Source organism: Borostomias antarcticus (genome assembly GCF_949987555.1).
Source record: "Borostomias antarcticus genome assembly, chromosome: 21".
Lineage (NCBI taxonomy): Eukaryota > Metazoa > Chordata > Actinopteri > Stomiiformes > Stomiidae > Borostomias > Borostomias antarcticus.
The window spans coordinates 4,337,266-4,598,958 of NC_140254.1; the positions used below are offsets into that span (position 1 = coordinate 4,337,266).

The 261,693-nt window shown below is 46.7% G+C and overlaps 22 protein-coding genes across 27 annotated transcripts; 7 read left to right on the forward strand and 15 right to left on the reverse strand.

Moving 5' to 3' along the window:
• Nucleotides 1-4,562: 4,562 nt before the first annotated feature.
• Nucleotides 4,563-19,662, reverse strand: sfpq (splicing factor proline/glutamine-rich). 2 transcript variants are annotated; one of them, XM_084455233.1, is made up of 12 exons: nt 18,795-19,662; nt 16,845-17,033; nt 16,439-16,740; nt 16,116-16,211; nt 15,378-15,574; nt 14,930-15,014; nt 14,721-14,835; nt 14,429-14,477; nt 14,066-14,166; nt 5,171-5,222; nt 4,864-4,934; nt 4,563-4,696 (listed from the first exon to the last, which is right to left on the reverse strand). In XM_084455233.1, the coding sequence occupies exons 1-10, from the start codon at nt 19,521-19,523 to the stop codon at nt 5,196-5,198; spliced, it is 1,890 nt and encodes a 629-aa protein (XP_084311359.1). In that variant the 5' UTR covers nt 19,524-19,662; the 3' UTR covers nt 4,563-4,696; nt 4,864-4,934; nt 5,171-5,195. The 2 variants fall into 2 exon arrangements, with proteins under 2 accessions (XP_084311359.1, XP_084311358.1); XM_084455232.1 differs by having other exon boundaries at nt 5,171-11,081.
• Nucleotides 19,663-42,150: 22,488 nt separating this feature from the next.
• lypla2 (lysophospholipase 2) lies at nt 42,151-52,660 on the reverse strand. Its single transcript, XM_084455147.1, has 10 exons — nt 52,639-52,660; nt 50,487-50,579; nt 49,437-49,468; nt 47,875-47,940; nt 47,605-47,652; nt 47,301-47,371; nt 45,834-45,907; nt 45,492-45,593; nt 44,877-45,053; nt 42,151-44,714 (listed from the first exon to the last, which is right to left on the reverse strand). Exons 2-10 carry the CDS (start codon nt 50,562-50,564, stop codon nt 44,664-44,666), a joined length of 699 nt encoding a protein of 232 aa, XP_084311273.1. The 5' UTR covers nt 50,565-50,579; nt 52,639-52,660; the 3' UTR covers nt 42,151-44,663.
• A 1,115-nt stretch (nt 52,661-53,775) lies between these two features.
• On the reverse strand, nt 53,776-56,901 carry pithd1 (PITH (C-terminal proteasome-interacting domain of thioredoxin-like) domain containing 1). Its single transcript, XM_084455624.1, has 6 exons — nt 56,596-56,901; nt 56,121-56,164; nt 55,928-56,005; nt 55,207-55,311; nt 54,907-55,015; nt 53,776-54,135 (listed from the first exon to the last, which is right to left on the reverse strand). The coding sequence occupies exons 1-6, from the start codon at nt 56,788-56,790 to the stop codon at nt 54,034-54,036; spliced, it is 633 nt and encodes a 210-aa protein (XP_084311750.1). The 5' UTR covers nt 56,791-56,901; the 3' UTR covers nt 53,776-54,033.
• A 1,405-nt stretch (nt 56,902-58,306) lies between these two features.
• Nucleotides 58,307-68,188, reverse strand: eloa (elongin A). Its single transcript, XM_084455074.1, has 12 exons — nt 68,083-68,188; nt 66,887-66,943; nt 66,004-66,116; nt 61,830-62,407; nt 61,235-61,557; nt 60,956-61,070; nt 60,575-60,727; nt 60,161-60,258; nt 59,758-59,938; nt 59,300-59,429; nt 58,551-58,702; nt 58,307-58,441 (listed from the first exon to the last, which is right to left on the reverse strand). The coding sequence occupies exons 1-12, from the start codon at nt 68,152-68,154 to the stop codon at nt 58,380-58,382; spliced, it is 2,034 nt and encodes a 677-aa protein (XP_084311200.1). The 5' UTR covers nt 68,155-68,188; the 3' UTR covers nt 58,307-58,379.
• A 4,953-nt stretch (nt 68,189-73,141) lies between these two features.
• On the forward strand, nt 73,142-76,358 carry klhl43 (kelch-like family member 43; the record flags this gene model as incomplete). Its single annotated transcript, XM_084455548.1, has 5 exons — nt 73,142-73,571; nt 73,979-74,325; nt 74,847-75,146; nt 75,273-75,448; nt 75,611-76,358. The coding sequence occupies 5 exons, from the start codon at nt 73,142-73,144 to the stop codon at nt 76,356-76,358; spliced, it is 2,001 nt and encodes a 666-aa protein (XP_084311674.1).
• Nucleotides 76,359-81,906: 5,548 nt separating this feature from the next.
• On the reverse strand, nt 81,907-84,917 carry rpl11 (ribosomal protein L11). Its single transcript, XM_084455746.1, has 6 exons — nt 84,886-84,917; nt 83,875-84,025; nt 83,467-83,573; nt 82,799-82,930; nt 82,271-82,381; nt 81,907-81,991 (listed from the first exon to the last, which is right to left on the reverse strand). The coding sequence occupies exons 1-6, from the start codon at nt 84,889-84,891 to the stop codon at nt 81,962-81,964; spliced, it is 537 nt and encodes a 178-aa protein (XP_084311872.1). The 5' UTR covers nt 84,892-84,917; the 3' UTR covers nt 81,907-81,961.
• Nucleotides 84,918-85,654: 737 nt separating this feature from the next.
• On the reverse strand, nt 85,655-90,425 carry LOC311323348 (cyclic GMP-AMP synthase; the record flags this gene model as incomplete). The annotated part of the gene is given in 12 exon segments (XM_084455549.1): nt 85,655-85,703; nt 85,823-86,011; nt 86,013-86,077; nt 86,081-86,248; nt 86,787-86,864; nt 87,098-87,270; nt 87,432-87,672; nt 88,066-88,138; nt 88,140-88,153; nt 88,275-88,448; nt 88,801-89,006; nt 90,365-90,425. Coding segments are annotated over 12 exon segments (1,491 nt in total).
• Nucleotides 90,267-94,891, reverse strand: LOC311323172 (elongation factor 1-alpha). Its single transcript, XM_084455344.1, has 8 exons — nt 94,827-94,891; nt 93,897-94,049; nt 93,073-93,252; nt 92,653-92,949; nt 92,096-92,246; nt 91,745-92,001; nt 91,187-91,421; nt 90,267-90,878 (listed from the first exon to the last, which is right to left on the reverse strand). The coding sequence occupies exons 2-8, from the start codon at nt 94,038-94,040 to the stop codon at nt 90,754-90,756; spliced, it is 1,389 nt and encodes a 462-aa protein (XP_084311470.1). The 5' UTR covers nt 94,041-94,049; nt 94,827-94,891; the 3' UTR covers nt 90,267-90,753.
• Nucleotides 94,892-95,145: 254 nt separating this feature from the next.
• LOC311323174 (elongation factor 1-alpha-like) lies at nt 95,146-98,908 on the reverse strand. Its single transcript, XM_084455346.1, has 8 exons — nt 98,806-98,908; nt 97,850-98,007; nt 97,320-97,499; nt 96,647-96,943; nt 96,383-96,533; nt 96,013-96,269; nt 95,675-95,909; nt 95,146-95,564 (listed from the first exon to the last, which is right to left on the reverse strand). The coding sequence occupies exons 2-8, from the start codon at nt 97,991-97,993 to the stop codon at nt 95,443-95,445; spliced, it is 1,386 nt and encodes a 461-aa protein (XP_084311472.1). The 5' UTR covers nt 97,994-98,007; nt 98,806-98,908; the 3' UTR covers nt 95,146-95,442.
• A 7,109-nt stretch (nt 98,909-106,017) lies between these two features.
• On the reverse strand, nt 106,018-114,346 carry LOC311323098 (sialin). The gene is made up of 12 exons (XM_084455246.1): nt 114,208-114,346; nt 113,001-113,089; nt 111,955-112,055; nt 111,329-111,540; nt 109,989-110,222; nt 109,644-109,818; nt 109,254-109,372; nt 108,853-109,014; nt 108,504-108,636; nt 107,737-107,884; nt 107,338-107,428; nt 106,018-107,059 (listed from the first exon to the last, which is right to left on the reverse strand). Exons 3-12 carry the CDS (start codon nt 112,040-112,042, stop codon nt 106,871-106,873), a joined length of 1,551 nt encoding a protein of 516 aa, XP_084311372.1. The 5' UTR covers nt 112,043-112,055; nt 113,001-113,089; nt 114,208-114,346; the 3' UTR covers nt 106,018-106,870.
• A 219-nt stretch (nt 114,347-114,565) lies between these two features.
• Nucleotides 114,566-118,618, forward strand: ppt1 (palmitoyl-protein thioesterase 1 (ceroid-lipofuscinosis, neuronal 1, infantile)). Its single transcript, XM_084454829.1, has 10 exons — nt 114,566-114,620; nt 114,971-115,099; nt 115,473-115,582; nt 115,799-115,926; nt 116,748-116,818; nt 116,958-117,060; nt 117,298-117,388; nt 117,628-117,726; nt 117,878-117,949; nt 118,117-118,618. The coding sequence occupies exons 2-10, from the start codon at nt 114,979-114,981 to the stop codon at nt 118,237-118,239; spliced, it is 918 nt and encodes a 305-aa protein (XP_084310955.1). The 5' UTR covers nt 114,566-114,620; nt 114,971-114,978; the 3' UTR covers nt 118,240-118,618.
• Nucleotides 118,619-119,804: 1,186 nt separating this feature from the next.
• On the reverse strand, nt 119,805-130,190 carry cap1 (CAP, adenylate cyclase-associated protein 1 (yeast)). The gene is made up of 13 exons (XM_084455434.1): nt 130,096-130,190; nt 125,570-125,674; nt 124,985-125,085; nt 124,714-124,791; nt 124,083-124,226; nt 123,468-123,553; nt 123,043-123,148; nt 122,417-122,594; nt 122,027-122,205; nt 121,588-121,711; nt 121,059-121,141; nt 120,467-120,610; nt 119,805-120,211 (listed from the first exon to the last, which is right to left on the reverse strand). Exons 2-13 carry the CDS (start codon nt 125,670-125,672, stop codon nt 120,128-120,130), a joined length of 1,410 nt encoding a protein of 469 aa, XP_084311560.1. The 5' UTR covers nt 125,673-125,674; nt 130,096-130,190; the 3' UTR covers nt 119,805-120,127.
• Nucleotides 130,191-131,673: 1,483 nt separating this feature from the next.
• Nucleotides 131,674-152,266, reverse strand: kiaa0319l (KIAA0319-like). 2 transcript variants are annotated; one of them, XM_084455431.1, is made up of 23 exons: nt 152,168-152,266; nt 151,314-151,505; nt 149,648-149,813; nt 149,361-149,492; nt 147,978-148,363; nt 146,044-146,284; nt 145,571-145,669; nt 145,303-145,400; nt 145,036-145,123; nt 144,583-144,675; nt 144,240-144,372; nt 143,276-143,504; nt 142,864-142,987; nt 138,696-138,828; nt 138,127-138,275; nt 137,178-137,329; nt 135,942-136,080; nt 135,609-135,768; nt 135,118-135,260; nt 134,268-134,390; nt 133,864-133,954; nt 133,672-133,760; nt 131,674-133,508 (listed from the first exon to the last, which is right to left on the reverse strand). In XM_084455431.1, the coding sequence occupies exons 4-23, from the start codon at nt 149,470-149,472 to the stop codon at nt 133,312-133,314; spliced, it is 2,979 nt and encodes a 992-aa protein (XP_084311557.1). In that variant the 5' UTR covers nt 149,473-149,492; nt 149,648-149,813; nt 151,314-151,505; nt 152,168-152,266; the 3' UTR covers nt 131,674-133,311. The 2 variants fall into 2 exon arrangements, with proteins under 2 accessions (XP_084311557.1, XP_084311556.1); XM_084455430.1 differs by having other exon boundaries at nt 151,016-151,505.
• A 384-nt stretch (nt 152,267-152,650) lies between these two features.
• ncdn (neurochondrin) lies at nt 152,651-157,648 on the forward strand. Its single transcript, XM_084455687.1, has 7 exons — nt 152,651-152,711; nt 152,987-153,293; nt 153,888-155,147; nt 155,317-155,561; nt 156,170-156,379; nt 156,756-156,898; nt 157,123-157,648. Coding segments are annotated over exons 1-7 (2,589 nt in total). The 5' UTR covers nt 152,651-152,709; the 3' UTR covers nt 157,545-157,648.
• A 1,963-nt stretch (nt 157,649-159,611) lies between these two features.
• On the forward strand, nt 159,612-167,898 carry tfap2e (transcription factor AP-2 epsilon; the record flags this gene model as incomplete). The annotated part of the gene is made up of 7 exons (XM_084455595.1): nt 159,612-159,638; nt 160,815-161,258; nt 163,599-163,653; nt 165,798-166,029; nt 166,908-167,026; nt 167,206-167,344; nt 167,637-167,898. The coding sequence occupies 7 exons, from the start codon at nt 159,612-159,614 to the stop codon at nt 167,896-167,898; spliced, it is 1,278 nt and encodes a 425-aa protein (XP_084311721.1).
• Nucleotides 167,899-170,010: 2,112 nt separating this feature from the next.
• On the reverse strand, nt 170,011-176,529 carry psmb2 (proteasome 20S subunit beta 2). Its single transcript, XM_084455675.1, has 6 exons — nt 176,359-176,529; nt 175,554-175,676; nt 175,359-175,429; nt 170,523-170,685; nt 170,311-170,360; nt 170,011-170,183 (listed from the first exon to the last, which is right to left on the reverse strand). The coding sequence occupies exons 1-6, from the start codon at nt 176,447-176,449 to the stop codon at nt 170,082-170,084; spliced, it is 600 nt and encodes a 199-aa protein (XP_084311801.1). The 5' UTR covers nt 176,450-176,529; the 3' UTR covers nt 170,011-170,081.
• Nucleotides 176,530-184,044: 7,515 nt separating this feature from the next.
• Nucleotides 184,045-185,214, reverse strand: c19h1orf216 (chromosome 19 C1orf216 homolog; the record flags this gene model as incomplete). The annotated part of the gene is made up of 2 exons (XM_084455550.1): nt 184,045-184,330; nt 184,385-185,214. 2 exons carry the CDS (start codon nt 185,212-185,214, stop codon nt 184,045-184,047), a joined length of 1,116 nt encoding a protein of 371 aa, XP_084311676.1.
• Nucleotides 185,215-188,870: 3,656 nt separating this feature from the next.
• clspn (claspin) lies at nt 188,871-199,848 on the reverse strand (the record flags this gene model as incomplete). Its single annotated transcript, XM_084455552.1, has 24 exons — nt 188,871-188,990; nt 191,010-191,159; nt 191,446-191,522; nt 191,672-191,822; nt 191,908-192,035; nt 193,149-193,270; nt 193,515-193,676; nt 193,819-193,940; nt 194,030-194,120; nt 194,230-194,290; nt 194,419-194,956; nt 195,216-195,403; nt 195,609-195,661; nt 195,956-196,119; nt 196,247-196,407; nt 196,725-196,904; nt 197,030-197,577; nt 197,723-197,825; nt 198,326-198,398; nt 198,499-198,564; nt 198,760-198,906; nt 199,107-199,208; nt 199,278-199,486; nt 199,824-199,848. 24 exons carry the CDS (start codon nt 199,846-199,848, stop codon nt 188,871-188,873), a joined length of 3,741 nt encoding a protein of 1,246 aa, XP_084311678.1.
• A 4,273-nt stretch (nt 199,849-204,121) lies between these two features.
• ago4 (argonaute RISC component 4) lies at nt 204,122-223,605 on the forward strand. Of its 4 annotated transcripts, none has more exons than XM_084454809.1 (19): nt 204,122-204,264; nt 209,034-209,208; nt 209,469-209,589; nt 210,172-210,353; nt 213,130-213,266; nt 213,551-213,703; nt 215,648-215,735; nt 215,981-216,128; nt 216,264-216,383; nt 216,839-217,000; nt 218,267-218,415; nt 219,192-219,376; nt 219,693-219,852; nt 220,279-220,471; nt 220,916-221,038; nt 221,236-221,370; nt 222,046-222,147; nt 222,578-222,777; nt 223,021-223,605. In XM_084454809.1, the coding sequence occupies exons 1-19, from the start codon at nt 204,246-204,248 to the stop codon at nt 223,127-223,129; spliced, it is 2,661 nt and encodes an 886-aa protein (XP_084310935.1). In that variant the 5' UTR covers nt 204,122-204,245; the 3' UTR covers nt 223,130-223,605. The 4 variants fall into 4 exon arrangements, with proteins under 4 accessions (XP_084310935.1, XP_084310936.1, XP_084310937.1 ...); XM_084454810.1 differs by having other exon boundaries at nt 218,282-218,415; XM_084454811.1 differs by having other exon boundaries at nt 213,551-213,685.
• Nucleotides 223,606-230,458: 6,853 nt separating this feature from the next.
• On the forward strand, nt 230,459-231,151 carry cldn35 (claudin 35; the record flags this gene model as incomplete). Its single annotated transcript, XM_084454803.1, has 1 exon — nt 230,459-231,151. One exon carries the CDS (start codon nt 230,459-230,461, stop codon nt 231,149-231,151), a length of 693 nt encoding a protein of 230 aa, XP_084310929.1.
• Nucleotides 231,152-231,689: 538 nt separating this feature from the next.
• airim (AFG2 interacting ribosome maturation factor) lies at nt 231,690-233,421 on the reverse strand. The gene is made up of 4 exons (XM_084455458.1): nt 232,976-233,421; nt 232,666-232,845; nt 231,985-232,103; nt 231,690-231,867 (listed from the first exon to the last, which is right to left on the reverse strand). The coding sequence occupies exons 1-4, from the start codon at nt 233,236-233,238 to the stop codon at nt 231,827-231,829; spliced, it is 603 nt and encodes a 200-aa protein (XP_084311584.1). The 5' UTR covers nt 233,239-233,421; the 3' UTR covers nt 231,690-231,826.
• A 396-nt stretch (nt 233,422-233,817) lies between these two features.
• Nucleotides 233,818-239,673, forward strand: cdca8 (cell division cycle associated 8; the record flags this gene model as incomplete). The annotated part of the gene is made up of 10 exons (XM_084455553.1): nt 233,818-233,908; nt 236,165-236,293; nt 236,752-236,792; nt 236,918-236,993; nt 237,095-237,165; nt 237,419-237,501; nt 238,288-238,383; nt 238,544-238,673; nt 238,869-238,955; nt 239,623-239,673. 10 exons carry the CDS (start codon nt 233,818-233,820, stop codon nt 239,671-239,673), a joined length of 855 nt encoding a protein of 284 aa, XP_084311679.1.
• Nucleotides 239,674-261,693: the final 22,020 nt, after the last annotated feature.

The following is a 261,693-nucleotide window of genomic DNA, read 5'->3' on the forward strand; positions in this document are numbered from 1 at the left end:
AACAGAGAGAAGGACAGATGGAGGGGGACAGAGACGGAGGAAAAGAGACATAGTTACACCTTCCTGATGTAGAGATCCCGTGCTCTTAGAACAAAACAACCGACCAAGTATCTCTTCTCATCACCTCAGCCATGACCAGCAATGGACACATAGTGAAAACACCTCACTGTCTCATCCACTTCATGTGAATCCTCTGGTTTTCTGGTTATTCAAAACCTTGTCATACTGGGGTGAGGCTGCAGGCCTATCTTGTCTGATAGACAGGGAGATAGGGTGCTGTGGAGAGGATGGTGTGGTGTGTTTCCACCCCAGCGGCGTGCTAGTGAAGCTGGTGCCTCTCTCAGGTTTCCCTCCCTCCCTGACTTGTCCTCCTCTAAGAAACACTAGTCTGACAAACTCAGTCTGAGTGAACTCAGCATTGAACCGCATGGACAACAAATCACCCAAACAGGAACGGATCGTCTTACACCACCTAAGATTCATGGCTCGGAGGAAGCTCTTCTGTAGTAAACAGGAAGGAAGAAGAGAACTCTGGTGAGGTTGGATGTCTAATCTGGGCACAATAGGTGTACTAACAGAGTGTAATTCCACACAAATAAGGAAATAATTAATAAATTATAAATAATAATTAATTTTTTAGAAATGAAAAAAAAAGTTACGGTTATGGTGATTTCAAACTGTGGTTATAAAATCTTTGAACCTGTCCACACCTTGACAAGGGAGGCCAGCAGGGCAGACCTTCAGTCATTTTGGTTTCTTGACAAAGAAATCCCCGCAACTGACAATAACTTCAACTTATACTTTCATCATATCTAGCCTTGCGCAATGTATTCCAAACTGCAGTTCTCAAATCAAATCAATCAATCAAAGCTTTATTTGTATAGCGCATTTCACACACAGAGGCAACACAATGCGCTTTACAGAGAACAAGGGAGGTGGGCGTACGACCCAGCCCTACATATTCCAGAGGGAAGCAAAAAAACAGTATCACCCGGGGGCCAGAAAAGTGAGCTGTAAAAATTCTTCCCTGACCCCTCTCAACAAGGCGATCGAGCAAGCTCCAGGAGTATGTTTGTCTAACAGCAATGTCAGTTCTGCTGTTGCTGGGTCCCCAAGCCCTGTATGTGGATCTGTATCAGCCTACCTGAGAGGAGCTGCGGTGGTCTGCCTGTGAGGGGCCTTGGCTACAGCCAGGGAGGGCAGTCTGAGAGGGTCCTTGAGTCGGGCCGGAGGCAGGGGGGGCGCGGAGCTGGACAGAAGGTAGGTACGGACCAAGGCCCGGCTCCTCTGCCTGGCCCTGTGGTGCCACAGCCCCCCGGAATCCAGGCTTAGGCCCCGAGGGGCTCTGGCAGCGGAGCTCATGCCTCTCCCTCCTCCACAATAGCAGGCTTCAGCGAGCGCACACACACTTGTAGTCGTCTCTCGTGGCGAGTGCACTGGCGCCACTGGGGACCAGCATGCTGCCAGGTGAGGTCATCAATGATACATGCACATTAAAGATGCATTGGAGAGGCTGGTCTCTCTGGTCGGCAGGGATACCACCCCCAACAGCGTACACACACACACACACACAGACTCTCTCTCTTTTCCCCTGGTCCTCAGGTCAGCTTACACAGGCTGCAGGGGGCAGGTGGGACATGGACAGTCAGGGGCAAGTGGATATGGGACCTCCAGGAAATCTGATAACACTGTGCAATAGCTACTACCTTTTAGGTATGTAACACATCTATTACAATTTAGTTGCAAAGCACTTGTCATGGAGATACCCGAATCTTTTCTTGCCTTGAGACTTTCCAGTTGTCATAAAACACAAAGGATTTCTTTAACATTTATTTCCACTCAAAATATTCTGAAGTTTAAATTATTTAATTCAGTAAAATGCCCGTATATGTTCCACATCCTGAACATGTCAATACCACACCCATCACCATTATGGCGCCAAGTTCCCTCATCAATTAATACGGTAAAATCATTTCTGGAATAAAAAGCCGCAGTACTCCTGTTTAACCGTCAGCTTTGCCAAACTGTAACCAAAGCCCTACAGAGGAGAGCGCCGGTCAGACTCAACAAAACCAGCCAACATTCTGGCCTCTGTCTCAGCTTGCATCCTCCCAGGCTCCGGTGCTGGAGCTTCCTCAGCATTGACAGCCAAGACACAGGATACAATTGTGATCTGACCTGGGGAAAACATGCCACTTTGGCCTCAATGGTAACTGGACAATCCTCCAGGCCACTTCAGAGGTGTAGAGGCAGCCTGAAGGGACAGCAGGCTGGGTTGTTAATTAAGGGCAGATGGAACTGTGGCTCTCTGGCTTGTTGATGGCTTTGAGACTAAGTAGTGTAGAAAGACTACTGATGACTTTTGTGGAATTTTCTGTGACAAAAGTATTGTTCAGGAGAGTCGAATGCCAACATTCTAAGTTTAACAAAGTTTATTACATATACATACAAACAATACAACAACCCGTCTGGAGAAGGGGACTGTCAAACTCAGTTGCTTCATGCACACAGCAGTCTGCAATCGGAGTAAGGGCGGCCTTGAACGGCAGTAAGTTTTATGCAGTCAGGAGCCTTGGCGTCTGAGTTGCTTCCATGGCCTCACCCCACCCCAGGCGGATTCCTGTCTTGTCGACAGAGAGAGTTGGTGGTGAGGAATGCGCCAGCGAAGACAATCAAGGGCGCTTTGTTCTACAAACATAAGATGCGCAATATTCTTTTATATGCAATGAATGAGAAAACCAGCTCTATCTGGCCAAAACAACACAGTCTGTAAAATTAGTTCAACTAAGATCTAATAATAGAGAATTTGTATTACAATGACAGACAAGGTTCCCACTCTTTACTAGAAATCATTTCCCAGGACACCCTTCATGCACCTGCAAAAAAGTGTTTTTTTTGGGGAGGGGCACAATTTATTCTTACCACTGTTGTATAATGCTGGCCATTCTTACAGTGTCCCAACCCTAACCCCAAACTGTCTCACATAGTCAGACCTAGTCTGACCCAACGGATGTAGGTTTTGGGGATAATCCTTGTTATTTGTTTATTACTGCCCGATTCATGTAGTCAGCCAATGCCAATCAGTGGCGATGGGAGACTCCCAGACTATGTGAAATAGGGATATCGGCAATCATATCGGTATCGTCATTTTTTTATATATCGGTATCGGTCCTGTATGTGCAAAACAGGGCCGATGTGAACAGCAGATAGAAAGAGGAATCACTGGAGCACACGAGGCATTTGAGGCCGTTTATTAGGTGCAGATAAAACGACTAACGTTTCGACAATTACATCTTCCTCAGAGTCATGGTGAGAACAAAGGCTGGGTGGTACTTCTAGGTTCTCGGATGATCACCTGGGCAGGTGAGTGAGTGGAGCAGTGCATACAAACAGCCAATGTCTCTATTCCACCAATGAAGTCGTTGATCTCAGGGAGGCCAGTCCACAAGGTATATGCACTCAAGTATACAAAACATATACAAAACACTAGAATAACGTAGGAGAGGGGGCATATCTATCAAAGGTCAGTGGACAAAGTCTATCAATACTGTCAATACAATAAATGCTATATCATGGACAGAGCAAAGGACAGAACATTACATGGGATCAGTGCAAATAGGTAGTGTACTTTAAGTCAAAAGCCTACAATGAGCAACACTAAAGTGTGAATGAGGTGCACTAATTGTACTAAATAGGCTAGGTAGGTAAGTAGGCTGAGTACAGCTGGATATAAGAAGCATGAGGGGCTGAGCTCCTAGTTGAGTCCAGAAGGCTCTTATGTATTGTGTGTGAATCCAGAAAGCTTCTCTGCACATGAGTTTTTTGGATATCGCCACCTCTCTGACACACAGACTTTCTATAACCCAGAACTTTAACGAAGCTGGGGATCCATGGTTGACTTGGATGTAATGATGGGAACAGCAGATTATTTCTGTCTAGCTGCTGTTAGATAGAAACAATGCGTTAAATCTATGATTTATCGGCTTTTTTGAATGTTTTGGAAATAGTGTTTCCATGTGTTTTTTAGTATGTATAACATTTGATTATAATATAAACTTTTTATACAGAACATGTTGACATTGGTAAATATGGCCATGACAGCAATGTTAATGTTATCGGTATCGGCCAAAATGTTCATAGTAAAATAAATTTACACTTTACTCAAAATACTCTTCCCTAAACTACGATTTCAATGTTCCTGAACATGGCTTATCCCTTTCAGATGACAATATTATCAGTCTTGGGGAGCTCTGATAGCAAGGCTCATTCTCAACTACAGGAAAATAGTCCAAATTGTTTTCCATGACTGGAAATTTGTCAACTCTTTCCCAGGTTTTCCAGGAAGGTGGAAACCCTGAGACCCCCATTAATAAATCTGACTCATTGCATATGTACAATTTGACATTTCTTACAGGCAAAAAATCTCAGTATACGTCTTGGTTAAAATTAACTATGGCAAGTCATATCTGATATTCATAAGTGAATGGTTAGGATAAAACTATTTTCTTCACATTATAGTGCACTTCAATTAACCGTTGAATTAAAATAAAACTGACAGAATGTCCAAATTTACAACTTTTATTGACGATGTAATTATCAAATATGGTGAAGAAAACTTTGCAAGTTTGAACCATTTCTTGTCCGCTGCTCGTCTGCTGGGCGCCTTCTTCAGAACCTCCCCGTCTCTCGTACAGCTCTGTACAAGGTGAGACAAATAAGAGAGAGGAGGAATTATAAAGGGACCCTTCCCTGTCCAACACATTAGTCTGTTGTGGTGTGTGTGTGTATGTATATATATATATATATATAAAATATTGAGTGAATTATCCCTTTAATACAGTTGTGCGGAGGTTTCAGACTCACTCAGCATCCTTCCGTCAGGACAGACCGCCACCATAGGGCCCTTGGGCTCAGGTTTATAGTCTTCAGTTAACCTACAATGAAAGAAATCATGTCACTGATCTACTTACAATCTAGACTTAGGATATTCATTGACAGGACTTTGATAAAATGGTCAACGTTACACGGCCAGTTGTACCACCTTAACTGAACTACAGACTACGTGGACACAGCACATTACAGACTATTACTACTACCGACGCCTTTCAGAAGATGGTCAAAACTGAGGGGGTGGTTGTGAGGGAGATGGAGGGGATGTTTGGCCACTTACCATGTGTCAGACTGGCAGCAGCTCCTCAGCCTCCCTCAATCATCTGAGGTCCCTGTGGCAAGAGAGATGCAATGAGCTTGGCGCTGGGAAAAGGACAGTCTTAAACCCCTAATAAGAGGATGTGTGTGCGGGCTAAACTGTGTGTGTAATGAGTGAGTAGGGAAGACAAATACTAATGTTTCATATCGTAATGGTATGGAGTATTGTAGTAGGAGCATGCATTGAATGTGTGACTGTCTGAAGGGTTAAGTGTGACACTAAAAAGAATTTGATGTGAAGAATCTAAGAGAATAAGAACAAAATAGCTGTGAACACAATCAACCTCTATGGGCGTAGATCAACTAACTTAGATAAATAAGCACTTGCTTTTCTGAGATTTCAGAGGGGACCAGACATGTGCGTAGTGACCATGACAGTCTGCCATTTGTAGAATGCGTCAGAAGAGGGAGAACATACAGAGCAAGGTAAGCTTGACTTGGTTGACAGAGGGATACTTCAGGAATGTTACTGCAAACCCCTAAAAGGGCCAGGAGCTGTATCTATTCGAAAGCCATGTCACCTTACACATCATGACCGAGTATTTGCCGCATTGATCAATCACTCTTGCAGAACAAGTTTAGGGAGGGAGGGAAGGAACGGCATTGGCCCTCCAGTGGGGGCCGTGGGGCCCGGAGGGTAGTTCTGGCATCACACTCTGATTCAGGGACATGGAGAAGCTGCTGGACCACTCAAGAGCGAGAGGTCTTTGGAGGGGTGAAATGGATCACAGTGCAGACGAGACACAGTCGTCAGCCCTAGGGCTGGGTTCATCGCTCATGGTTAAGTTTGCTTTAGTTCAACAGAGCAGCTGCTTGTTCACCTACTACACACTCAGGTTTACAGCTCCAACAGGCCACATAGAAGCCACTGAGGGAGGTGAGCACAGTCCTGATGGAACTGTGCGGAAACTTTACAAAACAAGTGGCTGGTCACTGGTATGGAGGACGTTATTGAAATGATACAGTACAACAGCAAAGGGAGAACTAAACAGGCTGCTGTTCAGACACACATATTTCTGTAGAACATAAATAGACTAAATGTGGTGGTTCCTTGTTGCATCATGTGCTGGTTGCCATATGGCTGTATAATGTAAGTGTTCTTCTTCACACACCTAACTAGGATGGGACAGACTTGAAACAAACACCTCACCCCTGTCCCCATAACACCCGTCTCACTTCCCTCGTCAAATCATGACCATTGCTAAATTCCCAATCTGCTTCAAAAACGCTTAGATGCAGACATATATCAAAAGACCAGACTTGACTCGCACCTGGATTCCAATTCCTACATATGGCAAATAGGCCTCGCTAATTGAATAAATGCGTAAATAGATGCTCGTTTCAGGCTGATAAATACAAAGAACCTGTCAGGTTTCAGGGTAGTGATAAGGTAATGAGACAAATCACATGGCCTAATATAAACAATTGCCAATCATGACATGTCCCGCTTGATATTGACTCTTGAGTTTGCCACCAGAAAGCCCTCTCTGTGATTAATAGTTTATAGTTGAATGCTCAGTGATGGTAAGTTTCTACCAATTGTCCAAGTTAAGTAGCAATCTCATACACAAGCCACCAGTAGTGCTAAAGGCACTGGTTTTCTGTGGAGAGAAAAAAGACAGACTGAACACTTGCATTATGAGGACTATAGTGTAACATCACAGTAGAGCATAAATTACACACACTTCCACAAAACTGAATCAAATACTCAACTCACTTCATTCAAATCTGATGATCACAGATGTCTTGTGTTGAAAACTGGAAGCCATGGATAGGCATATGCACATAACAATGAGCATTAGCCTACTTGTTGATTTGGCTGCAAGTCTCTAGGTTACAGGTAACTGCACTGACTCAACCAGAGCCATGAGTAGCCCCATTTAGACAGACTTCAAATATGTCCCTCTTCACAGTAGGTGCCTGCACACTGCCCCGACCAACATCAACGTTGGATTGGTGTGCCATGTTTGTTGGTGACTAAGTGAAGTAGCTGTTGGCTCTCCCAAAAGTAGCTAGATGACAATCAACAAATTTGGATAATATGCGATTCTGCAAGAGGCTAAATGAGTAGAAAAGGCAGTTTACAATCTAACTATTTACGCATTTACAAATGTATTCTTGTTCTTTATTTATTCTTTATTCTTAGTTGCCATATAACTATAATGTTAGCTTTTTTTTTTTCTTTTTTAAAATTGTACAGATATGTATTGGTCTAATGTAGACCTACAAACTATTTACATATTTGCTGTGGGGCTGCCATCTAGTCAGACTGGCTGCTTTAGTGCTGTGTGTGTGTGTGTAGGAGACAGCAGCCCTTGCTGTAGACCTACTCGGCTCGTGAGCTCGGTTGTAACGTGAATCGCAGAATGGGATGTTGGGTGCTTTTTTTTTTGCAGAGCTCCGTCAACACAATCATTCCCCAAATGACCAGAAAAACTTGCTAGATTTGTCACTAGTCGCTTTTGACTAATGAAGTCGACAAGGGGGTCTGGAAAATCGCCAGATGTAGCGACAAAACGGCAACACTGGGAGTTGGTTGGATGGATTGGGCAGCTGAATTTAAACTCCCAACAACTGCCAACTTTAGAATGTTGGGTGTTGGGTTGGCAGTGGTTGTGGCAGTGTGCAGGCACCTCTTCAATACAGGTTGAACTCAAACTTCTGATATAACGTTGCCAGAATTTTTAGAAATTAGAATGTTCGGTTGCATTAAGGCCTTAGGGAATGCTAATGCGCTCCTAATATGACCGTACACGCAGCACAATGTGATGAAGATTTACTTTTGTGGACAATGTCACCACCCCCCCCACCCCACATGCCAGTTTCACAATCCAGACCCTTTAAGGTCAATTTAAGACTAAGACTTTGCTGCCTGACCTGTAACTGAATGCCAAAATGATGTACTGGTAATACCAGTAGGTTATGTCTGCCATTGTACACCATCCTACATTATTTGAGCCAGAGACAGCCGTCCATATCTACAGTTCATTTCACAGAGACCAGCTGGAGTGAGCGATGGAAGGCGAAATGCCCCACACTGCACAAGCTAAACGGATGCTTTGCCACAAGTCTACAGACAGAAGGAGAAAGAGGACAAGAGTACTGCACTGTGAATCCATTCTTCAAGAGTGTGATGCCAGAAGCCCTGTAGAGTCACTTCCCACAAAAGGGGTAGGTGACACCGAGAGAGAGAGAGCAAGTTAATTGTGGGGATATTTTCAAAATTGTAAAACATGATGGGACACTTACCTTTTTTTCAGCTGATCTGTTAGCATACCTCTCGCTGCAAACAAGTCCAGGCTCTACTGTCCACTGACTTCTGCAGAACTACTCATCATCCTCAACGTAACCAAATGCCGGAGCCTCAACTGTGGAATGGGGCAGCCTGGGCTGTTGTTGCCTCTACTGCACAGCTACTGCACCCCCATGCACTCAAGACACACAACACAAAACAAGAGACACAAGCCATTCGCTCCGCACAACTTGATACACAGGTCTCTTGCTTCTGCCGAAGGATGGTGGGGGAGTTATATTGGGGGCAAGCTCTGCTGCTGGAGTTATAGCAGTTTCACAACGGTTCCGGAACACTTTCATGATCCATGTCCATGTTCCAAGCCAGGACCAGGACTGTTCTATGATCTAGTAATATATAGATTGTGATTTTTTTCCTACTTTGGGTGCACCATTTCACTGCCCCAGAGATTAACATTGACAGGAATAACCTCAAGGTGAAGAACTGTCACTTTCTTGGTTGTGTCTTACTGGCCTTTGATTCAATATTTTAACTGATAACCAATTTGCTATAAATTAATCTACAGTACCAAGTGATTTCAGTAAGGGTAGCCATTGGGCTTCCTTAGCTACCATTTGCTGTTCAAAGACCACAACAATTATTTAAAGGTGTGTGATAACTTAAAAGGCAAAAGGCAAAATACTGTTTCATCTACATTCCATACAGTAGCCTTTTAGTTGCCCATGTTTGACAAAGATGTGCTAACTAATTGGCCTGTCCAGTAATAGCTGGCTAAAACAGTATGCTTAGAAATACACAGGAACCAATGATAATGTACTGCCAGATCAAAGCCTAACCATTCATCTTACAAGGTAGATGACAGTGGAAGTCAAGGGTGTGTCACCCTGAAAAGCAGCCAATGAACAACATTCGATTGGGGGAAGGGTTTCTTCAGAGTCCAGTTATCCAACCATGTTGGTTTACCATTCACCAACATATATTTCACCCATAGGTCGTCCCATTACAATGCCCAACGGTGGTTTGAAATAACCATATTCATAACAGGACTAAACTGTTTTAGGTTTTAGTTCTCCCCTAGTACATTCTCCCCTGACATTCCTGCAATGATCTTTCAGATGGACACACCTGTTAAAAGAAATGTACAGAGAACCAACAGAGAAATAGCATTACAAGTGTTCAGGTTTACATGAGCTGGTATCAAGATACGATGAAATCTCCAGAGGACTAATGACGTCAATATTACTGTATTGGAGTTAGAGGGGAAATGATACTCTTCTTCAAATGAAAGGGATCACTGACCAAAATGTCAGTCACTGACCATCTCAAGTAGAGTGATTGCAAATGTATTCAAACGGCAGCATTGAAGTCAGTTTACTTGGGTGCAGTCCATGTCAGGATAGTGGAGGCTAGCTGGTTCTGGGCATCATCCATTATTGCATTTTACCCTTAGTGATCTCCTTCAGAGAAATCCTGTGATTGAGTCCTAACTAGTCAAATATACTAGGCTAAATGATTCAATTCAAATAATGACTGAAATGGGTCGTGATCTCGATGCCTAATTATGGGGTCGGTAAAGGAACGTTTAGCAGAAAACTCCCTCAAAGAATACGTATGAATGGGAATCCTATCGTCCAGAAGTGGCATTTTGCCAACAGAAAAAGTTAATATTTTCATGACCTGGCACACAGGCAAACGTAAAGTTCAGACCAAATTCTCTGTACAAATTCCCAAGTATGTAAGCCTACAAACTCAGGCGTTGGAGGTTTTCAGCCAAGCAGCAATATTCAATTTTGGTCTGGGAAATCACGACACCAAACCGTTTTTTTCCTGTCGTCAAAATGCCAACATCTGTTCCCCTTACACTACACCTGAAACTTTCATGGTTTGATCAATGTAGCTTGTATTGTGCAGTTTTGTTCCATAATTCACCTGGAGGACTATTGCCATTATCAATCGTTTTTACTCTGATAAATCCTGGTCATGCCAGATGAGTCTATACAACCCATTTGAGCAGTGTCAAAAATGGATCCTCTAGACTGCTAGAAAATGGAATGGCTGTTTGAGACAACCCTCCCAGAGTTAGTTTGGGACAGGAACTAATTGAGTCTTAAGAATAGATTTTTAAGAGGTTTTGGAGAGAACCAATTTATCTTTATTGTATTACATGTTTTACTTCAAATTTGAAATGGCACACAAAACAGCCATAGAAAGGTGAGAAAACGTTACAATTATCACCACTTACGACACGAGTCACAAAGCATGATACAACTGGAAAGGAAAGTATACATGGGTGAGATTACTAACTGGATCACAGAGGGTAACCAAATATTCTAATTTCACACTACTCCAAATACAAAATAAAGGAAAAAATATCTAAACGTTGCCATAAAATGAAAATTAGTCTTCAGACTAAATGCAAGAACACTTTCAACTGAAATACATCAATGATTCAAGATATTCAGAGAATCTCTACACAAAAGCGCTGCTATGAGATTGAACCTGAACAACTTTAAAAGCGGGGCTTCTTGGCCTGCCCGTCAAACTCCTCACGGACCCTGCCAAAGCCTTGGTTATTGGGCCCCATTCCCCTGGGGCCACCCTGGGGGAAACGCTCATTGCGCTGTAGGAATCAACAACCATACCAACAAGGAAGTTAGGATGGAGCAGGGCAGTGCAATGGCACGCAGTTCAAGTCCATATGCAGGGGAAAGGTGTAACGGGGACGGTAGGTAGAGATAGAGAGTTGGTGTTTGAGAGTGGCATATTTTTTTTTTTTTTTACAATATAACCAGCAGAAGACACATCCGACGGTAACGTTCGTTGAAATAGTTCCAATATGAAGGTCCACGGGTGCCACAGGTAACATACGGAGAAGGAAGAAAGGGTAATGTTGTCGTTAGTCAGTGCCTGTCGTAGACTGGTGTTGCATGCCAAACGCTCAACTATTCTAGCTACGCCACCAAAGGCCTTTTCATCTTAGCTGCCAATCGCTCACAAGTGCCTTGATATTTGGCATGTATTAAAGCCTTTTCTCCTATCTTATAGCACTTGCTTCTAGCACCTGGTTAAGGTGTGCTTTAAAACTTGACTCAGTGGTTTATGGCCAAACTATATGGGGTGGATAATTATTGAAGTGCACCAGTTCCTCTAAACTTTAACAGGGGAGTTGGTTCAACCTACTTCTTAGATACCCCTCTCACTTATGTTGCCTCTACAACTCAGTTACATGTACCACTCCCAAAAAGTAATTCAGTGGTTGGAGTATTTAAAAAGTAGAAAATAGCCACTGGAAAGATATTTAAGCCATTTAGCCTTAGTGTTACCCTACAGGTCCCAGAGTAGGTTAATTAAATGTACATATATCCTGGATATTCTATTAAAACCTTTGGCAGGTCTATAATGCAATTTGTATGCCCTAGCAATCCAATGTCATGACAAATATGTAGGTCTGTGCATATGAGATTTTTGAGCCACTGATGTCCCCATAGCCTTTGAACTTTGCTAGAAACCCTACAATGGGACATTTCAGTGCAATATGATGTTTGGCAATGTCATTTAACACGCACCGAGAGGCATTTTCTCACAGGGCATGGTGACTTGGTCCTGAATGTTCATTTTAACATGTGTTATTACACAAATTAACATGGTTAATTCATCATGTTTCTTTTTTGTGGACTACATGTGGCCTGGACTAGTAGTTAAAACAAATCTGCATTAACGGCCGTAAACAACCACACAACAGTGGTGGCACAAACCTGCACCACAGTTCTCAGTACCACAAATGCTGAGCTACAAAGATCCACCTACTGCTCTTCTGTAAACCCCAAATACACTGGTTGGCCAATCCTAACCACAGGCAGGGGTGAAAATTAACTTTTTGGCTCACGGTCAGTCATCTGCCAAGGGGACTGTAGATGAAAAAAATCTACCGGCCAAGTTTTTGTGTTTTTTTTTCTGATAGCCTTCCGAAATCTAGTCGCCAATTGGAAATTGTACCTGCATTTGGCCGGTGGCAGGTGTTAATTTTCAGCCCTGCCAAATCTGGCAAAAACAGAAGCTGGAGACGCATATCCAAATCTATCCTTATACTTGAAGATAAAGATCAAGAAAAAATGTCTAACTCTAAAAATATCAAAAGACAATCCATTTACTACAGATTTCTAAACTTTCACTAGTTATGAAGGTACAAAGTAAGTTAAAGCTGCAGTATGTAACTTCTGCGCTATGAGCCTGCTACGTGCTAGCAACGAGGGAAAATTGTGTCTGGTGTGACACACACACACACACACACACACACACACACACACACACACACACACACACACACACACACACACACACACACACACACACACACACACACACACACACACACACACACACACACACACACACACACACACACACACACACACACACACACACACACACACACACACACACACACACACACACACACACACACACAATAATTGCTGTAGCAGAGCCAAACAGCAGTCTACAAAGACGGTTTTCACAGAGGAGCTCAATCCCTTATCCATCTTGATTTATCATAGCAATATAAGTAAATGTTTCAAATCTTACAAAAATCTTACATACTGCAGCTTTAACAGGTCAGTTTATTCACTGCTTGCTTCTACAAGCCAGCAACATCTACCAGTGATTACTCAGGGGTCCACCTTTTGTCAGTCTGGCCTTGAATGAAATAGGGGACTTCTGCCTCAGAGAACAAGCAGGTATCCAGAAACCATTGAAAAGCCATGTCTGCCACCCTCAGTTCAAGATATTGCGTTCTGAATTTTGAAACAATTGTTTCGGAATACGTTTTTGGGGAGAAAAAATGGTTTAAAAAAAGTCAACCAGTACTAAACCACTGTCTGAATTGCATGGACCCAAAAACATGGCTGGGCCAACATTATGACAACTAGGTAGCCGATATATGCCACATAAGATCATTGCAGGATGTTCTCAAAAACTTCACACTGCCACCCCTAAAACATTCACATGTTCCACACATGCCACGTTTCCTTTCATGTTGGGTTTGTAGTTGATGTTCTGGCTTGGTATGGCAAAGTGGTATGACTACAAAATATCCCCCCCCTCCCCGTTTCCCCACAAAACAAAAAGAAAAATGCTGCCGGCTGACATCCCTTGCGGAGAAAACGTGCCTGTCTGGCTCACACAAGACAGGGCTTGCAATAGAGGTCCATTACACATAGTAGTTGCTGGTGTGTGTGAGAGCTGCTCAGGGATGGGAGCAATTCAGTGGGTTTAGTACCGGTTGGCCCTCTTCAGCTGAACATCAAACAAGGCTGTGGCTGGAAGAACTGAGGGGGCAGGCTGTTGGCTGGAAAACTCATTACTAAGAAGACTTCTGTCTTCCAACAAATCAGAGCACAGTGGAAAGCTACCCGCCGTCTGTCGCCATAGGGACAATACAGTGATGTCCTCAAAAGGGACACAGGTCGAAGACAGACCAGAGCAAAGCCTCCTTCCGACATCACTCTCCAGTCGCCACTTTCACAACCGGAGCTAACAGGGAACAACCCCCTCACAACATAGACTAGGCCTAACACGGTTCTTTTCTTATGTAGGATACATTACCATTTCACTGGGCATCATGGCTCCTCCAGCAGTGTTGCCCATGCCCTGGTGTCCCTCAAAGCCAGCGGGGAACTTCTGCTTGGGGCTTCCGAATGGCATGTCTAACAGAGACAACAGGACTACATGTCACATACATTTTTTTTTTTAAAGAAAAGAAATGTCAGCCACACCCTTATGGGGCTACGATGCCAAAGGATTCGTTGTCCGCATGAGGCAAGGTCTGAGAACTACAAAAAATCTAATTGAACCTAATGGGGGTTTTAAAAGTCTCAAAATTATAAACAAGTTGAACCAAGAAATGTCACCTCTAAACTGCCCAAAATGATTGTAAAAAGATGCAATGGTTGGAAATGGACCACTAACCTGGCATGCCCATGGCTCCACCGGCATTCATCCTCATGTCCCTCTCCCTCTGTGATAGAAAAACAGCCGTCGGACAACAAAATACATTTGACAAACCACTGAGCCAACCCGGGCTCTACAGAACTGGCCAGGAACAGGGCCAGGTAACAAGATCTTACAGAGCTGTGCTGGAAAGAATCAGCCAAATATGGGTGGGTGGGAGGGATGGTCAATTTCACTGTGATAAAAGCAGCAGGAATTCCTGAAGCAAAACGGGGAACTACAGCTGGGGAGAGCACTCCACTCCACTCACGTTGTCCATGAAGTTGCCCATCCTGTAGTTCTCCTCCCTCTGACGCCTCATCTGCTCCTCCATCTCCCTCTGGCGAAGCATCTCCTCCTCTCGCCGCCGACGCTCCTCCTCTTGTCTGCAACGCAAAACACAATGTCCACATCTGTTCTGATTCTATGAGCATGTGTAGCACGAACAGATACGGTTGGGGCATATTCCCTGAAACATACCTGAGCTGCATCTCTTTCCTCTTCTGCATCTCCTGGCTGTGCATTTCTTCCATGCGCCTGAGTTCCTCCTGTCGCCTCAGCAGATCTGTGTACAGAAGGAAAGAAGATCGACATGCTGTTCAGTGACTCAGACGAGTAACGTACGTGTGATGGTTGGGTTTACACATCGATAGCTTTTTGAGATAATAGTAGACCAATATGTGGTTTAATATCAAGTTCATTCAATGACAGATGTGAGAGCATGTTTGTGAGGGGCTGAAGCAGAGTGGCCTGCAACATACTAGAGTCATGTCCAGGGGGTGTACTTGCATCAAGCTGCCTCACACAAAGAACCAGGAGATAGGCTCCTGCCCTATGGGCCACTAGGCTACAAAACCACTGGAGGCAGAATAGAACCGACAGAATGGTGTTTAGGTGAGGGCTTAAAGTGATCCTCCTGAGTATGCACCTTGACGGAGCATGTTGGCCTGGTGCTCATGGAAAGCGTCCTCCATCTCTCCCTCCAGCTTCTCCCTGGCCTCTCTGATGTTCTTCTCCACCTGCTGCCTCTGCTGCTTCTCCATATCATCCAGAGACTTCCAGCGCTTCGAGTATTCAAACTCGAACGTGCCAGGACGGGCAAACCGAGGAGGATCCTCTCGTTCCCTATGGAGACAGAGAATATGTAAATAAATATGGTATGACCTGAGACAATACCGCATCTGCTTACGGAGACATTTGCCACAATACTTCAGACAATGAGGATTGAAGTACCTACAATTGCAGGATGCCCATAGCATGATACCAAATCAAAGGGCAATCAGCTAGTTGAGGTAGTAGTAAGCAATTGATACCCCATTCACCCAGGGAAAAGTGAGAATGGATTTTTAACAGCTGTGGTTTAGTGAAACCAGCCCCCTTCCTCTCTCCACCCTACATCACTCCTTCCCACCCCCCTCCAATCTCCCCCACTGCATATCACACCATCTGCTGAGTACCAGTGATTTCGGCTGGGTCATTAACATCACAAAAGCTCCTGGTACTAGCGAAGTACATCCCCCCTTCGTAACCCTATATGAAATGCAAAGATTGGGCAATAAAGAGAACAGATGTGAAATGGGGGTGGTGTGAAACCCAAGACCTTCTTAACAGCTTGCAAGTCATAGGATTGTAAGTCAGCCATAGAATCATTAAGAAAAATACTTACTTATTATATTTGGGGTTCTTCTGTGCCAGTTTCTCTGGTAGGCCATCCTCATCATCATACTGCTCAAGGGGCTCCACTACAATTGGCCGAGGTGCCCTGTACAAATCAGAGAAATTAGAATCTTGATTTGGATATAATGGGCTCAAAATTGTAAACGTTGTGGTCGCATTGCAAAGTTTTTAAGTTGGGAGCCAGTGCCAGTGCTTCCAAGTAAAAGTTATTTGAGCACCTTACGAACCTACATGGGTTTTAAAGAGGGTGTCAATCATCCCTCACTATGTGCACTGCCTATACAGATTGACAGCTTCAGTCAAAACCCTTACATGGTGAGCAAGAAAATCCCATCGCTGCATCGGTCCAAGGCCTTGCGTGCAGCGGGTTTGGAGGCAAACTCGACAATGCCCTTGCCAGTGGACCGTCCGCGGTCGTCCACGATGACCACCGCCCTCTCAACCACGCCGAACTGCGAGAACGCCTCTTCCAGGAGCTCGTTGGAAACGTAGGGGGACAGGTTCTTCACAGACAGAGCCGCAGGATGTGTGGCAAAGCGGACGCGGAGCTGTCTGCCTTTCATGGGGACATCGTCCAATTCTGCTTTTGCTATCTCTGCCAGTGCTCGGGATTCCTGCAATGTTAAAACAGATAGCGTTATCGTACACTGACCGGGAACTTTGCCAGTCCAAGAAGAGGGAAGTCTACACAAGCAAGCATGTGTTGTGGTGACCTTACCAATCGAATGAAGCCAAAGCCTTTGCTTTTGTTGATGAAAATCTCGCTGGGCTCTCCATATTTAGCAAACAGTTTCTTGAATTCATCATCTGAGATATCATTGGGCAGATTTCCAATGAAGAGACGACACCGTTGTGTGTAGGTCTTCTCACCAGGTTTCAACAGCAAGGATAATGTTGCTTTCAACTCCTGCAGGCAAAGGAACAACACTAAGATTCAATTCATGAGTTCTCCCGTTTCATGCATCAACTTACAATACTCAGGGTTCCCACTCCTCAGGGGTCCCACTCCAAGTCAAACGTAAAATTCCCTGAATTTCAATTACTAAAAAACTGCATTTCTGTGACCTATAATGAACGGACAAACTTGATGAGCAGGAAGGGAATAAATGTGCGGTTTTTTTGTGTGTTTTTTTTTTATCAAGTAACGTAACCACTCACGTATTACGGGAAACATGTGAAACAACCTAATCAGGGTCCAACAATAAGGATTGCCCGCCTGCCCGGGGCAAGTAAATCAAGCAACTCACTGCCGGCAACTTGCCCGACCGTGCAAGAAGTAAAATGATAGTAAGCGCAAGCAAACAAAGGAATATAATAGCTGAATCGCGTTGGGAAGTTGCGGAGCAATCTTTCTGTTGATGCTTTTGAAACTGCTGTACCTTAGCATTGAGGGACCAGCAGTTGACAATTTTGATGCTGAGCGGGTTGTACAAAGATGGCTGTCAGCAGGGGTGAAAATTAATTTTGGCTCACTGTTTGAATTTTGACTCACATTGAGTCACCTGCCAAGGGGACTGTACATAAAAAAATCTACCGGCTAAGTATTTTTTTTTTTTTTTTCCAGATAGCCTTCTGAAATCTGTCTGTCAGCAGGGCCGAGGGCACTTCAGGTGTAATGTTATGATTTGGAGCAAATGAAATGAACCATGCTGCTTAAGTCTACTTTAGTCTTTGTTATTTGATAACCGCTACCAACTAACAATTTGTATTGGGGCAAGTAAAACCGACTTCGGGCAAGCAGATTTCTGACCAACTAACCTTAACGTTGGACCCTGCTAATAAATTGAAACACTGCATGTAAAATATTAACATTTTGAATGGCAACTAAAATGTAGACGTGCTACAAAGAAAAATGCCTGATATTTAATGACTTCGCCTAAAAAATGATAAAATCCCCTGACTTTCCATGTCTGCAATACTTTAAAAGTCCATGATATTCCAGAAATTCAATGACCAGTGGGAACCCTGAATACTACATTTGAGAAAGCGACTGCGGTTCTATGATATTGAATTATCAGTGAATGACGAGAAGATGAAAACAATTCACATTAAAAGCAGACGAGTGCATTGTCGTCTAGCTAACAATAGCTAGAGCTAATGTGTTCACTACCATTCCCATCCCCCCAGGGCGGAAATACAATGTGGGGCAAGTAAACAATTTTGACCGACATTTCAAAAGTTACGTTAACAAAAACAATTGTTGCCGAGGTATATGACACGTCGTCTGCGTTTATTAATATAATAATATTCGTTGGCTCAACAATTAACTTCACAGATGGGTTGTAAGTCAGCCAGCTACAAATCTGCGCATTTATTGACCCAATGCTATGTGGCACAACACAAAATGGCGGCTGGGCCTCAGTTCGCGAGCCTAGCTAGCTAACGTGGAAGAAACACTGACCATGCTAGCTAGCTAGCAGAACGCGTAGCCAGCTAGTTTCATTGTTAATGAGCAAACGCTAGCTAAACGTTAGCCAAAGGCTATTGTGTTTATTTGGGTGGTAACATAAGCTACACGTGTCTAAAATGATTCATAACCATGTGTGAACAAGTGGCGTTACCTTATACCTACAGTGGCATTACCACCAACGTTGCTATCTAGCATTAAAAGCTGATGTAACGTTACTCAGGGGAATAATGATAGCTAACGTTGCTAACTGAACGTTACCGTGGGATAATGCCTCTCCTCGGCTGGCTCGTGCTTTCGTTTTTGCGGTTCCTGCTTCGGCCTATATGGTGATGGGGATGGTTTCTGGACGTTTCCAGGTCCTGTTTTTTGTTGGTTCTTGTTCATTTGGTTGGGCGGTGGCGATGACAATGTAGGCTTCGGCGGAGGCGATGACAGTATAGGCTTCGGCGGAGGCGAAGTTAATGCAGGTTTGGGCGGAGGCGTTGGTAGTGCAGGTTTCGGTGGAGGCGTTGGTAGTGCAGGTTTCGGTGGAGGCGTTGGTAGTGCAGGCTTCGGCGGAGGCGAAGTTAATGCAGGTTTCGGCGGAGGAGACTGGATCTTTGTTTGTGCCGCCGCTGCTGCAGCCTGCTGTGCCGCAGCGGCCTGTTGGGCCTGAGCCTGCTGGGCCGCAGCGGCCTGCTGTTGCTGGGCTGGTCCTTTCATGGTGAGCGCCGGGCCAGGTGTCGGAGGAGGCCGAATCAATTGCTGGGCTAAATTTGGAGGCTGCTGTGGCTTCTGGGGGGTTAGCTGTGGTACTTGGTTAGGTGGCTTTCCAAAGTTATTTCCGAGCTGTGGTCCCCTGTTTTGAAATGGGTGCTGGTTTTGATTTCTGAAGTTCGGATTGCCCATTCCACCTCCTCGCATTGGACTAGGTCCAACGCCATTGCCTCGGCCGCCTCTCTGAAATCCTCCACCGCCACGATTTCTATTAAATCTGTCCCTAGACATATCGTTTGAGTAGCGATACTACTTCAAATAAAATATTTTATAACTATTTTAAAAAATAAAATCACTGTTAGCTTGCTTTTGTTCAGAATGTTATGTTGTCCGTTGACAAGATGGCGATTGAGTCGGTGTAGCAGACACGACGTCCTCTATGTGATTTGAGGAGGAGGAGGCGGAGGAAGAGAGCTAGGTTTGTAGCCGCGTTCACATTGGTCAGTTTCAAGAATGCTACCGGATGAGGAGGAGAAATAGGAGGGCCTGTTTATTATACCCCATGGATGCCATGGAATCAACCAATTTGATTTCGTCAATGATGTTTTATTTAGAAGACTCTTTTGTTCATGTTATTTCAATTCAGTCCAAGCTTTATTGGCATGAAAGTTCTGAGAACATTTTGGTGAATCATCAAAGATATATAGGCTATATAAACTGTAACAATAACAACATTAATCTGCGGGAATGAGTTGTGATTTGTTGGCAGCAGGCTTTGTGGTCTGTCTCTCGCTACCTCATGTGTCTTTATTCCCCTTCCTATTGTGTGTATTCAGGGGTGTAGTGGTTGTTTCCACTCATTGATTAATAGGCCTACAGTTTATCAGAAATAGGTGAGTAAACTCTCAGACTCATCTTAAAGAGGTGGGTAGACTGAGATACACCCCGTATGTATTGTATTGAATTTAATGCCTGTATAGGTGTGTTTTTGAAGGGGTGCTGCTGTGTCTTATATGTGAGTGTGCATGTGTCCATGTGTGTCCGTTTGTAGCATGAGATTTAATACCATTGCAGACCAGCAGAGGGCAGTAGAGATTGCTCATAAACTTGCACCACTTAGCCTACTTCACCACCTGGGTGTGATTTTTTTGTTTGTGTGTGTGTGAGAGAGGAAGAGGTAGAGAGAAAGTCTGTGTCTGTTCATGTGCATACGTCATACGTGAGGTGCGCTTATGAGGGTATCGTGCACATGCCAGAAAAGGGGCAGGCGTCAACCCCATCGTTATCAGAGAGGTGCAGGCAGGGTGGCAACACAAGTTGAAAGACAGTCTGCCACCCATCACCACACCACCAGCCAATCAAATTGACATCCACAAGGTATTACACTCATCCAACTCCTTAATTACGCAGGCAATGATGGTGTGGTATCAACCAATATGTTTTTCTGTGAGACCTCTCTGCTAACTTGTCTGTCCATCCACTATTCTGGTATGATTGTTGGACCCTTTAAATAGACCAGCGAATGGAAACGGCAATTTTCTAAGATTACTCTATACAAAGGTAAGGTGTAATTTCACCAAATGACAGTGGTTATGAAAAGTAGGCCTACACATGTTGGCTTTTATTAGGAGTGTGTGGTATAGTATATCTCATACCAGAATGTATTGTATTCTATGTTAAATGTGAAATGTGAAAACACTTATATAGTTGTACCATTCATCATGCAAATTCTTGTCAGTAGGCCTAAAGGTTGTGTGTGTGTTTTATCACAAAAAGCCACCTATTTTTTCAAACCAGGTCAGTGAACCCATGCACAACAGGGATCAAGTAATCATGGCTGAATCAAGAGACCACGGTCAGTAATTATATTTCAGTTTTACAGTATATTGTATACTGTATATATTGTATATTGTAGATGCTATATGAATGAACATATTCATGAGTACAGGTCAACCAGCGTCTCTCTCTGCCAAACTAGATCTACAAATTCAACCACTATCTTTAAAAATGAGATGTATGCTAAAATGAATGTATTGTTTGTTTTGAATGATAAAAATGCGCACAATATCACACATTTGAGTAGTCCATGTTTCATCAACAGTGCAAGTTTAAATGACTTAATTTTGACTTTAAAAGCCTCATATAGATTTACTATGACTGTCGTGTAATTTGTCCCTTACACGGGGGGCTGGAAAGAGGCGTCGAGATTCGAGTTCCCAATTCTTTACTTTAATTAGAAACCAAACAGATTTCGAACTGGGAAAACACAAGAAACACAAGGAACAAAATTACAGTCACATCAGGGATCAATTGGGGGGAAACAATCAAGGGGGGAACACGAATAGCAACCAACGCACCAATTCCTCATTTCAAACGCCTCCCCCGAAATCCAGGTGAGAAAGACCTGAGGACCCTGCTCGGTGTGTTCCTGCCCCTAAGCCCCCTTCTCGGCAACAGCCAATCCCAGCGCTCTTAAACGACAGAGCTCCCCTGAACGCGCAGTAAACCGCACACCTCCCACTTGGTCCCCTGGTCTCCAGACCCAAGGGGACCACAAAACCCACCGCCATCATACGTCCGCGGGCCCGCCATCCTGTTCCTCCACGGGAATGAGCACCACGAGCCTCCGCACGTCCCTGCTGAGTACGACGGAGGGTCCCCGTCCTTCGGTAGTCCCCGCCCTCGGACGAGCGTGCCCGGACGCGGGGTAGCTGGGGCACACCTTCACCATGGCATCCCTGACGACCCCCTCCTTGTCGGGAGTCACTTCCAAGACCCGCCCGAGTCTAAACTGACCCCTCAGGGCATTCTGGTCGGCCAACCAGACCAGGTCTCCCACCGCCACATTTCGGGCTTTCCTGTGCCACTTGGGCCTGATGAACAGACTCGGCCCGGCCAGTTGGCTCCACCGCAACCAGAACCTGTTCACCTCGGCCTGCACCGCCCTCAATCTCACAAAGGGGTAGGTCGTGGGCTCGAACCCCCGCATGTCTCCTTCGGGCCCGGCCCTTCCCAGCAGCAAGGAGTTGGGAGTGATGACCTCCACTGCGTCATCCCGCATCTGGACCCTGGCGCCGATAGGCCTCTCATTTGCCAGGTTGGCCGCAAGGAAGAGCGCCGTCTGGAACTCCAGCCCTGTGAGGTTTCCATCCCCTCCGATGCTGCCCAGCGCCCGCTTAATCACCCGGACTGCCGCCTCAGCCGCGCCATTCCGATGGGGAGAGTCGGGCGGATGGAGCTCCCAGGCCCACTCGGTTCCGTGCTCAGCGGCTTCGGCCGTCACCCTGTCCTTATTGATCCCTCCCAGGAATCCGTAGATCTCCTTCAAGACCGGCCGGGCCCCTATGAAGTTCGTCCCCTGGTCCGACCAGATCTTCTTGGGGTGCCCACGGAGCGCGGTGAACCTCTGGTAGCAGCCCAGGAAACTCTCTGTGGACAGGCTCTCCACCATATCCGCGTGCATTGCTCGTGAGGCCATGCAAGCGAACACCACGCCCCACACTTTCATTCCAGACCTCCTCTTCACCACGTCCTTGACAGTGTACGGGCCAAAGAGGTCCACGGAGGTGAACGCGAAAGGAGCGGCTGGCTCGGTCCGTTCGAGGGGGAGACTACTCATGACCTGCTTGCACGCCTTCGCCCTGGTCTTTCGACAGGGGACGCAGGAGTCGGCAACTTTCCACGCAGCCCGCTGACCTTGCACCACCCAGGCCTTCCCTCTCATCCGCAGAAGGGTCCCGGCCGTGCCCTCGTGATTTGCTCTGTGAGCCTCGCGGGCCAACAGGGTGCTGACCCATGCTCCGTAGGGGACCAGCGGCACTCCTACTTCGCCCGCTCCCACGCCTCGGACCCTTCCATAGCACCTTAGCAGTCCAGTCCCGGCGTCCTTGGCCACCACCAGCCGACTCAGCGTGGATTCGGGGAAGACGACTCCTTTTTGGGCCGCCAGACACAACTCCTGGAACGCGGCTCTCAGCTCCCACGCGCTCAGCACGGGCGCCTCCTTAGGCTTCCTCTCGAGCTTGGCCTCCCACTTTTCTCTCTTTGCGGCTCCTCTGCGATCCAGCCACCTCCTCACGACCTGCCTGAGCCAACCGAGCGCCCCACACAGCCCACGCAGGGTGCTGAACTTCTCCGGCTTGATCAGTTCAACTATACTCGCGCCCCACAGCCCCTCCTCGCCCCTTTCTCCTGAGGCGGTCGTCTCTCTCTTTTCTTCGGGGGAGCTAAGGGCCTCACCCTCTCTTCCTGCCGCGGCCCCGGGACTTAGCGCCTTCCGCGCCTGGGCGCGAGTGAGGACCGCTGTGAAGGCCTTTCTCTGGAGCTTGCTCACGGCCTCCCTTGCTTCGGCCGCCACCTCCCCCGCGGATTTCATGGGCCACTCATCCACCGGCCCCTCCAAGAACTTGGGCCCCTTCTGCCAGACGGAGTGCTCCCCCAGGTCTTCCGGGGAGCACCCTCGGGTGACGAGGTCGGCGACGCTCAGTTCTCCAGGGATCCACCTCCAGTCAGCTACGGGCCCGGCCCTCTGGATCTCACCGACCCTGTTCGCGAAGAACGTCTGGTACCCGTAGCTCTCCCTCTGGATGGCTCCCAGGATGGTCTGGCTGTCCACGAAGTGGACCCATCTCTCGACCTCCAGCCGGCTCTGCTTCTCCGAGTACTTCTTCAGTCTGGAGGCGAAGACCGCTCCGCAGATTTCAGACTTGACCACGTCGCCTTTCTGGTCCAGGGGCGTCAGTTTGGCCTTTGCCTCGACTAGGCGCGTGACCACCCCGGTGGACGTCTCCCACCTCAGGTAGAGGACGGCTCCGAAAGCGTCGTCGCTCCCATCCGAAAACGTCACTCCCCACGGTTTCCCTTTCCATCCGGATGGGGTCAGGCCCCTCGGGAAACTGACGCGGCTCAGTCGCGCGTACTCCTCGAACAGCAGGATGGCCTCGCCCCGGAGATTCTGGGAGAGGGGGTTGTCCCACGAGCCCTGCCTGGCTTCCTTCCTTCCGGACTCCTGGAACGCCCTTCTCACCAGGATGGCTCCCTTTTCCTTGACGGGGGTCACCAGACCGAGAGGGTCGTAGAGTCCTGCGACTTGGCTCAGGAGCTCACGCCTCGACAAGGGGTCCGGCGTCCTTGCTTTGACCTCCGCCTCTGAGAGGTTGGCCTCCAGCCTCAGCTTCTGCTTCCTCCCGGAGAAGTTGATCGGGGCCCTCAGGAAGAGCTGGTCGCTGCTCACGTGGTACCCGAGGCCGAGGGCCTTGTTGTCTTCTTCTCCGAGCTGATTTGGCAGCACGAGGGTCTCGGCCGCCGGTTCAAGGCTCTTGCCACCCTACCCGTTCGGGACGCTCCCACGCCTCCCACTTTGACCGGAGCGGACCCATGGCTTGAGCGAGAAGCCTCCCGCACTGAGTATCTTCTCTACCCCTGCTGTGATCTTGTCAAGCTCCTCTAGATCGTTGTGGGACGTGAGAACGTCGTCCACGTAGCAGTCTTCCTCGATGACCCTCCTCTCCTTGGCCATGTCACGGAACTTCGGCAGGTTGGCCATCTCCCTCAAAGCCAGTTGCGCGATGCACCCCGCCGGCCTGTCGCCGATGTTCACTCGGGTGACGGTGAAAACTCGGATGTCCTCCTCCGGCGAGTCTCTCCAGAGGAAGCGGTGGAGGTGGACTTCTCGCTCCTTCAGCCACACCGAGTTGTACATCTTGCGGATGTCTCCCACGGCCGCGTGCACCCCGGTTCTGAACCTGAGCAGCACCGCTCGGATCGGGTTCAGGATGTCCGGCCCCTTCAATAGCAGGCTGTTCAGGCTCACTCCCCTGAACTCCTGGCTGCTATTCCAGACGAGGCGCACCGGCGTGGTGAGCGAGTGGGGGTTGAGCGCGACCAGATGACTCACGTACCAGACGGGCCCCTTCCAGGCGTCAATGGCGTCCTTCGTCAGCTCGACGGCTGCTCCTCTTTCCAGGAAGTCGCGGACCTGCTCCGTGTAGGCCGCTTTCCACCGCGCCTCCCTTGCGAGCCGCTTCTCGGTCCTTCGGAACGTCGCTTCCACTACCTTCCTGTTGTCCGGAAGCGAGACCGGATCTTCTACCCAGGGGTACGCCGCATCCCAGTGGGGGGAGTCGCTGTGTCCATCCGCCTCCACGTAGGATAGGCCCTTCTTGATCTCCTCCAGCTCTTTTTCCTCCACCAGCGACATCTCTTTACCGCCCGGCTGGCACGTCCCGCACCGGCACCCCCCGCACTTGGGCACGCAGGCGGCGCCGATACTGTCCCACCTCAACCACTCCAAGAACTCCACGCCGCTCGTGGCCGCGGTCCTGGCCGTTCTTTCAGGCTCCTCCTCTTCTAGGATCTCCTCAACCCTCTCAGCCGCCGTCCTCATCGAGCGCGCAAAGTGCATGTTGGACCGGTAGGCAGTCACCTCGACGTCCTCGAGCAGGCCAGGGTGCGTCCCCCCTACGACCTTCCCCAGCGGGCCGTCCCACAGGACCAAGTCACCCACTCTCTTCATCTGCCACGGGGCGAGCCGACCCTCCCGGAGGCTGATTAAGAGTTCGATCTTGTCCGGGCGGACCAACTCCTCCCTCTTGACCCCTGGGAAGAGTCTCTGGAGCCGCCCCGGGTCGACGGGTTGGTCCGCGCGGGCGATTGTTTCCAGGCCGTAGCAAGTCAACTCGTGGAGCGTCCAGGAGCGCTCTGGGGTCCGCACCCTGATCTTGAGTTGGTACTTCCTGGTCTTGACCCTCGCCTCCATCGGTCCGACCCCGTGCACGATCAGCGTGACTTTCTCTCCCCTCAGGCGGAGTCTGTTGGCGGCTTGGTGGGTGATGTAGTTGGTGTCGGACGCCAGATCCATCAGGGCCCCGACCGTCTGTCCCCCACCGATGGTGACTTTCATGATCATCATGAGCACCGGGTGCACTCCGGGGCCGCTTCCTCCCGAGAGATCCTCTCCTCCTACATCCGCACGCGCCTCCGCCCTGAGTGTGCGTGCTTCCCTCCACGCCTTCCTCATTGCAGCTACTGTCTCGGGTTCGGTTTGGGTAAGGGCCTTCTCCAGCTGCTCGGGCACCCCCCCTGCCCCCGGGGGACCGCCTCTTCCCTCCTTCTGCCTTCCCCGCTGCTCTCCGCCACCCTTCTCCTCTCCCTCATAAGGGCACAACAGGTGGTGGTGCTCCGGGAACTCGCCTTTCCGGCAGCGTATCCTCTTGCAGATGAACCTGTTGGAGCACCTCCCACTTTCGCCGTGAGAGTCCAGGCACCTCCGGCAGGCGTTGATCCTCTTCGCTGTTTTCTTCCTTTCGACCGGGCCGAGGCTCCTGAACTTCCCGCAGAACTATACCTTCCCCTCGTGATCCCTGCCTCCGCACACGCCGCATGCGTCTCCCTCCGGGCGTGCGCCCGTGGCCCTCGAGTACGCTCCCCGCTCTTCCGACTCGTCTCCATGACCCTCGTCCTCGCTCTCGCCGCTTGCCTCTTCCTCGGGGACCGCTCCCGTGGATCTCGTGAGCGCTTTCTTCTCCCACCTGTTCGTCCTCTCAGGTGCCTCCGACTTCCCCAGAAGCTCCAGCCCTTCGAGGATCGCCTCCTGCTCCTTCAGGAACCCCAGGAGGGCGTCGAAATGGCGTTCCGGAGTGACGCCGTTTGTGCCCTTAAGCCTGAAGGCAAGCCAGCTCTCCTGTAAGCGAGACGGTAGTTTGCTCTCTATGGTTCTGACTGCGAGCGGGTTCTTAATGGCGTCGGTGCTCCCGAGGTCTTTCAGGTCGACCAGAGCCTTCTCCACAGTTTGGATGAGGTCGATAGTTTTCCTGGGCTGACTCCATCTCGCCGCCGGGATTTTTTCCAGCTCCTCGATTATTTGAATCGCGATCGCGGCCTTGTCTCCGAACCGGTTCTCGAGGACCCTGAGCATTTCCTCGGCGGAGTTGTAACTTGAGAGCCTGAGTTCGTCAAGAACCTTCCGCTCCACGCTGCCCAGGAGCTGAAACTTTTTAACCTCAGGTGACCCGTACGGATCCCCTTGGCGCTGGAGGCTCTCCCAGTCTTTCCGCCACCGGTGGAAGTCTCTCCTGCACCCGCCGAACCTCGGCAGCTGCAGGGGTTGGAGGCGCACTCTCGGTGTGACTCTTTCATGCGCGTCTCCTCCTTCCGAGCCGACCGGCGCAGCGCCCCGCGTCTCCTCCCACGCCTTTCGCTGGGCCTCGGCCACCCTGACGCGCTCTACCTCGGCTGCCTCAGCCGTCATCAGCTGGAGTACGGCAGCCTTCTGTCTCGTTTCAGTGTTTCTCTCCTCCGCCTCAGCGGTCCTCCTTTCTGCCGCAGCGCTATCCTCGGCGGCCTTCAGTCTAGCTTCCGCAGCTTTCCTCTCGGCCGAGGCGGCCTCAGCGCTGTCCTTGGCGGCCCTTCTTCTGTCCTCCACGGCCTTCCTTTCGACCTCGGCGATCACGGCTTCGTTCCTGCCGAGCTCGCCTAGCTGTCTCGTCCAGAGGTCGGCCGCGTTGTCCTGGAGCTCCCGTATTTGCTGCGCCATGTCGCCTCTCTCGGCCCTCGGGATCCACTTTTCCCAGGCGGCTAGCAGACCTTCGGCCTTCGCGTTCAGAGCCTCCAGGGCCTCATTTTGCGCCCTGGCGGAGGCGAAGGTCGTCCACGACAGGTCCCCTTTCCCTGCGTCCGTGCAGGCCCTCTTCGCCGCCCTGACTGCGGAGGTGAGTGCGGGCCCCGCGTACACTGACCAGAGGTGGGACCAGACCACTTGGTTCACTTCATCGGTCCTGACCCGGCGCTTCCGTTCCGCCTCTTCTGCTTCGGTCCCGCTCTGCGCGCTGTCCGTGCTCTCCGCATAGTCCTCAATCACGGAGAAAACCCGCTCCCCCTCAGCGGAGAACGCCGTCCATGCACCCTTGATTTCCTCCTCCCCGGCCGCGGCGTCTACCTTCATGCGGGCGAGTTTAGCTTTTTTCTCAAATGCCTTGATCGCCGTCTCCAGCTCCTTCTTCTGCTCTCCTGCCATACTTGGCTTGTCTCGTCAGCTTGCTCTTGCTGGCTCGTGGCGCAGACGTTCTCTTCGTCTCGCAGGGACAGGGGCCTGGGATATGGGGCTTTTTTAGCTGTAGTTCCGCTAGTCTCTTTACTCTTTAGCTGCAGCTAGCACGCTAACACGCTAGGCTCACGTTAGCCTTAGCACCTAGCTTCGTTAGCCAGCTGGCTCCGGGCATGCTAACCGACTACACAGTGTTCAGGGTCCTAACGTTAGCACAAGCCTCCCCAGACATGCAGTGGGTTTATAGTATTTTCCTGCTTAACATTGTCCGAAACCTAACATCACAGTCCCTTCCCAAACGTGCGATGGGTTCATTTCCTTTCCTACTCAAACAGTTCTCCACAGCTGGGTCGAGTCCTCCTTTCTTTCACCTCGCCGGTCAGCAAGTCTGCCGCCGCACCGGATTGTTCGAAATTGTCATGTAATTTGTCCCTTACACGGGGGGCTGGAAAGAGGCGTCGAGATTCGAGTTCCCAATTCTTTACTTTAATTAGAAACCAAACAGATTTCGAACTGGGAAAACACAAGAAACACAAGGAACAAAATTACAGTCACATCAGGGATCAATTGGGGGGAAACAATCAAGGGGGGAACACGAATAGCAACCAACGCACCAATTCCTCATTTCAAACGCCTCCCCCGAAATCCAGGTGAGAAAGACCTGAGGACCCTGCTCGGTGTGTTCCTGCCCCTAAGCCCCCTTCTCGGCAACAGCCAATCCCAGCGCTCTTAAACGACAGAGCTCCCCTGAACGCGCAGTAAACCGCACAATGACTTTGATAACCAGACATTTCAGAGACATTTACTCTGCATGCTTTATAACAAGTGAAGGAATCATACATTAGCCTCATAACAAATTCACTCATTCTACATTCAACAAATTCTATGTACAATTTCTAGTTGGAGAATTCCTGGAGGAATTCAGGGAGCTGATCACAGCTAGGGTGAGGTCAGCTGGGTCCATAGCGGAGGCAGTGATCTCACAACAACTGATAGGAGAAGACAAAGTGCCTGCAGTCAGGGACGCCCTGACACCACATGGCCAGATGTCGGTGCTGTTTGATGCCATTGAGACAGCAACATCACGATCCAAAGTTGCCTTCCACCTGATACTGACACTGAAAGAGCCTGAACTCATGGCGGAGCTAGGTAAGGAAACTACTGCCATTGTACTGTACTGTACATTGTACTACTGTCTAAATTATTGTAACTATATTCTCAGAGTATCAGTGAAATCACTCAGATAAATATACATTATAACATGGTCGATTTTTAAGTTTAATGCTAAGACAAACAAAAATAAATTATCTAAAATCCTGCACATGCAAAATGTGCATCTAAAAACATGCCTTGTTGTCATCAAAGAGAATAAGCTGATACATTATTCCTCTCCACCACTAACAGAGCAGAGACAGAGGAATGGCAAGACAGCACAGACAGAATCGGATCAGACATATGAAGGGAACCAAAATAAATTAGAAGACAAGACAAGACCAAAAGTTGACACACAAACGAAAAAGGAAAATCTGCTAAATCGAAGCCAAGAAAAAATGCAAGCAATTGAGATTGAGAGACTTTGGGAGGGGACCAGAAGAGAGAGAAACGAAACTGACACAATGAAGGACAAGATTCAGCAACAGCAAGAGGAGATTGACTGGCTGGTGAAGGAGAAACCAGAGCAGAGCGCAGCAATGGAAGGGACAAGGACGGAGACAGAGATTATCCATGACAAGCTGGAAAAGAAGGAGGATATAAATCAAGAGAAAGACAGGATTCAACAAATGTCAACCGATATTCAGAGCAAGCGGGACATCCTGGACGGACAAACGCATATGATCATAAACCAGAAACACTTGTTACTGATCCAGAATGAGATGCTGAGAAAAGAGAAGGGGGAACTGGAGAATGTGCAGACTGAGATGCAGAGAGCTAAGGAGGAGATTGAACAGAGCAGAGCAGACACAAAGCAAGGGAGGGAGCAGGTGAACAAAATGAAAGCAGAGATTCTTCTTGAGAGGGATTCTGTTGAGAGGGACAAACAAGAGATACTGAGACAACAAAAGGAACTGGAACAGATCGAGCAAAAAATTAAAATGGACAAAAAGGAAATGGACCAACAAAGAGAGGAGATGGAGAGAGGAAAAGAGAGACTGGAACAGAGAGAAGCTGACCTTCAGAGTGAAACGGAAAAAATCGAGAGACAAATTGAGGAGACAAAGCAAGCAAATAACAGAATGGAAAATGTGAAAGCTGAGATTCAGAGAGCAAAAGAGACACTTGAAAAACAACAGGATGTCACTAGGAGACTGGAGGTAGAGATGGAGAATAGAAGATTTGAGGTTATAAAAAAGGGTCTGTATGAAGGGTCTGAAATACAGAGGAAGCAGGAGGAAGTCGAAAGGTTGAAGTTTGAAATACTGAAGACCTAGGAAACAGAGGAAAGAAGACAACGCGAGAGAGAGGAGGTGAGGAGGTTGAAAGATGAAGCAAGGCACGAGAAAGAAGAGATCAAACAAATGAGAGCTCAAATTCAGGTGGACAAAGACAACCTAGAGAGAAAGCAACAAGAGACAGAGAGAGAGAGAAAATGGTTGGAGAGGATGAATTATGAGATACTTAAAGCAAAAGAAGAGATGGAGCATAGCATAGAAATCCTAAAACGAGAGAAGGCCAAGGTGGCTCAAATAAAAGCAAACATGCAAAGACAGATGGATGATATAGAGAAACAGATTGCAGAGACGAAGCAAGAAAAAGAGAAAATTGACCAAATGAGAGCTGAGATACATAGAGAACAAAATGACCCCGAGAGCAGAAGAGAAAAGACCAGGAAAGAGATAACTGGAGCAAAGAGCAGAAACACAGAAGAGAGAGCAGCAGAAATACCAAACGAAAGAGAGATATTGAAGAATGTCTGGGATGACATGCAGAAAGCTGAAGAAGAGATAGTAAAGAGAAAAGTAATGCTTGGCCAAGAGAGAGAGGAATTAAAACCAAGGATGGATGAAACGATTAAAGAGAGACACATGCTTGAGCAAATTAAAACTGAGATTATTACAGAAAAAGCCACCCTGAAAACAACACTCCTGGGGGCCACTAGAGAGAGGGAGGACTTGGAGCTTCTGCGAAGCAGGATACTGAAGGAGAAACAAGAGACTGAGAAATGGGAGGATACAACTCTCAAGGAAGAGCTAGAACGGAAAACAGAAATCCAGAGAGAAAAGAAGGAGTCTGCAACTCAAATAATGGTGGAGAACACAGAGATACAATGCTATGAGGATATGAAGAGGCAGGATCGAGATCAAGTGGAACAGATGGAAATCCAAATAAAGGAGCAGATGAAAGCAGAGATTGAGAAAGAGAGGGAACCTTTGGAAAGGATAAGGAACCAGGTCAGGAGAGAGAGAGAGCCTTTTGAAAAGGTCAAGAATGAGTTGAACAGAGTAAAAAGAAAGTTGGAAAATATGTGGGATGAGGTAGAGAGTGAAGAACAGGAAGAGAGGACAAGACCGAAAATAGAAAACAAAGAGTTGAACAGGAGGATGGAGGAAATCAAGAAGGAGATAGGCCAGATAGAAACAATGAGATCTGACCTTCAGAAACAGAGAGAAGAGACCAATTGCAATATGGAGAGGGCCCAATGGGAGATGGACAAGCTGGAGCAAACAAAAGCTCAGATGCGGAGACAAAAAGAGGACATTGAAAGCAAGATGGCCAACACCAAGTCCAAGAGAGATGAGATAGAAAGAATTAAATCTGAGATACAGGTGCAGAAAGAGGATATAGAAAATAAAATGCAACAAACAAGAGCAGGGATGGATGAGATGAGATCTATGAGGGAAGACATTTTGAGACAAAAACAAGAGCTTGAAGACTTGACACAAAAGACAAAGAGAGATATGAGAGAGTTGGAAATCACCAAAAATGAGATGCAGTGGAACAAAAATGACCTGGAGCAGAGAATCAAAAAGACCACGAGGAAGAATGAGGAGATGGAGAGGATCAGGGCCAAGATTGAAAGATCTAAGTGGGACATGAAACAGACAAGGGAAGAGACTCAGAGAGAGAAACATGAAATTGAGAGTGCCAATTATGAAACAGAGAGGGCGAAGGAAGAGTTGGAGATGGAAGAGAGCTTTGGTGACACTTTGGTGAGACTAATCCAAAAGGTTGAGAAAACCAGAGAGATGGTGCGATGGACAAAAGTGGAGATGGAAAACATGACGAAAAAAAGCAACGAGACGGATGACAAGAACAGAGTGAACGCTGAAATTCAGAGATTAATTCTCGAGGTGGAACAAACCAGACAAGAATTGAGAAGGGTGAAAGAGGAAATTGTAGAGAACACGGCAGATTTAAAAGAGAAAAAGGGACGAATCAAACAGATGAAGTCAAATACTATGAAAAAAAGAAGGGACGCAGACCAGAGACTGGAGAAGAATATGCAAGCGAGAGATGAGTTAGAGACACTGAAGATCAAGATACAGAGACAAAAGGAAGAGCTTGAGCAGAAGACAGAAGAAGCAAAGAAAGAGAGACAGAAGTTGGAGCTGATGAGAGATGAGATACAGAGAGCCCAAAAGAAGATGGAGGAGGACAAATCAAGCCTGAAAAGAGATAAGGTATGCAGAGGATTTATTGTCTCTTACCTCATTTAATTAACTTAATTAATTAATTCTATATGTTTCTTTGTGTCTTTTGATGCTGTAACAATGCAATTTCCCCCTGGGGATACTACTACTGTCAGATGCCTGTGACTTTAGCGAAATACAGGGTAATCCGCTGCAGTGCCATTTTGTTGGTTTGAATTCCATCCATGGTTGCTTTGTGAGGTGCTAAAGGTGATAAAAGTGAGGTTGATTGATTGATTGATTGATTTTATTTATGGTAAATAGGTTTATAGGTACAGTAGACATTTACCCTATAGAATAGGGAGAGATGCACAGTCCAAGGTTATAGCTAAACAGCTAATTTCGACCCGCAGTCCCTGGGTACAAGGTGATAAAAATGTAAGTATCCGAACATTTAAAAACAACTAGAAAGTACATTTCCTGGAGAAAATGTGAGGTGGGCTAGCTGCTGCAGCTGTATGTAACAGCTACTGCTAGAACTACTACGGACCAGGCAATCTCCATGCAACCACCGGCGAAGACCGTGCGTCTCTAGCCCAATCAGGGGCTGAGTTGTGGGGTCTGTGGTGTGGACAGTGGCATGGTGGTGAGACTCCGCCCCCTCAGGTCAGAGCTGGTCGAGGACAGTGTACCCCTCTCCGGACCACCTACCCGCCCGCACCGGTGAAGACCATGTGTCTCTAGCCCAATCAGGGGCTGAGTTGTGGGGCCCGTGGCGTAGATAGTGGCGTGGTGGTGAGACTCCGCCCCCCCAGGTCAGAGCTGGTCGAGGACAGTGTACCCCTCTCCGGGCCACCTACCTGCCCGCACCGGTGAAGACCATGTGTCTCTAGCCCACTCAGGGGCTGAGTTGTGGGGCCCGTGGTGTAGATTGTGGCGTGGTGGTGAGACTCCGCCCCCTCAGGTCAGAGCTGGTCGAGGACAGTGTACCCCTATCTGGGCCACCTACCTGCTCGCACCGGTGAAGACCATGTGTCTCTAGCCCACTCAGGGGCTGAGTTGTGGGGCCGTGGCGTGGATAGTGGCGTGGGGGTGAGACTCCGCCCCCTCAGGTCAGAGCCAGTCAGGGACAGTGTACCCCTCTCCGGGCCACCTACCTGACTCATCCGGTGAAGATCGTGTGTCTCTTGCCCACTCAGGGGCTGAGTTGTGGGGCCCGTGGCGTGGATAGTGGCGTGCTGGTTAGGCCCCGCCCCCTTGGGTCACAGCTAGTCGGGGACAGTACAGTGACCTCTGGGCAATTTCCATGCATCCACCAATGAAGACTGTGTCTCTAACCCACTCGGGGGTTGAGTTGTGGGGCCCGTGGCGTAGATAGTGGCGTGGTGGTGAGACTCCGCCCCCTCAGGTCAGAGCTGGTCGAGGACAGTGTACCCCTCTCCGGGCCACCTATCCACCCGCACCGGTGAAGACCATGTGTCTCTAGCCCACTCAGGGGCTGAGTTGTGGGGCCGTGGCGTGGATAGTGGCGTGGGGGTGAGACTCCACCCCCTTGGGTCAGAGCCGGTCGTGGACAGTGTAGGCCATGCCAGGCTACCCACCTGCCTTCACCAGTGAAGACTGTGTGTCTCTAGCCACCTCAGAGGCTGTGTTGTGAGGTCCGTGGCGTGGATAGTGGCGTGATGACGAGACTCCGCCCCCTCCAGTCAGAGCAGGTCGGGAGCAGTGCACTGACATCCGGGCAATCTCCATGCACCCACAGTGAAGACCGTGTGTCTGTAGCTCACTCAGGGGCTGAGATGTGGGGACAGTGGAGTGGATAATGGCATTGTGACGAGACTCCGCCACCTCGGGTCAGAGCCGGTCTAGGACAGTGTACTGCTCCCCGGACCACCCACATGCACCCAACCGTGAAAACTGCGTCTTTAGCCAACTCAGGGGCTGAGATGTGGGGACGGTGGCGTGGATAGTGGCGTGGTGGCGAGACTCCGCCCCCTCAGGTCAGAGGTTGTGGGAGGCAGGTCAGTGATTGCCAGGCCATCCCCATTTACCCCTCATTGGAGACCATGTGTCTATAGCCCACTCCGGGGCGGAGCAGTAGCTGTGGAGGTGTTGTATGGAAGTTGAGGTTAGAAGCAGTAGCAGTGAAAAGCAGTAGGTGTTTGTTATAAGTACTGCTAGTACTACACTCAAAAATAAATTAGACCACTCATCATAACTCATAGTTTTATTCAGTTCAATAGCTGAAAGAGGAGAAAATATATTATATGAGTTTGCAGCCTGAAAATATTCTGAATATTTCTAAGAAAGATGGATGGATGGATGGATGGATGCAAGAAAGAAAGAAAGAAAGAGGGTTGATGGATGGATGGAAGAAAGAAAGAAAGAAAGAAAGAAAGAAAGAAACAAACAAACAAACAAACAAACAAACAAACAAACAAACAAATAAACAAAGAAAGAAAGAAACAAACAAACAAACAAACAAAGAAACAAAGAAACAAAGAAAGAAGGATGGATGGATGGATGAAAGAAAGAAAGACGGATGGATGAAAGAAAGAAAGAAAGAAAGAAAGAAAGAAAGAAAGAAAGAAAGAAAGAAAGAAAGAAAGATGGATGGATGGATGGATGGATGAAAGAAAGAAAGAAGGATGAAAGATGAAAGAAAGAAGGAAGGAAAGAAGGAAGGATGGAAGGATGGAAGGAAGGAAGGATGGAACGATGGAAGGATGGAAGGAAGGATGGAAGGAAGGAAGGAAGGAAAGAAAGAAAGAAAGAAAGAAAGAAGGAAGGAAGGATGAAAGAGAAGGAAGGAAGGATGGAAGGATGGAAGGAAGGATGGAAGTTAGGATGGAAAGGAAATGAATGAAGGATCGAAGGAAAGAAAGAAAGAAGGAAGGGAAGGAAGGATGGAAGGAAGGAAAGAAAGGAGGAAGGAAGGATGGAAGGAAGGAAAGAAAGGAGGAAGGAAGGATGGAAGGAAGGAAGGAAAGAAAGAAGGATGGAAGGAAGGAAGGATGGATGGAAGGAAGGAAGGAAGGAAGGAAAGAAAGAAAGAAAGAAGGAAGGAAGGATGGAAGGATGGAAGGAAGGAAGGAAAGAAGGAAGGGATGGAAGGAAAGAAGGATGGAAGGAAGGGATGGAAGGAAGGAAAGAAAGAACGAAGGAAGGGAAGGATGGAAGGAAGGAAAGCAAGGAAAGAAAGAAAGAAAGCAAGAAGGAAGGAAGGAAGGAAGGAATGGAAGGAAGGATGGAAGGATGGAAGGAAGGATGGAAGGATGGAAGGAAGGAAAGAAGGAAGGAAAGGAAGGATGGAAGGAAGGAAAGCAAGGAAAGAAAGAAAGAAAGCAAGAAGGAAGGAAGGAAGGAAAGAAGGAATGGAAGGAAGGATGGAAGGATGGAAGGAAGGATGGAAGGATGGAAGGAAGGAAAGAAGGAAGGAAAGGAAGGATGGAAGGAAGGAAAGGAAGGAAAGATGGAAGGAAGGAAGGAAAGGAAAGGAAGGAAGGAAGGAAGGATGGAAGGAAAGAAAGAAGGAAGGAAGGAAGGGAAGGGAAGGGAAGGGAAGGATGGAAGGAAGGAAGGAAGGAAGGAAGGAAGGAAGGAAGGAAGGAAGGAAGGAAGGAAGGAAGGAAGGAAGGATGGAAGGAAAGGAAAGGAAGGAAAGGAAGGAAGGAAGGAAGGATGGAAGGAAGGAAGGAAAGAAGGATGGAAGTAAGGGAAGGAAGGAAGGAAGGAAGGAAGGAAGGAAGGAAGGATGGAAGGAAGGAAGGATGGAAGGAAGGATGGAAGGAAGGAAAGGAAGGAAAGATGGAAGGAAGGAAGGAAAGGAAGGAAGGAAGGATGGAAGGAAAGAAAGAAGGAATGATGGAAGGATGGAAGGAAGGAAGGAAAGAAAGAAAGAAGGAAGGAAGGATGGAAGTAAGGGAAGGAAGGAAGGATGGAAGGAAGGAAAGGAAAGGAATGAAGGATCGAAGGAAAGGAAGAAAGAAGGAAGGGAAGGAAGGATGGATGGAAGGAAGGAAAGAAAGGAGGAAGGAAGGAAAGAAAGGAGGAAGGAAGGAAGGGAAGGAAGGAAGGAAGGAAGGATGGATGGAAGGAAGGAAGGGAAGGAAGGATGGATGGAAGGAAGGAAGGAAGGATGGAAGGAAGGAAGAAAAGAAGGAAGGAAGGAAGGAAGGAAGGAAGGATGGAAGGAAGGGAAGGATGGATGGATGGAAGGAAGGAAGGAAGGATGGAAGGAAGGAAGGAAAGAAGGAAGGATGGTAGGAAGGGAAGGAAGGAAGAAAGGAAGGAAGGAAGGAAGGAAGGAAGGAAGGAAGAAGGAAGGGAAGGAAGGATGGAAGGAAGGAAAGAAAGCAAGAAGGAAGGAAGGAAAGGAAGGATGGAAGGAAGGATGGAAGGATGGAAGGATGGAAGGAAGGAAGGAAGGAAGGAAGGAAGGAAGGAAGGATGGATGGATGGATGGATGGATGGAAGGAAGGAAGGAAGGAAAGAAAGGAGGAAGGAAGGAAAGAAAGGAGGAAGGAAGGAAGGGAAGGAAGGAAGGATGGATGGATGGATGGAAGGAAGGGAAGGAAGGAAGGATGGATGGAAGGATGGAAGGATGGAAGGAAGGAAGAAAAGAAGGAAGGAAGGAAGGAAGGAAGGAAGGAAGGAAGAAGGAAGGGAAGGAAGGGAAGGAAGGAAAGAAAGCAAGAAGGAAGGAAAGGAAGGATGGAAGGAAGGAAGGAAGGATGGAAGGATGGAAGGAAGGAAGGAAGGAAGGAAGGAAGGAAGGAAGGAAGGAAGGAAAGAAGGAAGGAAGGAAGGAAAGGAAGGAAGGATGGATGGATGGATGGATGGATGGAAGGAAGGAAGGAAGGAAGGAAGGAAGGAAGGAAGGAAGGAAGGAAGGAAGGAAGGAAGGAATATGAATGCTACCACAGTAGTCAATAAAGGGTGCCTGTACAGAGAGCCTGCACGTGTCCCCAAATTCAAATCCCAACTGACACTGAGCATCCTCTCATTCACTTCAATGGAAAGGCATGTTGGCTTCAGACAGCTCTCTCTTAAAAAGTATAAAGGTGCCAGCCTAGATTTTGACACCGTATGAATCCTGAGAAAATGCTGAACATTTAAGGCTATTATATGTCCGTGTAGCTAAAAAACTGTAGGCATGGCGACGAGTTAGAAAAAGGGTAAAAATGCAAAATTAGCAGCTCAAAAGGTAGAGTGTGGGCCCATACGTTTCAATGGAGAGCGCAGTTGCCAAACAAATCGTCATACAGCGAAAATTATAAGTCACACGGCTTAGATACTTACATTGTACGAATCAGCACAGTTGTGTGAAAGTTTTTATGTATAATACGTGTGTGAGCTTTCAAAACTGTAGGAGTGCCAGCAGTTTACAAAATGTGTAAATATTTTAAAAGCAACAGCTGCCACCACTCTAAAAACATAATGATACTGAACATTCCACCAGCAGTTTCAATGGCACAAAAATGACTATTAAAAGTTAAATGACTAAAAAACTATATAAAATATCAAAAATCAGAATACACCCGTTAAAGAGCTAAACATCGTGAACATTTTAAAGTTTGAATGAAGTTTCTAGCACAAAGTATGAAGAAGTTATAAAGGAGACAAAAAAGGGGGAGAATAATAAAGAAAGAAATAGTGGGAATATCACAAGTTGGGCTAGCTTTTGCAAGCTAGCCCACCTAATTATATTTTTTAGGGATTTCATTGAAGATATACGAGAGCTCAGATTGAATGATAGATTGAAACCTGATTGAAAGACAAGGAATTGGACAGCAAGAAGAAAGACCTTAAAGGAGTACTTCACCGCTGGGAACCTATAAGGTCAATTGAAAGTGGGTCACCTATGTAGTAGAAATGTGCAGTTGTTTGTGCAATTTGTGCCTTATGTCCAGAGAAAAGACAGAAAATGTATTTTTTACTCAAACGGAAGAAACCTACATCTACCACAATGCACTGCACTCGCTGCCTTCCGTGGCCACACCCAATGGGTGGCATGTCGAAGCAGTGTAAACAGGCTAGATGTGGACCCAGATGAGGAACCGGATGCCGCCTGTCTTCGCGCAACCTCAAGCAAAACGCATTTGCCTAAATGCTTTGATCACATTATTTTAAAATGAATAACTCCCAGCTATAGTCATCTGCAAGCAAACCAACCCCATGCATTTACTCCAAATGGTTCAAGAAGAGCTTTCAATTTACTTTGGCCAACATTATGCTAAAAACCCTGAAGTAGGCTACTTTAGGTTTCATTGATATATTGGTAGTATACGGACAGAAACATATTTGCTATTTTGTAGAAATAATTGGGCCTAATCCAGAAGTTCTGCGGCCCATTTCACCACACACCACAAATGCTCACTTGCTTAACTGTGGGGCATAAGGTCCTTACACATCGAGCGCCATTTACTTGCACGAGTAATTAGCAAATAATAGAATTAACTCCCATGAATGAAGACGTACACATCAAATGCAAAGTTTCGCGGGGCAAAAAAGCGGAAGAATTGTAATCAAAACAGTATCTATTTTTGCCTTTATTCGCCAGTGACAAAATCATTTTGACCAATGATATCGCTTATTGTATACAACATCATATTGAAACAACAGTGGTGGCAGTCGTGACAAAAGAAAGTATAATTATATATTATATATACATATATAGCCTATATTTCTGCATTTCTTCAACAACGTTGAAGCCTCAGTTGAAACCAAAGACCAGGGATGAGGAGGATGAATTGGCACTGTTGGATGGTTCAAACAGACCAACAGAGGAAAGAGATGGAAAAAAACATGAGGGAAAAAGGGAGACTGAGGGATGAGCTGGAGAACATCAGAGTGGAGATACGAATAGCCGAAGATGAGCTGAAACAGAAGAACAGAGAGACAGACAGGAGCGAAGTCCTGTGGAGCAGGAGGAACTAGTGCTGGTGGAAGCTGAGAGAGAGGGAGAGAGAGAGAGAGAGAGAGACACCCAGAAGATTCCTCAATCAAGAGAAGACACTAGGGAGGGCCAGACATGAGAAGCTCTCAAAGAGGGACCATCTGAAGAAAATCTGGCAGGAGGCTAAAATATATATACTATACTGAGACACCAAGCATAGTTTTTAATGTAAAAATCTAAATGTACTTGTTAATGGAACCAGGCCAGGCACAGCCTGGCTTATGTGTGTGGCTGGCTTGTTTCTGTTCAGGACTGGTAGGATGGAAGCTAGTTATGCCACTGAAATAGCTGAATTGAAATGACATAAAATAATGTCTGATAAATTAAGATAGGTCTTGTCGCCTGGACACATCAGTTCCAATGCTAATCCTGCACTATAAGAGCGAGATAGCCAGTTAGCTCATGAGCTCACAACAACTAGCAGCAGCTTCCATAACATTAATGGTAGCAGTCAGTGGCTAAAGCAGTTATACTGATGATTACTGTAACGTTAGCTATTTTGCTGCAATTGGTTCAACTTCTGTTTCTGGTCAAAGGTAAGGGATAAACCCAGATAACACAAGGCTAGCGGACCTACAGCGGGTCCCTGATGGACGAGTTGGCAGACCTCAGGCAGAACATAACACAAGGCTAGCGGACCTACAGCGGGTCCCCGATGGATGCTCCACCACCATTCCACCGGTAGTTAATTGTCTATATCCTAGGCCCATTGGCCGTGGGGTCCGTGGCATGGTGGCGAGACTCCGCCCCCTCGCGTTAGAGCGGTTTGGGTATAGTGCAGTTACTTCCGGTAAAGACTGTGTTTCTCTAGCCCTCTCAGGGGCTGATTTGTGGGGTCCGTGGTGTGGACAGTGGCATGGTGGCAAGACTCCGGCCCCTCGCATCATATTCGGTCGGGGGCTGTGGACCTCTCTCTGGGCTACCCACCTGCCCCCACCGGTGAGGACAAGTGTGTCTCTAGCCCTCTCAGGGGCTGATTTGTGGGGTACGTGGCGTAGACATTGGCGTGTTGGCAAGACTCCGCCCCCCGTCATATTGGGTCGGGGGCTGTGGACCCCCCTATAAACCCTTTATACACATTATTTGACCTTTCAATTATTTTCACTTACATAAACAGACAGTGAGTGTGTGGTCTCTGAAATAATAAAGAAATTTAATGTATAACTAACAGAAATACTTACACAAATAAACTAAATAGCCTAACTCAAATACTCATTGAATTGCTGAAACTGAACAAGGAACAGTCTATCTAAGCCTGTTGCTGCCCTCCTGTGGCCAAGACGGTAAATGCTCTTGTGGTAGCAACATAGAACTGCAGGTTCTGGAACCACTGTCTATCTAAGTGAAAATACCAACATGCACACTCGCACACTGTTGTGGTGCTGGGAGTAAATCCCCTTAAAAGTGTCAAATGAAGAATAACGTACTCCTGCACACACTTTTTCTTTGCTTTTTAATCAGTCAACGTTTCGGTTTTCTACCTTAATCAGGACAGATTTTTCTGTCTAAGCCTGTTGCTGCCCTCCTGTGTCCGAAAACGGTACATGCTCTTGTGGTAGCAACATAGAACTGCAGGTTCTGGGACCACTGCCTCTTGTGGTAGCAACATAGAACTGCAGGTCAACAAAGGCATAAAGGCACTGATGACTACTGGGCATTTTCTATTCTAGCTGCGCGGCTGGCCAGCCATGCACAAAAATGCAATGGAAAGGCACCCCTTTTATGGTGGATTCTGGTACTAGGGGGGACTGAAAGACTCACTCACTCACGACGTGACACCGGCCAACATAAAGTCCCCCCCCTTCGGCTGTCGCTGGGTGGGGGACAATGAGTGGAACTTAGTGTGAGGCAATCTGCCATGACAATATTTATACATTTCCATACAAATACTTTCTTAGCATCATCATATAATCATGTGATACAGAGTATTGACCTGGGACATTTCTGTCATCTCTTTGATTAGTTGAAGTACAGTGTGTACCAGTATTGGAAAGGACAAGAGGTGTAGTACTAACAGTAACAGTGAGTAGATACTGTACGTACAGTAGGTAGGCTAGATAACCAACACACTTGATTATTTTGACATAGGGAAGGTTTAGGAGGGGAAACAACAGCCTGGCGTTTCCCCCTTTATGATTTATGTTTCATTAACACAGCAACTGAACACAGCACGTATACGATATAATAGAGGAATCAAGGTTTCTGTAATCAATGTGAGAGTAGGATAAAATCATATTCCTGAAGATACATTTTGCACATGGTGCTATGTAAACAACAATTTAGGCAACTGAGATAGATTTTTATTTTTTATTTTAAATAAATGAAAAAGACTTAAACAAAAGTGGACTGTTATTTGCATCATTTATTTCATATACAGGTGTCTTGGAACATAAAACAAACAGGGACCAATAACCCCTCAACATTTTTAGCCTGTCAAATGAACACAAAGCTGATGAGATGACAAAGTGACAAAACACACTCAAGCAAAATGGAAGAGGACTGATCATAATGAAAAATGTAACAATCAATGATGAAAAATACAACTCAGGAGAACATGCGTGAGACTCTCCGACCTTCTCGCACAGCAGTGATGAAACAGCAGGACAGAAGAGAGGGATGGGAGGGAAGAAAGAAGAAATAAAAGAGAAACGGCTACTGAAACACAGGCCTACAAGATCATACCAATACAACAAAGAACAAAAAGTCAAGAAGCGTTGTAGTAACAGAAAAAAAGAATGAGACATTCATTAAATAGTGAACAACAATCAATACAGATTATTTTTCTCCTGTCCACCATTTAAAAATAGGTTTTATTAATACAGAACAGGTAATCATCATGAAGGTAAAACATTCACAAAGGGAAAATATGGAACACCTGATTTGAACACACACTCCTCCTATGCCCGAGGGTCTGAAGTTGTTCAAGATTAATTTTTAAAAATCACCCTTCAGTTAATAACAGGAACAGCTTTTTGTCAAAGCCTTCCCAGTGTATAGCCATGTTTAAGAGGTGAATTACAATAGTGCTTGGGTAAAGAGGTTAGCTCTGACCTTTCACCTTCTATTAGTGCCAGTAAGTCTGACCTTTCACCTTCTATTAGTGGGTGCCAGTAAGTCAGTTGTCAAGAGTGAACAGCTTGCTGCCTGACAGGAAATGTTCCCCATCACCATGAAATCTAGAGGTGATTTGTGAGTCAGGACATAGGGAATGACGTGGAGCTGACTGGTGAGATGTGAACAGGAGACTGTAGGGAAGAATAGTTCAATGAGTCAAGATCGTGTCAACTAGAACTGGTAGCATCTGGACTAGTCTCTCTCCAGACTCAAATATTACGTTGAATCGCTACGCTCCGCATACTAGGCTACATAATAGAGACTGTGCCACTTCGCCCCCCAAGCTGGTATTCTGAGGGCGTATCAACGGTTCAAAATTGAGTCTGACAGGTCGTAGCAGCAAATGAGAGACGCTAGCCCAGGTTAGATGGGCGGGGCATATCTATGGGTGGGAATGCCTGATCACGAAAGTCGTTATTGATTGGTGCTGCAGGGATTCCTGTGAAACCAATGAATTGCAAGGATTTGAGCACCAGATTTATCTATATATAGCATTGTCCCAGACCAATAGAGATCTGCAGTATGCAGTAACGTAGTTAGCGTAGCTTACGTGTATCAGTGAAAGAACTCTCACAGGTCTGGCATTGAGACTACATCTGGAGTGACACATCACTGACGCTGCAAGATACTCAAATTAATTAGCTGATGTACAAGTCAAGTCATTTTCTATAATATGCTACAATCTTTAGGCTATTAGCATTAGGGGTATAGAAGTCACAGAGAGGGGTTTTTCAATTATCAATTTCATAACACTAACACTAATTTCTACCGAAACAAAATAATATAGCTTTTCCCCCCCTAGAACACAAAAAACATAGATGCCTTAGTTCTATCTAATCCTTTGTCATATCTCAAATGTATCCTTCATTCATATTGACAATAGTAGCCCTCAGAATGTGATAAAGAACAGAACATGGTTGCAAACGTTATGATTCTTCTTTTTATTTCAATTGGGGATGTTTTTTTATTTATATAATGGCAGGTTATTTCAGCATGGCCAGAGGATTCCCGTGGATCACTAGGCAGCACCAGGACCACCAGAACCAGTCGCCGTGCATTCTGGGAGCGGAAGAGCATGCGGAGGTTTGGCGCGGGACAGCCTTGGCAGCACCAGTCACTCCTGACAGCACGTGACATAGGGGGACCTGACTGAGGACCAGGACCAAAACAGGGACCCCCATGCTGATAGACCTGCCCTCTACCTCAGCCCTTAACCTGGGTTAGCCTACAGCCGGAACACTGGGCTGGCATCTAAGTGGGGCGTTAGCATTAGCCCAGCAGCTAGCTCACTGGTTTCACTACCTGACTCACTCACTGACACACACAGGTGGTGGAGGGATGGTGTGCTGGGGGTGAGGAAACGATGGAATGGGGGTCTGTTGGGAATAACATCCAAAGGAGGAATGTATTGTGTGACAGTGATTCTCCTTCCAATGTAAGAATTGTAGACTATGTACACACTTCAGTGTGTTTGTTAACCATGTGCATTTGCGAACTGTGTCTTCAGTATGACGTTTGTTGTTTATTTCACTGAATGATGAATCAGTTGTGTAAGAGTAGGTCAGAAAGCATTATGGGAAAGTAAGTGTGTGTGTGTGTGTGTGTGTGTGTGTGTGTGTGTGTGTGTGTGTGTGTGTGTGTGTGTGTGTGTGTGTGGAGAAGGGTGCTCATGGCTGTTTCCTGTGGGAGAATAGCAGATCAGAGGTGAGAGGTCAGTGTCTAAGGGTCACAGTGGGGTTGAGGTGAGGTCAGATCCGGGGCAACTGCTTCCCAATGAATTCCTTTACAGCCTCCATCTCCTGCAAAACAAAATAAAGACATTTATACATGCCAAGCTTCGATGGACCGTAGTCATTGATAGTCATAGGAAACCATACAGCTCTCTCTCAAAGTCACTCACTATCTCTACTCTCTCTCTCACACACACACAAATACACGCGCACACACGCTCCCCTTCTTACCTGAGGGCAGGAGCTGTGGAGGAGTCCTGGGTAGGTTTTGAAGGTGATTTTCGTGGGGCTGACTATGGTCTTGAGCTTCTCTGCGGTCATGGACCCAAACTGCACCGGGATCATCTGGTCCATCTCCCCGTGGCACTGCAGGATGGGGATGTTCCTGTTGGCGCTGGAGCTTGCCGCCTGGGAGACCAAACAAGAGAGCCGATTTATAACTTCTTGCTACTTCCGGTAAAAAAAAAACAAAAAAAAACTAACATCTTAAGGCTGGACTCCTCTCTGACATTTAGATCTGTTTAAAGGCCAAATAGAGCCAAGAGCCAAATATCTAGTGTATAGCATGGCATCACCATACATGTAAATGCAGATGACAGCAACACACCCATGCACCCCACCAGGCCATTTATATCCATACTTAAAGCATGTACATATAGATGTGTAATTTGATTGGGCAATATGTAAATTGTATATGTGTAACTTGCCGGCAGCAACATTTCACTGTGATTTTACACTGTATGTTTACATGTGACTGAGTCATGACTCTGAGTCTGAGTCTGCCAACAGTTGTGATGGTTGAGCTTGCTGTGAAACGGCCCTTGCTGTGGGCGAGCAGAGCCGTACCTGAGGGAAGGTCTTGTGGAGCGGTAGCCAGCAGCTGAGGGCCACGACTCCAGCCAACTGCTGATGGCAGGTCAGAGCCGTGTACAAGGACAGGGCCCCACCCTGAGAGAGAGAGAACAGGGAAGGAGGGAAAGAGGGGGAGAGAGAGAATGAGGGAGGAGGGATAGAGGGGGAGAGAGAGAGATGTTAATGGTTGATTTGATGTGTAAATGAATAATTAAAGGAACTGTTTAACTAGCAATAAATGGCATAGGCATGCGGTATGAACTGGGAGAAGAGGTGTACAGAACCGCTGACAACCCATAGAGGAGATTGAATAGGAAACCAGTGTTTTATTCTCACCTGAGAGAAACCACCAAGCAGCACGCGGTTGGGAGGGATCCCGTTCTTCTCCTCGTGGTCAATGATGGCCTTGACTAGGGAGGAGGGGAAGAGAAACATGAGACTGAAGAATATAGGTAAAGGTCTACAGAGTCTTAAAGTCAATGTAAAGCTGTTTGTGTGTTTCTGTTCTCATGTGGACGGTCTAAATGTGCAGTGGTAGGGATGAAAGGAGACAGTTGTGCTGTGCTGGGGCCGGGCGTCAGGAGACCACGCTGGGACGTCACGGGGGGGGGGGGGGGGGGGGGGGGGGGGGCATCCTCCCCAGGGTGTCCGATGCTTTTCATAGAATGTCATAAAAGTACCACTGGCCAAACAATCAGTGGGATTGAGGCTTCAGATGGTGGGTGACAGGTCATGCACCTTGTGCCTGACAGGCTACGCATCTTGTGACAGTAGGGCCCCTCCGGGGAGCCAATCTGACTACACTAGACCTTAAGGGAGGCGTGGGGGTGGAGCAAGAGGATACTATTTAGTGTCTTGAGTTAACCTTGAGACCTTGATTTGGGATGCGGTAGACTGTGTGCCTGTGGTTGCCCAGCCCTGATTAGATCAAGCGGGGGAGCAGGGAAGAAGATTGAGGCCTCGTTTTCTGCCCACAGCTCCAGCCAGCCGAGAGACAGGGACTGTAACATGTGAGCTTAAGTCTGTCCAATAAATCATTTTTTGCCGCTTCCAATCCCGTGTTGGGTGATTTCATCAATGACTATCACAACAAGAAGGCTATTAACATCGTGGTCCCTATTAGATTTGCTGCAACTTTTATTAAGGCTTATACAAAAATTACACAACGCGGAGCAACAGAAGAAGAAGAACGCCAAAAGCCAACAAGACTGTAGACAGGGGCGGGGACAGTTAGAGAGCTGTGCATTAACTAACACTGACCATTAGGAAAGACTGGTCCCTATTTGCGCCACTGTTAAAGCCTGCGGTATACTTATTAGGCACATATATGCGACTAAAGATGCCATGCGTCTCCTGCATTCCTTTGGAGCGTTGGCTGCGGTCGGCTCTGCAGGTCCTCAGAAATGAACGCGCCGCAAAATACGCGCTTGTCTATGCGTACGCGTTGTTAAACAGTAAAGTATGCCGCGGGCTTTACTGTGATTGTAATAGTGGCTGTATTCCTTGATAAGTTACTGTATTCATATGGCTACTACTACTGGCTTAATTGATTACAGTGACTGTATGAATCTGACTGAATCTATGAATCTGAATGAATCTAAGAATCTGACTGAATCTATGAATCTGACTGAATCTATGAATCTAAGAATCTGACTGAATCTATGAATCTGACTGAATCTATGAATCTGAATGAATCTATGAATCTAAGAATCTGACTGAATCTATGAATCTGAATGAATCTATGAATCTGACTGAATCTATGAATCTGAATGAATCTATGAATCTGAATGAGTCTAAACTCACTGTTCTCTGCTGCCCTCTTGATTCCGGCCTCGTCCTCTGGAGAGTCCGGGCTCAGCCCCATCAAGTCAAACCTGCACACACAAGTTCAAATACAAGTTAAGACTATTATGTTAACAATACTAATATGAACCAAAATAATATGAATATAAAAATACACAATGCCATAATCAGACACTTTTGCACAGCACTCATGAGTGAAAATCAAGTTACAGACCACAGTCAGTCACTTCATCTTTTACTCTCTGTCACTGTTAGTCCCATTCAGAAGGGTGTAGAAAACATGCACAAAGGCAGACAGACTCACCACGAGGGCATTGTCATCTTCATATTAAGAGTGACTGGGATTCTGGGCCTATGGACAATCAGGGGTAAAAATACATTTGAATATGAGCACTGAATAAAGGGAGAACAGATATAGACAGAAAGACAAGGCTAATAAAGTGTGACTTCACCAGCACAGAGACAGAGACAGACAGTGAGAGCCTGACGGACAGACAGTGAGACAGAGACAGAGAGCGCCTGACGGACAGACAGTGAGACAGAAAGCGCCTGACGGACAGACCGACCGACTTACGCGTGGGGGCATATGTACTTCACATGTGGCAGTCGGATAGCTGTCATGGCATCTGCCCATCCGTACCTACAGAAGGAAGAGAGACAGAGAGAAAGGTTGAGAGGTAGATTAACAGAAAGCAAGAGAGAGAGAGACAGAGAGAGAAAAAGAGAGGCAGTCAAATATATATTCTGAGAGCAGGGAGTAAGGATGGCAATTGATATTTTATTGATACCATTGCCATTAACGATCCTACTTATCGGTCTGATTCTTTACCAGTTCCTGATCAATTTTCAGTGTGGAAAACGAGTAGGCCTACAGGTTTTCAACTGTTTTATTATCCCAGAGTCTGAACACTGTAGAAACAGAGTAGAAAAGAGGCATGCATGTCTGCCTAATAACATTGGACCTCATTGGTGAACATTTTAAGTGTCTTCTTAAATGTCTTCTTAGAACTTCGTAAGACCAACCCTAAGAAAGATCCCCGCTGGATTCATGAACGGGTGGAAATGTGTTCTTAACCCTCCAAAGTGTTCTCAGTTGTGCTCCCCTAAATGAGGAATGCCATTGCTTTAAGTTGAATGCACTTTCTCGTACACCTGAATTTGCATACATAAACGTTCCGCCACCTCCTTACTACAGGGTCGTGTGCACACAGAATCCCCAGACAGCGCAGAAAAAGTTGAGCGGTTCCCAGTTGACATGATTGATGTTCAAGTTCACGTGCAAATTCAACATTTTATTCGTCACATGCAACATACCAGTAAAATGAGCAGTGAGATGTTTCTCCGCTGGCTCTTACAACATGCACACTAAGCTAAGAAAAAAAAAATATATATATATATATATATGTATATATAGAAAAACAAGACGGTATATGGACTTTTAATACAAAATATGAAATGTAGTGCTTATTTATTTATTCACTGCCATTTGCAGTGTTTGTGTAGTGCTTTATTTATTTTATGACACCCCGATGCCTCAGAATCCTGACTATAAATGTGAAACGTAATTGGAAATTATAGAAATATTCTCGTATTTATTATTATTATTATTTCAAGCCTAGGATGTCTGTAGAATTGATGTGAACGCAACCACCTTGGATTTCTCAAATTCAGCCCTTGCGAACATTGCAATCTGGCCTACCTACGACTGCATTTCCGTGTTCTAAATTCCTTTTCTTAGATAAGAGCAAATCCCAGATAAGAAACATTCAAGAATGCCAGAATTGTCCCTGAAACTTTGTAAGTGGAGTTAAGAAGAAATTTCTTCTTAACTTTTTCTTCACTGCGTTCAGGAATGAGGACCATTGATTTTGAACATGTTAAAATGAATTACAAAGTTCCTTATCTTTTCCTTTTTAACAGAGTAGACACATGACATCGATGTTTAGCAATAACTGTCAGAAAAACATGCTGGCATTGATTAAAAAAAAAGAAGAACTGATAAGCTTGGAGGCATGCAATGTCGATTCTCGGCGTTAACAATTCCGATTCTCTAAAGATTCCGGTTCTCGATTCCCATCCCTAGCAGGGAGTACTAGATTTAGAAAGAAAAATCGGAATCCCACAGATGATGCTCACCCCGAATCACCCAAGCCATGGAGGAAGATCACCTGGGATGAGGATAGAAAGAGAAGTAGAAGTTAGTAGAAGTTATACACCAACTCATCATGCATTCAGGCATCCATCTCTGTATTCATCCACTAACTGTGAACCGAACAGAATACCAGTAAACATGTCAGTTTAATAGCTGCTGCATTCATACACCATGTTCAGTTTGTTTAACGCAGCAGCAGTGCTAATCATCACTGTTGCCAAGACAGCTCTTTCACTGACAATTAAAAACACACAAAAAAGAGTCGAGGGGCTTTGCTCATCTCTACAGACAGCTACACTTGCAGAGTTATTAGCTTGCCAACTCTGAACAGTTTGATACTGTGGTTGAGTGTGATGATTTTCAATTGATGGCTTTCAAGTGGAGCCCCAGTTGAGCAGTTGCATTTAGTGCCTGTGTGATTCAAACTCATCTCTAATCTGGTATATAACAGTATATTGCTGCTCAATGGCCTTGTAGTGATGCCATGCTACAGGTGGCTTCAGGATGCTGGCTTGAATCGGTAGTGTTGGCGGTAGAGCAGGGTGCACACTACGCTACTGGTTAGCCGTTCGAATTCCAAACTAAAACTGTACTCACTAACTCACATCAAGTGTAAGTATACTATATGCTAAAATAATCGGGGCCACAGCGCTCAGAACCGGTGCAGGACCAATATTTAGCCGGCTAAACACTGAAGAAGGCAGAGCCGAAACGCGTCTGTCAGGTCTGTCCACCATCATGAATTAAAAGAGCATAAACATAGTTTTGAGTGCGGACCCTTCTTTATTATTAAATATACTATATGCCCACTGACCATAGACAATTTAGATAGATGTGTCTGCTGAATGGCATGTATAGATTTAAGACAGGGCCCAAGCCTACTGTGATATTGTTTGGGGTGGTGTGTATCTCTCTCTCTCCCTCCTTCCATCTCCCTCCCTCCCCCTTTCTCCCTCTCCCCCTCCCTCCATCCCACTCTCTCTCCCCCTCCCTCCTTCTCTCCCTCCTTCTCTCCCTCCCTCCCTCCCTCTTACCGCAGCTGTCTCCTTCTCGGTCCCGGACACCGTCACAGCCTCAGTGAGCAGCGGTACAGACATGTTGTTGCCACACATACACTGGAAGGGGTGCTGCAGGGACAAAGAGGGGAGAGAGAGAGAGGCATATCAATGACACGGGACTGGCCGGCTATCAATACAACTTCTATTCAGCCTCTGCAGTAGGCCGTGCTTTTATCTCGGGGGGGGGGGACCACATTTTATGGTCACTGCTTTGAAGCAACAACAAAAAAGAGATAAGTGCAGAGAAGAGTGCGATGTCAGCGAGTCTAAGAACTCATAAACTAGGTTAAATGAAGAACTCAAACTACGTTAAATGAAGAACTCATAAACTAGGTTAAATTAAGAACTCAAACTAGGTTAAATGCGGTCTCTTAACTACAATTATCCCGGGCAAAAACACCAATAATCTTTCTAAGCAACGTGCTTTAGGGTTCAGTGCAGCGTAGTTTGTAATCTGATAAAATGGAGTGGTGGAAAGAAAGAGAGATTGGGGAGAAATTAAAAAGGAAACTGGCAGGGAGGTTAATGTATAAACCTTGTTAGTCATTATCATACACTGAACTCCACCTACATAATGACCTGACCAGCAGTGGTGAGTGAAAGAACAGGAGACAGAGAAAAAGCAAAATCAGGGGAATGACAGGTTCAATAGTGTGTGTGTGTTTGTGTGTGTGTGTGTGTGTGTGTGTGTGTGTGTGTGTGTGTGTGTGTGTGTGTGTGTGTGTGTGTGTGTGTGTGTGTGTGTGTGACCAGCAATGACTGCCATTCTCATGTATGGTCTTGGTCTACTGGCTACTTCAAAGCCTTGATTATGTAAAAGGTGATTGTATTTCCATATCCCTTTAAATACTTTGAATCTGAAACGAAATATATATTTCCGCCAAAGGCCAGTATCTTTGAATATGGCTCCCCATGGCTTTTGACGCTCCATCTCTATCTGCTGTACAGAAGTAGTAGAGGAGTAGAGTACCACAGCATCAATAAGAGAAACTGCAGCTAAGGCCTTTGCTCCAACATGCCTGCTTTAATCTAATTGTTGACTTCATGCCATTAAAAGCAAGCTGTAATTGTATTTTCAAAGGCATACAAACATCCTCATTCGCCATTCCCATATATCACACTCGGGGAGGCAACACAGACTGCGCTGCTCTCCTGCATTGATTTTCCCTGATCCCTTGCCAGCAATGGCAAATAGCTAAGCCGGAAAATGTACCGATTTCACGGTCACCTCTCGGCTAGCCTTCAGACAGACAGACAATGCCGCCGTCTATGAACGACCACGGCGTTGGTGTCCTCATCACGAGTTTTCATCTGACTCTCATTAAACAGGCGAGCACAAGCCTGCGTTAGTTGGTGTAAAAAGAATGTGCCGCACGCATTAACGCATGGCAGCACTTAGCGTTGATATGTATAGCTTCAATTGGAAGTCCCAATGGTTCCGGATTGAGAGTCAATACATTATTTCTAGTAGTGTAAAATCAGCCAAAACTACTAGCTATCTATTTTTTAGCTGCTGGTTTTGCCATCACGGATTACCAGTCAACAACAGTAAGCACACATTAGCAGGTCGCCGGATGTGTTTGGTTTAAACCCGCCTTTGTTCCAATGTAAATGATCACCTTGTTTGCACGCTAACTACTTAGTACTACTGTACTACCAAAAGGCTATTCGCTAACGTTAGCTAGCTAGCTAAAGAAGAAGGAAGGGGGTAAAGGAAACAATGGGGGAGCAGCTTAGCTAGCTCTGTGCGACCCACTGGTGGAATTCCAGACAAGCAAAGTCTTTAGCTAGATTGCTTCAAACGTGGATAGACTCTCGGTCCCTATCCTCGTAACCAGTCGGCTTAATCCCGTTTGGCAGGAAACCCGTGTTCACAATGAGTAGCTAGCTAGGCTAGCAAACCACACCGGATCTGGATTGTCTCAGTCAATGTACTGCAGCCCGCTCCCCTGACTAGTTAGCCAACTGGGCTTGGTTAGAGGGGCTGGATTCGAATGGGGTTTTCAGTAGCTACATCGTGTCCCCGTGTCCTTGAACCATGGCTGTAACCAAAGTCCGTATAGGTTGTTAGGAGCGGGTAAAACAATATTAAAATACCGCGGCCCGTTATATAAATGTATGCACTCACCGCTTGCTGTCCCAGATCACAACGGAACTTCCGCTACTGGCACGCAGAGGGGCGGGGCTTCACCAGTGGGAGCTCATCATCATCATCACACCCACACCCTTTCTCGCGCTTGCTTTTAGCTGGACAGTGCACCACTCACTCCCCACTGGTCATAAATTGTATTTTTTGAAACCATATTAGAACTAATAGTATTATTCATAAAAACCCTTTTCAGGTCAGAAAACCCTTAGAATTCCAAACAGAAACTTACAGAGCTGAAAAGGAACGTTTTTATACTATAACATTTTTTTCAAAGGCTTATTATATTTTTACAAATTGTTTATATAGTATATTTTTGTTTTTAGAGTCTATGTCTCTTATAAATATACAGGCCTCCCAATTCATCTTTAATCTTTTAATATGAACACCATCTCTTTTTTTGCCAGCTACTACAGCCTTCTTCACCTTACAGTACAAAAGCTTGCACATTCAATCGCTGCCACTAGGCTGCCGCAGACCGCAATGTGAGACTGCATTAATAATGCCATGAAATAATGAACAAAATAGCACTGGTAGTTGAGGGAGGTAATGAAAAACAAATCTTAGGTCAGCCCATCCTGAAAATAAATCTGGTTTACTGCTTATGTTGGATCAGAACAAGTGGAAAACCTTGGTGTGATTTCAGTCACGTTGGTTAGGACAAAGCAGATAGTAGCGTCATTTTAGAATACAGTATGCCTCATTCATGGCTCCGATGGAAGAAAGGCAGGGTGGGAGTTAACTCCCACTCTGCAGGGGACCTTGAAGAGTTTGAGGTTGGATCTCAATGTTTCCTTTCTTTCTCTCTCATCTTCTCACAGTGCAAGGGAGAAGAAGATCCACAGGGAGGAATCTTCTTATCCAATATGTTGAGAGGGTGGGTAGAAGAGAGGAGGCAAGGAGAGAGGATGCAAGGAATGAAGAAAAGTGCACTGCCTGTTAGATTTAACCCGAGTTTGCTAAGACAAACTGTCATATGACAACATACCACTAGGTGGCACAAAGAGTCCAGAGACTGCAGCAGTCTGCATCCACTTCTGTAGCTTTATCCCATACACTCTTGGTGTACGCAATGTGTTCATTTACCAAACAAAGACTTAACTGAGGTCTGTTACCCTTCAATCTTTATTGCCGTAAACAAAGAGCGGTTACAACTGAACACATCTGGAACAGAAGCGCTCTGTGATCCAGTGTCAATCGTATACTCGTGGCCATACCTGCACTACCATCGAGCAAGTCACTGGTTTCAAGACCTGTGCTCCACACCTGGTTAAATTCACACTTTTACCATTCACTTTTAACCCACGTTAGTCGGCCAGTCACTGTGAGTCTCGCACCTCTCCACCCATCTCTCCATCACTCTTATCCTTCCATCGTTCAGGAAATGAAATTCGTTTGTGGGATGATGGTTTCAACTTTGTGATCTGCAGGGTTTGCCGAGGCCTCGTAGTTACAGATGGTGACTTCATGTCTGAAAGCCTGTGAGGGAGGGAGAGAACAGAGAAGGAAAGAGAGAGAGAGAAATAAGAAGAGATCATTGCTGTTTCCCAGACTCAAATAAACCCCTCTTTCTAAACAACCCAAAACGTATGCTTTTCCTATCCCCCACCCTACCCCCGACCCCTGCCTCTACCTGCACCCAGGCACACTCACGCACACACAGACATACACCAGTCCTGGGCTCAGATCCCCTTCCCCTCACCCTCACCCGGGTCTGTATCCTTTTCCTACCCCCACCCCTGCCTCTATCTGGACCCAGGCACACTCACACAGACATACACCAGTGTTTGCCATGTCTCTCCCATTATGTTTTTAGCCCTTTTTGCTCTGAAAATGTTATTAATTGTAATTTATTAATGTATTTATTGCTCTATAAATGTTCTTAGCCATTGGACAAAACATACTCCAGGAGTTGCTCGATCGTCTTGTTGAGAGGGGTCAGGGAAGAATTTTTACAGCTCACTTTTCTGGCCCCTGGGTGTAACTGTTTTTTTGCTTCCCTCTGGAATATGTAGGGGTGGGACCTATGCCCACCTCCCTTGTTCTCTGTAAAGCGCAATGTGTTACCTCTGTGTATTAAATGCGCTATACAAATAAAGCTTTGATTGATTGATTGATTGAAATGCTTCATTGTATCAGTTAAGAAAATGCTGTGTTGTTCAGCATAGACATCTATAGTATAAGCAATAACCACAAGCAGAGGGTAATAGATAGTATACTTTTCTGGGTGGATCTCATCATGGTACTCACCACAGTGTATTCTCCTCTGAGCCCTATGTAGAAGACCTTCGTGGACTCTGAGCCAAAGTTCTTTGATATATGAATGGACAGGTGTTCCACGTTGGAGAAGCGGGCGATCCTGAAAACAATAGAAAGTAAACATTTTATTTGGAGAATCCCCCTGTAGATGGTTTATAGGTATGTGTGTGTGTGGTGTTCATGGCTGTTTCCAGTGGGAGAATGACAGTGTCAGAGCAGAGGTGAGAGGTCAGTGTCTAGGGGTCACACTGGAGTTGAGGTGAAGTTGTGTTTGTCGTCTGTTGTTCTTACTTAGTGGGGTACTCTAGCTCTGCTAGAGGGTCTCTGTTGAGGCGAAAGGCTTGCTCTGGCTCCCTGCCTGTGTCATCAAAACACATATTGGGGATGTTTTTGTACCTGTAAACAACAAAAATAAAAACAATACAATAAGCACCAAACAGACGGCCACGCCTACACCGCCTCTGAGGATGAGAGGATGAATGAACGTCATACAGCATCAATCACAACATCCTATTCATGTTCCGGTGTTACCATTTCAGTGCTACTGGGCTACTGGGCTGAGCAGTATTGGAGTGCTTTACACGGTCACGGCTCTTCTCTGTCCTGGCCCCACAGTGGTGGAACCAACTGCCCACTGACGTCCTGGCCCCACAGTGGTGGAACCAACTGCCCACTGACGTCAGGACAGCAGAGTCGCTGCCCATCTTTCGTCGCAGGCTCAAAACTCATCTCTTCAAGAAGTACTACCACGATCCTCCCTCTTAAGCACCTACTGTATTTTAGATTGCTATTCTTGCACTTTGCCTTCAGCAATAGATTATGCTCTTAGTCACTTGTTTTAGAAAGGAGATGCACTTGTGAGATCTGGCAAGTAGTAGTACATTGGCTTTTCCTACGTTAAATGCAATTATTGTAAGTCGCTTTCGATAAAAGCGTCAACTAAATGACTAATGTAAATGTAAAAAAAAATATATAATAAAATAGTCCAACATGATCACTACGAGCCACTCACAGTCTCATTTCTGCAGGGTGCGACTCATCATCTTCACCGGCGATGATGATCCCTTTCAGTTTGACGCTGCCAGTAAACCTGAAAAAAGGCATGATTAGTAGAAGCCGCTGAAACAGAAGGTGTATGGGATGCGTTAGGCTAAAAGTGCTCATGCGTAGCGAGCATACACGCAGGCAGATCATGTTCTTCTTACGGGATGTTGAACAAGAGCTCCTCGTCAGCATCACTCTCCACAAACTGAAGCAAGAAAGAGGGGACCAATTTCAATGTAATTCAACATCAATTTCAGAAGACTACACTTGTCACACTGATCACGATGAGCGTGAGCTAGGCGTCACCAAGCCTTGAGCATAACTGAGCCATTGCAGTACGTTAACAGTATTCACATTTCAGAACCAGCTTTACGCACTGAAGGGTGCATCCAGTTATTTAGATGTATACTGTAGCTACTGTGCAGCAGTAGGCCTACGGCGGCAGTGCTCTAAATTAACGATTGATACAGGGGTGTGTGTACAGGGCGTGTACAATTGATTAGCTGTGCTGCGCCAGACTGGGAGCTGTTACAGAAGAGTTACACAGCTAGTTTGAAGGTAGATTCTACGACACAGTGGACCACCTACAAGAGCAAGATCCAGCTGAATTCAACCGGAGATATACAGTCCGGCTACCTTTTCACGGTCTCTCCGCTGATCCCAGGGTTTGAAGACGAGCTTCCCGTCCCCGTCTCTGCTCTCGTTGAGGCACTGCAGTTTCTCGGTGTCAATGCGTTGATACAGTGCGTACTCCAGGCCCCTCTCCGCGGGCTCGTGTTCTCCTTCACAGCCACAACCGTGGCTATGCCCGCCGCCGCCGTGACCGGACATTGCAGGCACTAGAGAATGACTGCGCTTGTTAAAAGTTTTTAGATATCTAGTCAGAGAGGAGGCTGTAAAATCCTAGCCAAGATGCAGCAAAGTGAACTCGACTATTTTCACTTCAACATGTTGGAGAGAAGGAAGAGTAGAGTATTACGTGTTAGCCAGGGCCAATCAGAAATGACGTTCAGAGGCACGACATCGACGTGCGCTGCGATTGGCCTGTATCCGTGACTAGTGTAGCCTATCGCAGCCTCTGGCACAGACTAGCCAGACTAGCTAAAGATGAAGTTTGCAAAGTGTATAGGGGTTGTTCCTTTTAATTTTATAATGATTCAACAAACAAACCTTATTAAGGGCAAAAAGTCAATTTTATTAAAAATGTCCATATAACATTTATTAAAATCTATTAAAATTACTATTTTGATCCACTTCCATTTGGGTCCAGGAGGTTCAGGGGAATCCATGTCCCAGAGAGTTGAAAATAAATACATCATCCTAGTCAAGCTGCAGGGTCACTTTCTCGCACTCTCTCCATTTTTGTGTATCTTCCTTGTCCTGCACTCACTCTGTTACTAACTCATCACAGTGAACCAGATAAAAGTAGGGATGCACGTCGTTCAACACTGAACACAGTAGGAAAACATGTTTGTGGATGCGCTGGAATAAAAGAGCTAATATGCACGGAACGTGTACACAGCATTTAAGTCTTAGGATGCTTTATGTCCTCTTATGTGACAGGTAGCATAATAAAACTGTAGATTTATGTGCAAGAGTCCTACTGTATGTATGTATGTATGTATGTATGTATGTATGTATGTATGCATGTATGTATGTATGTATGCATGTATGTAGTGTATGATGCCCATTTTTACTCGTAACAGATGCCTATATTTGCCTCAATGAAATGTTTACTTGCTTGTTTTTGTGTATATGTTTCAAGTGTGTGTGTGTGCGCGCGCACACGTAATCAAAACTAAAATTATGGAAATATTGCATGTTTTTTTCCCATGTTCCTATCATCATCAGGTAGGGGTTGGTGGAACTCCCATAATTCAATGAATAAAAAAAAGAAGAAAAATATAAAAGAGCATAGCTCCTACACCGATCAGCCACGACCCACCTAATATTGTGTAGGTCCCCCTCGTGCCGCTCGTTCTGACCAGTCAAGGCACCAACTCCACCTCTGAAGGTGTCCTCTGGTATTTTGATTTCTGTATATATTTGTATCCAATGTATATTTGTATCTACTGTAAATGTATATCTGATTGTTAGTTTGTTGTCTTTGATGATGCAGCGATGGCAGTGCAAATTCCCCTCAGGGATCAATAAACTACACTACTACTACATTACACTATTGGTAGTTTATCACATTATTAGTTGCTACAGGGCTATAAAAGACTATGATATTTTGGGGCGAATTATTTCCATATGATTTTAAAAACATTTGACGGGTCAGAGCTTTTTTGAAGGCGTAAGGGGGACCCACCCACTATTAGGCAGGTGGCTTTAATGTTGTGGCTGATCGGTGTACAATCTCACTTTCTCTCCACTCACTCAATACAATACATTCAGTCTCTCTCTTTTTTTTTTCCTAACTATCGGCGGGAGAATCTGTTCTTGAAAGCTTTGATAGTTTTGGCCATCATAGGGGCAATTTCTGTAGGACAAAGAAAGATGCAACTAATTAACAGCAGAACATCATAAATATACCCAATCCAGAAATGAGTTCTAGATGACTCAACATGCACGCACACACGGATACTCACTTTTGACCTGTGGCTTATCTCTGGAGGCGTTTGGGCCCCCTCCACTGGACCCTGAGGAGCGGGAGGCCTGGGGGGGGCTGTAGTGGGAGGAGGAGGAGGAGGAGCCCCGGGTGTCAGCAGAGAGAGAGCTGTACGAGATAGCTGGCCTGATCCTGAAACACAGGGAGGTGCAGTCCCGTCAGAGTGTGTGTGTGTGTGTGTGTGTGTGTGTGTGTGTGTGTGTGGACAAACATAGTTTATCATCATAAATCATAGAGAGGTACATCTCAAAATAATAACATTATCATATTAGTGAATATTCTGATCTACGTTAACTTGTGGTATAGATGTGGTTGTATCTGTTGTCCAGTGACTACAGATGAAAACTAGCTTTCTTGGCTATCTCTGGTACTGTATACTATCTGAAGTTCGCATTAGTAATGTTGAGTAATCTGGGGGTTACAATTTACAATTTGTTCATTTAGCAGACAGTCATCCATAGCGATTTACAATGTTTTGAGCTATTGTTGTGATTAAGAACCTTAATCTGTCTAGGGCGCATGGTGGGCAATGATTGTCAAGTGGCCTGGTCTTCAACCAGCAACCTTTCGGTCAATGGTCAGATGCTCTAACCACTGGGCTACCTCCCGCCCCCGATAACAGTTGGCATTTGTTATGTTGGATAATCCAAGGTTGGCATTAGCAAGGCTAACATGCATTGTGTTCAATGTTTGGTGGTGGGATATTGTCCAGTATGGCCAGGTACTGACTTGATGGGGGCCGCGGCCGCAGTGGAGCTGGCGGTGGACGAGCTGCTGGTACCAAACTTCTCCTGTCGTCGTTTGACATCCCGCGGCGGTTTGGCAGCCGAGTTCACGAACGCCATCTTCACCTGTCGTCCTGGAGGAGAACACACATCCCATGATGTTATCGACTTGATTTCAGCTTCATAGGATCTCACCTGTGTCCTTCCTACTCCCACTCTCAGTTCTAGGATCATACTCGCAGCTGACTATACTCAGATATGGCGAGACCAGGGAACGAACCCCGGTCCCCGGCGGGCAGCTGCACCGAAACACTGCTCTGCGTTTCTTAAACTGTCAAATGATTATATATTTATGCAGGCCGTTTTAATAAGTCAAAACACAGGTGGGAAAAGTGCATAGACTACAAGATTGTGTGCGTTGCCTACTGTGTAACTTCACAAAATTATCAATTAAAATCACACCTTTGGGCTTGTTAGCGTGGGCGGAGCTAATGTTCTGTGTGAGCATGCGCAGACGTTCCTCGCGCTCTTCGTGGAGACGCAGGTACATCTCCCGCCACGACTCGTACTCCTGGGGCGACGCTCGCTTGAAGTCCCGTTGGCAGTGGCGCAACCACAACTCATCAGAGTCCTCCATGAAGCACTTGGGTGGGGGGGGGGGGGGGGGGGTTTGAGGGATTTAAACAGCGTTATGCACTGTATATTGTTATGACGAATAACTGAGACCAGTGTCAAAAGTCCAAACCAAGTGTGGAAAAAGTCAAGCGTGTGCGTGAGAGTGCGTGTGCGTGAGAGTGCGTGAGTGTGAGAGTGCGTGTGTGTGAGAGTGCGTGTGTGTGTGTGTGTGTGTGTGTGCACACGTTACCTGATTGCACTGCTCTATGCGGTAGAGCTGCTCAGGTGTACAGCGCTCCAGAACCGGTTCCAGGATCTCAAAGGGTACCCCTCCCACCTCGTCGATCGCTGGACAAACAAAGAGTGCATCTCATTATGCACTGAAACATAAGTGTGTGTGTGTGTGTGTGTGTGTGTGTGTGTGCGCGTGCGAGTGGTCACATTTAATTACCCATTGTCAAGAACAGTTCAAAGAAAAATTGTGACCCGTGGGGACATTTGAAAGGTCCTCACAAGTTCAGGGTTAGCGTTAAGGGTAAAAGGTTGTTTAGGGTTAGGCTTAGGGTTTAGGGCTAGGGTTAAGTTTAGGCAGTCGCCACAAGGATAGAAAAATGTAGTGTGTATGCGTGTGTGTGCGCGCATGTGTAAGCATCACAGTACTCACAGTCTATGTTATTTTGCAGTACTCTGATGCACTGTTCATAAAGACTCATCATCTTGGGTAGGTAAGTGGTCTTGGAACCAGAGTACACCGTCATCTTAGAGTTGGAACGTCTCCCTGTGAAACCGGCGTCCTCCTCGTCATTTGCCACCGGGACTATCGATAAAAGGGAAGAATGTCAGTAGTAAGAATTGGCTGACAAACAGGAGAAACAGGTTTAAGGTCACAACAGTGATGTTTACATTTATAACTGCACATTGTAACCTGTCCAAAATGCACTGACAAGTCTATGACACACACACACACACACACACACACACACACACACACACACACACACACACACACAGACACACACACAGACACACACACAGACACACACACCTTTGCGCCGCTGTGGGGAGAGGGGTGTGAGGAGATCGATAGAGGGCAGGGGTCTGTAGTTGGGCTGGATGGCTGGCAGAGGGATGTCCGGCAGGATGGGGGCAGCCTCAACCACCTGGACGTCCACCAACCGACAGGAGGGAAAAGAACATTTGAAAACAAGAGCCAGAAAACGAGCACGCTCGTGATGAAATTAAAATGACAGGGCAACCTATAAGCTCTGCAGGAGTCTGTGAGGATCACTAGTTAAGTGCCAGATGACCGTACATGTGGGCTTACCCTCCTGCGTTTCTCAGGTACTGGGGACGCTTCCATAGGTGATGGGCTGGGCTCTGGTCTCTTACTGCGGGTCCCGTTGGCCTTGCTGGGCTTGGAGGAGGAAGAGGAGGAAGAGGAGGGAGTGGAGGCCGGTGTGTGTTGGGAGGCGTGCGAGGGCCGGCTGCCACTGGGCTGTGTCGTCGTCGTCGTCGTCTTCTTCTTCTTCTTGGTGGGCGTGGGGGCGTCATACGTGAGGAAGGACTCAAAGGACATGGTGGGGGCGTCAAAGTGCTCGTCGCCGTCCAACTCGGCCGCAAGCGAGTCCCTGTGCTCTCGTTGCCGCCCTGGTTACAGAGGGATGGATAAAGTGGGACACAATCCATGATTTAAAATTAAAAGGATGACGCCGGTGAGATATCATGTATTGCGAAATCCGTTAACAGAGAAAGGGATTGAAAATGTGCTCTCACCAACCTACAGTACCTCTATATAATCAACTTCATAGAACAACAGAGTACAGTAAAACACCACAGCTTTGCAAACAGGTTTCCCTGCTCCTCTTGCGCTATCACAGAGCACATCACAGTGACACCAGCAGCAGGCGGTTCCCACTCACCATCACTTCCACTTCCCCCTTTCTTCTCCTTCCTGCTGTCATGCGGGGTGGAGTGGCGACTGTGCTTGGAGGCCTTATGAGCTCCGCTGGGCTGCGTCTCGCTCTCTGCACTGCGCTTCTTCCCCTCACTGCCGCCACCGGCTCCGCCTCCCCCACCTCCACCGCTACTCGTCTGAGCGTGACGACGTCGCCGCTCCTCGTCCCGGTCCCCGTGGCTCCTGCTCGGTTCTCGGTGAGGCTTGGAGTGGCGGGCCTCCTTCCGAGGCGGAGGGCTGGGCTCCGGCTCGGGTTCGGGCTCCGGGTCCTCTTCAGGGTGGCTCTCGTAGCCCTCGGACTGGTAGCCCCCTCTCTGCCCCCCCCCGTGGGAGAGCTGAGGGGGGCTGTAGCGGTGCCGGGGTGGGGGCGGGGAGGGGGAGTAGTTGGTGCGGTAGCCTCTCTCCACCTCCATCTCTTCCTCTTCCTCCCCCACGCGAGGAGCTATCACCGGGGACGGCTCTCGAGCTCGCTTGCGGCTCGCATTGCTCCCCACGTCGCTGCGAGAGTTAGAGTGTGACCGTTCCTCCCTGGGATTGCTGGGTCTGTGAGGCAGAAGAGGGATGACCCATGTGACATTTGGAGTAGTACATTGTGGTGACATCATCATGCTGACTCACCCTAGCATCAGCCACTTGAAACATTTACATTTTAAGTCATTTCGTGTACGCTTTTATCCAAAGCAATTTAAGCCTTGGATACACTAGAATACTTTCACAATCTTAACAGATTATGAAATGACTGGGAGTATAGGCTACACTAGACGACTGGCTTCTGATGATTTTTGTATGACAACTGAAAAACTGGGTATCGCACATTTAACGACTGGACCAGGTGATGACGAGTTTACACTACACGATTGCATCCAGAATCTGCTCAAAAATAGCAAACATGTTTGATATGCTCCGACTCGGTCTGTTCTCATCATACACTTGCCGATTTAAATCTGTACCCCTCATACACTTACAGATTTCTGTGCCAAATTGCCACTCCGACTACCCCCAACTAGTGCAGACTGCTGCTGACTAGGACAGACTCGGCAGGATTGTGAATCATGTATAAGATCGGGCATAATATCTAGAGTCTCTAGAGAAACGTTTTTGAAAGATTTTTCACGGTGCCCACCCACATCCATTGTATGAACAAAACGGTGGTAGAGCAATTATCAGACTTTCTCAAAAGTGCTAGTTTTGTCAACGTTTTGATCTGAACCATTGTATATGATCATAAGTTACCTTAAAACAAGGCTAAACATGCCTTTTCCCTTTACTACTCCTTTAAGAGATAAAACCTTCATGTGAGTTCACTCATGTCCACATTCAGTCTCCGACAGCTAAGGCCCACAGGGCCGAACGGGTCAGCCGGGGGGAGGTTATCCGCCTGCGCGCTGGTAACCAAAGGTCCCCGTGCAGGAGAATGGACAGGGTCGGTCCGCACCGGCAATCTCGCAGTCCGTTTACTGTATGAGTGATCCATGCTCGCATTCATCCCTGGACAGGCCAGGCCCACAGAGGCCAGGTGGTCCGGATGAGGATGAAAAACCTGCCCGTGCGCTTGGGACACACGATCTCTGCGCAATTGGAGTGGCCAACCCCGAGAGAAGTTGACTAATTTCTGCCAGCCACGGTCTGCCCGACCAGCGTGGCGCAATCAGAATCAGCGACAACGCCTGCTCCCGAACTCTGGTCAGAACCCGAGATCAGGTCAACTGGGGGGAAAGCGTATAGTAGCACGTTCGGCCACGGGTGAGCCAGTGCGTCTATTCCAAGGGGAGCATCGTTGTTCAGAGAGAAGAAAGGGGGACAGAGCGCGTTTGTGCTTGACGCAAAGAGATCCACGGCCGCTCTGCCGAACCTCTCCCACCTGTGGGTGGAGAGCCCATTCTCCATACTGGGGATGTCCCCTGGAGAGCAGGTCTGGTCCCCAGTTCAACTCGCCCGGGACATGGACTGCGCACAGAGGCCAGATGATGGCTGCACCATATCAGGAGCTCGTGTGCCAGTCTGCACAGAGCCAGAGAGCCACCCTGACGATTGATGTATGCCACTGTGGTCGTGTTGTCTGACTAGAACATGATGACCGTGTAACCAGGGGAGGAAATGCTGCAGTGCTAAAAACACTGCCCAGCAACTCGAGGTAGTTGATATGGGCTAGGCGGAGTTGTGAGGACCACTGCCCATTCACCGCTTTGCCCTCGAAAACCACGCCTCATCCCCATAGAGATGCGTCTGTTGAGACCACTGCTCTGGTCGAAACTGCTCCCAGGGGAGAGCCCAGATCGAATAGATTGGGGTTCCTCCATGGGGTTAGGGCCAAGATGCATGTCTGACACACTCACCAAGCAAGGCAGGTGATGACAAGGGTAGAGGTGCTGCCCTCTGACCCGATGCTGAAACCCTCTCATCATGAGTAGACCCAGCAGAAACATCGAGATGGCAGATGCCATGATGCCTAGGAGACGTAGACACACCCTGAACTGGACCCAGGCTCCTACACGGAACTGGGCCAGACACTGCCTGAATAAGAGAACACGTCTCTCTGACAGAGTAGCTCGTAACGTTTATACCAACGTTAGAATTGAGCCGGATCCCCAGGTATTCTATTGACTGAGCCAGCACCAGCGAGCTCTTGGCCACGTTTATCCTGAATCCGAGCGCAGTCAGGTGCGTGCGGAGAGCGTCTGTGACTGCCTGTTCCCGTGACGGAGCACAGAGCAGGTAGTCATCGATGTATGCCAGGATTCGGATCCCTCTCAGCCTCAGCGGCTGGGAGGGCTGCTTCCACACATTTGGTGAAAACCCAAGGGGCAAGGCTGAGACCGAACGGGACAGTAAGGTACTCGCAGGCTACGCCCTGATAAGCGAATCTGAGAAAACGTCTGTGCGCAGGAATTATGCTTATGTGGAAATATGCATCCTGCAGGTCTATTGAAGTGAACCAGTCGTTGGGTCGAACTGAATGCAGCAGAACTCTGTTCGTGAGCATTCTAATCTCGTAACGTCGCAGATGACTGTTCAAGACTCTCAGGTCTAGAATGGGTCGTAAAATTGAATGGATTCTAAATTGGCCCATGCTACACCCCTCCACCAAGTTTCATGAAAAGCAGTCCGGCAGTTTTTGTGTAATTCTAGTACAAAAAATGAATGGCGGTGAATGGCCATGTTTCGGCAGCTCGTGGGCACGGCCCATCATTCGGATCTGCTCCAAAAGTGAATGGGTTCTAAGCTGGCCTGTGGTACACCCTTCCACAGAGTTTCATGAAAATTGGTGCAGTAGTTTTTGCATAATCCTGCTGACAGACGTACGGACGGACAGACACACACCACCGAAAACATTACCTCTCGCCATGCGCTGTCGCTGGGGCGGAGAAATACTCAGCTAACAAGCTAAACAATCTAGTAAGCTTACTCTACAAGTAGCAGGAGGTAAAAGTTGCTCATTTGGGGTCTACCCGGGGGTTCGTGTTTACATCGCTGCTGATCGGAGCTGGAGCCGAGAAATACCCGTGCCTACTGCAGAGCCGGCAGACACGGGACTGAATGACCAGTGTACCCTTTCACATTGAAGACTAAACCCAGACGTTAGAGTTTTTGGGTGACTGGAAAAAGGATATGGGATTCATGCATTAAAACTGCTTTACTGCTTTACAACATTCAAGTTTTAGGGGTGTTTTTGTGGTGGCAGTAGCTTGGGAAGTAGAGTAGCTGTCTGGGAATCGGCAGGTTCTCGGTTTGATTCCAGCTCCTGCCGGCAGTGTGTCGAAGTGTCCCTGAGCAAGACACTGAACCCCAAATTGCTCCCAATGAGGAGGCTAGCCTTGCATGGCAGCTGCCGCCATTGGTGTATAAATGTGTGTGTGACTGGGCGAATGAGAGGCCATAGTAAAGCACTTTGGATGAAAGCACCATAGCACCAGCATGTAAGTGCAGTCTATTTACCATTTTATGGAACAATAAACAAGAGCACAAACTTAGATATGGGCCTGTCTGAATACTGTCTGACACACGCCTCCCCTCCTATAGAGGGGTAGAAGGCTGCATTTTTATTAGTACTGATGCAGGGTCAATACCTCGGCATTTACCACATCTTCCAACCCCACCATTAGTAGTCCCTTGATGGCTCGGTAGGAAAGGTGGCCTACCTGTCTGCAGACTGTGGTACTAGTTTCTTCCACTTGGCCACGAGGGTCTTCGCGATATCACCAGCCAGGTCATGTTTCCTCAGAGAATTCACAGTTTTTCCAACTCCAGTTTCCTAATAACAAAACAAAAAAAGAATAGAAAAGAGTGTCAATAGGAACAAACTTGCATACATCGCACACAATGCCTCTAAAATTAGGGTCTTTCCCACCCCGAACCCTTCCCACCTCAACAGCAAAGCCATTACACACAGCAAGCATGTAACCTCAGCCCATTCTTCACACTGCTTCCATCAGACCGTGCAGATACACATGCCTGGCTAGGAAACACGCACGCTTTAGCAGGAGCTTTGTCTATGAGTGTAGTTCAGTGTCATGTCTCAGAGTGCAACACGTGTGCTGTAGCTAAACCCACATTCAGGAGCTCGGTTTGTGGTTAAGCGTGCAGCATACTTAACGCACTACACAAAGCAGGATGCATTAACAGGGATTGTACATCATAAAGCGTGGCGAGAGTGTTTTGAACATTGCTAGTTGTGACATTATTGGAAAACTCTCAGAGGAGATGGTACTTAAGAGCTAGCAATAACATTTCACTGCACGTCATACTATGAATGGAGTATGTGACTTAATATCATCCTGTTTCAAAAAAACTGAAGTTGTATTCAGGCTGCCTCTTAAAAAGCTCCCTAGTCAAATCAGTGACATGTGAGTAGAAAAACTGTGGTGGAGAGTAATCTGTGTATTCGCACTGAATCATATTTACTGTTGGATTAGACGATACATTGTGAGAGAAATATCACCGTTATCATCATCAGAAACACTAGCTACACAATGATACACTTTTTTTTTGTTACAGTTGGTTACACAAGTATCTGAATCTTACCACTAGGATATCCACAGTCATGGGAAGCTCCCCCAGCCTTTTGAGTGTCTTCAAGAGCTGCAGAGAAGGAACCAGAGGTGCAAACAGATCACAGGTGAAAAAGGTGACAAACATACAAACTCATACATACACTGATCAAACAAATGACATTTTGAATTAAAAATGGCTATTTTCACCTAAAGGTGACACATCTGCACCCGAGGAACATAAAATACAGCCGTTTGGGAATACTGAAGAGACAGCTAATATTGTGAGCATCTATAGAATAGGTCATTTCTCCCTGCAGCTCAATTCTGCACCCTTTTCCTGAATTCTCCCACTCCCCTCTTACACTGATTGACTGTCAGTCTCTGTTCAGTGCAATCTGTTGCTCAAGAGGTTTGAATGAATGGCAAAATAATGGAATAAGTACCATAGCTAACTTGGATGGATGTAGGCTACTACTACAACATTGGACCACAATGCACAGCAAAGGTCTTCTAAATGATGATGTGGTTTATGCACACCTAGGCCAAAGTCAAATGTATATGCCTGTGGTGCTTGGAACTAGAATGGACAATAACGTTTCCAAAACTGCACACTGTCATGGCGCTATCGAGATAATCTGTTGTCGTGGCCTATGTGAAGAGCTCTGGGGGCAGCTAACGTTATCCGTAACAGGAAAAGGGGGTTGTGTTTACTAAGTTGATCAGCTGACAGAAACCCACTGCTACATGTGAAACGGTGCTTGCTTTGTTCAATGGGACACAACGAAGTGCCCTTATTTACGGCAGACACGTAGCAGCAGTCTAGCCAACAGTGCGACAAAACCCAGGCCCAATGTTAGGCTAGCTAGCTACTGCTGTTGCTGTCACTCGATTCTGTGGTTGTGAATTTCTGCAACGTTTGCTAACGCTAGCTAGCTCGCCAGCAGGCTACATTGTGGCCGATTGGGGGGAAGGAACGTTTCCATAATGTTGTGTGTTCATGTTTAGCGGATTTGGCACGTGGGCACACACTATGGCCCGGGATTCATAACTCTGTTAAAGCACTCAAGCCTTACGATATAATGTAACCAAGCTAGCATATCCGTGACGTTATCTTAAAAAAGCAGTAGCAATATTTACGGAACCACCTGCCACGCGACAGTGCTGGGCCCTGCCTGGAAACGTTCTCATCAGATTGAGCTGCTCCATCCCGGGCCGTTCGGTTATTACCTTGCGAGGCTCTTGGTTCTCGGCGAGCCGAGACTGAAGTCTCTCCACCGTTTCGAGCAGGTCTTCCGCCATGTTTACAACTGGTACCCTGTGCCCGGAAGCTGCTTCATCGCTGCAGAGAGAGGACTGGCTCTGCCCTCCAGTGTCTGAGGCTTCACTCCCCGCAGCTCAATGATTGAGATTGACGGAACTACGTCACAGAACAGCTGACAAAGGAAAAAATACGGCATGTTATTTCACTGCCCTTGTGATATAGTCCTAAAGGATACATGGATTTAAATATCCATAGGCTATATACCAACAGGAACATGTGACAGAATTAACTAATTCCCATTAGTTCAATTTTGGTGTCTTTGCAATTGTCATACACTGTAATTATATATGACATTGAATGTAAGTGTGAAGACACTTTTTTCACTTTTATCAAGACCCTAGGATACTCTGCTTTCAACATCATGAAATTAAAACCCTGTTTTTGGCTGGACCGCAATTGACAATTATTATATATTGACAATAGCAAGTAAGCAAGTAAGTAAGTAAAACCTTATTTGTATAGGGCTTTTCACAGCACGGATGCACAGAGTTCTGTACAGGAATTAAAAAGGCAGTTTAAAAACAATAGCCTAAGTGAAGTTACACCATTGGTCGCCCGGATGAAGCTATGCAGATTTATGCAAATTGGCCATCATTTTGCAAACATCCACGACCCATGGTCCAGTGATATACTAGTTTTTGACCCCCGTGCCTGCAAACACAAACACACATACACACACTGTAGGCTACCACACACGCGCACGCACACACACACACACACACACACACACACACACAACTCACTACACTACTCCACAGGCTGAGGCAACCATTTAAACACAGAAACTTGACCACAGCATATTGGCATACAGGGGGTCAAATAGTGCCTCCTTCTGTCTGCCCAGCTCCTATGCCACCGGGAAGGGGTGGGGTGGGGTGGAACGTCCAGGGGGCAGGCTGGCTAGCCACATATGGTATTTTTGGTGTGTGTGTGTGGGTGGGGGGGGGGAGGGGTGCCTGTATTTGGAGATGTAGGTGGAGGGTTGGATGTTGGAAGGTGGGTTGGTTTGGGCACGTTTCATAGCCCTGGTTGGACCTGTGGTTCACTTAAACACTGGCGCCTGCACAGCACACTGACAGACAGACAGAGGACAGAGGGATAGAGGAAGAAGGAACGAGAGCAACCTGTGAGAGGAATCAACAAAACAGAAGGAAGACAACGAAAGAGAAACTAAGAAAAGGAAAGGAAGAAGTGCCAAGTGAGCGAGGAGCGAAGTGAGCAAGGTGAGAGAGGAAGAGTACCCTGGGACTGGGTTCTTTCCTCATTCTGCTTACATGCCTGTTTATCATCTTCCATTTGATGAGAAGAGTCATAAATATCTGTTAGATGCAAGCCAAACAGATAGAACGTACTGTGCATAGGTCGAACAGATAGAACGTACTATACATAGGCCGAACAGATAGAACGTACTGTACATAGACTTAACAGATAGAACGTACAGGACAGCTGCATTCTAGTATGTCACCAGAACTTTAAGAGCATTCGGACTACTACAGCTAACATCACCATTTCCAAAACAGGATCCTTAGTATACTGTAGACATGCTGTGGGCTGAAATGACTTGGACACACATTCACTCACACTCATTGCCCTAACACTGAAATAGATTGACATAGAATTGTACTAGATATAGGCCTAAACCATATTTGTACATCAAAACATTCCGTACAATGAGTATACCACTCTTCTGACAAAAAAACTAACAAACAAACAAACACACAAACACACACACACACACACACACACACACCATTCCTCACTTAAACAGAGTCATGTCAACTATGAATGGAAATTTTGAGTAGTAATCACCATTGGGATGTATGCTAGTGATACCGACCCTGGACACGGGTGGTGTGTGTGTGTGTGTGTGTGTGTGGGGGGGGGGGGGGGGGGGGGGGGTTGTAATCTATCTTAACTCCTGCCAGCCCCCAGCCTCACAGACGTACAGTTTTGCTCAGCATCTATTAATACCCTCTGGAGACAGCCGAAGGAATTCTGACACTGGGGAGGGGGAGGTGGTGGGACAGGACAGGAGGACGCATGGAGGCATTGTGTACTGCTGTGTGTGTGCGTGTGTATGTGTGTGTGTGTGCGTGCGAGTGTGTGCGAAGACACTGCATACCAGAATGTTGGGCTTGTTATTGTGTAGGAGCAGGCTTTGGAGTGCCGGGTCAACAGTGGTAAACAAAAACAGCTGGTGACTGAGCCAAGGATTATTGTTGTTCTCCCTGTCAGGTTTGTTTAGCTCCCACTCAGCTCCACTTCCCCCAACCACACATGTGCAACCTTTCCATGCCCTCTCTATTCTGGCTTACAGGATTGAGCCACTGCATACTACCACTACTGCATATTGTTATTAACATTCGCACGCTCCTTCGATTCTCTCCCTACCCTTCATCCCTATCTCATTATCCCTGTCCCTATCTCTGAACGATTTTAAAATAGCCCCTCTGGTCCAATGGACTGGGTCCATTCCACATATGGAGCGGGGGACAGCTGCTGTTGTTGCTCTGTCACATGAGACACCAGAGAGCTGACACTGGGACCTGGAGGCCGGAGGGGTAAAGGGTGATGTGAGTCGCTTAAGCAGGATGTTGCGACACCCCGGATAGAGAGCAAACACCAATGACCATGACCAACTGGTGGTGGTCACCATTACTGACTTGACCCCATTGAACAGGGAAAGCCAGGGGGAGGGAGCCAATTGAACGACAGGGAAAAGTGAGATGATGAGTATAACATATTTGAATCGTGCTGTGCGCAAACATGTAAAGCTGAGAGGCTGCATAATATGTAAGATGTTTCTGAGACCTGCAAATCTTCTAGAAATGAGCAAGAATCCGAACTCCAACTCCAAATTAAAATCTGACAACACTGCTCAAGTCAGAAATCCAGATAATGACATTTGACTGATTCAATCAAATGAAAATAACCTTCATATAGCACATTAGCCCTCAAAGGTATCTTGGTCCGAGGTTGCCAAGAATGACAGCTGAGCTGTGTCATCCCCTACACTGGGCTCCCTGGGAAGATAATAGCAACACCATTGCACTAGACTTCATCCATGGACCCAACAATAGAACCACACAGCACAGTGTACTACCACAAGAATGTCTCCCTATTAAAGTGCAGCTAGCTTAGGTGGCACAGGCTGCTGCTAAGCTACACTCAAATGCCCCAAGAGACCCCCCTCTCCAGCCATTTATGTGCTGTCCCTTCTCTAGTCCCCATCATTGACCCCACCATCATCTCTCCATAAAGTGAGAACATGCTAAGCGCAAAGTATGGGGGTAACTGACCCATCCTTCTGCTTCTCTGTAGGTGATCATTCAACAGCAGCCTGGACAGAAACTGATCCAGGGTCAATTTCCACCAGGATTATGACCACAATGTTACGTTATCAACACACACGTGATAGCAACCCCTGAGCTCACATCTGTTGCTCTGGTAGGGATTGTTTACAGAGTAGCAAGTGCAGAATAGAGTGAAATGTACTCATCCAACTTGTCATCTAACTAAGCTATCTAGCGTTAACTCGGTTTCTAAATAGTAAGAGGCAGTTATATGAGACTACACAATTCAAAAGCATTTAGTCAATGTTCATTCATGCACATTGGCACATAAACTGTAAATATGAACCAATCATGATGCTTACCTTCATATATTTGTCACCATTTGCACCAAAGGTCAGCATCAACAAAGGTCAATGAGGAAATGAGACATAAGGACCAGAGTTGATCATATCTAAGAAAAACAAGCAATGAGATGAATATTCTAATTTGGGACAGGTCTTTCCAGTTGACCACCAAACAGCTGGGTCTAAAGGCCAGGTCTCAGTGAATCTCTCAGGCTGTACCTCGAATCACAGTTTCTTTCTGGTCCTTTAGAAAGTTTAGACTGTATCTAAATACAAAGAATCTGTGACAGAAAACAAAAGTATGCCTTTCTGATCTGATTGCATCTAAATACAAAGGATCTGTCACAATAAAATAAAAAAAAGAACATTGCTTTGTCACAGGTGACCGTGTCACAGTAGTGAGCAGTGGATTTCTCTGGTATCCATGGTAACTGGACTATATCCTGTAACAGAGAGGGAGGGACCACAGTGTTTATTTACAAACTGAGAGGGAAACACATACAGAATCCAATCACTGTGTGATGGACGGATGTGTATGGGGGCGGGTGAGGCCAGAGAGGCGTGTACTGTATGACTGCTATAAAGTTTAAACCTGATCCTGGTGATCCCATTTCTGGAAACCCCTACCATCAGACACCCACACCTGCCAATCACACACCCCCTTCTTTTTGAAGAGAGAGAGAGTGTGTGTGTGCGAGAGAGAGAGAGAGAGAAAGAGAGAGTGAGAGAGAGAGAGAGAGAGAGAGAGAGAGAGAGAGGGAGAGAGAGAGAAAGAGAGAGAGAGTGCATGTTAGTGGTAAATTTGTTAAGACGGTGTTAAGACAACACCTCAGAAATAAGTATTTAATTTTATGAGCCTAACCACTTCCATTACACTCACTATACTCAGACTTTGATACTAAAGTGTTTTCTCTCTCTCTCTATTCAGGTGCTGTGTGCTGTTGCACTGAAACTGACCCCCGCACCCACCCCCCAACGTTACACTCCCGTACCTACCCTGTCAATCTGTCCATCTCCTACACCCTAGTCAGGAGTAGAGAATAGATAGCTTGTCCACCAGCCTGTCTGTCTGTCTGTCAGTCAGTCAGTCTGTCTGTCCGTCTGTCTGTCTGCCTACTGTCCCCTAAGCGTTCTTGTCAGTACAGGAAGTCAGCCTAAACTTGGTGTGAGGAAATAGAGTTTAGTCAGTTTGTTGATTAGTTGGTTCGTCAGCAAGTGAGCCAGTGTCCTTGTCTGTCTGTGATCAAGTTAGGTTCGAGAGCGACCTGTTGATTGAGAAACCTCCCACCCACTGTCCTAGTTAACCTGTCAGGGTGAACATCACTGCCATGGCCCCCAAGAAAAGGGCTACGCGTACGAAGAAGATGACCCTGGAGATGGAGACGACCCAGCTGGAGGTGGGCAGTGCCAAGGTGGTGGTGGTGGAGGGGGCGAAGAAGATCGAGGAGGTGGCCGCTTTGGATATCGCCCAGTTCAACCTCAAGCACATCCCCCTGCCTCCGCCTATCATCAAGCCCGGCGAGAAGGGCCTGGGCCTGGGCAGCGAGCTGACCCGCCCCCTGCACGGGAATGCACTCCTGGAGGAGCTGAGTAAAATGAGACAGGAGAGGTTCTTGACCGACCTGGAGCTGGCCTGCAAGACCAAGGCCTTCGATGTCCACAAGCTGGTCATCTCCTCCATCAGCCAGTACTTCAGGGAGATCCTGGCCAAGGACCCTGGCATGAAGCGTCTGGAGCTGCCCTCGCTCTCCCCCCTGGGTAGGTCTCAGTCCAGAGGAAGGGTCGTCCTTTTAGGTCTCAGCCTACGACTGTGTAGCTCTCACACTATCCCATCACTTCAGGATTGCGGCAGTAATTCATGGACAAACATTGTATCTAGGTTCATCTTCTCCAAGCGTTACAGTACATGACATTCGGGGGGGAGGTTGATTGGGGTTACCCTTAAGAGTTAGTGGGTAGAGAGAAGAGGACCATCTCTATGGTCAGTCCATCCGTCCGTCCATCCGTCCGTCCGTCCGTCCGTCCGTCCATCCACCCACCCACCCACCCACTCACCCACCCACCCACCCATCCACCCATCCACCCATCCATCCATCCATCCATCCATCCATCCATCCATCCATCCATCTCTATTCACCTCCATGCTTCATCCTCTCCACCCCCAGGCCTGGCCAATGTGATCACCTTCGCCTACCTGGGCCGCGTCCACATGTCCCTCTACACCATTGGCTGCACTGTCTCAGCCGCCACCGCCCTGCAGATCCCTCAGCTGCTCAAGATGTGCATGGACTTCCTGCTGGCCGAGCTCAATGTACAGACCTGCGTCTACGTCTGGAACATGGCCGCCGCCTATGGCCTGCTGCCCGTCCGCGATGCCGCACGTCGCTTCATCCTGGAGAACTTCGTCCAGTTCACGGACACAGTGCTGTTCCATCAGCTGACTCTGGAGCAGATCTCAGCCTTCCTGCAGGACGACGGCCTCATTCTGCCCTCTGAGGTCACCGCCTTCCAGGTCAGAGGTCATCTTACATTACCATGGCAACTAGATACAGTTACTTAAGATGCAAATGTCAACACAGACACACACACAGACACACACGCACACAAACACACACACACACTTTACGGTCAGCTCTTTTTTCACTTCGCCTTATATTCAATGGCACTATCGATCCTATTCTCATGGCCTCATCACCATAGGAACTTATCTGGAACCAGCTGGGCCTCTTGGTATCCAAACCATCAGCTATATTCAGCCAGAGCTAAAAACAGGCCTCAGACCAGCTGTTAAGGGCGTGACACAGATACATGAACCCAACTTGCCAACCTAGCCTGCATCTGCAACCCTGATCTGAATAGAACCCCCCATCATACAGTACCCACAGTTATTAATACACAATACCAGTATAGATACACATGGCAAGGAGGCAGAGGGTGAGAAGGGGAGAACGGCAATATTTATAAACTGAACCAAATACAAATTTAGCTCCATCTAACTGGAGCTACTTTGCTTCCTCCCACTCAACCCCACAGTTGGCCATGAAGTGGCTGGACTTCGACCCCCAGCGCCAGGAACACGCCGCCGAGCTGCTCGCCCACGTGCGCTTCGAGACGATCCCCGCCAGCGAGCTGGTGAGCCAGGTGCAGCCCGTGGCGAGGATGATGCTGGACCCTCAGTGTCACCGCCTGCTGGTCGACGCCATGAACTACCACCTGCTGCCCTACCAGCAGAACACGCTGCAGTCGCGCCGCACGAACGTCCGCGGGGGGCAGACCACCCTTCTTACAATCGGGGGGCGCCCGTCCGTCACTGAGCGCGCCCTCAGCCGGGAGGTGAGGAGCATTTTGGGTGGATACCATCCAACAGTAGATAGACATGACCACTTGATGTGGTCGGTGCTGAGTAGATGACTTGAGGACCTGTGTACCTGTAATGACATTACCATTGTTGTCCCCTAGGTAATGTGGAGAGACCCCCGTGAGGGAGCTGCTACCTGGCGCCACCTATCCCAACTTCCTGCCAAGAGCTTCAACCAGTGTGTGGCCGTGATGGACGGCTTCCTGTACGTAGCCGGCGGAGAGGACCAGAACGACGCTCGCAACCAGGCCAAGCACGCCGTCAGCACCCTGTGCAGGTATGGACACGGACACAGGCTTCATATCTACTGTATGTGCTGCTTGAGATTCCCACAGATCACTCCCGGACCTCTGGGAATTCCCCTTTGCTCTGACGGTAGATGGTCTGACGGTTGTCTTTATACATACTCTATTTCTTCCCCTCTGTCTGTACCCTCCAGGTACGACCCTCGCTTCAACACCTGGCTGCACCTGACCAGCATGCGCCAGCGCCGCACGCACTTCAGCCTGGTGGCCACCGGGGGGCGCTTGTACGCCATCGGCGGCCGCAACGTGGAGGGCCTGCTGGCCACCACTGAGAGCTACCTGCCCTCCGCCAACGCCTGGCAGCTCCGCGCCCCCATGGAGGTGCCGCGCTGTTGCCACGCCAGCGCCGCCCTGCCCTCCGGCGACATCCTCGTGACGGGCGGCTACATCAACTGCGCCTACTCGCGCTCGGTGGCCTGCTACAACATCGAAACCGACTCCTGGAGCGAGCGGGCCGGCCTGGAGACGCCCCGCGGCTGGCACTGCTCTTCCACCCTGGGGGGGAGAGTGTACGTGGTGGGCGGCAGCCAGCTGGGCCCCGGCGGCGAGCGCGTGGACGTGCTGTCCGTGGAGGTGTTCTGTCCGGAAGGCGGGGCGTGGAGCCGCGTGGCTCCCCTGCCCATGGGGGTGAGCACGGCCGGCCTGTCGGCCCTCGGGGACCAGCTCTACCTCCTGGGGGGCTGGAACGAGGCGGAGAAGCGCTACAAGGCGGCGGTGCAGAAGTACAGCCCCGCCACGGACAGCTGGTCGATGGCGGAGGATCTGCCCGAGCCGACGGTGGGCGTCTCCTGCTGTACCCTGACCCTCCCCCCTCGCCACTCACCTCGCCGGCAGCAACACCGCAACACGCCCGCCCATGAGGAGCAACCCACCACGGCCTAGGTGGGAGAGAGAGACGGAGGGGGAGAGGGGAAGAGGACAGAAGGGAGGAGAGAGGGAGAGATGGGAGGAGAGAAAGAGGTGGAGGAGAGGATGAAGAGAGAGGAGTAGGTTGAGTAGTAGTTAGGGGTAAGAAGAAAGATGATGAATGCTGGCTGGATAGCTTAACTCCATTAACATTATTTCATTGTTGTATGTCACAGGGTTGACTGAAAAGGGGCATATGTGGCTGGTGAATGTTATGTTAATATGACTGTGAATCCATTTTGCAGTAGACTTTGTACATGGTATGTATCACATTTACAGAGGTGGAATGTGTTAGAGCTGTGATATGAGAGAAAGAGAGAGAGTGTGTGTGTGCGTGTGTGTGTGTGGGGGGGGGGGGGGTCTAAGAGTATGATTGTTGCAATGACTTACTGTGTGATAGGCCTGTGTATGGGTATGAAAAAATGAGCCATTCAGTCTTTAAGCAATTATTGCCATAAGATTCCTCCAAGTTACTCAACTATTCATAATATACGACAGGTACAATCATACATGTACTGTATTATGCAATAGTTATTTGTAGACTAGCTTTCTAATAACAAAAGCATAAAAAGAGTATATTACATAATGTTTTTATGTGCAATGAGGTATGAGAGAGGATTACGACGTGCTATGGCACAACCTGGGAGAGAGGCACCGTGCGGCCATAGAGTTGAACACTGGTGTGTGTGTGGGTCAGGTTTAACCACTGAGCAGTTCAGATACCTGGCGTCCAGCACCAGTCCTCTGGCCCTGGCCAAAGCCCCAGAGAGGCCACAGTACCACACAAACACAGGAAGAGAAGGTGATGAACTGCGACTTTCAAGACCCCCATAATGTATATGAGAATTGATCAATTAGTCTAACAATTAAGTTGAGAATAATTTCAATGTTTTACATGACTGACAGTGATTGGTCTTGGACTCATACATAAGACTATTTAATGAATATTTCAGTCACGTAGCTCCCATTTCATGCCAGGGGCATGAGGTTCAGTAGATCTACTAGTCTCACCTGTTTTTGAAGTGACGTCGTACAGACGTGCAAACATTCAATCTACCAAGGGAAGAGACAGTGAAACTCCCATAGAGAGTCAGAACTATACTAGGGGGTTGATCAAGCCACAATGGCTCCATGACTATTAATAGCTTATGAAAAGTCAGTATGGATTGACAACCTCAATGTAATTGGATGCTAATTAGGCTAATTTGGCTTATTTGATTGGATGAATCCCTCTGTATTGATCTCTTCCTGAGTAAGAGGTGAGCTGTGAGGTGGCAGAGGAATATACGCTTGTGTTCTGATGTGTCTCTAGAGGTGCCAGTGGCATCGTAAATCCCTGGGGTTTCACTGAATAAAGCCAATCTGATCAAATAATTCAGAATCTGCTTTGTTTTCTGTGCACCTATACCAGCAGAATAGCTTTTGTACACATCTCTCCCAAGTCATGTTCCATCCAGTCACAAGCAGTCCATTGTAGTTTGCATTTTAGTGTACTCACTTGACATAACCATGAACACACCACTCAAATGAAGTGTGATGAGAGTATCTACGTGTCCAACACCCTCCTGAGTTCATTTAATTTCAAACCTTTATTTATACTCGTAAAGCACTGAGGTTTCTCTCATTTACAGTGTTGACGAGTTCACACAGATACACAAATAACAACAGAACAAATACAATGTACAATAATTATTATTATTAAAAACAGTTACAGATCGAAGTACAAATGTCAAGAGCCATGGATTGATTGTGACTGAAGGAAATACCTCAAGCTTTAGGGTCTGTTGTAGAGTTCCAGGTATATGGAGCATCATGGACAAAATCAGATCTACCGAGTTCAGGATGCAGACGAGGAACCCTGAAAACAAGACGATCGTTTGATCGGGTCTGGTAGGTACCAAGGGTCCAGTCCAACAGAGATGTATAGTGGAAGTTTACCAATAATGGCTTTGAAAATAAACAAATAGGAGTGATAGTTACGCCTTACAGAGAGAGGAGACCAGCCTACCTTATCATAAAGAACACAGCGGTGGGTGTCATATCCATCCCCCGTAATAAATCTTAGGCCGGAGTGGTAGACAGAGTCTAAGGGTTTCAGGGTAGTCACAGAAGCATGTCTATAGATTGTGTCAATATAGTTTAATACTGATAAGAAGACAGCTTGAACAATTCTCTTCCTGCTGAACATTGGAAAGCTTGAACGGTTTCTGTACAGGAAGCCAATTTTCTGCTGAGCTTAGAGGCTAGACTATCTACATGAAACATGAATGAGAGTTTATCATCCAACCACAAACAAAGATATTTGTACTCACTGACTCTCAATACGCGAGCCATTAATCTGTAATCCTGGCTCTAGAAAACAACATACATTTAGATTTGCTAGGGGACTAGTTTCAGATTGGTGAGAGCTTCTTGTAGTATATTAAAAGAAAGCTGCAGGTTCTCAATGTCTTCCTGAACAGTATCCGCAATACAGTAGACAACTGTATCATCAGCATATAGATGAGCATGACAGCCAGCTAGTGCAGAGAATGTGATGGTGAAAAGGACAGGACCCAACACTGAGCCTTGGGGCACACCTTTACCTAGAGACAAGAAATCAGACCGAATGTTACCCAATTTCACACACTGACACCTTGAAGACAGATAGTCCTGAAACCAATCACAAGCACCTCTATCTAAACCAATACTAGATAGTCTATTTAAAAGCAGGTAGTGGTCGACTGTATCAAATGCTTTTGAAAGATCTACAAAGAGGGCAGCACAATGTTTCCTGTTGTCTAATGCCGAGATGATGTCATTAGTAACAAGAGTAACAGCTGAAATGGTGCTGTGGTTAGCTCTGAATCCAGATTGATGAGTACTTAAAACTGAGTGACTTGAAAGAAAAGATTTCAATTGGTTATTTACCAAGGTCTCCAGAACTTTGGCTAAGCATAGTAATCTGGAGATAGGACGATAGTTATCCATCTTATCCCTATCACCCCCTTTGTGCAATGGGACCACCTGGGCAGATTTCCACACCTGAGGAACTATACCTGACGCATTGGATGCAATGGTTAATCTCCCAGGCCAGGTCCAGCCTGGTTTATGTGCGTGGCTGGCTTGTTTCTGTTCAGGACTGGTAGGATGGAAGCTAGTCATGCCACTGAAATAGCTGTGAATTGAAATGACATGAAATAATGTCTGATAAATTAAGATAGGTCTTGTCACCTGTACACATCAGTTCCAATGCTTCCAATGCAAATCCAGCACAATAAGAGCGGGATAGCCAGTTAGCTCATGAGCTCACAACAACTAGCAGCAGCTTCCATAACATGGCTAAAGCAGTTACACTGATGATTCCTGTAACGTTAGCTATTTTGCTGCAATTGGTTCAACTTCTGTTTGTGGACAAAGGTAAGGGATAAACCCAGATAACACAAGGCTAGCGGACCTACAGCGGGTCCCCGATGGACAAGTTGGCTGACCTCCGGCGGAATATAAGACAAGGCTAGCGGACCTAATCCTATCTTTGCTGCAAGGCCGTATTTCGAGAAAAGAGACAGCTTTGTCTAGAAGCTGTCTCTAGAACCCTTCTCCAAGGGTTAAAACCACTATTCAGTTTGCATGTGCTTTGATTTGGGTTCAGCCAGTCCAGACAGGTCATCTGTGCATTAGACTACATGCCATTGTCTTTTGTATGTTAAACCTTCTGGAGTAAACCGCTTTTGCTTGAGACTCAAATCCCGTGTTGGAGAGATTCATTTGGAACACCTGAGAAAGGAGACACTGGACTGTGTGGTATCTTGTGAGATTGGGGGTCGTCTTTTATTGAAATCAAAACACAACGCAGAGCTGAAATAAGGACAATAATAAAAGACAACGAAAGACAACAGTGTGCTGGGACTACTGTCTCTTGTGGTGGCAACATAAGGTGCGTTTCCATTTCCACTAGAAATGCGCAAAAGCCGAATATCGCAATTAAAAAACGGTAATGGAAACACCTAAATTTCAAAAAAACTCTCAAGTGTCAATAAAAAGTTTTTACGCTCTCATGAGGTGCTTTTTCAGACGTGTAGATATAGAAGTATATTGCAAAAGTGTAATGGAAACACTTTTTTTGAATTTAGGCTACACGTCACCGGACATAACATAGAAGAGGATTATTAATTATTAACATATAATATTGTTCCTGAAACACCCAACTTTCTAGTGACACTAGACCTTTATACTTTTTGTTTCTACAAAAATATATCATGTTAACAGATTCACAAACACTTCCTTACCTTCTCATTCAGTCGATATCCGTGCTATGTCATAGAAAATGACCCAAATGTCGGTCAGCCATTAATTACCAATGGAGCAAGTTAGAATACAGGTAGAACACCTGTCTCAAGACAGGTAGGACACCCATCTCGGGACCGGTTTGTTTACTTCCTGGTTGCGCTTTGCGTGAATCGTGTGGTGTCGCGAAACTAGACTACGAGAATTACGGCTCTTGCGCAAAACACCTTTCAATGGTGCAAGTCTTGCAAGTCGCAATTGTCCTTTGTCAAAACTTTAGAAATATCGCTTTTATTTTGCGAAAAAGTGTAATGGAAACACACCTATAGAAATGCAGGTCAACAGGACGGAGGGAGGGAAGTAGTGACAACCTGACAAATGCCATCTATGGTGCGCTGGCTTACAGCCACGCACAAAAATGCATGACAACGGCTCACTAATGACTGGAGCTGCCAGTTTTATTAAAGACGAGTCTAGATTGTACTCACCAGTAAACACTTGGGGGCTATGGACTGCAAGATTCCTGATTGCATTCTTAAGATATGACATGTTTTAGTTGGTGTAACTACATGCGAGCGACTCAACCCCTCAAAATAGACTTCATCAGCTACTAAAATTACACTTGGAACCCATCACCAATACAGACTAGTTTCTTGTTGAATTCTGCCATCTAGTGCTCATCAGCATCTTGTGCACATGAACTGTTGAATAAAATGGGTTCCCAACATTTTAACACTAGCAAATATCCATTTTAATGAGTAATTGGCACCTGTGCTGATATCAAGTTAATCAGTCATATTCATATTTTCTGAAGAGATGTGGAGCCATCTGTGGCACAATGCACCATTCCCATAAGTTAAATGTACTCGCCTCTTCTTTGATAACTGCTGCACAGCTACAATGCTCGTTTGCGCCACTGTATGAACGTAATCCGAAGGGAGCACTCCTTCAGAGATTTTTTGCATTGACTGAATGCTGCATTGTCTCTCTCAATGCCATGTAAAATAAAGGCTGTTTTATAATTGACGCCGGTCTGAATTTTCTTCCACACCAAATGCCCCATTACTAAAATTCACAAGTTGTATCTGCCTTTTGTTCCATCACCCTTCGTTAAAGGCAATCAATATGCAACTTGCTGTAATGCTCTGTGGTATCAAAACCAATAATACTTAATCGCCCATATCAGTGGCATTCCCCCAACGGACTCACCACAGTACAGACATCATTGCCTTCCACCAATGACCACAGCACAAAAAACTGGCATTTTTTCCATTTTATTAGTTTGTTATAAACAAGGTCAAAACGGCAGTCCTTTACTTTCCAGGGAGGATGACGCCATCATACTGTAAAGGGAGAGAGACAGAGAGGAGTTAGCAGTTCTCAGTACATTCCCCATATTCAAACTTCAGGGGATTGGACAGGACCAAGTAAAATGGCAGCAACTCTAACAGGCAAATTAGATGGGCAAGTTGGAGCCAGCCCAGACCATGCCCTTACATCTCCAGTGTTACAGAGTACACTTCGGAGTTGGTTTATCAACAGCTATAAATACTCTAGATTACAGATGAGTGTCTTCACTGAAACTAAGGCAAGTCAGCTGAGAGATCAATGCCAGGCCTCACCTTCTGCTGGAACCAGCGCATGGACTCCTCTTTGCGGATGCGGTGCTTGTATCCAATGCGGCCAGTTTTCTGCTTCTTGTCAGCGATGCTGAAGCCAGGTCTGCCCAGCACCTAGCAGGGAAAGAGGGCACAGGGGCAGAAAGAAGAGGATTAGAGGGCAACAAAAAAAATCATGGAGTTCAGTAGTACCACCGACACCCAAGAACAGTAGCGCCCTGGACAGATGGGGTGCAAACCCTTCCCCCGTTAAAAGCCATTTCAAATGTACGTCCATCCTCCGACATACGGTCACATCTTTCTCATGCTCCTTCACAAGGACAGTTTGGCAGTCGAGTCTCTCAACTGGGAACAAGACAGCCAACCATCCTTCAGCATCTCAACCACAACTTGCTACATATGGCACAACCGAGGGAGGAGCAACGGCATGGCCACAGAGATGAATACTGGTGCGCGTGGGTCAGGTTTAGCTACTGATCCGAAAATGCGGTCAGATTCCCCCATCATTTATGAATATTCCCGGCCACTCACCACGTAGAAGTCCAGTCCGTAGATGCCGATGCTGGGGTCGTACTTGATGCCCAGATCGATGTGCTCCTGGATGCCAAAGCCAAAGTTCCCCGTGTCTGAGAAGTTGTTCTTCCTCAACTCGTACTCACGCACCTGTGGCGGGGGGACAGGGTGCCGTGGATTAGTAGAATAAGAAACAAAGGTAACAGTATTCGGGGAAAAAAAACCTTTCCAGCAACTAGACAAAGTCAGGAGCCATTTCATCCCAGCGCCTTTCACTTGTGAAACTAACCATAACCATTTATTTTACATGCATGAACTGAACTATGAGCTGATATCTATGTATAGAATAATTGCGTTCGATTTTAATCTTTGACAACTCGACAGCTCCGGTGGCAAGGATCTTGAGTCAAATCTGTTTTGTGCGTATTGGGAATTCGCCCAAAAGGTCATCAGAAAGATGGGACAGTTTTAACATACCCCTTTCCACCAATCACGCAGACAACACCTCCGTGTCACATTCATTTAAGACTCAGGCATGTTTAGTAACAAGTCTCCATTGAAATGCTATCCAGAGAAATCAACACCATTCAAACCTTACGATTCAGAAAGTGCATTTCCTTGCTTGCCAAGACTTGTTTGTTAGTTAGTACAAATACACACACACGCAATATTATATCCAAGCTCACCTTGAGTCCCTTCTCCAGGATCTCCTCTGCCTTGGCCCCACGGACAGTACAGTGGACAGCAATCTTTTCATTTCTGCGGATACCAAAGGATCGCACGGTGTAGCGGGCTACGGAGAGAGGGAGGATGGTGAGAACGTAAAAATGACATCACACGCTTGCCTGCGAATAGAAGATTCACAAATTCTTAGAGTTAAGTCTGTCAATAATTGAGTGGTTTCACTCCTCTTTGGACTGGTAAGCCCACTGTGCAAGTCTTTGGGTAAAAATGATGATACACGTACATACAGAAAAGGACAAATGTCCAACACCAGCATCAACTGGGTCAATAGGCCCTCTGGATAACAAGAACCAATGCATTCATCAAGCTCGACAAGTCACGCATCACGCAGAACAAGAGGAGGGACCTACCCTTGGAGAACACGGGCGTCTGTCCTGTGAGCTGCTCCAGCACCTTGGCAGCACGGGTCAGTCTGTCACCGCTCTCTCCCACGCAGATGTTCAGGCAGAGCTTGCGGATGCGCAGCTCCTTCATGGGGTTCTCCTTTTTCTCACTCTGTTCCTGTAGGCAACAACCATGTTGAAGACTTTAGGGAGGTTGACAACAGGTTGAGACTAAGAATTCAGAGCCATCATCAATGGTAATTGTATAAATCGGTAGTTAAAACACTACTTGCTATGGTTTCTGCTGTTAACAAGTGATGCATACATATCTGTCAAAATACTTTGGTAGCCAACTACCATGTCAAGGTACTGGTAGCAAAGTTAGCTAGCCTAACGTTAAACCCACTCGCAATAAGCATCAACAAGAGTAACTTTAACCAGGCCAGGCAATACCAGTCACTCTTCTCAGACATGACGAACGGTCTCAGTTTGCCCCGTATACCCTGCATAATGCACTTCAACTCGAAGACAATACGTAACTTGTAGCAGTAAGAACGACGAGCTTCAAAACTAGCTAGCATCTAGCTAACGTGCTAGCGTCTCCTCTGCCCAACCTCACGGACATGTCTGAGCAGATTCCGCTTGATGCTACTCGGTTAGCTTCAAGCTATCAAGACTTTCACCTGCTCAAGACAACAAACTGTACAAAAACTTGCGGTTTTTGCAATACACAACATAGAATTCAGATGCCGCGAGGAGGTATTGCACACTGGCAAATGTTTAAGTACCTAAGGAATAATTAGGGGTAAAGACATACCGACCACAGTGGCCAAGTCGCTTTAGCATCGGTAATACATACATTTATTCAGTACCCCATCATGATATGGTCAAAATACGACTTGGTCTCAATACAGCACATGCAAATACGGACATCTATATAGACCCCGATATGTATAGATGCATTAAAGCTCTGATGATTGTGGATTTTGACGGCAAGTTGATAAATCTCGCCATCATATGTGTGAATGCTGCACTCACCGCCATGTTTGATCACTAGAAGAGGACGTTACATTTCCGGCGCAGTCGATTTATACACGCGTGTTCACAAAATTGGGTCCTAAAGAAAAAGATGGAAGATGCCATGTGTTCCGTTTACGCACAGAAAGTATTGTAGATGCCACGGAGCGATGGTTTTTTTTCTCGGTGGCATGATCATTTCAATAAGATAATTGTAACATTGCGGTGTTCTTTCACACGTGTACACACACACACTGCATTTTATTTACGTAGATAAGTAGGACAATTTATATGAAAATAATATTTTATTCGAATATGTCATCTAATAAGCTACATTCGTGTCAGAATCTGCACAGAATCGTCTAACTATTTTGGATAGAATTTACATGTGTAGGCCTACATCATCTATCATAGTTTGGTAGAACACCAATGCAAAGAGGTTCAAAAGTTTGTACAGCACATATAAATAGGTGGCACTATTACATTATTTAGTTTATTGGTAAGACTGTTACAGGGCAGTAAATACTGGACACTAAAGACAAAAGCAGAGAAGGTTCAAAACTTTCAATTTCAAAGTTGTAGACTATTCCTCACATAGAGTACATCATCCCAGCTAAATGTGCTCAATAAGCAAAATAAAGAAGTAGGGTACAAAAATGTACCAAATACTGTATAGCCTATACATGAATGGAATGAGCTGAAAGAACAAATGATATTGTGCCGCTGAGTTAAATAGATGTTTTGAAGAATATGCTTTCCTTGAGCACATTGAACATTTAGCAGCCCCCTACTACCCTACATGCTGCACCCATAGCATCTCTGCCCCACTCAAAGCCAGCCTGACACACAGCCAGACACACTTATGTAATATAACATTACAGGGATAAAAACCTACAGAGATAAAAAAAAAAAAAAAAAAAAAAAAATGTAATTGGCATCATTTTTATTAGGTCCACACCCAGAGGATTGAGCTTGGGAGTAGCTAAGGGTGTCTGGCCCTGGAGGGGGATCGCAGGGACTGGAGGGGCTGGTGTGGAGAGCCAGGGGTGGGGTGGGAGACGGGGGATTCAGCAGGGGCAGCCCCTGCCTCCTCTGCTCCTCCGGTGCCCGGGTGAGAAAGGCCAGGGCTTTGGGTGGAAGGCCGGGGAGAGAAGAGGTTGTAGGGAGTGATGAAGAAGTGCCGGAGCATGCCACTCCGGACATGGCCCTCCAGCTAAATGAAGCAGGCGGGCAGCAGGTAAGGAGACCCCTGAAAGGCCTGTCCCTGGTTAGAGAAGGTATGGAGGAAGGCAGTCTTCCCACGGTAGGAACACAGGGAGTCCAAGTCCTGAGGATAGCGTTGCTTCAGCCCCTCAATGTGGCACTTGAGGAGCTTGTAGCATTGCTTACTGGGGGAGAGAGGGGAAGGGAAGAGGGAACGATTAATGTTGAAAGTCGAAATTTAAAAGAATTGGAATCTTAGATGTTATCAATCAATCAACTTTATTGAAAAGACTCATGGTCCATTAAGAAACATACAAATACACATACAAACAACAAAATGTAAAAAGGAAAATATGCAAGTGTTTCCACATAGGTGACAGGTATCACACAGTACTGAGCCTTGGATTTGACAGCAGCATAATGATGGAATTATGAGAACCATTCAGTCAGCATATTAATTTGATCAGATTTCTCAACAGAGCATGGAATGTGTTGACTTCTGTATTACAAAACAATTCACTTGTACTGCACAACCTTGATTTTTTGTTAGCTGGTTAGAATTGGAATGAGGAGAGAATGATGAATGATAATGATGCTCCGTGTGGTAATCACATCAAGAACATCATTCAACTTGAGAGTGAGATATTGATAGCAAGTGCCCTAGATGAGTTACAGGGGTAACAATGTATGAAATGTGTCCGGCAGCATTAGGTATCAGCACTCTCACAGCAAGTCTTCTTGTTTCCAAGAGACACGATTATTTCCTTTTCAATGTGGGAAAAGGAGATTATCCAGCTCTCTCTCTACTGTCTTCGCATCACACATTCCAAGTCACAACAATGTACTAATATCACAACGCTGATCACATGTTCAATTGTCCCCCAGAGTCTACCTACCTACCTACCTACCTACCTACCTACCTACCTACCTACCTACCTACCTACCTACCTACCTACCTACCTACCTACCTACCTAACTACCTACCTACCTACCTACCTACCTTGTCACTGGATTTCTGTCAGTTCCTCACATCTTTGGCCATTAGGCTAAGTTTGCGTGCTGTGGGCTTCTTGGGGACAAAGTAGCAGGTCTTGCTGGTCAGAGTACGCCTGGTCTTCTTGCCCAGCCAGTTGTCTACGTTGAGGCCACCGCGAGCAGACAAAGGCCAGCACTGGGAGGATGGCATAGAGTCATATAGGAGTACTAGGATTTTGTATAATCTGTGTATAGAACACTGGCCCTAAAACAGAACAGAATGCACAGACATAGAGCAGGGCCAGGCTATGGATGAAGACTGCTCTTCATATAATACTTCATATGATCCCCTCTCAGCTAAAACCATTGACAAGCTAACACACAACTACCTTTGTAGGTGTTCATTAACTTGCGGACTAGTCGATGCATGTCATTCAGGATCTTGCTGGCAGAGATGGTGAGATCGTCCTCCAATAGGCATGTCCGTATGTTGGTGCCGGCACCTGTGCGCAGTGCATGTGATAGGGCGACTTCATAAAACAGGCCGTGGTATTGGTCAAGCTCAGTCAATTTCAGCTGAGAGGGAGACTGAGGTTTGAGCATCACATCAAACTCAATTGGTTTGTGTATCTGCAGACACATAGTAGATGTCATTATTCACACACACACACACACACACACACACACACACACACACACACACACACACACAAACAAACCTGGATATTCATTGAACATGGTGAGTTACTTACACCAGGATGAATATTTTCATAAACATTGGGTAGGCCATGTCCTACAGAACTAACAATCATCTCTAAAACGACAGGTCATATGTCATGCCTAATGAATAGACAGTATCATCCAGTCTGAGTTTCACCATATCAGATTCACCTCCTGAACTTAAGTTGTAATTGCACCGTGTGACAACGTGGCTTACTGGCAAGAGATACTGGCAAAAGCAACCCGTCTACACAAACGCTTATAACATTATACAGCATGGACTAGTCTACTGGCCAGCCCCACCTTCACCGTTTCAGAGTAGCTGCCACTGCTGGCTGACAGGAAGTAGGGCTGTCCATCGCTGCTCTTCAGGAAGTAGGGCTGTCCGTCGCTGCTCTTCAGGAAGTAGGGCTGTCCATCGCTGCTCTTCAGGAAGTAGGGCTGTCCATCGCTGCTCTTCAGGAAGTAGGGCTGTCCGTCGCTGCTCTTCAGGAAGTCCAGCAGTTTGTCACGAAATGTTTGATATGTTTCACGGCCCACTGGCGCTCGCTCTGACAGATGACGAGGTCCTGGGCTCCGAGTCTGATCCGGCGAGCCAGCGCTGGGGACACCGCCTCCTCCTCTACTGTGGCCTCCTGAACTGTGATTGATTGGTTGATTGATTGATTTGTTGATTGATTGACAGCCTTTAATTCATTAAAAACACAACAATAGCGACACACGTGAACACATTGCATTTACAGTATGTTCTGGGAAAAGAACAACAATAGTGACACAAGTGAACACGCTGCATTTATAGTGTGTTCTGGGCAAATAGAAGACGATGGAAATCAATAGAATTGCTGATGACTTGACATCTTTAGACAATGCTACACACCTACTGTACATTTTATGGAAATCAAATCATACACATTTTTTATGTTGCTTTACATGTCTGCTGTTGCCTCAGCCTTGGTCGTGAGGAGGAGGTATCTGGAGGGGGGGGTTTACATTCTCTGATGATGCCCCAGTCCTGGTGTTCTCTATGGGAAGGCTTACTTTATCTCCATCCTTACACCCACTCTTGTGAGCCTCCAAGCCCAGCCTGGGGTGCGTGTCGGGGGGGAGGAAGGGGAGGAAGGGGCCCTGGTGAGGGATCTGCATGGAGGTGCTGACTGTAGAGGTGCAGGAGATGAAGACGGTGCCGAGCTCTGTCTCCTGGATACAGATTGCCTCTGAGCTGTGGCTTTGCTCATCTTTCTCCACTGAGAAACAAAGGCAAACACACACACAAACAGAAAACATATACAGACTTATCAGTGGCATGAGCAAATGACAAACTCAGTGACTTAGTAATGTGGTTTAGTTGTCCCATGGCTGGGTGGTCAGCTCCAGTTCAATAATTAACAAGTGCACAGTAAACATAATGCACGTTCCTTTGTGGCAATGATGGAGTGAAGGATTTCTTTTTTAGTATACCATAATAGATTTGGCATATACTGTAGGCACATCATATTTTTATTTGGTCTGGAATATATTCGACAGTAGTTTTTAGTGAATTAAAATATCAGTGATTGAAATTGTGGATATGATAATGAACCTAACTTCATTTAGGGCAAAAAATAAGTAATGAGAATAACAATGTTTTTAAACACAAGTTCACCGCATACAGAACAAAAAGGCCATGCAACACAATGGAATGATAATCCACTGTTTATTGTAGTGACAATGTTGCTATTAACAGATGCTACTGTCCCTAACTGTACGCAATAGTGTTGCTATTTATACACACACTAAAACATGTTTGCATTTAAATTTATTAGTTTATTTGTCTGGGACAATGCAGACAACATGATAACAGGTTACAATAATGTCGCTTCATGGGATTTCTAGTCAAGGCTAATATGAGACCTGTACAATGTCTCCATCTAGTGGCGCAAAAGCAAATCCACCCTGTGTGTGCTGTGCAAATATTAATTTGCATGATTAAAAAAATACTCTGCTGTTGTTATCCTGGCAAACAGTCACCTGCTGTTGCTCAGTCCATCTGTCACAAAATGTAGCTTAGGAAAGAAGACTACAGACACATGAAACAGGTGTTACTGCTTCGCTCGTCAGTAATATCGCTTTCACCCTCACACTGCCACACTTTGAACTCGGGTGACTTAGGAACACACACAATTCACCTCTCATAAACACCACTACCAGCTTCACTACACAAAAGCTCTCAGTCCTCTGAGCGTTGCTCTCTGTTAGCTCTGTCTCAGTAGAGTGGATGTGGCTCTTGTCTCTATCCTTCTGCTCACTTTCTATTAAGGACAGTCAGGCAAGCGAGCCTCATTAAAGAAAGAAAACTGGAAGTTAGTCAAACCAAAGAACTGGTTTTACCTCTAGATGGCACATCTGAAGTCACTCCATAATGTAATGATCTGGTTAGTCTGTTTACTTTTATTAGCAGCCCATTGTATTCACTCCACAGTATTTAAACTCTAGACATGATTGACCTGATATGGAGAGTAATAAGTACAATATGATGCAAATTCTTAAACGCATACACCATTATCTACTGACACATAGACCTAGCTAGTATGTCCAACAAGATCATGAAGGAGAATAATTTTACCACCTGACAGATACTCCAAGTTAATCAACACAAACTCATCATATCTGACTTTTAGAATCATAGTGTAAACTGTCATAATCTCATAACTTCATACAAATGCACAAAATGCAGTCACATAACATCACATAATCAGCTTCCAATTGATCAACAAAACACAACAGTGCGTCGTTAGCAATCAATGGTCAAGTTTTTATTTTTGGTTTCATCATCATCATCATATTTACTATACTTTGTTGGAACATTTGCCTTCCTTTCCTGCGAAAACTTTTGCGATGCGTTTTTATCAGCATTAGCCAGTCCTTAAGTATAGAGCTCTGGTTGTGAGACACCGCAGGATGGGGGTGTGCTGTCCGTGCCGACCCCGCGCCAGGCCGGACGTCTGCAGGGATTCATTTGCTCTTCTGGATCTTCTGTGCAGACTTGGTGACCTTGCCCGCGGAGGGGGCCTTCTTTTCGACAGCCTTGATGACACCGACAGCCACGGTCTGCCTCATGTCACGCACGGCGAAGCGACCTGCGAAGGGAGAGAGGAGGAGGGAAGTTGCCAGGGAAGTTGTTGTGCGAGAGCTTGTGTAGCTTGTGGACATTATGTGTCAGTGTTTATAGTTAAGTGAAAGACAGTCTAACTGTTGCATTTACAGGACTTAAGAAATGCAACAATATCTATTTGGTGAGCGCAACAAAAGGGTTGCTGTGTAACATTACTTCTAGTAGCCACGATGTAGTGTTTAAGTTTGAGTTTGTTTACTATTCTAGAACATTCTATTATTCTAGAATCTATGAATAAGATCCACTCATACTCATCTGGAGACAGAAACTCACCCAGGGGAGGGTAGGCGGAGAAGCTCTCCACACACATGGGCTTTCCGGGGATCATGACGATGATGGCGGCGTCTCCAGACTTCAGGGCCTTGGGGTTCTCTTCAAGCTTCTTGCCGGAACGACGGTCGATCTTCTCCTTGAGCTCAGCGAACTTGCAGGCGATGTGGGCGGTGTGGCAATCCAGCACAGGGGCATAGCCCTGGGAGATGGTGCCAGGGTGGTTCAGGATGATGACCTGGGAGGAGGGAGAGAGAGAGAGAGAGAGAGAGAGAGAGAGAGAGAGAGAGAGAGAGAGAGAGAGAGAGTGAGAGGGCCAGATGAGAACAGGCTAGTGATTCCGATCACAGTTACTACACTGATGCAGGTGGGTTTTAAGGTGTTGGCTAAGATGAATTCTGGAATCTTAAAATTATTGTTTCCTGATATGATGCTTCACATAGTTCAGCTTAAACGATACTAAGTATATAAAGACATGAAGGAAGTAATACCTTCCAATACAGAATTGGCAATGATATGTAAAAATGGATGTAGATGCTAATGAACAGCCCCAGGCCTCACCTGGGCTGTGAAGTTGCCGGCCTCCATGGGGGGGTCGTTCTTGCTGTCTCCAGCCACGTTGCCACGACGGATATCCTTGACGGACACGTTCTTCACGTTGAAGCCCACGTTGTCGCCGGGAAGAGCCTCGACCAGGGTCTCGTGGTGCATCTCCACAGACTTGACCTCAGTGGTCACGTTGGCGGGGGCGAAGGTGACAACCATACCGGCCTTCAGGACACCGGTCTCCACGCGGCCCACGGGCACAGTTCCAATACCTAGTAGAAGGGACAAGGACAACAAGGAAAGGAGTTTAGACAACTGGGATGTCCCAGAAACAAAGGCACACAGAAAAGCCCCGAAGGTTCTTACCGCCAATCTTGTAGACGTCCTGCAGGGGCAGACGGAGGGCCTTGTCGGTGGGGCGGGAGGGGGGAAGGATGGAGTCGAGGGCCTCCAGCAGAGTGGTTCCACCGGCACCACCCTCCTTACGCTCAACCTTCCATCCCTTGAACCAGGTCATCTGTGAAGGGGAGAGGGAGAAACACACAACTGAGTCACTGGCCACTCTCTAACTCCTTCATATACTCTAACTGGTGAGGAGACCATCTTGTACTTTAGCTTCTGCATCTGTTTAAAGCAGCAGCCTGGCTAGCTGCTCCACACTGCTATGACCGAGTGTGTAAGGCCCTGGCTGGGCTGTTGCATTTATCTGTATACCTGAATTACAATTCATTGTCTATGGGAACCATCTGTTGACAGACAACAAAGTGCATGTCAGTTTGCCGGATAATTATGTTCGGACGAGTTTGGAACATCTTTTTAGCCAACGGATTCCATTCCGAGCAGCAAAGCCTTCTATACATTTTCTATTCCTGTTCTGCCGGACAAGTGTGCCTGTGGCCTTTGTTGGTTGATAGGCTACTTACATTGCTGGAGGGCTCCAGCATGTTGTCTCCATGCCATCCAGAGATGGGCACAAAGGCGACGGTGAGGGGGTTGTAGCCGATCTTCTTGATGTAGGTGCTCACTTCCTTGGTGATCTCATCGTAACGCTTCTGGCTGTAGGGGGGCTCAGTGGAGTCCATCTTGTTGACTCCAACGATGAGCTGCTTCACTCCCAGGGTGTAGGCCAGCAGAGCGTGCTCACGGGTCTGGCCGTTCTTGGAGATACCGGCCTCGAACTCGCCCACACCCCCAGCAACGATCAGCACAGCGCAGTCGGCCTGTAAGGTTACAAAGATGACACACACACAAAACCTCACATCAATCTTGTGGTATGTTAACACTCATAATTTACTATCCAATGAGACACTGAGGAAACCATGAGTTTCAGAAAACATATTCACCTGAGAGGTACCAGTGATCATGTTCTTGATGAAGTCCCTGTGTCCGGGGGCATCAATGATGGTCACATAGTACTTGCCGGTCTCAAACTTCCACAGAGAGATGTCAATGGTGATACCACGCTCACGCTCTGCCTTCAGCTTGTCCAGCACCCAGGCATACTTGAAGGAACCCTTGCCCATCTACGAATGGAATACAGAATTGAAATTGCTGTTCCATGGTTCTGTAGTTTGAGGGAATGTCTAACCAATTTATACACTATATGAACACATCTACTTCAGAAATTATGTGAAAAAGAATATATATAACAGCTCTTCGGTTCCCTGAAATCAGTAACTGTTCTAAGGAATATCCTGATATTTTTCAAATGAGGGGCTTCATAAGTAGATAAATGCATCATTTTGAGGTACCAATGAGCCGAGTTTTCATATGAACTTCAGCCACCTGACTTGCACTATTCTAGAATTTTTCATGGGATTTTACATGTCAACACAAACTGATTTCCCTGCCACCCCCCCGTTATTCTTGAACAATCTTTATAAATAAATAAAAATAACACACACAAACTACATGATACACTCAATTGCACTATGTAGTCCCATACTGCTGTTGACCCATTTGTACAGTAGGTGACGCTCTCGTCAAAGCTACCAAAGATCGGGCAACCACCATGGATGTATTAAGAGAACGGTACCACCATTAACCACGCCCGTTGCAAACTGCGACATTATTGTTCATGCTTACTCATACTGTCTGCTCATAATGTAGCTAATATGCATACAGGCAGACTGAAGTCCTGATTCATGGGGCGCTGTCAGGCATGTACCTCAGCGGCCTCTTTCTCGAACTTCTCGATGGTTCTCTTGTCAATGCCCCCGCATTTGTAGATCAGATGGCCGGTGGTGGTGGACTTGCCGGAGTCGACATGGCCAATGACCACGATGTTGATGTGGATCTTTTCCTTTCCCATGATGACTTACTGATTAAAAAGAAATTCATATAACTTTGCATGTATAATTCATTCCGACTATTTTTGAGTAACATGATTGAACAATTCGAAATAGTGGCGCTGTGTTACTATGGTGGTCCAACTCGAACGGCATTGCGTTATCATGCACTCACTGACTCGCATGCACGAAGTGCCACCGCGAGTCGACTATCTCCTCCTACCGGCCTCCATGTTAGTCCACCTAACAGCGAGACCGCTCCTCCTACCGGCCTCCATGTTAGTCCATCTACCACCTCCATGTTAGTCCATCTAACAGCGAGACCGCCATGTTGTCTGCTACAGACACGCGCTCTTTTGACCGTGAGGCCGGGTAAGTGCGCGTGCATGCAGTCACTGATACACTAGCAAGCTAAGCTAGCTTTTAGCCATGCCATTCAATTTGCAATTTTTTAGCAAATTGTTCAGAATAATTTCAGCCATTTCATACATCATTTTTGTTAGTAAAATATATGCCTTGTGAGAATGCCTACTGGAATGCCTAAAGGCTGGCAAATTTGACTAGCCGATTAAATACAATAAATGCTCAACTACAATGTCTGTAATGAACAGTGATCAAACGCAATATTAGAATTGACCTTACTAAAGTATTTGATGCGCAGCAAAGAAATGATTGAATACATTCAATCCACCCATTAGGCTACCAATAGCCCATTTACAAAAACCCATAGCAACACAGTGACACTCCAAATAAACCAACAGCTTGAATTTACTATGAATTTAGAGCTTAAGAGTTCACAATTCACTAACCTGAGATAAGACAGCTAACGGATGTCCTGATTTAGACCGGAGAAAAAGGACAGAATATGATCTCACATGGCTTTTTATACCAGTGACAGGGGGGGCGGGAGAAACGGAAATTCTACCACCCAGCTGTCATCCAAAGGGGGCCCATTGGTTGCCAGTGTAACCCCACCACAGCTATTGGATAGTAAAAGCAATCACTGGGCGCAGTACGTCAGCAACTGTATTGAGATAACATGTGTCCAAACAGCTGCAAGGAGTCAAAATGCAGACCCATTGATTCCCCTCCATCTCCCACCTCTAACCAGGAATAATGAACAAGGTGTTTTGGTCGAGAACTTCAAAAGACCTTTATTAGTTACCAGCAGCTTTCTTTCCAATTCATTTGTGGCATCAACAGGTGCAGTTCTAAACCCCATTTCCAACTCAAATTAACTGAAAAAAGGCACCGTCATTCATTCAACAATGCTTTATCCGTGTTGGTTCCTTTCCTGCGAAAACTTTTTCGATGGGTTTTAATTAGCATTAACCAGTCCTTAAGTAGAGAATTCAGATTCTGAGATTCCGCAGGATGTTGGACTGCAGATCTTGTGACCTGAGGGGCGGCCCGTGGCAGAAAATTTCACTTCTTGGCGGCCTTCTGTGCAGACTTGGTGACCTTGCCACCGGATGGGGCCTTCTTGTCGACGGCCTTGATGACACCGACGGCCACGGTCTGCCTCATGTCACGCACGGCGAAACGACCTGCAGGGCGAAGACACAAGTGAGTAGATGCACAATAAAAGAGTTTATTAGCCATCAGCTCTACAGATATGCATACTTCCCAAGTCAGGAAAAAATGCAGGAGAACTTACCGAGGGGTGGGTAGTCAGAGAAGCTCTCCACACACATGGGCTTTCCGGGAATCATTTCAACAATAGCGGCGTCTCCAGACTTCAGGGCCTTGGGGTTGTCCTCAAGCTTCTTGCCGGAACGACGGTCGATCTTCTCCTTGAGCTCACTGAACTTGCAGGCGATATGGGCGGTGTGGCAATCCAGCACAGGGGCATAGCCTTGGGAGATGGTGCCAGGGTGGTTCAGGATGATGACCTGGAAAGAGAATTAAGCCATTAGCACCAAATGTAATTTCCAGTACCCTCTTGGGGCAAATTGACCGTTCCCAGCTCTACATATACTTTCTTTAAACATCTACCTGGGCTGTGAAGCTGCCGGCGCCTGAGGGGGGGTCGTTCTTGCTGTCTCCAGCCACGTTGCCACGACGGATATCCTTGACCGACACGTTCTTCACGTTGAAGCCCACGTTGTCGCCGGGATAAGCCTCGACCAGGGTCTCGTGGTGCATCTCCACAGACTTGACCTCAGTGGTCACGTTGGCGGGGGCGAAGGTGACAACCATACCGGCCTTCAGGACACCGGTCTCCACACGGCCCACGGGCACAGTTCCAATACCTAGTAGAAGGGACGAGGCAACAAGGAAAGGAGTTTAGACAACTGGAACGTCCCAGCAACACATGCACATGTCTACAGAAAAGCCACAACCCATCTCCCCTAAAGGTTCTTACCGCCAATCTTGTAGACGTCCTGCAGGGGCAGACGGAGGGGCTTTCCAGTGGGGCGGGATGGTGGCAGGATTGCGTCGAGGGCCTCCAGCAGGGTGGATCCAGTGGCGTTACCCTCCTTGCGCTCCACCTTCCATCCCTTGAACCAGGCCATCTAAATTAAGAGGCAAAAAAATGTTAAATATTGGACAACAGTGAAGATGCTAGACATGAGAAGGGGGCTTTAAAAATGCATGTTAGCCGAGTGCTGTCGGTGGGGCTACTTGCCTTGGGGGAGGTCTCCAGCATGTTGTCTCCATGCCATCCAGAGATGGGCACAAAGGCGACGTTGAGGGGGTTGTAGCCGATCTTCTTGATGTAGGTGCTCACTTCCTTGGTGATCTCATCGTAACGCTTCTGGCTGTAGGGGGGCTCAGTGGAGTCCATCTTGTTGACTCCAACGATGAGCTGCTTCACTCCCAGGGTGAAAGCCAGAAGAGCGTGCTCGCGGGTCTGGCCGTTCTTGGAGATACCGGCCTCGAACTCGCCCACACCCCCAGCAACGATCAGGACAGCGCAGTCAGCCTGTGGGGTAGAAATAAATAGACGTCATACGCAATCTCATACTCGGAAGCAATGTTTTGGAAATGGCTGGCTCTCAGAATGGGTGGCACCTAATTTTTTAGGATTGTGCCGACTACGCTTCATGGTTATGGCACAACAAAGATCAACATTTTCCCATAATGCTCCCTGGTCAGAAAACAAGCTGTAAAAGACTTAAAGGTTTTTCACTTACAGATGTTGACTAACTTTTTAAATAGATGGTGCTATGTGCTTGTACTTTTAGGCCACCCCCTGCTGACCTCTTGGCCTCTAAAACGAGTTAAGCGCAATGGGTCTTTCCCGGTTAAATAAAAATAGGAAACTAATGAAGCCATGAGTTTCAGTAAAGCATATTTACCTGAGAGGTACCAGTAATCATGTTCTTGATGAAGTCCCTGTGTCCGGGGGCATCAATGATGGTGACGTAGAACTTGGCTGTCTCAAACTTCCACAGAGCAATGTCAATGGTGATACCACGCTCACGCTCTGCCTTCAGCTTGTCCAGCACCCAGGCATACTTGAAGGAACCCTTGCCCATCTTTATATAAAAATAATAAGGGGGGGGGGGTCAATTCATACATTGAAAATCATAATGAAATTACCATATTATAGGCCATCTATAAATAAAACCCCATGTAGTATATTAATAATAAATATTTTCAACTTAACACATCCAGTGTGACATTGTACAGGAACGCATAAGGTATAAAGTTCCATTGAACAAAGTCAATGAGCAACGCCAAGGCCTAAACAAGCCCCACCCCGCTGGTGCGCGCACTCGATAACCCACACCCTACCGGCTTCAGAAAGGCATGCTGACGCCATCTTTAATCCAGTGTGGCAACAAAACTTCAGACAACAGACGGCTACCGGCTAAAATCAGCTTACCTCAGCGGCCTCCTTCTCGAACTTCTCGATGGTTCTCTTGTCAATGCCCCCGCATTTGTAGATCAGATGGCCGGTGGTGGTGGACTTGCCGGAGTCGACATGGCCAATGACCACGATGTTGATATGTGTCTTTTCCTTCCCCATTGTTTCTTAAGTTACTGAAATCGAGAAGAAATTATATTTAATACTTAGTCTGATGTTATCTAACAATAAGATATTGCTGCCAAAATACGCACTGACTGCCAAAAGATGTTGCCTGGCTAGTTAGCTAGCTAAGCTAGCATTAGCCAACATTAGCCAAGTTATATGCTTGACTAGCCACATGAAATCGTGATAGCTGGCCAGAGTAATGAGATTAGACTAAATCGAAACAGGATTTATATTAGATTCGTTGAGTAACTGGGTTGGAGTTGTTCGCCCAATGTGGTAATGTGACGGAGTCACGGTCTCCTAGGCCTCAGTCGGCCATGGGCCAGGCGCGACACGTGTTACTTATGGGCCACGTCGTATTAAGTGTCAGAGATTCCCAAATATTCAAAAGGAATTTAACCCCCAACTTAACACCTGTTGTCTGGGCTTTAGTACAGTTGTTCTAACGAACGAATAAATTCAGTCAGCCATCAGTATGCCGCCGGCAAGGTATCCTTTGTTCTTCTCCCCCCCTCCCCCAATTCATAAGATTTTAGAAGTCCCGAAAAATACAATATTAGCCCCAAACACAAATCGCCATTTTAATTCAAAATTTTAAACGGCCAACCAAGTTTCACAGAAATCGTCCATAATCATCACAATCTACAGGTTGATCAATTATATAACCAGCCACAGTTAAAATTCAACCACATTGTCTCAAAAGTAAGGGAAATTTTGAAAAACCAGAAGAAATCGTTGCTCAAAGCCGCAAACAAGTGTATCAACCACTTTACAGGTACTTTAGGCCATTAAAGGAGCACACTTACCGGTGTTACGAGATCACTCGGCCACAGCTGCTGCCCCTAGTCAGGTAACAGAAAGAGAAAAAATGACGGCAGATTTGGAGTTTTATACAAGGGGAGGCGGCTTCGGCGGGTTGCACCCCCCACTTCCTCTACCCCTCCCTTATCGAACCCGCAAATCACACACATTTCAGCAAAAAAGTATTCCCGCCCCACATGTCGCATACGTCATGATGTGGTTAGAAAGCTGTGAACAATATTCAATTTGCAGGTCTCTTGTTTCTTTCTGATCAAACCATGGAACACGATAGTTACTGATGACGTGGGTTTTCGTCCCTTTTCACGAATCAAAATGTTCCCATCATAATTCAACGAACGCTCAAACTTTATGAATTCTACTTATGAGGATGTTCCGTGTTGATGTTATTTTCGAACTTGAGTGATCTTAAACTGGATGCCGTTCCTAGACGCGTCTTTATCGCATTATTACTGTAGCCTAATCTACCACGTCATTGCCCTACTCTTCACCAAAATATCCACCGGATTGTACAACGAACCCTACACCACCGCAATATCAATGTGATATGTCAACAATGTGATAAGTAGGCCATAAGATGCAGTTTCGTGTGATGTTCAACCAAATAGACTACATATTGTGACTGAGAGAGACGCTGAGGTAGCCTAGGGAAGGGCGCCTTGTCTTCTCAGCTACTCCATTAACTGGCCTCCAGTCAAATCATCTGATTTCAATCATACAAAACAGCGAGAAATGCATCGTTTAAAATAGCTCTATAATTTAATTTTGGTGTGGTAGGATTTTCACTATTACTTGAGTGGGCAGCCTCAGCATAGTAAGATTATTCGATTCCAGTGATTTGCACCCCAACAGGACACTGATTAGGTAGAGCAGATTAATTATTTCAAAGGACATGTTTGCCCCAACTCACATTTGACCAAGTTGAGTGAATCAGTTGAATATGAGTGAGTGTTGTTGGTTGGGGAGTGGGCAATACAGTAGCAGTACTTTATTGATCCGTGGGGAGGAAATTGCACTGTTACAGCACCCAAAGACAAAGTATTGGCAATAGTTCCCCTTTTGCTATCAAACATAAAGGTCATAAAAAAGTAATAGAGGATGGTAAAGTGATAGCGGATAAATTAATGGCACATCATGCAAGTCTATGCTGTCCATTCCTAAAAGAAGATTAAATGTCTCCGGATGTCCGCTGGGCCTGCTTTTAGACATAGTTACGATCTTGTGTTTGACTGGATATCAAATACGCTTCTACCTGTAGATGCAACATCTGAAGAGATGGTGTGGCTGGATGCTGGTGGTGAGGTCATAGGGTCAGACTCAGAGCCTGGCAAGCAGCCTCCATCACTGCTGCATGCCCAATTTAGATCAGCTGGCATCCCTCCCGCCATGGCTCTCCCCGTCTGACACTCTCCTCCTCCCCCTCCCCTCTATGTCCCTCTCCTCTTCCCCCTCCCCTCCTGTTTGCCTTTCTTGCCTTCCCCCACCTCAGGTAATGGGCAGTGGGCAGCTGCTGCTTTCCATCAAGTCGCAGAGCAGGACATTGGAGAGGGAGAGGGGTACTCGCTAATAGTGTTACACAGAAGGAAGCAGCAACTACTCTGCACTTTGAGCAGAACTGGAAATGGGAAATAAGGATGAAAGAGAGGTGAACTGAGTGGATTAAAAACACGAGGAGAGAATATAATCTGTAGAATTCTGACTAACAAAAAACATATTCCCATGACAGATTTCTAGCTCATGGCTTGTGTCTGGCTCGTCTGAATACACAGAGAGGTAGGCCTACCTGAAACACTTCCAGGATCACTAGCTGTCGACGAGAAAGATGGGGGGGGAAGCGTGAGAGGGAGAGGGGGGTAGTGTTAGGGTTGGTTTCCAGGCTGGTTTAGAACTAATTTCACTCAAGGGGTAGTCTGCATGTCCATGTGTTTTTGGGTTCAGTTTATGTGTGCAGGAATACGTTTTTGGGTTAGGCTTGTGTCCTGTGTCCAGGAAAACAGTTGTAAATGTCCCCCTATGTCTAGTGCAGAGGGATACAGTAATGGTACAACATGACTATGACTAATACAGTAGGTCTTGAAGATAAGGGAGGGTGTACCACAGAAACCAGGGGAGCAGGTACTTAAACAAAAAAAAAATCACAAAAGGACCATTTGTTGTAATGGCAGCCTGCTGACGTCTGATGCAACAAACATGCAACCGGTTGCTAAATGGAAGCAAAGACATCGCACACATGCCAATCATAGCCTCAAAATACAACATTGGACCGAGAGAGAGAGAGAGAGAGAGAGAGACTCTAGTAAGAGGGAAACGGGGGGTGCACCTCTGACCCCAGCTAAAGTATTCTCTACAGCAGGTAGGAAGTGTTCAGAACAGGTGTTTTGTTGGGAGTGAGGAAGAGAGAGAGGAAGAAGAAGAGAGAAGTGACTAAACTGAGTATTGGATAGAGGGAGGGGTAGTGAGAAAGAGGGGAAGATAGAGGACAGTGAGAAAGAGAGAAAAGGGAGATTGAGAGGATGAGGAGACGGGAGATAAAAGAGAGTGAGAGAGAGAGGAAAGACTGTTGGACAGAGGTAGCCTATTGACTATGCGTGAGTGACGCAGAGTTATGAGCCAACCCAGAGAGGTGGAGCAGAGAAAATTGGCACTGACCCAAGTTGAGCTCAGCTTTCAGGGTGACACCCCCCCCCCCCCCCCCCACACACACACACACACACACACACACACACACAGATACACACTTGAGCAATGTGCACAGATACACACTTGAGCAACGGGCACAGATACACACTTGAGCAGTGGAGATGAACTAGGAGGCAGCTGAGTAACTGCAGCTGCTGTCTGTGTCTGACTGGAGTTCCCACACACACTCATTCATACGACCACCCCCCACCCCTCCCCGCGCCTCCTTCCAGATAACATACTTTCTCTCACCAATTACGCAACATGTCCCAAGATAGCTCACCCCAGCCTATCAAGATCACACAACCTTTGTTCTGCGGTAACTCTCAGTCACTGGCATGGCAGACGAGGAACTCATGACTTGCCGACTGCGGCCTCCCAGCAAACACAGTCACAGTGTCAACTAGACAAAGCAGGGGCATGCAGGACTGGAGGGAAAAGTCCATTAGGCATTCAGTACCAGCGATGTGATTTGTCGGGCTGTGGCGCTCCAGCTCAGGGCAACAGCTGGGATCTTATAACACAGACAGACTGGAGAAGGACACGGTGGGTGGGGAGAGCGCAGTGACACGGTGTTGAGTCACAGGCAGGCAGGCATGGCCAGTGATGACGCTCGTCAGCTGATAGCAACCCACCTCTCACAGTCACACTTGCGCGTACACACAAACACACACACTGATACTTGCACAGAGGGTTCTGTGTTTAGTCATCGTTGAGCATTCCTCTCTCCAGACTTCAACTCACACCAAGATTATAGTGAGTGAATCAAAGTGAATTGAAAACTGAATTTAAAATGGCATTAACCGAACTTCCATCTGAGTTAAAGCAGTGTCTTCTAGCAGATATGTCCCTGCTACTTGGAATATCTCCTAGCAACAGTCTAGTTTCATCATGCTACAAAGAAGAAAATGCTGTCAATGTGATGAGGAGAAGGAACACAAAACAATCATAAACCCAAGTCTTAAATGTGTCAAGTCTTTTTTTTTTCCTTCACGACCAAGCTTCCCTGCTGAAAGCTGACAGAAAATGTCAATTTGAACTGCATCACACAGCCTCTACTGGGAGCCCCAGGGGGGTGAGGGGGTGGTCACACTTGCTAATAAACAAATTGGTTGGCCCATTCTCAGGCTGACTCTCAAGTCTGGTGTGAAGGGGGAGAGATTTTAACACATACATATGACTGGCTTGGAGCCACATGGGTCCGTCTCATATCTCTGGTATGAAACCAAATTGAAAGCAATCTAGGCTAATCACATAACAATGCATTACACTTTCATCTCATGAAACATTCTACACATTATCATACACTGTTGTATTAAGCTTTCAATGTAATATGCACACATTGTTTTAGGCATAAACATCATGTTATACACTGCATTATAGTATGTGGATGTACAAAGCTATGTAAAGCTGAAAAGGATAGACTGAAGTGGATAGAGCTTCTATAGTAAAATGCATGGGAAAACTCTAGAGCAGATTTTCTGGCTATTTACATCCGGATCATTTACAGAAATCTGATGCAAGCCCTCGGCAAAGAGGCTCCAGAGGGAAAAGCAAAGGAAGAGGTTTTTTATTCAGCGCCCTCTGGTGGGAGCAACGTTCTACTTCATAGAGATGCATCTCCCTGACGTGGAAAAGTCGGCGACTTTCCGCCACCGTGTGGGGTTTGGTGGGACTACCAAATCTCCACATTACACACATGATTGCTGAGATCTTGTACGGCCTAAAGATAGAGGTTTATTCTGTAACTATGGGCCACACAGGTAGGTGATACACAATGCACGTTAGTCGTTTTATTTGGCCACATGACAACCAATCCAGCTCACTGTTTTTCCTTCAGAGGGCAAGGGCTTAGACTAAGGCCTTTTACTACAGAAGCTCTTAGCCGATCCACTCTAGTCTCCCCTTTTCAGCTTTACATAGCCTTGTACATCCACATAATATAATGCTTTCTAACACGATGTTTAGGCCTAAAATGATTTGTGCATAATACAAAAGTTTATGATAACGTGTAGAATGTTTCATGAGATGAAAGTGTAATGCCTTGTTATGTGATTAGCCTAGATTGCTTTCAATTTGGTTTCATACCAGAGATATGAGACGGACCCATGTGGCTCCAAGCCAGTCATATGTATGTGTTAAGGGTTCCCCCCTCACACCAGACTTGAGAGCCAGCCTGAGAATGGGCCAACCAAATTGTTTATTAGCAAGTGTGACCACCCCCCCTCCACCTGTGCCTGTGGCTCCCAGTAATGTATAGTGCTGGAATCTAGAACAAATAACCACAGAATTTAACACAGAATACCAGTAACCATGTTTTTACATGAACAACTTGTGGTGTCGGGACGTGACAGTGATACAACAGCACTGTTCTCCTGTCCTAGAATCCCTTTTCATTAACTGTCAACCATTCTACTCCCCCCGTGAGTTCACATCTTTTGTTTTGGCCAGTATGTATATTCCACCCCATGCTGTGGTGCAAGAGGCACAATGTATGCTCGCTGACCAGATCCGGGGTGTGGAGCATAAGTTCCTTGACACCTTTGCTATTGTCCTAGGTGACTTCAACAGAGCTAACCTCAGTCATGAACTCCCCAAATACCGCCAGCAGGGAGGAGAACACTCTGGACCACTGTTACACCACGCCGGCTCCCATGCTGCGCCTGGCCACTCTGACCACGCCATCGTTCAAAGAGGCCCAGTACATGTTTAGCAGGCAGTGAAGGAGGCTAAACACGGTACTCTGAGAAACTCCAACACCAATTCTCAGATGGTTATGCGTCCTCTGTCTGGGAAGGCCTCAGACAGATTACAGACTACAAACCGAGATCCCCCCAGGCCACTGACGACTCACGCCTAGCCAACGACCTGAACGAGCAGGGGCCCATACCACTCCACCCCCCCCCCTTGTTATGTGATTAGCCTAGATTGCTTTCAATTTGGTTTCATACCAGAGATATGAGACGGACCCATGTGGCTCCAAGCCAGTCATATGTATGTGTTAAGGGTTCCCCCCTCACACCAGACTTGAGAGCCAGCCTGAGAATGGGCCAACCAAATTGTTTATTAGCAAGTGTGACCACCCCCCCTCCACCTGTGCCTGTGGCTCCCAGTAATGTATAGTGCTGGAATCTAGAACAAATAACCACAGAATTTAACACAGAATACCAGTAACCATGTTTTTACATGAACAACTTGTGGTGTCGGGACGTGACAGGGATACAACAGCACTGTTCTCCTGTCCTAAAATCCCTTTTCATTAACTGTCAACCATTCTACTCCCCCCGTGAGTTCACATCTTTTGTTTTGGCCAGTATTGCTGTGGTGCAAGAGGCACAATGTATTCAACAGAGACTCACGCCTAGCCAACGACCTGAACGAGCAGGGGCCCATACCACTCCACCCCCCCCCCCCACACACCCCCACGGCAACACAGCCTCTCACCATCCTAGACAAGGACATGAACCGCCTGATCAAGAGACAGGAAAGAAAGCAAGGATCACTGGCCTCAACGACTACAGACCCTGACCCCAGTAGCAATGTAGGTTTTTAAGCGCCTTGTTCTGTGGCATCTCCAATCCACCACAGACCTTCTCCTGGACCCCCTGCAGTTTGCCTACAGAGCCAACAGGTCAGTGGACGACACAGTTAACATGCCACTCCACTTCATTCTCCAGCACCTGGAGTCCGCAGGCACCTACGCCAGGATCCTGTTTGTGGACTTCAGCTTTGTCTTCAACATCATCCTCTCGCTCTCCCTGGAGGGCATGCTCTCCCAGATGCACGTACCCAATCCCACCTGCAGGTGGATCACAGACTTCCTGTCTGACAGGAAGCAGCAGCCTAAAAAATTGGATAGCTTACACAAATCACAAATTTAGGCCGGTTGAATTCAGCGATTGAAACTTGAAGTTTGAGATGTTGAGCTGTATGTTTTCTGACATGCTTTTGAAAGTAGCACTCTACTGGCTATTAGTAAGCCCTAAAACATTTCCCAAAATGACTACATTTATTTGTGCTGCTCCAGCATTACCCATGCAGACGCGTTTAAAAAAAAAAACAGACTACTGGCTAATAGTTACTTGCCAAATTACTAGACAATCGGTGTAGCCACTTATACACATTTACCAGCATTTTTAGAGAGATATTAGAGAGACGTGGAAAGGCGTCCAATGTATTATATTCATTGCATGCAACTCATACTAACATACTCTGTTTATTCTGTCACATGGGCCACATCACATACAGCTTTGTGACACAGTGCACATGTTGATCATTTTACTATTTGGCCACGTGACAAACAACTGCTCACTTTTTTTCCTTCGAAGGGCAAGGGCTTAAGAGTCTGCATGGTTTTCCCAAGACAAAACAAAGATATAGGGAAAGATAGGGTTAGGGTTCAAACATGCACAAACGCTTGCTCTTCTGGACCACAGAGGTTTGAATGGAAATAAAATGAACATATTAGACTTGATTAGCCTACAATATGAGGAGTCATTCATTTATTGGTTGATGGGCACTGAATTGTTTTTGCATTCACTATTCACATGACCATGGATATTCATTTTTCCAAGAATGATATGAGCATTATATGATATGAAACAAACAGACAATTTTCCAAGCACACAGAAGTTTTCTTTTTACATACACATAAAATATATTTGCATTTTGCATAAAATGTGACAGTTAAAAAAAAAATTTGTTGTAAAAATGTAATATTTTGTGTGCTACTTATTCACACAATTTTCAGATAAGTTGTCCTGTGTTCATACAGTACATTGTACTTAAAATGCAATTTTGTTCCCCAAATGCAGAGGAACCCTCAAAAATAAGGCAGATTTACTAATGAAAGACGACAAAAAGAACTTTTGCAATCAAATGTCTAAATGAAGACCAGAATTGATGTTTCAATTTGTGTAAGGCTTAAACATTGGTATTTCACGGAATAAAGCAGTTGTACTGTATAGTTATTCTTCAAGGTGTCCAGGTGTCCAGAACCAGATCACATGTACATTTGTATTTAATATTCAATATTTTTTCTGAAACAAAGCATTCAGAGGATAAGAACCCATTTTAAAATTCCTAAAATCATACAAACAAGAGAAACTAATAAAAAATGCCCTGGTCCTTAAGTTACTTGGCATTAAACCTGAGTTATAACCTGGCAGTAAACCTGAGTTATAACCTGGCAGTAAACCTGAGTTATAACCTGGCATTAAACCTGAGTTATAACCTACTCTAAGGTCCTGTTCCCTTTAGGTCAGGTGTTTAAATTCTACACATCCTCGGTTAAAGACGAAGCAGCACTGCTTTGCCGTAACAACGGCCGGTTACATCCACGGAGATGGAATAGGAAGTTCCACATCCCCATGGTTATGTCTCTACTGGCCTGTGCGTGTGTACGGCGGATGCGTCCGCGTCCGTCTCAGAGCGTTCCCTCTCCTCCTCGCTCAGAGCCCACCTCTGGACCTTTCCGCTGCCAAACAGGGCGAAGACCAGCGCCCCGGTGGTGTTGATGCCCGCTGACAAAAAGAACACGTTCCTCCAGTCTGCCAGGGAGCGCTGTGTCAGCAGAGATACGCTGATATAAGTTAACAAGTCAAACCTGATAAGATGAATGAAATGTGGGATAAGGTGAAATATCTAAACAAGTCAAAGAGAGAGAGAGAGAGAGACAGTGGAAAAAAGCTGCAAAAAAAAACACCTCTCTCAAGAAAATCCTTTGAAGAGGTTAGTTACTGATTGATTAGACTCTGACATTACTTTAATTTCTCTGTCAACAAAGTGAATACGTTCAGTAACCTCCAGAAGAATGAGGTGATTTTGAGGACAAGGCTTACATCTTTGGTTAGATAACCCACAACGATGGGTGCTACGACCCCTGGGATAGTCCCGAAAGTGTTGGTGATTCCCAAAAGCACACCGGCATACCTGGAGGACAGACAGAGAGCGGGAATATAACCGGAGAAATACAAACATTACAAGTGGGTACTGAGAGTCTTACCTATTTTGATTAACAATCTTCTTTTCTTTTTTTTTTACTATCTATGCTCTGTATGTTTCACCATTTACTTTAAAAAAAAAACTTTTGCTATTTTAAGAAGCCTTTTTATAGGCATTATTGGCTAAACCTGGCATATTTACATTTTGCTGTTGATTAATATGCACTGTCCCTTCTTAAATAAACTGAACTTGAACTAGATAGAGAGAGAGAGAGAGAGAGAGAGAGAGAGACCCACTGTGGAGCGATGTCTATCTGGTTAACGAAGACCCCTGCAGCGCTTATGCCTCCAAAGGTGCTGGAGAGAGTCAGGAAGGTCACAGCTAGAACGCCACTGCACCCGGCATAACCCACGGCAACCAAGAACCCAGATGGCAACAGCAAACCTGGAGGGAGAGAGAGAGAGAGAGAGTGTCTAGTTATTTTTGCGGTCTAGTGAGAAGTAGTTATTATGATTGATTATTAGTCATTAATTAGAGTATTAAGTATTCAATAATTAAGTATTGTTTATGATCCCATTCACGTGTTGGAGGATATTAGATAGATAGATAGATAGATAGATAGATAGATAGATAGATAGATAGATAGATAGATAGATAGATAGATAGATAGATAGATAGATAGATAGATAGATAGATAGATAGATAGATAGATAGATAGATAGATAGATAGATAGATAGATAGATAGATATTTCTGGTGCAGGTTCAGACAGCCAAAACAAATCACAGTTCATCAACAGAATTTTTTAAAATATAGACTTTCTCAAATCGCTGTGCATAGGACAATGAAACACAAAATGAGATTCATCCTCAACAACACCAAGATCACAAATTACACATAAACGCAGCTCTTCAGGAGTAACTTTATATCTGCCTACCTCAATTGCTAGACGTGGTAGGGTACCAGTTCTTAAAGTGAGCACATAAGGATCTCTGTCCTCTTTTTAAATTAAATTAATTTATAAAAGAAGTTATATAAGAAGACAGCAGTAAAAGTCCCCTTGCCTATGACTGTGAAGATCTTCCGAACAGCAGTGACACTCAACAGCTCCCTTTCCAGGAGGCTGTCGGCTACTACACCTGAGAGCACTGAGACGAGCCAGCCCCCCAGATAGGGCAGAGCAGACAGGAAGGAATTCTGTGGAGAGAGAGAGAGAGAGAGAGAGAGAGAGAGTGTATTTGAGGATTCAGTATACAATTTGATCCATGTCTGATCATGTGTATGATACATTAGTCTACTCTAGTTTGAGTGTGTGTGTGTGTGTGTGTGTGTGTGTGTGTGTGTGAATGTTTTTGTGTGTGTGTGTGAATGTGTGTGTGCGTGTTTTTGTGTGTTTGTGCGTGTGTGCGTCACCTGTCTGATGTCAAAGTGCAGCACAGTGTCCATGTAGGTGGGCAGGGAAGTCATGAGGGTGTAGTAAGACCAGTTGGAACACATCTGAGAGACGATGATGGCCCACAGAGGCACAGAGAACAGTATGGGCAGCAGGGGCAATGACCAGCCATGGGCACCTCCCTGGACATAGGAGGAAGAGGGAGGGAAGCAGAGGGACGTAGGGAGAGAGAAGGAGGCAGAGGAAGAGAGGGCGGGAGGGAGAGTAAGAATGAGCGGTATAAAGAGAGTGAAAGAAAGAAAGGGTGTAGGAGAAAGAAGAGGGAGAGAGATATCAGCGTGCCCAAACAAATGGGCAAATATATGATATTCATCTCATCAGAACACGGCAGGCTAGGTTTCCATCCGTCTGCTGTGGCTACCTGAGAGCCAATGGAGTTGACAATGTAATCTCGTTCCCGTTTGCTGATTCGTGGGTGAGTGCGAGGGTCGTCTGACACCAGGACGAACCAGGCGACCGCCCAGAGACAACCAGCGCCTCCTGAGAAGAGACAGGGAGTGAAAGAGAGAGGGAGAGAAAGAAAAAGAGGGAGTGGAGAGAGAGAGAGACAGAATGGCATGATTCACATTAACCTTATTTCCACTGTTGTGCCGAACTGTCTGCCGTTCGCAGAACCGTTCCCATTGCACGGTTGTCTAACCGTACTGAGTGAAGCACAACCGTTCTTTAGTAGAAATGTGAAATGTTAGTTCCGCAAACAACATTCAGTGGAACGCAACAGCCCGAGAGGTGGAAACCGTATGTCCCTTACCAGTGAGGTAGAAGACAGAGGGCCAGCCCATGCTCTGGCAGATGAAGCCAGAGAGGGGGAGGGACACGAAGGCCCCGAAGCTAGCCCCCGACCCCGACAGAGTTATCAGACGCGACCTCTCCAACGGCGGCGCCCAGCGAGCCCATATCGCCATCATGGCCGGGAAGGTAACACCCTGAGCACGCACGCACGCACACATGCACACACACACACACACATTAGGGCTGGAATGTGTACAATGTGTCATAATTTCAGTAAGAAGACAGTAAAGTAACAATTTTATTTCTGTTCTACTCTATTCTCTAGTAGTACCCATCTATCTATGTATGAAGCCTCTTACTGTACCTCTCCAAACCCCTCTAGAGCCCGGAGGCCAAACAGCCAGTGGGGCCCCAATTGGGCCGCCATGGGGGTGAGGAAGGTGAGGGCGGCGGTGCCTAGCACCCCTACCCCCAGGAAGAGGGTGCCGCCGTAGTGGCCCGCCAGGTAGCCCCCAGGGATCTGGGTCAGCAGGTAGCCGAAGAAGAAGGCCCCCAGCAGCAGGCCCTCGGTCCCAGAGTCCCAGGAGTACTGAGGGATCTGAGGGAGGGAGGAAAGACAGTGATCTTGAGAGCACACTTTCTGTTTCTTGCCGCACATCAGTCTGGACAGGCTCAATAGAGATCCATTTATGCCCGAACAGAATTTGGTCGAGAAGCAACTTGTTCGTTCAAGAACAACAATGGTGGATCCTAAAGAAGATGATGCTACAGTATATAGCATATATATAATATGATTATATATGATTATATATATATACCATCAGTTATGTCTCTCCAGAACAAATTCCTAGTTTGTGTTAAACCCAGTACCTGACTATAATAAATCTGATTCTGACCTGAGCTGAGATTTCTTAATTGAAAGAAGAGTAAAGAACGGCACTGTGGGCTTTTCTCCATGGAAAAGCTGTTTTCGCTCTTCTCCCAACTGGCTTGACGTTGGTCTCCAAAGCCGCGCTATTCCAGAGGCCAGGCTATTGTCGCAATTCAATTCATTGCTTGACATTGCTTACATTGGATAGCTTATAATTGGTCATATTGTCCTGTAAATACTACTTTAAATATGTGTTAATGCCATTGAAATAGCCAAATAGGCCTACCTTTTATAGTTTATAGGGAGCTACAGTATATGTTAATGCCTCAATCCTTTAATAACCCGCCTTTTCATTTAGTAAATAGTTTGATTCATTGATTTAAAACAAATAACAAATGAGTCTCATTTCAGCTTTCTGTAAAATCATTCATACGTCCAAAGCATGACGCGGGAACGGACTGTCACGGGAAAAACAGGGTTGTGGTTTTGCCGTGGTGCCGCTTCGACCCTAAACCCTTGAAGTTATCCTGTGATAGATGGTGATAGACAGATGGCTCATTTTTGGAAAGTGGATGGAGGGCATGGAAGGAGGGGGAGGTATGGAGAAGAGGAAGGGAGGGAAGAGAGGAATGACGGTGAGGGAGGGAGGGAGGAATGAGGGAGAGGGAGGAGAGAGAGATGGAGTATGTGGTGCAAGGGGAGATGTAGATGGGGCGGGGGGGGGGGACAAGAGGGACAGACACAAAGAAGAGGGAAAGACACATTCTCTGTGAATATCCATGCAGTGTAAATATGAAGGCTCAGTCGTCCGAGCTTGGGCAACGAGTCCTCACCCCATCAGGGCTCTGGCTGCTGTTGTCGAATCTGTGAGGCGGCACTGGACACTCGTGGCGTGCCGAGCCATTGATGGCCGGCTGGCTCTGGGTGCCGTTCACCATGGCAACGAGGGCGACGCTGAGGTTGACGCGGAGACCGTAGACGACAGAGAAGCCAAAGAACATCAAGATGGCGAGGTTGCAGCGTGTAGAGCAGCATTGCGGAGGTACTGTTACACACAGTGACAACCATCACACACACACTAGAGCTACACCATCACACACACAATGACAACAATGGCACCATCACACACACAAGATACTACAGTAGAACTATAGCATACACGATAAAATGTCAATTATATGGGCACATTGTTGAATTATACAGGAACTGTATAACTGTATTATTACATTTACTGTGTATGTTAACTTGTTGACATGTGACACTATTTTCTGTCACCATCATAGGGAGTGCTAAAGCCAGGCACTAGAACTGTAGCACTAATCAAATCAAATCAAACTTTATTTGTATAGTTCTACAACTGAGGTGCCCTATAGCCAAATGCAGTAGTGTGACAACCTTGCAGAACACACAGTTCGGTAAAGATATCATAATAATGACTGCAGCTAGATTAAATACACACCAGAATCAACCTCTCTTTTGAGGAGAGGCGTGGTTTCTCCACTTTCGTCCAATGGGGCATTAATGGAGTATCCATTTCGTGGATCCATGGTAACCAGTCACCTGACAGGGGAATAAATGACGTTTGGAACGAGGTCACTGAACTATCCAGTCTGAGAAATCTGAAGTATATATAAAAGACAGGAGTCAATATGAAAATCACATTACATAAATTGGACAGATTTTCACATATGCACGCACACACACAAACACAAGGATCAGAGTTTTCCTGGCCGGTCTGACTGTTCTTCAAAATGAGCATGCACAACGAATGATTCAAGATTTTTTATTCTTACGTCCTTGGTCCTTCATACAAGTAAAAGGTATACTTTCATGAAGGACATACAACAATCTATGTAATAATTATGGAATCTTGAATATCTCGAATCTTGCGAACGGCCAGCAAAACTCAACATGCAATATCATCACCAATGCTGTAAGGGTATACTTTGACACTTATTCACTTCACCAACCTTGCAGATTTAACCTGGGAAATTTGCTAATATACACTGCTCAAAGAAATTAAGGGAACGCCAGTCAACAATCATCATCGCAGATCTCCATGAACAAAATAACCAAGTTGATAATCTTTATTGATTACATTGTGCAATTTGCTGAGAACAAAATGACGGTCAAAGGAAACCAAAATTAACCCATTCAGGGCTGGATGTGACAAAGTGTGAGTAAGTGTTCCCTTAATTTTATTTAGCAGTATGTATGATATATATGAAGAAGCAACAGAAATTCTTACATGTAGCACCTTTAAGGCCAACTATGAAAAGTATAGCCTATCTCTACATGTTTACACGGCTGTTCTTGGGGGAAGGATGACGGGATGGTTTAAGAGCAGGAGAAAAATGTAATCGCTGGACGCTCCAGCCACCCGTGTGTGTGTGTGTCTCTGCATCGCCGTCTACACCGTGTGATGTGTGCGTACTCACTGTGTGACAAATAAAGATGTTTGTTTGTTGTTTGTTGTTTTTTTGGTTAGACCTGATGGTCTCTTACCTTTTATTATTGATATCCTTGATCACTGAACCATGTCTGAGATGATGATGATGATGATAAGGAAGTCCAAGTTTATCCTGAGGTTCACACTACAAAGTACAAACAGTAACAGTAATTTTACAAAAATAAGAGCAAGAAGGTCCTGGTTACAGGCTGTATGAGGTCAGTCACACAGGTGAGGTGATTCCTTGAAGATGCCTCTCACACTATAGAAATATTCCTTGAAATCCACATGAACTTGCAATGGACTGGTCTGTATGCTAAATGTACGGTACCAGCCTCTCTCTTCCTCACTCCAAGCGGAAGACAGAGAATGACCAAAAGCAAATGTGAGCACCACTGTATCACCTGACTGCTGTAGGCTACAAATCCAATACACACACACACGTCACACACACATAAGCAAATGTGAGCACCTCTGTATCACCTGACTGCTGTAGGCTACAAATCCAATACACACACACACATCATACACACACAAAGCACACACACACAGCACACACACACACACACGTCAACCACACGTCACACACACACACACACACGCACACACACACACACACACACACACACACACACACACACACACACACAGAGGTATGCCCCCACAATACCAAAAAAGACTGGCTGTCCTTAGCCAGCATTATTCTGGTCATATGATAATAAAGGTCAATTAGATAGGAAATTGTTGGTGAACTGTGCTAAGTAATTTGCTGAGCCCTCAAATAATTGTCAGACCGAAAAAGGCACGAGTCATGGTGTGTGAGTGATTTGTGCTTGTTTGTGTGCTCTCTGACTCTCTCTCTCTCTCTGTGTGTGTGTGTGTGTGTGTGTGTGTGTGTGTGTGTGTGTGTGTGTGTGTGTGTGTGTGTGTCTGTGTGGTCTGTCGGAGAAAGAGAGATTCCCCATTTCTCTAAACTAATAATTTAGTTCTCCTTTCAGTAGTCTGACTCAACGGTTACGATTACGATTATGAATCCGTGGAAATCTGCTAGCTGGATAGTAGTGACAGGATACTGTTATTGATAGCTAATTACATGATAACTATTATTGATAGATAAGCTTACAGGATAATTATTAATAATGCTCTCTCTACATTTAAAGACTAGACACTAAAAGCACACACAATGGAATCAAACAAACGTAAATCTCGCTGGACCTGAGAAAGTGTAGAAATGTCGGTCGAGTTTAGGTCATAATAACCTACAGCATTTGCCGGGTACAAAACATCTTCTCAGATTGTCCAGTTGTAAAAGGTCCAAATGTCACCACGTAGCCATTCGCTTATCCCCAGGGGTCAAGAGGTAGCATCCCTCTGGAGAAAGAGCTGTTGAGTAGCCTAGTGTGTTTACCATTCTCTCTCCTCTCTCTTTTTTAAGGGAAAATTGTATACTGAACGCACAAAGTTACGACATGGCGATTGACACAGCTCATTGGGATAACATGTGATGGGTCGTTCCATATCACTTGGAACTCAGTGTTGGTTTCTTCCGGATAGCGTTAACTCTATCATGTGAGATCTGTAAAGCGCTGACGGCTGGCTCTATCATGTGATACACAGGATATCCAGGTGGTATTTCTAGGGAACTAGCACTGCTATCCAGCTAGGCTACACGAACGGTAAGTACTGTAACAGCAACACTTATTGCGAAATATTTTAGTTGAAGATTACATTGAACATACTTTCCCTTTGTAGATAACCAACTGGCACTAAACAATGCAGACGCAATGGTCTTGCTTGGATTAGCCCACTGATTCCCCCGTCTGGTTCCTGTAGCCAAGTTAGCTCAAGCTTTATAGCTTTCGTCATAGAGAGTTGCGAGGTCTACAGCATCGTATCCAGCTGTCTTATACCGTGTCGTTGCAACACATTAACAACCCAGTTTAATAATAAATTGATATTAACATGTTCATGTTGACTGCCAGTCTTAACTATTATATCGCGCTCTGTCTCTTACTGCATGTTTCAGGGCTCAAGATGAGCAGACTTGTGCACCTCCTCGTCCCCCTGCTGTGCTTCGCCCTCAGCCCAGTACACGCAGGGCCGGTGCGTGGTCCTACCAACGGCACCCTGCCTTTGGTTATTTGGCATGGAATGGGTGAGCAAGCTTAGTTTACAATAAATGTACAACTACCTCCATAAGCTTTACGGTATAGCTCAGGGAAGTATACGTTTTTGCTGTGGAGACAACATCATGTTGTAGTACTGTAGAGAGTACCTCGAGTCTCATTGATGAGGTGAGCAGCACTGTAAGCCGATAATGAAACCCTATTTTAATGAGGAAGTCATGGCCACTTCCTGTGCTTGGCTGCTGCCTCTCTAACTATGACAAGTCTTTACTCTATTCCTCTCAACTTGCTCTCAACTTGCCTGTCCCGGTCCTCTGATGTGTTCTAAGAAGGTAGTGATGAAGGGATCAAGGAGAGACTTTTGAGAGATTCAACCTCTGTCCTCTTATTGTTTGCACATAGGAGACAACTGCTGCAACCCTCTTAGTATGGGATCAATTAAGAAGATGGTCGAGGAGGAGATCCCAGGGATCTACGTTCTGTCCCTGATGATCGGAAAGAGCGTAATGCAGGTGCTTCTTCGCCTCTCTCATTTGGGACAGTCTCCTCATACTTCCTGTTTCTCTGTCTGTCTTAGGTAGATGCCTGTCTAAAAAAAGAGAACCAAGCAACGAAGCATGGAATGCAGAGTATAAAGAATGAAATACAATGACAGGCTTACTCTCAAAAATCCTTAATAACTACAGGCAAGCACTAACTTTGTTTTTCTACACCCCCCCCCCTTCCAGGATACAGAGAATGGTTTCTTCCTGGATGTGAATGATCAGGTTTCAATGGTGTGCAGCCAACTGGCCCAAGATCCCAAACTGAAGGGGGGCTACAACGCCATGGGCTTCTCCCAGGGGGGACAGTTCCTGTGAGTAGGGATGTAAGGATAACCGGTATAATGATAAACCGTGATTAAATTTATTACATTTATTGTGATCATTTTATCATTAAAACCGTGTTTTACCGCCCCGCTTTTGAAAAACTCACTGTAAATACTGTCTAGCATCAACCAAAGCTAGAAACAGTCTCAAAGATGCATTATTTTAATGTTAATGCAAAAAAAGTGCATAGTGCTGCTAATTTTATTTGTGGTTTTCAATATAAAACTTGGTGAAATTATTACAGTGTGTGTATTGGTAGTTTTAGAAAATTGTCAGCACATTTTACAATACCGCGATAATACTGATAACCGTGTTCATTTTGGTCACTATAATCGTGATATGAAAATTTTCACACCGTTACACCTCTAGCTGTGAGTGACAGGGTTGATTGCTTCGGTCTGAATGTTAAAACAGGAGAGATATAGGCCCTGCTTGTTTGTATACGCTAGAAATTCTTCCTCTCTACCCTTGATAAATCACTGATTTGACAAAAAAACGGATTAGCTGAAGCTGTGTTGTGAGGTGCTGGTTTCCACCTGTCCAGCCATGTCAGATTACTGCTAACCTCAAGGGAAAGAGGAAAGGAGGATGCAGTAGTAGTATTCTGTATGTCAAGGAATATAAAAAGGAGGCAGCGTCAAGTACATCACACGAGTGACTTGTGACAGTGCATGGGAGCCACTTCTATGGTATTTTAGCGTCATGATTCATGTCTGACACTTCCGTTGTTTTCTGTTCCTTGCTGTATGTAAAGACAAGGTGGCTGCGGTTCCTAACCCTTTGCTTGGTTCCTCCCCTCTTTTGTTAGGAGGGCGGTTGCACAGCGCTGTCCTTCTCCTCCAATGAAAACGCTGATATCTATCGGCGGGCAGCACCAAGGTAACTACACCATGACAACAGTGACTACCCCATGAACCATCAACCCCCCCCCCCCCATTGTATCCATTGCCCACAACTTTCCAGTGTATATGTGCATTTACAGTTTAAATCAAGTTAACAATGGCCTCCCTGTGCACAGGTGTGTATGGGCTTCCCAGGTGTCCTGGAGAGAGCTCTCATATCTGTGACTGGATCCGCAAGGAACTCAACTCAAGGGCTTACTCCAGCTTTGTGCAAAAACAGTGAGTGAAAGCATGTGCTAGGAGAGAGAAAGAAATTGAGAAAGATATGTTTTAATCTAAGTAATTGTTGAATAAGAATCTAATTGGCAAAGCCCAGATGAATAGATTTTCATCGTAGTTACAGTGTTTTGACACGCTTATAAACAATTTCTAGGACTTCTACTGTGTGGTTGATTCCAATCTAGTGGTTTTGATTTCAGTGAGTCATGAGACTCAGTATTGTTCTCTGGTTATCAGCTTGGTGCAGGCTCAGTACTGGCACGACCCTCTCAATGACGACCTATACAAAAAACACAGCCTCTTCCTGGCAGACATCAATCAAGAGAGGGTTAGTGAAACCCACACACTCTCACACACACACTCACTCACTCAATCTGTAAGCCTCTTCATAAACCAGGAGAGTGCTCTCGACCTCAAACACAGTACATCTGTTTTCCTCTTAATTTGATAGTTTAGGTAGTAGTCACACAGCTAATCACATTGCTGGTGCCAGGCTGGAAATCTCAGATTGAATATTCTTGGTTCTAACATCAGTTCCCTCCTCTATACCCTCCTCTATACTCTCAGGTTGTGAACGAGACCTACAAGAAAAACCTTCAGCTGCTGGACAAGTTTGTGATGGTCAAGTTTCTGCAGGACACTGTTGTGGACCCAGTTGACACCGAGGTCCAGTCATTCCAGAGACACTTTTCTATTTCCTATAGATATACATAGAAATATAATGTAGCTGCTTATTGTTTCAAGTGTTATACAGCACTCGGTAATAATGACATTTCAATTAGGACTGGAGACTTAGTTTACCATCTCTCCACCTCAGTGGTTTGGCTTCCTGAAAACTGGCCAGTCGAAGGACACGGAGACACTTCAGGAGAGCGTGCTTTACAAGGAGGTATAACTTATAATTAGCCTTTTAAAACACATATATACTCACTAACACTTGATGGCAAAAAAATGCAAATACACCTACAACCTAATACCTGCATTATTATAATTTTCTCCCTGTGTGTAAATGACTGTCATCATCATAGTTTGTCTTCCCGTTTTGTCAACTCTCAGGACCGTCTGGGGTTGGCCACGATGGACCAGGCAGGAAAGCTGGTTTTCTTGGCCTCGGAGGGGGACCACCTGCAGTTCTCCAGAGAGTGGTTCAATGCCAACCTGCTGCCTTACTTGCACTAGCCAGCCTCCAGTAGCCCTACATTTCATGGCTGCCTTATAGATTATATCTCTGGGTAGGTACTCAGATATTTTTAAGCTCTTTGATTTTTAATCAATTGGGTGGGTATGAAATTCTGGCCCTTGAGCCAGTCCTACTGTAACATCCTTTGCTTCCTATTGACAACAGTAAGCATCAGTTACTGTACACACTAGTCCTATTGCACTGATCATTCCTGTCCTGTGTTGACCTATATATAATCTTATGACTTGAGAAGCTTGTTTGACTGGTTACTTTGATTATTTATCTATGAGAAAGAATTTGTTTTCAGATGAGGTGAGAGATCTGTCGTGATGTACATTTTTTTTATGTGATCTGTTTAAATGTTAGATTGAGACTGTATTTTGGGATGAAATTAAAAGTAACAAAACTTTTTTTTGAAATTGTGCCGTTTTCTGAAATAATCAAAAATAATCTCTGTACACAATGGGGCCAGTGTTCTGGATTATCATAAAATTAGATTTGGTTCCCTCTTGTTTTCATGTTAACGTCAAGACAGAAACAAACTTTTTTTTAAAGAATTATTTTATTGCAACTTTTTTTCCAATGACAACTCCAGTACTAATGAGTTAGAATTTTGATTCTGGACCCAAAGAAAGAGATAAGAGGTGGTAAAAAAAAAACAAGAGACGATACAAAAAGTCCACCTACTGTAAGAGCTTGACAACAGGGTAGAGGGTGAACCACAAAGAACATGGGGGGAGTGATGGTGGAGCCAAGACAACTCGATAAGCAAACATCTATACAGATCATTGCAGCAGATGCTCCAACTGGAGAGATTGAGGTCAGCTACCTGTCCTGTACACAACAGTATGTCCAGTCCACACCTCGCCTCTCTACCGCTTTCACTTCCAGTTCATGCCTTAAACAGGAGCCACATGGCACACTTCTCTTGTTCTTTACATCTTTCTCCTACTCTTGTCAACCGTCTATCTTTCAATATCTCAGAATGGAATGTTCATTTTAAATGCTCCAAGGAATGTGCTGTGGGATTTTGGGGTAGCATACGTACGGAATGATATATTTATTGTTTTCATTTATTAATGTTTTCTTTCCCATTTCGATTTCCAATGTCTAAGCTTCAGTGTTATGATAACAAAAAGACAGTGACTTTGCACGCAACTCATTCTAACCGTTTCAAGCTCCTGATCTCTACTAATGGTGAAAATCGTTATTAATTATCCCTATTAATGTTAATAACATCATTAAACGTCGGAAGTGATAGAAAGCATTGCCACCTGTCACAAGAACTCTTGGGCATGTGCTTCACGGTTGGATTGCATAAATGGAAAAGAATCTTACGGAACCCTTTAAAACACCTGCCCCCGCTGACCAAAGGGGAAACTAATGTTGACAATTGGTTGGTTGATTGGTTAGAATAACTAGACAGTATAGCCTGACTGGCTCAGAGGGAGTCAAGGCCATAGAGACAGTGTGATAAAGCGTACGCTATAAATCAATTTAGTATTTTATGGAATGTACAAAATAATCAAATACATGAAACACCCCCTGCCCACCCCCCTGAAACAGCCCCTGCCCACCCCCCTATGTTGGCTAACTCAGTAGAATGCGCTTGCTGGAACACTAGAGACTGGAATGGAATGACGAGCTGCTCCCTGTAATTGGCTGAAGGAGTGCTTCAGAAAAAGCAGGCAGCCCTCTCATTGGCTGAAGGAAGGTACAGCTAAAATGTGATTGGCTGATATAGGGAAGAAAGAAAAAAAAAAATATGTTGGCATCTCAGTCTACATTGTGGGTTAGCTGATTGGTTGGCTGATCAGTCAGGTCGGCATTTGCAAAGGGGGGTGAGGAGGAGGGAGGGGAGAGGGAAGGCTGGCTGAGGTATGGCCTCTATCCAGCGATCTCTGTTGCCGTGGTGACCAGCTTCTTCCCGTCCCAGACGGTCTTGAACTGCTCAGGAACTGGGATCTCAGTCTGGGAGCAGAAGAGACAGATGTTTCACCATCCTCACCAAAACCCTCATGTTTTCAATGATACAAACATAAACATGATATTTCGGGAAGATGCAAATAGCATTGAAATACTTATACTATTACACAGTGTGCTTACTGTGCTATATAGACCTCATAATGTCATCCTTACAATGGATACTATAGCCACTCGTACACTCATCAAGCCCCCCCCCCCCCCCCCCCCAACCAGATACCCCCTGAAGTCCTTGCCACTCACATATTCTCCGTCTTTGTTAGGTACCAGGATGTTCATCTCGGAGCTCTTGGCGCTGATGATCTCACACTCCAGTGAGTCGGAGCTCAGGTAGACGTGGCAACCGTCGGTCTTGTTGATGGAGATGGTGGGCACCTTGCCCATAACCTGGACAGGAAAGAGTTTGCTCGGTCATTGCTAGACATTGCCATACAAATAAAAGTTTATTATATTTAACAAAAAAAAAAAAAACATGTTATGTTGGTCATACGGTATAGATACACCAACATGTGTGCAATGGACGGTGACACACAAGAGATACACACACGCAAACATACCACAAGATACACACATAGTGCCGACCTGACAACCCTTGGGAGAACACCCCCCAGTGCTAACAGCGTCTCAAGCGGGAATCGAACCCAGGACCTTTTTCCTGTGAGGCAACAGTGCTATGAACCATGCCGCCCATGGATGTCATATTCGGAAGATGCCAGAAATCCTATTTTCCTATACTGCCGAGTACATTCTATGGAAATCTTCAGTTCCTTCCTTTTATAGGGTTTTGTCACATTAACCCCTGAGCTCCTAACGTAGGTGATGAGGGTATACACACCTGGACCTTGACGTCCCTGGAGTTGATCACCTCCACGATGCTGACAACGTCTTCAAACACCAGACCCAACTTATGACAGTTGTCTGTTATGTGAGAGAAAGAGAGAGAGAGAGTGACAGAGAGCCAAAAAAAGAGAAAGAGGGAGAGAGAAGACAACCGAGGTAAATGATTGCTGCCCTCTGTCTCCCATGTACACACTAGGATGTATAACGTCTACAGATGTAGAACTGAATCAGATGTATAATGTGTCGATTAGAAATGTTTCCATCAGAAGCCGGTTGTCGGGGTGGGTATGGGTACGTCAGTGCGGAGAATGGATGACAGCCTTCTTTCCTCTCTCTCCCTTTGGAAGATCTCTAATTTATAGTGACTGGACTGGTAACAGTGGTGCAGGTAAACGCATGCTTTCGCCTATCCAGTCACGTTAGCTCAGAGATCAGAAAGGAAGGAAGTGTGCATAGTTGTAGTGTTCAAACAGGAGCAGCAGCAGGGGTGATCAGACTGTGCAGAACGGAACTTGGTTCCTTACCTAGAGTGATGGATCCGATCTTGCCCTTGACCTGCAGGGTGCTGTTCTTGCACTTGAAGGCGTAGACCACCTGCTTCAGCTCTGTGTTGCTGATGACTAGGTCCTGGGCACCCTCGTGGTTCTCCTGCAGGGGGCGACAAAGAGAGGGAGAGAGAGAGAAAGTTAAAAAAAATAAAAATAATAAAGAGTGGAAACTCTGGGTTTACTATAAAAGGGGTAGACAGACTGTACTAAAAAAAGAAAAATGCTGACTCATTGTGAAATTTTCCCCATCATCAGAAACAAAACCAAACTGCTCGCTTTTTTTAACAAACCACAACCAGGAAAGTTATCCCTCGCTAGCTCCATCTTCCAAATCCATCCTTAACAATGGGAAAGAGTGACCGTCTTGACAGACACTGTGGAGAGACCAGCGTGGTACGGTAATAAGACGTCTCACCACTTTCCACTTCTTGCCGTCGAGCTCCAGGACCGGGGGCTGCGCGCGGGTGGGGGTGGCCGAGGCTGCAGGCCTACAGGGGGGGCTGAAGGGTTTGGGTCCCGTGCGGACCGGGGCGCCCTGGGTCTTCAGGGACGGGTTCTTGTGGGTCTTCTCCGTATCAGAGACGTGCTTCAGCCCTGAGGAAGGAGAGGAGAGGAGGAGGAGGAGGAGGGAGGAGACGTTAGATTGGTGATGAACAACTCGTACAGGCGATGGTGGCGATACCAATGGAAAGAGAGATGCCTGATCTGGAGAGGATTGCACTCCCACGATGGAAACTGAAATCAATAGAACATTTGTTATTTTTAAATACACTTAAACACTTAAATGATCTCCTTGGTCACTCACCCTTGGTGATATCACCTCCCTTATTGATGGAGGCGAAGAGAGCATTGCGATTGTCGGCAGCCGGGTCGCTGCCTGATTTGCTTAAGTCCATGGGAGGGGGAGGGGGTCCAGGGGGAGGGGGAGGAGGAGCCCCACCAGGAGGGCAGGGAGGAGCAGCAGAGGCCGAGGCCACTGGACCCTGGGCGGGACAACACAAGACTTCCTGGTTACACACAAATTAATACATTTTCGCTCTATAGTACACACACGGCTCATGCAGTCCTATAACTCTCTTCATAGAGCAACATTTCTCTCTCACACACAAGACTAGTAACTTTGTCGTCAAATTTCTGTGTAATGCCCCTTTATTAGCCATTACAATCCCCCTGTACACATGGTAACCATTACTTAAAGAGCAAGGCTAAGGCTACAAGAGCTAATCAAAGCCAGTCTTTTTTGACAAGATTTAAAGCGCATTCCTCCCAGTGAGGACAGACAGCCTTCATAGAGAAAGGGGGAAATGGGAGACATGGAGTAGGTGAGAGAGTGCGAGAGAGAAAGAGAGAAAGCGTGAGAGAAAGAGAGAGAGAAAGAGAGAGAGAGAGAGAGAGAGAGAGAGAGAGAGAGAGAGAGAGAGAATGACTCACGGTCTTGCTCCAGGCCAGTCCGGTGGTGTGGTACTGTTTAATGTAGTTCTGCAGCTCGGTCCAGATGGACAGGTAGGCCTTCACCCAGTCCACGTGCTTCTTATCCCTGATGATGAGTGTCAGAACAACATCAGCAGAGGCACTGAAGACAGACTAATGGAAACCAGTGATGCTAAAGATAGACAACATTCCTGACATGAGCCAAAAACCTGACATGAGCCAAAAACTCAAGTGATTGATCAAGGCTAGATAGTGAGACAGGCAAGAAATGAGAGGGGGGGAAGGGGGGAGTGAGTGAGTGAGTGAGTGAGTGAGTGAGTGAGTGAGTGAGTGAGTGAGTGAGTGAGTGAGTGAGTGTGAGAGAGAGTGAGAGTGAGAGTGAGAGTGAGAGTGAGAGTGAGAGTGAGAAGCCTCCTCCTCCTTACTTCTCCTTGTAGTCCTTGAGCACACGGTTGGTGTAGAACATGGCGGCATCCTGCATCTCCTTGACGAAGGGGCCTGGCTTAGGAGCCTGTAGGACAGAGAAGAGGACAACACTCTCCTAAAATACTGCCTGGAGAGACACTGGAGATCCTAATGGTTTTATGTCTGTATATAGACAAAGACTGTTCAGTGAGATAAATATGTTCAAAGATTAAAAAGGCAGGAATGTAAAGCTGACCTCATCATGGCTTTGTGGAAGAGAAAGAACTTAAGTACTTTCATCTGTCCCGGTTAGAACCATTTACATATCTGATCCTACAACAGCCTCAGAGTTACAATGCAGGATACATACTGTAAGAATGTAACAAGACTCTAAGAATGTAACAAGACTATCAGTGAATTGTTTGTTCATCATGAAAACCACAATTCATGAGTTTGAACTCAGGGGCACTGCTGGTTGGGATTAATTATACCAGCCAAAGAACTGTCCGCCTCACCAAATGGCACTGGCAGAATGAAAGACTGGCCTGTTTCTGCCATCTCACTCACTCACACACTCACACACACACACACACTTCCCATCTCCCCCCCTATCAATGACCCCCCCGCTCCCTCACCATGGCGACCCAGCCGAGGGCGGGCACGCTCTCGCTGACGGCGGAGAGGTGGTTGAAGAGCGGCGAGGAGCGATTCTGCTCCCGGAACGCCTGAACCTGCTGGATAACCTTGGAAACGGGAGCCAGGAGGGCTGACAGGGGGGCCTACAGGACAACAGAGAAATGAAGGATACAAACTGTGAATGGAAAAATAAACAAACAAAAAAACACACAAAAATTAAAAACATCCCTGCGACTTATTGACTTGAAATATTAATATTTAGTAGTAAATGCTCATAAAATATGAATAGACTTAAATGATTCAGTGTACAACAATGGAACATGCAGGTCCCAAACTAAACACCCTCTAAAGCTCCGGAGCTATCAAAGCTGTACACTTCCATTTTACTGACAAGAGTTGAATAGAAAGGCTTGACCCAATTCTTCCTTTGGTTAGATGCCAAGTTGCTAACTTGGCTAGTTGATACACCCTCTGGCGATTACACCCACTATTTGATCAAATTTGCTCAGACAAATTACTGAATGGGCCTAGCTTGTACATTATGGTATTCTATGTGCTGCAACATATTGTTTTGTTGACCAAGGAATGTTCAGGATGATTGTGGGGGAAAAAACAAATTGACAAACTCACATCAGAGGGCTTCTGGGAGGAGGATGATGTGACCAGGAGCTGTCTCTGACACGAGAACGCCTGCTTCATCATGTCCGCCTGGGGGGAGGGAGAGGGGGAGAGAGAGAGAGATACAGAGACAGACGTCAAGTAATGGAGAGTGAAAGAAAGAGAGAAGGAGAGCAGAGAAGGAAGAAACAGCTTTGGTCATTTAGCTCAGTGATCCTCAACATCATGCCGTTCACATTACATTAACTTTTCCAACTTTTTCTCCTTCCCCGATTCAACTCACATGTTTCTGGACGTCGCCCCCTATCTGCTGGCTGAGGGCGGTGTACTGAGCCACCGCACCCGAGAGGATGACATCGTAGGCCTCAACATAAGCCGATATAGCTACCAGGAAGTTAAAAAAAAGTGTCAGAGGTAGGAACGTTCAGGGCTTATGTTTGTTGATTGCATGAGTCATGTTTTAAATATAGCGCCGTTATCAGATCAGTAACCTATGAGAACTGGAGCTTGTACTTAGTTTCTACATGCTTCCTTATAGGGACTCTCAGCCATTCCTCTTCAGCCTGCATGTCCCTGAACTAGTAAACACTTCAAGAGTTTAAACACAGCCTAGTGCTGGTGAATGATCAAGACTGCTTGAGCTAGAAGTGGAAACCATATATAGATGGGTGTCTAAAAGGACGTGGTGTGGTAGATCAGGATTCACTAAATAACATTTCCATTAGCAACAACTATTTGTGAGTAGAGAGGCAGAAAAAAACATCACAGCACTAGTAGCAAGAACTCTTACTGACAATGATAGGGTGTGTGTGGATGGATGCATGTTAAAGAAATACGTCGGGTCCTAGCCGTTATATACTAGACCTACCTCCAGATTCACCGGCAGATCCTCCACCTCCACCGCCTGACACGGCCTCCAGACGGCCCACCGCCACCTCCAACCGCTGCACCAGACTCGCCAACTCTGCCATACCTGGAGAGATGGAGGGGGTTGAGGTAAGGAGGATATAATATGGGTAGAGAGAGGGGGAAAGAGAGAGCGAGACGACATATTAGCTGAGGTGGTCACTAGAGCAACTGGTCAAGCTCCAAGAAGACAGCCGTTGTGGTAGGGATGGGAATCGGAAACCCGTTCTTGTTGAGAACCGGTTCCCAGTGAATCGATTCCTTGGAATCGTAAGCCAAAATCCTTAACGATTCCGCTATCGATTCATGTCGTTGCTGCGCATGCGCAATGTCACACGCACGCTGCCTTGTTTTGTTTTATTAGACCGCGGTAGAAGAAGCCAGCAACATGTTGTCTAGGCATAAACGTTTGAAAGTGTAGTTGCATTTCGCGCAACAAGATGGCAACACGGTCACTTGGAATGCTTGCAAAAACCTATATCATCAAAGGGGGTAAATACTACAAATATGGAAAAACATTTGGCCACACAGCATGCGATAACTTTGCAGGAATGTCACGTTTTTGATGCGCTCCGAAGTGACGACAGCAGCTCAGCTAACGTTAGTGTCGAAGGTAAACTCCTCCAGAGTCCCTGTCTATTGTGTTGGTGCCATTTGTTTAATTGTGTAAACCAGCTTTCACTATATGAATAATCTCCATTTCCATCCATGTAATTTAGATGATGACGTTCAGTCAGGCTGGTGGTAGTCGGTCTGAAAAAAATACTGATTTGTTTATGTCAGTTTTATTTTTAGTTTAAGGTGAATACAACTAAAAAACAACACTGTAATTGGCATGTTCAAAGTAGTACATATAAAAGAAAATTAATGTTAATAAAAAAAATAAGCAGAATCGAAATCGCTAAAATCTTATAAATTCCCATCTCTACGTTGTGGGGGAAGATTGTCCTGCCAATTAGAATGTCCTAGTCATGGAATGTTTGTTGCCAAGTCGGCAACATCAGATATCTCTAGCTCAGGAAACCATCCACCCTCACTTTGTTTTTCTTTGCTACAGTACTGATAGACTGGACAGTCAGCTCCCGGGGAGCATTAGTGTTAACTTCCAGGAACATTGAGGTCTTGGTTTAGAAAACAGTGCTTACACTGGGAGAGAGGGAGAGAGAGAGCTGGAATGGGGCTGGTGGATACAAGTCAGGACCTGCTGGCTACAGGTATGCAGGTGATCAGACTTTGTGGCTGGGCTCCGCCCCATAGCTACTCTACCTTCAGGCCTGTCCTGTCACTCAGATGTTCCGTACATTCGTTGGCAACAGGTTATCTGGGTCTATGGCACTGCGAGCTCTCACATCACTGACATGGAAATGCATAGTTAACCAACATTTGATATACCTGTGTGTGGGACACGCCTACACACACACACACACACACATTGTGGATAACATTGCAAATCAGTAACTTGACACTGGGTCATCTGTGTAATAGGGCCTCCCCAGCACTTTCGCCTGGCTGGGTCTGAATGAAGACATGAGAGCTAGATCCACTAATGACCACAGATCCATGGAGCTAAGCTCTCTCAAGATCATGCCTCCACCTCTCACTTTCACAAGGAAACAAAGGACCACAACTTAATGCACACACATATTCACTAGTTGTTATTCCCCACAGTGGTTCAGAAGTAAAACGTATATAGTAGTATATAGTTTAGAACAGACTAGAGAACCTGGGGAGCGTCAGTGCACAGCTATTTTCGTGTCTTTCCAGAGATGTTCAATCTGGTTCAAATCTGGGCTCTGGCTGGGCCACTCAAGGACATTCACAGAGTTGTCCTGAAGCTACTCCTGTGTTGTCTTGGCTATGTGCTTATGGTCGTTGTCCTGTGGAAAGGTGAACCTTCAGCCCAGTCTGAGGTCCAGGATGTCTCTGTACGTTGCTGCGTTCATGTTTCCCTCGATCCTGACTAGTCTACCAGTTCTGGCCACGGAAAAACATCCCCACAGCATGATGCTGCCACCACCATGCTTCACTGTAGGGATGGTGTTGGCCAGGTGATGATACCACCAAGCTTCACTGTAGGGATGCTATTAGCCAGGTGATGATACCACCATGCTTCACTGTAGGGATGCTATTAGCCAGGTGATGATACCACCATGCTTCACTGTAGAGATGCTATTAGCCAGGTGATGAGCGCTGCCTGGTTTCCTCCAGACATGATGCTTGGCATTCAGGCCAAAGAGTTCAATCTTGGTTTCATCAGACCAGAGACCATTGTTTCTCATGGTCTGAGTCCTTTAGGTGCCTTTTGGCAAACTGCCAGCAGGCTGTCATGAGCCCTTTACTGAGGAGAGGCTTCCGTCTGGCCACTCTACCATAAAGGCCTGATTGGTGGAGTGCTGCAGAGATGGTTGTCCTTCTGGAAGGTTCTCCCATCTCCACAGAGGAACACTGGAGCTCTATCAGAGTGACCATCAGGTTCTTGGTCACCTCCCTGATCAAGGCCCTTCTCCCCCAATTGCTGTTTAGCCGGGCGGGCAGCTCTAGGAGAAACTCCAAACCTCTTCCATTTATGGATGATGGAGACCACTGTGCTCGTCGGGACCTTCAATGTTTTTTTTGTACCCTTCCCCTTCTGTGCCTCGATACAATCCCGTCTTGGAGGTCTAAAGAGAACTCCTTTGACTTAATGGCTTGGTTTTGTTGACATACACTGTCAACTGTGGGACCATATATAGACAGGTGTGTGCCTTTCCAAATCATGTCCAATCAATTGAATTTACCAGTCATAGGTGAACTCCAATCAAGTTGTAGAAACATCAAGGATGATGAGTGGAAACAGGATGCCTGAGCTCAATTTTGAGTGTCATAGCAAATGGAGTGAATACTTATGTACATGTGATATGAGTTTTTTTGTTTTAATACATTTGCAAACATGTGTAAAACTTGTTTCACTATCATTATGGGGTATTGCCAGATGTTTGAGGTAAACAATTTAATCAATTTTGGAATAAGGCTCTAACATAAAATGTGGAAAAGGTGAAGGGATGTGAATACTTTCTGGATACACTGCAGTAGGCTAATGTCGTTTTCAAATCAAATGAATATTGAATACACGTCAACCGACTACCAACTGCTGCTACTTGCCAACTTCTGGCACAGGTTCAATCCTTACTGATACCTCTCCAAAAGAGAGACGAGAGGAGAGACGTTCTCATGATAAAAGTAGGTCTCTGCAGTACACAGCCTTACTAACCTTGACCTAAATGTATGGGCTAGGCCGATGCTAGAATTGCATAAATAGCAAATAGCTACAGTTATAAATTAAAGGTCCAACCTTTTTATCTTTTTTTATGGTGCCTGGCCTGCCACAGACGCAGTATGATGACTCAACATATTGAGGTGGGGTGGGTCTGGGTAGGGAGTGTGTATGTGGACACAGTTAGCATGTAATGTTTACATTGTAAACAGTTCTGAAGAGTCCTCACTACTTTATCTCCGTCTCATTGCGCAGTGCAGCGCAGTCCAGGACTGCTGAGCACTGGCGAACTTTCTCCCCTTCTGAATATGTTTTTCAAAAATGTTCTCTCTTGAAACCCTGGCAGGCTTCGTGCTTGTGACACCATGATAAAAACTGCCCCCCATCAAATGTAGTATAACGTTAGTCGGGCCCAGCGGCAGCTGAAGTAGGTTGAGTTTCACCAACAGCCTCCGGCTATGCGCTCACAGACTGCCGTGTAGTTACGTGATACACCAACGGGTCAGTTCTGCTTTAGCTTTAGCCAGTAAATAGAGTAGCCCAGGGGAAAGACTGGAAAGGGGTATTTCGTCTGTTGTGCCGTTCCATCCAGAAAACGCACAAAAACTAGGACACACAGGTGAACTGGACTGGGATCTTCGACCCGAACGTTAAAGGGATTCGCAGTGACCCAGACAGAGCTAGCTAGCAGGGAAGCACATTAGCCAAGCAATAACGTTACGCGGTGCCTACCGACTGGGTTATACACTTCGACAAAACAGAGCTTAACAACAAGGATCTGTAAACATTGACAGGGTAAACAGATAGGCTAATAGCTACCGTTATCATCCAAAAATCACTTCACAAACACACTCAAATGCGGCGATCCCCTCCCTGCCCTTTCGGCATTTCCTGTATTTTCTTGCACACCCCTCCCTCCCTTGTAGCAAATGTTGCACTAGTCTGCAAAAATGAACTTTAAATGGAGCTCGATTTCGGAGCACGCTTATAGCAATGCTTTACAACAAGACAGATGTATTGTGGAATGACGTCGCACAGTTAGCCCATGTTTCAAATCCATTCATCAATAGCCGCTCGCTAGCATCATTCATATGATGGAATAACAATTTCTAAATGATTCATATGATGGGGCAACGGCGGCGTATTGTCGGGTAAATTGTGCACCTGCAAGGCCATCATAAAGCCGTATAGAAATGTACGAGCTAGGCTAACATATAGGAAAACATGTGCCTTACCTGCTTAATTGGAAAAGCAGTGATTCGGTGTTTAATGTGTCAGTTTTCTGTGGGAGTGTGCCGTGCAGCAGGCTTGCAGACCGCTCGCCTTTCTTCCTGTATGAGTAGAACTTCCCAGCTGTCACCGCGCGGCGTTTCCGCCCTTGTTCGCTCAGCCCAGAGCAACCATCCCATTCCTCTTCCATATAAGGACAAGAGAGACAGTGTGCAGATAAATGAAAGAAAGGATGTCACATATTTCCTTCCTTTCTGTTGTAGTATGCGTATCTGTCAGTCCAATATGCTATCCTTATGTGTTTAGAATGTGCTGTACTGTAATTTTTATACTTTAAGCAATTAATAGGGCAACATTGTAGGCTAATTATTTTGATGGTGGTGTCACTTTATAATTTAAAGGCCCAGTTCCATCCTCAGAAATAGTAAGTTCATATTTTTCTCCTCACCCACTCGAATGTGCGCAGGGGAACTACAACGCAAAACTTCAAATCCTCTTGCCTGAACATGCCAGCCCGAGGTCACTGAACTTCCAGGTGTAGTGGACAGACAGAACTCAACACACTCACACCTAAATGAAGCATTGTTGTCGTTCTGCTCTGGTGATCTGATGAGAAGCAGACTTAATTTCATTATTAAGGGGGAGTGAATTCAATGTAATTAGGTCTACAGTCCACACACACACAGGAGGAGGCAAGGTGATTATGACTTCATCCACTGTTGTCCCTGCTTGAGGACAGCGAGGCCACCCAGGCTAGATCACAATAATGAGGACAGAGTTGGAGTTGTTTCACACACACTGGCCTACTTTCAGATTAATGTTGTATCTATCTGTGTTCTTGTTAAGGTGTAGGAATACCACCACAGAGGAAACATGACAGACTATTAGACTGACTAGACTAAGTGAGAATGTGTTAATGGATGACTGGGTGTTCATGCCATTCTAGGGACACGGTGATTCGCAAATAGTAGGGCAGGATCCACAGTCCTACGGACAGTACTGGTTTGTGTACATTACATTTCAACCATTTACTCCATATCAAGTCAACTCCCCCCACCATGTTTCATACAGTGGTGCAGTCCTCTCCTTCATCATGGCTCAGTGAGGACACAGGGAACTTTCAACATGGGGTCGGGTAAGTGTGTGCAACTTTTGGGTGAAGCTGTCTTTCTCTTTTTTTGTCCAGCAGGTTTTGCTCTTTTCCTCTACAACCCATGTGTCAGAGTGTCTTATGGGCAAGAGGTGTGAGATAGAGGGAGTGAGTGAGATAGTGATATGAGAGGGTGGGAAGATCCTCCCCCTTTCTCTGTCGCTATAGAAGCTCCTCTCTCTGCTTCTTGGCCCTCAGGGGCACTTGGCCGTTTCTAAGGGAACCCAGGATCCACAAGCCTACGGCCAGTACTGTTTTGTCGCTGCCACAAAAGATCCGTCTACTGGTTTCCCACTCAAAAGCACAGATCCAGTCAGAAAACAAACAGGACAAAATGAAACATATTTCATTTTAATTTACAGATAATCCAGTTTCATCAGGTTCTGGTCACATAGAGAGGGGAATCCTTCACTAAAAATCAGGTTACTAAACAGTTCAGTTAATACAATCCCTTCATTTTGTGGCTGCTGCCTGTCTGCCTTCACAGTGGACTCCAAATCCCACAATCCATTTCAGCACTCTGTGTGTAAAGTATGAGATGACAGTAACAGTTACAGTAAGAAAGTGTAAATTATTTTTTAAATGATTTCTCATTTCACAGGTGTGTGGATCAGAAGCTTACCCTTTTAACATTCAACAACCCAAAAAGTGACTCAAGCTGGACTTGGGAGGTGTGGTGGTGGTGGGACTATGTGAATACTAGTGAGGAAGTGGAGACTCCCCTCTCTGTTTCTCTAAAACTGAAATAATTCCATAAACGGACCAATCCTGGTCAGTTTTGTTCCCCTTTCAGCCAATGATAGCAGAGCGGAGATGCAGACAGACAGAGCCACATGGAGCATAAAAACAAAGTGCATCAGAGTCAAATGACTGCCTAAAAGAATGTTCTACAGACAAGTGGTCTTCTAGGTTCAAGCAGTCTTCAGCTCATGCCGAGGTGAGTAGAGAGCAATAGTCCCTTCATGTCCCCTTGCATGTAGTCTTGCTGTTGTTTTCATCATCATCATCATCATTATCATCATCATCATCTCAGCGACATGTTCATTGGGGTGAGGGGCATCTGGTTTGTGTGCAGTCTAGTGTGTTATCCAGTGAGTCCATCCAGTGTGACTTGCCTTTTAGAAAACAAACAGCATTTCCCAGGGTCCTCTGCCTGTGACCAACATAGCTGACAAGGCAACCACAGTTGCTACTCTTTATGCTGGTTAAGGGGCATACTGTATAAACACACCACTCAACTCAAATGAGATGCTTTGGCACTGCAGCCACACAACAAAGATATTCAGTTTTTTCCAGGCGACACATTCAGACATTCAACCACATACTTGCAGACCACATGCAGACCACCATTCCAGCTTCATCCACACGCTGATACTGCAGCCTTGTCTCATGCACAGATAGACATTAGGGCCACTGGAAGTTCTTGGTTCTTTTGATAAGAGTCACTTGTTACTGTCATAATGCCATCTGTATGTTCGGACAGAGTTGGTCATTGGTTGTTTTTTTGTCTGGCAGTGTTTGGTGGCATTAGGCTACCTGGGACGAGGTGCAGGTGTGTGTGTGTGTGTGTGTGTGTGCGCGCGCGCGCAGAGAGCCTCATTGTGCGCATGAGGAAGGCTCAGTTTCCATGTGGTTTGTGTCACCCAATGGAGTAGACTTCCTGTCTGAAGGGAACAGGATCGATCAGGCTAGCCTATTCTGGCAGACTGGCTGCTCTCCATCTGAGTGAAAGTGAGGAGGGGTACATTCTCAGTGTCTAAGGGGGTACACAGGGCTTTACATTACATTTCAACCATTTACTCCATATCAAGTCAACTCCCGCCACCATGTTTCATACAATGGGGCAGTCCTCTCCTTCCTCATGGCTCAGTGAGGACACAGGGAACTTTCAACATGGGGTCGGTTTAGATGTGTGCAACTTTTGGGTGAGGCTAAGTCTTTCTCTTTTTTTTGTCCAGCAGGTTTTTCTCTCTCTTTTCCTCTAGAGGAGATAGAGGGAGAGTGAGTGAGAGAGAGAGAGAGAGAGAGAGTGATATGAGAGGGTGGGAAGATCCTCCCCCTTTCTCTGTCGCTATAGCAGCTCCTCTCTCTGCTTCTTGGCCCTCAGGGGCACTTGGCCGTTTCTAAGGGAACCGTTCTGCGGCCGGAGGAGGTGGCCGCGCTCCCGGTCCGTCCACGGGACCCCACCCTGCCCATCGTCGCTGTCCAGGTCAGAGTCTGAGCGCATGAGGGCGGAGGAGGAGGGGGGCGGGGCTGGCTTCATACGACCTGAAGACAAGAAAGAGGAGGAGGGAACGTCGTGAACTCTGTGAACCGCGAATGGCGTCGCTGGAAGTCAAGTTGACAGAGTTGTTTTACATGTTGTTTACGGAGGTCTGGTTTAAGAGTTTCAGAGATCATGAATGGAGGCTGGAGAAAGTGTGGTTCTTACCTGCTCTGTGTGCTTGTAGCTCCATACCGTCTTGCTCTTCCGCCTCTAACATCTTGTAGCGACTTTTCCGGCGTACTCTGCCCTTGCGTCTGTTGAAGACAACCCCTGTTAGTGAGCTAGATAGTACACATTACTGAACACACAGATGTAGTACGATATACACGCAAGTCTCCTTCCACATGAGACTCTTACCTGCGGCAACAACAGACGACACCCCAGACGAACGTTGCTATGCCAACCACAATCATAAAGGACGCTATGGTTACGTAGAGAACACTCCACTCTGAGAGAGAGAGAGAGAGAGAGAGAGAGAGAGGGAGAGAGAGAGACAGAGAAACAAGAATCAAATAAGAGACTCACAGGTGTGACAAAAAGGATAATCAAAACCAATACCATTACCATACTCTCAACAGTGTCACAAACAGCACCGTTCCTCTACTCGAGGATTCCCGATGACACACTGCTCGTGACAGTACCGATAGCGAGTCGCCCGACAGCGCGGCCTCATCACAGTGATCTCATGCCATCTACAGTGAGTCACAGCAGGGAACACTTTGTGAATGTTAGAATGGGGGGAACTCCTCTCTGCTCCTCACCGCAGTTGCTTTCTGCGTCTCCCAGCTGAGTCCTGATCAAGTTCTCCATCCAGAAGGGGTGGCAGACGCAGCGGCGCGTGAACGAGTCACACTCCCCGTGCCCGGAACAGTTCAGCTGGCAGACTGCGGGCGAGAGGAGGGGACCATGAAGATATTAGACATTTGAATGTCGTCAGTCAGAGGAGGAAGGACTACTTTAGCAGAACTGGTCGGAAAGAAACACACCCAGCCGGTGAAGTAAGCGTAAGTAAGTATGTACATGGCATTTGTATTCCACCTGCCCAGGGACTCCACATGGAAATTAGCCAGGGGCTAAATCTGCTTACAAAGCATCTCCTCCCCCTCGCGGGATTAATGCCTTTTGTATACTGAACCTGACATATAAACTAAATAAAGTAAAAAAGTAAAAAGGTTTATGAGCAATCTCTACTGCACTGGTAGTGTGCAATGGTATTGGCGACTCCTGATCGGTCTAAATTTCATGTTACGAATAGATAGATATACACACACACACACACACACACACACACACACACACAAGCACACTTGCCAAATATAGAAGCGGTCAAGCGGATGCACTGCTTAAAACTGTTCATGGTGGTCTTGTGAGAGAGAGTTTGTGTAACAAGTGGCAGGAAAACAAGTCAAACTTGAGGTAATGGGTCAGTCAAGAAGTAGGGTGGCTATGGATAGTTAGCTAACTTGTGGCTAGTTAGCTGGCTAGTTCAAAGCAAGTACATTGCCATTACCCAGCTAAAAGTGTGAGTGCTTTGTCTACCTCATGAATGTCAGTCTAGTTCCTCAATTTTCTCCTTCTCTCCTTCCTGTGTTAAGCCGTTTCTGTACTCACTGACTGTGTCAACCCGCCTCGCCTTGAAGATGAGGAACTCGTTCTTCTGCTTGCGCAGCTTGTTACGCAGCCCCATGGCAACACCGTGACCAGACAGCGGGGGGCGCCCCGGCCCTCCAGACACCAGGAACACCAGCCGAGTGCTGAGGTGAGGGACCAGAGAAGAAAGGAGGACGACAGAGAAACAGGGAGAACCACAGAAGAAGAGAGAAACCAAGACGGAGACATGAGATTCATTCCATACAAATAAAGAATTCTTATTTGGCTGAAAAAATCAATAATTCTTCTTCTATATATCAAAATGATTTCCAGAAATATCTGAAAGGTTTCACATCAGAACAATGTCCCGTCTGTGCAAAGTCTGCTGATTGGGCTAGTTTGCTGTTTATGCCAAACGCAGATAGCTGCTAAATCTGGATTGATTTTTCTGAAAACAAACGCCACAGCAGAAACAGTGGTGGTGGAACGGGCGGAGGAGACGGGGAGCTGACCTGTGCTCGTTGAAGGCGCTGACCTCGCGGACGATGATGTCACTGTCGAGCACACCCAGCAGCACGCCCACCTGTCTCAGCAGCATGTCTTTCTGGCGGTGGGACAACTGGGAGACGGGGACCTCCAGCACCAGCTCCACCAGGTCACGCTCCGACACATCTGAGGGAGAGAGAGAAAGGGGGAAGGGGGGGTGTAGCAGCAAACTGAATGTAACAGAGCTGAATGGTCATTTTCCCCTGTGTGCTGCCCAGTTTTAAAAAAAAGCAGGTGTGGTTTCTTCAGGTTTCTGTGTGTGTGTGTGTGTGTGTGTATGTGTGTGTGTGTGTACTAACCAGGTCGGACCTCCACCGTGCCCCTGTCAGCGCTGACCTGGCCCTTGCTGTCGGTTACAGTCAGGGTGAAGCTGTACTTTCCCTGCACCAGGTTACTGAGAAACAGCACCGCCTGGTGGTCTGAGTTGTTCAGTACATCCTGGGGATCACAGACATGAGAGCAATTATATATATATATATATATATATATACATACATACACACACACACACACACACTATTATATTTATATTCAACAGATGAATAATTTTGTGTAAGATTAAGGTGTTGACTTGCGTGATGACTGTGGTTAAGCTTTCAGCAAACTTTCTAGCAGAATTAACTTTACCATACTGATCTAATCACGAATGAACAGTGGAAGTACTGGTAGCACAACCACCATTTCTTACTGGTAACTTACACTAAGTGGCCACTTTATTAGGTACACCTATCTAGTACTGGGGAGACGCCCTTATGATTCGACAAGGTGCCCTTCTGCACAACACTGTTATAAACTAACCTGGCATAGCCCTCCTGATCACCTGAGCTCACGTTGTTTCTCTCCATGTGATCCTCCGCGGACCATGGAGAGAAACAGAATGTCAGCACACGTGATCAAGGATGGCTATACCAGGCTAGTTTGTGGCCTTTCTATTAGCTCCAACGAGTCTGGCCATTCTTCTCTGACCTCTCTCAATAACGAGGTGTTTTCGTCCATAGAGCTTTTGCTCACTGGATGTTTTTTTATTTTGTTTATCGCGCCACTCTCTGTCAACTGTAGTGAGACTGTAGACTGCAGCATGTCAAAATTCCTGTAAGGCAGCTGTTTCTGAGATGTTAGAACCACCACGCCTGGCACGAACAATCATACCACGGTCAAAGTTGCTCAGATCACATTTCCTGACAATCTAATGTCTGTTTGAACAACAACTAACAGCTCTTCACCATGTCTACATGCTTTATATATTGAGTTGCAGCCACTTGATTGGCTGTTTGCAGGAGCAGACAATTTGCGTCAACGGTGTATCTAAAAAAGTGGCATGAGTCTATTTCCTCGAACACGTGCTCCTCTCCACATATTGACTAAAGGCAGTGGAGGAAAAGAGTTAGGTCACCAGGTCTCAAATAAATACAATTAAGTCCCTGTCAACATGAAGAGGATAATGTTACTGTTCCTCTCTTGTCATTTTATACAATGGACTTTGGCAAAACACAAAGAACTTGATGTCATTGGATGATGGCCAGTCAGTCTCTTACTCCAGCCGCAGGGCTGTTGTCGTCTCGCGTCCACAGGAAGCCGACTCCGCCCTTGTCGTCCGTGGAGTGTGAGCCGTCCAATGCGGCGGTCCGGAGGGGCAAGGTGATGGGAGGTCTGGACAGGACCTTCGCCACCGGGGGCTGGTCCAACTCTGGGAGGGGAGAGACATTCAAAATTCTCATTTATTGTCTATTGACATGTCTGAGGGTCTTCTAATGCCGGGCTCAGACTACAGGATTTTTGGGCCGATTTATCCCCGATTCACCCCTCCCGACAATCGGAGGAGAAATCTGGTCTGGAACGTTGGTCGGGGCCGATGATCATCATCGGCCCAGATTATCTTGTAATGTGAGGGGTTTACAGATCCAATCTTATACCTCCCGATCGGCTCGCAGACCCATCGGGGCGGCCCCGATAATATCAAACAAGTTTGATATTTAAGATTATTACGTCCCGACTTTACAAGTAAGACGGCGAGACCACTGGTTCGTTGCTCCCTCGGGCACGATAAGATCCTGTAGTGTGTGATGAGCTGTTATTTTCAAATCTTGCTGTGTGTGCTCGTATGAAATACGCAAGAAGAATATCGGTTAAGATTCTCCTTATGTGCGTGATGTAACCCGATTTCGAAATTGGTTAGGATTTTAAATATCCTGTAGTGTGAGCCCGGCATAAGTACAATAAAGAGACGGATGCTTTAGTCAACTGTTCTAATGAGCACCTGGGCACCAGCCCTGCCAAGTCATATAACACATCTGTCTCAGATCTCGTCCAGCCTGTTTGAGCAGACTGTTTAGAGATTTTTCCTGATAGGCTGTGTGCCCGTGCAGTAAAATACTTTCCTCCTCCAAAAGACGATCAGCAGGTTTGCATGAGAGCATGTGTTGCCTTCTCACAGTAAAAGATACTCACACACGCACACACGTACACACACACACACACACACACCTTCTCGGACTTTGACGGTGACTGTGTCGGAGCTCAGCAGCTTCCTCTCGTCCGTCACAGTCAGACTAAACTCGTACGTCCCCACCTGCAGCCCCGTCACCGTGGCGACGGCACTGTCTGCGTTCTCGATCTTCACACCCTCCGGACCCCTGAGAGGAAAAAGAGAGACACAAAGAGAGAGAGAGAGAGAGAGAGAAGGAGTCAGAGGGATAGCAAGAGACAGGAGGGAAGGGGATGAGAGAGAGAGGGAGAAAGAGAGAGAGCAGGCATCACTCAGACAGGTGGAACAGTAGACCACTGTGAATAGCAGACAGTGATCTGGGCCACACCGCAGGAGAGATGGGAATAGAGAGAGAGACAGCCATCCTTTCAGATAGAAACTGAAATCTCCCCGAGAGGAAACACACAACATCGATATTACACGAGCATGTGTGAGAGAGAGTTTGTTTGCACATGCTGGAGTGCATATGCCTGTGAGAGAAAGCGAGCCTCCACAACAGACAGTTGTATAATGTGAGCATGGATGTGCTTGTGTGTGTGTGTGTGTGTGTGTGTGTGTGTCCACTGACTTGCTCAGAACCCAGTGGTAGGTGGCTATCTTCTGGTCGTCGGAGCTCTTGCTGCCGTCCAGTGTGGTGCGGTCCACAGGGAGGGTGAGTTCCTTCTCAGGGCCAGCGTCCGCTACGGGGGGCTTGTTGTTCTCTGAGGACCCCACACACAGACGGAGCAGGTGGAAGAAAAACAACAGTCACGCGCTTCCCTTTACACTCATATCATCTCCCAAATAGCAAACAATTACTACGACCGAAAGTCACAGGACATGCCACGTAGTTAAGAGTATGTTGGTTCTTAAAAGGCCGACGACAGAAGCGTGTCAAATTTGCCTCCGAGAACATTCAGTCTCTCACTAACAAAACCCTGCTTTTAAATGACTTCATGCCTGATGAGGACATTGACTGTCTTAGTGAAACCTGGCACCGTAGTGGTGACTACGAGGACACTCCTGCAGGCTACAAGTACATTGAAAAAGCATGCAGCACAGGGCGTGGTGGGAGGCTGCCAGTGTTTTATCAAGATACTTTCAGCCCGGTTGAACTGCTGGTCCCTGATTCACCATCTTCTGAATGTTTAGCTGCTTCTGTAGATGCCCAACTCCAGAAGCCCTGCTAATTGTCTCTATTTATAGTATAGCCCACCTAGGACAGGGGTGCCCACACTTTTTTGGCTTGTGAGCTACTTATTATTAAAATGACCGGCTCATCAATCTGAGTGAGAGAGTCTGAGGCCCTAATCGCCCTAATTACTTCACACTGGAAGTGGAACGTTAACTTTGTTGTATATATGCCTTGAACAATCTTAGGTAACAGCCAGCTTAGTTGTCAGAACAGTATCTTTAGCCTATTTAAATGACTTAATCACACAGCACAATGCACTCTAATGGCTTGCACTTGTTTTTGAGTTTCAGAAAAAAGTTTCTGAGAGGTGAAGTGACTGATTGCCTCTGCACGCGCAACTTCAACGCACCTCATCAAGTCGCCTTTTTATGGCTTTTCTTTTGAATAACTCGAGATCTATCAGCATACCCCTTGGCTATTCTTGGCTCATCTGCGTCAACTGTCAGGGTCCGTCAAAAATCAAGAAATGAATTTCCTAACGTCGGACGCTGGCATCGAATGTAACGCAACGGCTGCAGTGGAGCCGCTGTCATTAACTACAATGGATTCATTTCCTTAGTGTCTGATAGCTAATGGTTGATGCTGACGCTAACGGACTAAGTGGAGCCAAGCCTATAGCCTGCGATCTACTGGTCAATCGTGATCAACCTATTGGAGACTTATATGAGATTTCTCAAATCCTCCTCACAACCTTGTGTCCCACCTTTTCCAGGCTGGTGGTACTTGGTGATTTTAATATCCATATGGATGCCCCAAAGTGCTCGATCTTGCAATCACTGGTGATGTCTCAGTTACAAACACCCATGAGCTAGGCATCTCTTACCACTGTGTGGTCCTACTGGACACTATGATTACACCACCTCTAGCACCAAGCGCCCCATCCTAGACAGGTTTGCCCCCGGAATACCCCGGCCGATGTCCCGGACCCCTGGTTCACTGACCAGCTCAGAACCCTGAAATTGGAGGCTCGTAAAATTGAATGCAGATTCAGGCGAACTGGCTTAAATGTCCACCAGCTGGCTCTCAGAGAAGCTTAACCAGACAGCTTACCCTGCTGTGCTGAGAGCTGCCAGGGCGTCCTGCTACTAACTAAGATGCTCAAGCCCAGTGACTCCTCTGCCACCACTCACACTACCGATGACTGCAAACACATCGGGCACATCATGCCAAACCAGCCTTCACTCCCCTGACCATGGCCCCTACGATGGCCAAACCCCGAACAGCTTTGCAACGGTCACTCAAGCTGAGCTCTCCAGCCCTGTTTTAAAAATGAACTCTGCCAGCAGCTCCTTGGACCCCATCTCCACATCACTGTAGAAACCCTGTTTTGCAGCCACTGCCCCCACTGAGACTTGTATAATAAGCAGGTCCCTGTCTATTGGAGAAGTAGCCCCCTCTCTTAAACTGGCAGCCATCAAACCTGTACTGAAAAAGCACAGTTTGGATCCCGAGGTCCTCTTACACTACCGTCCCATCTCAAACCGGCCTCTCCTGGCAAGGGTATTCGAAAAGGTTGTTACCCTCCAGCTATATGGACATCTCCACTTCCACCAGTTCTCTGAGACCTTCCAGTCTGGTTTCAGACCCTCCCACAGCACTGAAACTGCTCTAGTGAGGGTTGTAAATGATCTCTTAATGGCGTCAGACTCTGGATCCCCCAGCTTATTAATACTGCTGCCTTTTCCATTCCTACCTCATGGGAAGACAGGAATATGTTGCCCTCGGTAATCTCTCCTCCAGCATTATAGGTGTTACCTGTGGTGTCCCCCAGGGGTCAGTCTTGGGCCCCCTGCTCTTTTAAATTAAAACGCTGCCCCTGGGAAAAATACTGAGGAGAAACGGCATCAAATTGCACTCCTATGCAGATGACACTCAAATCTACCCGCAAACCTCCCCTGACAAACATCTGGCACTCTCCCAGGCTATCAAACATCTGGCACTATCCCAGGCTATCAAACATCTGGCACTATCCCAGGCTATCAAATGCCTTGATGACATCCATCACTGGATGAGCAACAACTCCCTGCAGCTGAATAACAGCAAGTCAGAAGCCATTGTCATTGGAACACCCTATCAGACAAAAAACATCCCCACATCACCACCAATGGTCACCCCATCCCTCTCCTCATCCCTTATCTCTAACCTGGTCAAGCTCGTCTCATCACTTCCCGTCCTATGCACTCAATCAATATGTCTGTTAAACCTCATTCTTCCACCTGAGGAACATCTCCAGACTAAGACCCTCCCTGTGCAAACGTGTTGTAGAAAAGCTGGTCCATGCCTTCATTAGCTCTCGGACTGACTACTGTAACTCTCTGCTTGCAGGCCTGCCAACCAAAACCCGTTGTCACTCCCTCCCTCTCTCCGGTCAATGTTGACCTGCATTTCTCTGTTGGCACCACAAGAGGCAGTCTCCCACCCGGGAGATAAGGGTTCAAGACCCGGTGAGGATGATTTTATGGGACTATACCCCAAACCTCCACATGTTCATCCTTTCACTCCAACCTTTACCCCTTGCCTTATAGATCAGATCCTGTCCCAACCCTAACCCATATTCTAACCCCAACCCACACTAGGGACTGGAAGAAGGACACCAAAACCAACCTGTCGATCTCCACTGCACAAGTAGAGTAGTGGTGAGAGCATTGGACCTTTGTCAAGAAACAGAAGTTGAACCAATTGCAGCAAAATAACTAACGTTACAAGAATCATCAGTGTAACTGATTTAGCCACTGACCGCGACCATTAATGTTACGGAAGCTGCTGCTAGTTGTTGTGAGCTCATGAGCTAACTGGCTATCCCGCTCTTATTGTGCTGGATTAGCAATGGAAGCATTGGAACTGATATGTCCAGGTGACAAGACCTATATTAATTTATCAGGCATTATTTCATGTCATTTCAATTCACAGCTATTTCAGTGGCATGACTAGCTTCCGTCCTACCAGTCCTGAACAGAAACAAGCCAGCCAGCCACGCACATAAGCCAGGCTTGACCTGGCCTGGTTAAATACAATCTGAAGACTCACCTCTTCCCCTCTGCTTTCTGCTAGGGTTCTTGTTCTTATGTGTTCTTAATCCTAGGTTTCTTATGTTTCCTTTTAAATCTGGCTCATGATATTTTATCGCTTATCTCATTTGGTTCTTAATTGCTTGTTTTAGTGTTTAAATTGATTTGTGTTATATTAATGACTTTAGAAATATTGTTTTAGACTTTTGTGTTAAGCACCTTGAGATGTCACTGTATTTTAAAGTGTGCTATATAAATAAAAGCCATTATTATTATTATTACTATTATTATATGTCAGAAGTAATAAGTATATCACATCGCATGTCCCTGTAATGCTCCCGAGTGTCACGTGATGATTGAGCGAACACCACACGGGATAAGCTGTACTATTCTATCTCATACGTTGTTGACAGCTACAAACAAATAGGCCATTAATAACAAACCTAATGATAGCTGTATTGGCATAAGCTACACACCTACACACCCACACACACATCTCCCACTAGTCAGATTCCTGCAAGCCACGGTGTGTGTGTATGTGTGTGTGTGTGTACCTGGCTGGACGATGACAGTGACCTGGGCCGTGTCCTGCTGTCCAGCAGAGTCTGTGACGGTCAGCTGGAAGGTGTAGTCTCCCTCCTGCAAGGCCGAGAGCTGCAGGGTGCCGGTCCGCACTCCCTACGCAGCGCAAAATACACCGGTGAATACATGATCCAATACACACGTCCTTCACCTGAAACTACTAACAACAGATACACACAGCCCCGGGATCCTAGGAGACAGAGAGGGTAAAGGTCATTACTGCTCTCTTCTTGACTGGCTCATAGTTCAGCTGCATATCAACCACCTTATTTACGTCATACCAGTTGGACTAGAACCTCTGGCTGTCATCTAAGTATTCCTAGCACCACACCCTATCAAACGAGCCACAGGCCGACCTCCCACACTGTTCAGGCTGCTCCGCACCTGCATCTCCACCACCTTTCCCTTGCTCTCCGGGCTGAGGGACCACTCGTACGCCAGGGGCTCGTGGTCGTCCGTGCTCTGGTTGCCGTAGAGCGTGACGGAGTTCCGCGGCAACGTGATGACCTGGTTGGGCCCGGTGTTGGCGACGGGGCGGTAGTCCGTGGCCTTGTTCACCGACAGGGCGGCCTGGGTGGAGGCCTGGGCGCCGTCCGAGTCCGTCACCGTCAGGCTGGGGGAGAGGCCAAGGGGAAACGGTTAAGTCGTATCGGACGATTAAGTTACGTGTGGTTAGAAGGTTGATACTTGAGAGTGGTTGGGATGGAGGGACGGAAGTGCATGATGTGATATGAGGAAGAAAACTAAAGCCTAATTTATACTTTGCGTCCACTTGGCTCATACCCGGACTGAACTTCCTAGCGGCTCATTAAATATGTATCACAGCTTTGATTGGTTGACTGGTCTGGGGTTAAACGACGACAAAGCGATTTGCGGACATTTGGAAATACTTAAAATGCTGCTCCGGATCAATTTCTCTAATGTCACAGATGAGGTTCAACTCCCCGGCCTGTTCATCTCTCCTGCTGTTTAATGGTCGGACTAACATCCCACTTTCTTTGACGCCTTCCTCCTCCCAATAAAACAAGACTTTCTCCCTCAGGCATTAGTAAATGTACATAAGACATCGCCATAATTGCTTGGATGAAAACAGAAGTAAACAAACCAGTATGTGGCATCTACAGCCATATAGACTCGCGAGCAGCTCAGGGCAGGTTGCAATGGATACAGGACGCTTGTCAGTGAGCCGGTCTATTGAGTATAAATGCCCAGAGCTATGAGCCATGAACAATGAGCCGTCTTCTGAAGTAGAAACTAGGCGGTACTGACGGCGGTACCACGCACCTCTGCCCTGTGGAGCAAACAGAGGAGATAGTAGGGGTACCATTAGAGGTGCCAGTAGAGGTACCTGAAGGTGTAGTTCCCTGGCACCAGGCTGGTGAGGGTGAGGATGGCTGTGTCTGCAGAGACCTTCTCCTCCCTCAGGGGACCCTTCACTTCCTCCCAGTGCCACGCCACCACCTTGTCATCATCGGTACTCTCTGACAGGGAGGGGGAGGGGGGAGGAGCGCAAGAGAGAGAGAGATGGGAACGATAAAGTTAATTACAGAAATCTCAACCAGACTGCTGTGTGAGATCACAAGCAGAGTGACAGTGTCCTACTACCATATAAACCCTCTCAGACAGCCGCGTAAACAGAACCGTTATGCAGTTTTTGTGTCCAACACGGCCCCCGAGCAGAGAACACTCACGGCTGCCGTCGATCACCGTGGAGCTGGTTGGCAAGGAGATCTCCTGGAACTTTGGGGAGACCACGGCAACGGGCGGCTTGTTTACCCGGGGCTCTGTGAGGCGGAAGGAAGAGGTTCATGACCTGAACGTCAGCTCACTAGCTACATCCGCTTGTGTGACTCACAGAGTATAGAACACAAAATCTCTGGCTGAGCTCCATCAATAGAGCGGGCAAAGAGAGCGCTTTCATTAAACTATACTGGAGTTTACACTGGCTATCTGTAAACATTTATATGGAATGTTATCAATGAGTCATACTGGGCTCACTTCCCAGACAGCTTCAACCCCGTCTAGGTCTAAGAAGCCCTGAAGCAGATTTCCATTGGACTGGATTTTAGTCTAGGAACAGCCACCATGTGTGGAAACTGGCCAATCAAGACGAGACCATAATGATGTGTGAGTTGGATGGTCACCTGGTTTGACAGTGACGTTTACATAGCCCTCTCCGTGTGCTCCGTCCCCATCCACGGTCACCTCAAACTCATACAAACCCACAGTGAGCTGAGAGCAGGGAGGAGAGAGAGAGAGAGAGAGAGAGAGAGAGAAAGAGAGAGAGTTGAGTTTTCAGGCATAAACTCAAATAAAATCACTCCAGTTTGTTTTGCCTTTTTAATAACAGAACAAAGGAGAAAAATGAAGGGAAAATGAAACATAGCCGTGTTAGTGTTATCTAGCTGTACCTTGCTGAGTTTGAGTGTCTTGCTGTGTTTGCCCTCCATCTCTCCACTGTAGTCTTTGGGATGGGTTCTCAGGAGCCAGTCAAATTTATAGTCGGTCCCTTCAGGAGAGAGGGAGAGAGATGGGGAGAGATAAAGAGAGAGAGAGAGAGAGCGAGAATACAATTAAAGTACAGCCAGCTTTTGAAACACAGAGCAAGTAATGGAAGATGATGAAGATGAAAAGGATGACTGTTTCGTACACGTTAGAGAGAATTAGCCCCGGCGGTACCTTGCGGGACTGCTGGTAACACGAAGGCGTTGAGCTCCACTTCGCTGCGCGGCAGCGTGACCTCGACGCTCTCTCCCGCCGAAACCACCAGCTCCCTCACTGTCATGGCAACCACAGGTATGACACGCGCTTAAATCAGATCACTGTGGCTCACCAACAGGGGTGAATGGTGACTGAAGTAGCGGTCTGCTAATACTACCAGTTATTCTTGTTGTTTTACAGTATATCTTGGCAGCAACCAGCCAACATGATATAGCTATTAAATTGTAATGTTGGTAACCAAAAGCTGTTTCGATTCAATTAAAGGCCCCGCCCAGAATGGTTGAAAGTCTTCTGTTGAATGTTAAACAAAGACTCTCAACTGAAAACTTCTGAATAGCACCATCCAATAGCTTAGAGAGACGTATGTTACTTGAGTCACCAGTGTGATTTTGACCAAAACAGGTTTGGTTAGATGGAGTTGTCTGCCTCACCAGCCGGCGTCGGAGAGATGGTGATGGCGGGAGCTATGGTGGCCAGGGGTAGAGGTTCTACTTCGCTGCCATTGGACGACCCTGCGTCCACGGCGTCCTCTGCTGTGGCATTCTGCAGTGGGGGGGGCTGGGATCCCCCGCTATCATTGGTCAGCTGGCTGGTGTTCTCATCGGGGGGTTGAGGGAGAGCGAGCGCGCTGGTCACAGTTGGGGTCGCGTGGGCTGATGCCTTGGAAATACCCTGCAGAGACAGTTATGAGCGATAGTAATATGGGCCCCGTTTATGGACTTCAGATAAGAATGTGAGAGATGAACAGTAGACATACCTAAGTGGTACAATTCAATAGCCTTCCTTCCACCCCAGGGAGGGTTGCAAATTCCTGCAGTAGAGATATAGCTACGCTGAAACTATAACTTGTCTGATCTTCATTTTTCCTGTGATGCATCTCACACTGAACTTTTTATTATGGTATTCTCCCTGTCCTTTGATCACCAATGATCCCGTGTGAATCAACAGCAGTGTGAAGGATCCAGTTTAAAACTCTGGCGCTAACCTACAGGGCAATGAAAGGAACAGCCCCCTCCTACCTCCAGGCCATGGTCAAACCCTACACCCCCTCCCGACCGCTACGCTCTGCTACCTCAGGGTGACTGGTTGCCCCATCACTCCGAGGCTCCTACGGTCGATCGACACGGTCACGGCTCTTCTCTGTCCTGGCCCCGCAGTGGTGGAACGAACTGCCCACTGATGTCAGGACAGCAGAGTCGCTGCCCATCTTTCGTCGCAGGCTCAAAACTCATCTCTTCAAAAAGTACTACAACAATCCTCCCGCCTAAGCACTTATTGTATTATATGATATTGCAATGTACTTTAGATTGCTATTCTTGCACTTTGCCTTCAGCACTAGATTATGCTCTTAGTCACTTGTTTTAGAAGAAGATGCACTTGTGAGTTCTGGCAAGTAGTAGTACATTGGCTTTTCCTACGTTAAATGCAATTATTGTTAGTCGCTTTGGATAAAAGCGTCTGCTAAATGACTGTAATGTAAAAATGTAAAAGGAAGGAAGGTGTGAGTAAAGGAAAGAATGTATCCGAGCCTAAACCAACTTCCTTTTTACATTGCCCAAAAAACTTGGCAATGCCCACTAACGTCTGGGTTTAGTCTTCAGTGTGAAAGGGCACACTTTCGTGTCATTCACTTCCGTGTCTGCTGGCTCTGCACTAGGCACGGGTATTTCTCGGCTCCAGCTCCGATCAGCAGCAGCGATGGAAACACTGGGTAGACCTGCTGATTTTCACCCTTTTTCCGCTTGGTGTGTGCGCTGAGGCACACTGCATAGTAGACAGTCATATTCCCAGCAACGTTTGCCTCCTGCTACTTGTAGATTGTAAGCTTGCTTGATTGTTTAGCTTGCTTGATTGTTTAGCTTGCTAGCTGAGTAATTTTTCATGATTTAATCATGCAGGCTTGCATCGGAGCTGCTATAACAATGCCGACCTTACTATTACCTTTGCATAGGCGTTCTACAACCTTACACTATTGAAAACCACTTCCAATTCGGTTTAATCAAAATCTATGTGTACCACGATAAACTAGGGGCTGATAAAGGGCTATCAATATCAATCAAAAACTCAAAATGGCTTAAAAAATGTTTGGGGCTGTTTGCTACCAAACGTAGCCTAGTCCAGGACCCTCACAGGCCACTAGGCTACTGCTCGCTGGAACACTCGCCCAATGTCCAGCGCGTTTGTGATGTCATACCTGACGCACCAGAAAAACAATGGAAAAACATACTCGTCCACTGGCCGTGACTCGTAAATGGTGATAATTGTCCATTTGTCTTGCGTTCCTTCCTGGTAGCCCCGTGGTTACAAAGCCTGGTTAGAGGCTCTAATTTGAATGCAAAACAGATCCATGTCTCCGTTGACTCACCGTGCTGGTGGAATGGTGGTGCTCTGAATGATGTGGTCCTTTCTGGCCTGCAGACCCATTTCCTCTTCCTGTCAGTGACCTTTTGGGCCTCCTCCAGTGGCCGGAGGAGGAGGTGCTCTTGGAGAGCAGCTGCAGGAGGCCCAGGGAGTCCAGGTATGGCTGGGGGAGGAAGGAGATAGAGCAGTCCCCCGCCTGGTAGCAGCTCAGCAGCACACAGCGCCCCCCCAGGCTCCACACGGCGTTGCAGGCGGGCGTCAGGCAGCAAGACTGCCAGCAGGTCGCGCCTCCCCTCCCGGCCGCCAGGGGGCGCCAGCCCAGGCCGATGACGCTGCTCCAGTGGATCCCCAACACTCCGCCCGTCACCCTGCAGATGTCACCTGACACACCTGGGGGCGGGGCAGAGAGAAGGAGAGAGAGAGAAGGATGGGAGGGTCCAGAGGAGAGAGGGAGTGAGGGGAGAGGGAGTTAAAAAGATGAGGTTGTGACAAAAAAAAAAGCATGAAAAAATGTCTTTTCACAAGTACTTTGTTCTCCATGCTGCTAACTGCTACCAAGTCATCAGTGAAGGGAAACGAGGCCTTTCCCTGAGAAAACAACATGCTGATTAGCCCCTCCCACTCCCCCAGACCCGGGCCACATCAGATGTGCTGTAGACAGGGCTGGAAGGCTGGGCACAACATCGTCTGTTACGACCCGCTCAGTATGTAAGACAAACAAAAGCCAGGACACGTACGCATCTGGAGAGCACCGGTCGCTCCCAAGGCACACAAATACACACACGCACACACATACACACACACACTCTCAGACAGACAGTGGCAGCGCTGTCGTTTCCCTGGCTACGCTACAGGCGGTCCAGAGTCAGACACTATGGGATGGCGCGGTGCGTAACTTGAGCCTGTGAAGAACTGAGCTGCCTTGGTTTGGTTTTAGAGAAAGAAAAGACCGTCTTGGACTCTTGTTTGGTACCCCCACCCCACCCCCCCCAAACTGATGGCCACTGACTCACAGAGCCCCCATTGTACCGTTCTTCCATTGTAACTGAGGCATCAGTCACCAAGACTGTAACAGCCTCTCACAAAGTGGGACTGCTGCCAGTACACACACACACACGCCTTTTGGAGCAAACAGACCATTTAAACAATTACTAACAACCAGTTACACACACATTGTAGTAAGTACAGAAAATGCAAGACACACCAAAAGTAGTTTAAGGCTTGAGAAGGTGTGATTCCTCCAGAGTGAAACAATGGTGCTAGGATTAAGTCTAATTAAAGTCCATTGGATTAAAATCCAAGGGTTCCTCCACCCTTTATCAGTGGCATACTTTTATTACTTTGAGAGATTGTTGTGATGACAAAAACTCCTCGTGGCAAATTTTACCTGTGGGAGGGGCTATGCAGCACAAATAGCCCAGTGATAGGAGGAGAAGTTCATGTGGCCGTATCCACCGAGGTAGGCTCCAGCTGAACGGGTTCTGGTGCGCATAGAACATCTTCAACCTGGACCAAAGACCTGGAGGGCAAATTACTGACGTCAGGCTTGTAAAATATCCCCGATAATGACAGGATACAACACCACAACACTGTTTGCCTAGATTCCTCCTCGCAGATACTGCCAAACATGGGCGAGGCCTCACTGAAGTAACGTTTACAGTGTGGTGTATTTACCTTTCTCTGGGCCGAGGAGTGGATTGTGAGGGAGGACGAGGAGGGGGGAATTATGTGGGGAGGAAGGTGCAGCGAGGTGAAGGGTGAAGACAGGTCAACACCAGCACTTTGTGGAAGAGCTTCAACATCGCCTCTGGCCCTCTACAGCTGCTTAGAGCAGAAGACTCTGTAGGAGTGGGAGAGAGAAATCGGGAGAGAGAGAGAATGTTAGAAGAGAGATAAATCAAGCACATTTGCATGGTCTGAGTGACAGTTGTAGTAGGACTTGTCTATGGCCTATTTCTGGTAAATCAAGCATATTTGCATGGTCTGAGTGACAGTTGTAGTAGGACTTGTCTATGGCCTATTTCTAGAACTCTCCTTCCAGCATTCCATTGCCAAGCAGCCCTCCTCCGAACACTGTTCATTGAGAAGGGTTGGGGGGCGGGGGGGGGGGATTAGGGGTGGAAATGGAATTAGGCTTAAAGCCACATTGGAGGTTTTGAGGTAACAGCAGGTGGTCTGCGTTTTTTTAATGGATACACCAGTCAACAGAAGACTGATACAATGTGTGTATGTTGTCCTTAGATTTGGTGTAGCCTACTCTGACAAGATTCCATCCAAGTATGTCTACATTTCCGCAGTATAATGTTATTATCTATTACATTTACATGAAATGGAAATTTGGCTTTCGGCTCCCTGGCGCCACAGAATAAAGCAGATAATAGAAAGCAATTTTGAAAAAGTGCTCATGGGCTGTGTGTGTGTGGGTGTGTGTGTGTGTGTGGGGGGGGGGGGGCAGTACAAATATCCTAATTCATTTCTTCATATCAAAACCAACATCATTCAGTCGACAGATATGAGCTTCCTCCTCACAGCTCAGCTGCTTCTTGTCGAGTCAGCATATCTGGCTGCCCGTGTTGATGTGGCCAACGCAGTTCAACAGAACATTTACACAGCCTATCATTTTACATTCGATGGATGAATTCAATACAAGTGGGGCTACAGACTTGAGAGAAAGTGAAAACAGTCCTAGAAGCTTAAATTGTGAGGTTAAAGGCAAATGTGTAGACTTTCAACTGCATAAACATTACAACCCAGCAGCCTATATGGTTGGATGGTCTCCATATGCTTAAATATACCCTGAGGCAAACAGCAGCACTACTTTGCCCTCTGACAATTCTTGAGCAAGTTCTTGCAGGAAGTCAGGAAGAAAAAAAATACACATACTGAACTTCAGGACATTTTGTTCAGAAGGTAGAACTTCTATCACTCACACACACACGCGGGCGCGGGCACTCACTCACTCACTCACTCACTCACTCAGTGTGCCAGTCAGGAGAAGCAAACGTAAACATCATCAACCTTGCTGACTAACAATGAACAAACCTGGGTTACAGGGCTCATTCCTCTGATCCAGCACGTAGATGTACCACACACCTCTGATCAACAGTAGGATCGCACAATCCGTTCGGTATTGACGTTGTTTCAGATTCCAGTTGAGTGGAACCGCCGCAGGTTAGAAACGATTCACTTAAAGTATATTCTAGCGTCGCTTTGCATTTTTGCATGCAAGTAGTGTCAGTAGCACAGGTGCATCGAGCGCATTCAGGCACGTGACGCGGCGCACCCAAGTCCCAGTAGACAGGAACCCCAGCGATTAAAAATTACTAAATGCTAAAGTTACCCCTTTTCCTTCTTCGTCCACTCCAAGCTATTTCTTTCTCTTTCTCTCTCTCTCTCTCGGGCCGACCAAAAGCAGACTCGTCAGTGGTTGGTGTGGACAGACAGGACGGGGGAGCGCTCTCTCAAATTACACAATGCAGCTCCGCGATTCTGTCCAGCTTCAGATCATGATGATGCGTATCCATTTGAAACCCTGCCAAAAGACAACATGACATCTTTAATTGAATGTTGAATTATTTTGTCAGTGTATAATAACACTTGATTGGACAGACAGCTAGGCCTATTGCAAATATTGCAAGATGGCATTGTAGACTTATCACGAACCTATAAATAAATTAGGGATTGCGTTAAAATGACAATTTGAGAGAATAGGAAGAGGACTTATTTCCAAGATGGTGGTCTCTCTCATTATGTAGTACAGCAAAAAATGTATAGGTTTTCCTTTCCTGCGAGCTGAAGGCAATGGCTACTGCGAGATACAGCACAGAGCTAGGCTACTTATCTCAAACCTGGCTCATCGTCATTCAGTAGCCAAGGGTGCGCAGTCCTCGACAGGACAGGCTCAAAACATTGATGATGTATGTATGATGATGAATTCATAGGCTATCGACATAATCGCAATAAATGAATAGCCTATGCCAATGGCATTCGCAGCATGACAGGTTGATTACCAATATAACTGATCTCGGTGCTACAACCCCCACCCTCGGTGCAGCTAACAGCTGTTCATCCAAGAGTCTCGCCTGGCATCCTCTTTAGTGCCCACTGGTCAAACACTGTGCTTTACGCAGCAGCAGGCACCTAATCATGCGCGAAACGACAGCATTCTATCGAACATATATAGCACAAACTCACCCGATCAATGTCACGTGAACTGTCCGAGTTTGCCGTTCGTACGCGTTGAAAACGTCGTCGCAGTCCACTATTTGGGTCAGTGCTTGATTACCCCTGCACCTTCACACGGAAACAAACGTCCAGATTGTGATCAATCCAGACCACTTCCGTTTAACGCAACCGTCTGTAGTAGCAGTCCATCAACAGTAGCGTGCTCTTTAATACATCTATGCGTTGGTTCTCGATAGTGTCGTGCGATAACGCCAATGCATTTAGTCACACTAATCGTTTTTAATCATCACTGCATATGACATTCATGATCAAACATGACAATTGATGTTACATGGAATGTGTTTTACCACTAGAGAACATGTACGTTCGTGTCACACAAACCAACATGGCGTCGTCACTCCCCAAAGAGATTTACCATGATTGGTTTAGGATTATTTTTAAATCACGTTGATTGGTTGCCACTATATATGTTATGGCATTTTACTTCCGGGAACTACATGTGAGAACAAGGCGCGAGGAATTTTAAGAGCAAGATCTGCCAAACGAACATTATGTGAGTAAAATATGATACTAAATATGAACTGCGATTATTGGTACACGATCAATGTCATCCATAAATTATGCAAGTCTTGTAACGAATTAACGTTAGCTGGTCAATTTGCGGCACACGTACACGTATTCTATCCAGCTAACGTTAGCTAGCTTTAGGTCAGTATTGCTAGAAACTTGGCTATCTGAATTTGAACTCAACAAACAACGAAGTTTACTTTCTACCTACATTCTTCTAACACTAAACTCATGACACTTTTATGACACTATTTTGCATAGGTCAGCGGTGGTCGTGGCTGAGGATACCCAAGCTGGGAGTTCAGAGAATGATTCTAGCGACCAGCACCCAGGCAACGAGGAGGAAGGTGGGGAAAGCGGAGCCGGTGGAGGGAAGCCGGGAGCCGGTGGAGGGAAGCCGGGAGCCGGTGGAGGGAAGCCGGGAGCCGGTGGAGGGAAGCCGGGAGCCGGTGGAGGGAAGCCGGGAGCTAGTGGTTTGTCTGCAGCCCAGCAGGAGGTCCTGGAGCGCTGTCTGCACACTCTCACCCACGCCAAGAACGACAGCCACACCCTGGCCGCCCTCCTCCTGGTAAGAGTTTCAACCACTTGCCTGTTTTAAATGAGTCCCATCTACCCAAGGCAATGTCCCAATATGTATCATTCATTGCCAACTAATAAGAAAGAATGTTCAAGTAAAGACTCTCAATCTCATTGTCAAGCTCAAGTCTAAGCTTGCTCGTCTGGTATGGCAGACTGCTATGAAAGTCATGGGGAGGGAGGAACACCAGTCCCTCCAGTCCATTTACGAGCAGTCCGTTTCCAGGCAGGCACAGGGACCCATCTCATATCCTATACACTGAATTTGAGCTTTTGCCCTCGGGCAGACAGTTGGAAAGCGCCCAATTGGAAATTAATATGTTTTAAACATTCATTTGTGCCAACCTCAATCAGGATTTTGAATGGTGTTAAGTGAGGTCGTAGGGGGTTGTGCAATGGGTCAAGTTGTTTTTTTTCACTGAGGTACTGTACATGCTATACGGGTTATGTGCAATATATGTATTATGTGCGATATGTGTTCTCTGTTTCTGTATAGAGGCAATCTATGCATGCGCAGTATTGAAGTCCAAGACAAATTTCCCTAAGAGGACAATAAAGTATATCGTATCTTCCCCTCTCTTTGCAGATCACAAGATTATGTCCAGCAGGCCAGCTAGACAGCGTGACGCTGAGACGCATCTTCGAGGCGGTGGGGCTGAGTCTCCCCGCTCGCCTCCTGGTGACAGCCGTCAGGGGGGGCGACGGCTCGGGCTTACCCCCGGAGGAGCTGCTGTCGCTGGGTACGGCTCTGCTGGCTGCCCTCAGCACGGACCCGGACATGGCCGCCCATCCACAGCTCCTCGCCACGGTCCCGCTGCTGCTGGGACTGCTGGCGGATGGGCCCGCCTTGATCCCCCAGAAACAAGCGGCAGAACCAGACCGGGGAAGGCAGGGTGAAGAACAGGCCCAGCCGGCACAAGCCACAAGCATTACCAAAGACCCTGACTGCAAGGCCACGTCTGTGCCAGCAGACGGTGAGGCTCAATCACACCAGAACAAATCGGAAGACGGAGATGCTAAGACCCCGTCGACGTCGGACAAAAGCGCAGCTGAAAACGGGGCTCCGACAACTCGGACAACCAAGCTGGACGAGGCCCTGGCTGCTGACTGTTATCAGATTCTGACCACTGTGTGTGCTCTGCCTCAGGGCCCAGCCCAGCTCCTGGCCAGGGGAGCCATTCCTTCTCTGTGCAGGGCCCTGGACCAGAACCAGACCCTCAGCCGCGAGAAGGGACTACCCCTGCTGGGCTGCCTCCTCTCAGGTAAGACCAGGGAGAGAGCCTGGAGCAAATACCCCGCTGAGCTCCTTTCCTTACTGGCGACCGTCTCCAAAGACTTCTGCCAAGCCACCGACGATACCCGGCTGGATCTGTGTGTCCGGCTGCCGCAGTTCCTGCCCCCGGCAGCAAGGGCGCCAGAGAGTGGGGAGCTGAAGGACCTGGTGGTTGGTCTGTGGGCCACCCTGAGACCCACGATGCAGGCTAGATTAACCGCGGCTCAGTTAGGCCCGGTCCTGGTCCTCTCCGGCTGTCTGTTGGACCTCTGTGGCTGGGGACCCATAGGCCCGCCTAGGTTCTGCTGTCTGCTGGTGAACCGGGCCTGTGTGGAGGTGAGGATGGGCCTGGAGGAGCCGCCGGGGACGGACACGAGCCCCGAGCTGCAGCAAACCCTCACGGCCTGCTACCGCATCATGGAGGCCGCCATGGAGCAGGCCTGCAGCCAGGGGGTCGCGCAGAGCGATGCCCAGCCACCTAGTGCCATCGCTGGGCTCAGTCTGCAGCAGAGCAGGCAGGTCCTCAGGGTGCTGGAGGAAGCCTTCTCTGCCATCATCTATCACCTGCAACAGGTGAGAGGAGAGGGAAAGTGCACACAGAGCACCCTTGTCAATGAACATGCACAATCAACATAGGAATCACCAAATGATTAATCACAAAATGATTAACTCTTTCAACATTGTGGAGTAGGTCTATGCACAATTCACAAGAGAAACCTTTTCTGTCTGTTTTGTCTCTCAGGTTGATCAGAGTCGCTACGGCGACCCCTTTGTTTTCGTCACATTCCGTTCTCTCTGTTCATGGCTCGCTGAGGAGACTTCCTGTCTGAAGGAGGAAGTGACCGCTCTGTTGCCCTTCCTGGTTGGCTATGCCAGCAGCCATCTGCAGGGGGAGGGCCAAGACAAGGGTCTGTCCAACTGGATGTCGGAGATGGCTGTGAGTGACGGCTCACAGGGAGGGGCCTGGACCGGCAGAGATGCTCTAAGGTAGGTGAACAGACATGCTCAGGAACACACTGGGCTGCTTGCAGGATCCTTTGTCTATGGGCAGCGCTATCAAGAAAGGAGAACTGACACTAACCCAGTATTATACAACAGCTAGTTCCGACCGCGCATTGTGATTGGCTAAGACGCATTCCAAGCAGTGCCTTAGAACCCTATAATGGCACTGGGTTAATCACCAAATGTATTCCTACTCCCTATCGCTCGTAGTGTACTCGCGTTGCCTAGCAATCGTAATCAAAGTCGGAACTAGCTGTCGTATCGCGGAGGTCTGAAATTAACGACAATGCAGTGCTGTTGTATAAAAGCAATAAGACACTCGAAGTCGTGCTTTACTGTGCTTTATTGGCACGGCTGTTCTGCCTACGGCACTCTGCTTCGCGTCGTGCCTGCGGCTGCACCACAGCCGTGCCAATAACCACAGTAAAGCACTCCCTCTCATGTCTTATTGCTTAATTGTGCACTTCACTGCACAAAGCACTAGAGTTTTCATATATCCTTGGCACAGGAGCACGGTTATTCTGTGGGGACAGGTTTTTAGTGTATTTTCACACATCATCATTCACTTCTCTCCGTTTCTCTCTGTGCTCCAGGTATCTGCTCCCAGCTCTGTGTCACCTCTCGGCAGAGGAGGGCCCCAGGAAGGTGCTCCTGACCCTGGATACCCCAGCCCTGCTGGTTGCCTTCCTGTCCCAGGCCTGGAGCAGCAGGAAGCCTGGAGGGACATCCGCCCGGGACCCTAGCATGGAGACGGCCTGCTCGGCACTCCTGAACTTTGCTGTTACCGAGCCAGAGAGAGTCAGGTACACACATTGTGCACGCTAGGGCTGGGTTACAAAAATCGATTCATCGATTCTGAATCCCCAAATCAATCTTTTATTTAATGAATAAATGAAGGAATGAATAGTTCATTAATTCATTCAATGACAGCTAATGGTTACAGCAAAAAAAAATAATCAGGTTTTAGTAACACTAACCAAATAGATATTGAATCGAATCGTGATAATCGATTCTGAACCTTGTGAATCGGAATCGAATCGATTCTTGAAATGCGAATTGATACCCAGCCCTAGTGCACGCACGCACACACACACACACACACACACACACACACCATGTTAAACTCCTTATTCATGGACGAGAAAGTCTCTAATGCCCAGCCTGTTTCCCATTCCACAGGAAGGACCAGTGTTTCAGAACCCTCGAGTTGCTGTTGAGTGAAGCACTTCCTGTCCTCTTGCATAAACCCCACCTCTTGGTCCTGGCAGCCAATTGCTGCACCCTTGGACTCATGATTGGCAGGCTCAAACATACAGCCACAGGTGTGTTAATGTGTGAAATATCCTCTCTTTCTTAACCATTCAGACTACTACCTGTGTCATACATCTTTTACTATACTACTATAACACAAACAATAAACAATTTTAATTATTTGTCCGCCAAAGAATTTAAGCTTTCTCAGTTAGGTGTATACCTGTATGACTGAGACCAAAATCCCTTCATTCAAATGTGAATATTCTACTTAATATCTCCTTTGACCTCCCAGGCACAGTGGAAGCAGGCCAGAGGCGCTTCTTCTCCTCAGCCCTACGCTTCCTCGGTGGTGCCCTGGACTCCAGCTCCAGCCCTGGCCCAGCGAGGGTGAGCCCGGTCTGGGAGGAGTGGTGGGAGGAAGCCGGGGAGCTGTGGAGGTTGGGTCTGCAGGCCCTGGGCGGCTGCGTGAGAGCCCAGCCCTGGATCACCTCCTTGGCTAGGGAGGAGGGCTGGCTCAGACACAACCTCTCCCTGCTGGCCTCCTGCAGCGCACTGCCTGACCCCCACACGCAGGGGGCGCTAGAGGAGGCCCTCTGCGCCATTGTGGACCAGTGTCCTCTCTGTCGACAGGAGATCAGCAGCTATATGAAGGGAGAGACCAAGGGGGCGTTTAGTAGGATGGGAAACCTGAGGAAAACACTGGCCACAAAATGAGCCACAGAGACTTGTTGATAAATGACCCACTTTGTGATGCATCTCTTCAATATAAGATGACCCGTATGTACTATAATACTCCCATGTTTGAATGACCAGTCGGTCACGCTCTCCCTGATTAATTTTCTGTATAGCAAGTCAGATGGCGTGTGACTGGACATGTCTATGAAATGATATTGAAGCATAAATAAACATCCTATCCATAACTAAATATTCTATCCTATCTACTGCCTGAACGCACTGCCTGAACAACAAGAAATGTGAGGATAGTTCGGGCCAAGGACTGCTCCTCAGAACTGTTCCATCGTTGAGGTAGTATTACTTTGTCTCCACATGATGGCGCTATGACCGCAGGCTGGCTGTGTTAGTGACCATATCCAAAACATCGACAACGGCTATGACAATTACGCATTGGGATTATTCGATACTGATGCGCAGTAGAGTATATTGTGTCTAATGCCATATTATATAAAAATGTAATTATCTTGCGTGGTCTAGATTACGGGTTAGGCCTAGTCCTAGCCTACATTATATATATTTTAACTTTATTTTATTCTTTCAGTTTCAAAACGGTGCTCTTAATGAGAGATGGCCTAAGGAAGTATTTATAAAAGACGAACTGGTTAATTGTATGCATAAATTTCGCACAATAGAGATGAAATGATCCGTAAGGCCAGTTCATTGAAATATCTGTTCAATGTCAAGCATAGGCCAATATTATATATTTCATGGACGCACAACAGTAGTTTGATTGTAAATCACCTAGACTTAATTGGACCAGAATGTATTAATCCATCCATTATTCTAAGTGGTGATATTTATTCATGGCTATCATCCCAATCAATCCCAAACTTAGCAACCGTCTTGACTCCCCTCACCTCCCGCCCCTCGCACCCCTCCCAAACTCCGACTTTCTTTCAATGTGACTCATCTACAAAACTCCGGCATCGTCTCTCATACTAACTCACTCCTCACGCTACCATCAGCTCGCCTCCATCCCAGCGCCCTCTGCTCTTTCCCAGCATTTGTCCAGAACCGGTGACCCGGACAGCCTTCTTGACTGTGATCATCATGCTCTGGAAATCTCGGACCAAGACTGAGCCCTACAGCCTACAGGTACAATATAACGATACTCAGCAACTGGTAAAATTGATACGTTTAAATGAAAACGTTGATAAACTTTTATGAAATACATTAGGCCTACTGTATTACGAATGAGATCATAAAAATAATGAGAGAATATTTGGGCTACTGAACACATTCAATTGTAAAGTTACAGAAGGCATAGGCCTGTTGATATTAAAAACAGTTCAGGGGTTGATGTCTCCAGACAGATTTGTAAGACCACTCTTCATGTTGGACATATTTAGCCTACAATATATTCTGGGGGAAAAAAAGAACAGTTGGAAATAATTCTTATTACACGAAAGTCTTATAAAATATTTGTAAAAATAAATTAACATTCTTGAAAAGGAAATGACAATTTTGTCTTATGCGTAAAATGTTTTGTCAGTGTATAAGGCAAATATAGATTTTAGCCGTAGAAATAGGCTACAGCATGGAACGTAAAATGATTTAGAGTAGACCTAGCATAATGAATCATTATCAAAGACATGAGGAATTTGGCTATGGTTAGTTAATGAACTTTCAAAATAAAATGGTAGTCTAATAACCAAACAAAGGTAGAGTTGGGTGAGTGAGTGTATGCATGACTGAATGAATATATCGCTTTAAGAGAAATGCCCCCCCCCCCTGCCCCCGACCCCTCCCCTCGTTCTGTGGAGCGCGTTCAGAAACCTATAAGTAGAGCGCGCATGGAGAAAATTGAGGACACTTTCTGACAGTGCGTTGCATGAACACCCGTAACGGTGTGTCATCTTTATGCAGGGAGACATTTGAAATTAATAATAAAAAATAAAAAAACAACGGCTACATTTTGACCCACTTTCCTGCATGGACCGTGTAGACAGATGAAATTAACCTGGATTATAATTCGTTGGTGACATCGTTGAGACGTTCACAGCATTTATATCCTATAGACTTGAATTTGGGTACCCAGCCGTCCAGATGCTAGTCCACACATATTCAGCTATGGTGAGTGCCTTTGCCCGTATTTACTATGCGAGATTCCTCCACGCTTAGCTCGTGCATAGTCTTGTCATCTTCGATTGAACTTTCTCTTGTGGAGAGGGCACAGATGTGACGTTGAGTTCGCACTCGCGGCGCTACGATTGTCACAGTCAGCTGTCCGCTGAGATCGTCTGTGTATGCGAAATGTCAGAGACAGAAATCCGAAGGCTTCAAAAGTATCCGCTGTAATGGTGCGTCAAGAGCAAAGAGACTCTGACACTTTGAAATGGGAAACGATAATCATTTAGGAGAAGCCCGATTGCTTTTCGGAATGTTAAGCATCAGAGCATAAGGGCATATGTTCAGACTGTTCGTGATGGAGATTGGAGTATAGAGGTCATTATACATTATTTTGTTATTTGGTAAATTGATATAGTCTCTTTGGAAATAGGACAAAATGGACATTATTCCAAAACAACAAAATCGATTGGAGTGACCCAGCTTTATCAGATCGAATTTTATCAGGAAGTGCAATGCGCATGGAGAGAGGAATGTAGGCTAGTGGATAATTTAGAGGTATTGAAAAAGAAAACACACAGACGGCATGTTATTGGACGAGGTCAATTGTTCTTCACATTACATTTCTCAAAACCAATCAATGCGTTGAAAAAGTTTTGTTATGTCTTTAATAATGAATTTAAAAACACTAGTTCATATGTAGTTGGATGAACTCCCTATATGCCAGCCTTATAGGCCCATTTACACACAGGCTAATTGATCATGCATTCTGTTCCTCGGGCTACACGGCATCCTGCGCGCGTATTACCTGTCCGGCTTCCTGGTGGCCGTGACCTTTGGTGACACTGCCACGCGCGATGCCAGTGGCACCTGCAGCTGCTCGGCCGCTTCATCAGTTATTCTCACGATTCTAGCATTGGTTGAATATGAGCAGTCTTGCTAGTTTTTTCATTTTTAGTCATTCTATTTTGGACTACTGGATTCACTCCATTATCACGGCCCTTCAAAATGAAAACGACTTTGCAAAGAGTTGGGTCTTTGTCTAGCAGTTTGCCATGGTTATTTGGGGTTTGAGACCTGTAGCATTTCACATGACACGCACGCCACGATTTGCATCTGTAAAAATGTGTGGTTATTTTTGTAGACCTGTATGCCAAAGTAACTTTTTTGTCTTTTACGCAGGACCGCGCCGACGGACTGACCGGCTCCTCCCCGAATGGCCGTCTCTCGCAACTCTCGTCGCTGAACCAAGCAGCCTACTCCACGGCTCCCCCGCTCTGCCATACGCCGGCATCCGACTTCCAGCCCCCGTACTTCCCACCTCCATACCCCCAGTCTTCTCTCTCATACTCCCAGGGCCAGGACTCTGCATATTCCCACTTATCGGACCCCTACCCCTCAATCAACTCCATCCATCAACACCAGCAAGCGGCATGGCACTCACAACGGTCGCGGTCAGAGGAAGGAGGGCTCTTGTCACAATCACACCGGGCTCTGAGCCTCGACCCCCGTCGGGAATACCCTGGTGTACCCCGTCTTCTCCACGGACTGGTGGAGGGTGCGGCCGCTCTAGGGGACGGTCCACTGGGAATGCACATCGGACACCACGGTCTGGAGGATATTCAGGTGGGTCTTGCTCATTTCAAGCCCCCCTCCCCTCCGTGCTTAACATATCACGTTACATATCATCCAGACCCTGTATAAAAGTCAGGAGGCACCTGCTTATAGCGCATATCTGCAGTCTCAATCTCATTATGAGAAATATTCGTTCACACTTTATTTTCATAATAAATGTAGGCTACAAATTGATAGATATTATTTTTGAGAGGCGATTTTGTAGCTTTCATCAATATGGTGCACGCCTCTTTGTAAATCGATTTTACAAAATGCTAACAAAATTAGAGTAGGTATTATTTAGGACAAATATTTATTTATTTTTACTAACAATTTTGCTATCTAGAAATTGGTCGCTTTGAAAGTCTTCATCTCCTTTCTCATTTTGTAAAGATTAGGCTACGCACAGCTTCCTGGGGCCTTGGGCATCTTTCCCTTGTGCCAGTTTAAGAACCTAGCAGCAATTATTGCTTTGCAAACCTAATCGTGTTAGAATTCGTGCTCTAAAATTGCAGGGGTTTGCGAGTCTCGTTAGCTTATGAATTAGATTTTAGTTCGGAGCTAATAATCCCCGAAGTGTTCCATGTTGTTGAACAGGCGGCTGGGGATTGATTAGGCTACAAACATTTGAGATTTTCTTCTCAAATTTACTTCAGTAAAATTACCTTTTACGTAGCATAAAGACAAAGATAAAAGGGTCCCGATTTTTGTATAATGGAGAACTTGATGTCCAATATTATCATTATCAGAAAAAATAACAATTCTTTGATAAAAATCCACCATGTTTAATCTAGACTATTTAATTCATTGCCGCTATAATTCCGGGGAGATGACAGCCTAAAGTGCATAAAATAATTAAGAATTATGGCCTACTATAATATCGAAATTGTTAATTTTGTCAGTTCTTCTTTGTGTCTGCAATGAACAACATGTTCATTTGACTATAGACCATAGGCTGCCCAATAATTAACAATGAAGAGGGCTCAGCCATCATGCATCCACTTGAGAGAAAGTGATATAAATGTTATGGTTGCCTTTGCCATTTGCAATTTAGCGAAAAGAATAGTTGCTATGGATTATTGAGTAGTCAACCACATGCAAGCAGGTGCAGAGGCAGACGTATTTGTTCAAAGCATCCTGCCTCCCTCTCGGAACATTCGGCGCAACAAATTGATTTCCGTGGTCATTAATACAAAAGAAACACTACTCAAGCTGCAGCCAAGGAGTCAACGCGGGCATGTTTGTGTTAAACGCTCTCTCTTGACAGAACGTTTATTTGATTAATGGATTAAATTCTATGCGTTTGAACCTACACAATGGAGATGGCCTCAGCATGATCATTTTATCTTGACTCATGCGACTCATGTAGCACATATTGAAAGATCAAATAATTGCAGCCACTTGAAAGTTGTTAAAATGTTTGCCGTGCAACAAAACAACACAATATTAATACTAATACTGGATAAGACATCTCATTTTTTATTTCGTTGAAAAACGACAGGCATTGGCCGGGTTTCCCGAACGAGTTAAGAAGCACTTAACTCCAAAGTACTTCTTAACTCCCATACAAAGGGTTGCTTAAGAAGGGTTCCTTAAGAAGGTTCTTTATCGGGAAACCCGGCCATTGTCTGTTTCAGATATATCCTACGTACAGGTATTTAGTCTAATCTGAAAGATTTTCAACATGTCAATTTGAACTTCTGGGGTTAAATCACAGTGATTTATATACACAAAATAGACTATTGACACATTCATTTGAAGAAAAACATATTTACTGCTTTATTATTTATAGGGTCACTTCCAAATCAACACAAATAAATTAAACAAATATGCATATAACAATATATGTTTCTATTATTCTCTTATGGACTCTGAGGACACTATGCTAGATGTTAAAACACTTGGCCTTGCAGAATTCAGGGTGGGTAAGAAGGGTGAGGGAGAAGGTGAGACAGAGGGTGAGAGAGAGGGAGAGACGGAGGGTGAGAGAGAGGTGGAGAAGGAGGGTGAGACGGAGGGTGAGAGAGGGGGAGTTGGTGGGTGAGAGAGAGGGTGAGAGAGAGGGTGAGAGAGAGAGAGAGGGTGAGACGGAGGATGAGATGGAGGGTGAGAGAGAGGGGGGGTGGGTGAGAGAGAGGGTGAGATGGAAGGGTGAGACAGAGGGTGAGAGAGAGGGGGAGTGGGTGGGTGAGACGGAGGGTGAGAGAGAGACAGAGGGTGAGAGAGGGAGGGAGTTGGAGGGTGAGAGAGAGGGGGAGACGGAGGGTGGGAGAGACGGAGGGTGAGAGACAGGGGGAGACTGAGGGTAGTGAATAAGTGATAATGACTGTCTGCTGTATCTCCTCAAAACAGGGGATGGAGGAGGGATCTGCCTTGGGCATCCTGGACCACTCTGTCATTAAGAAAGGTAAGGTGTGTGTGTGTGTGTGTGTGTGTGTGTGTGTGTGTGTGTGTGTGTGTGTGTGCGCGCGTGTGTGCGCGCGTGTGTGTGCGCGCGTGTGTGTGCGTGTGTGCGTGTGCGCGCGTGTGTGTGTGCGCGCGTGTGCGTGTGAGAGAGAGAGAGAGGGACACAGAGAGGTGAGAGTGCACCCCTCTCTAAACACCATAACACACACACACGCCCGACACTATAAATAATTCTGTTTTGCTATTTCATTTGAAGTCAAGAAGTCCTCTAATACTCTCTGCAGACTTCACCCTAAAGGCAGTCATTCTTAATGTACTGTTCATGGTCATATGAGAGAGAGGGCGGTGGGGGTTGAGAGAGAGAGGGAGAGGGGAGAGTTTGAGAGAGGGAAAGATAGACTGTTTAAAAGAGAGAGAGAGAGGGATTTAGTGTGAGAGAGAAGTGGGGCAAGGAAAATGGAGGGAATGAGGAGAGTGATAGAGGAGGGGCTGTGTGGAAATTTGCTTCATATGATCACTCTGATATCACCAAGTCTCAGAGCCAGAGTGTCTCTCAAGACACAGGGGCATGATTAGGAAATCCAAGCTGAATTCAGAACAGGCGTGAAACGGCACCCTACAGAGGCACCCTACAGAGGCACCCTACGTACATAAGTATATGTTCACTGCATACCTGTCATACGCAGCTGTCAGTCTGTTCGGAGTGGCGCTCATTCACCGAGGTTGAGAATGTATCAATTACAGCGGATCCTCGCGGGAACGGATCAGAGAGCACAGAACTTACCTAAAGCTCACATGAATGAGAGAGAGAGGGAGGGAGAGGGAGGGAGAGAGAGAGGGAGAGGGAGAGCTTAGAGGCCTTTGCTCCGTGGCGAGGCTGGCAGGCTCTGAATGGGGGGGATTGTGGGAGCCGCGTTCTGTGTCCCGGAATCTGGGCCTGACAGCAGGGCGTCTGGGAAAGGCGCACGCCGCCCACGGGGCGCATGGGAGAGCAGCGTCGCAGCGCCGTCGCAGGCCTGACAAGAGGGGAGATAACAGCGCCGCTACGCTGGTGCCGTGACTGGGGAGGGCAGCGAGCCAATTGGGGGGCAGGGCAGGGGACTGTGGGGCACACCTAGAGAGAGAGAAAGAGAGAGAGAGAGATAGGTGGGATAGGTAGTGTTTTCTAAAACCTACACATACTGTAATATCATACTACTGACGCTGTGTTTAGCTACAGCGCGCACACACACACACACACACACACACATACACAGGAGGTGGAGGCAAGGGGATTCATTCAATCCTCTCAATTCAAATGAAAATCCCAGCAGCCCACACACCCTTGGCAGAAGTCGGAGCATGATTAGTGGGGCTCCACCAGCTAATCTCATGAAAACAAATTAACGGTTTAAAAGATGATGTAACAAAGATGTCCAAGCACAAATTAAAAAGCCAACTACACTCTTGTTTTGCACGTCAACGCAAATCATTATTAGGAACAGAATGGCAGCTTAAATCCTAATCGTTTTCCAAAGGGACGCTTCACCTCAGTGCATGTTCATTTACCAAGACGTAGGAAAACATTACACCACTTTGGGAATTCACATGCTTTTCTCCCACGGTATGTTTCACATTCTCCCTAGTTTTGCCTCAAGGAGCATAAAAACACTGTCTATAGACTGTATATATCGCGTTTTAAAATGTTGTTATTAAGATGTTGAAGTGCAGAGAAGAGAAGCGTGAAGGAAATAGGTGAGAAGTGCAGTAAGAGACGCGTTACTTAAAGCACACCACCTGCTGTCAAAACAACAAGAATGTGCCAGAATTAGAGCTGTCTCGCCAGGGAATGTATTATTCATGTGACAATCCTTACCTTACTCTGAACACAGGGACACTGTTATAATGGTATAAATGGTATTGTAGTGTATATATGTGTAAGACGCATGGTTCAAGGATTGTCATTGATCTCTCTCCATCTCTCTTTTTCCTTTCTCTTTACCCCTCTTTTGTTCTCTATCTTTCTATTCCTCCCCCTTTCTTTGTCCTCTCTCTATCCACGTTCCCCCTCTTTGCTCATCTCTTGCTTGTTGCTTTCCCCCCCCCCCTCTCTCTCTCTCTCTCTCCCTCCCCCCCCCCCCTCATTCCTCCTCTTTCCCTCCACAGTCCCTATCCCCTCCAAGCTGAACGGGTCCTCCCTGTCAAGCCTGTCTCTCTGCAAGGAGGGTTTGGGGATGGGCTCCGTGTCCAACCCAGGGGAGGTGTTCTGCTCCGTGCCCGGCCGCCTCTCCCTCCTCAGCTCCACCTCCAAGTACAAGGTCACCGTGGGGGAGGTCCAGCGCCGACTGGCCCCGCCCGAGTGCCTCAACGCCTCCCTGCTGGGCGGAGTCCTGCGCAGGTGAGGGGGAAGAGAGGAGGAGGGGGTGAGGGGGAGGGAAGGGAGGGAAGGAGGGGGAGTAGGGGTGGGCAGGGGGAGACGCGGGGAGAGCTGGGTGGTTAAAGACGGCACAGAAAAGCACCGGGAAAACAAAAAACTACGTAAGGACTCAGAGCACTTAGCTTTACAAAGTGAGACCCCAGACATCAGAGTGAGCAGTCGGTCAGCCAGCTAGACAATCAGTCAGTCAGTCAGCCAGCCAACCAACCAGGCAGTCATCTTTCATTCATTCATTCAGCCAGCCAGCCAGCCAGTCAGCCAGCCAGGAAGTCATTCATTCATTCATTCATTCATTCATTCAGCCAGCCAGCCAGCCAGCCAGCCAGCCAGCCAGCCAGCCAGCCAGCCAGCCAGCCAGGAAGTCATTTATTCATTTATTCATTCAGCCAGCCAACCAGCCAGGCAGGAAGTCATTCATTCATTCAGCCAGCCAGCCAGCCAGCCAGGCAGGCAGGAAGTCATTCATTCATTCATTCATTCATTCATTCATTCATACATTCATACATGCATACATACATACATGCATACATGCATACATTCATTCAGCCGGCCAGCCAGCCAGGCAGTCAATCATCCATTCATTCAGCCGGTCGATCAGTCAGAGAGGCTCAGTGGCTTGTAATGGCCACGCAGACGGGTCTTAAGCTGCTCTCTCCCCGTCCTCACGTCTCTCTCTCTTCCCTCTCTCTCTCCCCCTCTCCTCACGTCTCTCTCCTCTCTCTCTCCCTCTCTCTTCACGTCTCTCTCTCCCCTCTCCTCACATCTCTCTCCCTTCTCTCTCTCTCTCTCTCTCCCCCTCTCCTCACATCTCTCTCTTCTCTCTCTCTCTACTCCCTCAGGGCGAAGTCAAAGAATGGTGGTCGGTGTCTGAGAGAGCGTCTGGAGAAGATTGGGCTCAATCTGCCCGCTGGGCGACGCAAGGCAGCTAACGTCACCCTCCTGACTGCTCTGGTGGAGGGTAAGAGGCCTATAGTCTCGCACGCACGCACGCACGCACACACTTTAAGTAACAGACATATTTTCAGGCCCAGACCTAAAACCAAGAACCTCATCTCTTGCCTAACTTTAATTGACTGATTTTCTCTGTCTCCCTCTCCTTCCTGTCTTCCCCTCTCATTCTCCCTCTCCTCTCTCCAGGTGAGGCAGTCCACTTGGCACGGGACTTTGGATACGTGTGTGAGACAGAGTTCCCGGCCAGAGCTACGGCGGAGTACCTGTGTCGGCAGAGTGAGCCGGAGCAGCTCCCCACACGACGTAGCATGCTGCTAGCCACCAAGTATGTGAGACGTCCCTGTCTGGCTCTTGACTGCACCAGGATACACTCTCATAGATTCAGAACAAGCCCCCAGTTAGGGCAGTTGTAGACAGCAGGTTTCCACAATTATCGTTTTTCGGAAACCTTCTACCTGCAAATAAATTATCTAGAGCTCCAGTGTCACTATTTCTCCTACATACTCGGTGTACACTGGGAACGTTGCGATAATAATTGACAATACCACCTCGCCACAGTGCAAATGCTTTCTCTCCCCGCTAACCCCTCCTCTCCTCTCTCCTTCGTTTCTCCTCAGGGAGATCTGTAAGGAGTTTGTCGACCTGATGTCCCAGGACCGGTCTCCCCTGGGGGCCAGCCGGCCCAACCCCTGCCTGGAGCCTGGGGTGCAGAGCAGCCTGACCCACTTCAGCCTGCTGACCCACGGCTTCGGCACGCCGGCCATCTGCGCCGCCCTGTCGGCCTTCCAGAGCTACCTGGTGGAGGCCATCAAGATGCTGGACAAGGGTGAAGGGGGCGGTAAGGGCCACCATGACAAGGAGATGAAGCACCGCAAGTAGAGAGAGAGAGAGGGACGGAAGGAGGCCGGCCGGTCGGCTGACTGACTGACTCGCTGACTGGCTTCACCGGGAGGGCGACAGGCTAGCTGGCTGACTGACTGGCTGGCGAACTAGCTGCCCGGGTGATTGGTTTGCTGGGCGAGCAACACGCTAGCTGGCTGACTGACTGGTTGGCTAGCTGGCTAACTCGCTGCCTGGCTGGCTGACTTGATGGCTGAATCCCTCTATCCACTCTTCCGACAGCTTCCATAAAAAGAGAGGACCAAGACTGAGACATTTCCCCGAACCAGGTTGTGGTTTCTACGTCCCCGGTGGAACAGGGAGGTTGTGGTGATGTTTGTACTGTGTGTGTTTCCGCCACGCCACTTCACATGGACACGCGAGGCGGCAGACGGCAGGGAGTTTTGTCCCGCCGCCAACGAATGACAATTCACGAGGAGCTCTGAGCTGGCAATATGTTCCTGTTATTTATGGCAACACCCCCGTACTTTGCATTTTCTCCCTTAGTGTCCCAACCACCCCCCGTTGGCTCCCAAACCGTACAATCTACCAGACTGTCTGGTCAAGACCCAACCTGGAACCATCGCTGCACACGAGAAGCCATATCCAGAACTACAACCCATCCTAGCTCTGCTCACTTCCTCATCTGGACAAAACTCTACTCCAATAGGAGGGGCGGATTCTGTAGGATTCTAATGGGTGGTGATGGGTCATTGAGTTTTTGGGGTGGGTATGGGTGTCAAAGGCAGCTAAGGAAGACCCTTTTCTTTCTTTTTTGAGGGGAGGGTAAATGTTGGTAAATAAAAATAAAAAAAAGGATCATTTTGTACTTTCAGTGTATGTTTATTATTAATGTTATTACTGTTATTATTATTATTGTACTATGGCATAAATGTAATATATTATTAAAGAATTACAACTGACAGACTGTGGGTATTATGTTTTATCACACTACCACTGTAAATATAGTGATGTGCTGTAAGGCAATATGGGTTTGTTTTAAGCAAGCATTATTATATTTAATTTATCAAAAAGTTCACAGACAAAAGAACATGAGTCTTAAATCCATTCCGGACTTGTCAGGTGCGTGGAATAGTATAAGCTAAAAGGTTGGAAAATTACTCCAAAGAAACTAAATGAATGGAGATAGGCCTATACCTTTTTAATTAAAAACAATATTCTGTAAAGGTAACATTTCAAGGCTTATCAATTCCCTCACCCTGCACTCTCCCTCTCTCTCTCACACACACACAGAATAATTACTGATGCCAACTTGCGCCCAGGGGGCCACTCAGGATTCAGAGAGCCCGTTTATGCAGGCATGATCTGGTGAGAGTGCTTCCTCTCCCCCGATCACTGCATCACTGCGCCAGCCTCACCAGTACCTGGGAGACCGCCGCGACCCCGGCGCTCCACACCTCCACGCATCCCCATCTGTTACTCTTACCCCACCTCTACTGATATCTGCTCGCTCCCTCCATCCTCTACACCTCCTTACCCGTCTCTCCCCTCCTATGTCAATCCCCCCATCCCTCCATCTCCCTGTGACCTGCCCCCCCCCCCCCCCGTCTGACACTGCGGGGAGGTTTTCCATCTCTCCCTCTGCCTCCAGGCAAACATATGCTACTCTTCCCGTCAGATTCCGCTGTGTTTGTGAGGGGAGGGATTGTTTAATATTTATTAATCACCTGTCTGTGATGGAGAACGGGAGGGAGATGGAGACACACACACACACACACACACACACACCCCTATATGGCCTGATGTTCTTATTCTGGCCCACTTTTTCTAACCAGCTGTATGGCAGTACAGCATTTCCAGCATGCATAAAAATTAAAAAAGGGATGCATGTTGATAGATGTTGAATAACTGAATAAAAGTCAAAGATTAATAGGTAGTGCAGAATCAAATAAAATCCAAGCGTAATTTTGATTTGAATTTGAGTGTCTCACGTCCAAGTCGACACACACACACACACACACACCACACACACAGCTGTGTGACCAGTGTGTGTGTTTTGTCTGACAAGAATACACAGCCAGAAGGCTCTTCATGAAGGGGACACCAAAAAAAGCAACAGCGGGCAAAGATGTATTTCAACAGTGTGTCACGTTTTATTGGAACATAAAGAAGGGAAGTCTACGGTACAAAAGAGCAGGGCGTTGTGGGGAGGAGGCGAGCGGTCACTTGCGCCCCACGGTGAGCTTCTCCAGGTCATGGATGCCCTCCTTGTCAATCAAACGCACGCTGAAGGACGGGAGGTTCAGGATGAAGCGCTTGTTTAGCTGGAGAGAGAGAGAGAGAGGGAGAGAGAGAGAAGAGTTAGATCACAGCTGACCAAAACAAACGACAGCGCTGGGATTTGTTTTCAAGACAAAATTCATAGCTTTCATCCCTCTCTCCTCAGCTCACCTCCTCGATACACTTCTTCAGCAGCTCCACGGCCTCGTCGCGAGTCAGGTCTGCAGGCCAGGGAGAGAGAGAGAGAGAGGGAGAGAGAGAGAGCCAAAGAGCCGCGGTCAGTTGTCACGCACACCCTGCGTTTAGACGCCAAATAACGTCAGTAGAACGACTAAACGACGCGGTCACATGGACGGCGTCAGAGCGCGCGCCGCCAGCCGTACCGGGTCTGTAGTAGCGGTCCAGGATGGACAGGGTGAGGAAGGCTCCGTAGCCATGGGCAGCGAAGGGGGCCTTGGCCAGCGCAGACAGGTAGTCCATGTAGTACAGACCTGGGCCGTCTGTCTCGTCGTATCCCGCCAGCAACAGGTTCACGTGGTACGGAGTCTGGGGGGAGGGGAGCGAGAGAGGGGGGGAGGGGAGCGAGAGAGGGGGGGAGGGGAGCGAGAGAGGGGGGGGAGGGGAGGGCAGAAGGAGAGAGGAGACAGGTTAGTATTAGGTCATAAGAGTGTGCCAGTGTCCGTCCCTAGCAGCGCCACCAACCTGATCGGTTCAGACCACCGGTCGGGGCTTGGCACTAACAAGCGTTCGTAGCGCTAGCGTTGGCAAACTTGGCAGGCTGCCGCGTCGAGACCGCCAGCAGGAGGAGGCGCGAAAGTTACTGGGTTACACTTCTATCTCCTTCAACTCCTCATTATCAGCTCGGCAAGTTTGAACTTCGCAAAATTGGGGTGGGGGGATGATAACAACAAACACGGCAACAATAACGACGGCGGCAGAGGAGGGGTGGGGTGTGAAACTGCTGTGACATGGTGGGCGAGGGGGGGGGGGGGGGGGGTGAGCGGGGGAGGTGTCAGAGGGAGGGAGGGAGGGAGAGAGAGGGGGGTCACGGTGTCACCGGCAGTGTGACATCTGCTGGGGGACGGCACCCCCACTGCTCTCCCTCCTCCTCTCTCCTCCTCCTCCTCCTCCACCCCCCTCCCCTCCCTCCCTCCCTCCCTCCCTCTCTAGCCTGGAGTACCGCCAGGCCTCATTAAAACTTCTGAAGTCTTCTCTTCCTTCTTCCCTACATCCATCCATCCTTCCCTCAAATTACTTCTCTTACGCTCCAAGCCTCTTGTTTCAATGAGCCTTAACAGAGGCAAACTCCTTCTCTCTCTCCCTCTCCCTCTCTCTCTCTCTCTCTCTCTCCTCCCTCCCTCTTCCAGGTTAAGAGTCCCTCTACCCAGGTTTCACATGATGTCCTCGATTGAAATTAGAACAATCTGTAGGGTTTTCAACCAAGCTAAATAAGATAGAGTAAAATAAAGCAGTGGCAAAATCTGGCATCTTAAATTGATTCACACTCATGTACAAAGTTAACTGTACTACTGTTAGTGACATCACCTGAGCACAAACCACCTACTATGAACACCTGCCCTCACATCAATGTGTGTGTGTGTGTGATATCTGCCACGGGGGAAATGCTGACTCTGTTATGTTCCCTGTGGAGAGAGGTTAAGTGTGTGTGTGTGTGTGTGTGTTAGTGCTTACGCGTGCGTGTTTGAGAGAGAGAGGAGGCACAGGGTGTTTGTGGATTGTGTGTGTGTGTGTGGGGGGGGGGGGGGGTCACAAACCCATTGGTGTGCCCAAGAAGCCCCCTGTGGCACCCCCCCCCCTGCCTCTCGACACCTGCCTCACTGGTTACAATGTAACAATACAGGCCTGCCATCAAAATAACCCCGTCTTCCCATGTCGCCATGGAGGCCACATGACAGCACTGCTTGTTAAATCTGCCACCTGAACTCACACCCGCGACACACATACGTTAAAGCCTATAGGCACAAATGTAATTTACGAGACGCACACAAACACACACTGACATACAGGCAGACTGACAGAGACATAAGATATCAAATGACTGAGACACCACTACGGTTAGCGCTAGGAAGGCTTTGCCATTATTCCAGTCCCATCTCCCTCCTCTCTTCCATGTTCCAGCACTCGTTCTTTCCATCTCTCTCTCCTTCCTTCCCTCCCCCTCCCCCTCCATCCTGCCCCAGGACACGTTCTCTTTATTGGCATTCTCCGCAATCTGCTGTATTAATTGTTCATCTGTGCTGGAGCAGGAGAGTCGTGTGCAATATGGCACTAGTAATTATTTGTGCCTGTGTCGATGTCAAAAAAAACGAAAAGCCCATATGCGACGTTAAACACAAGGCAAACTGTTGCGGGAGCCTTGTTTCTTAATTCTTTAAATGTGCTAGCTAGTGTTGGAACACAGTGGGCGTTCTTTAGGTACTGTTCTAGTGGAAATAGACATCTGGGAGGGCAGGTCCATTTCTCCTCTGACACACAGCGAGTTTGTGATTAAGAAAGTCAAGAATATAGGAGACGACGGCGTATCCTTGAGGATATAGAGTAGGCATACTGTATTCATGGACAGATACCATCGAGCTGTGAACTCTCTGGACAGTGGGTTGTAGTTTGCATGATTCCTCAAATTCATGCGGCTCATTCAAAGCCTCAGGTGGTGGTCCGGGCCAGCCCGTCTCCAGTCTCTCCATCTCTGTGAAGTTGAGAGTATTCAGTACGCCTGCGCTTATCAGAGGACCCTGTTGTTGTTTTTGGATGGCTGGTAGCTACACAGTAACACGATGACCCTCCCCCAACCGTCTGCCTCCGACTCCCTACCCATGGGCTTTTGGTACCACTGGGAAGAAACAGAGAGAGTTCTACTCTGTTCAACAAAGAACCTCACAAAGCATTTAGGTGGAGGTGAACGTTACTTGTTCTCGGATATATTCATTATGAATGTATAATGTTTATTATGAATCAATAAATCTGGAGAAAGCAACGTTTATCTGACATAATTGGTCAAACTTGCTATATTCTGGGGTGGGTCTCGGCTGGAGAGAACAGCTGAGGGTGAGGGTAGCAGCAACTGCTTTAACTATCTACTAACCCTATCTAACCTTCTAACCTGAACACTTAACCCTATCTAACCTTCTAACCTGAACTCTTAACCCTATCTAACCTTCTAACCTGAACACTTAACCCCATCTAACCTTCTAACCTGAACTCTTAACCCCATCTAACCTTCTAACCTGAACTCTTAACCCCATCTAACCTTCTAATCTGAACTCTTAACCCCATCTAACCTTCTAATCTGAACTCTTAACCCCATCTAACCTTCTAATCTGAACTCTTAACCCCATCTAACCTTCTAATCTGAACTCTTAACCCCATCTAACCTTCTAATCTGAACTCTTAACCCCATCTAACCTTCTAATCTGAACTCTTAACCCCATCTAACCTTCTAATCTGAACTCTTAACCCCATCTAACCTTCTAACCTGAACTCTTAACCCCATCGAACCTTCTAACCTGAACTCTTAACCCTATCTAACCTTCTAACCTGAACTCTTAACCCTATCTAACCTTCTAACCTGAACTCTCAACCCTATCTAACCTGAACTCTTAACCCTATCTAACCTTCTAACCTGAACTCTTTTGAGAGTGCTGAGTGAACCGCATTAGAAACTTCTGTATACATATATATCGATTATACAGTACTACTTTAGCTGCTTTTTGCAATGTTTGCTGCATTCCTAAATATTTTGCCATCAACAATCCAATGCCACCCTAGAAACCAGTAGCAATCTGAAGTGTAGTGTAAAGTCTGATGCTAACTTTCTCTTGCTCCCTTGCCACTTATCACCCTGCTCCTGACTCTACGATGTTGACTTCTGGGCCTGTCTTTAGGCCCCTGGGATGACCCCCTCCCTCCCTCCCCTGCCCCCCACCCCCCTCCCCCATGTCCCAAATTCCCTGCTCGGCTACACTAATTGTTTTTTGTAATTATTTTCACCCTTCTGCTATTGTGACAGGCAACGGCTGCACTCTTCTTAACAAATTAACTGGCTGCAAACAGATGAGATTCAAGGGGGGGATACGAACGTAGAAGGCAGTCAGCAAGACTGACTCGTGTTCTCATGCAAACACACACACACACACACACACACACACTCACTCACTCACTCACTCACACGCATGGAAGTTGGTCGACTGGGAACTGTTTCTGGCGCAGGTGTTTTGTTTCCCGTCCTTGAAGACCACATAAGACACCTCAGATACATGGGCGATTTTATAGGGGGGGCCAGCCCAACTCTGCTCAAATTCTTAAAAAGAGGTCATCATTAATTTTAAAAGTGTATTTATTACTTAAACTAGGCTACATTTAAAAAAAATTCCGGTTTGATCTGTTGCCGCAAAAAATGAGATCTGACTGTACTGCTCAGTGCTCAAGCTACAACTAGCAAACCTGCTCACAATGGCGAAATGAGCTATAAAAACAATTGGCCACTTATTCATTAAAAAAAATAAAACTGGCAATGCTAATGAAGAAGCTACCACTCGAAATGACAGCGCAGCAGGTGCAATCGAATGCAGAAGTGCTCCAGAGGCTATCGAAGCTAGCACTAGCACTAGCAACATCACCATCGGCGAGGAAGCTAGCACCAGCAGGCAGTTGCAGTTTGATGTTGTGATGTTGGTTATGGCCTAGTGCTCGGTCATAACGTCATATTGACATGCTCGTGGTGTCTAGATGAAGTTTGATGCGTTGTGCATATTGAATTGTCATATGGATTTCTTATTAGCATACTGTTCACAACCGGCATTCTTTGTAAATAGATGGGATGGGAGAACTGTTTTGTTTTTTTCTCACTTCAAAATGTTGGCCCCCCCTACTCTCAGAGGGTAAAATCGCCTATGCTCAGATAACAAATTCACACTCACAACATATCAGTCACAATAAGACCACTAGCCAGGGTGAGAGATCTCTCAGACCGATTACAACACTGTTATTCACTCTGGGGAAGCAAGTGAGCTTTTCGGCTAAAAGGGGTAGGTGAAGGACTTCAGCTTCATGCAACTAAACTAGTTTAAATATGTCAACTACACACAGTTCATACACTATCATCAGAAAAGGAATAAGGTGAGTCAGCAGTAGACCAATATGTGTATAATCATGGACAGATCATGTGTAAATGAAGGAATTCTGAAGCTCCAGTGTGTTACCCTGCTTCGAAGGTAGTCTGCCAGGTTCTTGCGTGTGAAGTTGGCCGCTGCTGCTGGACTGAGCTCATACCCTGGAGACCAGAGGGAAGAGTCACAAGGGTAAAACCTCACAGCATGTTCTGTGCTCTCTCCTGTATATTCTTCTGAGATCCATCTTTCCTTAGTCCACCCATGGACTTACCCACTCTTACATACCGTTTCGCATTTTGTAAAGCTGAACGTTCTTCTGGATGTACTCCGCGAACTGCACCGTGTCCCCTGCCTCTCCCACACAGAGCAACAGGATCTTCTCACTCAGTTTGAACATCTTGTCGTAGTCTGGGGGAATAAACGGAGCAGAGTTCTGATTCTCGGGATTTAATCGAGTGCAATTTAACTCAAGAACACAAGGAAACAAGCCAAGGAAAAACTATGTAGATAGCCTCGTCGCTAATGCACTAGTACATGGAACAATAACATCCGTTCATTAGCTAGCTAGTGCTATATTCATTTCCAGTACTGTAAGGTACATTCCAATGAAAACAAGATTTCATCTTTAATTAAGGTCACAAAGACTGACAATGCGAAAATAAGGCCAGTCATTATTACAGGGAGGACCGGGCATATTCTGACTCGTTTATAGTTTCACTTTCATAACTAGTAGTAGCCAGCTAGCTAACGTTAGCTAAGCTAAGGAAACATGCTAGCTAGTTAGCTAAATGCTTAGCACATGAGTACATAACGTTAGTTAGCTAGCATCAATGAGCTAACGTGGTTCTCTGTGAGAGTGGTAGCTAATGGCTAACTAAATATCCGTGTTACTGATACTGATACATACTCTAATACCAAGACTTTAAACCTTGGCGAAGCGAATTGAAATGTGTTATCGATGCTTTTCCACACGATGGAAAAAGATATATGCTAGCTATTTTATCTGAATGAATGAGTGTTTTTTTTACGAGAAGGCTAGCTAACTGCATGCTAGTGAGCTAGCTAGACATGGCTATGTGCGGTGTCATACCGTGTTTCATCTGAATGATGCTGCTGGCGGCAATATTATCTGCAGCAACCAAGACGAAGTCTGGTCCCTGAATCCCGATCAAATATTCCATTTTGTAGATTTAAAATAACGATGGTTTTGGTAAAGTTGTGCACACTGACAGTCTAACCTCTCTTACTCAAGTCAGATTAACGTTACACAGCAAAAGTTGAGTGAGCGGCGCAGGATATTGACGTCACGAGTCTTTTCCCCTTCTCATGTGATTAGGATCTACACTACAGCATCAGACTTAAGAGATACATGAGAGCTTTTCTTTTCCTCAGATGAAAATGTCACGTTTCTCAAAAACAACCAGCCAAAGTGAGGTGTACACACACACACACACACACACACACACACACACACACTAAACCTCATTCCCCCTTGAAAGTGATGATGATCTGAAAGAGAGTAGGATAATGAATTGTCTCTGGACAAGGTGTGTACTGTATGTTATGTGCTAAGGTCAAAAGAAAATGTAAGAAAGCCACAAATCAACAATGTGTACATGCAGTTTGTGTCTCCCTCGTTATTTCATTTTTTTCCCCCTCTTCTCTCTACAGTGCCCAGTCTGGTATTACAGCATACCTTACATACCTTGTAGTATTAAGATATTGATGTGTTTATAGTTTACAGACTGATGCAGCCTTGTAAGACTTCTGCTTTGTTGACAAGCTCTTCATGTAAACTTCAAATGATAGTTACAGATGTGGAATTCTGATGTATGTTAGCTTAACTTTGGTGTTGGCAGCACAGGGATCGCTTTGAAAGCTGGATATTCCACTCTCATTTTCATATTCTCTCTCTGTCTCTCTCTCTCTCTGTGTCTCTCTCTCCTTTCTCTTTCCCCTCTCTCCCCATTTCACTCTCGGCAGTTGTCGCTGGTTCAGCTTGACTGCTTCGTTAGGGCTCATCATTTGCATTCAGATTAATTATCTAATTACCGACAAATGTCCGGCGGCCACCGCACACTTCGGCTCGTCAGCTCTCAGCCTGTAATTATTTTAATCATTTACTTTCATCTGGAGCGTTGCTGCCATACTCCTGTGTTTAGAGGCCATTCTTAATTACCCTGCCAAGACTCTCTTCTCCTCTTTTCATGAGAGAAAAATAGGGAGGGGGGAGAAAGAGAGAGAGGGATGGAGGGAGAGGGGGGCAGAGAGGGAGAGTGAAAGAAAGAGAGAGAGAGAGAGAGCCCATTGGGGACATGGTCCAGGAGCACTGATAGCATATGAAGGGTCCTCCTCTGTTGCTTGCTCACCCCTCCCTCCTCCCATTCTATCTTTCTCTCCCTTCTTTCTTTTTCTCTGCACCCCCCCCCCCTCCAACCAACTTCCTTCTCTCTCACACCCCCCTCTACCCCTCCCTCCCCCCAACCCATACTTCCTCCCTCTTCCCTTTATCGCAAGCACACACAGGAACCGCCCCTGGGCTTCACTGCTCTGACTGCTAATACTCTCTCTCTCTCTCTCTCTCTCACACACACACACACACACACACACACACACACACACACACACACACACACACACACACACACACACACACACACACACACACACACACACACACAGAGGCAGACAAGAGAGCCGTGCACATGCACACTGTTTGTGGCACACATCATGAAGCACACATCTTTCCACTATCCGCCTGGAAAATCTATACCTTTCTCTCTCTCTCTGTCTGCCTATCCTTTATTTAGACACCCATCAATCTGTACCCTCACTCTCTCCCACCCCTCTCTCTGTCCCTCTCTCTCTTTCTCTCCCTCTTTCTCTCTCCCCTTTTCTCTCTTGCTCTCTCTGCCACAGTCTGGTTTCTCCCCTGCAGATGAAAGATGGGTCATCTCCCCAGTGACCATCCCATAATGATGCTCTCACTGAACCCTTAAGCCAGATACACTCGCCCTACTCTGCTTAGAGAAAAAAGATACAAGCTGTGTAATTGGGCTCTTGAATATTTAAGTTGGCTGGGATGAAAGTTTAATGAAAAGATGATTATCTACCAGTTTATCACACTGTTTCATATTTCATTTCATATTCCAGTGCTGCGCTGTCCATTTTGGAAGTCGTGGATACAGGAATTATGATTCAGTGTTGAAACTGCACAAGACAAAATGGCAGTAGCCTATATGATGAATAACATCAGTGAATGGAACTGTTTACACCATTGTCTAGTGTCTTATGCATCTTCACAAAGCACTTCCAGGACACATCTAACTCAACCCAGGCAGATTGTCCTGTTGTATCTATTAAACTATTCTAATCATTATTCATAGTAGACAGAAAGGGCATTAATCCTGTTTAGCAGTAGATGGCGTGAAAAGCAATGTTGTGCTTTGACAGACATGTAGCACTTCAGACAAACCCCAGTGGGACCTGGAGCTGAGTTCAGGGATTATGTGTGGACCCATATAGCCCTGGGGGAGAGTTTCTGGAGTGGGACATGAACAGCTCAGATTAAGGATCAAGGTGGTGGTGCAGGCCATTTGTGGAATAGTATCTTATGTATGTAAAATAGCATATATTCCCCCTTCACCACAAATACAAACATGCCTTGATATTGGCTAAGTATTAGGCCTAGATAAAACTGACAAAGGTAAAATGCCATGAGGAGATTTCTTCACAGTTTCTTTGTGGATTTAAATAATAAAAAAGAATACGTGTGGCTTTGTAGGCCTACTGACAAGTGTCTGACAAATTACTGATTTCAATATTTAGCCTACAATTTCATAAAGTTCAGACTATAGTATCCGAAAAGGAGAATAAGGAGTGCACTCAAGTGAATGAAGTTGTTGTTGTTTAAGAGACTTTGTTTAACCTTGCCTTCGGATTTTGGCTTTCAATTACATGAAAAACAAGCTTGGTATCAGTGGCACCGCGTGTCGGTTTAATCCACAATTTCACAGTGCTGAGGCGGGATGGGTTTTGCCCCCGCTCTCTTTTATCGACGGTGTCACCGTTTAGCGGTCCTTTTCAACTGAGAGAGGACGTCGTCGAACTTGGGCACGCGAGACCATCTCAAGGGGGGTGAAAAAGAGCAAGTTAAATAGAAGTGACAAGCTCTGAAAAAATTCCTGCCGACAGCTGCGTGGATTCATAGTTAGCTCCCCTCCGGTCGCCGGCCTCGCGACCCCCGTGCCTGGCACACGCACCTGCCGCTCCCAGCCGCACCCAGCCGCGCTTTCACCACAGCGAGATAATCCATGGGCGTGTCACGGACTGACTGCTCTCAATGTGCTCTTGAGAAAACCCCTTATGCGTGAAAAAGCCCCCTTTCTCTTTCTATTGTCCAAAACTGTTTTATGGGACAACATTGGGCATTATGAGGTTTCTGGATTTACATGGGACTCTATAGAAGGGTATAATCCTTTCAAGCAGAGAGGGAATAAAAGTTTTAACCCGCTGTTTTCATATTTATTAGCTGGTTAAAGCAGGCGAGGCAGCTGAACCCTACCCCACCAACAGGCTTTTGGACGCCCACATTCACAAACTCCCAATGGATAGACTCCAACTAGACAGCAGACTACTGACAAGTGATAGGCCCTCAGAAGCCCATATAGGCCTCTTCCACGGGGTAGGGAACTTTATTGAAACATTACAGGGCGAGTCTACTCACTGTGTCGTACTATGCCAGTAGTTTTATTTAGCCTATCAAATGTCAGTCAACAGGTTAGACGTGCACTGACAACATTGTGATGCACTGGTTGCCTGTAAATAGGCCTAATGAAATTAAGACAGTTTAAAAGTCACACATCATGGCCCAAAAAGGAAATCCATCTTTTAGAGTTTATGGAGAATCATGTTCTCATATTCAATGGCCTGCAGTGTGCCTGCAACAATTAGACCTATGAGACAAAATCTAAATTCTCAATTTGTAAATCTGGCTTCTTGTAAAGTGAAGGTCTATCTCCCTGTATACCCTCTATTGTAGCCTATTTAATAAGAAACCGCCTCCTGGAAAATTCCAGTTTTTTTCAACATTGAAAGGGTCTAAATATTTCTTAGCCTCCAAAACTACATTTAAAATTGGTTTCATCCCTCAGACTGGCATTATTGCTGCAGTGTTGATTTAATCTATCTATCTATCTATCTATCTATCTATCTATCTATCTATCTATCTATCTATCTATCTATCTATCTATCTATCTATCTATCTATCTATCTATCTATCTATCTATCTATCTATCTATCTATCTATCTATCTATCTATCTATCTCTATCTATCCTCTGTCTGTCTGTGCTGTCTATACTGTATGTTTTCTATTGCTCTCTGGCGACAGGTCTTTCTATCCAGTTCATCATGCACAGGCCGCAGGCCGCTACCACCCCACCCCCCCCTCCTCCAGTCCCCCACCACCCCCTTTCTGTCAAAGCTGATTGTTTCCACGCCAACAGAGTGCTGGGGGCTAGTGCACTGTCACACAACATCAGGCAGGGAGGAGAAAGAGAGAGAAAGAAAGAGGGGAGAGAGAGAGTCTGCTCTGCGGACTCATCACGCTGGGCCTGTATGTCCTGCTCACAAGGCACCGCAACCTTTCTGTTGCCCCGCGCCGACTACTGCCCCCTCGCGTAAACCTGCGACTGAACCACACTGAAAAGTGATCAGACTGTGTGATGGAGTATCGCCCTCTGCTGGACTGAAATCCCTGTCGTCACCACTCGACTGGCCTCATCATAGAAACGACGTGCATTGTCTGGCCTGCCGTGTGGGTAGTGGCATCTTTCTTGACATTATACAACCTAGCGCATGGAGGCTATGAACTAATGCGAATTGCAGTTGTTTATGAGAGGACAAATCCCGTGACGCATCTCGTCCGTAACGTGTTGAAACAGTCAAACTGAGAATGTTGAACACGTGTCAAAATCAGTTCGGAAACTGTAAACCAGTTCAGAAACAATTAAAATTACCTAAATTATGTTTTAAGTTAGGGCGCAGAAATCCAAATTGGGCGTGCGGTTTCAAAAGACCTTTTTCAACAAGAAAATAACACGATTAAGCCTACTACTCCGAGTGTCTGTCCAATAGTTATATTTTATTTTATTCGAGCTACTGTTAGAAGTTAATGAGGAGGAGGCGAATTAAAGTCGCGAATATCACAGGGTTACAGACCCCGGTAACATTTGGCACCGACTTTGGTGCCACGAAGCCCAGCTGTGCCCTCTCTGCTCTCTCCCCGTCGACCGCGTTAATTTGGGAGAAAACGCCTCTAACTGATTCACAAACGTTCTCTTAGATTTTTTTTACAGACAGAATTAGCAGCTCTGCTCGAGGAGAGAGACTGTAGCGCGCACGGCAGCCCGCCCTATGTGCGCGCCTCCCCGGGCGCGGCCCTCTTGCACCGCTCTTCGCGCCTAGCAGGCCCCCTGTCACACTTTGCCTCGTGCCCCGTTGTGCCAGTGCGCCTATTATACAGTGTTGCTGCGACGAAGCGATGTGTTCAGGGTGAGGGCACGGTGGTTAACGAGAGACTGCCGCAGAATAGTTTAAATGTGCAAGAATACGTCGAGGTTTAGGCCTATATGGCCCTACGTGCACTGTCCTGTCTTTGCACTGTCCCGTCTCGTCCCTAAACCCTTTCCAATGTTGTCTCCATGCACCATTGCCCGAAGCAAATTCCTATAGTAGCCTATGTTGAAAAACTACATGGCAATACGGCTGATTCGGATAGTCGAGGTTTATAGGCATACTTTGCAGAGACCTCGGAGTTAAAGAAGTTTGAAGCTCATACCTTTGGATTGGGGTTTTCAAAACGAATTCCTTTGTCATTTTCAACATTTTCTTTCCCTTTGATGTGACCTATATATAGGCCTAATTTGACCCCCACAGCCTTCCCATATAGCCAATATGGTGATTTTCAATCCACAAAGACGGTTTGAAAAATGTTGTCTGTTAAGAGGACCATTTTTGCGCATTGTTTTGGAAATGGTTGTTGGAAAGCTACACGGATAACAGACCATGTTATCCCACCCGGCTACCCCTCTTGATGCTCCACATAGCCTAGGCTACATCCAGCTAAAGCCAGTAAACAACAGATCAATATGTTAATTCTCTCACACTTTCACTGTCATGCCTGCGTCCAAGAGAGGCGATAAGATTCGAACATAAGCCTGAGCGCCCGGTGTTCAGAGGCATAACCAAGGATTATCCCAGACTTGCCCCGGGGTTTGGCGCTATTGCGCGACTGGACCGGCGGCTGCTCACCGGGCTGGGTAGAACCGCGCGGGCCCCGGGGCGCAAACTGACAGATTCCCCCGGGGACCTGGACCCTGAAGGACCAGCTCAACTCAGACTGATTAGGGTGGCAAAGGCTGGTATCTTTGTGAGCACGCGCCCGCCCGCCCGCAAACATACACACACACACACACACACACACACACGCACACACACACACACACACACACACACACACACACACACACACACACACACACACACACACACACACACACACACACACACACACACTGTAGCCTACATAAAGCATAGGCTAGACGTTCTCTTCCACTCTGCCCGCGGCGGTGAGATCCGCACTAACCGTTCCTGGAAGATTGATGCTTGTTCCTCACACGGCTATCACACCCAGAACACTCGACTCTCATACCGTGTGATGGGGCGATACATACAAACAATCTTTGTTCCACTGATAAAGAAGCGATTGTAACTGGAAGGTCAGATGCTGGAGGCTACAATCCATGTTTTGGAACTAATCTGAGGAGGCTTAAACCGTCCTTTATTAGTTCTATTTTAACGAAATGAGACGAAATGGGGTTCTCAATAGATTAACAATAATGAACAACCATTCTCAAAGAAAGGCCCACATGGTTGGCTCAAGTCCTTCATAACCAGTCCTATGAGAACATGGGTTGCAATATGTATGAAGCAGACTAGCATATTACACATTACATGTTTTTCTTTCTAGATATAGCTCAGATGATCTACACTAGCCTACTTTCTTTATGAATTCATTTAAAACAAACACAAGTGTTGAGTTATACTGTATATTTTATTTGTTTATTTCATGTTGAGACAAACTTGATATGGCTTATACTAGTCTTACAATTCCAAGAAATAAATGTTATTCTCACTCGAGATACACAGAATTTCCATAGGCCTACATATAGTTATTTCAGGATACAAACTATAATATTTAATCTTATTTATTGTGTTCAGTTTTTCTTTTGGCATGGATTTAATCACAAAACAAAACAAAATAGCCTAAAAGCCAAGGTACAGTATCATCAATCTCTCAATGATATCAATATATGTCCATGGAACATTTGATAATAGGAACATAGGATATATTAAACTTGTCATAAACCTCTTAATTTCTTATGTTATACTGTACAATTCTGTACTTGTTCTGTAAGGTGACCAAGGCCCAGATGAAAGATAGTTTGGGCCGGGCAGTACAGAAAAATGTAATTGTCTCATTTGTTTACACAGTAGTGTTTCAAGATAGGCTACAAACAACATCTGAAACCTCCCATCTCATACATTTCACTACTTTAGTTTGGTATGGTTAGGTCGGACAATAAGTTGCATCACCAAACTGAAAGACCGCTTCAGAGTGAGATGTCTGGATGCTTTGAAGTTGTCTTATATCAGAAAAAGTCAACAAACAAGGATCCTCCCGGCCTCTGTAGACCACTTCCTGTCTCTCTAGCTCTATGATTGGCTGGCGGTGGCGGTTGCCGAGGTGGTGGCACCCATGCGCAGCAGCTCCTTCCGGTGGTCGAGTATGACGTCGAAGCTGGACTGCAGGCGGTTCTGCTGCTCCTGGACTCGGCTCTGCAGCGTGCGGACCCAGCGGATCAGCGCCAGCCGGCGATACATGGTCAGCTGGATCTGGTGCTTCTCCATCTCCTGGGCCTTGAAGCGCTCGCGCTCCCTCAGGGTCCAAACCGAGTCCAGCAGCGCCGGGTCTGTGTCCGAATCAGAGTAGCCGCCGCCACCCCTCTCCCTCTCCTCGTCTTCTTCCTCCTCCTCCTCCTCCGGGAGGCTGGACCCCATCGCTGAGCCCGCCATGGTCTTCTTGCCCCCCCCCTTCCTCTTGGAATACTCCTCCCATTTCCTGGGGGGTCTGGAGAGGGCTTCGGTGGCGCGGGGTGTTCTGTCCGCCTCCTGGAGGTCAGAGCACGTCTCGCCCACGCCGGTGCGGTCCCACCCCCCTACCAGAGCCCCCTCTCCTCCGCTCTCCATGTTCAGGGAGGACAGGCTGCCGCCGGACCTGTAGCAGAACTCAAACTCGGAGTCACTGTCTCCCCACTCCTCCCCGTCTTCCCCCAGTTCCTCCTCCTCCAACCCCTCCTCGTCCACTTCCTCCTCCCCCCCCTTGCCTCCCCCCTCCCCGTCCAGCAGCAGCAGCTCCACGGCCTCTTTCCCTCTTCCTCCTCCTCCTCTTCCTCGGACGCCGTGCGGCTCTTTGTCGTCGTCATCGCTCATCCTCCTCGTCTCCTCCTCCATCTTGCCTTCCTCCGCGCCATCGGGGGGCACTCTCCTGTAGCAGTCGTCCCCGCTCTCGATCTCGGGGAGGGGCTCCAGGGGGCTCCAGCACGGCAGGCGCGAGAGGGGTGACAGCAAGCCCGGACCGTAGTGGATGCCGGGGGGCGGCGGGGGCACGTCGCGATCCAGCTGGCCCAGGTTACAGGGCCGCATCTGGTTGCGGTTCTCGTCCCCCGTCGTGACCTCGTCCTCCTGGCCCAGGAAGTTGAAGTTGCTGTCCTTCTCACGTTTCCTGTTGGGCTGCTGCTGGCTGTTGCTAAGTAGACGCAGGGAGGCGGAGCCGGCCCCCTGACCTCCGTACTTGGGGATCACGAGTCGATCCTGGTGAAGCATTCTGGCTTTGGATTCAGATTCACTAACAAAGGGAGAGAAAGAAAGAGAGAGAGAGAGAGAGAGAGTTAAAATATTCTGATCAATGATTTCAAGGTTAATCCTGGATGTACAAATTCAACTCTCATTCTGATAAGGAGGAAACAATGGCTCCTCTAACCCCAATCGCCCCCCCTTATGACAACATGGTAACTACGGGCTGGTCTGTGCCCTCCACTCATATTAACATCAAATATTTACATGTCTCCTCAGAATGGAAATTTTTCTAATCCTGACTTCGGGGTACTGTCACTCATCCCCCGCGCAGGCACGTGGTGCTGAAGGACAGCGACCAACATTCTAGGGGTCGCGAGCGCGATTGACAGATGCAAAGTGAGTGACGCTCAATTGGTAAACGTTATAAAGTGATCTTATTGTAAAATCGACACCGGACCTATGATTTAGTCTATTATGTGATATTTTGCGCTGATGATTATATTCGTATGAGATTACCGTTGCCCCGGACCCATTGTTGATCAGTGTATGTATACCTGTATGTATGATGAGCCTCGGCAGGATCGTGTCTATGCATCGGTTCTAAACGCACCATTTCATTTCCAGATTCTCGACGAAAATAGGCCACATTAGGCAACGTCTAAACATTTCTTCCGGGTGATTTAGACTAATATATCAGTATGGATCTCCAAATAATAGGCTATAGCTATTGAAAAATGCAAGCTGCCAGTTAAAACATGAAACTAGCGACGACGAGGCTGCATCATCCTATTAATCTGAAACTAGGCCTATAGGCTAGAAAACATCGACAGTTGAACCATATTTCAGGAGCTTAACTGAAAAATGAAAACGGAGAATGTTGTTTAAATCGTTAAAATAGACAATTAGGCTATTTCATATGCGTTACGTAATAGTCCGGCATCGCTATCAGAAGCTCACCCCATATCACTGCTCTCTTCTCTCGGCCGACAACATACACCGTCATTCAAGCCATCCTTACCCTGACCGTTCCCTTATGTTATTAGCCGGTTACATAATCTCTGATTGACAAATACATTTGTGAATAGGCTCACAGATGAGGGCCTTACCGTTGAAGTCAATATTCCGTGGATAAACTGTAATCAGCGCCCTCCTTGTTTTTTTTTTACACCCTCCTCCGGCCGACCCTCCTATGTGATGTTTATCTCCGACAAAACCCACCTCGCTCCCCCCCTCCCATCCACTCTCTCTCGCGCTCTGATAGAATGGACTGGTATTCTACCCAATGACTCACTTCCTAAAACGGGCAGGGACAGTAGAACGGGAAATTGCAGAGAGCGGTGTACTAGAAATATGCGCACGACAAGAAAACAGTCTCGGAGTATTGCATCCTGACTTTAAAGGGAAAGTGCAGCTAAGAACCGCAGTGCCACATAAAACTGGCATGTTGTAGGCTTCCCTAATAGTGTAAACAATGCACAATTTAGGCCTGAAGAGCGCATCATTTCAAAGGAGACACGTTATAGCACTGTAAGTGATGCTTCGTGACTATCTGTCGGTATTAGATGCGAAACAACTGCTGTTTTCGGGCGGGAGGTGTGTGTGTGTGTTGGGGAGGTGGGTGGGGGTAGCCTACATCAGACAGACTTTGCAAGTGTACTCCCTCCCGATCCCCTGACATCCCAGTCGCTGGCGGCAGAAAAGCGCACGTCCCCCTTGCCGCCTCCCCCTTATCCGTTCCTCTTTTCCACTTCAACAACATCCCCATTCAAGTGCCGCACCTCGAGGCTGTCCCGCGCCTCCTCCCCGTAGTTCAATAGTAGCCCAAGCACATGAAAAATACATCAAACATTGCGTCCGCCCGCGGCCTCGTCACATGCAAAACCATCTCCATCTTCCAAATCCGAAACCGCGCTGAGGGGTGAAACGATAGGCCCAACAGAAATAAAGCCAGAATGCACAAAAAGCAACATTCAGAGAGAGAGAAATTGACGTAATGTTCAGACTCTCATGGTCATCCGCTAGGACCCCCGAGGGTGTAACAAAAGGACATAGGCTATACTTGTGTAGACCTACAACACCAACTCCTAACCATCCTTCTCCTCTCATACACATAAAAAAGCACATGCCTTACCTAGTGAAGAAGACCTTGTTAGATTTGTACTGCAGCCTGCAGTTATGACCCACATCTCTCAGTTCAGCTACATGTCTCCCCCCCACACCAGTTCTATGACAGCGACCCATGGCTATACTGTCAACCCACCACACAGATTCATAGAGGCATATACTGTAAAGGAAACTAAAGTGGACCTCAAGCCCTTTCTCTCTCAGCAACAGATAGTCAAATCTACGCAGACATGCTAAATAAATAAAACAAAGGGCCCCTCATTCACACACATGATCCCTTCGGGTATGAGAGGGCGAAGGAGCTCATGTATGGTCAATTATTCTAGCCTCCCTTCGTCGGGATAAAAAAACGACTAGCCTTTGTCCTCTAGATATGTTGCGGTCAGTTCGATGCCAAAACGAGTAACCTTCTTGCCGTCTTCAAGCACATGGGGCAGAGTGAATTGGGACCTGGGGAATGCAATGATTGAATAAACAAAGCAGGGATTAAATCTCTGTGTGTGTCTATGCCTAAAGCTAGAGGAGGCTAACCATGAAGTTCATTCCAGCCCCTCTCCCTGCCTCATAATGAGGTGTAATGGGGCCCCGTGCCCCTGGAAACCCCGGGACCTGCTGCTAATCACCCTGGCCTAATGAGATGGAGAGATAAGAGGGGTCATTAAAAGTCTCCCTAACGAGTCTCTATTATTAACCACTTATCAATTCATTAGTCTAAACTGCGATTATGACGACTGAGAATGGCGAGTGGCCGGTAAGCCTGAGCGGTCAGATGTGGTCTTCAGGACTGAAGAGAACCCGGCAACTACCAGGCTCAGACAGGGTGCTCGTCATGCAGGGCGCCTGGGGTGAGTTTGACACAAAGATACTGTAATGTTTTTATAATTGGTCACAATGGCCCTAAAATGAGTCTCAGATTGAAGTATCTTAGTTCCTGCAGCCAAATCTTCTTGTCTTATTGAGTCAAGTGAGTTATGAAGGATTAGTCAAGCACTATAAAGCTATATGGGAAATTCACCTTATGTTACTCTGCTGAGGGTATGGAGAGAAAGTTGGATGGCAGCTTAAAAGGCTAAATGGGCTAAGGTTCAACATTGGATAAGCACACAACTCAAATTTGATCTGGAGTGACAATCGCCCAACTGAGAATCAAGATATTGAAATCTATGTAATCCCTGAATCAAATGTTAGCTTCAAGTTTGGGATCAGAAGCCCTACTCCTCGCTGAACAGAGGAGAAAACAAGACAAAGGAAAAATGTGAAAACATGAACGTATGTATTAAAATACCCTTTAATTTACAAATAAAACAAATACATTTAAATCAATCAGCTTAAACAAATCAAACCAATTCTATTTACATGATAAAAACAGTTCCAGGACAAGAGTCAAATACACAAATTGAGAAATCAAAAACAAAGCAATGTTGCCATGAATGTCAATGTAGTCTGTACAGATCTGATGAGGAAGCACACATTGGGCCTTGCTGTGTGTGTGTCAGTGTGAATATGCATTGTGTTTCAGTGTGTGTGTGAGGTATGATTCCCCAGTGGTGCCAGGCACCTCAGTTCTCCAGGTAACAGAAGATGCTCCTTGGTGGGGCTTTAACCTGCACGGTGGCAGCTCTCCTGCAGGGCCGCTTGGCAGCCGGGGTCGTGTTCTCCACCGGGCCTCTCTTCTTTACCTGCCAAGGACACAACCTGGGTCAGCTATGTACCAGAACCACAACCAGCACCACGCACGGACCACAAGACAGAGCAAATGATAAGGAACAAAAGATATCAAGACAATACATTGTCTATATACACTGAATTCATTTTTTTGTACATGTACCGTGAACATATGACAAATAGAACATATGACAAATAAACATCCTTGAATCTGTAAACTGATGAATTGGCTGTATCTAAAAGAATAGTGCTGCTGTGTTTTGGTTACTACAGATTGGAGTCAAACACATGCACTGAAACTGTAATTACAAACAATTTGTCTACAAATTTATCTATAATCAATGACAAAGACAAACTGGTGAAAGATAAACAGACTGACTTGAGCACACAGAAACTCAATCAACTCTGACTGGTAAACTAGGCCTGATGTGGACTTTGGCTCCACCTAGTGACGAAATAACAGTACTACAGGGTGTTCACAATCGTCAGCAATCAAAATGCCTTCGATCAATTTTCCTTTTGGTGAACTTTGACATTGATGGGGACATGGCACCTGAGCTCCCTACATATAGTGCAGAAGTATACTGTAGCTTTAAAAAGGGAAAGTCTGTGGAGACGGCCTATGGAGACGGCCATGTTAACTGTTCTGAGAGCATGGACTTTTTTAGGCGACTTGTGGCAAATCAATTGAGAAAAACAGTGTTTGACATAGTGATTTAAGCTCCAGTATGTAACTTCTATGCTACGAGTCTGCTACAAGCAAGCTACAAGCTAACAATGAGAAAACATACTTGCCGTTTTCGAAACCGCCTACTATACTGCTAGTATGTACTGATTTTGCCAAAATGCAGTATGCAGTATGCGATCTATCAGAATGTCCTATGAGCATGGATGTACCTACGACCCAGTTTATTGTGCTTAATTCATGGGTAGCGCATCCTGTCTGGTTAGAAATGTTGATAGACATTTTGACATTTCCTACCTGGCAGGATGTGCTACCCATGAATTAAGCACAATAAAATGGGTCGTAGGACATTCTGATAGACATTTCCTACCTGACAGGATGCGCTAACCCATGAATTAAACATAATATACTGGGGTGGTAGGTCATCCTGAGAAGGTAGGCCAACTTTTCAGAACACAGGCTTTTCATTGGAACGTGGAAGTAAACAATCACCGGCGAAAACGGCTGCGTTGTTTCATGCGTAATGCGAGTCGGTTTTCATAAGGTCCTCTTAAATATTTAGATAAACCACGATCTGATGGATTTATGATCATGTTAATGGCCAGCTGTTATTGGTCGTATTATAAACGTTTCCCTTTGATACATCTAATAGCCTACTTATATTTATATTGCGCTTTACATCTGAAACGGATCCCAAAGCGATACAGTAATACTTGAAATACTTGTATAATTTCAATAAAATTTGTCCAGTTGATCTCATGTCTGTGTGTCATTTTATATTTCAATCACGAGAGCCAAAATGAGTCCAGTTGATCTGTCTCGTATCATCATATTACAATCATGCATGTGATGTAGGCTACTGGGCTGCAGAAATGAATCAATTTAGCCATTGCATACTGCATACTGCTATGAAAAATCAGTACAGTATGCAGTATCCAGTATGCAGTATAGTAGTATGTGGTTTCGCAAACAGCCACTGTCTGCTTCTCAGTCATGGACGGTTTATGGGTTGGGGTACCCAGGAGGCCATAGAAGAATGCCCCGTGTTGCTGATTGGATCCCAGCACACGTGCACACTTGAACCAGGTGTGGCTTTGTGACATCTCCAACCGTTTTGTTTGTTTTGTCATAACTCTTGTGTTGACCCAACATCAAATTACAAAATATATTCTAATTGTTGTACTTGCACTGAATATTGCCCTATAAACTGCAACTCTTTTTATATAATGTACAGCGACTGGTCAAGGCTAGTGTTCCAGACAGCTGAATGTCGTAAGCACCTATAGACCGTCTATGGAGGAACCCTCCAGATTAACGTTATCGTCCATCTCTACGGGGGAAGCTTCACCTGTTGTGCTTTGGCGGGAGCCTCCTTCTCGGGGGACAGGGTCTGGAAGAGGAAGCCTCTGGTGTTCCGGGGGGCCAGGGGGTTCCCGTCCGAGATGGAGGCCAGCTTCTGCAGGACCTCGCGGGGCTGGCTCAGCAATGAGCCCCTCACCTGGGAGAGAGAGACGACAGGGGGGAGGGGGGGGGGGTTGGGGAGGTCAAAACGAGGGACAAAACGTCAAACCAAGGTCATACAAGAAGCGCTGCAGCAACGAGGGGTTAGTTTTGTTTCCAGGTAATTGTAAGAGTCACGGTAGATTATGGAGGCTTGATGTGTCCTGGAGCTTCTTTGGAGCGCTAACCCTAGGGAGCGCTAACCCTAGGGAGCGCTAACCCTAGGGAGCGCTAACCCTAGCGCAGTGCTGTCGGACTGAGCTGAGCTGAGGAAGGCTACTGACCAGGGTGGGCTGAGAAGACCTCTGGAACGGGTTTAACGCCGGAGATCTCTGCTCAGACTGAGGAACGCTGGGAGGATCTGGAAAACGGGGTGATGGAGGGACAGATGGAGGGACAGGAGAGGGACAGATGAAGGGACAGGGGAGGGATAGAAACGGGAGGAGGGTTAGAAAAAGGCCAGGACCGCACTAACAATGTCTCAACTTGTGTAGCATCTACTCCGCTCACCTTTCTTCTGCAGTCTTTTGGCAGTCAGCTTCTTTGCCACCTTCATGAACTGGCTGTCCTGCTCCCCGACGATCTCCTCCTCTTCATCGTCCTCCTCTTCCTCGGCAGCCGCGTCAACGCTCTGCCTTCCCTTCTTGGCCTTCGCTTCCGACTGTGAGAGGACAGAGGTGTTGTAGGAACGCGCCCTTGCGCACAGACATAGGATCCTTTGATTCGAATCACTCGCACGTACGCACCTGTTCCTTCAGCCACTGTTCTCTCTCCCTCCTCTCCTTCCTCCTCTGCACCTCTGCCTGGTCCACATCCTCCTCCTCCTCCTCCTCCTCTCCCTCGGCTGCCACCCCCCCCATGTCAAAGCCGTTATCTGGAACAGAGATCCATGCACAGGGTCAGCGTTCGGCTCTGGGACTGAGCTCCAGGACTCGCCCGAACGATGCGGTAGGAAGTGAAGAATACTAATTCTACAACGGAGAGTTTGGATACTTGATTCTGATTGGCTAGCAGCCGTGGTAAAATATTCTGTAACCCACGGCTGCGACGGCATAACAATTAGTATTAATGCGCCGTCAATCTCATTGCCGAGGCCATTGATAAAATCAAGCGGTAGGCTATGTTTTGCGTAGCAACCACTCGCAGCAACCTCGTCTTTTTCGTATCCTATTACAATAACTAGGGATGGGGATCAAAACCCGGGTCCAAAAAGCCCCGGTTCCAAATTTCTCAAGACCCGGTAATCAAAAAGGTCGGAGCTTATCGGGTCTGCTATCGAGCCTACAGCCGAGTGACCATTTTAACCGGGACAATCAAAAGTGTAGGCTAGGCTATTGCACGTTCATGCAAGCGCACAAGTCGGCATAATTCTCGAGCACAAAAACCAGGCGTTTTCATTCAGAATGATAGAAGTATTTCAGTTTCAGCATCATGGACAGGGCGGACTGGGGAAATAATTCAGGCTGGGAAATGTAGCCCCAGTCAGGCCACTTTTTAAGCCTGATCAGAACAGTGATCTTGCGACGAGATGGAACACTTTCAGTTTCGTTTTGTAAACGTGAAATGAACGGCCTTTCCGATTGTGAATTATTAACTGTCGGCAAGTTGTTGAGCGGGGGGGCATTTACCGCGGACCAGGCCAGTTAGCTCGCCAGGCCACCAGGAAAACTCTCGGTGCTCCCAATGGCCACCCCGCCCCTGATCATGGACAGCTTCCCAAGTGCTTGGTTTCATTTCACAAGAGTGAAAGATAAAGGCGAAATTCCAACTGTGTTCGTAAGCAATAAATGCAAAACCAGTTCTGTTAAACATGTATTGCCGTCCGTCTTGTTTTTCCCATAGAAAAGTATCGATAGTGGTATCAATAAGGACCCGGATCATTAAGCAGACTCGATAACGGTATCAATATCAATAAAAATGAATGATCCCCATCCCTAGAAACTACACAGACAGACATGGGGACCACAACACACACACACACACACACCGATGTTCTTCCAGCGGAAGCGGCGTTCCCGGCCGGGGCCGTCGGAGTGCAGGTCGCCGTCGGCGAGGTAGCGCTCCTGGTAGAGTCGCAATCGACGCTTATCGTCATCGAGAACCTGCTTCCTGTGAGGATGGGCAGGGGGAGGCGGTTAACTTCCTGTTTGGCGGGAAAGCTTCGCCACAATGTCCCTTCAAAAAAATTACTTCTAAAATGCATTCTCAACAAATCTCTCCTCTGATTAATGTTGTTGATTTATGTTGTATCTATTGCAGGTGGCAGTGCTCTTCCTTCCCTAATACTTCTATATTTCTGGTTGATTCATTTCTCTTTGAGATGTGTAGATTAGTGGTCTGCCTCAGAACTCACATGTGGATTTTGTTGACCTGGTCCTGCAGCTCGTCGTCGGAGGGCAGATCGTCCAGCGGCTCCTCTTCCTCGTACTCGCTCCCTCTGTCACCCTCTTCATCGTCACTCCCAACGTCGCTCCCAGAGAGCTCCGCCTCGGAGTCCACAAACTGCGCTAGGCGCCTGGGGTGGATGGGGGCGGGGGGGACAACCGGGCGTCAACACAGAGACGTATGTAGAGATGTATGTGTGTGTGTGTGTGCGTGCATGTGTGTATGTGTGTGTGTGGGTATATGTGTGTGTGTCTAGTTCCGTCTCTACTTACATTTTCTTCTTCTTCACTCTCTGAGGAGCAAACACACCTTGCCTCTCCTCCTCCTCCACCTCGTTCTCTTCATCATCTCCTTCCTCCCCAGACGCGCCCTCCTCCTCCTCCTCACTGTCCTCCTACAAGGGAACAATCACTTGGCGTTAGAATACAATCCAAAGATACACATAAAGACAGAAGACACGGCGACAACCACAGTAAAGCTCACCTGCTCACTCTGGCTCTCTACGTCCGACAGCAGCCGGAACGCACAATCCTCCTCCTCCTCCGCCTCCTCCTCGTCCACAAGCTTCTTCTCACTAAAACGGCACCATTAAACGACATGATCAAAGGGGCTCTTTCAGTCATATAGGGCTTTCTGTGCATTTCTTCCCATGCAAGGTCAGGTGGACGACTCCAGCAGCGTACCTGTCCTTGGCTGTGGACGTGAGCTTAGCAAGACTGGGGACAGTGCGCAGCGGAGATGCCCCTGGGTGGAGGGAGATGGAAGGAGATGAAGAAAGGGGTCATGAAGGTGAGATATGGGATCCCAACGACGAGCGCGGCGAACGTAATCCTCAATCAACTCAAATGAGACATGAGAGTGCACGCACTCACCTGGACTAGTAAACGTCCTCGAGCAGATCCCCAACAGCTGATCCATATCTGTGTCCGCCGCCTCCTCCTCTCCTTCTTTCCTCCTCTCCTCCTCACCATACTCGGCCTGTGTAGCAGCGGGGAAGGCTCCGGAACACAACCCCAACAGCTCGTCCTCCTGGGTGGCTCCCAGCTCCCCTCCCATCCCTCCTCCTCCTCCTCCTCCCCCCCCGATTGGCCTGGCGGTGCCGAAGCCTCCGGAGCACAGCCCCAGCAGCTCCCCCATGTTGGCGTCCATGGCGTTCTCGTCCAGGCTGTCCAGCAGGAGCTGGCGCTTGTGCGAGCGGGGGGGTCCGGCGCGCGGCCCCACGTTGAGGAAGCCGTCGGCGTCCAGCAGCTGGGAGTGGGTGTCCTCCTCCAGGGAGAAGCGGCCGCGGGAGTCCCCCCCCGGACCCGGGCCCCCCAGGGGGCCGGACCCACCCGGAGAGGGGGGCGCGTACAGGTCCTGGGAGTCCTCCACGGGGAGGGAGAGAGAGGGCTCCGATAGCTTGCCTGAACTCTGAGGGGGGGGGGGACAGAGAGAAAGAGATGAGACAGAAATTCTGTGTTACTCATATTCTTTAGCATAGGTGTTTTTTTTTTGTTTTTTTTTTTTTACTGAATTTTACACTTCTAGACGACATAATATTATTGGAAAACTGCAAAAGCGTCTAAGATATTATCCTGTAGACAAGTTGGCTTTACGCTAGCACTTCCACTACCTCCGGCGTACAAAATATTTAGTCCCGATTTTTCTACAGGCATCTCCGCCGTCTCACCTTGGAAGCTGATCCCAGGAAGGGCCTGAAGAGGCAGGGGGAGGGGGAGCGGAAGGCCCCGGGGCCCGAGGAGAAGCCCCTGCCCGCGGCCCGGCTGACCGGCTGGTAGGAGGGCAGCATGGAGCCCAGCAGCTCAAAGCTGCTGTTGTGGCTGTTGTCCTTCGCCAGAGACAGGGAGTCCTCCTCGTCTGTGGCGGTCGATAGGAGGACAGATACCAAGAGAAAATGTCACCCTTGTATGCTACCTACATTTCTAGCCTATGTGTGAGTCGACCTTTTATTTTTGTGTTTTCTTAAACCCCAAATCCAAATTGAAAAGCAGAAACAGACTAGTGGTGGAGGTGCTAGACCTTGACGCACGGCTGAAGAGAACCTCCGAGTCGCTCTACTCACCCATCTTAGCATCACTGTCGGGCCCTCCAGGACCGGCCCTCCTCACCCCATCCCTGGAGAGAGAAAAGAGAAGGAGAACACGTCAGCGTGAATCATTAGCAGCTCACATTTGTCTTCTTCAAAATGCTTTCTCTTCTCAACTGGTCTTTTCTGGTCAGTCTATTGTGTCTTTTTAAGACATGAAATGCACAATTATTTTAAGATTACAGTACACTCATAAATTAAATTAAAATCACCAACTTGCAATTATCTCTCTCTCTCACTCTCTCTCACACACACACACACACACACACACACACACACACACACACACACACACACACACACACACACACACACACACGTACCCGGTGCGAGAGCAGGAGCTGCCGGCGAACAGCATGAGGGTCCCATCCATGTTGTGCAGGTCAGGGGAAGGGGTGGGGCCTTTCAGCCCCGTGGCCCCGCCCTCTTCACCGTCATCCTCCTCCTCGTCACCATCGCCGTTGCCGCCCAGCAGCTCATCCACACCCTGAGGCCAGGAGAGAAGGAGTATCATCCGACAGGTCCGCTTTATGAGTATCATCTGACAGGGCCGCTTTGCTGAACCAGTTTATTTTAGTTAAGCCAACAGACGTTTTGAAAGATCGGGGTCTCACCTCTTCTCCCTCAGACTCGTCCGTCATTTCTTCCTCCTCCTCTTCCTCCCCACACTCCTCATTGTCGAGGCGGTGGAGGGCTGCCTTACGAGTGCGCTCCTCCTGGCGTCTGACGGCCATCGCCTTCCACAGGCGAGACTTAAGACTCACCAGCTTCTCACCTACACACACGCACACACACACACACACACACACGCACACACACACACGCACACAGGGTGAGGGCCTCAACAAAGCCTACAGTGTAATGCATGGACCAACCCTGATAAGTAGGCCTCAATCAACTAGCTATCGGCAGCCATATCACAAATCTCAGAGCAGTCATCTTGTCCTCATCTTGTCCGTATCCAGCTGCCAGCCTGACCTTCACATTCAGCCATTTACATTCATGTCTTTCCAGCGCCCAGATCAGTAAATCAATCAATGATAAACAAGCACGCAGAGCACGGGGATACCCCTATCACCGAATCAAGCGTACCTTTCCCGGCCTCATCCTCGCCCTCTTTGACGGTGATGGTGACCGAGTCCGTCTGGAGCTCCTCCTGGCCAGAGGGGGTGCTGTCTTTGCGGATGACGCTGAGCTGCATCTTGCGCTCGCCTTTGGGCCGGACCACTGGCTGCACGTGCCGCAGATACCGCTCCTTTAACGCCTCGACGCCTGGAGAGGGGCCGCGCCCAAAACCCACGACGGAGAACACGGTGAACGTATAGCTTCAAGTGATATGGCCACGTTAATCCTCAAAGACAAACCCAACTTTGAACGTCTCTAGGTCTGGTTCTCACCTGGGTTGACCACCGGCTGAAGGGGCTCCAGGTCAATGAAGGCGCCGTGGTCAGGACACAGGCGGGGGACGGGCGGGGGGTCCAGCCCCAGCTCTCTCAGCCTGGCCAGTCTGTCCCTCTTGGGCCTGGGGGGGCCCTGAGCCACGGCCGCCACACTGTCACCGCTGACCAGGGCGGTGGCCAGCCGGGCGACCTGCGCAGCCCTGGGCTCCTCCTGGCCGGTGGGGGAACGTGGCGATCCGCTCTGGCTCGCCTTCGGAGGCCCGGCGTCCTCGGACTCCGGAGCTGCGGATCCAGATTCGGTCCGGTCCGCTCCCGACGCCTCGGGCGTTTCCTCCAGTTCGGGCGGAGGGGCTTCCGGGTTGAACTCCGGCGCCCTGGGATGGTGCTCCTGCTGTGGGGAGGAGGTGGCGGCCGGCTGGGGTAGGTTCTGGATCTGGGTGGAGGACGGGAGATCCAGGCAGGGCTCATGTTGAGGCTCCTTGGGCGGGTTGGGTGGAGGAGCAGGGGTGGCCTCAAATATCATGGTCTCCTGGTACTTGGTTGATCTGTGAAAGATCCGGGGGGGTCATTCTTTAGGGCTTTTGGATAAAAGTCAAAATGTGCGCGTGCTTTCCGTGCATCAGCAAGCACTCGTCAGTGTGTGTGTGAGCATTGGTGTGTGTGTGTGTGTGTGTGTGTGGGCAGGCTTACTTCAGCAGTGCCATGGCGGGTCCTGCAGGCCGAGTTCTCCTCTTGAAGAACTCGTCGATGCTCTTGGGCTCAGGCATGTGGTAGGGCAGCCCCAGGGAGGACTCTGCCAGGGGAGCAATGACAAGTCAGCACACGCACACGCAGCAGAAGACCTAACGACTAGGTAAGGACTGGATAGGTGTGGTACCAGGACTTTGGGATCGGGGTTGGGGTGTGAATAGTCTGACTTAACGGATGTAGGTTTTGGCAATAAACCTTGTCATTCGTTGTCACACGGCCCAATCAGTTGCGAGACTGGCGACGCAAACTAATCTGATTCGGGACGAGAGATTCTCTCGGCACCAATCAGATTTGATCCAGACTATTTTGCAAGAGCACCGTCGCTGCGTCCGGGGCTGGCTCCGCCCAAGACGACTGTGATTGGTTTAAAGAAATACTGCGTCTCCCCCCCCCTGTTATTGCAGAATGGTAATATGTCCAGCCAGACCTGTCTCCGGCGCTGGCACAGCGTAAACGAAGTGTGGAGATAGGTCTGGCTATGCGAGACTAGGGTGTGAATGGTTACGTGTATGTTGATGTGACTGGAAGACAACTGCTGCTGACCTCTGACCAGCCTCTGTGTCTCACTGTGAAGCTGCTTCATGGCCTCCTTGCTGGCTCTGGCTGCCTTCCTCTCCTGACAAAACAACAAACATTTAGTTGAAAGCTGTCAGAATTAATTTCATGGGGGAAAAAAAGATGGAAGAGACGAGGTAAAAGGGGTCCAATGTCCATACCTTCCTCTGTGGTTTGGGTTCATCCTCTTCATAACCACCTTCCCCTTCCTCGTCCATTAAAGGTTCCTGTGGGACACAGATGAGGTGTTGTCACACTCGCTGATGAACATGACTGCTTTTCTTCACATTGGAAGACGCATCGTCTCAGCGCAAACAACAGAACTACCGTTTAGTTAAGTGTGAGCCTCCTCTAAAACCTCATGAATATTACCATGACCTGTAAAGACAACCATGTGACTGCACTCCTGTATGACTGTTTACCTTGTGCTTTTTGACCTTCTGTTTCACGGCTGCTCTGATGTTATCCAGAGACTCCTCCTCCTCCTCCTCTTCCAGGCCGGCGTCAAACAGGTCTGGGTCGCCAAGGAGACAGCCGCTGTCATTGAACGCCCGGGGCAGAGGCGCCTCCTGTGTTATGGACATAGAACACAGGGGGATTTAATTGAACTGTATTTATATAGTATATATAGCGATATATAATACCCTTTATAGTAGAAATAAGTCAGAAGTATGTGGATCTTTAGTAAGAGGGAAAGGTTGTTTTTTGAACCCCTTCTCTGGAGTCCCTACCAACATACTCTTCATCGCCGTCCTCCCTCCCTACCCACCTCAGATCTCTCCTTCTTCAGTCGCTCCATGGCCTTGCTGCGTCGCTCTTTCTTGTCTTTGTGTCGCTGACTCTTCTCCCTCTTCTTTCCTTCCTTCTTCTGTTTCACTTCCTTTTTCGCCGGCTCTTCCTCCTCTTTCTCCGGCTCGGGTCCGCTCTCATCACTGTCCACGGGAGCGCGGGATATCCTCTTGTTCTTCGCCGCCCCGTTCTCCTCCTCTCTCTTACCCGCTTCCTCCGCCTCGTCACCGCTGGACGCCGATAGGACCAAAGCCTCGGCCATCTCTGCACCGCGATCGTCCCCATCCTCGCTGTCGCTGTCCCTCAGCGCCTTCCGCCTGCTATGCCGGCGGCTCACTGTGATCTCCTCATCTGAATCTGCTGGGAAAATAAGCAGTGGGAGGGAAATGGCGATCATCACAAACTTCATATTTATGCCATAGATGTAATATGACAGATGTGATAAGTATATTCATACACTGTACAACAAACACATAAACATGTCTAGTAAGTGGGAATAGGGTATCCAGAAGTGGATTTACATATATCAGTGTATTCAAAACAAGCACTAACTAGTAGAAAACATTAATGGTGACTTGACTTGGTAAAAACAATAAAACACCACCACCACCATTGTTTCTGCTTCTTTTAACTTGGCATGTCAATGCGACTAGTCTCTGTTCAGGTCGGACGGTTCTCTATTGTTGTGTGACTTTACCTTGGAGCACCTCGCTGTTAGTCATCTCAGTTGCCTTTTCCTCTACTGGTGAGCCCATCCCGCTGTCCGAATCGCTCCCCGCTGCTGAAACTACTACTGGGAGCTCCACTGCCTGTGAGGGGAAAACAGCAATTGAAGGCAATTCATCATCATCATGAGTGGCTATCACATTATCATCATCATCCTCATGAATGGCTATCTTAAATTACACAGTTTGGATATTGATGACCTGTTGTATGGAGCTGACTAGGGTTTGAAAGAAATTATTCCTTGTGTTTGACTGTGTCTTAACATACTTGGCCAATAAATCTGATTCTGATATCTGATTCTGAGAAAGGACAGTCTATGCTGTTAATGAGAGATGGAATCAAAGGTTCAGACTACTTGTTTTCAAAATGTCTTGCATTGCCTAAAGATACTTGGCGAGCTATGTAGAATTGATGGCCCCCCTCAAATGTTTTATTGTTAGCAGGCTAGTGGGTGTTAAGCACGCCAAATGGTGGCAGATGTGGCGCCTCAAAGAAAGTGCCATACAATGAACATTGTTAGCTCGCTAACGTTAGCTAGTTAGCATTCAAGCTGGCTACAAAACTAGCTAAGTTAGCTGGTTGACTTTACACCTGTCAAGCAACCCATTACACATAACATCAAACAGACGTTTAATTATAGATACCTCTGAGTGATTGCAACGTTCTCGAAAAGTTTACGTTCAATACAAGGACTCAATCAATCAGCAACCAGCTGGCCAGTAGCCTCCCGCCTGTTCTGGCTAGGAGTACTACAGCTAGGAAGGACCCCTTGACAAGACGGAGCTAGTGCTAGCGGACTAGCTTCGCTATGAACAAAGATTGTTAAGACATTGTTGTCATGCTTGACGTGATCAAGGCTAATTTTATAACAACGTTTAAGAATTGCCATATAAATTAACATTCATTAACAAGTTAGTAACGTTTGCACAACTTACAGGTTGTTTGGAGACCAGACTCATCTTTTCCGCCTGATATTTTGAAGCGCGACACCTCCAAACCGAGAGACCAGGACAACGCGTTCGTTCAAATCTTCTCAACCATAGCATACATTAAAACCAACGTATGGAAATATATATATGTATTTTTTTTATAGCCAGCTATTTCGCCAACTTTAGTTGCCTCCCGCTTCTTAGCGACCCAGCAGAACACAGAAAGGAATTTTGATCCTTCGCGCGTTGACACAAATGGTCCGTCCTCCTAGTCATCTGTCAACCTACATCTGGTTTTCCATTGGATAGAATGCAACATTGGTATCCGCCCTCAAACAAACAAAGCATTTGATTGGTCTCCAACATATCACAATCGATGTGTGTATCACAAATCGTTTTCTATATACTCATGTTACAGTTATGCAAATGTCGAACAGCTGCACCCACCAGAAGTTTGCAGACGACACCACCCTCATCATCGGTCTCATCTCTGAGAGCGACGAGTCGGCCTACAGGTGGGAGATCCACCAGCTGCTGTCCTGGTGCGGCCAAAACAATCTGGAGCTTAACGCTCTCAAGAAGATGATTGTAGGAAGAATCCAGCCCCCCTCCCTCCCTCACTCACTGAATGACACCCTAGTGACCACTGTTGACTCCTTCCGCTTCCTGGGCACCACCATCTCCCGGGACCTCAAGTGGGAGCTGTACATCAGCCCCCTCACCAAAAAAGCACAGCAGAGGATGTACTTCCTGAGGCAGCTGAAGAAATTCAACATGCCAAAGGCAATGATGGTACTCTTCTACACCTCCATCATCAAGTCCATCCTCACCTCCTCCATCACCATTTGGTTTTCAGCCGCAACAGACAAAGACAAGGGCAGACTGCAGCGCATCATCCGCTCTGCTGAGAGGGTGATCGGCTGTAGACTGCCATCCCTACAGGACCTGTACGCCTCCAGGACCCTAAAACGGGCCAATAAGATCGTGGCCGACTCCTCCCATCCTGGACATGGTCTCTTTGACCCACTCTTCTCTGGCAGGAGACTGCGGTCCTTGGTTGGCCCACGGGCGCGTTCCCTGCATGCTGCCTACTGTCTGCTCCCGGCTGCCCTTGGGGGAAGGACGAAGGGATGGGTTAAGTGCAGAGAACATTGGCAGCTCTAAATACATGTGTGTTGTGTGACAAATAAAGATTTATCTTTTCTTCTCCTGTCCTATGTCGTCCACAACAGTGTATGTGTGAACCATATACATGGCAATAAACATCTTGAGTCTTGAAGCTAGTACAGTTATGTAAAAAATCACACCCAGGTGGTAAAGTAAGCGATGCAAGCTTATGAGCAATCTCTAGTGCCATCTGCTGGTGTTCAACGGTATTGGGGACTCCTGGCTGGTCTCATGCTATGAGCGGACACACATCACATATAGAAACGACTGTACTCAAGTGTGAGTGTGAATGGGGAGAATGGTTTTCCTATTTTGTATTTTGTCTATGCCTTTGTCAAATGTGTCCAGAGAGTGCATTTTTGCCTCTGCTGTCATTTCAGGTTGCGCAAGCGCACAATAATTAGATAGATAGATAGATAGACAGACACACACACACACACACATACATACATACATACATACATACATACATACATACATACAGTAGAAGCCGTTATTCAGACCGGGAAGAACATACTGAGCCCAGGTCTCTTTTACAGATGTGCCCTGCTCACAAACAACCAGTAAATCAGTGGCAGAGTACAGAAAAATACACAAAAAAGAGCTAGTTGTGCTTACATAGAGCATAATCCTGTGGTGGTTTTTCACATGCCTCTGTAATATGATTTCTAGAAACGTCTTTCGAAACGAAATAGCTTCCTCACTTGCTCCAGCACGCATGCACACAGCGTGCTGGAGCAACGATTGTGCGCTGTGCGAGGAAGCTATTTCATTTCGAAAGACGTTTCTAAAGATCATATTACAGAGGCATGTGAAAAACCACCACAGGATTATGCTCTATGTAAGCACAACTAGCGATTCATGAAGACAGATTGATGAAAACAACCGTTTCGCGGCAGAAAATAGATTTTTAGAAACTGCATTCTAAGTGCCCCGACCACCGACATTACATGGATATACTGGCTCGCGCTGGATTTTAAATTTCTTCTACATGCCTCCGAACTACATCAAAGTGATCTCGGTGAGTCAAACGTCTTATAATATGTCGTAAATAAGGTCCAGGTTGTCAAAAACGAGCATTGTCCTTTAAGTGTTTGTAGGGGAATAAGGATGGGAGCTTGTTTTGTTTCTGAAAGGTGTTCCAGAGTTTAGGGCCTGCAATGCGAAAAGCAGCATTTCCCCAATTAGTTCTAGCTGTAGGGGTGTTTAATGCTAGTGGTACATGTGAGCTAGTGGGATAGTTCCTAACAAGAAATGAGAGCAGGCTGGATACAGAGGTGCTTTGGCAATGAGGGCTCTATACGACAATAAGACTCCATGTTGTATTCTCCTGAGCTCAAGAGAGGGCCACTCTAATTTTTGGTAGAGTATGCAATGATGAGTTCTGAATGGAAGTGAAAGCTGATTGAAGTAGCTGGAAGGCTTCACTGGAAGTGCGCGCTGTTGTGTAGAGTACCGTGTCATTCAGCATTAAAATTAGCAGTACTGGAAAGATTAGAAGCAATATAATTTATGTAAATGTAAGGGACCAAGAATAGATCCTTGTGGGACTCATTTCTTTAGGGTCAGGAACGGAGATTTAAACGAATCTACTAATACAGCTTGTGTTCTACTTCATAGGTAATCCTGAAACCAGTTGCATGCATTTGCATCTAAGATTATATCAACCAGTCTGTTTAGTAGGATAAGAGTGATCAACTGTGTCAAAGGCTTTAGGGAGGTCAATGAACAGTACAATCAGTGCAATTAAAGGTGCAATCAGCTATGTGTGTCCACCTGCCAACCAAGAGACCCCTGCTTCCACACTGACAAAGCCTTATGATGAGAATAGTGAAAAAATAGTCAAATGGATGTCAGATGTGTCTATGCCATTGAGATGAGGAGGAGGCTAGCCTTGGGACACAAGCTATTTGTAAAATACACCAGTGATTTTTGTATATTGTTGTTTATGTTTCCGATGGTGCCATGCTGGCATACTTTACCTTGAGTACCGATTTTCTACCCTTCTCCCAAATGTATTCACTTCAGGTGCTGGCTTGCACATCTCTATTTTCTAAAGCACTTGATATATTATGGGCTGCCCCTTTAATTGCAGCTCCTTGCGCATGCTCACTTACAAATCCCCAGGATCTGCCTTAAATCACTCAGAAGACAACGCATCCTCGACACAGCCGGACAGCTACGCATCTATTCCCTTTCTTAAATTAGCCACCCTAAGCTTCGAGATACCGCCCCCAATTTCAGTGTCGGTACGGAGCCGCCAGGCCGGGACAGAGACGGAGAGAGAGCCCTCGGCCATGGAAGCGCTCGGACCCGGTAAGAGGATGAAACGAGTGGCCCGTGTGGGGAGTGTGTGCGCAAATGCATTGCTTCACTGGGGGCCGTGGTTGTAGCTAGCTAGGCCTCGACCGACGACACACAGAAAAACAAACGAGCGTATCGGGGCCCAGCCCGTTTGACACATTCATACAACGAATACAAGATTATGTCCGCGATCCCCCTCTCGCGCAGTACCCGCGTGCTATGTAGAATAGAAATAAACAAAGAATTGGTTTGGGTCCGCGGCAACGTTACTGTTCTGTTGCCCCTCTAACGCCCGTAGCTCGTGCTGAGAGAGAGAGAGAGAAAGAAAGAGAGAGAGAGAGAGAGGGCTGGACGGCATTGTGTGGGGATTTAACCAGGACGCTCCTTCCGTGTCGTGTGTTTATGCAGATTGTGCATGTCGTTCCAGCTTTCGATGTTTCTCATTAACATTCCTATAGTTTCAATGGCACATTTAAAAACGAATCCAGTGGGTGTGTGCAGTAAAACAATGAAATGTCGTGTATTAATGAAGTCTGTAGCTACATGCTAATTTGACTGTCGACATCCGAGAGCCCTCGCTTCCCTATCCTGTGTCCAGACGGTCTCGTTGACTAGCTTAGATTACTGAAAAATAATGTATGTATGCCACGTTTAATATAATGCAAGCAAAATGTGTTGACCTTTGGCTAGCGAGCCATCCGTTCCGAACTACGTTATTGTTTATCTGTCACTGCTTTTACGCGCCACTGTTTACTGCCTAGTGAAGACAACATGCCCTCGTGCGTGCACGGAATGTAGCTTGCCCTTTGAATGGATCGCATTTTTATCGATAGATCTATCTCGCAAGCCAGCTACAGTGTCCATCCATACTTAATAATACACTAAGGCGTTGTTTTACATTGATGCAGTGACTGCAGTTTAGATCTAAGAATATCACATATATACACACACACACACACACACACACACTGGAGACCGTTTCTTTAGGCGTGAGCCTCTAGCATTTAGGGTTTGCAATGCAGACCCCCCCCCCCCCCCAAAAAAAAAAAGATGATAAGGTGTGCATTTCAGGTAGGCTAGTATTTCACCCTAGACAGGTACAGTACGGAGAACGTCACTGCCGGGTCATGTAATCTAGGTGACTGTAGCTAGGCCATTACTGACTCATCTTCCAGTCCATCCCCACGTCAGGGTAAGCCTCGATTGTCAGGCCACTGCACACAAGCCAGGGTCAAATCCTCAACAGTCAAGTGTTTGCTCTCTCCTGTCCTCCGCCTGCACTGATAAAAGGATGCCAATATTCTCTCTGGTGTTATAAATCCACCGCTTTCAACTATCCTGTGTTTTCAGATTAGTGCCTGTATTGCAGAGAGAAGAGGAAGTCTTTTTTGTATTTTTACTCTTGAGCACCCAGTGTGGGCAACTGTGCATACTATAACCTGTATCAGCACTACCAACATGCACTTCCCCTTTAAATAGGCCTAGTTGTTAAAGGCACCCCTTCCTCTTGTTGGACAGGGAGAGTGTCTCATTGGTGTGTCTTGGGCTTTGCCCATGCGAGGAGAAGCATCAAATGCCTTTAATGTAGACCTAGTATATATGCACTCTTTTTGGATTTCTGTATCTATTGTAAATGTGTATTCTAGTCTGTGTTACGTTGTTGGCTTTTGATGCTACAACAGTGCAATTTCCCCCTGGGATCAATAAAGAACTACTGCTCTTACTACTACTACAATATGCAAACTAATAGCTGAGGGGACTTTTCTTTTCTTATATAACTCATGGCCCCTAGGGCTCACTAACCATCTCGATTGGTCGAAATAGAAGTTCCTCCTGTTTTGCCGTCTTAAGTGACAATGTTTTCTTTTAGTTTCCTTTTGAGTTGTGGGGGTTCTGCTTTTCCCAACAAACTCATTATATGCACTGGCCCTGTCTGATACAGCGGGGGAACGGACACGCAGCCGTTTGAGAGTGGTTAATGGAAACGCCTGGGTCAGTGGGGACACGGGCTAGCTAGGTCGTGCTGCGCGCAGCCTTTAACCTCAAGTTGAGAGAGGCACCAGTGAGACACCCAAGACACCCTCGGAAGGGGCTGGAGAGGAGGAAGTGCGTGGGGGTCGTGAGGGGTTGGGGGCGGGGTACTTGCTGGTCTGAGGAGAAGGGAGGGGCCTTGGCATTCCACATGATGACACACACTTACTCACACACACACACACACTCACTAAAACTCTAACCCCTCGCTCTGTCGCTCACCACCCTAGTAGTGTAGCAGCTGAGGGGCTATATATAGAACATGGCCTGCTCTGCTTCTGCTGAACGTGGCCTCACCATGATACTCGTGCATGGATGGAGTACTCTGAATATTACCTATAACACACACACACACACACACACACTAGTTGGGGGTGTCCTGGGGCTGTTATTGCTCCTGCCATTGTAGCTTGCAGGGGTGTGAGGAGGGAGTGTGTGTGGGAGTGGGGGTGGGTGTAGTGGTGATGGGGTGGGGTTGTCAAGGCGGGGCAAGTGAGGGCACGCGAGCAGCATGTTTTTGGAAGCATGGGGAGGGTCTCGGTTCTCCATCCTGCGCTCTTGTCACTTGCTAACTGGAGCGTGTTGGTGCATCGGGTTCAGGACCCCCACAGCCCTCTTGTTGTCAGTTGACAAAAGCAGTAACCCGCCCCCCCCCCCCCCACACACACACACACACACACACACTCCTTCCCTCTGTCCATACAGCCACTCTCTCATCATGAACCAATCAAGGCTCTCCCCTCTCTTGAATACTTTATAATAATAATAATAATAATAATAACCTTTATTTGTATAGCACTTTTCATGCAAACATTGCAGCTCAAAGTGCGTTGACATATCCACACAGCATATATAGTAGTAATCCACTCACAAAGCAAGATATAAACCACATAATAAAACAACAATAGACCATACAAACAAGGTGTGAATAAAATAAAATGAATAAATGATTCAGGTAACAAAAAGAATATAAGGAAGGATAAAGGGATGAGAGGAATGCTCCTAATTGTAAGATAAGTTAAACAGGTGTGTTTTAAGTTGCCGTTTAAAAATGTCCACTGTGCCTGCCTCTCTAATACTCTTTGTTATGGTGTTCCATCATTTAGGTGCATAGTACATAAGCAGCTTCCCCAATTTTGTTTTGGGGGACTATGGGAATCTTAAAAGATCTGCTGTGGAGGACCTAGGGGTCCTCTAAAGGGACATGGGGAGACAGGGACTCGGTGAAGTAGGATGGTGCTAGACCGTTAAGAGCCTTGTATACAAGTAAAAGGACTTTAAAATCAATTCAAAAATGTATAGGGAGCCACTGCAGTGGGGCTAGAACAAGGTGATATAGATAACATTTTTATGTAGCCGTGTGATTTAATAAAAGCACCAACTCTAACAAGGTTTGTGAGCCAATAGTATTGCGAATCCTGATGCTTCCAACACAGAGGTACCAACGTCGTAATACTTTTGGCTCACAAGCCTTGTTAGAGGTGGGAACCAAACCTCAGACATCTTCTGAGATAAACGCAACATTCATTTCAGACCCATTGAAATGTTTAAATTGATTAAAAAAAAAATCCTTTTATGGATGGAGTACTCTGAATCTTACCTATAACACACACACACACACACACACTAATTGAGGGTACCCTTCCTAAAAGCTCTGAATGTGTATATATATATATATATATATATATATATATATATATATATATATATATATATATATATAAAAAAAAAAGATTCTCATCAAGTTCTGCATAAAACGTAGGTGAATGTTTGTGAATATAACAACCTTGGCCTAAATAGGCTGTTAGAAGTTTGGTGCTGATGCTCCCAGATATTAGTTTTAATGTCATTCAACAGGCTGATTGGTGATTAAGGGACTAGATTGCCATGTACACTAGATTGAGTCTTTCTATGAGTCACATGTTGAGGTACAGTACACGCAACATCTCAATAGAGCCTATTCATATCAATATAGATTGCTCATCATTGGACTGTTTTAAAGATTGGGGTATCACTGTATGTGTGTGTATGTGTGTGTGTGTGTGTGTGTATGTGTGTAACGGTAATCACAGTGTCTCCTTCAGCTGCTGCCTCCCCCCCTCATGGTCCTGTTGCTGTCTGTCTCCCTCCTCTTGGTTTTTGTCTGGGCGGCCCCTTGTGTGCGTCTGGGCTGAGTTAGGGGGCGGGCTGGCGGGTAATTGCAGGTCATTGTTTCGCTGGCCCTGTTGACCCTATGTGGGTCATAGGACAGAGTGATGGATCAATCATTGTGTGTGTGTGTTTGAGACCTGTTTTTGTTCACGCGGGAAAGCGTTGCAAAGTGATTGGACAGATAAGAAAAGCATCAAGTCAACAGCAGTTATGTTTTTCTGCACCCATACCCCCAACCCCATTCTGAAAAGTCTCTCCTGTAAGCCTAGCATAGCCAGGAATAATGAGTCTCTCCTGTTAGCCTGGCATAGCCAGGAATAATGAGTCTCTCCTGTTAGCCTAGCATAGCCAGGAATAATGAGTCTCTCCTGTTAGCCTAGCATAGCCAGGAATAATAAGAGTCGTGTCAATGCGCAGCATCAATCATTCTAGCAGCACACGGTCAAGTGAACGTCAATGTTTAACTGTCAATGAATCACTGATTGTGATGTGTTTGTTTACTAGATGACTAAACTAAGCGCCCACTGCACGGCACTACACTGTAGCTAACCCAATGTCAAACCCTAAGCCAAATGATCTTGTCTTGAATGTTTTTCCAGGCCCACCTACTACCCCTCCCTCCCTCTTCCAGCCTCCCCGCCGGCCTGGCCTGGGCACGGTGGGGAAGCCCATCCGCCTCCTGGCCAACCACTTCCAGGTGCAGATTCCCAAGATTGACGTCTATCACTACGATATCGACATCAAGCCTGAGAAACGGCCTCGGAGGGTCAACAGGTGAGACACTCCCCCGTCGGGACTGATTTGAGGTTGATAAGGCGCATTCTTTCGGCGAGGACGTTTTTTTTGTGTGCGCGCGCTCCACAACTCAAAGAGTCTTTGAGAGCGAAAGATCTAGTCGGCGTCCCCCCCCCCCCCATACACACACACACCCTCCTCACACCCCTGCAAGCTACAGTGGGGGGAGCATTAACAGCCCCCAGGGCGCCCCCGTCCGCCGTGTTTCTTGGCTCACCGCTTGTCCTCTCTCGCCCCAGGGAGGTGGTGGACACCATGGTGCGGCACTTCAAGATGCAGATCTTCGGGGACCGCCAGCCGGGCTACGACGGGAAGAGGAACATGTACACGGCCCACCCGCTGCCCATAGGGAGAGACCGGGTGAGCAGCTCCGCCACTCACACTGACCCACTGCTCCCTGTGTTGATTCACTCTGACCCACTGCTCCCTGTGTTGATTCACTCTGACCCACTGCTCCCTGTGTTGATTCACTCTGACCCACTGCTCCCTGTGTTGATTCACTCTGACCCACTGCTCCCTGTGTTGATTCACTCTGACCCACTGCTCCCTGTGTTGATTCACTCTGACCCACTGCTCCCTGTGTTGATTCACACTGACCCACTGCTCCCTGTGTTGATTCACTCTGACCCACTGCTCCCTGTGGTGATTCACTCTGACCCACTGCTCCCTGTGTTGATTCACTCTGACCCACTGCTCCCTGTGGTGATTCAGTGCTCAAAATCCTTCCCTTCCTCCGGGCATCTTTAGATGTGTTTGTTTTGGGGGTATGAAGGGAATTCACCTGTACAAGTTGGGATGTGGTCTACAGTTGACCATTCTAAAGAACTGCTTAGATTTTCCTTTGACATCCTGTCCTCTCTCTCTTTCTCTGGTCTCTCCTCTCCTCATATCCCACTGTCCCGTCTTCTCTCCCTCCCTCCTGTGTCTCCCTAACCCCCGAAGGTGGACCTGGAGGTGACTCTGCCTGGCGAGGGGAAGGACCAGACCTTCAAGGTGTCACTGCAGTGGGTGTCGGTGGTGAGTCTGCAGATGCTCCTGGAAGCTCTGTCTGGACACCTGAACGAGGTCCCGGAGGACTCCGTACAGGCCCTGGACGTCATCACACGCCACCTGCCTTCCATGAGGTAGACGCTCACTCAACTCACTCAACTCACTCAACTCACTCAACTCACTCACTCACTCACTCACTCACTCACTCACTCACTCACTCACTCACTCACTCACTCACTCACAGAGTGACGCACACATGCTGACCTTTTCTATGAGGCACACACAAACTATAAACGACTTCACTAAGCATGTAACGGTAACCGCGGTATTACGGTAACCACAGTATTTTTTGGTCATGCGGTAACCTTGGGACTGGCTCGGTAAAACCGTAGGCTAAACTCACTGTTCTGGACTGGTCAGATGTCTTAGTTATATCAAGCTAACTATTGGCATCGGTGTGCTTATCGGTGTCATATTTATTCCGTTTGAGTAATTTACGATCGAGCTAGCTAACCACCTTTAGCTCAATTGGCTCAGTTGCTGGTTAGCGATGAGAGTGGGAGTCCCAGCCCAGCTGATAACCCTCCGTTGCGGGTTGGGGGGATGCAACTGTCGGCTAGGATCCTGCCTCTCATAGCTAACCAGCAACTGGTCACGTAGGGCGCATGTTCAATCCACACTAGTCACGTAGCTTTCCGTTGCCCTGGAGGTCCACCCGTCTGTGAGCGCAACAGAGGATGCCTGGGATAATTCACTGACAACTTTTGCCTTTTCCTGCTCATAAAGATTTGGCACGATCTTCTCAGCAAAGTGGGTGTGCGACGGGATCTCGTAGCGTGGCTCAAGCACATCCAGCATATGTTTAAACCCCTCGTTTTGCACAACGGAATATGGCCTCGTCTGCAGCTATAAACACCCCAATAATACCTTTTGTAATAGCTTTAGCCCGGTCGGATTCTTTAGCTAAGGGCTGCTTAAATGCCGTGGTGATGAGCGGTTGTTGAGCAGGAGGTTTTTCAAGCTCTTCAGCTCCTCCGCTAGCCATGTCTACCGCTGGCAGCGCTTGACTAGTGGATTGAACATGCGCCCTACGTGACCATGTCGCCTACATCCTTTTTTGTTTTATAATTTTTTATAAACCTATCCGCGGACCACGTGCGAACCGTAGAGAGATTTTCTGTAACTAGATGTCAGAACCATCTAGCCTAGATCTGCACCCCCCCCCCCCTCTTGTCCTCCCATCGTTTCTTTCCATTCTCTCCTTCCTCATCTCTTCTTTCGCTTCCTCTTCTGTCATTTTTTTTCATTATTATTATTATTATTATTATTTTTTAGACCTGTCACTTCTTTCATCCAGTCTCCTGCTGTAGAAGCGCAGAATCAGAGATCAGACCTGGGCTCTCTGCTCAGCCTCTTTCCCTCTTCTCACTGCTCAACACACCATCTATACCCACAGACCTCCTCTATCACTGCTCAACACACCATCTATACCCACAGACCTCTATCACTGCTCAACACACCATCTATACCCACAGACCTCCTCTATCACTGCTCAACACACCATCTATACCCACAGACCTCCTCTATCACTGCTCAACACACCATCTATACCCACAGACCTCCTCTATCACTGCTCAACACACCATCTATACCCACAGACCTCCTCTATCACTGCTCAACACACCATCTATACCCACAGACCTCCTCTATCACTACTGAATAGTGGTGCAACGGATCATCGTTGATCCGTGATTGTAAGGAAAGCAGAAGCACTTTAAATTAAAAGAAAAAAACTGTACATATCAGAAATAGGGCTGTAACGATTATTACATAATCGTCAAACCGCGATTATTTTTTCTGACCGCGATTGTTTTTTGTAACCGCAGTTATGAAAAAAATGTTTAAAAAAAAAAACTTTTACTTTTACTATTTTTTTATTTTTTTATTTTTATAAAATCAAAATCTGTTGCAGAGTTGATATGGTAGCAACCTTAGTTCAATGGAATTCTTCAACTTGTTGGCACTTGTCCTATACGTTCATAGCAAATAATGACAAGAGACTGTATTAAAGAAGTAAAGAAGCACTGATGCATTGTCCACTTCATGTGCTATTGGTATACTCCAAATTTAATTTCATCTTAATTTTTCAATGCTTTTTTTTTATTGAGGAGGATGTATGTTATGTAAATGTTAACATTCATGATATTAAAGAGGCGTGGTTTTAAACCACAGGTTTACTTCATAGGCTGAGTACTTGTGTTATTAGGCTAAAAATGAGTCAGAACTCACTCACTCACTCACTCACTCACTCACTCACTCACTCACTCACTCACTCACTCACTCACTCACTCTCTGTGTCTGTCTTTCTCTCTCTCTCTCTCTCTCTCTCTCTCAAACACACACACTCTCACTCAAATCATGCGGACATGAGTATCAGTGCCAGGGCCGGCCCGTGGCATAGGCGAAGTAGGCGGCGCCTAGGGTGCCAGATCGGCAAGGGGCCCTAGTGGTGTGATGCGAGCCCCCCCCCCCCTCCACCCTCCCCCGGTCAACAACTCTGACAATTATTGTAATAATCGCAATTATTTTTCTGACAATTAATCGTTAGGCAAAATTCATAATCGGTACAGCCCTAATCAGAAATGTGTTTAATAAATGCTATGGTGTTTTTTTCCAAAGTACAAATCTTCTTCCTCTTTAAATTTTGTGTTTTAAAACTGTTTAATACCGAGATATACCGTACCGTGAGTTTTTGATACCGTTACATGCTTACTATTCACGCATACGAAAGTAAGTCTGCTCTGCTTGCCTGGTAAATATCCATATGCGCGATGAATGAAGTGAATTTGAGTACAATTCCTTGTGTGTGTGTGTGTGTGTGTGTGTGTGTTCGTGTTCTCCTGGTTCCAGGTATACCCCTGTAGGCCGCTCCTTCTTCTCTCCCCCAGAGGGCTACTACCACCCCCTGGGAGGGGGGCGGGAGGTGTGGTTCGGCTTCCACCAGTCCGTCCGTCCTGCCATGTGGAACATGATGCTCAACATCGATGGTAAGACATTTGTGTGTGTGTGTGTGGTGGGGGTGGGGGGCAGTGTGTGCGTGGCTGTGCGCGCGTGTCCATTGGTATGTTGGTACTGCTGGTTGATTGATAATGTCTGCCTGATTTCAGTGTGTAGTCATGAAATAGCCTAACCTATAATAGCCTGATTGATGGATTGTTAATCGTCAATTGATTCCATTAGCACGATTAGTCAACAAAAGTGTATAGAAAATGTATTATTATTATTATTATTATTATTATTATGTGGTAATGATCTCTCCTCCTCCTCTCAGTTTCAGCCACAGCGTTCTACCGAGCCCAGCCAGTGATCGAGTTCATGTGCGAGGTCCTGGACGTCCAGAACATCACCGAGCAGACCAAGCCACTCACCGACTCCCAACGAGTCAAGTTCACCAAGGAGATCCGAGGTGGGTGGGGACCTGCAGGTCAGACTAATGTTTATGCCATGCTTCTACACACATACACATATACACACACACACATGCACGTTGGTGTCAAAGACCCTCCCACAGTCCTTATGTTATACACATGCGCACACACACAAACACACATGCACAAGCACACACCCACATACGCACGCGTGCTCATACACATGTTGGCGTCATAGTGCTTCTCACAGTTCTTATGTTATATATATATATATATATATATATATATATATATATATATATATATACCAGTGGCGTCTGGTGACTCAAAAAACTGAGGAGGACAGGAGGAAGAGAGGCGAACCGCCCATGGGCTCCGGGGGGCACTTTCCCTCAGTCAGTTATTATTTGAAATATCAGCTTTAAAGTGGATTTACAGTCCATTTTAGCATATGAAAAACTGAATAACACTTTCTTTAACTACATGCAGCATTTATTTATCATATTCATGATAAAATATTACAAAACAACAATAAAACATTGTAAGCAATAGTTGTTGTAATGGATTGTACTCTTCTCTAAAGAGAGAAAATAATTGATATTGGTGAGGTGCTGGAGAGGTTAGGTGATATATGAAAATTGTTTTTGATTAGGGGACACAGGTGTGCTGGCTCTCAAACAGTTTGTTGGCAAATAGATTTGACAACTGGTCAATGGAATACGTTGCACAGCAAATGCAGTATCCAACAGTTCGCTCATGGCTAGCTAGCAATGGTACAGCTATGGGATTAGCACTAGCTCGTTTGGGTTGCTGTCAAAGCTGCCACTCTTATGTTGCTATAGCCTACAATTATCAGAACAATATGAACATTCAGTTGAAAGTTTTCCATCCACCCATCCATCACTGGATGAGGAATAAGCACCGAAAAGCGATCAATTCTCACGCAAGCAGGAGCCAGGCTGTGGATTTCTCCGATCTGTTGTTGCGACCCAGTCTCTTAATGTTTTGGACGAGTTGCCGACAGTTTGCGCCTCCAGCCAATCTGCGCGCCTGCCGATGCCGTAGCTTGATGTGCACCTCGTAGCTAACGTTACCGGCTATAGCCAGCCACTGGAACCGTCGTGTTCAGACGGCTCTAGCTCAAAAAGTATTTATGTCAGCTTAGATATTTAGATGGCTAGAATCAAGACAAATAGACGAACAGTTTGATGTATAATATGTCCCATAATACTTTCGGATGTATTATATTATGGAGCTACGAACACACAAAAAGTCTCCAATGGCACAGGGAAGAGAAACCATTCTATTAATACATCCATGAGAGAAACACAGACATCAACGCCGACCCAATCGGCCTTCACTGTGGTAAATCTGGAATGTGATTGGACTAACAAAATTTCAATATCTGAATCCTGTTCAGACAGGGCCGGAGTACTGTCCTCCCTGGCGGTAATTTTTCAGCGTTTTGGCCAATCACAAATTAGCAAGAAAAAAGGGTAGCCTCCCTTCCATAGATATCTATGGGTCCTCCAGCTGCATGTTATAGATGTCACTGTTGGAGCTTTAGAATTTCAATAATGGGTTTTTATCCATAGGGAAAACCTGCTTTATGAACACAACTGAGATAATATTAATTATGAATAAATAAATTAATATATTTATATTTTAATCCCTCTCTTCTCTCCAAAATCTGAGGAGGACTGTCCTCCCCTTCCTCAATGGACGAGCCTCCACTGATATATACACACACACACACACACTTTCTGATAACTCATCAATGAGCCCTAGTGTAATTCATATGCAGCAGTGTCTCTTCAACTATCCTTTCCCCATTTCTCCTGTCTTTATTACGTATAAGATGTCAGTTTCACCCCTTTATGTAACAACTCACCCCACCTCTGTCTGCAACTCTTTTTGTGATGTACTCTTCCCTGCGTGTGTGCGTGTGTGTGCGTGCGTGTGTGTGTGTGTGTGGGCGTGTGTGTGTTATGCCAACGCAGGTCTGAAAGTGGAGGTCACACACTGTGGCCAGATGAAAAGGAAGTACCGCGTGTGCAACGTCACGCGTCGTCCTGCCAGCCATCAAACGTACGAGTCCCATGCTAACCGCTCTCTTTCTCTTTCTCTCTCTCTCTGTCTCTGTCTCTATCTCTTTCTTTCTGATGGCCCCAAGGCCTAGTAAATGAAATGAGTTTGTGTCTGAATTCACAAAAATATATAAACCGTCTCAAGACCTTGCAGAAGGGAACCCAAAACAATCTTGGCCAGCTGGGTCAGTCGGTGTGCTCATGTCATTTCCGTGGACTGTGCCTCTTGTTCTACCCCCTGCGCAGGTTTCCCCTGCAGCTGGAGAACGGCCAAGCCATGGAGTGTACCGTAGCACAGTACTTCAAACAGAAATACAGTCTGCAGCTCAAATACCCCCATCTGCCCTGTCTGCAAGTCGGGCAGGAACAGAAGCACACCTATCTACCCCTGGAGGTGGGAGGCGACCCATATGCACACACACACACACACACACACACACACACACACACACACACACACACACACACACAGCAACACACAAATGGAAGAACGGGTTTTGACCTCTCTTTCTCTCTCCCTCTCCTCCAGGTCTGTAACATCGTGGCCGGGCAGCGCTGCATCAAGAAACTGACGGACAACCAGACGTCCACCATGATCAAAGCTACCGCTCGCTCTGCTCCTGACAGGCAGGAAGAAATCAGCCGACTGGTGAGTCACAGCCCCCTCTGGTGATCAGAGTGTGAACTGCAACAGAGGAAGTAGGCAAGAGTGTTTGTATACTTAATACCCCCCCACCACTAGAATAATCAATTTAGATTTCGGGGGTGACTGTAGCTCAGGAGGGAGAGTGGGTTGTCCAATGATCGTAGGGTTGGCGGTTCGAATCCCGGGTCATCCTGTCCACATGTCGAAGTGTCCTTGGGCCACTGAACCCCAAGTTGCTCCCGATGAGCAGGCTAGCATCTAGTATGGCAGTTGCCATTGGTGTGTGAACGGGTGAATGAGAGTCCATAGTGCTCTGGATAAAAGTAGTATGAAGTATACAGTATAAGTGCAGTCCATTTACCATTGAGATAAATCGTGAGTTGCCAGGTCATTTTTGCTAAACTTACCAAACTCGTCACCACCACCACCACCCCTCACATTTCTCCCCCCCCCCCCAGGTGAAAAGTAACAGCATGGTTGGGGGCCCGGACCCCTACCTGAAGGAGTTTGGCATCGTGGTTCACAACGACATGACGGAGGTGACGGGCCGTGTGCTCCCAGCGCCCATGCTGCAGTATGGGGGCCGGGTCAGTACCGACACCGGCAGAGACTGCGGCAGGGTGAGTACCAGAGGCTCTGGGCTGGGCAGGTAGGGGCAGGGTGAGTACCAGAGGCACTGAGCAGGTAGGGGCAGGGTGAGTACCAGAGGCACTGGGCTGGGCAGGTAGGGGCAGGGTGAGTACCAGAGGCACTGGGCTGGGCAGGTAGGGGCAGGGTGAGTACCAGAGGCTCTGGGCTGGGCAGGTAGGGGCAGGGTGAGTACCAGAGGCTCTGGGCTGGGCAGGTAGGGGCGGAAGCAATTAACAGGCAATAATATTACCACACATATAATAATGGTCTATTTGCAATTTTGGGGACCAGGGTTAGGCTAGGCTTACTCAGACCATACATTTTTGTTTCGAGAGATCAACGTCAACATGGTCTGGTGACAGACGGGACCTGACACTTGAATAGGTAGACGGTTTGGGTGTGACTACCAGTAAACAACTCAGAGTAGGCTACTGGGGCGCTTATTGTTAGGGTTATTGTGGTGATCACCCTGCCAGGTGGAATCGGTTTAGTCAAGACTGATGTGTGTAAGGTGACTTCACGCTAATTAATGAAATAGTTTAACTAGTATTTCCACTCCGACTCGCAGAAGCAGCGCTGTGTAGCAGTGGAAATAACTATCCGCACACATCCCTATTGCCAACCCCTGTCCAGTTAGGCCGGTTGATGTGGGATTCTGGGATATTACAAGTGTGTGTGTGCGTGTGTGCGTGTGCGTGCGTGTGCACGTGCGTGTGCACGTGCGTGTGTGTGAGTGCGTGAGAGAAGAGAGAGAGTGAGAGAGAGATGGATGACTGGACTAACCATTGGGAGAAGGAGCAGACTCTCAACCATCCAGTAGATACACGCACACCCCTACTCCTCAGGTCTCTTGTGGCTGCTGGGTAAAGGAGTCTTATCGTCCTCCCCTGATGTGACTGAAATGTGGACTGATTGCTTTTCTCATAACAGCAACCCATGCAACTGGCAGATTTATCATAAACATCAGAGAATGTGTCTATATTACTATACTATATTTTCAAGTGTTGTACTTGGTCCTGTGATGAGAAAGGCAACTGTCCTTTCCCTCTAATTTGATTCCATATGTTGTGTAGGGTTGCGTGGTAGGTAGTACATGCTGTGTGTGTTACCATCGGCTGGTCAAACTTGTTCAACTAGTTCACTAAAGGCCGTAGGGTTACCGTTAGTGTGTGTGTGTGTGGGTGTGTGTGGGTGTGGGTGTGTGGTATTGTCTGCTGTGTCGGCTAGTCAAACCGGGGGGTTCACTAAGAGCTTAGGGACTCTCTCCGCAGAATAAGACGGTGGCCACGCCCAATCAGGGCGTGTGGGACATGAGGGGGAAGCAGTTCTACGCCGGCATCGAGATCAAGGTGTGGGCCGTGGCCTGCTTCGCCCCGCAGAAGCAGTGCAGAGAAGACCTGCTCAAGTGAGGGTCCCTACCTCCCCACCTACCGGCCTCTCAACCATTTCTGTCTACCTATCTACCTTTCTATATATCTTTCTACCCATCTACCTTTCTATATATCTGTCTACCTATCTACCTTTCTATATATCTGTCTACCTATCTACCTTTCTATATATCTGTCTACATATCTACCTTCCTACATGCAGTATCTGTCTACCTATCTACCTTTCTATATATATTTCTACCTATCTACCTTTCTATATATCTGTCTACCTATCTACCTTTCTATATATCTTTCTACCTATCTACCTTTCTATATATCTGTCTACCTTTCTATATATCTGTCTACCTATCTACCTTCCTACATACAGTATCTGTCTACCTATCTACCTTACTACATATCTGTCTACCTTCTTACATACATTATCTTTCTACCTATCTACCTTTCTATATATCTGTCTACCTATCTACCTTTCTATATATCTTTCTACCTATCTACCTTTCTATATATCTGTCTACCTTTCTATATATCTGTCTACCTATCTACCTTCCTACATACAGTATCTGTCTACCTATCTACCTTACTACATATCTGTCTACCTTCTTACATACAGTATCTGTCTACCTATCTACCTTCCTACATATCTGTCTATCTGTGAGTTTGTTGGTTCACAAAAATTGGGACTGGCTATATGTGCACGCTACATGCAGCTATTGGGAATTTGCGCCGGTTTTGTATCAACCTTCAGCTACAGAGGAACAGAGTCTTTACCGTCGTCTGTGGTTTCACCCTCCAGGAGTTTCACTGACCAGCTGCGTAAGATCTCTAAGGATGCTGGGATGCCCATCCAGGGCCAGCCGTGTTTCTGCAAATACGCCCAGGGGGCGGACAGCGTGGAGCCCATGTTCAAACACCTCAAGTTGTCCTACGTGGGCCTGCAGCTCATTGTGGTCATCCTGCCCGGGAAAACGCCCGTCTACGGTGAGGGACCGGGACGGGGAAGAAGCCATTGTTGTTCTGTCTTGCGTTTCGTTGGGTTCCTTCAGCTTCACGATTCCCGTTATACGCTTAAAGTTTATTTGGAAGAATTGCATCACAGTAAAAAAAAAAAAAATAGAGCTTTGTTTCTGTTTAAGCGGGGAAATGGTACATGTTCACTCTAATTGGGAACATCTACGTTAAACAAATCAATAACTGAACCGATTGGAAACGGATGGATAACTGATGTGAAGTGGGAGATCTAACTCTGTCTCCTGTCCTCCATTCTCCCTCTTTCCTTTCCCTCTCCTCTCCCCAGCGGAGGTGAAGCGCGTAGGGGACACCCTGCTGGGCATGGCCACCCAGTGTGTCCAGGTGAAGAACGTGGTGAAGACCTCCCCCCAGACCCTCTCCAACCTCTGCCTCAAGATCAACGCCAAGCTGGGCGGCATCAACAACGTCCTGGTACCCCACCAGAGGTGAGAGGACGTGCTGGGGTTTGGGGGGGGGCGGGGGAGTGGGGCTACGCGAATGTTTCCGGCCCTCTTTGGCCCTGTTAGATGAGGCTCTAGCTGCCTTGCTTGAACGCAAGGGGGAATTCAATTCACTACTACATGTATGTCCTCTCAACTGCCTTCAGCACTAGATTATGCTCTGTCAATTGTTTTAGAAAGGAAATGCACCTGTGAGTTCTGGCAAGTACTAGTACACTGACTTTTCCTATGTTAAATGCAATTACTGTCATTTGGAATAAAGCGTCAGCTAAATGACTGCAAAGTAATGTAATTGCCCCTGATGGTATAGATAGTTAAAAGACAAGTGCCTGGCTAGACGAGACAAACTTTTCTTTCTTTCTCTCTCCCCTCCTTCTCTCCTCATATCTGCCCCCCTGCCCCCCCCCTCAGGCCCTCTGTGTTCCAGCAACCTGTCATCTTCCTGGGGGCGGACGTGACCCACCCCCCGGCGGGCGACGGTAAGAAGCCATCCATTGCGGCGGTGGTGGGCAGCATGGACGGACACCCCAGCCGCTACTGTGCCACGGTGCGCGTGCAGACCTCGCGCCAGGACCTGTCCCAGGAACAGCTCTACAGCCAGGAGGTAGGCTGATTGGTTGATGGGCTGATTAGTCGATAGGCTGATGGGTTGATTGGTCGATGGGCCGATTGGTTGATGGGCTGATTGGTCGGTGGGCTGATTGGTTGATGGGCTATAGACGCATTCTCCACTACAAGAGTACCTTGGTCGCTATCCTTTTCGCATCCTTGTCATCACCCTTGTACCAAAGAGCACCTTGATTTTTGGTTTTGACTTATTCCACAAAAAGACATGCTCCACAATCTGATTTTTATTTTTCTGCGTTGTTGGTTGATATTTAAAAGACCTGCGTCATCGTGACATTCCCAGAGATCCCAGAGGTTAACATTTTAAAGTATTGAGAACAAGGGGAAGGGGGGGGGATTAGGAGGTGGAACTAAACACATGGAACTAGTGACTAGTATTGAAAATGCAGATTTCCAAATGTGCTCCACTGTGGTACACCAGGTGATTCAGGACCTGACGAACATGGTGCGGGAGCTTCTCATCCAGTTCTACAAGTCCACCCGCTTCAAGCCCACGCGCATCATCTACTACCGAGGAGGGGTGTCGGAGGGCCAGATGAAACAGGTGGGTTGATCTACGCTGAAGAGTGGGTCCTGGAGGTCATGATGATGAGTAACAATAATACATTGTAGTAATATCATACCGTTCCAGATGCTGAAATGGTTATCTCAACATGTGCCAGAGGCTGAGTGGTTTTTAATGTTACACAGACTACTAAAGCGTGTGTGTGTGCGTGTGTGTGCGTGTGTGTGTGTGTGCAGGTGGCGTGGCCAGAACTGATCGCCATCAGGAAGGCCTGCATCAGCCTGGAGGAGGACTACAGGCCGGGCATCACCTACATCGTGGTGCAGAAACGCCACCACACACGCCTCTTCTGCTCGGACAAGGCCGAGAGGGTGGGTACTGGCTCTCCATACTCTCAGATGGTTTCCTATCCTGGGTGAGAGGGTGGGTACTGGCTCTCCATACTCTCAGATGGTTTCCTATCCTGGGTGAGAGGGTGGGTACTGGCTCTCCATACTCTCAGATGGTTTCCTATCCTAGGTGAGAGGGTGGGTACTGGCTCTCCATACTCTCAGATGGTTTCCTATCCTGGGTGAGAGGGTGGGTACTGGCTCTCCATACTCTCAGATGGTTTCCTATCCTGGGTGAGAGGGTGGGTACTGGCTCTCCATACTCTCAGATGGCTTCTATTCTAGTGTCCTTTCCCTCTCTGGGAACCTCAGCACACCAGGGGCTGCATCTCCATACTCTCAGATGGCCTCCTATCCTGGGTGAGAGGGTGGGTCCTTCAGCACACCAGGGGCTGGGTCTCCATATTCTCAGATGGTTTCCTATCCTAGGTGAGAGGGTGGGTACTTCAGCACACCAGGGGCTGGGTCTCCATACTCTCAGATAGCTTCCTATCCTAGTGTCCTTCAGTCCATCATGTTGCTCTTCACCTGTCATGTCACTTCAAATTGGTGCCTACATAGTTTCAAACTGCTGAGACAAAGGCGTGGTTGAGCGAAACTGTAGGCTTTAGCATTGCAGCCTGTCCAGTGTCTGATGGCTGCTATCGCCCCCTGCAGGTAGGGAAGAGTGGCAACGTCCCGGCCGGTACCACGGTGGACAGCACCATCACACACCCCTCTGAGTTTGACTTCTACCTGTGCAGCCATGCTGGGATCCAGGTGAGTGGAGGCATTACACACACACACACACACACACTGAACTATGGGCATACAGTTTAGATGTACATGAAATGTCATGCATGAATGTTTCAATTACTCTGAGTTATTTTTTTTTACATCTATGATGTTTTATAATTCTGGATAGATGACACACACACTCAGCTCTAAAGCTGTGTGCACACCAAACGCGCTCACGCAAATTATTTGCTGAAGTCAACTCACCCGAGGCGAATTTCGCGTCATTTGTGTTGCATCATGCCGCCCGGTGCAGGAGCTGCTCGCTCCCACTCACTCACGTCTTTGCGTCGACTTAGAGTCTGTCCGCACGAAGAATTCGCATCGCGTTTGGCGTGAACACAACTCTGCGTCTTTGACATTACGTAATCTCTCTCCCCCCCCCCCCCCCCCCTTCCCCCCTTCTTCCCCCCAGGGCACCAGCCGGCCCTCCCACTACCACGTGCTGTGGGACGATAACTGTTTCACGGCGGACGAGCTCCAGCTCCTCACCTACCAGCTGTGCCACACCTACGTCCGCTGCACCCGCTCCGTCTCCATCCCAGCGCCCGCCTACTACGCCCGCCTGGTGGCCTTCCGCGCCCGCTACCACCTGGTGGACAAAGACCACGACAGGTAGGGCCAGCGCCCGGGCGGGGGCGAGGGGGGGGCGGGGGGGAGGGGTGAAGGACTGTGTTTACGCTGGCTAGTGTTGGAAGAGGTTGTAGAGGTTGAAATGAAATGAAATGGAAACAAATCAAAATTTCCAGGGTTCTGCCCCTTCAGCTAAAAGTCCTTTTTGTGGCCATCCTAATTTCCTTCATGACATCTCTTTCTCTCTCTCTCTCCCTCCCTCCCTCCCTCCCCTCCTCCCTGCAGTGCGGAGGGCAGCCATGTGTCTGGCCAGAGTAACGGTCGGGACCCCCTGGCGCTGGCCAAGGCAGTCCAGATTCACTATGACACCCAGCACACCATGTACTTCGCCTGAACCACACCAGCAGGGACAGCGCAACTCTTCCCTCCTCTCTCTCTCTCTCTCTCTCTCCCTCTCCCTCTCCCTCTCTCTCTCTCTCTCTCTCTCCCACCCTCTCCCTCTCTCTTTTTTGCCAGTCTCTATCCATCTATCTCTTGCATCTTGATCTGCACCAAAGGGACTCGAGGCCAGTGGAGTTCTGCCTCCTTGTCATCCATCCCTAGTTCCCAAGTCCCAATCTGTGCGGGGGGGAAAAATGGCATTTGGCGTTCCCACGATCGAGTGGCCTTCTACCAGCAAACCAGGCACTGAGGGCCCGACCTTGGTCTCCAATGCACAGAGAAAAAAAAACACACAAAAGTTGAGCCATTTATTTGAGTTAGATTTTTTTGTTTTTCAGTTTGAATGTCTGTTTTTGTTTTTGTAAGATACACTGAGCACGGGGCGGACTGGCGCTAACCGTCAGGGCAGCTCTTTAGCTCTCCCAGCTAAGCAGGACTCTATCTACTTTTACCTCAAAGCCCCTTTGGGCAAATCGTCACAAGGTCTTGGGTTGAGGGTTTGGGGGCTGCATGGAACCTATTGGGAGGAGGGGGGAAGGGGGAGGGTTGACCTTTTGAGAATGATATATATATATATATATTTTTCCTTTTTATGATCGTGTTTTAACTTTTTCTCCTTTTTCTGTCTTTTACAAGCGAGGTGACCTGGGTATCCATGCCCATTATTCTTGTTCTTCTCCCATTTTAGCGAAGAATAAGTGCTTGAGTGTGTGTGTGTGTGTGTTGTATATACATGTAAGTGTGTGTGTGTTTGTGAGAGCGAGAGTGTTTCATGGCAGGCCACTGAATTGTAAAGGGAAAACAAGGAGATAACTGCTGTAAATGCCTCAGATTTGATGTTTTTATATTCACACATTACATATAATATACATATAAATATTTACATCTATTGAAGCAACTTTGAACAGATGAACTATACAGGCCTTCCAGAGGCCGGTGGGTGTATGTGTAGCAGTAGTAACCGTGGTCAGGCCTGTGTGTCTGGCCGGAGCATTGAGACCTGTTGAGTGATGGAGCTTCACGCGGACGTAGCATCACGGGCGCAGAGAAGAGATCTATCCATCCCTAACCTTGTTCAAGTCTGATTTAGGTTATGATGATACTGTTGGGGTGTAGCACGGTTTTTATTTTAGTAAGGCGTTTTTATTTTAGTAAGGCGCTAGTCGTCTTGGATTTTTAGCTAGGGAGGGGGTAGGGGTGTGTCAGGAAACACGAGGTTACTTTATGAGGTCTATTTGTCATACCGGCCAATTCATTGCACTGACCCGGGTCGATGTGTGGGCAAAGAAACAGAGGGCACTCTCACTCTCTCGTACCTTTATGCATTTATACATAAGAATCAACAAAGCAGATTTGTAAGAGTTTAATATAAAATAATGTTTTGTGGCTATCTTTAAACTGTTGTTTAGAGTAGTGGTTTACCGTTGTTGTAGTTGTTGTTGTTATTGTTGTTCTTCTTCCTATTGTTGTTGTTAGTACTAGGATGATGGTGATTTATCGGAAAGGCCGGTGAACCTGATGTTTTGTTGTGAGGAGATCAAGACTGGGCGTTGGAGCTGCAGGAGAGAGTTCTGGGTTTGGAGACACTGTAGCATTCTGGCCATGGTGTTGGCCCCACGATGTGTTGGTTTCGAACTCCCTTCACACTCCTCAGTTCTGTGGCGTGATGTCTGTTGTTGGTGGAATGGTTTGTCGGTGTTGTCCAGTTCGGAAGGTAGTTGTAGGGTCTCTAACCTTTCACCCTGACTGGTCAAACAGAGGTTTGCCAATATGCTCATGTGATGAGCTCTGTTGGCATCGGGGTTTCGGTTTGAGTAGAAAACTGGTGACAATCAGCACCGGTAGGAATGAAACTGGGACTTGAGGGAGTTTGTGTGTTAAGGAGGTATGTAATAGGCAACGAGTTGAATTTTTTAGACTTTCAAAAAAAAAAGTTTATATTACTGTTTGTGTGTATTTGAACAAGTAAACCTATCTCTCTAAGTCTCTCTACTTGGTGTTTTCTGTTCTGTTTTTTAATAATCGAAGAGAAAAGGTTTAAACACCCAGATATGAATTGACATTAAGCATAAGCACTGCCCCTGTGTGGATCTGCTGGGCACTTGACTAGGTCGGACTGTTGTCTCGGTTACCATCACGGTTTGAGGTTGTTGACGGTCATGCCAAAGAAGGCTAACCCGTGCTCCCTGATGTTGAGGTTAGAATCAGGAGGGTGAGGAGAGGAATGTGTTGGGGGTGGTTGGCAGCGCCCACGCCTCCTCAGGGAGGATGACTCAGCGGAAAACCCTTTTGTAATAAACCACCCGTAAAGCAGCAGGTTTGCTATGAATGAGTTTGAGCACCTGCCTGTCGAGAGCGTGGGCCCTGGCTTGTATAGGAGAGGGGTAGGGGCTGGTGGGTCCAGGTCCTATAGGGGGAAAGCATGGGGAGGTGGTCGGCCTATAGGAGACGAGCAGGGGTGGGCACCAACCTATTGGAGAGTAGGGGTTACCTGGAGGGTGGGAGCCGAGGGGGATCCAGGCTTTGCATGCAATAAGTTTCGGGTCAAAGTGTAACAATATTTTTAAAAGAAAAAAAAAAAAAGAAAAGAAGAAAATATAAGTGCACTAGTTTTCCCATGGCAAGAGGGCTGTGGTGGCTGTAAACTTGGTGGTGTTCTGGTCCGATGACTGTCTTGTGTCCCTCCTGGAGGACTTGGGCTAGACAAGGTCCAGGGCAGTGAACCATGTACATAAACTTGTTCCCTCCCTTCCTTGTCCCCTCGATCACTTCTCCCTTCACAGATCAGATAGGATTGGTTCAGTATGAATGTCAAGGTGGAGCCATTCCCCAGCGATGCTCCCAACTTTTCAGATCTGTGTGGACCAAGTGAATATTTGATCAAGATTAGGGAACAAGGTGGGGGCATGAGAGGGAGCAGCTTTTTGGAATGGAACGCAGCCTTGTGTGTACGGGGGCTCTGGCTATGGGACACAGTATTGATGACTCCCAGTTTTTAACATATTAACATTGCAGAGCAATATTAACCCAGATCCAGTTTTCGAATGCGGAAAAAAAAGCTATAATGAATCTGGTTGTTGTTGATGTGGCTGTATGTCTGCTCTCGCTAACGCTACCGTTACTGTTTGTGTTTCTGTACCTGTTCTTTTATTTTGCTTGTATCAATCAGTGGGAATGTGCATTTGGTGGACTTAGCTCTTTAGGCTTGTTCTTTTTTTTCTTCTTTTTTTTTTTCTTTTTAAAATAAACATTTTAGACTTTGCTCGACTGCATGCCAGAGTATTGTCCGAAAAAAATCTTTAGAATCATATTTATTAAGAGACAAAGAAAAAGAATAATAGTCTTTTTTCTTGGTAAATGTTTATGAATTTAGTTAGACTGTTTTAGGCTAGCAATATTGTACCGGTCTCTTCAAGACACATTTTAAAGATTCCTACACAAATGTCAGTAAAACACGGAGGCGCAAGTTGTCGGAGGCTGAGAGCTCGAGTCTTGGCGTCGTGTCCAAACTCAAACGAGGTACTTTCTTCAAACGTGGACCTGTCAAGACTTGACCCCTCGTTCCCGCCCAGGCCAGTTGTAACGTACACTTTGGCGCCCAACAGCCTGGCTTGTGCCCCTGCCAAGCCTCTCGGGGCTCTCCTGTCCTGTGGTGCCGCCCAGGTGGCCACTCACAAGCGCACTTCCTCTCTGTGAGGCGGCCTCGGCCCAAGGCGTCCACGGCAACAGGATTACCTCTTTTTAACCTTTTTAAAAAAATCCATTCTTTTTCCGTGCCCCGATTGAAAGAGAGCATGATTTATTTTTTAATTCCTCTTTGATATTATATCTCTACGGAGTTGTTATTTGACATTGTGTACGTGTAATTTAATTTTTTTGGTTCCTTATTCTGGTGTGTAGCTCTGCTGTTTTTCTCTCTGCTCATGGTCTGAGCTGTGTGACTGTCCAATAGCAATAGAATGGTAGCCTGTCAGACCTGCTGGGGGGGGCGGGACTTCCTAGTCTGGCCCCGCCTACAAGGGGTGCCCAATCAGTCGCTGTATTGCTATGTGACATGTTTAAATTCTCTTTTCTTTGTTTTCCTTTTTTTTTTTTTAGCCTGCAGGGAATATTTGTGTTAATGTGCGAAGTAATAAATTGGTATTTTATGCCTATATCATAACCTGTTGGTGTGTTTTCTCTTAATTTCCTCTCTTCATACCCTCACATAATCTTGGCAGGGAGACTAGTCTCACTAACCGCACTCAAGGGGGCCATGTGGCACGATATATGTGGAAAGAAACCAATATAGCCTGAGTGCCTTAATGTACCATGTACATGAATCGGCCTGCCCTCTGGTTAACATTAAAGCCTCCACACTATATCTGTGTCACTAGGTGGCGTTGTTTACTACAATGAATTGATACAACTATCAGCTCATCAAAGGAGCGAGGCAGGTCAAAACTGTTCCTTTATTCTCATTCCTCACATTTGAGTAGCAAAGATGGGGCTAAATGGCCTTGGGGGTTTCTATCTTGTCCCATCGAGTTTAGAAAGCCATCATATAGAGAAACGGTGAGTTAACACAAACTACTCAGGAAAAAGTAGTTGATTACAGTGAAACTACCTGCCAGAAACATGTTCATATTTCAAGTTGAAATGGAGAGGTAGGCCTACCCAGTCCCTTTTGGGGGTTGTGTTGACCGTGACTGTGTTTTGAACACTGAATATTATATATAATAAATAATAATATATATTGTAATATTATATGTGTTTCCGTTGACCCAGACAAAGCAGGTCATATGGCCAGCTGATACAACTGGCCCTCGAGGACGAATACCTTAATCAGGGATGTCCTCGTTAGTGAATCATTTACCTCCATTGTGCATGTTTGTCTGTGTCCCTCTTTGGTCACCTGATCTATAGAACAGCCCTGGGTGATTTGCATGATGTGACCAATTGAATGCATCTGGGTATCAATCATTTATGCTCTCTAATGGTTATAATGGTGTATATTCTTTCATGAGATTGACATTCTTTGAAATAGATTTCAGCTCTATTTGAAGAGCCTGCCCTTGGTATCCTGCAGGCACATACCCCCCCCCTCACAATGGACAGACATCTTTACCTTCTGTGCTTCCCCCCTCCCTCCTCCTCTCTCTCACTCACTCTTGTGTATCATCCCTAGCTCCTCTCGCTGTCCTGTCCTGTTGTCATGCCCACCGTTGCCAAGGAGAGGAGGCCACACAAGAATGGAAACTTGAACCACAGATCCTGTTGCCATAATATTTAATTCATCAACGCACAGACACCGAAGCTCTGATGATGGGGAGAGAGAGAGAGAGAGAGAGAGAGAAATAGGGAAGGGCCGGGAAGATGGAGGGAAACATTCTGATATTAGCAGGACAACATATTTCTCTCCTTTCCCAAACAATCACAAATGTATTGTCACAGGCTGTTCATCAGTAAACACTGGATTGTGAGTTATTTGGGGCATTATTTTTGGGCCGTAGATATTCACATTGTTTTGGACAAACATTTCACGGTCTTGAAAATAAATTATCTTTACCTAAGTGTGACCTACCTCATTACTCCCCCCCCCAAATTGTGAGAATTTATTTCATAAGCTCTGTTGTTCACGTAACACAGAAAAATAGTTCACTGTAATCTCTTAAAATGGGGCGCAGGGGTTTGTATGTACCTAGCCTGTATGTGTGTGTGGCTTTCAGTTTTGTTGTCCGGGTTTATTCTATTAACCATGACTGCCCTCACACAAAAATGACGACCTAGTCTCCTGTTTTTAACGCTTTCTCTCTTTCAGACCCAGACAAAGAGGATGAAAGCTGATTTTTGTGAAAGCTCATTTGGAACCGTGCAGCGTGGAGCTGGGTTTAAAGCCCCATTGTAGAGGCCCCCTAGATTGTCTTTGTCTGAACTGATCCACCTACAGACACCACTCACTCACCCCATCTCCCTCCCTCCACCTTTTTTGTCCCTCGCCCCCCCCCCCCCCCCCCCCCCATCTCTCTGACTCTCTCTTTCCAGGCACAGGACTGCCCAGCTCACACAGGTTGGTGTTTCAACCGAGTTCATCAATAAGATGGCAGCATCAAATCTTCTGTACTTACCTGCTAGTCTGACTAAGTGGCCTTTCCCGCCATCTATACTTTATCCAGGACTGGACTGACCCATTTGGGGTTTGCATGAGAGGCGGGGGGGGGGGAGGAGGAGGAGACCAGGCACTGGCAGCTGAGTCTGAAGTGGCCTTTCCTATAGGCTCAGGCTCCATTGTTGATCGGCGTGACAAGCAGCCACTTCACCACACGCCAGCATCTGACGAGGACTCCCTCTTCTCTTCGCTGGGTGGACGGAGCTCTTGATTAACCACCACCGACAACAATAAAGACGTCGCTATTCCTGGCGACCGTGGGTCTGGTCCCACAACCAAGAAACAAAAACCTCACTTTGCCTGACTGGAGGTGGTGAATGTTTGGACACCGTGAGCTGTACAAGACAGGAATTTCCGTCATTGATTGTACTTCCTTTCATTGAACTGTTTTGTTTTTGTGCTGTGCATAATCATCTGTTTTTCCTGTTTCGTTCGTCTGACATGGACTTCTTTTTTCACACACATCGTCGACTGTGGAGGATCGGCTTTGTTTCTGTTGGCTCTCCATGACAGGAGGATACACACAAGCTTCACCACTGGCACTGACTGGCAGTATCAGGTTTTATCAGCCTGACCCATCTAGGTAAGACTACACTGAACCAGAAGAGTAATAGAGACGGGCATCCTCACAAACAGCCTGGCGACAGGGTTAATGAAGGGTTAGACCCGAGAGCTGGGCTGCTGACAGACCTGGACCACATCGACTGCATCTAAACCCACTTGACCAGATGGTGCTGTTTTTGAAGCAGGCTGATCAATCCAGCATTGGTTTGCTACCACAGGTGGCTGCACTGCTATTGGCTACTCAATAATTCACAGAGAGGGAGAAAAAGAAAGAGGGGAGAAAGTAAGTGATCTGGGGGAAGGAGGATCTTTGGGAAAGAGAAAGACGCGGACTGGAAGATTTGTGAAGTTGAAAACATCTGACCAGATGTTGAGAAAAACGGATCAAAAGGAAGAAGCTTGAGAAGAGAAAGTACGGTGTGGACATTTGAGGTTTGACCCAAACAGGGCTACCTGGGTCACGATTACCAAAAACCTCTAGAAGAAAAGGGGAAATCAAGGAGAGAAAGACCACAGTGTTGTGTGGTTAAGTTACGGTCCAGAGACAACAGGTGAAAGACGACGGCAGCCATGGTCAACACGGGCATGCAGCTGATCAGTTTCACGTGCGCGGTGACGGGCTGGATCATGGCCATCGCCGTGACGGCGCTGCCGCAGTGGAAGGTCTCCGCTTTCATCGGCAGCAACATCCTGACATCGGAGGTCAAGTGGGAGGGCATCTGGATGAACTGCGTCTACCAGAGCACCGGCCAGATGCAGTGCAAGACCTACGACTCCATGCTGTCGCTGCCCCCGGACATCCAAGCGGCCCGCGCCCTCATGTGCGTGGCCATCTTCCTGGGCTGGCTGTCCTGCACTGTGTCCTGCTGCGGCATGAAGTGCACCACCTGCGCCGGGGACGACCGGCGCACCAAGGCGGGCATCGCGCTCACCGGCGGCATCCTGTTCATCCTGACGGGCGTGTGCGTCCTGGTGCCCATCTCCTGGACCGCCAACACGGTGGTGCAGGACTTCTACAACCCCAATGTGCCCGTCATATACAAGCGCGAGCTGGGCCAGGCCATCTACCTGGGCTGGGCAGCGGGAGTCATTCTCATCATCAGCGGGGCGGTGCTGAGCAGCACCTGTCCCCACATGGAGGGGGCGGCGGGCTACCGGCGCGGTGGATACATGGGCCGGAGCTTTGCCAACACGCGCGCCTCGGCACCCGAGCCTGCTAAACCCATCTCCTCCAATAGTCTGCCCCTGAAGGAGTATGTGTAGAACGACGGGAGGTTACAGGTAGAAGAGTGACTGTGGAGGAGGAAGTGTGGAACCGTGGGTGGGTTGGGGGTGATGATTTTAAGGTTTTTGGAAGTGAGTCAGTGGATATTGAATTCTTACCTGTGGTTGCCTCTCTCTGTTACTCTGAAACTGATGGATTGATGGAATTGGATTGACACTTTATGCTTCTACTTCTTTATTTCTGGATGTATTTATTCAAGTTCTTTTTATATCTATCTTATCTTCTTTATATGTTGCTTTGAGATGGTCTCCATGACCATTCATCATCTTTATTTATTCAGACTACTGTCACACGCCCTTGATGAGTGCTACCTTGGTGCTCTAGGTTTGTCCACAGAGATATTGTACATGTAACATGTTTTGAGTGTTTTTGTGGTGAAGAAGATTGGAGTTATTTCTTTACACAGTACTTCTCATATAATCATCTCATGACTGGATTTTAATAAATCACAATTTTAAACAAATAAACTGCTTTTTTTCAAACAGTGTTTTAATAAAAAAGTTGTCCTATTACTAATACAGTAATTGTTCATTTGCTGTTTTAATATCTCAAACCTATCATCAAATCCAGTGGATGTAGACAGTCCAGCTGCTGTAGTGGTAGGCCACCATATAACCACTGAATTGATTTTTAACACTCACAGGTCCTGGTTTTCATTGGGTGTCGATGAAGAAGGACACTTTAAACAGGGTATCTGAATGGAGACAGAAAAGTCAAATTTTGTTGTAAGTTATTCATATGAGAGTTGGACCCTGGTGAGAATGAAAGAACCACCAGCAGTTGAGACTTGGTCAGGTGGTGATGGTCTCACCTGAGATGGTGTCCTCTCCGTTGGGTGAGTCCAGAGACTCCCATCTCTTAGCTGCAGTTTCCAGCAGGGAGAGGTCATCTGGTCTCAGGGTGTGTAGCAGAGTCTTCCTTCGCAGGAATCTGGACACACAGCTGAGGATGGGAAGACTCATTGTCTGTGCGTGTGTGTAAGAGGGTGAGTGAGTGACGCAGGCTTTCCACTCTAAGTCAAATGTCAAATTCCCTGATGTTTCCCTGACTTTCAATGACTAAAAGCTGAATTTCCATGATCTGTAATGAGCGGAAAAACTGTTGACCGGCGGGAAGGAGATAAATGGGTGCTGCAATATCAAGTAACCATAGCAATCACTCACGCAATACGGGAGATGCATGAAATAATATGATAAAGAATAAAGAATAATACTGCATGGTAAATATTACATTTTGATAAATGGCAACTAAAGTGAAACATGCTACAAACAAAATCCCCTGATATTCCATGACATGGCCCAAACAATGATCAACTCCCCTGACTTTCCCTTTCTGGAATAGACTTTTTAAAATTCAATGATATTCCAGAAATTCCATGACCAGTGGGAACCCTGGTTATGTGTGCGTGTGAGTGAATGAATACATGAGAGTTAGTGAGCACGCAAATAACAAGTGTGTGAATGTGTGAGAGAATCATAACATGGAAGGATACTGCTTTCGATAGTAGCGCTCTGCGTCCTGAAGCCACTCCAACATGTCAGCGATGGACGGAGACGTGGCAGACCTCTCGGTGCATGTGGCTAGATCCAGGCTGTCTGAGTTCTGCTCATACAACTGGAATGCGCCTGACACCTGATTACTCATAGCATCTCGCACCGACTGGAGAGAAGACCTTTTGGAGAACAGGAACACAATATTGACATTGCTGGCTAATATTTTGTACAGCTGTACGGTCGTCGTTATTAAATGATTTATTATTGGTATATCCCTGTTGAGACGTGAGACAACATGCAGCATCTTACATTTTCTCTGCGAGCTTTCCCAAAACGACATCCACTGCTTGTATGAGTTTGTAGTGCAGACGCTCTTTCAAGTCAGGAAAGGTTTGTAGATGTGTGTTGGCTATCTGGACATTGTGGAGAGCTCGCAACTGTTCTGCAAGGTTTCCAAGCGAAACCATCAAAGGAGTGCATTCAGCAAGCACAGAGTTCCATACTTTCTGATTGTTCAGTAAGCTCTGAAAACACTTTTTCAACACTTGTTGAAGTGATGAGGGCTTCGACATTTGGATATTCGATTTAAAAACAGAATTATATAGTCGTTTTCTCAAAAAATATTTGCGCGTAATTGTTATGTTACAACGCTACATTTATGGAATAATGTATAAAGCATTGGATTTGGCATACAATCAGTGAATACACACGGAAAAAACATCTGCAAATATTTCTCTCACATGGATCCCATGTTGTTGCCCTTTCATTTCCGTCTAGTACGCATTGACGTTTCATGAGACGATTGGCTACCGTGGGTTCCATGGTGCCGTTGGGCAAACGTGTCCTCATTGGCTGATCGCAGTTCCATCCGGGTCTTCAGAATTTGAAAATATTTTGGAGAAAGAGAGGAACGGAGCCGCAGCCAGCCAGGCGATAAACAACGTGGTAATTTAAAGCAATTAACAAAATAAGATAAATTATCCACGTTGTTGTTTTTTAACCATGCATGCAAACTATTAGGGGAAACCGATAAACTAAAACAAGGCCGTTAAACTAGCTACACTCATTCCGACTAAAGTTAGCACTAGCTAAGTGTACTAGCCGAGCTAACGCAGAGCCTAAACTCTTGTTACGTTTTCCCCAGAGTCATTATGCCACCCAGAAAAAAACCCAGCAAACAACGTAAAGACGACGCGAAGATGGCGAAGTTGGAAGCTTTCCTCGAGGATTTCGATTGCCAAGGTACGAGTCGAGGCAGTAGAGTGGTGAGGTCCGATTGAAAAGTTAGCATCGCCGCCATTAGGTTGAGTCCAAAATGAATGGGATTCGCTTAAAGATGCCGAAAATAAGGTATGTGTTTAACAGAGACTCCCAGAATATTACAGGTTTTGTTCTAAACTTAAAACGCATCATTGATGATGGGTTTTGTGAATTTTGAAGCCTTTAGTTGGTTCCGAGGTCGACGTTGCTATTGACGTGCTAAACATATTCCAAACTGGACTGACAGTGTTGTCTGACGTGCCCTGAGGAATTATCGTTCGTTGTTGGCAAATCTCCATGTATTTTTTCCCAGCAGATATCCTGCTGTTACAGCATTGGTCTTTATGTAACCGTCATAGTTTCGTCTGTATTGTGTTCAACAGTTCGTGTTGTTCATGTTAAGGGAAAAATCATGTTTAGCCCTGTTTTAAGGTTACTTATGATAATATACAATGGTTCAGATAAAAAAGTTGACAAAACTAGCACTTTTGAGAAAGTCTGATTATTGCTCTACCACCGTTTTGGTCATACAATGGATGTGGGTGGGCACCTTGAAAAATCATTCAAAAAACATGTTAAAGTCGCACTGAAATGAAAAAATCATTATGTCCCATTTTGGTTCACATAATTGGTCATACTGTACACCTATTCAACGATGTATGCCAAACAAATTACAAAATTCTACTTTTGTTGTAATCAAAGTAATTTCTTACTTACTGGAAAACGGTAGGTCACGTGCAATGACGACAACAGGTACCTTAGATTTTAGGCCAATAATCTCACGACATCCACCCGTCAATCAACGCTATCCTTTTATCGAATCTGTCTAAAGTTCTTAAAACCCGTCCACTTGTCAATGTTCCAATCAAATTCCTCTAAACATATGTCCCAACCTCATAGCTTGTTTGTGTCGGAAACTAAGGAAGTTAGATGATCGCAAACGTCCGTTTCAGTGCAACTTTAAACTCTCAATTTCAAAGACAAACTCACTGAGGTGTTAGTTGGCGTTCTGACATATACAGTAATTCGCCATAAAGTAAGATTCTAGTTCATCTGGAAAGGCTTTTTACAATATTTGGCATGGAACTATTTAGTCGCAGCACATACGCGTGTAAACTTCCGCAAACTAGGTAGCCTAGCAACATAAACAATAACAAAAGCTACCGTAAGTAGTTCCGCTTTCTGAATCCTCTCTGCGGATTGATCTACACATCTACAACGGTCGTGTCAATACAAGTCAATGGATTTCATAAAATGATCAATAAAACCTTACAGGATTCATACTTTGCGGCGAATTTGATGTCAGAACACCAACGGACACCAATTACCCCCTCGGTGAGCTTCTTGTCTTTGAAATCGAGAGTTTAACATGTTTGTGAATGATTTTTCAAGGTACCCACCCACATCCATTGTATGATCTAAACGGTGGTAGAGCAATTATCAACTTAATCAAAAGTGCTAGTTTTGTCAACGTTTTGATCTGAACCATTGTATATGATCATAAGTAACCTTAAAACAGGGCTAAACATGATTTTTCCCTTTACTACTCCTTTAAGGGCTTGCCCAGGGCAGGATTCGTTGTGTTCAATAGTTCGAACCATGTTAAGGGCTTGTCCAGTACGGGATTTGAACCCATATTTGACAAGCTATCTCGCTTGTGAGGCGGACACGCTGACAGTTGCACCAGTAGGAAGTGTCCTCTTGGAGGGACTGTCAGCGCTTCTTTTGAGGAGAGTGTTTCTCCACCCCAGCCATGTTTCACTCGGTTGCCCTTGTGTGGTATTTATTCAGTTGGGCAAAGGCCACGATCTCGAGTAGGGCTAGCTCAGGCTATGAAAAACATGGCGGCCATTTGACTATTGTAGTCCAGTTTCAATAATGGTTAGCTCAACAATATCGCCCTCAGGACCAACTAAGGGCTTCAAAATTCACAAAATCCATCTTCAATATGCGTTCTAACTTTTAGAAGAAAAAAAAACAATTCTAGGAGTCTCTGTTAAACGGACCTTATTTTCAGCATTTTTCACAAATTCCATTCAGATTTTGGACTATAAGCCAATATGACAGCAATGCTAATTTAAAGCCTACAGAATGACATCACCGCTTGTTGGGTTTGTGTTTACGTTTGCTTGCTGCCTAGTCAGTTTACTGCTAGCTCACACTAACAGGTGTAGCCCTTCTATATTTTAGTACCAACCAAAACCTACGTCGTCAGCTAAACTTTGTCTTTGTGTACAGTGAAAACAAGAGTTGAGATGCTGAAGGAGAAGAGAGATCAGCTGATAAAAGATGCAGACAACAAATACAACATGCATTTGATCAAGCTGCCCATGGCTGTGAGGAAGATGAACTGGCTGGAGCATTGCAGTAAGTGGACAAACACAGCTGTTTATATTTGAATAAAATGTGTATGCCACGGTCATTTGAGTCAAGATTCGTTTTGATTCTCACAGGCTATTTATATAGAACCTTAACTAGGCCCACTTATCCTGAAGGAGGACGGGTAAAAACTGGACAGTGTATTAATATTAACAAAAGCTCGATAAAATTGACGCCATCTCCATTTTACATTGCTTAAAGATTTACTACAGGGCAATGTTCCACATTCCCTTTTACACCCAACCATCCAGAAACCTCAGTATAGAGAAAGGCAAGCCAAACATACACAGAACGATACAGTTATACAACAATGACAACTTACTTGGCCATCAGATATTCAAGAATTTTACATATGGTAGTGGGGCAGGCCATTTCCAAACCTATGGCGACTTTCTTAAAATGTTAGTAGTAGCGAACTTACCCTGTTTTGTTCTCTGTCACCTTAGAGGTAGATAAGCCCGAGTCACCACCAGTGGAGAACTCAAAGGTAGGTTTCTCACAATTCAATATGCAATTTAAACATCTCACACTCATTTACTCCCATTGCACTGTAGCGAGTGCACTTAGCCAATCAGTTGATCATGTAGCTCTCTTGTCCTGTGCTGTTTGCAGAAAGAGGAGGAGCTTGGCAAAGTGGACAGTGTGCTGGCCGAGGTCCACACCATCGCTCCCAAAACTGTCAAGAAATGTAAGTTACTTGTTCTTGCTTAACACGCATCCAGTGCGTCCGAGTGGCATTTTGTGAATCACGTAGGGTTGCCTAGTAACGGCCTCTCCTTCACTTCTCAGCCTCCAGGAAGGGTAAAGCTGCCACAAGCTCAGAGGATGATGAGAACACTGTCCCAAGAACTACGAAGAAGGTAAGCTCATTGTTTTATATTGCTTATGATGTATTGTGTAACCAGGGCATCATTGTAAATGAGACATTGGTCTCAATGGGCTCCCCTGGCTAAAAAAAGTAAAGAAAACAAAAAACTAGACACGCCGTCATGACCATGTAGTGAATCATAGCAGAAGACTGCTGTTCCTTATAATCTTCATTGTTCTTCCTTCCCATCTAACCTGAAAAAATGTGACTGACTCAAGCTCATTTACCGTTTCTCTCGGATGCAGGGAAGAGTTCCCAAGAAACCTCCCACTACGTCCAAGAGGGCCAAGGCTGTCTCTGCCACCAAGCAGAACACCTCCATCAGGAGGTAAGACGCACAGTCCTATGCTGAGTCTGAAATCTCTCATAGAGTGCCTAAGCGGAAGCAGGAAGAGAAAACCGCCATGGGACCTTAAATCAGAAAAAATATGAATGGTAGTGAACGGTGTGAGAAAGGTAATTTCCTGATCCTGAGTGAATTGTGCCATGACCATCACATATGAAGTTTGTCAATTTAAAACACAAATTTTACTAATCACAACTAGCTTGCAAGTTAGCTAATATTAGCTACCCGACATTACACTCGTTTAACACTCATCAAAACCTTGTGAAGCCGATCTTGCATGCCAGCTCTTAGAGAACTGACTAACTCTCCTTTCGCATTCCTGCAGCTCTCAACATGGCCAGACTTATAGTGATTTTCACCTTTTTAACTCATTCCGGAGCAACTGCTTTACAGTATTATGACAAACTGCAAATTTCTTGACTTAAAAATTGTTTTAAATTGACAAACATCATATGTGTATGGTCGTGGCACAATTCAAATCGGATCAATAAATTATTTGTATATCGTCATTGACTAATGTACATATTTTTTCTGAATTAAGGTCCCATGGGACGGCTCTTCCTGCTTCCGCTTAGGCACTCTATTGGCTCTTTGTGTCATCTGTCCTTTGCTTCCTTCTCAAAACGCTTTGGAGGACATGATCAGTACCTTGTACTGTTTTCGGCTCTCTGTTTTAGAAAAGGAGGCAAGACAAGAATCAACCCATGTTAGAGTGGATTTACTCCTTTAGACAAGCAGGTGTTAATGTGCTGACCTCTCTGTGTTCAGGTCCAATAGGAAGCCTCTGGTCACTCCCCTCAGGAGCATGCTGGACTGTTCCCTAATGGGCCCCACCCCCCTCATCACCCCGCGCTTTGACTCAAGGTGAGTCTGCTGCTGGTTCAATCAGAACGATTCATTTCCTCCAGATACAAGATCCATTAAAGATACATTTCAGTACGAGCTTAAGACCTGCATCATTTAGGTCCAGAGCACACAGACTATTTCGGTTTGACCTAAGGTTGACCTCTCACCCTCCTGCCAGGCTACCCAAAACCCCCTTAGTGAGGATCCCCCGTCACAAGGAGAGGGTGTACAGCATCTCTGTCAACGGCTCACCCATCGCCGGCGGCAGCGAGGACATCATCATCAACATCCCCACGGGCAACGGAGAGGTGAGCACCCTGCCGGCTTGGTTGGACAGTTTGGTTTGGTACCAGGACAGTCGGCAGGCGGGGCTGGTGACAAACCGTACTCGACAATACTGGACAGGCATGATGGGTCAAGATGGGCCTCAGCCAAGCTGGTAGTGGTCGACTGAACCCTTGAGATGGTAGAGCGTTCTTCTAACAGTGTGTGTATCTCTCCAGAGCCTCCAGCTGCTGGCTAGCCAGATGGACTCGGTGGACCTGGGTCAGTTGGATGAGACTGCCCTCCAGAGCATCCGTCTGCTGCAGGTAAACCAGAGAGGCCCTTTAGACTCGCACTGAAATGAGATTTTGCTCACTTTGAAACGTCACCATACTTGTAGTCTCAACGCCAGACCCGTAAGACTTCTTTCGTAAGCTACACTAACTACGTTACTGCACGCTGCAGATCTCTATGGATCTGTGACACTTCATGCAAAAATCTGGTGCTCAAATCCTGGCAATTCATTGGTTTCGCAGGAATCCCTGCGGCTTTTGCGATCAGGCGTTCCCACCCATAGATATGCCCCGCCCATCTAACCTGGACTAGCGTCTCTCATTTGCTGCTACGACCTGTCAGTCTTTTAATTTTGAACTGGCGATACGCCCTCAGAACACCAGCTTGGGCGGCGAAGTGGCACAGACTCTATTATGCAGTATGCGGAGCGCAGAGATTCAACGTAATATTTGAGTCTGGAGAAAGACTACCATACTTGCTGATCTTTCTGCACATCACCTTGTATCCAGTTTAGTTTAATCCTCTCAAGCATACATTACCTGTAGGACAATCACGTAAGGAGCGTATAGCCTATATTGTTCAGGGTGTGAAAGGTGTTTCTTGTACCATCAGATGTGAGGAGTCAACTAGCATGTTTTCCCCAGTGGAGGCTGTGAAATAGTGTCACCATCAGACTCATGGCTGGTTTCCTCCCCACAGAACCGCCTCACCTCCCTGTGTGGACCCCGTGTGACCCCCTCCACCGCCTGACCAACCTCTTGAAACTTTATTTTTATTTAGTTTTAAACAATAGTACAGTACATATTATTTCTTCCCAACTGTCACACGCTCTTGAGTGCCACCCTTGTGCTGTAGGTTTTGTCTACAAATATTGTACATATAACATGTTTTGAGTTGGAGTGATTTCTTTCCACAGTACTATATACGTATATAACCATTTAATGACTGAGTTTGAATAAATCTCAATTGTAAACAAACAGTTTTTCAAAGGGTGTTTTAATAAAAACGTTGTGACTTTTTGCTAATTTGCTGTTTTAACTTCTTCAAACCTGTCATAAAATCCAATGGATGTAGACAGTCCAGCTGCTGTAGTGGTAGGCCATATAACCACGTCCTTGTTTACACTGGATCTCGATGAAGAAGGACACGTCAAACAAGAAATCTGAAAGGAGATCTTACTTTGTTGTAAGGTATTATTCATATGACAGTTGAACCCTGGTGGGAATGAAAGAAGTACCAGAAGTTGACTTGGTCAGGTGGAGATTCTCTCACCTGAGATGCTGTCCTCTGTTGGTTGAGTCAGGGAGAGGTCATCTGGTCTCAGTGTGTGTAGCAGTCTTCCTTCGCAAAAATCTGGACAAAGCTGAGGAAAGACTCAGTGTGTGTGTGTGTAAGAGGGTGAGTGAATGAATGTGTATTGGGTGGGGCGGGCGACACAGGCCTACTTAATGAGTCTGATGGCCGTGGGAAAGAAGCTGTTTTTGTGGCTGGGATGGAAGGGGCTGGCCACAATCTTTCTGGCCCATTTTAGTTAAGGTCCTGTAGGGATGGCAGTCTACAGCCGATCACCCTCTCAGCGGAGCGGATGATGCGCTGCAGTCTGCCTTTGTCTGTGGCGGCGGAGAACCAGATGGTGATGGAGAAGGTGAGGATGGACTTGATGATGGAGGTGTAGAAGAGTACCATCATTGCCTTTGGCATGTTGAATTTCTTCAGCTGCCTCAAGAAGTACATCCTCTGCTGTGCTTTTTTGTGAGGGAGTTGATGTACACATCAATCAACAACATTATGGCCAAGTCGTAAATGAAGCTTTACCCAATATCTATATCCAAAATTCTGAACTACCCCAGTGATTCCTCAAATAACTGAAGAAATGACTGGCAGAGATCTCATACAGTATAAGTACCTAGAGAGAGCAGTGCAATGCTTAACTCTGATTGCTCTCCTGGCCCAGACAGCCTTACAGACAATTTTTATAAATATTTCTGGGATCACTAGTATTTTTATTTGAAGCACTCTAAGCAACTATTGAAAATGCAGCCCTTCCACAGACTATTAGGCAAGGTATAATAGTTTTTATTCCAAAACCAGGTAAAGATGCCAAAATATTGGATAGTTGGCAACTAATAACACTCCTAAATAATGATAATAGCACACATTTTGAAATTGTCTCAAAGAAAGGCCTTCTCAAATAAGTGACAGTATTTATGAGAGGTAGATCAATACATAATGTGAGCCTGGTCCTAGACTTGCTTGAGTATAGTGATTATATAAATAATGGTTTTATTCTTTTTCTTGATTTTTATAAAGCTTTCGATATGGTAGAACATATTATTGTCAAGGCATTAAAGGAGTAGTAAAGGGAAAATGCATGTTTAGCCCTGTTTTGAGGTTACTTATGATCATATACAGTAGTTCAGATCAAAACGTGGACAAAACTAGCACTTTTGAGAAAGTCTGATAATTGCTCTACCACCGTTTTGGTCATACAATGGATGTGGGTGGGCACCTTCAAAAATCTTTCAAAAACATGTTAAACTCTTGATTTCAAAGACAAGAAGCTCACCGAGGGGGTAATTGGTGTCCGTTGGTGTTCTGACATCAAATTCGCCGCAAAGTATGAATCCTGTAGGGTTTTATTGATTGTTTTATGAAATCCATTGACTTGTATTGAAGCGACCGTTGTAGATGTGTAGATCAATCCGCAGAGGGGATACAGGAAGCGGAACTACTTACGGTAGCTATTGTTATTGTTTATGTTGCTAGGCTACCTAGTTTGCGGAAGTTTACACACGTATGTGCTGCGACTAAATAGTTCTATGCTAAATATTGTAAAAAGCCTAGTATGCGGAAGTTTACTAGAATCTAGGATCTAGAACTAGAATCTTACTTTATGGCCAATTATATGTCAGAACCCCAACCAACACCTCGGTAAGTTTCTTGTCTTTGAAATCGAGAGTTTAAGATGTTTTTTGAAAAATTTTTCAAGATGCCCACCCACATCCATTGTATGACCAATGTGGTAGAGCACCGAGATGATTCCTGTAACATTAGCTATTTTGCTGCAATTGGTTCAACTTCTGTTTCTGGACAAAGGTAAGGGATAAACCCAGATAACACAAGGCTAGCGGACCTACAGTGGGTCCCTGATGGATGAGTTGGCGGACCTCCGGCGGAATATAACACAAGGCTAGCGGACCTACAGTGGGTCCCCGATGGATGCTCCACCACCATTCCACCGGTAGTTAATTGTCTATATCCTAGGCCCATTGGCCGTGGCATGGTGGCGAGACTCCACCCCCTCACGTCAGAGCGGTTCGGGTGTAGTGCAGTTACTTCCGGGCAATCTCCATACACCCACTGGTGAAAACCGTGTGTCTCTAGCCCGCCCAGGGGCTGAGTTGTGGAGTTCGTGGCATGGATAGTGGCATGGTGGCGAGACTCCGCCCGCTTGGGTCAGAGCTGATTGCTTAAACACAAAAACTGTATGGAGGTAGATTTATATCATAAATACACACGTACGAAAGTATAATACGCAACCGTGTTTTGCTTTCCATCCGCACACATCTCTCGAGTCGTGTGTCGTAAAAAGAATTCATGCGTGCGTGAACAGATCCACGCGCAAAACCCCCTTTATACGTGCATAAACAGATCCACACGCAAGCGTGTTTTGCTATCGACCCGCAAATATCTCTCCATTCGTGAACCGTGTTTTGCTATACACCCGCAAACATCTTTCGATTCGTGCTCAACACCCCTCTTCGTACATATGCAAAGAGAATCCGCACGCAAACACCCCAAACGCTTTGCTTGCAAACTGGCAAGACACGCTTGCTCTGCTTGGATTTACGTATGTATTTTTGAGATAAACATTTCCCTGTTTGGCCGTCTCGATTCGTAACTCGTAATATTCATTAGCTGATTATAAGGCGCTATCTGATTGGCCGGTGACTGCCAATCATTCTAGGCTGGAAGTGGAGGTTGTTTGAAAAGTTATCAAGGGTACGCCGGTCTGCTGAATAACTTTTGCTAGCCGCTATCTGGTGTGAATGACATTACGTTTGCCATCTTAACATCAACCAGATGATCAGTAGCCTACTGTAACTGGGAAAGACATGTATTGATTTGTGAGTAACGTTGTGTTGTGAGCTGGTTCTCTCTATCTTTACGTTAGGCTAACTAACGTCAGCTAAACCTGTTTACCAGAGCCGTGGGCATTGAATAGGATCATGACGTTGAACTAGCCTTGGGAGTATTTTGAATGGGCAATAGCATGTTAACGTCAGCATATTAACTAGAAAGTCAGCATTACATTCCAGATAATAGTTGATCTTTAAGCTTGATTAGCAATCAGCACCCCCCTGTGTTAGGGTACATTGTGCTAACGCGGTGCCCTCTCCAGTTCCGACTGCTGTCTGTTGAGATAACGCTGCCGACAGATTTCCACCCGGTCTGTCCATTGATAAGGGGTTGTTTTTCTCTGTCTCTTTCGCCTGGAAATATAATTAAAGAAATCTTCACTCAATGATTGTTTGCCTCTTTAATTGTTACAGTAGTTGTTTGGGTAGGCCTACATTTGCTGATTACTAGCCTACCATATGCATGGACAACAGGCTACTTGTATAGTGTAGCGTTCCTACCTCATAAGGCCCGTTGGCAGCAGCGCCAGTGGCGTTGTTGGCAACGCAGCTGCTTGAGGAGCGGGAGACCGGAGTTCGAATCCCGCTCAGGGCGTTCGTACCCCCCGTTCCTTACACCGGTGTCAGAAGTGGGATGTATGGCCGCGGGGCCATCGGGAGAGGCGTGTGAGGACGTGTGTAACCTTGAGGAGTGAAAGCGTGAGGACACGCTCTCCTGGATGAACGAGGGGGTAGAGTACAGTAGCCTAATGCTCACGCCATATCTCGCATATAGCCTACAACCCTATTTCAATTAGGCTATTACAATTATCAAGAGTACATTCCTGTAGATTTCACCATACCCTTACATTAATTAAGAGTGACTAGACCATGAAGTGTAATTTCATTTTGCAGGCTATTCCATGCAGATGGTGCCGCAAACATGATGGGCTTCTTGACCAGCTCAACCCACACTGTCAGAACTCATAAGCATAGTATGTGGAAACCAAGGTTATAATAGTTTTGCTTTTTTCATTATTTTTTATTTTTTATATCGTTTTAACTTTTTGTTTTCAATTTCAGTTTAGTTTTGATTAGTTTTAAAGCAGGTTTGCTAGTTTAGTTTAGTTTTTATTTTTAGAAAATGTTTAGTTTTAGTTTCGTTTTTATTAGTTTCAGTATTAGTTTTAGTTTTTTTTCTTCTGCGCTAGCCTCGTGAGACCATCCTTACTCACGTTGTTTCACTCCGTGTGAAACAAACCATCTGGCACACGTCAGGTTACTTCTGCGCAGGGGCACAGCAAAAAAGATGGAGGATAGACTTCATATCCACCCAAAATACTAGGCTTATGTATGAAATGAAAAAGACTAAAACTAAAGACATTTTCTCAATAATTGTAGTTTATTTTAGTTAGTTTTGTAAACACACAATACAGTTTTAGTTAGTTATCGTTTTTTTGTAAAGTCTAGTTTTTATTTTTATTTCAGTTAACTAAAATGTTTTTTCACACCTAGTTTTAGTTTTTTTGTTAGTTTTCGTTAACTATAATAACCTTGGTGGAAACAAAGTGAAACCATAACCCATAAGGTTTTCACATGTTCTAGTTCCCGCTGGCCACCTGTTCCCCCTGGCCACCTTATTCTATGCTTTTTCTAAAGCATAGAATAATAATGCTTGTTTTCTTTATTCCACTTAGAAAAAACCTTGGTGTCATATAGGCTATAGCATAGCATCATACCATCAGCACATTGAGGGTTGTCAGGTGCTCTGTTGAATATTGAAAGCGGGTTAATGCAGCTCACAAACAGACTGAGCAGAGCCAGGAGAGGTGAAGTATCAAGTGTCCCGTTTCAGCATGCCTTTACATTCATTTAGAGTGACTAGATCGTGGAGTTTAATTTAATTTTGCAGGTGGCGCAGAAAACATGAAGGCCTACTCTCCCAAATCAGTCCAAACTAGTATCTTGACACCATAACCCATAATTGCCATGTTTTCTTTCTAGAAAGACATGACGTCTACCCAGAATGACCTTATAGATCCCGCATACCAATGGCCAAGCCGAGGTATGGACAGAGCAGGCCATTGATTTTGGAATGCTACAGTAGAATACTAGACAGTATGGATTGAGGGCTCGACAGTTGAAACAACTTGAATGAAATGGGGGAAAAAGCCATCTAGTAGCCTATACAACTCGGGGAGACAAGTGATGCATTGTAGGCTATAGCAGATCACCAGGCAAGACCATTGATTCAAATGTCTGACATCAGGAGAAAAACGAGACTTAAATTACAACTTTTTCACCAGAATCGGTATGGTTTAAAAGAGGTGGACATTTAGGCCCACCTAACGTTAGCTGGTTGTGCTGGACACATAAGTAGGCTATACCAGCGATTTAAATGAGCTGTCACAGAAAGTAGACACAGCTGTTCAATTTGCTTGACTGACTTACCTCACTAGGTTATACAGGACTCCATGCAACTCTAATTACAGTAAAGTATTTACACTGTAATCATTATCTTGTACAGTCATTCGTTTCGTAGACCTTCCAACAATGGACCTTTAAAATAACAGGTCAGCTGGCTCTCAATTAGTAGCCTACTTACAGTAGTGTAGGCCTATGTTAATATACAAGTAGCCTGTTGTCCATGCATATGGTAGGCTAGTAATCAGCAAATGTAGGCCTACCCAAACAACTACTGTAACAATTAAAGAGGCAAACAATCATTGAGTGAAGATTTCTTTAATTATATTTCCAGGCGAAAGAGACAGAGAAAAACAACCCCTTATCAATGGACAGACCGGATGGAAATCTGTCGGCAGCGTTATCTCAACAGACAGCAGTCGGAACTGGAGAGGGCACCGCGTTAGCACAATGTACCCTAACACAGGGGGGTGCTGATTGCTAATCAAGCTTAAAGATCAACTATTATCTGGAATGTAATGCTGACTTTCTAGTTAATATGCTAACGTTAACATGCTATTGCCCATTCAAAATACTCCCAAGGCTAGTTCAACTTCATGATCCTATTCAATGCCCACAGCTCTGGTAAACAGGTTTAGCTGACGTTAGTTAGCCTAACGTAAAGATAGAGAGAACCAGCTCACAACACAACGTTACTCACAAATCAATACATGATTTTCCCAGTTACAGTAGGCTACTGATCATCTGGTTGATGTTAAGATGGCAAACGTAATGTTTGCCACACCAGATAGCGGCTAGCAAAAGTTATTCAGCAGACCGGCGTACCCTTGATAACTTTTCAAACAACCTCCACTTCCAGCCTAGAATGATTGGCAGTCACCGGCCAATCAGATAGCGCCTTATAACCAGCTAATGAATATTACGAGTTACGAATCGAGACGTCCAAACAGGGAAATGTTTATCTCAAAAATACATACGTAAATCCAAGCAGAGCAAGCGTGTCTTGCCAGTTTGCAAGCAAAGCGTTTGGCGTGTTTGCGTGCGGATTCTCTTTGCATATGTACGAAGAGGGGTGTTGAGCACGAATCGAAAGATGTTTGCGGGTGTATAGCAAAACACGGTTCACGAATGGAGAGATATTTGCGGGTCGATAGCAAAACACGCTTGCGTGTGGATCTGTTTATGCACGTTTAAAGGGGGTTTTGTGCGTGGATCTGTTCACGCACGCATGAATTCTTTTTACGACACACGACTCGAGAGATGTGTGCGGATGGAAAGCAAAACACGGTTGCGTATTATACTTTCGTACGTGTGTATTTATGATATAAATCTACCTCCATAAAACTGGAACTTAAGACACAATGTGCACATCTTTAACTTGTTTACCAAATTACTAAACCAATTCTGCTGAACTGCAAACACACATGTCTGCTTTACACTTAGTTGTCAATTCCAAACCACCCTTTTCTCTAAACACTACACACAACTCTCTATATTTTTAACACTCCTTTCCAATAAAATCTCACTGTCTTCACCTGAAACACTGAACCAATCACACAACTCTCTATATTTTTAACACTCCTTTCCAATAAAATCTCACTGTCTTCACCTGAAACACTGAACCAATCAAATTGCTAAACACTGAACCAATCAAATTGCTAAACACTGAAGTCTGTTGAGCAATTTGCAATCTGAGCTTGAGCAATATAAAAGGGTCAGAGGTGAGCTCCTGGTTTGGAGAACAATGGATGAAGTTGAAGAGAGAGGTATCCAGAGAGGCAGAGGCGTACGAGGGAGAGGAGGAAGAGGAGAACAACGAGGAGGAGGAGGACAAGGACTAGAAGGTGGACAAAGACGAGGACGAGGAAGAGGAGAACAAGGAGGGGGAAGAGGACAAGGAGTTGGAAAAGGTGGACAAGGAGGGGGAAGAGGAGGACAAGGAGGAGGACAAGATGGGGGGAGAGGAGGACAAAGAGGAAGAAGGAGAGCCGCCATCACTGATGAGATTCGGGCCACTATAATTGACCATGTCCTCAACCATGGGTTGACGATGAAGGAGGCCGGCCTAAGGGTCCAACCCAACCTGAGCTTCACGGTGGCATCCATCATACGGACATTCAGGAATGAACATAGGTGAGAAATACTACTCACTTGACTTTACTGTATATAAATGGTAAATGGACTCCACTTATATAGCACTTTTCCACCTTAGCAGCACTCAAAGCGCTTTACAATGGCCTCTCATTCACCCATTCACACACCAATGGCGGGAGCTGCCATGCAAGGTGCTAACCTGCTAATTGGGAGCAATTTGGGGTTAGGTGTGGAGGGGACATCTACTGACAGCCCAGCAGGAGACTGCAATTGTCAACATGGTCTTGGAGAACAATGCCATAACCCTGAGACAAAAACAGCAAAGGATTATTGAAGACCAAGGTGTCTTCAACAACATCAATGCCGTCAGCCTGACCACACTGTCCTGTAACACAATTCTGTGCGAATGAAGCAGGTGTACAGAATCCCATTCGACAGAAATTCAGATCGGGTCAAAGCACTGATTATGTGCAAGTAAGTCCTACAGTATATTCAGCACCTCTTCACGTTGTATCACAATGGCATACTGTATTGTCCTCTCCAGGTCCATGTCTGACACTGTCATGCTGTCTATTTCAGAGATTTCTGGAACTAGATGCGGCCGCTGAGCTGCACTACTTCATATACATCGACGAGGCGGGCTTCAACCTTGTGAAAAGAAGGCGTCGGGGCAGGAGTATCATCCGCCATCGTGCCATTGTGGAGGTCCCTGGCCAGCGCGGAGGGAACATAACAATGTGTGTTGCCATGAATCACCACGGCATCCTCCATCACCATGCCACCTTCGGGCCCTACAATACCGTTCTTCTTCTGACATTCCTGGACACTCTTCACCATCACCTCATTCCGCCAGAACAGTTCTTTGGACCACAGCAGCTCAACTACGGTGTCCTCTAGGACAACGTGAGTTTCCACCGGTCTGCTTTGGTCCGAGACTGGTTCACCGACCACCCAAACTTTTCAGTTGTGTTTCTCTCTCCATACTCCCCTTTCCTCAACCCCTTCGAGGAGTTCTTCTCTGCGTGGAGATGGTCCAGGCCATGGAGGAGGCCTGTGAGGACATCATGGCGGACGCTTGTCAAGGGTTCATGCGGCATTTCAGGCGTTACTTCCCCCGTTGGCCAGGCAGAACATTGCCTGCGATGTTGAGGTCCTTTGGCCAGATAGGCACCAAAGGTCAGGATTTGGCCTAACTCTGTTTTCTTTGTTGTTGTGTCTTCACTTTTGAGTGTGGAATAAAATCTTTTTTCTGTTACAGCATATGTGTGTTGTTTTATATTAGAGTATACCATACCTAAAACATAACATAATATGTTACAAAAGGGGCAAGTGTTACAGCATGAACATGCAAAGGTATAATTCGGAGTGTTTTCCATTCAGACGGTAGTGTTTTCCATTTTATACACTAGTGTTCAATTGGTGCTAGAAGTGTCTACTCATGATGGCTGTGGTAATGGCTGTGTTTTGTCATTTGAACACAAAGCTCAATTTGAGAAGAGGTTAAACTTGTTTTGAGGGCAAAGTGCTATTTTGCAGGAGGAGTGTAGAGTTTAGCATTTTGTGTGTGTGTGTGTTTGTGGTTTGTGTGTAGAGTTTTGAGAAAAGTAGGTCTTCATTCGAAGAACGTGTTTAAGCAATTGAGAAAAACTGTAAATGTCATACATATTTTTTTGTTAGTATCCCAAGCGATTAAACCAAAAGTGGTCCAATTTACCTGGTATCACCCTATATAAGTGCAGTCCATTTACCATTACATGGGCACAGTCAGGTCACATTGAGTGAGGGGTTGGTCAGTCTTGGCAAGTTCCATGGACATTTCCCCTCTGCATCTTATTTCCAACCATCATGCTACAGTATGCGGATCCCAGAGTATTTCTTTGCATTTTATTTCAGCTGAGTTTAAGACATCCATCATTTCAGCATGCTTGAGAGCTTTCTCCAAACAAGAAAACAAGAAAACGAGAAGCTCTCACAACAGCTGCAACATTCTACCTTAACAGAATTGTTGACCCTCATGGTTTTGATTAACTCTAGTCAGGAACAGTCAACAATGCTTTGCTGTGTACATAGTGGGAGATCAGATTTGGAGGCACCTGACTTCTCCACTAGATGGCAGTGTAAACCTAGAGGATAGCGCAGGCACCACGGATCATGTGACTGTAATACCCAGTCCCTGTGTTACCTCACTTGTCAGTGTCTGGCTGTCCTGCTGTCTCTCACCATGATGAACAGCCTGGCCAGATGAGCGATGATGACTCGGTCCTATCACAGAATTACCCCATTCAGACATGAACAAGCACGTAATGTTCTGTTCTCTATTGCTCCATCTAACCACCACAGTCCAATAGCATTTGAAATAAATGGACAAATCTCAAGGTCTGCCAGCGTATTTGTTGTAAATGTGGTTTAAATGAAAAAGCAGGGATGGCTCATTCAAGCAGAGCTCAATTGGAATGAAAGCCTTGTTTGGAGGTGTAATTTTTTTTTTCCTCTGTACTGACTGAAGTAATGAGAAACAGCGTCTGTTTTTCATCAAGGCGTGAAAGTTCATTCAAAGTCACACTCTGTTCCGTCTGGACATAAACAGCCATAAATCTGTTTTACACCATCTAACAAATTGGATCTCCAATCTAACATCACAAAAACAGTCAAAGTGTTTTTGTTGTGTAACTTCCTCCTCGTCCTTGCTCCTGACTTTGTAAGTGGCTGGGTGAGTCATGTGACCTTCTCTGGCAGGAAGTGCCGAGGTGTCCTTTCCTCTGGCACTGTAACCCAAACTCTGACTTTCAGGGATATGCTAACGGCTCCAATTAAGGACTCGTTAAGGCTGATGAGCTCGTTAGGGGCTTCAGAGGGAGTGGGGAGGGGTTAGAGCGAGTGTCACCTTGGGCCCTGACCATCAAGGGTCTGCCACTCTCCCCTATGACCCCCCCCCCGCTCCTTTCATCATAATATACCACCTCACCCTCGTTTGTATACTATTTAAACTCCCCATCATGGCCTCTCACTGCGCAGACTGTGTGCCAGCGGTGGAATCTAATTCAGCAGCTCGGCAGATGTTGCGGTCAGCGACGTGTGCAGTTCAGCTCCCTCGTTAGCGAAACTCGGCACCACGCGCACCTGTTCTGCTGAACGCAGATTCTGGCTCTCTCCTTCGCCCAATGTTTTTCTTTTAGGTGGGTGGAAAATGGCCGTTTTGAACACCCGGCTTGGCCTTCGGTAAGCGCGGCAGAGTGGTGACAGGTGCTGTACAGATGAGGTGGGTTTGGAGGTCATACTCGTGACCCTGGTACATAAATCACCCAGAGACAAGACCCCCGATCTGGCGCTGCGGACTAGGGAGGGGAGAGACAGCAGAGAGGGACACGGATGTTCACTATGCTGTTGTTGATCATTGAACAGAGACCACAGGTCGAGATTTAGACATGGGACAGGCTAAATGAAAAACTCTGACTGTTAAAGAGTTTAGTAGCAGATGCTCATGTAGCTGCAATTACATCTTCCATACCTCTCTTCCTCCCCTCCATCCCTCCCCTCTCTCAGTCTCCGTTCTTTGTATTTGTTATCATTAACATGTGTATCTGACACATCAACTGCGTGTGTTCCCGTGCACGCCTACCCCTTCCCCAAACTGCTGTAGGCACTCCCTAATTGAGCCCCCAGACCTGGGAAATTGCCAAATGTGTACCAAGATGAATGGGCCTGGCAGCGCTTTTTCTGCCCAGCCAAATTAATTCTCTGGTGTGTCGTGCTCCCCTACAAACCCCATCCGTCAAACGCTCCCTAATCGATTTATTCACAGCAGAGTCCCCGGCCGTCTGTCTGCCTGTCACCATTGCCTCTCACCTCAGATCTGCTCAGAGACAAGGGTTGTTGTCAGACATGTTGTCAGGGGTCTGAGGTGTTAAGGTGTATTGTAAAGATAAACAAACAAATAACCGAACAAGCGTTACTACGATGCTTTTGTTTTGGATTTTGTGTGACAGATAGGGTGGGAAGATAATGGTGGAAGATGGCAGGGCTGGCATAGACGCGATACCGACTGCTCAGGCTCATCACAAATGATGCAGTCTGGACACGCTTTTGTCTGGCGGCCGTTGATGTGCGCGCATGTGCGTGTGTGTGTGAATGTGTTTAGCGGGAGCCTGATGGAGTTTTGATGGGAGCACCCTCTGTCGCTACGGAGCCCTATCGACAGCCGGAGAGTAGCATCTGCTGCCAGAGAGCTCTCGGAAATCTGCCCTGAAAATACATGTACCACACAGACAGAGGCAGGAGGTTAACCTGCTCTGCTGCTCGCACAGTTATACACCGACACAGAGACAGATACACAGAGAAACAGAGATGGAGACAGACACACAGAGAGACAGACCAGACAGTCACAGAAGGCGACACACACCCAGAGAGAGCGAGAGAGAGAGAGCGAGAGAGAGAGAGAGAGAGAGAGAGAGAGAGAGAGAGAGAGAGACTGTATTTATGGGCTTGACGTGGCTCTCTAACTTAGAAATGTCTCTGTCCTGACTCCTGACTGACCTGACATTTCTGGAAACTATTTTTAATAAAATAAAGTAAATCAAAATCAAATAAAGAGGAAAGTATGCCTACATTTTCAAACTGTCATTTCAAAGTATTCTTGGGACAAGCTGGAGTCGAGATTTGGTCTGAGCTGGTCTTTCTAGTCTACAGGGACAGTCAAGAGTTAAGGGCACAGAGTTGCATTGACCTAACAGAGTGGAATTGCTATCTGCGTGCTTAGGGATCTAATATTGACCGGACTAATACTCAACAAGGCTCCATTCCTGTGCCTACCCAGGTCCCTGCAGGTGAAAACAAGCTTTTCCAATCTGCTTATAAGATGCAAACATTTGCAACTGCGACAAGGCATGAATCATTTATTCATTTATTACATCCATAGAAAAAAGAAGGGGCCTGTAATGGCACCTGAGCATCTACCCAGAATTGCCTTTGAGAAACAATTAGCAGAGCCTAACCCCCCCCCCCCCACACACACACACAAACACAAACACACACTCCCCAAAACTGAGAACAGACCCGGTCGCCTCCAAGGGTCACCATTTTATTTGATTTACCAGCCCCTCTTTATAAAGCAGCACTTCAATAAAGTATATCACCCTGTTTGGGGGAGTAATAGGAGCCAATGCGATCCTCAATTACATATAAATGATGCAGCAAATTGGAAAATTAGGAGGGGAGGGAAGGGTAATTCGCTCCAAAACAGGCTAAAACCAATTCATTAGCAGACTGAGGCTCCAGGGTTTCTCTGTCTCTCGGTGGTGTTACTGTGACTTTGGGCGTGACCACCTCTCTCCTCTATAACCTTGAATGAGGTTAACCTGAAATGAAATGGCTTCTTTTTAACAGGTCCATCTTGACGTCTGGTAGATGGTGTACGGTAATAACTGAGCCACGTTCATGTATTGTTGATGAATATGAAATATGTTGATTCGATGACTCTAAGACCTTACATTACGGAGCAGGGAAGTTCAGGGAGTTGCAACTGATCTGCATGGCTGAGGTCAGAAGAGAACAGCGGTAAACAACGATAGCCTTGAACACTAGCCCATCCGCACGCAGGCACGCACACACACACACACACACACACGCACGCACGCACGCACGCACGCACGCACACACACACTTCTGCTTTTCTGCTCTGAAGACACAGAGAGAGCCCCGCTGATGGACTGCCTGATGCAGCCACCTGTGAATGTGTGTGTGTGTGTGTGTGTGTGTGTGTGAGTGTGTGTGTGTGTGTGTGTGTGTGTGTGTGTGTGTGTGTGTGTGTACAGAAGTGCTGACCTCGCTGTTCCGAAAGCAGACGCAAACCCTGTTTCCCTGCCACGCATCACAGAGCTGTCAATCTGGAGACCCCTGCGGCCGGCTGGTCAGCCCTGAGACGTGCAAAGTGTCTCTAAGTGCCTCCTCCTCCTCCTCCTCCTCAACCCACCAGCAGTCCTCTCTCTCCCAGACCTCTTCCTCCTCCTCAGCCAATCAGAAGCCTTCTCTCTCTCTCCAGCCTCCTCCTCTTCCTCCTCCTCAACCCATCAGAAGCCCTCTCTCCCAGGCCTCCTCCTCTTGCCCCTTCTCCTCAGCCAATCAGAAGCCCTCTCTCCCCTCACCATCCTCCTCCTCTTCCTCCTCAACCCAAAAGAAGCCCTTTCTCCCCTCACCATCCTCCTCCTCTTCCTCCTCAACCCAAAAGAAGCCCTTTCTCCCATGCAGAAACTAGCGATACTCCTGTTGATTGTACTGCAACGTATAACTGAAGCCTTGTTCTATGGACATCATTGATTGATGTGATTCAAAACACCCCATGTGTCCTTAATGGGGGAGGTTCAACAGTTGTGCTGACATTGTGGGTGTATCGGTGTGATAATGGAAGATGAAGGGGCATAAATGTGGACCTGTGTGACCTCAAGCTTCCAGTCCAATGAACAGCTCCTCTCCTCCATCATCTTTACTTTGGTGGTTCCATTGTGGTGCTATCATGATTTACAATGGGGCATTCCACCTCATCCACTCAAAATGCTAATGCTGCACAGGCAGAGGTCACACGCCATCATACGTCATATGCAGGTCATCATTTCCTATTTTGCTTGACCAACATTAATCTCCAAGCTCATACATCAGGACCCACATTCCTCCCTTTGCCATTCCCCAACACCCAAATACCAGGACTGTTCTGCAGAAACGTGCAGCGATCACATCTACAGTACTGTAGCTGATACAAGAAAACACGTAACGTTTCTATCTGCGTGGTGCTGTCCTGAATGCCCCCTTCTCCAGCTGGGTGACACCTCACCTGTCAACACCTCCAGCAGGGGACCACGCCACAACGCTCTCAGCGTGCTCTGACCTGGCGTGTCCGAAAAGGGGGGGGGGGGGGGGGTGTCACATGATCAGAAATGGGAAGATCACAGAAGGCTTGCCAGCTTGAACCTGGAGAGGGGGGCGGGCAGCGGGGTGCTTGTGGTCCGAAAGCTCGGGTCCAGCTAACAGCCTTGCTGGCCTCCGAGGGGCCCCTCCATCTCTCGCACCATCTGCCTGCCTGTTTTTCTGTTTCTCCTGCTCTGCCAAACCGGGAGAGAGACGGGCCCATCAGCGGACGAAGGGCGGACATTTTGGCCAGGGACCAAAACACCACCACTTCTTTCCTGCTGTTGGACCACTGTGTCTCAATCACTCACACGGGGTAATGGTGTTATGTCTTGTCATGGTTGAGAGAGAGAGAGAGAGAGAGAGAGAGAGAGAGAGGGAAAGAGAGAGAGAGAAAGAGAGAGAGATAGTGAGGGAAAGAAAGAAAGGGTGAGAGAGAGAGCAAGGGATAGAGAGAGATAGTGAGGGAAAGAGACAGAGAAAGAAAGAAAGAAAGAAAGAAAGAAAGAAAGAAAGAGAGAGAGTACTAGGTAAGAGTTGGATATTGGCATGGCAGGATGAGATTGGCAGGTTGTTTAGAGCCACACCACCCTCTATCCTAGAGAGCAAGATGGAGGAAAAAATACTTAATATTCTGTGTAGGGTGGAGAGACAGACTTGTGTGAGTCACCTTGCAAAAGAGCAAACAACGAAAGGGCAAAAACGAACAACATGAAATAAATCATTGTCATACTGTGATAAACGTGTTAATAAACTACAAATAGAAAAACTAATTTTGAGGTGTATTCAACAAAATAAACAGCCCAAAGGCTTTACTCCTTAAGTGTCTTGTGAAGGCAAATATATGTGCCTTGAACTGACTAAGCTGTGTTCATGAATAAATAAAAGTATGATAAACTGTTCCAATTCATGAAAGAGGACTAGCCTACATGTAATCACATGTGTGTCCTTTGTGTGGGTTTGGGTCATGGAAAACTGATTTAGTTTTCACAGGAGTCAAGGTGGCTATATTATCTGCCCAGGAATCAAAGCAATAAAGTTTGTATCGCTCTTATCTGAAGCGCCCCGGCGGTAGCCTATATTACTGGCTACCTTTGACAGAGCGACCAGAAAATGTTCAGTTATTTGAAAGGCTAGATTTTCCTTTCGTCCTCCTTTATTAAAAATCTCTGGTGTAATGCTACACACCTGTCTAGCTCTGAATAACGCTCATTGTGATGAGAGTGATCAGATAGTCGGACACAGTGAGGACAGGGAGATGGAGGAGGAATGGAAACTCGGCTTATTGGCAGCAGGTCTGGAGGAAGAGGTTGAGATGTCAGAACCTGGCCTTCACAGCCATTACAGAATATCTGCTGCGATGCATCTTCTCTCTTCTTCATGGACCATGAACGAGACGCCCAAACACGTCCATTCACGTCCATTCATTTTTTGGCACAGGAGCGAAAAATCCCCCCCATTCATTGTCAATGGGGGAATTGAAACGTCCATATTTCAACATGGCAAGGTCACAGAGACATGGGGATTGGACTGGCATAAAACTCTCGACCTAATTTACAATGTACAGTCACAGTGAAATGTTGCTCCAAGATTATGTTCATTACAGATAAGCTCCAATCCTCAATTTACAAATGTACAAATTACATAGGAAGTACAATTTCTATACAGTATAAAGATAAAGATAAGATAAGATTGATACCGGACTGGATGGATTATGTACATAGAATGTGGGTGGTTGACATATAAGCCTGAATTTTTTTATTTTAAACTAATATATAATATATTAAAAAAATATGTGTGGTCTTGTAGATTTTGCATTGGAATCTGAATTTATTCACCAATTTGTTGTATTAGTGCCCAAAATTCACATATGACATGGAAGTTATTATAAATAAAATAGGAAGTGGCCCCCCCAAGGTACGTTCCGCTGACCACCCTGTCTATGTGTGTTGACCATGTCAGGTCCTTGGTGATCTGCACTGCAAGGTACATGAAACTCTCCACTCTCTCTACAAGGGTCCCGTTGATGATTAGGGGGGTGTAGTTCCTCTCCCGCTTCCTCCCAAAGTCCACCAGCATCTCCTTTGTCTTGCTGACGTTCAGATGGAGGTGGTTTTCTTGACACCACTGGGGGTCTCTCCGACAGGACGTCCAGGATCCACTTGCAGAGGGCGTGGCTTTACCCCTGGACTCTGAGCTTGGTGTCAAGTCTGGGTGTAGTTATAGTGTTTAAAGCTGAACTTCAATCAGTGAACAGCAGTCTCACATACCCCGACATGTTAGCCTTGCTCTAGGTGGGATAGGAAGGTATAGATGATGTGATTGAGCTCCTCAAAGCACCTCATCACCACGGAGGTGAGAGCTACCAGGCGATAGTCATTGAGACAAGCTGGTCTGGTCCTGGCTACCATTTTTAGTAATCCTAATAATTCTGATTTCTCAAAATAAGTTCAATAAATGAAGAGTAGTCTGTGTCACATGGTGCCAGGAGCTTATGAGAAGGACCTACTGTAGCAATGAAATAAATGTTATGCTTTTTCAGTATCAATAATACATCTCACCATGCGTTAAATGATCTTTGCAACAATATTACTACTGTCTACATGATGCCAATAAACCACAAAAATTAACTGATCCAGGCGTGGCATCATAAACCCTTCCACACTTGCTGATTTTGAATACGACCACATTTGCAGTTCATACATGTTTAATTCGGTTATGAAAGATGCCTGGGGGCCTCGGGTTAAGTATTCCACCTGGTAACGTATGGCGTGGTGTGTGTGTGTGTGTGTGTGGGGGGGGCGGGTGGTGGTGCTAAATTGGGGTGATGCGTGGTGACCTTGTGGGTTTTGGCTTTCTTGCAGGAAGATAAATAAATTAAAGTGAAATGAGCGCCTCGGACCGCGTGACTGTCGCCTCAGTGCGCCCGCGAGGTGTGATGGATGGAGAGTCTCACGCAGCAGGTCTGTTCACGCGCTTCCCGTGATGCTTGTGAGAGCGCAGCAACACGTTGGGATCAAGGTCGTCTGAAACTGAAGTGTCCAATTTGCTGTGTAAAAGTGAGATAAATAGAGCAGAGTTGTCAAAATGCCGCCAGACATTTATAAACCCCTATGATTGTACATTTTAAAGGCTAAGCAGAATAGATAACGTTGCAGTGAGGTTGCAGTAAGAAGAAGTCCATATGAGAGAGAGAGAAGAGAAGAACAGATTTAGGCTATCTCTTGATAGAATGAAAGATCCCAGCACAACACAGAGCCAATCCAAACGAGTTCTCTTGAAAACCCTGTGTTTGTTTTTCGTCCTTGGTCTATTTTAGGTGCATGTACAGTATCGCCCTGACCCTCCTCCCCCTCCAGGCTTAAGTGACTGGGATCTCATCTCATGCCCTTCATGTAGTGGGCTATAGCCTATCCTTTAGTGCTGTTACGTTAGAGGAAGTGTTAGCTGGTGAACTACCCCCGCCCTTGCTCTGAGGGGCAGGGGGGGGGGGGGGGGGGGGGGTCCCGCATGGCCGGATCCATCACTGTGTGATTTATAGAGGGTTTACCGGGTGTTAGTGTTCCAGAGGCAAACACTAAGACTCCTTTCCCCATGGCAGACATAGAGACTTCTTCTACAGCACATAAACACCCATCCTTATCACCCTTGTTGACAAAGATGATGGTAATAATGGATTAGCAGCTTAGATAGCAACCTGCTTTCCTCCTGTCCTGAAGCCTGTACATAAATCAAAGGGAACTCAGCATCTGAAGTCTTTGGAATATAAAGATGTTGTTTTACTAATAATTGGATTTACTTTGTTTAAGACAGACCATGATCTGGCTTCACCCCCCCCCCCCCGCCCCACACACACACACACACACACACACACACACACACACACACACACACACACATACACACACACACACACACACACACACACACACACACACACACTCACACACACACACACACACATTGACCCCTATGTCAAAGGCCCAAAGAGGTTACTCTGCCTGTGTTTGTAACCTCTGGCCACCTGTCCCATGGCTCCTGACTGTGTACAAACACAGCCACTACATCATCACTGAGAGAATGGGGTCACTGTTCATGACCTTTCACCTCTCCATGACCCCCATGGAAACCCCCAAGGAGAACCTGCATCCCAATGGGCAAGAATTTAACCATTGTATCATCAGAAAAACAAGGGAGAGATGGAGGGATGGAGGGGAGGAGAGAGAGAGAGAGAGAGAGAGAGAGAGAGAGAGGGGGTATTATTAATTGGAAGGGAAATTCAATTTTCCATAGGCGTCAGCAAAAGGTAGCAGCGTCTGTCGTCTCATTATCATGAAGCTATTCAGCAGCTTCTGGACTGCTGCTGGTTTTATTATAGACCATCCTGCTATACCCACAGACACAGACAGTCCACAGACACCCCATCTCCTCCTACACTCCTCTTCTACATCTGACCACAATAGAAACAAGTCTGAGACTTTATTGTGTTATCCTGGCAATGTTTTTAAGCTATGATGTGATCATTTGTTGTTGTCTGTTGTCAAACTAAACTAAACCTCCTCCTTTCTCTTCTCTTCTCTTCTCTTCTCTTCTCTTCTCTTCTCTTCTCTTCTCTTCTCTTCTCTTCTCTTCTCTTCTCTTCTCTTCTCTTCTCTTCTCTTCTCTTCTCTGCTCTGCTCTGCTCTGCTCTGCTCTTCTCTCCTTTCCCCTCCTCTCCTCTCCTCTCCTCTCCTCTCCTCTCCTCTCCTCTCCTCTCCTCTCCTCTCCTCTCCTCTCCTCTCCTCTCCTCTCCTCTCCTCTCCTCTCCTCTCCTCTCCTCTCCTCTCCTCTCCTCTCCTCTCCTCTCCTCTCCTCTCCCCTCCCCTCCCCTGTCTCCCTCCACCTCTCTCTCCCTCTTTCCCTCCACCTCACCTCTCTCTCTCCACTTCCCCTCTCCTCTCCTCCCCTCCCCTCCCCTCTCTCCTCTCCTCTCATCCTCGGTCCACCCCCAGGCCCAGTTGGAGCAGTGGTGGAGACCTGCTGAGGCAGAGGGTGTTTTCCCCTCACAGTCCCCCGCAGATCTCCCACCCGCTGTCTCTTCAGCGCGGGTCCCAGTCCGCCTCACACCGTCTGTCAGCGCCACGGCGCCCCAGGGCCTATTCAGCCTTTTCCTTCACACCGCGCCGCCTCCAGCAACCCTGCCCCTCACTGTCAGACCGCTGAAGGATGCCGCCGCGCAGCGACAGCCGTCCGCTCGTTCGTTTTATCCGTCCCCTTCGCCCTCCTCCCGCCTTCCCCTCCCCCTCCCCTCCCCCTCTCCTGTCCTTGTGTCAGGGGAGGGGAAAGGAGGGAAGAGCAGAGAAGAGAAGAGAAAGGAGGAGGTTTAGTTTAGTTTGACAACAGAAAAATTAGGACAACAAATGAGGGGGGGGGGCGGCTAACGACGGGGACTCGCCGCGCCTCTGCTTATCTCTCCCGCCCGACATTTCTCGACGTCGCCCCCCCCCCCCTCCTCTCATCCCTTTCTTCTGTTTGTGATTCTTTCTATCCCTGTGTCCTCCGTCTTTCATTCTCCTCCCCCTGTCTGCTCTGTCGCAGCTCCTCTCTCCCTCCCTCAGTGCCCCTCTTCCTCCCTCTTCACCCCCCTCTTCCTCCCTTCTGCCCTCCAGCAGAACATATTTACTAATGATCTACAGTAAATGCTTACTTCTGTGCTTGTGTTTGGACCCTCCTCCCTCCTCCCCCTTCCCTGACCCCACACCTCAAGGTCAAATGAGAGTCTCTAATTACTCTGTATCAATTCAACGCTGACACCTGAACTCTGAGGGGACCGGGGGGGCTGAGCTAGTTATCTTCATCTGTCACTGTCCCCCTCTGCTCTGTCCCTCCTCCCTTCCATCCTCTCATCCCTCCATCGTCTCCATCCCTCCATCCCTCTGTCCCTCCTCTCCATCCCTCCGTTCTCTCCATCCCTCCACTCCCAACGCTGCTTTAGACGCCGCCGCCCTCGCGCCCGTGAGGCAAGCGCAAAGGCTGCTGGGACCTGGGACAGGGAGTTAATGCCTTTTTAATGAGAGGGGCCAGAATGTGACACAGTCTAAGTGCTGGATATCAGTCTCAGCCACAGCAGTGCGTGGCTCAGGGTATTTATCAGCCTACATCTTCCACTCTGTCCCTCTCTCTCTCTCTCTCTCTCTCTCTCTCCTGGCCTCCCCCCCTCTCAAAACCTCCTCCATCTCCCTCTCCCTCCATCTCTTTTCTCTCTGTCGTGGGAAGATGACTGACTGGCCTGCAGCTAACAACAGGCTTGGTTGTTTTTTCATCTCTTGGCGTACATGTCCCTGCTTAACATCTTCTCACAGAGCAGCACGGATCACTGAACACTAAGAGGAGGGAGGAAGGAACAGAGAGCAAAAGAGAGAAAGAGCTGGCGGGAGGGAGGGTTTGTGTGTATCCGTGTGTGAGTGTGTGCGTGTGTGAGTGAGAGAGTGGCAATAATAATGTGGTGACAGTAATTAATATTCCTCTCTATATTTGTGACCTCTGTGGGAGAGAGGCAGCAGAGTAGAGTATGCCTGTAGGGGGGGGGGGTACATTAGAATATTACAAACTCATCCAAAATGAATGCCTGCTGGGCTGGATATTCTAATAAGAGTTACGCTGGAAGGACCCTAAGTGGAGAATAGCAAAGAAGACAGATTGCCGACAAAGGAGGCCGCCTGTTTCATCATTGAAGCGATCAATTGAAAATAATGGATAAGCTAAGAAGAGTGAATGAGCTGCTGGAATATGAAATGGATGGATCCGGTTAACCCGGTTTCTGCTCCGCCCCAACAGACCGGCCCGTCTATCTCAGTCCACGGCACGCGACTGCGGACGTCAACGACCGTGTCTGATAGCTATAGGGGACGCATAAAAAAACGCGAGGGGTTTTTCCATAAAATGATGGCCGTAAAAAGAAATTCACTGATTTAAACGTTTCCACGCTGCTGCCCGTCCCCCTCAGTTGAATTGGTTCCCGTGTTCCTGTTCTCACGCCAACACAGCGTGATCTGGTGTGGGACTTCCTACTTCACAGGGGTCTCCCCCTTAAAGGGACAGTTCAACATTTTCACATTTTCTTTCCTCACTATGAGCAGAATACTGTTTTTTTCTCTACTCACCCTTCATGTCCATAATTTACCAACTACTGAACAAGATGGAGTGAAACTCTTTCAAGATTGTCTTTAGGTCAACTTCCCCGCAGCTGAACTCGTTA

Excerpts from the sequence above, each read along its gene's own strand:
- ago4 (XM_084454809.1), top strand. Across the intron at positions 213,704-215,647 it reads AGGTGGGTGGGGACCTGCAG|GTCTGAAAGTGGAGGTCACA; the intron begins GTCAGACTAATG and ends ATGCCAACGCAG. Across the intron at positions 220,472-220,915 it reads AACAGCTCTACAGCCAGGAG|GTGATTCAGGACCTGACGAA; the intron begins GTAGGCTGATTG and ends GTGGTACACCAG.
- ncdn (XM_084455687.1), top strand. Across the intron at positions 155,562-156,169 it reads ACCGGCAGAGATGCTCTAAG|GTATCTGCTCCCAGCTCTGT; the intron begins GTAGGTGAACAG and ends TCTGTGCTCCAG. Across the intron at positions 156,899-157,122 it reads GCTCAAACATACAGCCACAG|GCACAGTGGAAGCAGGCCAG; the intron begins GTGTGTTAATGT and ends TTGACCTCCCAG.
- kiaa0319l (XM_084455431.1), bottom strand. The coding sequence starts at position 149,472 with ATGTTCTATGCGCACCAGAACCCGTTCAGCTGGAGCCTACCTCGGTGG. Across the intron at positions 145,401-145,570 it reads GTTACCAGCAGTCCCGCAAG|GGACCGACTATAAATTTGAC; the intron begins GTACCGCCGGGG and ends TCTCTCCTGAAG. Across the intron at positions 142,988-143,275 it reads GAAAGGTGGTGGAGATGCAG|GGAGTGCGGACCGGCACCCT; the intron begins GTGCGGAGCAGC and ends TGCGCTGCGTAG.
- LOC311323098 (XM_084455246.1), bottom strand. The coding sequence starts at position 112,042 with ATGGATCCACGAAATGGATACTCCATTAATGCCCCATTGGACGAAAGT. Across the intron at positions 111,541-111,954 it reads CAAAAGAGAGGTTGATTCTG|TACCTCCGCAATGCTGCTCT; the intron begins GTGTGTATTTAA and ends TGTGTGTAACAG. Across the intron at positions 109,819-109,988 it reads CTCTAGAGGGGTTTGGAGAG|GGTGTTACCTTCCCGGCCAT; the intron begins GTACAGTAAGAG and ends GTGCGTGCTCAG.
- psmb2 (XM_084455675.1), bottom strand. The coding sequence starts at position 176,449 with ATGGAATATTTGATCGGGATTCAGGGACCAGACTTCGTCTTGGTTGCT. Across the intron at positions 175,430-175,553 it reads GCTTTACAAAATGCGAAACG|GGTATGAGCTCAGTCCAGCA; the intron begins GTATGTAAGAGT and ends TCTGGTCTCCAG. Across the intron at positions 170,184-170,310 it reads TGAAGAAGTGTATCGAGGAG|CTAAACAAGCGCTTCATCCT; the intron begins GTGAGCTGAGGA and ends CTCTCTCTCCAG.
- cap1 (XM_084455434.1), bottom strand. The coding sequence starts at position 125,672 with ATGGCAGAGTTGGCGAGTCTGGTGCAGCGGTTGGAGGTGGCGGTGGGC. Across the intron at positions 123,554-124,082 it reads CCCTCGGCTGGGTCGCCATG|GCTCCTAAGCCAGGCCCCTT; the intron begins GTGAGGGAGCGG and ends TCTGTCCTACAG. Across the intron at positions 120,212-120,466 it reads CTAACAAAGACGGAGAATAT|ACTGAGATCCCAGTTCCTGA; the intron begins GTGAGTGGCAAG and ends TTCTGCTCCCAG.
- lypla2 (XM_084455147.1), bottom strand. The coding sequence starts at position 50,564 with ATGTGTGGCAACAACATGTCTGTACCGCTGCTCACTGAGGCTGTGACG. Across the intron at positions 49,469-50,486 it reads CCGAGAAGGAGACAGCTGCG|GTGATCTTCCTCCATGGCTT; the intron begins GTAAGAGGGAGG and ends TCCTCATCCCAG. Across the intron at positions 47,372-47,604 it reads AAGATGACAATGCCCTCGTG|GTTTGACTTGATGGGGCTGA; the intron begins GTGAGTCTGTCT and ends TTGTGTGTGCAG.
- pithd1 (XM_084455624.1), bottom strand. The coding sequence starts at position 56,790 with ATGTCCGGTCACGGCGGCGGCGGGCATAGCCACGGTTGTGGCTGTGAA. Across the intron at positions 56,165-56,595 it reads AGCGGAGAGACCGTGAAAAG|TTTGTGGAGAGTGATGCTGA; the intron begins GTAGCCGGACTG and ends TTCTTGCTTCAG. Across the intron at positions 56,006-56,120 it reads GAGCTCTTGTTCAACATCCC|GTTTACTGGCAGCGTCAAAC; the intron begins GTAAGAAGAACA and ends GCCTTTTTTCAG.
- sfpq (XM_084455232.1), bottom strand. The coding sequence starts at position 19,523 with ATGTCTAGGGACAGATTTAATAGAAATCGTGGCGGTGGAGGATTTCAG. Across the intron at positions 17,034-18,794 it reads AGGAGAGGCATTATCCCACG|GAGTTGAAAGCAACATTATC; the intron begins GTAACGTTCAGT and ends CTTTGCCTGCAG. Across the intron at positions 14,167-14,428 it reads TGGAGCCATGGGCATGCCAG|ACATGCCATTCGGAAGCCCC; the intron begins GTTAGTGGTCCA and ends TGTCTCTGTTAG.
- eloa (XM_084455074.1), bottom strand. The coding sequence starts at position 68,154 with ATGGCGGAAGACCTGCTCGAAACGGTGGAGAGACTTCAGTCTCGGCTC. Across the intron at positions 66,944-68,082 it reads AGAACCAAGAGCCTCGCAAG|CTCTTGAAGACACTCAAAAG; the intron begins GTAATAACCGAA and ends CCTTCTCTGCAG. Across the intron at positions 59,939-60,160 it reads GCATAGAGCAGTGCAATCAG|TGCTTCATGGAGGACTCTGA; the intron begins GTAACGTGTGCA and ends CCCCCACCCAAG.
- LOC311323172 (XM_084455344.1), bottom strand. The coding sequence starts at position 94,040 with ATGGGAAAGGAAAAGATCCACATCAACATCGTGGTCATTGGCCATGTC. Across the intron at positions 92,950-93,072 it reads TGATCACTGGTACCTCTCAG|GCCGACTGCGCTGTGCTGAT; the intron begins GTGAATATGTTT and ends GTAACCTTACAG. Across the intron at positions 92,002-92,095 it reads GGACGTCTACAAGATTGGCG|GTATTGGAACTGTGCCCGTG; the intron begins GTAAGAACCTTC and ends CCCTTCTACTAG.
- LOC311323174 (XM_084455346.1), bottom strand. The coding sequence starts at position 97,993 with ATGGGGAAGGAAAAGACACATATCAACATCGTGGTCATTGGCCATGTC. Across the intron at positions 96,944-97,319 it reads TGATTACTGGTACCTCTCAG|GCTGACTGCGCTGTCCTGAT; the intron begins GTAAATATGCTT and ends TCTACCCCACAG. Across the intron at positions 95,910-96,012 it reads CCGGCAGCTTCACAGCCCAG|GTCATCATCCTGAACCACCC; the intron begins GTAGATGTTTAA and ends TTCTCTTTCCAG.
- ppt1 (XM_084454829.1), top strand. The coding sequence starts at position 114,979 with ATGAGCAGACTTGTGCACCTCCTCGTCCCCCTGCTGTGCTTCGCCCTC. Across the intron at positions 116,819-116,957 it reads TATCGGCGGGCAGCACCAAG|GTGTGTATGGGCTTCCCAGG; the intron begins GTAACTACACCA and ends CCCTGTGCACAG. Across the intron at positions 117,389-117,627 it reads CAGACATCAATCAAGAGAGG|GTTGTGAACGAGACCTACAA; the intron begins GTTAGTGAAACC and ends CTATACTCTCAG.
- airim (XM_084455458.1), bottom strand. The coding sequence starts at position 233,238 with ATGTCGAAGCCCTCATCACTTCAACAAGTGTTGAAAAAGTGTTTTCAG. Across the intron at positions 232,846-232,975 it reads GGAAAGCTCGCAGAGAAAAT|GTCTTCTCTCCAGTCGGTGC; the intron begins GTAAGATGCTGC and ends GTTCTCCAAAAG. Across the intron at positions 231,868-231,984 it reads CGGAGAGGACACCATCTCAG|ATACCCTGTTTAAAGTGTCC; the intron begins GTGAGACCATCA and ends GTCTCCATTCAG.
- rpl11 (XM_084455746.1), bottom strand. Across the intron at positions 83,574-83,874 it reads GACGCCCGTGTTCTCCAAGG|CCCGCTACACCGTGCGATCC; the intron begins GTAGGTCCCTCC and ends CTCTCTCCGTAG. Across the intron at positions 81,992-82,270 it reads TGCGCTGGTTCCAGCAGAAG|TATGATGGCGTCATCCTCCC; the intron begins GTGAGGCCTGGC and ends CTCCCTTTACAG.